Genomic DNA, 288,358 nt, shown 5'->3' with positions numbered 1-288,358 from the left:
CCTAGGCATTCAGGCTGGCATTGGGCAGAGCATTGCCCTATATGCCTAATTCAACCTAAGACCTTCCACAGAATATATTGAACACCAAAGAGTTGCAAATAAATAGCTTAACAGCAGGGATGTCGTGGAGAAGGGAATGGTCTGGAGAGAATTGGACTCTCCTATTATAGTCATGAGAAAAAAGTGTGTATACTGGACGTGATCTGTATATTCCACGTGATCAGTGTGAGCTAACGTTCTGATTTACCTTACAGATTCCATTTCATTCTCCTCCATTCTGATTCTTTAATATTGTCTGCACCATCCACATTTTCAAACATGTGCAGATATAGTTTATTTTTGGTACAGAGTTATGATTGTGTAAAGGGAGTAACAGTTTCACACCTACAGTTCAAGACTGGTTCATTGCATTGCTGAAATTTTCCAGTGTACATATAATTTTATAAAATACAAAATGAACTGTTAAGAAAGAGGCCTAATTTGGGGAAACTTCTAGAATCATATTAAGCGGTATAGAAATATCTGCATCTTTTATATAGATAACTTTCTCTCAAATCATAGTATTTTGGAGCTTAGGGTAACACATATCAGGTGCTTATCGTATGAATTTGAACTATTTGTTTTTTAAAGAGCCAAATCCTCAGGTCTTAAGCTTTTATTCATTCATTATGCCTGCAAATTTCTGTTGATTTCAATAAAAAGAGAGAAAAGTACTCAGGATCTGGCTATAAATATTTAATTAGTTTTGCACAAATGCTACAACCCAGAATCTATTCATATGCTCTCGGCACCCTTAACATAACTTAAAAATGCATTACAAGTAACTCCCTAAAAGTACAGCATTACAGTTTGGTATAACCCACCATCAGCAAACCAGGAATCTTCAAAAGCTCAAATCTTCCTTCCCCAGCACCCCCTACCAGCAGTTCTCCACCATTATAGTTAGCATTCGCCCACGCATCACCCCCATGTTAAAGGCCTATGGAAAACAATGAGCTTTGTCAAGTACCTTGAACATCATCGGATTTGGGCTATTTTGGACTAAGAGGGGGTTGCAAATTCGATAGCTGAGGAACCCTGACAAAGAACACCTGGTCAGCAACTCCTTCTCATTTATACCGATGGTTCTCCCACCGGTTTTCCTAAAATGATTGTAACAGAAATTAAAAACTAAGAAAAAACAAAAGAAAAGTCTCCATGAGAGAGTGCACAACATGTGTCTGGGTCCACTGAAAGAGGCCAGAGCAAAACAGAATAAATATAAAAATCTGCACACAGTTCATAGAAATTTAAAAGTACATTGCAGAGAAAACAAAAGACAAAACGGTTTCATTTGCCTCCCTCATTTTCACCCACTGCCAGGCTCCAATGCGCTTAAGTAGTATTGCCCAAGTGTACAACTAGTGTGCCTAAATGAGAGCATGGTTTTCAGATGAGTTGAGAGGCTTCAGCCACGCTTACGAGGGCCCTCATTCAGCAAAGTAGTTAAGCACATGCTTAACTTCAATGTAACTTGAATTTCAATGTGATTTGAGTACTTAACTCCCTTAGGCTCTTTTGAAAATCCAGGCCTCACTGCTGCAATGTGATTTGAGTACTTAACTCCCTTAGGCTCTTTTGAAAATCCAGGCCTCACTGCTGCAATGTGATTTGAGTACTTAATTCCCTTAGGCTCTTTGGAAAATCCAGGCCTCACTGCTGCAATGTGATTTGAGTACTTAACTCCCTTAGGCTCTTTGGAAAATCCAGGCCTCACTGCAACTTTAGGCACCCTGGTCTAAATATTTTGACTTAAATGGTTTGCTTGGGAGACACCAGGCTAGTGAACAAAAGACGTGAGCTTAGCAGGCACCATAACAGAGTCCCAATTTTTGTTCCCACGCTGTCTGGCGATATTACCTGAGACATGTCATTTAATCTCTGTGCCTCCAATTCCATTTCCCATAGCGGATCTGTGAAGTCTAACTAAATGATGTCTATAAAAGGCTAAACAAGTGTACAGTATTATTAAGGCAGTCAGCGACAGAGGTGACACTCAAATTCAAGATTTCCTGTCTCCTAGGTCTGTGCTTAATTCCAGAGGCCACTATTACCTACTTTTCTAAGAGCTTCAGTTGAGAAGCAGACAGTGGGGTTTTTTGTTTTGTTACGGGTCATTTTAATATTTTTGTAAACAGTTGACAATAAAACTATTTGGCACAAAGAATTATGAATTTCTCTTAAATTGCTTCAAATTCACAAATGTTCTGCTCACTGAAAAACACAGTTTTGACCAACATAACCATGCATTGTTAATATTTGTGCAGCTCTCGTAAAAACTCACTTTCCAGTCAGGCTTAAGCATTTCTTCTTTTTTAACTCAGTTGTCAGTGAGGATGAATGTACAGCACATTTTTAACACGTGGGGGTCTCAGGTAAAACAATCCTTATCCACCAATCAGACAGAGAAACCTTGTTAATACCCTGCTAACAGCAATCACATTTATGTCAGCAAGGTTCTGTTTCAGCGGGGAAAGGACATAGGATCAAATGAGAGAAAAGGAGCAACACTTTCTATGACTAGTATGATTTGATCTGTTTCAACAGGCTTTATTACTGGCGAAATCTATTTCCATTTGCTGCCACCCTCTAATTTAACAATAGATTGCATCATATGGTTCCTGCAATTGAGATAGCTAGTTACCATCTTAGACTGCTTTACTTAAAGGGGGAAAAACATAAGATAAAAAGCAGTACAAAGTGATATACCTAACAATTATGTTTATGTTTTAAATCTCAGATAGTGCAATTATTTCTACTGTCTTACTGTACTAAGTTTAACATAACCCACCTATTCAATGAAGACCTAATTTGGTAGTCAGAATTTGTTTATGGAGGTCATTCTGTGGTGCACTAAAACAACTACTGGGTTTGTTAAAGCAATTTTGTTCATACTAGAATCGTGGTTACTACATAAATGCTGTAATGGAAAGGCACAACATTTTCAAAGTGGAAAAATAAATAATAATGAACCTTTAGCTTAAAAATGCAATTCCTTTCTGTGTTCCTTTCTTGTAAAGAAAAATCTACATTTCAAAGGAATTTTTTTTTTACAGATGGAAATGCTTATTTTCTAGCTACTGAAGATGTGCCGGGAAGTATTACAGAATATCATGTTCAGAGTTTTAGAAGCAAATTGCTTCTGCATACACTTTATCTAGCAGTCAGCTTTATGGTGCTCTTTACCTGTCTGTCATAACTTCATCAGTCTTTTCCCCAATGCATCTAAAGCCTTTGAAACTTAAGAGATGTAGCAGCGCATCTTCACATGGTGTGTGCATTTGCGCCATGCTAACTTGGCTAGCATGTAAACATGAACAGCAGGTTTCTGTGCATGAGACCCAATTATTAAATGTTTAATGAAAAGCCACTTTTGGAATGAGATGCTTGTGTCAGCATGAAAACAATGATTCTAGAACGCACATATCAAAGGACAAATAACTGAAGGGACTATGCACCTTTAAAATGAGTTTCAGACGTATTGTACGATATTCAGTTCTATCACAGCAGTGCTGGGAGGACCACCTTAGCTGTGGAGGATTTGGCTTTTCCATTATAAACATTGACTTTTAAACATCTCTGCAGCATTTTTAAATCATCACAGTGAGCTGAAACATACATGGTGTCAAACAGATGGGAAATTTCATATACATTTTTTAAGCCAGTTAAATCATTTTTGTTTAATTGCAGAGAAACAAAAAAGCTAATAGTAGGAATCAGGATGTGCTTTTAAGTGCTTCTTTGCATCAGGTTCCATATACAGAGAAGGTCTGAATTTGCATTTATTTATTTATTAAAAACAGTAATTTTGGCAGTCAATTCTTAATCTAGACTAAGCCATTCTGGTATTTTGACAAAAACAAATGGTCTTGAAACTGCCAGGATATGAAAGTTTGAAAAGCAGCTTCTAAGACTACATGGGGGCTACCCTCTGGACTTCATATCAATGAGAGTTTTAACTGATTAAGGACTGCAGTCCTTAATGGCCTACAGTCACTGCTTTGATGAAGGGTTTTTTTTTTATCAACACTGTGTTACCATTCACTCAGTCTGGGGCTGAGGAAAGGAAAACAATTCTTATCTCTGTATCTGTTTGTCATTTCTTTTGTATTCCTAATAAGTTTTGTTACTTATCTTTGGTTTCCTGTATCTACAGAGTTAACTTTGGTTTTTCTTATCTTATTGGCATAATGCAAATAAGATTGCTGCTCCATGCCTTTAAGGAAATCATATCAAAATAAAAATTAATTTCTAACTGCAAATAATGCACCTGGCCAACCAGCAAGGGGCGCACTAAAACCCACAGCAAAAGAGGAAAGACTGTGGAGAAATATTGGGGACAGCTTGTCAGCGGCAAGGAGCTTCCTTTAGATGAAAAGAAAAATGAAGCTAATGCAAATGTTTCAGGAAAACTGACCTCAAAGACAAAATTGAGGATTGCACAGTTACAAAATGAAATACCTTATTAAAAAAAATTCCTTGGTAACTTAAAAAATCTAACGCATTTGGTTGAAGTTCACACCTACATTTTTAAGAACAGGCTCTGGTGTAATTCATAACACTAAAATCTTTGATGTTTCATGCAAGAGCAAGCACAGTTTGAAATAGCAGGAGTCCAGAACTGCAGACATGAACTTGGATAATTTCACTTTAGGAAACGTATTCAGAAAATGTGTATGCCCCATTTTAGAGTCAATAAACCCCAAACTCCTGCCTGAAAAGCACTGCTCTCGGATTTTAATAGAAAACTCCCTTCCCAAGCCATTGTTTTCAACTTTTTAATTACTCTGAAGTGAGTAGATGAAATGTAGCCAGAGGCAGGCAGAAAATCAAAAATTTCCCACTGCTGCTGAAATTGTACATATTTGCCAAGAGAAAATGTGGGAAGTTTTAGAAAAATGCCACTATACCATACTCCTCTGCTAGGACAGGGGAAGCTTTGCAGTATCCCCTTTCCTCAATTGTCACCTTCATGGTTTGGACAAAACCTCTGATTTTGATGGCAGTAACTGACTGATCTACTGACTTGACTGATCTACTGATAACAAAAAGGACACATTTCAGAGTAACAGCCGTGTTAGTCTGTATTCGCAAAAAGAAAAGGAGTACTTGTGGCACCTTAGAGACTAACCAATTTATTTGCGCATGAGCTTTCGTGAGCTACAGCTCACTTCAGTTTCCATGGTATGCATCCGATGAAGTGAGCTGTAGCTCACGAAAGCTCATGCTCAAATAAATTGGTTAGTCTCTAAGGTGCCACAAGTACTCCTTTTCTTTTTGCAAAAAGGACACAGTTAACTCAGAAGGATATTGGGCATTGTTAAACAGGCCAGGCCAAATTCATCCCTGCCATAATTCCAGTGAAGCCAACCAAGTTACATCAGGGATAGCTTTAGTCCACTAATCCAAAAAAGATCAGAAGAAAACTGAAAAAAAATGCCACATAGATTTCTCTTTAAAATACACAATATAAAATGGCTGTGTTTGAGCAGTAAAACAGGAGAGGTCGCCTGTTGCATCATGTTATGCTGTTAGACACAAAGCTGAGTGCCACAGCCAACCTAAAAGGTGAGGATAGTTCAATATGAGCTAACCTCGAGCAATCCAGCAGTTCAGTTCAATTCACATTAGCACACAAATATATGGCTAAACTTCTCATTGAAGTCAATGCGCCTACTCACATGCTTAAGTTAAGCAGGATCAAGGTCTAATGTTACCATCCCTAAACATGCCATGCCATCAGTGCCTTGTTATCATCAGAATGTGAGCCTACGATGAAAATTTGTTAGGAGGAAAAGGGTGAGAAAGAAAAGGATTTATTACATTTTAAAAAATATTTTCACATCACTAAAAATAGTTACAGGAAGAAATTCAAAAGATTCCTTTAAAATGCAAAACTTGGACCAGTTATTCACCTTGATTTACTTTTTTCCAGCTGCCTTGCATCTCAGAATGAATATGGCTTTCACCAGGTCCTTTCTCATCTCTCCCTCCTACATCTCCCATTCACCACCCTTGGTTTGCCTTCCCCTCCTTCCTAGATCTTTACATTCCATTGAGAGGTTCCTCATCCTGATCACCACTTCTCTTCTGAGAAGTGATCCACGGGTTAGTGTGCTCATCTGGGACTTTGGAGAAGGGGGTTGAGTTCCCTGCTCTGTCACAGACTCTCTGTCTGACTTCAGATAAGTCAGTCGTTCACTTCCTCATCTAGGGATAACAGTACTTTGTTGTTGTGAGAATAAGTGTGTTAAAGATTGTGAGGTTCTCAGATACTATACTATTGGGGGCCTTAAAAGTACCCTAAATAAACAGAGTCTCTTTTTAAAAATAACCTTTTTTTCGAGAAGTAATGACTGCTCAGCCCACACTTCCCAGCAGCTCCTGGCTTTGTTTCAATTACAGTAAGCAGGGCTTCCTTCTGTCATGAGGGAAAGTGCTCATAGGGTGGTTGTTCTTACCTCGCCCAGAGGAGGGACAGATTGTTATTATTGATATATAACAATTTACAAAGATTATAAGAAGGCAGGCCAGAGGTCTGAAGGACATTTAACCTAAGGCCCTGATTATGCCATTTATAAGACTGCCTGCACAGGGCCCCGTTGAAGTCAATGGAGTTGCACTAGTGTAAAACCAGAGTAAATGAAATCAGAATACAACCCCTAGGGCCAAATGCTGTGCTGATGCCATTCTGTTCACTTTATTCTGCTGGTGTGACAAAAAGAGGCCTTAGCGGGGACTAGACTCTTGCCTCTTGTCTTTGTATTTACTTGTAAAGTACCATGCTCAACTATGCTTTCATCTGATAAATAGTTATGATAATAGTGTGGGGTCTGGATATTACTGTAGCTACTGATCCACTGAAAGCAGGATTTCTTAACACTGCTTTCACATTTAATTTAGCATATTAAAACCAAAACTATAAAAAACCAAGAACCAAGCTGCATTTCCATTACATTTACTTGGGCTTTTCTTAATGCTGCAATTCAACACTGGGTCCTTTTGAAGAAAAATGAATTAATCACCCTGTTGCAATAATAATTCCATGGGAATCCCACAAAAGGCACAGAACACTTTCTTTGCATAATTTACTTTTTCCTCTGACTCATTAGAGCACATTTCCTTGGTACGTAACTGAAACCCAACACTTCTCATTACACACCCTGGGAGTATATAACTCCTAAAGAAGGTTACCAGAGTATTTACACATTAAACATGTGTATTCATTAAAAACAATGTCTGAGGCCAGGAATAACTTATTCACTGACACTTGCAAGTGGTTTTTTGAACGCCCATTTTTCTGTTACTCACAAAAATGTCTTCTTGTTACCACAGAAACTGACGCACTTCTAAAAGAAACACACCATTACACTCCTTTGTTTTTTCTTTTCCTTCCCCTCACAGTACCTCGAGGTACATCTGGGATCCTATTGAGTTAACAAATTGCAAAAGGAGTGATACAGAGATAAGTGACAGTTTACTGTCAGCAAGCCCAAAAATATGTAAGCAAACAAATTTGCAAAATCTACTCAGCAGAGTTGATCTGAAGTTCAAACTAAGGCCCCAGTCGTGCAAGCTGCCTTTCATGGGCAGATCCCAGTGCCCACGCGGGCAGCTTTCAGGATTAGGGCCCTCTGTCCTCACAATCAGCATTGTAGCAGGATGACTCGGAATACAAAGAAAATTTTCTCAAATACTCTAATTGGAAGACAGGTTATAATTATTCTTAATAGGCAAGATCAATAGTCCGCATCACCATTTTTAATTGTGATGCTCAAAATTTACGTTAACCATTTTTTTATTTCCCTCCTGATTTTATTCCATCTTCTAAATTCTATCATCACAGCTTCACTGCATTATGGAAGGAAAAGGCTGTGATGAAGTGAGGTAGTTAAATCAGTCTCACCCTTATATTTTTATTATTTCTGTGGATTCTCCTGTCAGTAAAACATTGCATTAATGACAGGTTTCAGAGTAGCAGCCGTGTTAGTCTGTATTCGCAAAAAGAAAAGGAGTACTTGTGGCACCTTAAATTTGTTAGTCTCTAAGGTGCCCACAAGTACTCCTTTTCTTATTGCATTAATTGAGATCCAAGAGACCAAAGTGAGGGATGGGGGCATAGTGCTCCCCAAGAGGGGTTTTGGGTACATTAAACAATAGGAGGAATGCAACCCAAAGGGGGGAAGGAGGTGCATTTTACATTTAAAGTGCCTGATCTCTCATCCATGGAAATCAATGGCAAATCTCCCTTTGAATTCAGTGGTGCAGGATCAGGCCCTCAGTTTGATTATAGGCAGAACCCAATATTTTCTGTGGTCCACTAGCTCTAAATTGTAAGGCTAACTAAAAATTGTGTGGCAGTCTAAAACAAATAGTAGAACATTCACAATCGAAGTTTGTTGGGGAATTAAATATTAACTGCATTCTTCATTACAGTATCAATTTAAATAAACCCTGTTTGATATTGTTTCTGCCATTTATTTTACACAGTGGTTAAACATTTTGTTTTGCCATGAAATGCAATATTGACAGTATATATAATTGGACTGTAGCAGTGTATAGCAGAGGTAGGTAGGAACTGGGGCTATTGGTAGGTTGGAAGGGAGGCTTTTGTCATAAACAGAGGGTTCTGCAGGTGAAGGTCCGATGATGGCATAGGTGGTGGTAAGCTGGAAGAATCTTTTCCAGCTGCACTGATTATGGGAGAGAAGGAATGCTCCCAAAGTGCAGCAGTGTGGCTTTGATATGCCTGTGTAGCATGGGGAAGTAGCTTTAGGGATACTCATGCAGGTAAATGTTATAGGACTGGGGGGTGCAAACACAGTTTTGACTCATTTCAAACCTAATGGGACAGTGTGGGTTTGATGGTTTGATTCACACTCAAGGATTTGTGTTCTTTTTAGCAGAGATTGTGAATAAAGGAGAGGATAAGAAGCAGGATGAGATAAATGACTGGGCGGAAAAAGTTTTTGTCTGTCTTTCTGCCTGCTCCTGAGAGACAGTGGGTGGAAGGAGTAGCAGCATATGGTGAGAGAGGACTGTAATAGAGCAAATAAATTCAGTCTTTCTTTATTCCATATCCTGGGCCTAGCTCCTGGGGTTGCAGGGAGGTTCTATACTTGCTTCATAGTACTGATTTCCTTTTAAATAGTGAAATATAGCCCTGATCCCACAATTGAGCATGTGTGGAACCCATATTTGTATTTTTAAAATTGATTAAGACATGGGGGGTAGGGGGTCATGTGATTAAGTTAACAGGGCAATGTTACAAATTCAGATGAGTTTTGTAGAACCAAGAAATAATTTGTCTTACAGGGCCTTGAACTCACTGAGTGTTATCCTTAGAAGGAAGGAAGGAAGGAAGGAAGGAAGGAAGGAAGGAAGGAAGGAAGGAAGGAAGGAAGTGAAAATGTAAGACTACAGATGTGTGAGATTTAGTAGTTCAGGTGTGAATATTTTCTCTGCTTTGATCTCCAGAGATTTGCTTGGCTCAAAGAAATTATAGGTCAAATCCTCAGGTCCTTTCTTAGAAAAAACACCAAGTGGATGTTCTAAACAGAGCTTTGCCCAAGTAAGGACTCAGTAAAGGCTGAGTGAGTGGGGTAAACACGTCCTATCATTGATAGGGAGTCAGTTACCTCTGCAGCACCATCCTCATCTTCTATGGAGGGCACTCTTCCAGATTGAGAATCCATGCAGGGAGGGAGCAGATACTGGATGAGCAGGCCTTTGTAGCATGTGGGTGGGGAAGGAGGGCCTATTTGACACTATGGGTGGAGTGGGGAGAAAGAGTCCCCTGCAATGCCCAGCCACAGAGAACAGCAATGACCACCTCTCAGGAAAGGGAAGGCAGGGCAAATAGAGATGCATATTATCCCTCACTGTGTCCACCTGAATTTATGTGGAAAGAGAATAGAGTCTAGAGTTTTATTTCCCACTGAAGGGAAGAGAGAGCCTTCAAGAGCATACATGACCTAGGGATGTCCTTGATAAGGTGGCTCCACTGGAGCTGTGCTAAAAGGGAGTGACTGGGAGGACACAGAGGTTTTGGAGCAGCTATGGTGAGTTGTGCCTCTGTGCAGATAGCCTCTGACCTTCTGAAGATCTCTTAGGATCCACATGGATCCCAGCATATTTGTGTGGTTTGAGGGTAAGCTCTAAGGAACATTCCAAAAGGGGGCAAACCTTGCTAGCCCCCTCTTGTCAGAACAATCAGGGAGAAACTCCTCAAGTGGATCCTAGAAGAACTTTACTTCCCCTTGGCCCCTCCTGTTTCTTTGGACAAGGGGACAATCTGGTCCTAAATAAGGGCTTCAGGATTTGATACTTTGGTTGAAGTTTTAGGTTCAAACACTCCAGCACTCAAACGTAGCTTTGTGGAAACCACGAAGGTCGACCTTATTTTATGCTTCAACCATGCAAAACCATTAACTTTGCTCTGGAATTTCAACACAAAACTATAAATCAGTTCAGGCTCACTCAGAAGGAATTGGTGAACCTGCTCTGAGTTTTGAATTCATAAAAGAAACCCAAGCCAAGTGAATTTCATCCTGAACATTCCACACAGCTCTGTTTAAAGGCAAACTTGGCTCATGCCTCGTCTCCCACCTTTTTCCAATATTTAAGAGCGTGAGAATTAATAAGACACAGACAAAACACCCCAAACAGAATTAGGCACAAATTGCGTGAACCAAGCTACTTAGTGCTATGGCAGAAAGAGATTAGCCTTAAAACACGTTTGTGTAATAACCTCAGGATTATGTTAGTAGTGTCTGAAATCCCTGTATGAAGAAAGAGTGAATAACTTTATAAAAACAAAAGGAGGACTTGTGGCACCTTAGAGACTAACAAATTTATTTGAGTATAAGCTTTCTTGAGCTACAGCTCACTCCGTTGGATGCATTCAGTGGCCAGACTAACACGGCTGCTACTCTGAAACCTGTCATTTATAAAAACAATACTTTCTGTGGCAGAAAGTGTGCTCGGAACATTTTAATACAAGAGGAATAGGAATTACCTGGAAATACTACAGTCCCCCTATCAGTAATGTCATCATGTAGCCAAGACAGAAGATAGTTAATACTGACATAGTGGGGCATGTATTCTGTGTAACTGAAGATCTATTTCAGTATATATGCCTCTGGGGATTGCATTTTCAGTATATTGAATACGTTACTGTAGGTGTATGTGCATTTCTAGTATGAGTCACCCGTGTTTCGGTACATGCATGGTATCTCTGCATTTTCTGTATAATATGTAAGCAATAAGCATCAGTAGGAAGTAAAAAAGTTCAGTTTTTGAGTGTATATGTATTCCGATGGGGCAGAACAAAAATATTTTTAAGACACTTTCCAAAATGGAGGAGAAAAATCTCAACAATGTTCTGTTCTACCCCATAGGGATATAATAGAGATGTCATCCTGACCTATTTACAGCACCATTAAAATGTATAGTGTGGATGGCTTGGCCCAGTTGTAGGGGCAGAAGAGCTGATTCATCTCCATTAACATTAGTGGAAAGACTCCACTGACTTTAGTGGGAGCTGAATTGGGCCCATACTTAGGTCGCACATGTTAACTATGTTGTAATTGGGTTGGTGGGGACAATGCATTGTAACCATGTTGCAACCTTGACTTGTTGCAGGGTAGCCTAGCCCCCTAGGATATGTCTACACAAGTGGCAGAAGACAGCCTTCTCGGCTAACCCTCTAAAAACAGTGGTGTAGGCAACACCTTGCTGTTGCAGCTTGGGCTCTGAAGCTTAGGGAGGAGTGCTGACTACACAGCTATTTTTAGAGGGTTAGTCCAAGTCTGTCAACCCAAGCTGGCAGGCTCTCTTCTGCAGGCTGTGTAGACATACAGGGTATCTCCCTCATGCAAATTTCCGATGGACAACAGTAGTCCTTGTCCCTGCTGGGCTCCCGGTCAAGCGTGTTAAGGAAAAATTCTTCCAGAACGTTAAAGTTTGTTTTGACAAAGAAAAAATCTGTTTGTTTGGGTTTTAGAACTTGTTAGCTAGCATGTTCTAGGACTCTAGTGTGGACAAGGTAAATTGTTCTTTCACACATGCTAGCTGGTTGAGGTGAAGCCTGTTTTAGAATGTGCTATACGTGCCGCTTAACATTCTAAAAAACCCACCTTTTATCCTCATCAAGAAAAACTCTTACATGATGTTGCTCAAGAGTTTAGGCTTTATTAGGCCTTGCTAAAATTTTTTCCTCTTTCTTAAAAAAAAAAAAAAATCAAGAATTTCTAAACAAGAATTTCTCCAATCTGCATTTCACTAAACCACACACTTTATAATCTCCCAATCACTTGGCAAATAGCAGATGCTGCTGCAAAGTGTTGTATTATTAAGATTGCATCATTTTATGGCATATATTTCATTTACTAGTAAATTATGAAAAATCATTATCAGCAATTTAAGCTCAACTACAGTGGACAAAAACAAATGAACAAAGAAAATTTGGGATGGAGTATCCCTGCCTTTTATATTGTATTTCTCTGCTAGTTGCTTGTTTGTAAAATTGTCATTTGCAGTGGGTATCCCACTCCATGTGAATCAGTAACATTAATGCAATGCACTATGGCCCTGATTTCGGAAACATATACATGCTTAATCTTGTTGATGTGAGCAGTTCTACTGAAGTCAAGGAGACTACTCCTGAAAAAAAAAGTGCATGCTTATACTGTTAATGGTACATATTTAAATACAGAAAGTTATTTTTTTTAAAAGCCTATGGTTTTCATAGCAATTAACTACTGTAGCTATCTATCTGGATATTAATACAGACTATCTAGTTATCAGACTATTACAATTGTTCAATATACATCCGTTAATATTTTAGGAGATTTTCACAAGTGAACAATGGAGTGACTTTCTGTCACACTTCTCCTCCTGTGTCTCTTTAAACATGTCTGAAAATTCCATCTTTATTTTTTAACTGCAGATAATGGTTAAAATATCGGACCTACCCATGTGATTCTAAACACCTGTGATGGAATGATAGACAATCCTTCTTTCCCTTTTCAAAATTAAAGAAAGAAATCTAAAGTTCACAAACCAAAAATTTGAAACAACTCGCTTTTAAAACAAAAAGAAATGAATCAATTATTGATAATGCTTACAATATAGGGAAACAGTGCCAGATGGACTGTGTGAAAGGCTATCTGATGGCATGAAGTAGAAGAAGTGTACAGTACATAATATTGCTTAAGAAACTGATCCAAGGTAAAAGGAACAAATAGTACACTTTGATGAGTCATTAACAAATGTTTTAGCAGAGGTGAAACTGCACTATGCCAGCACTTGGTTAACAGGAGTGGTGCATCTTCATTTTGTGCTTATTCTGCACTGTTAGTGGAAAAATATTTCCACCACAGAGGCAGTGAGCATATGTAATGCAAACATTTTGACAGTGAATGTAAACAGCTTTACTGCATTTTAAACCATTAAATCAAGGACACAAACTTCCATGCATTTGCAGATTGCAATCTTCTCTGACTGTAGTGAAGATCGTGCTGCATCTGTTTTGTGTTTGTAATTCCATGCTGTGTTGTGTCACTTTGACTGGATTTAAAAATATATGGAGATATAATATTTTTATTCTCATGGACACCAAAGCCATGCTTGTAAACATACTGGGGTGATTCAGTAGTATATTCTGAATAAATATCTTAAACAAATAAACAGTCGGACTGGGATCCTGACTCACAGCCTTACTCGCTTTTGATTTGTGGCTTCTTGCATTTTGATTTGAATCAATTGGCTCAAGCTATATATTTTTGGCTTAGCTCCTGAATGTGAGCCCCAGGGTCCATTCTTGTAAGGCTGCCATAACTAGGTGTCTAACATTGTTTTTGTCATGAGAAAGTGCACATAAAGGGTCTGTCTTGGAACACAACTTTTTTTCAAGCTATCCCATTTCCTCCACCCTCTTACCTTTTTCCAGAATGGTTCTACGGGGAAATTGAAAGTTTTCTTGAACAGGAAAGGAAGGCACATGTTAGGATGGGCCTTTTATGTGATGGACTGGTGCCCCTCGGAAAGAAACAGTGACAAACGTGTGGTGCAGGCAGCATTTTGTGGAGGAGGAAAAGTTACCAATGACAAAAGAAATGATTTGTAAAGGAGGTAATAAGATTCCTTCAGATTAAAGGGAAAGTTTTCCTTCCTAATAAATTATTTCTCTCCCTTGTTAGTAAATCATTTCCCCCTCGGAATACATTTAATTAGCTATTCCTTTTAATTATTACTTGTCCAAGTGGATCTTGAAGGCTACAACTTAAAAGGAGCCCAACAGAACACTGTCAAAAGCCAACGCCAGCCAGCCATGTCATTAATTGGGAGACAATTCTACTCTGACCTTCCTTTATAAAAATATACTACAGTTAGGGTCCAAAATGCTGCAGTAGCACCATAGCAAGCTATGACACCTTGGGCGAATAGGAAAGGCTTCCATTGATTTTGATGGGTTTTGGATCAGGCGAGTGTGGTATGCTAATGTCAGAGTTTGCATCCTTAGTATACTGCAGTCTTGGAGAGTATCTAATATGATGATGTGCTCTTAGTTCAGAAAAAAATTACCTCTGGACTATTCTTGCTTACCTGTGAATGTAACACATTACAGTGTATCAGAGTATATTCCTCTCACCCTCCAGCAGGAAACAAACTGGGAACACTCGTTTTATGGGCAAAAAGAGGTTTTGCCATCATGTCATGCCTGTAAGTGCCGAGCTGTGTTTTACCTTATAGCCCTGCCTCTATCTCAGTATGTGGCTGGCAGACTTGTACATTGAGATTTATTTCTGAATCAGCAGCATAGCAGTGTTGCTTGTGTTTGGAACACACACAGGCTCACAGCTGGCTTGTCCTGATATTTTAAAGTCATTTCCAGTGATGCATGATGTGTTCACTGGCTGTTTATATTTGTCTAAAGACTAGACATAAAAACTATTTGAAAATTTAACCTTAAATCTTTTGCATTAGTGGTTTGGTAGTGTAAGCACCCAGAAGTCCCAGTGGTTACCCGATCCCCAATTTTACCCATTGCTCCCCAAACTGGCATGGCTCCCTCTACTTTAAGCAACTAATTTGTCCATGACATTTATAATATGCTCCTCACCAAAGTATCTAAGAGTCACTCTTTCTGGGAAGAGAGCAGCCCTCTCTCCCTTCTTCACCATTTGAAATGTGAAGATGCTCTGGGGTTTATTTGCATTTAACGACCCAGAGCACACTGCATGCTAATTTCCTGAGAAATAGCAGAGGAGGATCTTAGGAGTCTTGGAATGTAAAAGAATATAAGATCATGTGTACTTTGGGGCCATAAACTGCAGAGAAATTCTAGAGTGCCTTTACATTTTAAAGGGCTAATATGAGGGCAGGGAAGGCTGCTACTCTGATCATCAAGAGAGCCACTTGACTTCTCCGCAGAAGTTGGGGAGAGAGAGTACCCAGCCTTGCCGTAAAGCTCATGGCTGGGAAGAGCTTTTAGCTTGCACCCTGAAATGAAGAGCTGACTAACCAGTGGAAACAGGCTGTTGGGGAGCCCCGGTCCTGCCACTAAAGAATGGAGTGACAAGCCATGCTAGATTTGTCATTGCAAAAGAAGGTTATTGGTAGGCAGAGTCAGGTGAAAGGTTTAAATCTTAATCAGACTTTCAAACCTTCCATGTGATTTGGGTTCAGTTGTACAAATTGGTCAAGGTTTGGGGAAGAGCTCAATTTTACTGAGCCAATTTGTCCACCTAGTTAGGGCCTTTTAAAACCAGTCAATTAATCACCCCCTTGAATAGATCTCCTTTAGTAGCTATGCTTAGCGCCACCAGTTATGGCCGCCGCTGCATCTATTTTATATCAGCTCTGTAATCCTTTGCCTGGCTATAAGGGGAATATCTTCCAAAATCTGATTCTGTGAAAATTCATTCTGTTTGACCAGCTATAGAGCTGGTTGGTAAATTTAAAAAATTCAGTGCAATTTTTCATTTTAAGTTTCATTTTAAGTCTTTTGTGAAAATTACTTCCCACGCTTGACTTGCTGTAGAGGGAGTAGAATGTCTCTACATCTCCATCCTATTAGCCCCTAGCAAAGGGGTGCGGCCTGAAGAGAGAGGGCCTGGCCAGAGGGCCTCTGTGATCCAGCTATTAATAGCTGCCATAATGACTCCATAAGGGCTATTGCAACCAAATGTAAGCCTAGCTTATGCTGATGACCAGATTGGTCCCTGGTCAACCAAGAATCCAGGGCACCACAAAGATGGCACACAGCTAGCCTAAACTCAGCTGCAGCACACAATTGGGGCCAATAGTTGTAATACTAATTAGTGATGGGTGATTAGGGCGATCTCAAGAACTTCAGAGGTTGGTTGCAGAGTGGGTATCACCCCAGAAATTGGGTGATTTATTTGAATCTTATCAACCCCCTCGGGTTTTCAAGCTAAGCAGGAAAATTAGCAAGAAGAAACTTTCCTCATAATTTTCTAATGCTTCCTGCATCTGGCTGGTCTTAAAATTTCACAAGAGTATCCTTTCATGTGATATTTCAGCCATTTTACTTCTAGATGGAAACAAGAAGGGTAGAAAGCAAGACAATAATAGTGGAAAAACATATCCAAACTTTTTGAAAATCTCCTGAATGGTTTAGTTTGAATTTAGTTAGTCTTCTAGGCAAAGGTTTGGATCAGGGCTTATTTTTATCCAAACTAGTCCACTGAGCTACTGAGATGGGCTCTTGTAACAAAGATCAATAATAAATAATTCATTATTAAATTTTCTGTGTGTGGCAGGATACTGAATCTCACTATATCTCAGTTTCTTATCAATCCATGGTACTTGTATGAGCCCCATTACCAGGATATCTGAGCCCCTCACAGTCTTTAATGTGTTTATCTTCACAGTGCTCCTGAGAAGAAAGGAAGTGCTATTTTTCCCCATTTTACAGATAGGGAACAGAGAGATAAAGGGTTAGGTTTTAAAAGGTGTTGAGGTGCCTAACTGCCACTGACTTTTAAACATCTGGCCCTACTTGACTTGCCCGAGGTCATGCAGGAACTCTGTGGTAGAACAGGGAATTGTACACAGGCTAGCACCCTAACCATTGGACCATCCTTCCCCTCCTTCTGTGCCCTGGTGGTAACACATACTACATAGCAGGTGGTTCAACTTGCATTTCCCCCCTCATGGGGTCTGCTTTATTAAGCCAAAGAAAGAAAACAGTTTGGCTTGGCTCACCCAAAGCACGATCAGTTCCTGGTCAGTGGGGTTGTATGGATCAGCTCATCTACCCTTCCAAGGGCTCACAAAGTCCCTCCAGCTCTCAGATGCCTGTTTTATGTTTTGCTTTGTGAGCAGAAACGAGCCCACTACCACATTTTAATTGCAGTTGTTTAAAGAAGGGGGGGGGGGCGGGGAGGACTCAATATTGGATTTTCTTGCTGTTATTTTGTTTGAGATATTTTAAAGCTTGTCATTTCCTGGAGGAAAAAAGTTTAATGTGTCAAAATATATCAAGCTTTCTGATTTTGAACAGGGCTCACTGAGTTTTCTTGCTAGCTGTTTCAAGGTTCTGCTGCAAATTACATCTGTTATGACCAGAAGTGTAACTCTCATTAAATGGTAAACATCTGTGGAGAATACCTACAGTGTCCTTCCTTATTTTAAAAAAAAAACCTCAAGAAAATCCATTTTTAATGCTATTTGTTGCTAGCTGTGTTAGGATGCTCTCATTCTCTAAGGTGCCACAAGTACTCCTGTTCTTTTTAAAGAAATTCAGATTGTCAATGCACACCTCTGCAATATGTCCTCTAGGCTCTAACCTTACCCACAAATTCAAAGTCCTTGTTATGATATGCAAACTAATGAATCAGTTGAAGGAAGTTTTTATATTATGACTGTTTTAATTTTTTTTTTCTGATTTGAAAATTAGCTGTGACTGTGCCAGATACTATGTAGATTCTGTGAACTTTCTTACTAAAATTAGTCTTTCCACTTGTGGATTTTATTGTAGAGAAGTGATGGTCTGAAACTAGAATCATTGATCTGAAACTCCTCCTTCCTTCCACACCAGCATCCAAACTGATGTTTGGATAAAATAAACTACAGATCACAACCATCCTGCCTTTGAAAACATGTCTATAATGGCTGGGCATTATATATTAGCCTGAACTGGTTTTAAACTAGATTCAGTAAACACAGTTTTAGCTACAATTCAAGAAGCTCAGTTCGCTTTAGAGGAAGCAAATACTGTCTATACATGTGTGTGTGTGTGTATGTGTGACAGAGTGCAGGGAGTGAACAGGTGAGTCTGCACTCTGATCACTTAGATGCCAATTAGTTCCCCAGAGAAAGCTAACTGAGGTAATTAGAAAACTAGGCTAGTGGTCTGAGTGGAATAAAGAGCCGATTAGCCCTCAGCCCAAGTCTGATAAAGAGGCACAGGAAGGAAGTGGGGATTGGGGTAAAGAGAGAGAACATGTACATGTCTATGTCTAGTTGAGCCCAGCCACATAGAGGCCTCAGGGAAGGGAGACCTCTGTTTCCCTCAGGTCCTGATGAGAGGGCGGAGAGCACAGAAGATATTATAAACAGACTGTTGCATGGGGACTATAGTGGTAGTGGGGGAGAGAACTCAAAATAAAAGGCCTTGTGCATGCACAACTAGTGAAGTCTGCACAGTTTCTGTGGGGCAAGAGCCGACAGGAGCAAAGGTGGGCCCTGTTTCATATAGAAATCACTTCTCATCCATTGTAAATCCCTTTTCCTAAATCAGTTCTTTCTAAACTTTAACAGTTCCAGAAAGTTGCAACCAGATGACTCTCTTGATCCATGAATTGAGACAATACCCATCCTATTCTGTCTCCATAAAGTGCTTTATCCTACTTTTATGACTTTGTAACTCTCCACGTAATTACCAGCCACTCACTCTGTTCATCCTCCTTTAACTTCTTCCAAGTCCCCTCTTCATACTTGGTGGTTCCTTTCTCACTCAGTCTGGGGCAGGTCTAGATCTTTTCCACTTCACTAAACTCATCTTTACTATCTTTGTTCAGGGATATAGACAACTTTTTTTTTACTTGTGGGTGGCTAGAATTAAAAAATAATAAAATGATAGCTGTTGGATGTTGTTTATTTGAGTTATTTTGTACCATGACTAAATTTGTCCGCTTTAAATGGGTTGTCATCATAAGAAGCTGAAAGGGTTTCAGCCTTTAGGATGCTTTATGACTTATTGTGCATAAGATGTTACCAGATTGTAAGGATTTCTGATGGTGTAAAGTCTTATGCTGCCTTAGTATTAAAGGTAGTTTAAATGCTTATACAGCATTAAGGATATTTTCTTTAAAAAAAAATCCTAAAGGAATCCCCAAGAAACTAAATGAAACCCCCACCTCCCATTAAGACATTGTTAAACAATCTAAAAGGGCCTAATTCTGCACCAATGAAGTCAATAGTTGATTTTCAGTGGGACTTATGCTCCAAGGCCCAGCTTTTTAAAGGTATTTAGGCATTGCACTGGTCAGTGTCGCAATGGCTAACTGATCTAGGAACCTAAATCTCATTCCCAAAAGGGATTTAGGCATGTAGGAGCCTGAATCCTATTGGCAGTCAATGGGGTTTAGGCTCTTAAATGCCTAAATCCCTTTCATTGATTTTTAGTGTGATTTAAGCTCCTAACTCACTTAGGTTCTTTTGAAATTTTTGTCCATAATGATTTTCTTTGATAAAGTTTAAAATACCCACATAATGTGAGCAGTTGTATAAAAAGAGTGTATACTGTGTTGGATGCTTAGTCAGAAGGATATAGCTTTAGAATTTTCCCTGCATCTGTGTGTGTGTGTGTGTGTGTGGCTTCAACACACATAAATTATCTGGTTTTTCTTTTTCCTCTTACATATGGAAAAATATATGGAAATGTAAAAGATGAGAGAATATCTGGCATTTGAACCAGCCTCTGTTTATTCACATTTTAGATTCAGGCTGGAAGGTAATTCAAGAATCCATCCAGATAAAAAAGCACTGCCGTACAAAGTAAAAGAAAAGAACAACAGAAGTAAAAGTCCATATCTTTAAAAACTATGGAGCTGCAACTCTGTTTAGCATTCAATAAACTATCTCTAGAAGGGGAAGCACGTTACTTGGTATCATATTGCAAGAGGCTGTTCAGCCCTGTTGCGCTCACTCAGAGCTAGGTATTTACTTTTGTCACTGTGTAGCAGCGATTGCATTATATCCTTCCTGCCAGGACACCAAAGAGAAACAGAAGGTTAAGTATAAATGGGGGAGGGGGAAAGAAGGATGGAGAAGCGGCAAGAAAGAGAGGAAATAACAGTTGAAGAGTAAAGAAAAAGGTCTTAACTGAATAAATAGTAAGTTATTACGGAAACAGGGAGGAACAGGAGAAGATCAAGTGGTGCATATTTGGGATTACTACTGCAATTGTGTTTCTTTTGCCGATGTCACTGAGGGCGAGATCATTGGATCAAAAGACAATCAATACATTTTTATTAAACATACCGGTACATAAAAATGGGAGGCACAGAGTCTGGCTCTGGGGTGGCCTAGAGGAATTTCCATGATTTGGACCATGAATGTTGAATAAAAGGCTTGCTCGTTGGAGTCTGTTGCATCCAATGAAGTGAGCTGTAGCTCACGAAAGCTTATGCTCAAATAAATTTGTTAGTCTCTAAGGTGCCACAAGTCCTCCCTTTCTTTTTGCAAATACAGACTAACACGGCTGCTACTCTGAAACTTGTAAGTGAGCTGTAGCTCACGAAAGCTTATGCTCTAATAAATTGGTTAGTCTCTAAGGTGCCACAAGTCCTCCTTTTCTTTTTGTAAAAAGTATGTCTGCCTAAAAGATAGTTTGCCAGAGTTTGCAAATATAGCTAAAGGAAGCTGAACAAAACAATGGCTATCCTGAAGGTCTGATCTCCAGGCATGCAAACTCTTACCCAGACACCTTCTTGTGAGTCCTTCACCTCATTGGGAGAGGTGAGGGGGGGCTTCAACATTGCATGCATCACTTAAAAATAATCTGCTGGAGGCAATTACAGCATGACCCAAAGCTAGGGTGACCAGCTGTCCCAATTTTATAGGGACAGTCCCGATATTTGGGGCTTTGTCTTATATAGGTTCCTATTACACCCCACCCCCTCTCAATTTTTCACATTTGCTGTCGGGTCACCCTATCCAAAGCCCACTGAAATCAGTTGGATCAAGATTTTTTAAAGTGCCAAGTGATTTGGGGTGCCTCGATTTTGGCTGTGCAACAGGAGAAAATAAAGAGGCCCAGCACTTCCTGAAAATCAGGCCTCTGTAGTGGGACCTCAAGCTGAGCACTCAAAAACTAAATCATTCAAGATCACTCGTCACTTTTGAAATTGTAGGCCTGGGACGGTGTGTTTTGTTTGACTTCAATGGGCTTTGGAGCAGGCCCTGATTGCAAAATATGACTATATAAAGTACTCTCTAATGGCAGAGAAGGGAGAAGGACTTTCCCACTCATTAAGAGTACATCTCAACTAGGATAAAAGAGTGTTAACTCATTTTGACTGATGTTTAAAACTCTAGTGTAGACAAAGCAAACAATAAATTGACATGTGATAGCTGGTCTAGGTGAACAATGGTGGAAGCCATCTAATTTCAGTTACTGGGTTTAGTGCGCAGGAGCTGGGTGATGGTGGCTTTGATATACAGTAGGTCAGACGAGATGATCTGGTGGTCCCTTGTGGCCTTAAATTCTAAAGTCTACGATTCTGTGTATTAAGATACAGTTCACCCTACCTATACCAGGGTTTTAAAATCTGTTGGCTAACACATTTTTTTAAAAAACCCTTTTTTATCCTAGTCTAGACAAGACCCAAAAGGGGCTTGAGGATTGGGTGGGGCTTGTGGATCTCCAGATGGACTCATGAGAAGGTGAAGTGCAAAAGGCATGGGTGCAAGAAATTGCAACTACGGCTTAAAAAAATTGTTTAAACATAGCTTATTGGGGGCACAGAAGACTGGTGGATCTAGAGAATCAGTTGGAGTCAACAATGTGAGAAGAGTAGGGATTTCTGGTGATTAAAGACAGGCATGAGAATGGGGCACCATTTATGGAAAATCTGATTCCCACTCTACTGGAGTTTGATGTGAAGTGTGACCCAATTATTACTGAAAGGGGTTAGTGAATTCTGATGAGAAAGAGATTCTGCTTTCACTACCACTGCGTAAATCAAGAGTAACTTCACTGAAGTCAGTGCGGTACTCTGGTGTAAGAGGAAGCAGAATCACCTCCAACAAGTGGGTTAAGATTAGAGACTGGACAGCCTGATTCTTCATTTCCTTGTATAGTTATTTACATCTATACAAAGGGGAATAGAACTTTGTATAAAAACACTCCCTAACCAGAATTCTCCTCTCACACTAGAGGTTGCATTTTACTCTCCCTTTGTAGAGGTATAAATGACTACACAAGGTGCAAGGCTCTGGAGAATCAAACTCTGGTGTTAATGGGTCAGATCCTCCTCTGGTGTAAATTATCAAATGGACCGATGTTGATTTACACCATCTGAGGATCTGACCCAATAATACTGCAGTCACAGAGCCCGATTCTCCTCTGCATTGATGTCAATGGAACTGCATCAATACACATCAGCTGAAGACCTGGTCCATACAGCACAATGAGTGTGCATGACATTTTAAAAAACAAATAAATGACAGTTTCCTGCCCTGAGGATCTTACAATCTAACTGAGACATAAGAACACAAAAGATGCCAGTAAACAAAGGGAGGAAAAGGGGGAGGATGGAAGAAACAGTGAGAAATCACGACAAGCTTACTTTATATACACAAGCCATTACTTCCTTCTCATTGTGTTTTGTTTAAACAGGGATGGGATATTGAGTGTGTATGGTTGCATTAAAGTGAATGTTGTGTATACACAAAGAGCAAAATCTTAACTGTCAATCAGGCTGTGAAAGGAAAGCAACAAAAAGAGCACTAGGAAATTTCTGAGTCCAGTGTGTTACTCACTCTGCAACTGTCATGCTGCATTGATTCACAGCACTGGGCCCTCTCAACCAGCAGGCAGGCAGGAAGTAGACTCATCCAGCCTGACTCGCCATTGCCCTGCCCCACAGTAAAGTGGGTTTAAAGCACCTACCATTATGAGTGTGGTCCTTGTACACCCACTTGACCCTGGTGTACTGATTACGCAAGGTGCGGGGCGACAGGGCATCCGGCCCATTACTATTTAAATGGGCACTATACAGAAAGCAGATTCTTGCTCCATCCCCTATGTTTACATAGCTACATGGACAGCAGTTAATAAACCAAGAATCAAGGGAACTAAAGCAGATAAGTGGACGGGGTGGATGGTGCTGGTGTGGTGACTGGAGTGGGAAGGCTGAGGAAAAGCAGCAAGACTCTGGGCAAGATTTGAAGGAGGTGAAGGAAGGTCTCTCGTGTACAGGATCTGGGACTGTATTTGGGGCACAGGGGATGTAGTTATCCTGTCACACATTCATGCTAGGGAGAGAATTTTGAAGACTGCCTCTAAAAAAAATAACTCCTGGACAAAGGATCCCAATTCCAAATCCTTTTCTTCCCAGGATTGCCATACAGACCCGGTGGAAATAATTTATTCTCTTGAGGCAAAGAGAGTGAATGTTGCACTACTTCTCCCCTCCTCTCCCACCCTCTGCTCCATCACTAAATGGAACACCCCCTACAACAGTAAAAACTTACGTTTTCTGCAGAGAAACTGCTAGGAAAATATTAAAGGAGGAGACATCAATGAAGCATGGAACAGAGAAGAAATGCGTCATGAAAAGGAAACAGATGAACTAGCTGCTTGTTGCCTTTTACTCTTGATGAACTAGCTGCTTGTTGCCTTTTACAGATGAACTAGCTGCTGTGTTGTTCTCACTCAAGTACAGTGGTGGCAAGTGACGTATTGGCCTGAAACGCAGGGTTTGGACATGTTCCTTAGCTTCTTTGGATTAGTACTTTCCATTTGCTTTAGCTCTCCTGAGTATGGTTACAGGAGAGTGAACACTGTAAATCTGAGATTGTTTTGATTTGAATTTTCTTCTCACTTGATATTTAGGACTCAATCCTAATCCCACTGAAATCAAAGGAAGTTTTGCTGTTGACTTCAATGGGACCAGGATTTGTCCATAATGGGATCAATCTCAAATCCAGACTGATTTTTATTATGTGTATATAATATACAAAGAGCTATCTGTTCTCCCCTGCACTGTGGGGAGAATCCTGAGCCTCAAGGAGGAATCACCCACAAAGAAGTACAAGTGGTACTTGTACAAGTGATATTTGTTCCAAGCCAATGCTCTCTTTTGTAGGGCAACATAAAAGTATCTTGCTCAGTCGTCTTTCTTAAACCATTGAAATGAATCCTTTCATATGATCCATTTTAAGGTGTAAGCCTGATTGTACTGTTTTAGCGAACATCTGGTTCTGTTGAAGATTATTGAATAGCATTTGTGAAACATAAAAATATGAAACATGAAACGTATTAACTTTTTCCTGTTTTAAAAATATTTGAAATAAGGGGACCAATCTGATAGGGTGTTCATAAAGACCTCAATGGCTGGCAATCTGTAAAGGAAAGAAGCCAGACCCAGGTCTCCTTCCACCATAGAAACTTCTGGTAAGACTTGCACTTCTACATGTTTTTAAAAATATTATCTTTGCTAAATTGCTTTTTGCCTTAAAAAACATCTCTCAGATGTTTTGTTGTTTTGCTTGTGCTATAATGATCACAATTAAACAGTATATCTGTTAGTGTAAAGTGTTGTAAGCATAGATGGGTCAATGAAGCCATGTTTAGATCAGTATCTGCATTAGGCTCAAACTTGGATTTGAGTTTGAACAGATTAGGAATAGGAGTTGGATTTGATATATGAATTCTTGTCAGCTGTTTTTACAAGATTTCAACATCTAGTGACAGAAATTCCATAGAATCATCTGATCTCAAAACATTTCTGTCAGTTATGACATCATTTGTCCTCATGATTAGTCTTGTGGCATTTCTTCTCACGAGACTTCAGCTACCCTCTCTTGAAAATGGCCATGTGAACCACCCTGGTTCTCCTGAATAAGTACCTATATACTTAACGGACTACAGCCTCACCTGTGGCTCAGATATACTTAATGCTGTTAAGAAGATGTGGAAAAGAGATGGCACTAAGCTACCTTTCTTTATCTTTCCCTAATTATGAGGCTGATCAGGGGTTGACCATGCCCTTGAAATAATTTAGAGCAGGCTCAGAGCACTCTGTCTGTGTCCTCTTTCCTAGCCATGAGCCAGGGTGATTCTCCTGTTGACTTCAGTGAAGCCAGGATTTCACCCCAGGTTTGTAACACTGTTTTATATCCCAGCAAGGATATAAAACACCATTTTTTAGGGATGAAGGATGGTTTTCTGATTAAGGCACTGCACTGGGAATCAGAATAGCTGAGGTTAGTTGTCTGCTTTGCCACAGTGTTCCTGTGTGACCTTGGGTAAGACACTTGATCTCTATGTGCCTCAGTTGCTCATACATTAAAATGGGGATAATAATACTTCCCTATCTCACAGCAGGGATAAAGAAATTCATAACTGTTTGGGGGGGTGCTTGGATCCTGCATTGGGTGCCATGTAAGACCAAAGACAGGGAGGACATTGTGAGGGTAAATAATCTGAGAACCATGTAGTTTCCTGTGAGGGAATTTGGATGAGCTCTTAAAAAGCAAAGTTCTGTTCTGCATGGACACTGAAAGATTCCATAGCGGTTTTTTAGATGGAGGTATTGTTCCAGTGTCCTTGCTAACATTTCCATAGCCTCTATTGTTGTACAATTTGCTTGTGTCATTTGGTGGCTCTCCTACACCCCAGAGGTTTCTATATTTCAGTACTACTGCATGTGTAGCACATAAAGGGCCTTCTTATTCTCAGTTATGTGAAGGATACACAAATGCCTAACCAAACAAAATGTGGATTGGGTGCTTTCTACTTAAATTCTGTGGATAATTACCTCATCCACTTACCTGGAGCTACCGGTAGTAGGTGTGTTCCACTCCTGTGGGGTAGAAGCATGCAGTACAAATTCCAATCCCAGCCCCAACTCTCATGGATAATGCTCTAAGAATAGAAGAATGCAGCCTGTGCCATGTTACTACTGCCAAGCAGTATCAGACATCACACAGAGTTCATTAGTCAGTTTAAAAGACAAGTCTTCTAACTGGAAGCATGGTTTAAAACTATTCCCCAGGGATGTTCTGGGCTTCAGACTGAGATGCTTGAAGATAAGTCAAATCTGCTACTGCTTTCAAAAGAGTTCCCCAGAAATATAGCATGATTGGTTGCCAGGTATAAAATTCTGTGTTTTGACTATTTCCTCCTCGTAAATACAAAATGGCAATAATCCACCTCCCTCCATTTTTAAATCAAGCAATTTAAATTATTTGTCATATTTCATCATTGGCGTTGGAAGAGAGATTGACATGTATAATTCTGTTATGGCTACTTCTGTACATCAAGTGTTACAAATTCATCATTTCACATTAGAATTATAGCATGGTAATTAACCACAGATTGTTGTCTCCTAACTGTCTTTCCAATTGTGCTGTTCTGACTGCTAAATATTGCAATCACACACATGTTTTGCTATGTATCTCCGAACTGAAAGCAGCCAAGGACCGTTGGGTTATATTTTGAATACTTGATTCAAAAAGAAAAACAATCCAGGCTTGACACAATGTAAAGGTTAGATGCGAATACTATGCTTGTTTCTTGCCAAGATTTTTTAATTTATAAAATTGATGAAGGTATAAAAAAGAACATCTGCATTGTATACCCACAGTAATATGAGCTGGATTTTTGTATATGTGTAGTTGCTCATGAAAATTAGGTATGTGCAGAGAAAGCTTTTTGAGAAAGCACTACACTGCAGAAACACATAGCTATTAAGATAAAAGCAGATGAGAGCCTGGCTGGCTCAGAGGATTGGTAATAGGATATGGCACCTTTTTCTTTCAGGTTGCTGACTTGAATCAAGTCCAGATTATTAGTGACTGAAAATTGCTGAAGCACCATCCAACGTGTGTTCAGTGGCCCCTGTCAAATGGGCTTCTGGTTGCAGTCCAGTTTCTTGTAACAGGTGTCCACCTCTCCAGGACCACCCAAGATGGCATCTTTGGGCCAGTCTGAGAAGAGAGGCCAGGATTTGTATAGACACTGAGAATGAGCTGCCCTCTTACCTCACTTCCAGGGTACATCTACATTGCAACTCAGAATGAGCTTCCTAGCCCAGGTGGACAGACTCACATTAGCTGGGCTCAAAGTAGCATGCTAAAAATAGCAGTGTGGTTGCTGCACCTCTGACAGAGATCCAGGCTAGTCACCTGAGTTCAGACCCAAGGGATCAGGTGGGCTTGAGAGCCCAAGCTGCCGCCTGAGCCATAATTTTCACACTGCTATTTTTAGCACCAAAATTGAGCCTAGCTAGGGCAAGTCTCTCTACCAGGGCTGGTAGATTTGGTGTAAATATACCCCTACAGAGTCTCTGACCCAGGCCAGTGTATAGACAATGTGGGAAACTTGCACCCCCACAGTCTTTGTTATACTAGTTCTGTGGATAAATATGATTCTGGTTTCTATAGCTGTCAGTCAGCACCTTTTACTAGCAGTGCTTTTAAAGAGGCTCTTTAATGATGAAGATCTGAGCAGATACTATTTTCTCTAAAAAGAAAAGGAGTACTTGTGGCACCTTAGAGACTAACCAATTTATTTGAGCATGAGCTTTCGTGAGCTACAGCTCACTTCATCGGTTACTCTGAAAACTATTTTCTCTGTTCCTAAATCAAAACCGGTTTCTCTGGTACCCGTCACTTCCCTTCCCTTTCATTTGTTCCGCCACTTTCCCCCTCCTTGCGTCATAACACCTTATTTATTAAAATGCTGTTTAAATAATGACATGAATAGAAGAATATGTCAACCCTCTTCTGCCAGTAACATACTCTAGATTAAATGGCCAAAAATTGCATTACCTTGGAGTTCAGATTGCTTGGTGGTATGTCACCTCCTTGCAGAATGCTAAGTTGAACATAACTCAAACTCAAACTTCTGAAAACCAGCATCTGCCCAGTTAAGATTGCCCATGCAAAATAAACTCTGCTTGGCTATGCCCTGTTAACACACATACCTTTACTCTGCCAACCTGCTGAAATGTACATACCCATTCACTCTCAGCCACAGGATTCCATCTAACACCGCTAAAGAACAAAAGGTTGGGGGGAGAGAGAGAGAAGGTTGAGTGTACCACCTTCCTTCTGTTCCTCTGGAGCTGACAGTAGCCAATGGGAATGATTTGGATACACTCTTGGTGCAGTCAGTCTGTTACACTAAATGGTGGAGGCAGTAGTTGGGCCTGCTTGGTAAAGATGTGTCTGGGATATGAGGACATGTGTGGATTACTTTGTGGTGTGTGACAGCTGTGACGATGGTATGAGGAGATCTATGTTTAGCACCCTCTGATGAGTGTGAGCAAAAGGCAGGGCTGCATGTGTACCTTCAGGATCCAGTATGCATCATTTCAAAGCAGTATTGTGTATGTCAGATAATTAACAAGGCACAGGCATTTTTATTACAATGGGTATTGTCAGTAGCAAGCTGCGATATGAGAGTAGTCTAAGCACTTATTATCGGCATGCATATCCGGTAAAGTGAGCATGGTCAGTGTCAGGTGTAGCTGCACTAAATGATGGAGGCAGTAGTTAGCTCTGCTTGGTAGAGGTGTGTTTGTGAGATCTGAGGATTACTCTGAGGTGCGTGACAGAGCTGTGGTTGTGATATGAAACAATCTATGTTTTGCACACTATGAGGATAAGCAAATGGAAGAAGTGCATATTTACTTTCAAGATGCAGCTGGATCATTCCTGTGCAGAGTTATGTAGGTTACACCAGTAGCATGGCATAAAGCTTCCATTTCAAAGGATATTGTCAGCTGAGGTGGAATAGGAGAGGACTCTAATGCTTTTAATGATGGGTAAGTGAAAGTGTAGGCTGAGATGTTACCCTGTGGGTAAGTGTAAAAGGCTGTGTTGTGGTTCTTAAATTGTACATGTGTGGGGTATTCATGCTGGGGAGCTGGCTAAATATGTGAGTGTATACTAGGATCTGGAACCTCCTGAATCTTATAGTGCCAAAGGCCAGTGTGAGTCTGTGCTATGTGCCAAATGAGGCATTGCTCAAAAGAGGGTAAAGGGAAGGTGGCATGAGCAAACTTTTTTTCCCCTTTATGTCCTTTAATAATGTTAGATGAAATCCTGTGGGTGAGAGTCAACAGGCTTAAAAAGAGCTGAAGAGCTTACACATTTCAGCAGCTGTAGTGTTAGCAGAGTATGTGTTTTAGCAGGGTATACTGGGGCATTGAGTTTTGCTCAACTCAGTGTTCTGCCAGGGAACGACATACCACCAAGCAACCTTAACTCTGCATTAACATCGTTTTTTGGCCCTTGAATTTCCTAGTTTTCTAAACAGGAAAAGATATGTTGTTGGTAGGTGTGAGTAGTCATTGAGGCTGTTGTGCATATCATGTCCCGCACTTTTCATACTAAGTCAGCCATGCCCCTCACACCCCTACACCCAAACATCAGCTGCCCCCCCCCTCCATGCCTGCTTTGGAACACCTCCATAGCCATGCCCTCACCCATTCAATGTATTCCTCCTCCAACCTGGCCCCCACCCATGGGCATAGTTTTGGAGGGGTAGGTGAGAGTTGCCCTCCCAAACTGCAAGCCTCAGGCAGGAGTAGAATCCCCCCCACCTCCAGCCCCATTGGCCTGACTGGAGCTGCCCCTGCCCCCAAATATAGAAGTCAAACTACGCCTATGCCCCCACCCCATTACCCCCCCATCCGAGCCCCTCCTTCCCCCCAAATGTTAAGCAAGGAATTCATCTCCCTGAGGTGTTCACTCCCTGGTATATCTACCCTTCTATTGATGTTACTTCCCCCTACCCCCATAACTTGACTCACATACAGTGTCTGGAGCAAAGCACAACCATGTTACAGTGGAATGGTGTTCCTGGTCCATGTTTCAGAATGGTTGGAGGGTGATGTTTGTTGCAGGGCCGGTGAGAGGATCAACAGAAAGGGTTTCTGTTCCAAAATACTGGATGTTTTATGTTTGAGAGAAAGATCCTTTAACCCCTGCCAAACAGATGTACTCCATCTCTGAGAAACAGTCAGGTGTCAGAGCTTGTAATGTTTCTATGCCATACAGTACACATTCTCTGGTCAGCCATGAGCCCTCCAATTTCCCAGTTCATGTTCTTCTAATACTGACTAAGAGTTTTCATTCTGTTGCTGTAGCAATCATTCAGACGCTCAGTCCAATCAGAGTCCAACCTCTCAAGTCACCAATTAGATGTTGCAGAGTAGACATAGCACAATGCCTACACAGACCACCTTTCTCCACCCAAATCAGCCTATAGTCCACAATCTCCATGGCCTGGTGTACTCCTTGCTGTCCTGCAAACTTCTACACCTTGTGATCCAGGAATCACGCAGAATCCACACACTGGAAACACTGCTAGAGTGCACATTTCTTTTCCCTCAGAGGTCAAGGTACCTGAGCTGTCAGTTCTAAACGTCTATGCTATAGGTCTTTGAAACACCACATTAATCTGCCCTGAAATCAGAAAGCAGACCCTTTTCCTCCCTGCTCCTCTGCAGGGGCTAGTAATACAGATTTTCTCAAACAACCAAAACAAGGCTTGCCTACCACCCCTTCTCATGCCCAACCCTTCTGCAGCTGCAACCCTTCTCTCTGGCCCCATTCCCACACAAAGTCCTCTGGATCTGGCTCCCCCCCACACACCTGATAACAAAAATTATGATTAGACTGGCTGCTGACTGTTCTCCTGTGTTCACAGTAAGCATCCCCATAAATTAAAGACACATAATATGATAACAGACACAACTTGTATCAAGCAACCCGAATTATTAAATCTTTATTCCACAGGTATACAAAGGGCTGGACTAGAAACATCATTGGTGGGGTGTCCAGGTTTGGGTCACTAACCCTGCCTTGCATCCTCTTGAGGCATACTACATTTCAAAGGAATCTGACTAAGCATGTAGATTTTAGAGGACTTTAAAAGATCAACCTTTAAACAGAAGTCGAGACGCAACCTAAGTTCCCTCTAAGGTGCACGGCCGCGCAGATGCCTATTAAGCCCCATGCAGGGACTCAGAGCTGTGGTGGAGAGAGGCGCCCCTCCCCGTGGGCCCCAGCATGGACGTGTCACGGCCGGGGAGAGGCGCCTCTTCCCCAGTCCGGAGCTGCTGCAGCAAGAGAGGGTTGGGGGGAGTCCTCTCTCCCCATCGCAGCTGCGAGGCAGCCTGCACCTCAAACCCCTCATCTCCAGCCCCACCCCACAGCCTGTCCCCCTGAACCCCATCCCTCTGCCCCAGCCCTGGGCCCCCTCCTGCACCAAAAACCCTTCATCCCCAATCCTACCCCAGAGCCCACATCCCCCCCACACCCCAACGCTCTCCCCCAGTCCCCTACCACACCCCAAACTCCTCATCCCCAGCTCCATCCCAGAGCCTGCACCCCCAGCCAGAGCCCTCACCCCCCCGCATCCCAACCCTCTGCCTCAGCCCTGAGCTCCCTCCCACACTCTGAACCCCTTGGCCCCACCCCCACGACATGAATTTTGTTATATGCACCAATATGAAGGTGATGTGTCACACATCACCTCCATATTGGTGCACATAACAAAAATCATTCCGCACGTGGACGTAAAAAATTAGAGGGAACACTGGACACAACCCTAACTATAGGCGTGCTGCTGCGCCATTATGATTTCTTTTTAACAGCTGTGCTTTTCTTATTTGACCTCATCACATTTTACCTATTTCAACCTAAAGACACTTTCACTTAGTCAGCACTCAGGATCCTAGAGACTATTGTTATTTTATTATTATGAATCATGTTTATTTTGGTAGTGCCCAGGGACCAACAAAGAATGGGATCCCATTGGGCAAGGCACTGTAGAATTCATAGTCATAGAGAGTTTGAGGCCAGAAGGAACCACTGGATCATCTAGTCTGGTCATCTGTATATCACAGGCACCCAATACCACCCAGCACCTGCCCACTAAATCCAACTATCAAAGTTAGACCAAAGTATTACAGCCCACTGGAGACTAAACTATTATGTGCCACAGGCAGAGAATAGGAGGGACCAAGAGGCACCATCCTCCCTAATGGCAGGAAAGTGATTAAATCAGATATACCCAGCTAATCCCAGCAAGTGATCCGTGGTCCATGCTGCAAAGGAAGGTGAAACCCCCACAAGTCACCATGAAGCTGACCTGGGGGAAAATTCCTTTCCGATTCCACATATGGCAATCAGTTAGACCCTGAGCATGTGAACAAGAACCAGCTAGCTAAACAGTCCCTGCTCTGAAGAGCTTACAATCTAAATAGGCAAGACAGAAAAAAAGAGAGGAGAAAGGGAAATCAAATGAGTTATAAAGAAGCATGGGAGGAACCACTTGAGTAATTCTGTCAGGTTTCAGAGTAGCAGCCGTGTTAGTCTGTATCCTCAAAAATAAAAGGAGGACTTGTGGCATCTTAGAGACTAACAAATTTATTTGAGCATAAGCTACAGCTCATAAAAGTTTATGCTCAAATAAATTTGTTAGTCTCTAAGGTGCCACCAGTCCTCCTTTCGTTTTTGAGTAATTCTGTTAAAGTAATATTGGACCCCAGATTTGCTGAGATACTGGTTTTTATTTTAGCACTTTTAGATTGTTCAAGGCTAGCAATTTCTGAAAGTTCTTGAAATAGTTTCCTAACGTTTTAAAGAACTTTACTATAAGGGTAGCAGCAAATGTTTTATGATCCCAGACTGGAGGTCTGACCCAGTGTGGTGCTGAGTGTCTGTAATTCCATTGACTTCAAAGGACATTAGGAGTGCTGAGTAATTTGTAGAACTGCGTTCTTAAATGCCGGAGAAGTAAACTGTAATTGTTACCCTGTTCAGTCCAATCAAGCTGATTTTTCCCTTCTCAAGTTGTTCACTACTTTTACATGGTAGGTCATAAAGCACAAAAAAAGAAGAAGAAAGTTAGCACTTTTTGGTATCTCCCTATAAATAAATCCATGTACTAACATTACAGCTGGTTGGAAAACATGCCACATTTTTTTTCAAAATTCCGACTCACTTTTATTTCAGTTTTTTTCAGGCTTTTTAGTGGTTTGTTGAAATTTTGAAACGTTTTGAAATTTCAACATTTTTCAAAAATTGAAAATTTTCTTCCAGCTTTTTAGCTGGTCAAAAACAACCAACCAAAAACATCACTGAAAATGTTCATCAAAAATGTTCAAGGTTTTTTGTTTTTCTTTTCTTTTGGGGGAGGGGTGGCATTGAAATTCAAATGTTCAACAAAAAATGGTCAAAAAATAAAAATTAAAAAAATGTTGATCAGCTTTACCATCTGTTACTTGGCATTATTTTTCTGCCCAGTTATCTCACTCTACATAAAAAACATGCTGTTTTAGAAATCCAGGAAGTAATCAAACAGCAGCCATTTAAATAGACTATCAGACCAACTAGTAAATAAGAGACCAGTCTTGCTCCCATAGGAGTTTTGTGGATTATTTCAATGGGAACAGAGTAGGCTCAAAGTTACAAACTGCAAACAGTAAATGAAGAGAGGCAAATTCAGTTATGCAAGCAGACACCAGTTTTAAATTCCCAAGGACAGGGCATTAGTACAGGGCATTAGTAAAAAGGACAGGGCATTAGTAAAATGAGTGCATTAAAAATATTTTTTAAAGTTTTCAAACCACGGACCTAATAAAGAAAAGGAGTACTTGTGGCACCTTAGCGACTAACCAATTTATTTAGTCTCTAAAGTGCCACTAGTACTCCTTTTCTTTTTGCAAATATAGACTAACATGGCTGCTACTCTGAAACCGGACCTAATAAAGGACACTCTCTTATTTTGCATCTTAAATGTCTATAGAGTTAATCCTTATGAGAGATGAAATTTCCAGAAAATATAAGGGAAAACTCATTTTAGCTTTGCAGAAACTTGATTGATTACTATGGCAGTAAAAACTTGCACTCATACATACATTACTGACTGTCCATGCAGTTCCTGCATACATTCAGATGTGTGTATTTGGTATGCAGAGTTTTGCTAAATCACTACACAGGAGATGGCATATCCTCATTAAAACCTGCAAGGCTTTTTCATGGGGAATCATGAACTTTTTATAGCCTTTTAAAACTAGCAATATCATTTAATGGAGAATTATATCTCTGCTATAGAATTATATAGATTCATTTTAAAATGTTATAGAAAAGCTATAATTCTTCATTACATTCTATAGCTTTTTATAGTAAATTCTACAGAAGGCTATTGATTTTACCCCATTACATTCTATAGGAGTTTTCTATAAGGGAATAGAGTATTGTAGTGTTTTCAAAGAGCTGGTTTTTCCAGAGTCCTTTTTCTCTGAGCCTAACTGCTGTTTTAGTATCAATGTTAATTAAAAACAAAACTAAGATAAAAATAGTTGTTTAGTTTCTAGTGTTCGTTACTTGAAACGTCATGAACTGTTAGTCAGTAGATACGAGTGCACTCTGAAACCTTCATGCTGATACACAGAGTGTGCCCAGCCTAGCTGATAATGTAGAATTAAGGAGGCAGCCTAATCTAGAATATAAGGCAAGGAACAGAGAGTTAGGAATGGATCTGGGCAAATGTCTGCCATTTCTCTTTGTAGGGATTGGGAAAACAATTTCTTTTGGCTTTCACTTTTGGAGTGTATGTTTTGGGGGTTGTTTCAGGCCTTACATTTTTCTAAACAAAATTCAAACTGCAAACGGAAATGTGATAAAAACTGCTAACATTCACCTATAATGTAGAAATCAGATTAAATTCCAAATTGTATATGATGTCAGTGTGAAAACCATGCATTGGCTCAGATTCACATGAAAGCTTGGTGAACTTGTCATTGAATCTGGTCTGAATTTCAAGTATATAATTAAACCCAAATAAGGAGAGTTTTATAACATTTTGATATCTCTATTCAAGGAATCTGTCTTTCCCATTGACTGTTCATGACCTGTCAAGGTTCCTCCCCCACTCTGAACTCTAGGGTACAGATGTGGGGACCTGCATGAAAACCTCCTAAGCTTACTTTTACCAGCTTAGGTTAAAACTTCCCCAAGGTACAAATTAATTTTATCCTTTGTCCTTGGAATATCCACTGCCACCACCAAACTCTAACTGGGTTTACTGGGAAACGTAGTTTGGACACGTCTTTCCCCCCAAAATCCTCCCAACCCTTGCACCCCACTTCCTGGGAAAGGTTTGGTAAAAATCCTCACCAATTTGCATAGGTGACCACAGACCCAAACCCTTGGATCTGAGAACAATGAAAAAGCATTCAGTTTTCTTACAAGAAGACTTTTAATAGAAATAGAAGTAAATAGAAGTAAAGGAATCACCTCTGTAAAATCAGGATGGTAGATACCTTACAGGGTAATTAGATTCAAAACATAGAGAATCCCTCTAGGCAAAACCTTAAGTTACAAAAAACAAAACAAAACACACACAGACAGAAATAGTCATTCTGTTCAGCACAGTTCTTTTCTCAGCCATTTAAAGAAATCATAATCTAACACATACCTAGCTAGATTACTTACTAAAAGTTCTAAGACTCCATTCCTGTTCTATTCCCGGCAAAAGCAGCGTACCGACAGACACAGACCCTTTGTTTCTCTCCCTCCTCCCAGCTTTTGAAAGTATCTTGTCTCCTCATTGGTCATTTTGGTCAGGTGCCAGCGAGGTTACCTTTAGCTTCTTAACTCTTTACAGGTGAGAGGATTGTTCCTCTGGCCAGGAGGGATTTTAAAGGGGTTTACCCTTCCCTTTATATTTATGACATGACCATAGGCAAGTGACTAAATCACTCTGTGCCTGTATTTCTCAAATGAATACTGCCCTACCTCACAGAGCCATTGTGAGGCTTAAAACTTACTTTTAAAGCACCCGGAGTTCTTTAGATGAAAGATACTGCAGACATGAGGTAGTATGGTTCAATGAATTGGGAGTGGGAGACAGGAGACATGGGCTCTATTCCCTGCTCTGCTACTGATTCACTTTATGACCAAAAGCAAGTTATTTTGCATCTCTGAATCAGTCTGCCCACCTATAAAATGGGTATAACGATACTTGTGCACTTTTTGAAACACACTGAGCACAGGGATGAAAAGCACTATGTAAGGACTAAGTTTTATTGAAAGTGCAATATTTTATATAATAATGTAGTGGGGTGGTCACCCCACTCCGGCTTAGAAGGGGTTAATAGCCAGCCCTTGGAGAGGCTGCCTCACCAGTTATTCCCCATTTTGAATTGGGGCATTTAATTTTTTACTTCCTAAGTGTAGTACTATGTACTTATCTTTATTTAATTTCATCTTGTTGATTTCAGACCAATTCTACAATTTGTCAAGGTCCTTCTGTATTCTAATACTGTCCTTCAAAGTGGTTGCAACCCCTCCCAGCATTTGTGGTGTCATCCACAAATTTTAAAAGCATACTCTCTACTCCATTATCTAAGTCATTAATGAATATATTGAAAAGTACCAGATACAGGAATGACTCCTGTGGGATCCGACTAGGTACATCCTCCCAATTTGACAGCAAAGATTGATAACTACTCTTTGAGTACAGTCTTTCAACCAATTATGAACCCACCTTATACTCATTTATCTAGACCACATTTGCTCAGTTTGCTTATGAGAATGTCATGTGGGACTGTGTCAAATGCCTCCCTAATATCAAGATGTATTATGTCAACAGCTTCCACTCATTCACCAAGCCAGTAACCTGTCCAAGGAGGAAATTAGGTTGGTTTGGTGTGATTTGTTCGTGACAAATTCACATTGGCTATTACTTAGTGACCTATTTGCCGGAAGCTGGGCATGGGCAACAGGGGATAGATCACTTGATGATTACCTGTTCTGTTCATTCCCTCTGGGGCACCCGGCACTGTCCACTGTCAGACAGAATACTGAGCTAGAGGGACCTTTGGTCTGACCCAGTATGGCCATTCTTATGTTCTTATATTAATCTCTAGGTGCTTATAAATTGATTGTTTAATAATTTGTTCTAGTATCTTTCCAGATATTGAAGTTAGGCAGACTGGTCTATACTTTCCTCCTCCTCCATCCTCCACAGGTTCTCGAAGATAATTGCTAACAGTTCCAAGATTGCTTCAGCTAGTTTCTTCAGTACCCTAAGGTGAATTTCATCATGCCCTGCTGACTTGAATACACCTAGGTCATCTAAATATTCTTTAACCTGTTCTTTCCCTATTCTGACTTGCATTCCTTCTCCTGGTTAATATTAATTGTATAAAATATCTTGTCACCTACATTCCCTCTAAATTGCGCGGCTGCGCAGGAGGCCACCAAGGGCCATGCAAACGTGCACACGGCACTCGGGCATGGAGTGAGGTGAGGGGTTGTGATGGGGGAGCTTGAGGTGTCCTGACTGCAGCAACTCCCCCAGCCCTGGGGCTGCAGCACGGCGAGGAGAGACGCCTCTCCCAATGCTATGGCGGCTGGGGCGAGGCGCCTCTCCCCCAGCACCAGCCCAGAACAGCTGTGACCAGGGAGAGGTGCCTCTCCCACAGCCCAGGTGCTGCTGTGGGGCGAGAGAGCTGGGGGGAGTCCTCTCTCCCTGCCGCAGCCCCATGCGGCTTGCACCCCAAAAAGGAGCCCTCATCCCCCTGCACCCAAGCCTCTGCCCCAGCCTGAGCCCCCTCTTGTATCCTGAACCCCTCATCCCTGGCCCCACCTCAGATCCTGCACCCCCCAGCCCTGAGCCCCCTCCCACACTCCAAACCCCTCAGCCCCATCCCCGTCACACATCACCTCCATATTGGTACACATAACAAAATTCATTCCACACGTGGATGGGAAAAATTAGAGGGAACACTGCTTGTCCCACTTAATCTTTTTAGTGAAGACTGAAGCAAAATAGGCATAAACACCTTAGTCTTCTTGATGTCATCCGTTGTTAACTGACTTTTCCTGCTGAATAGTGGACCTATATTGTCCTTCACCTTTCTCTTGCTCCCGATGTATTTATAGTACTTCTTCTTGCCTTTTATGTCCCTTGCTAGGTCTAACTCATTTGGTTCCTTATCCTTTTGATTTTGTCCCTACGTGCTATTCTTTTGTAATCATCCATTTGTCCACGTTTCCACATTTTGTAGGATTTCTTTTTGATTTTCAGGTCATTAAAGTGCTCCTGAGGGAGCCATATTGGGCTCTTATTATTCTTCCTATCTTTCCTTCACATCAGGATAGCTTGCTGCTGTGGCTTTAATATTGTCCTTGAGAAACTGCCAGCCCTCCTGAACTCCTTTTTCCCTTAGATTTTCTTCCCATGGGACCTTATCTACCAGTTCTCTGAATTTGTTAGTCTGTTTTTTTTTAAAGTCCATTGTTTTTATTCTGCTGCTCTCACTCCTTCCTTTCCTTAGAATCATGGAATCTATCATTTCAGGATCACTTTCACCCAAATTGCTTCCACCTTCATATTTGTAAGCAATTCCTTCCTGTGTGTTAGAATCAAGGCTTAAAAGGTTGTTCCCCTGTTATTTTCTTCACCTTCTGAACGAAGAAGTTGCCCCCAATACATTTCAAGAACTTATTGGAGATTTTGTGTTTGGCCTTATTACTTTTCCAACAGATGTGTGGGTAGTTAAAGTCCCCCATTACTATCAGGTCTTGTATTTTGAATATTTGTTATTTGTTCTAGAAATGCCTCATCCACCACCTCCTCCTGATTTGGTGGTGTTATGCTATAGTTGACTCCTACCATAACATTGCCCCTGGTTTTCCCCCCTTTTATCTTGACCCAGGGGCTTTCTATGGTCTGCCTCTCACTTCCTTCTGGACTCAGAACAAGTGTGTATATTCTTGATGCATAATGCAACACCTCCTTCCTTTTTTCCCTGCCTGTCCTTCCTGAACAAGCAATACCGCTATACCAATATTGCAGTAATGGAATTCTGGAAAATGGTGAATTAAGGGAGAAAAAATCCCAGAAAGAAACAGATCCTGAGAAGAAAAGAGAAGCAGGGAAGAGGAGAAGAGAATAGAAAAGGAAAGGTGACAAAAGACTGGGGGACTGCATAGTTCAGAGAATGGAAAGAGAAGAATAGAAACTCTCATCTCTAGCTTGCAAGGTCAAATCCTGCTCAGGTTACTATAACCAAAATTTGTTACCATACTTTGATGGTGGCTGCTGCTATTCCTAATCTTAGTCGATGGGCATCCATATTACAGGAACCACCACCTCCACAGGTGGTTGATGCTTCGTTGGTAGTCTCAGCAGAGAGGTGAGAGGCTGAATTGACTGGGAAATGATCCCTGATCCCTCCTAATCAGCGTTGGGCAGAGTGGGAAGGCTCACAGTGCCACTGCCCAATGTGTAGCAACTTCGTGGATGAACAGAGAACTTGAGTTGTCACTTGCTTAAAAAGGAGGAAGAAAGGACATTGCATCTTGTGATACAACTAGAAGGGGACCGGATTTTCCATTTCACAGGAAATTCCTTGATTTTTAAAATTTTGTTTCCATTCCAAAAATGGAACAAAGCCATTTAAAAAAAATAATTCCATAAAATGAAATTCAGAAAAAAATGGTTTCAGATTGAGTGAAACTAACATTTTGTTCAAATTTTGATCTCTTTAACAGTAAAGAAAAAATGGATTTAAAGAGAATCTTGTTTTGAAAATTTGTTCCTAAACAAAAAACCAAACCATTCTGTTCCCAAAATGCCAAAGCAGGAGGTTTTGACATTACTGAAACACTTCACTTTGTGTGTTTTCTAAACAAAATTGTCAAAACTGACTTTTTAAAAATGATTTGATTAGGGCTGTCAATTAATTGCAGTTAACTCACGCAATTAACTCAAAAAAATTAACCATGATTTAAAAAATTAATCCTGATTAATCTCACTGTTAAATAGAATACCAATAGAATTTTATTAATTATTGTTGGATGTTTTTCTACATTTTCAAATATATTGATTTCTATTACAACACAGAATACAAAGTCACTTTATATTAGTTTTTATTACAAATATTTGCATGTGTAAAAATGATAAAAGAAAGTATTTTTAATTCACCTCATAAAACTACTGTAGTGCAATCTCTATTGTGAAAGTATAACTTACAAATGTAGATTTTTTTTTTGTTGCATAACTGCACTCAAACAAAACCACGTAAAACTTTAGAGCATACAAGTCCACTCAGTCCTACTTCTTCAGCCAGTCGCTAAGACAAACAAGTTTGTTTACATTTACGGGAGATACTGCTGCCTGCTTTTTATTTACGTCACCTGAAAGTGAGAACAGGCGTTGGCGTGGCATTTTTGTAGCTGGCATTGCAAGGTATTTACATGCCAGATATGCTAAACATTCGTATACCTCTTCATCCTTCCGCCACCATTCCGTAAGACATGCTTCCATACTGATGATGTTTGTTTAAAAAAAAAAAGTGTGTTAATTAAATTGGTGACTGAACTCCTTAGGGGAGAATTGTATGTCTCCTGTTCTGTTTTACCTGCATTCTGCCATATATTTCATGTTATAGCAGTCTCCGATGATGACCCAGCACACGTTTGATTTACGAACACTGTCACTGCAGATTTGACAAAACGCAAAGAAGGTACCAATGTGAGATTTCTAAAAATAGCTACAGCACTCGACCCAAGGTTTAAGAATCTGAAACGCCTTCCAAAATCTGAGAGGGACAAAGTGTGGAGCATGCTTTCAGAAGTCTTAAAAGAGCAACATTTTGAGGCGGAAGGTACAGAACCCAAACCACCAAAAAAGAAAATCAACCTTCTGCTGGAGACATCTGACTCAGATGATGAAAATAAACATTCATCAGTCCGCTCTGCTTTGGATCGTTATCAAGCAGAACCTGTCATCAGCATGGACACATGTCCTCTGGAATGATGGTTGAAGCATGAGGGACATATGAATCTTTAGTGCATCTGGCACGTAAATATCTTGCGACACGGGTTACAACAGTGCTATGCAAATACCTATTCTCATTATCAGATGACGTTGTAAACAAGAAGCAGGCAGCATTATCTCCTGCAAATGTAACCAAATTTGTTTGTCTGAGCGACTGGCTGAAGTAAGACCGAGTGGACTTTGTTTTATTTATGCATGCAGGGTTTTTTGTACATAATTCTACATTTGTAAGGTCAACCTTCATGATAAAGAGACTATACTACAGTACTTATATTAGGTGAATTGGAATATACAATGTCTTTTGTTTTTTACAGTGCAAATATTTGTAATCAAAAATAAGCACTGTACACTTTGTATTCTGTGTTGTCATTGAAATCCATATATTTGAATGTAGAAAACATCCAAATATTTAAATAAATGGTATTCTATTTAACAGTGCAACTAATCACGCGATTAATCGTGATTAATTTTTTTAATTGCTTGATAGCAATTAAATTTTTTGATTAAAAAAAAATCTGTGCTCTATGCTTGCCAATTGGTCCATGACATTGATACAATGTGGGCCAAATCTTTTCCTTTAGTGGAGTTACTCATAGGAATAAGGCCAGCAAGGTTTAACTCTGCTTTTACAGCTCTGCTTGTACAGAGCTTTTTCATAGTAACTGAATCCCATAATATTTTCCAGAGCCAAGCGATAGTCATGCTGCACTACAGTGTAAAATAGATTATTGTTTTCTAATACACTGAATTATAATCTTTATGAAGCTATCATTAGGGGTGGAAATAAACAGGTACCAACTGGCAGTCAGGAATAGCACAAACATATTTTGTCTTCTAAACAAGCAGTTTTCAAAGTATGTGGTTATCAGTATCAGGCAAAAACAAGATGCCTCTGACAATGTATTAAAAGCATCTGGCAATGGATTGAGATTTTTTTTAATTTCAAGTCTAACTATCATTTGCACTAAAAGTGGACTGCAGCGGCTTTAAATATCTTGCAACAATCAGGTGATCATCAACATTCCAGATGGGTTTATTTTCTGACAGTGAAAGCTCTTCCAGCTTGCATTGTTCTATTGCTGCTTTTTTCAGTAAGTGCTCTGTGCATAAAAAAATGTGTGGTTTCAATGTTAAAAGCATAAAATATGTGTGCTTGGGAACAGAGAGAGGTGTTCCCTGTTCTTCATCAAACTGACTTGGTCCTGTGCAGAAAGGCTATGCTCTTGGACAGGGGCATGCAACTCACGCGAATCAAAATAAAATTTGGGATTAATTTCTTAGGAACAAGGATGGTTAGTTTGTCCCTCACTCTATCCCCTCCCACTTAGGGCCCGGTTCTGCCACCTTCACTCAGGTTAAGGAATACCTTACTCCTTGAGCAAGCCGGCTGAGTTCAATGAGACTGCCTGAAGACTAAGGTACTTTTCAATGGGCCAGAACACCAGCCAGGGTAAAATGGTTTCAATGGAACTACCAGGGTAAAATGGTTTCAGCGTCATTGGTTTCAATGGAACTACCAGGATTTGCCCAAACAAAGGATTTGGCTCAGTGTGAATAAGAATAGCAGAATCAGGCCCTTAGTGTTTCCTTTCTTTTGTTCGCCCTCTTCTCCCCCCCACACCCCCAGTCTTTTCTTTTCACCTCTTCTGTTTGCACCCATGAGGAAAACCTTGTATAATTAATGGTTAGGATTGGGAAACATTTGTATCTTGTTATCTATGCAGTCTGTTTGATTTTTATTGTTGCCAGAGACGGGTTTAGACTCAATGCTTCTCTCTATATGCCTTTTATTTAAAAATTGTTAGAACCATATAGGTGCCTGTAAAAAGCACCAGATATGACCCAAAACTACTGTTAAATAAAATAATATATTTCTGAAATACGTCACTTTATAAAGAGGTGTTCTAGCCCACAGCCAGCAATTTTCAAACCTAAAGTCAGGTTCCTAAATCTATATTTAGGCATCTAAAGAAAAGTGGCCTCAGTTGCAAAGGTGCTGAGTATATACGTCTCCCATTGACTTGACTGGCATTTGTGGGGTAAGCGTACCACTGGTCAGGCCAGTTTTATTTATAGCCTGACTTTTAGCACCCTCCGCCTGAGCATTTGGGCTCAGATGCACTAGCAGCACTGCCGCACGTGAGAGCCAGTTCAAGACGTGTCGTGACTCCTGCTCCAGGTGGACAGGACTGGATACAAGCATCATGATTTGTCTGTCTCTCTCTCTCCCTCTCTGGACTTGGGGGGTGGGGTGGTCAGAAGGAGCACTCTGTTTCACTCTACTGCAACCCCCACCCGTGATGACTAATTGTAAGAGCTGCTGTGTATCCTTGGAAGGAGTTGTTCCCTTTTTGTCTCTAAGATGAATACAGTACGCACAGTGTGGATGCAGCGTGTTGCAGGGTAGAATCATAGAATCATAGAATCATAGAATATCAGGGTTGGAAGGGACCCCAGAAGGTCATCTAGTCCAACCCCCTGCTCAAAGCAGGACCAATTCCCAGTTAAATCATCCCAGCCAGGGCTTTGTCAAGCCTGACCTTAAAAACCTCTAAGGAAGAAGATTCTACCACCTCCCTAGGTAACGCATTCCAGTGTTTCACCACCCTCTTAGTGAAAAAGTTTTTCCTAATATCCAATCTAAACCTCCCCCACTGCAACTTGAAAATGATGAGCCGGGCGGTCTGACTCTGCCTCATTGAGAGCACAGCTGCATGGCCACCTCATACTTCTGCTTAGCAGCAAAAGAACGGTCTGAAGGCCTGATTCAAAGCTCTCAGAGTAAATGGGAATCTTTCCACTCATTTCAAAGGATGCTGGATCAGGCTCAGAGGAATGAATAGTCTCTTCAGCTTGCTATCACCCTTAAACCCATGACCACTCATACATACTTCTTCTCCGCCTACAACTCACCTCTTACTCAGCCCTGGTCTACACTAGGACTTTAGGTCGAATTTAGCAGCGTTAAATCGATGTAAACCTGCACCTGTCCACACGATGAAGCCCTTTATTTCGACTTAAAGGGCTCTTAAAATTTATTTCCTTACTCCACCCCTGACAAGTGAATTAGCGCTTAAATCAGCCTTGCCAGATCGAATTTGGGGTACTGTGGACACAATTTGATGGTATTGGCCCCCGGGAGCTATCCCAGAGTGCTCCATTGTGACTGCTCTCGACAGCACTCTCAACTCAGATGCACGATTGTTTGCCGTTGCTCTGACGCAGGGAGGGGCGACTGACGACACAGCTTACAGAGTTGGCTTACAGGGAGCTAAAATCAACAAAGGGGGTGGCTTTACATCAAGGAGTATTTCAGGCAGGACTTCACGGAGGGTTCCAATAAGAAATGGTGCACCTAAGTTATTGTTCTTATTGGAACAAGGAGGTTAGCCTGGCCTCTGATTGATACATGGCTAGATTTACCTCGCTGCACCTTCTCTGTGAGTGACTGCAGTGTGACCTAGAGGAATGAGTCCCCTAGACGATTGTCTGCCCTTGCTTTCACAGAGGGAGGGAGGGAACGGGGGCCTGACAATATGTACCCAGAACCACCCGCGACAATGTTTTAGCCCCATCAGGCGTTGGGATCTCAACCCAGAATTCCAATGGGCAGCAGAGACTGTGGGAACTGTGGGATAGTTACCCACAGCACACCGCTCCAGAAGTCGACTCTAGCCTCGGTACTGTGGAAGCACTCCGCCGAGTTAATGCACTTAATGCACTTAGAGCATTTTCTGTGGGGACACACACACTCGAATATATAAAACCGATTTCTAAAAAAATGACTTCTATAAATTCGACCTAATTTCATAGTGTAGACATACCCTCACCCTGCATAGTTGTGAGTAAGGGAGCAGCTGCACAATGAACACAGTCTCAATGTTAAGGATTGTGCCTAGTGCTTAACCTTTCATATGTCCCATGCCTGGCCTCCACACACTAGCACTGAAGTACAACAACTTTGCCTTCCTGGCTGCATGCTGCTCAAAATCTGGGAAGGTCAAAAGGAAGGTTCTCAAAGGTTCCCAACTCCTATTGACCTTCACTGACTGAAATTCATGGAATTTCACTGAGAGTCAATGAGAGTTGGCACTTAGCTGCCATGTGAACTTTTGAAAATCTCCCCCGGATACATTAATACTCCTGGCTGTTGGGTGAAGGTAGAGGAGTGGGAGTTGGACAGAGGCAAAACATTTCAAGGTGTTTGGGGAACCTCATTTCCTTAGGGTCCCTTGAAAATCCCAGCCCAAGAGGGTGGCAGAGACTGAAGAGGTGGCTGGAAAATTTGGTAGAGAAATTGAAAATAAAAGGAAAAATGCAAAAATGTTTTCCATTTTCCAGGCCCATCTACTTGTTGACCCTTACTAAGACCAGTTTGCTGTCCTCAAATCACTGTCCTCAGAGGTGGAAGACAGACTTTCAAAGTGTAGGGTATGATTGTCATCAAGTGGGGAGAGAAGAGAGCCTACATTCAACTCTCTGATGCTCCTATTTCTCGGGGCAGGGATGGGGGAGAAATCGCCTTATAAATTATAACCCTATCTGTGGGAAAACTCTTGCTATTGTTATCCCAAGAGGTTAGATGTTCTCTTGTACAAATAGGAATTAAGTATGCACACGCTTTTTTTAATACCTGAAGAATTCCGTTTGTACTCTGAAATGACATAAAAGTGGGAAAATTAGTAATTTCTCTACATGCCAGAATTCCAGCTGCAGGCAGAACAATATGCAGTCCCGATCTTTTAACATCTGGTCCAGAACAGGCTGATGGTGATATGACTCAAGATTAATACAATTTTTCTGTGCCTTTAAGATCAGACTAGATCAGGATCTCAAATTTGAATCACCACGAGGGCCACATGAGGACTAGTACATTGGCCCGAGGGCCACATCACTGACACCCCTCCACCCCGCTGCCCCCGGCCCTTCCCCCCTCCACCCTTTGCATGAGGCCCCACCCCTGTTCTGCCTCTTCCCACCCCTTCTGCGCCCCCATTCCAACCCCTTCCCCAAAGTTCCCACCCCAACTCCACCCCCTCCCTGCCCCTATTCCAACCCCTTTCCCTAATCCCCGCCCCTACCTTGCCTCTTCTCCACCTCCTCCCCTGAGTGCGCGGCTCCCTGTTCCTCCCCTCCCCCCTCCTTGAAAGCGCTAAGCTCCTGGAGGTAGGCAGAGGAGCAGGACACGGTGCACTGGGGGAAGGGGTAGTGGGGGGCGTGGGGAGCTTGGCGGGCTGCAGGAAATAACCCCATGGGCCACGTGTTTGAGACCCCTGGACAGGATGATCACGATGGTCCCTTCTGACCTTAGAGTCTATGAACCCACACTAAAAATGATTGCATCCACAGGACAAAAGGATGTTGACATAATTGACTATAATTTTCATCTATATTTCTTGCTTCAGACTGAACTAGCATACCCATGGAAATTACCTTTGTTATAAATTATACCAATCATAATGTTGTCATGATTACTGTTCTCAGCATCTTTGAAATTTAAGGCGAAAGGCCCAAATTTCAGAATTCTTACTCAGTCCATACTCAAGCAAAGCTCTCAGGGGCAGGGACTGTATCTTTCTATATTTTTGAGAAGTTCCTATAATAATGGGGCCCTGGTCTTGACTGGAGCTTTTGGGCACTACTGCAATAGAAATAACTTAATAATTACTAATGGGAATTTTACCCACACGAGGACTGAATAAATGCTAAGTGTTTCACAATCTGTACAAAACAAACTGTTGCTTTTAAAATAAACATAAGTATCTGGATAAGTATTATTTCTGGTACCAAAGGAATATAATATTTGGTACATTTTGCTCTCTTTAAAAACAACTTTTTAGTGAATATCTATGCTTGTGGAAAGTACCAGCCTATCAGAAGGTATGCAGTGTTATTGGTAGCCAGGTCAGTCCCAGGATACCACAGAGACAAGGTGGGGGAGGTAATATCTTTTATTGGACCAACTTCTGTTGGTGAGGGAGACAAGCTTCTGAGCTTACAGAGCTCTTCTTCAGGTCTAGTGAACTAAGTTTGAAATAAGGTCCCTCACCAACAGCAGTTGGTCTAATAAAAGATGTTACTTCACCCACCTTGTCTCTCTAAAGACCTGGCAGAGTCAAGTTCGATATTTATCATTAAACAGATACAACCTGAGGGTCAGTGCCAGTCTGTTCCCACAGCCTGACTACTTCCTTCAGACATGGTAGTATAGCTCAGTGGGTAAACAGTAATTTATTTAACCAATTTCACCTTATTTTCAATTTTAAAAATGTCTGTGGGTAGAGCTGGATAGAAAATTTTCATAAAAAATTGTCCCTTTTTTAGTAAAAATTTTGAAATTTGGAAAATTTTAACCAGCTCTAGTCATGATCAGACTATTTTTCTTTCGTTTATTTGTTGTTTAAAATATTTCATTAACTGTTTCAAATGTTGTTTACAGCATACTATTAAATGCTCAGTATCAAAGCTCCATTGATTAGCTATGATTGGTCATATAAGTCACATGGTATTGCTTCTGTTCCCTTAATGGATGAGTGCAATCACGGTATGCAAATGTAATATTCAAAAACTCAATTAAGTGCAACTCAATTGTCTGCATGTTTATTACAAGTGAGCACACAAGAGTTGTGAACATGGCTGAAGAGAATTCATATTTAAATTTGAGCAAATAGTCACAGAAAAGTTTTGCATTTTTCACCCAGCTACATGCTGGGCCTTATCTAAAGCACACTGGCATCAGTGGAAGTCTTTCTATTAACTTTAATGACCTTTGAGTCAAGCCATCCAGGAAGGAAAAACTAGAGATACTGAGAATAGGTGGGATTTAAAGATAGGAAACTTGAGGCACACAGAGTTTAAAAGATTGGTATATGACCATACTGTGGCAGACCAAGAAAGAGAGCCAAGAATTCCTACCCCCTGTCTTATGTCTTTAGCCACTCAATAATGCTCTTTCCAAAGTACAGCATCAACAGGATCTGAACTTGCTTCCAGGTCTGTATATCCTTGTTCATTATGGGTGAAACTCATCCTGTGCGAGGCCCTCTGCCTCATTTAAATCTGAAAAAACCTGTTGGAAATGGGCCATCCTGATTATCACTACAAGAGGTTTTTTCTCCTGCTGATAATAGTTCACCTTAACTGATCACTCTCATTATAGTGGGTATGGCAACACACATTTTTTCATGTTCTCTGTGTGTGTATATATATATCTTCCTACTGCATTTTCCACTGCATGCATCCGATGAAGTAGGTTTTAGCCCACGAAAGCTTATGCTCTAATAAATTTGTTAGTCCCTACGGTGCCACAAGTACTCCTCGTTCTTCTTTCAGAAGAGAGAACCAAGGGCAAAGTGGCTGCTGCACCACTGAGGGGTGCTCCATCATGGTCCCAAATGCTCTGGTCATGAAAATGCCATTCAGAGGAGGACTAGGAGATCAACACTTATGTGGGTCCAATAGCCCAGTCCCCCTACATTAGGTGTAAAGATGCTGAGGCTGCTATTCCAGCCTTAGTCCCAGATTTGAGCTTCAGCAGGTCTGACCTAGGCTTGGGTATTAGATTCCATCCCTTCCAGCCCCTGTTGAGTTCGCCACACAAAGACAGCTTACTCAAGCTTTGTGTTGTCTGTGTGTATATTTAATGCTAAATCAACACTATAACATAACAAGACCCCACTGTGGGCTGGAGCAATCCCTTCTGTGAAGAATGGAACTCAGGGGGAAGAAAACTCCACAGGTTTTCCTCCCTGCTCAGGTAATTGGCTACAGGCCTGATCCCCAAACCTGGAAGATCCTCAAGACCCCACAGAGGGTATGTGCTCTTGGCACCCCATCCACGCCCTGGCAGTACAACTCTAGCAGATTCCCTCTAGCAGTGGTTGTTTCTGGGACTCCTCTCTAAAAGGATGTCTGCTGTGGAAAGGACTCCATGGAACTGAGAACCCAGCCCCTGGGGGATGCATGATGTGCATCCACCAACCCTGCCCTCACCCAGTGCAAGGCGGCTCACCACTCATCTGCAGATCAGCCAGCCCGCTCTTTCTCACCTCGTGGATCCAGATCCTGCAGAGGGTCTCCACATGGTTAGGAGAAGGGAAGGTGGCTGCTGCTACCCCAGAGATCACTAACTGTCACCTCCCACATGGAAGGTCCTCTTTGTGTGGATTTGGGGATACGTCTGGACTGTTCTCATCAATATGTTTAACCCCTTAATCCCTACTAATCACATACGTTCAGCAGTAAAGGCGATTTGAGAAAGTGCTAGATACCAGGATAATGGTTTTCTCTAGTGGTGCTCAGAAGGACATAAATATAGTTCTCAAGGCAGATTTTTAACCCTAATGAATTGTGTCACGTATGTATGGTCTACAGTTCTCATTAAGGTTCTTTACACACTGTCCTTTCCTTCACTATAGTTGTATTGTGCCATTTGCTTTCATCCTGCGTATATTCAGAGGGAGGAACAGGCAGGTAAGTGTACTTTTCACATGGCCAGAGCAAGCTGAACAGCTATCAGTTTCGGTGTGTCTGACGGCCCTTGGCTCCTCACTGCTAAAGAAAAATGATTAAGATTAGTATTCTTCATGTTTCATTTATATTTACTGACCTTGCCTCAGTGAGTTTTTAAAGAGACACTTTCATGTTAAAATTCCTTATCTGTCTTACTAATAACTTAGATTATTAAAAATGAAAGACCTTTTAAAATCTAGATGTACTTTTCACCATAGTATTTGTTTACTTTCTGCACATCATTAATGGCCTGAACATGCAATCTTACTCATGTGAATAATCCTTATTCACACAAGGGTGAATAAGGGTTACTCAGATGACTAAGGGATTCAGGATCAGATCCTAGGACTCCAGCCTTGCAGACATTTCTGCAAGATTTACAAATGTGAGTAGTCTGAGTAAAACTACGCATGCACATAAAATTACTTGTGTGTATGTGTTTGCATCATTGGGGGCTGGGCTCTGATACTGCAAACCCTTAACAAAATTAATTTTACTCACCTGAGTAATCCCACTGAGATTAAAGTTACTCCCAGTAATGAATGATTGCAGGATTGGGCCTTTGAAGTCCATGGCAAAATGCTTGTTCACTTCAATGGGTGTGGGATGGGTGCCTTTCACTGTGGCTGCTTGTCATGCTCAACACTGGGAAGTTAGGGCTGTAAATGCTTCAGGGGGATATTTAAATCCAAACCAAAAATTGAAAAAAAGAAAAATTGTGAAATATTTGATAATGAGGAATAAATCTCATTTCATGAAATCCTTTGTATAAATATTACTATGCTATTATTATTAGGCTTTGTGAAGAATTATATATTACACAGACACTTTAAGCCCAAAATGTAGCATCTGCCATGCCCCTTTAAGAAACGTGGGCCAAATCTTAGTCCTTACTCAAGGATTTTTAATGGGATCTTGCCTACGTGAAGACTGATGTTTTGGGCCCAAATTAGGGAAATCTATATCCATTCCTTGGACATCTTTGTATATTTATGATATGGAGATTTTCCACTCCAAGACTTCTTTTAACCCCTTTGATCTCTCAAACTGAATGCCTCTTAACTTCGCAAATAAATTAGCCAGTCCCAACCTCATCTAGCCTTGAGACGACAGTGGCTTTTTATCTTTTTTTTCCTTTTCTTTCTAAATCTACATCATCATGTTTTTCCATTGCCATGGCAATGCAGCTAAGTACACAGAGAAGTGCAACAAACCAACTGGATGTTAAAAGTTTGTGCAAAGATAGAATTACTAACTAAACAAATACTATTGGCAATATGGTTCCAGCAGGGATACTGAGGGTTCTCTCTCTTTATCTTTGTCTTCTTGCAATCCGATTACAGGTAAAAGTGCAAACAGTGAGATGAAAGCTGACACATCAGGGTTTGTAAAACAGGCGTAAAAGAGGAAATCTGCATAAATGATATTACGGGTACATGAAAAAAAGTGGTGTTTGGTTTGAATTGTAAGCAGTTCTGGCAGCTTCTAATGAAAATATGGATGATTTAGCACTTCTTTAGTGAAAATAACCCTGCCCTGAACTTCAGATAGCCGTCTTATTGTTAATGAAGAAATGGTGGAGCAAACAATCAAGGGCATAGTACAAGCAATGAATCAGGGAAGAGTTCTTTTCATTTAGCCTGATAACACTCTCCATATTGTTATGTGTGAAATGAATAATAATTGGCCCTTCAGTAACACTGCAAGACAGCTACCTGCAGGGGAAAATTCTTTCAAATAAATAACTAGTAAATAAACACGGTTCCCTTTTATGGTTTATAAAATAAGGTCTTATTTTTAGTGAAAAGCATTCTTCTTATTCTTCTAGGAATCTTACAACAATGCCAGGGAAAGCCATAAATATTTTATGAAGAATGATAATAGAGTTTTCTATGCTGAGGAAAAGTCAATGATTTTTTAAAAAGGGATATGTGATTATTTTCCGACTAACTGCAACAATGATGTGACATTGATTTTAATATTAGTTAATAAATAATGACAGTATTTAAATGAGCAAAATCAGGCTTTGGTTGGATATTGGAAATGTCATGATTTTGTTCAGCAATTTCAGTATGAAAGCTTGATTATTTCCACTGATGCATTTATACAGTCTTTATGACAAATCTCAGTCACTTTTCAGTATAATCCAATTGTACTTTATAAGAATTGTCACTTATCTCTCTGTGTTGTACCATGATCTCATCAACTTTACAATCTGACTTGGAAAATGAGTTGAAAATGCCAACCAGCAGCCTATGGCATCCTCACACAAATTCAACTTTGATGCAAGATTTTTAAAACTATTGTATCAGACATAGCTATAATCTGATCTCTTCAGCCTGCTTTTGCCTTTTAGAGCTCACAATTACTCAGAATGTTATTGGTATCTGTTTTGCAGACACTTAGAAAACAAAGGTAGAAAGCACCTACTAGGTCATTTAGGTCATCTGACCTGCAACCATGACTCAAGCCAGTAGTCTTTATTCACATGAGTAGTACCGCTATAAGCAATGAGACTTCTCATACGAGTAAGAGCTGGTTTTGTGAGTAATAATTGTATATTCTCCAGTGCTTTGTCTTGGTCAGTTTTAAAGGTGACCTGAAAATGTTGTTTTTTTTTGTGTCCTTTTAAAACTTTTTTTTTTTATGGCATTTAAGGAAGGCCTGAGAAATTTTATTTTAAAAAGAAAAAACTTTTTCTCTGCTTCTTTCTTTACTTTAATAATATCAAGAACGTTAAGTCTACCTTTTTCTTGTTTGTCTGGATGACTTCTTCTGGGTGTCAGAGATGGGTGCTGTGAGTGCTCTCACCCCTTAACTAAAATGGCAGGGCTCTTCTAGCTTTAACAGAGACGTATTTTCTCATACATTTCTATTACATGCTGAATTTAGATAGCCATTGCAAACAAAAAACAGAGTTTTGTGTCCATTATCTACTGCTTCCTCTTCGTCGGCCACTTCTGAGATTCCATCAGACAACACTATTAAGCTTGCCCAACATGATTCATTTTTTATAAACCCATGAGGCAAAATTCATCCCTTGTGTGACCCTGCTGATTTGAATGGTGTTAGAACAGGGATGAATTTGGCCCAAACTGTTAATTTCTCATGACTCCATTATCCTCTGATCCCTTTGCCTCCCCCCTTAATATTTGTTTCATTATTTTAGTAGGGATATAAGTTAGATTTGTGGTCTGACAATTGCTAGCACTGCTTTTTTGGCCCCTCACCTGTTTTGAAGATAAGTATTTCATTGGGAGTGAGGTAGGTGTTTGCTTTTTCCCAGTCTTTGGGAGGTGACCTCTATAGTAATGTGGCTTTTTAGTAATAATGGGAGTTGAAGCATGTTGATTAGTTTCTGCACTGTCAGGGCCTTGTCCTTGAATTCCTGGACCAGCCAAAACACCTCTTACACCAGTAAACTACAGAAAGAGCTTTACTTCTGAAAACCCCTTACCCCAAAATACCACTGTGGAAGGCCAGAGAGTAACAAAATGGTGAAAAATACAGAGGATCCTGGAGAACCTGGCTCTTTCAGAACAACTCTCCCCAAGCACTGCGCTCAAACAGAAATACTGGTGTACTTTAAACCACATGAAAGCTAGAGGGAAAGAATGGTGACCATATGACCAAGGGAAAGCTGAGGAATGCCCTCAAATATGAATGTGGCACTCTTCAACAAACACTTGAACACTGCCTGATGCCATGCCCCCCCTCCCCCCCCCCCAGGAACTGTTTGTGATACGTGACAACACTAGGTCTTGGCTGCAGTTTTGGAGCGACAAGCTCTGCTGATGATCAGTCAGCTGCCCTCTCTCATTTTATGTGATCCTGGAGAGTCTTTCCAGGTGTGTTTTGTTTTCTGGTTATACAAGCTTGTCTTCATGTTTCAAATTTACCTGGAGGGTAGAACAACAAATATGTTTAATAATCAATGGGCCAAGATAAATGAAGCCTGCAGGGGGAGGTGCAAAATAGTTCTCCCTGTACTAGACAGACCCTTTTGCCACAAGTGGGATTCATCCTAAGGAAAAAAATAATATTCCCACTGGGTCCGCCTCCTTTTTATTAGGAGTTTCCAGTGGGATGGAAGCAGTGAGCTTCTTTATTTTGACTGTGCCTCCCTTGGAGCTCTGTTGGCAGATACTGGGTGAGCACATCCCACAACAGCTCTGCCCAGCATAACCAACTTTTGGGGCTGCTCTGGCTCCCTAGGAGAGCTCACCACAAGAGAGATTATGATTGCTGTCTGGTATGGCAACCTTGCAGATTTTCCACCTCAGACATCCACTTTCAGTGTTTACATCAGCAGAAACCACTATAAACTCTGGTTGAATTTAATCCTATATTTATAGCCAAACAGCACCTAAAACCGTCATAAAATTGTAGACAAACATAATACACATGCTTACACATACTCCATTACAAGTACAGGTAATCCTCTTGGTAGCAGTGAAACTAAGGTCTAAGCACTACCATTATAAAGCCCAGTTTTACAGAATTCAAAACTCATCTATTAAATTTTACTCTTCGCTGAAACCTGCCAAGAATGGTTTTGGCTTCAAGTGGAAACTGTTCAAAAAATACACGTGGCCATTTTAAAGTTAAGTACAGAAAAAAGGTAAACTGGGATACTGAATGGCTCTGGAGCTATGTAATAGGCTATGAGGCCTTTTCCTCAGGGTTACCACTTCAAAATCTAACCCAGGTTAATAGTGAACGTTATTAACCTACGATGGTGGTACAATGACCTCTATGTGAAATGTGTTTGGTGGTCTCAGTCTAGCTCCTAGTGGAGAGATGTCCTCATAGCAAAGACCAACTCCCAGTTGGCATCAATTTCTGCAATTGGTGACAGTCTCAAAAGTGAATTGGAGGACTAAGTGAAATGTGAAGTGATGCTTTCTCTCCTACAAGCACTCCTTGCAGAGCAAAGTTGAGGCTCGGTGGTAAGGCACTGTTGGTAAGTTTTTGTGACTACTACCTTTGCAATACCTGTTGGTTAAGCAGAAGATGTCAACCTCCAGATCTATAAGTGGGCATTGCCTGGGATTCTCTGCTTGGTGTCTCCCTCTAGATATCTTGTTTTGACCCTGTGACCTACACCACAGTCCCTGTTTTTCATTTTTTGTCTCTCATAATTAGTTAAATTCTAGGTCAGGGTGGGCAAACTATGGCCTGAGGGCCAGATCCGGCTCACGAGCCATTTTAATCTGGCCCTTGAGCTCCCACTGGGGAGTGGGGTCTGGAGCTTGCCCAGCTCCAGCGCTCCAGCCAGGGAGCAGGGTCGGGGGCTGCTCCATGTGGCTCCCGGAAGCAGCAGCATGCCCCCCCTCCCACTCTTACATGTAGAGACAGCCAGGGAACTGCAGCCAATGAGAGCTGCAGGGGCGGTGCCTGCGGACAGGGTAGTTTGCAGAGCCAGAGAAGGGACATGATGCTGCTTCTGGGAGCGCCGCCTGGAGCCTGCACCCCTGAACCTCTCCCCAGCCCTACCCTCCTGCCCCACACTCCTGCCTCCCAAACCTCTCATCCCAGCCCAACCCCAGAGCCCACACCCCGAGCCGGAGCCCTCACCCCCCTCCCACTTCCCAAACCCCTGCCCCAGCCCTGATCCCTCTCCTGCCCTCCAAACCCCTCGATCCCAGCCCAGAACACCTTCCTGCATCCCAAACTCCTCATCCCCACCCCAGAGCCTGCACCTCCAGACAGAGTCCTCACCCACCCCCCTGCCCCAGTTCGGAGCTCCCTCCCACATCCAGAACTCCTCATTTCTGGCAATAGCCCACAGCCTGCACCCACAACGAGAGCCCTCATCGCCCCTCCCACCCCCCACATCCCAACCCCAATTGTGTGAGCATTCATGGCCCGCCATACAATTTCTATTCCCCGATGTGGTCCTTGGGCCAAAAGGTTTGCCCACTCCTGTTCTAGGTTCTGTGACACTTCCCCTCATCTGAAGGGACAAAATTTTTTTTGTTATTCCAGTGAGTTCCACCCTCCTCTCACAGATTTAAATAGGGTGACTCCTTTTGAAAGCATCGCATTCACAAATTAGAAAGAAAACTAGAAGTTTACCAGATATGATTTTGTAGTCACAAATGGTCTCAAAAAGAAAAGGAGGACTTGTGGCACCTAAGAGAATAACACATTTATTTGAACATAAGCTTTCGTGAGCTACAGCTTATGCTCAAATAAATTGGTTAGTCTCTAAGGTGCCACAAGCCCTCCTTTTCTTTTTGCGAATACAGACTAACACGGCTGTTACTCTGAAAATGGTCTCAGTTTCATCAGTGAAATTTGGTGATCACTTGGTCTAAGCAATCCTTTCAGGACACTTTTTAAGCGCTACACAGAGAGGCTTGTTGTTTTCTTCATTATTAAAAATGAGATCTAAAAAGAAAATGCACACAAAAACGAAATTGAAATCAGAGCATTTAGGGGTGCACATATGATTTCCATCAAGTCAACATCAATTTTGCAAGTTTAAGGGCTTTTGAAGCCAGTGTAAACCAAAAGCCAGGGCATTGGAGGTTAAAGCTCAAACAGTTTTTAAACTGCCTCATTGTACCTATGTATTGCAGCATGAACAACATAGTATGTTGTGAAGATAACTCTCAAATCCTGTTCAGAGAAGCCTGCAATATAGATATAACAAGGCATGTTAAGGGTGGACTTTCAGCCTTGAATATATAATTACCTAGCCATTGCTGGTTAAAGCCAGACACCTAATGTTCTTTAGAATGTAGCTTTTTCTTTGTGGATGTTTAGATCTGGGTTTTTTGTGCCTAGTAAATTTAATATTACTATAAATATGTTTCAGTAGAAATCCAATCCATCTAATGATGCATCCATTGCATCATTTACACCTATGCAAAGTAGCTGTAAAGTGCTACCATTCTTTACACCCATGTTGTACTTCCTTTGTACAGTTGTTAATGACTGTGCAAGGTAATAGAGAATCAGGCCTAGCATATTTAAATGTGTTATAAACAGTATCTATGAGGTTAATTTATATTTGGCTCATGTTTCTCAAGGGCTATTAACAATATATTGCTTTGTATTCTTAGAAATCAGTGGTACCCATGTAAATTGGCATTGTTATTGAAATAACAAAAGAAATCCCCTGGAGGCCATTTAGAAGCAGTTTGTTGCAGCCAAGGCTCCCAACTAGTTTAATTGTACTGGGCTATCACCAGCAGGAGAGTGAATTTCTGTGTGGGGGTGGAGGGTGAGAAAACCTGGATTTGTGCTGGAAATGGTCCACCTGATGATCACTTTAGATAAGCTATTACCAGCAGGACAGTGGGGTGGGAGGAGGTATTGTTTCATATTCTCTGTGTGTATATAAAGTCTGCTGCAGTTTCCACGGTATGCATCCGATGAAGTGAGCTGTAGCTCACGAAAGCTTATGCTTAAATAAATTGGTTAGTCTCTAAGGTGCCACAAGTCCTCCTTTTCTTTTTGCGAATACAGACTAAGACGGCTGTTACTCTGAAACCTGTACTCTTCCTGTTAGTTTGCTAAAACATGTATGCAAAGATATAAGGAATGACTGGGGAAAGCATTCAGTTTATAAATATGTGATTTGTGAGTTATATGTGCCTGTTGTTCTTGTTTCTCAGTTGCTGCTGTTCAGTGTACTTACGTGTGCCTACAGCATTGATGTCACCACTGTCAAACAAATAATCAAAAATTACAGCATAAGCCTTCATTCCTTGGTTCATTGGCAGCTTGTGGTACATAAGGAGTGCAGGATTGGGCCTTATATTCTGAAGGACACATTTTGTTTCATACTGTTAGAAAAGCTAGTGATGATTAAGAATGGATAGACAGGCGCGTGATTTATTACAAATGAAGTATTTTTTAGTGAGACAGAGTGTTTATTTTATTTTTCTATGTTATGAATTTCATGTTTTTGATCATTCATTTAGCCTTTCTTCCAGATACATTGGGATAGGTGTCAGACACTTTAAATGTCATTATAATCCAAATCCCGCACAGGAATATAAATGTTGCTATCATGGAAGAATGTAATGTAGAAATACTTCTTATTACACTGTAGTTTAAAATCTATTTTCCAATTACAAGAGCATATAACATTTTCTAAACAAATAGTCTAATTTTGTATACATAGGCAGCTTTTTTAATAGGATGCCACAATTGAAAATTACCATATAATTCTTAAGGTCCACTGACACAAGCACATGATTAATCTCTTAATGAAAACATGAGGATTGAGCTGTGTTTTGCAGTGGAAATCACCTTTTTGTACTTTTTACTAAGAGCAGGCAGCAGATTGTTTTGATCAATTGGAAACAATTAAAACAAAGTTTGTGGGGCTTTTTACAGCTGCATTTAATAGTGAAGACCAGACTCTTTACCTCTGATTAAACTGGTTGCTGTGATGCCCAACTATTTTTACATTTGTCTGAAAGTGGTGAGTTGAAACTTTAAACGTTAATCATGAACTTGACTGAAAAAATACTCAGCTGTATGTCAGGGTAAATATAATTCACTATATTTACTGTGTGGCATGCATAGAAATTTCTCTTTTGATTCTGAAAACTACTCGGATGCATTAAACTATGTTTGGCTGGAGAATCAACCAGCACTACCTGTTTCAACAGTGAATTTGAGTTAAATAAGATGGGTCAGAGGAAAGCTGAATACCCTATTTGCACATTAAAAGCTGATCATTAATCCTATATTTTAACTCTACAACTGTCAGGAGCTATTATTTCCCAAAGAGTCTGACAGTTCAAGGGATAAACTAGAGTGGGTCCCATTATAAAGGTCTATGAATAGACGTCAGAATAGTTAGCGTATCAAACCCCAACGGCTATTAAATGTGATACTTTAAGAATCAATTTGTAGCTAAATTAAGGCTGAAGGATATGAATCCTGGGACAGATGCTAACAAAATAGGACATATAACTTATAGTGTGGCTTTTTAAATACAATTAAGCAGATATAAAGAAATGGTTTTTAAACCTTCAAACATCCATTGATATTCTTCCCCCTATGCTTGGAAGCTTCTACAGAAAAGAGATCAAACTAGGTGATGTGCTGAAATATTGCCTTCAAAATTATGTTTTCAAGTGACTTTAGTGCAGATCAATAAGAGAGCTGATAGTTTACAAGTATTTGAGAATATACAATAAATAAAACCAAAGAGCTCTCTTTACAGAAAATTGTAGTTTCTAACAGGACATCCTGCTGAGTTTTATCTGTGTTCATTAGGCTTTAAAGCTGAGATCGGCTAATTCCGCATGAAAAGATCTGGGCACTTACAAAACCAAATAAGGGGTGATGCTGTACTTAAGCTTATTAAGAAGTTTTAGGTTAACATTAAAACCTGTTTAAAATGGTTTGTTCATAAACAGTGGCTCATTTCACAATACTGTACCATCAGTCTGATTCCTAACAGGAACAAACCAAGCTATGAGGAAATCAGGTAAAACCTGTGCAATTGCAGCTAAGTTTTTAAAGTCCATGGACTTTGCTTCCACGCCCTCAGCAATTAAAATCTTAAACATAAAAGGCTCCATTCACCACTGTGCTTCCCTAGTTTTATGCCAGGGTAGCTCCACTGAAATCAGGGAATCGGGCCCTGTGTATATAATTATCTGAAGGGGGAGGACTGGAAAAAGATTGACAATTGCACTCTACCAACAGAAATTTTGTAGCTATCATCCAACGTTTGTTTCTGTTACATCTTTCTATTTAACCGTTTGCATTTCAAAGTACTGGAGACATTAGAGACCTTTATAAAAATGTGATGATTTGCTTAAGATATAAGTGCCTCTGTACTTAGAAAGTTAATCATTATTTATTATTCAGAGTAGGTTGTAGATATAAAATATTATGCATAATGTGGCCACAGGTCATTTTAATAGCTGAAAATGGAACCCAACTCTTTATTTAGGCTATAGAAGAACAGAAAAGAGTTTATTACAGTAAATACTCATTCTTTATTCTGTTCAGAGCAAGCTGAGAAATGAATGGAAACTCCATAAAAGCCCCACTTCATACTTCACTGCTTATTACAGATTTTAATATTCCATTTGAGACAGCTAAAAGACCTGCACTATCCTGGACCATAATATCTAGTGAATCATTTTCTGTTTTTGATAACTTTGGATTATTTATTTCTGCCTTTTCTCATACTGTGAAGCACAATTAACTATTAATCACTGTATAGCCTATCATCCCAGTCTCCTTGCTCAGCCAGTTCTAGTCATCTTCTCCAGGATCACTGTCTGAATCCCATTCTTCTCCCCAGGCCCAGTCACTTTGCTCAAGCAGTTCCACCCTCATTTTGCCCCAATGCCTTGTCTTTTGTCCTCTTGCCCAACCTGTCCCAGTTGTCCCCTCCCGGATCCTCATACTAGTCTTCCTCCCTTATCCAATCTAAGTCCCTCCCAACCCCTTGTCCTAGTCCTTTTGCCCAGCCAGGCCTAGTTTTCCGCCACCTGCCCAAACTGGGTCCTAGTTCCAGTCTTCTTGCCCAGCCAGTCCCAGTTTCTCTCCCCGCCCTCCAGTCCCAGTCTCGCTAGATCTCTTGTTCCAATCTACTCTTTTTCCCTCTCCCTGGTCCAGCTTTTGGACTCCCTGCATTTGAATCAGACAGCTCCCTCCTGCTCCACACTGCATGGGTGCCACTGAAAGCACAGAAGAGAGAGGCTCCCTTGTTCTCAGTTCCAGTGCCTAGCCCCACCCAGGACCATATCAGCCATTACAGAGAAAGTCTGGCTTCATTCCTGTAGCCTAGGGCTGGAGCATGCTCAGTTGCTCTCCACAGTGGTTCATGCACAGTCTGGTTAGCAGTGGGAGATGGGAGAGACTTAAGGATGCTCATGAGAAGAGGTAACATGTGGGGGAGGGCATGCAGGGACATGTGCGTCTCCAGGGTTGCTGCTTGGCTTGTACTGAGCATGCTCACATGGACTAAGCATGCTCAGTAACACCTGCCGAAGCTGCTGCCCTCACTCTGCCCCCTCAAACCCTCCTCTCCCCCCACTATCTGCAGGTAAGGGTCATCTCTGCTCATGAAGACAGAATCTTAGAAGATTTTAGCTAAAATCAAAGCAGTCTCTACTGAGGATGTGCAAACTGCGATTTTTTTCAAAGGTTTATAACTTGGCCAGATTAGGGCATATTTTCATGGAGAGGACAAAAGGCACATCCCTGCCACAAAGACCACCCTCTCCACATTCCAAGTCCATGCTTTAGAGCATGAGGGAGCTAGAGCTGTTCAAAGAACAGGTCATTAAAATGTTTTAATATGGGCCAAACTATATATTCTTCTCCAGACTCATTCTCTGAAACGACTGAACACTTTTAGCTGAAATTTTGCAAAACAATTCAGTCTGAGGCAGACACCTCAGAATATAAATTTCAGCGCTGAATGGTTAAAGTTTGGCAAAGTTATATGCAGGGTTTTTAAATGGAAAGTGGGAACCTTAATAATAGAGCATGCTACCAGCCCCTCTAAAAATATATTTATTTATATGCACACAGAGGCTAAATGACTATATTGGTAGGTGTGGATGTGTATACATACACATACATAAACATGCCTGTGTACTGAAAATTTGTCTAGTGTTCAGAATAATTTGTTTATATGTGATATAGCTATCTATCTATCTATATATCCCACTGACTTCATTTGGAGAAGGATGATCAGTACTGTAATCTTATTAGAGGAAAATCGGTTCAGAAACCATGTCCTACTTTTGTTAAATGCAATAATGGAGGGTAGTTTACACAATTGACTGTTTATATTTTGACATATTAATTACTCATCTAGCTTGTGAAAATGGGTTGAATCATTAAAGAAAATCTAAATGTCACAATTAAGAAAACATTTCTTTAGAGGGCAATAAATCCAGGTGTATAAAAATAGGCTTCTGTTTGTAACCTTTAAAAGAAGAAGTAACTGTTCTTACTGTCTTTCTTGCAGAGAGCCAAGTGCAATCACCACTAAAGGAAATGATTCAGTTCAGCTCAGTTTCAGCAGGAACGTTAATTGTGATGTGTATAAAATGTAAGAATATCTGTGCCTGCTAAGCACACACAAAGGTTTTGATTTGCATAAAAATAGTGCTGAATTGGAGTGGAAACAATGAAAGAGTGTATAGGTAGTCACCTGCCCCACCACCCTGTCTCTGTCTACTGAAAGGGAGTTTTTGGTTTCATGGCAGAAACACAAATAAAGCATGAAGCTAAATAATTAAAGCCTGGCATTATGGGCCAAAGTAGTTTATTGTTATCTGGAGAGTATTTGTGCATTACTGACAAAGATTATTTTGAAAGATTTTAACTGTTTTCCTAAGAGAAAATGTAATCCTTTCTAGCATTTGCAAAACTTATATTACATCAGGAAAAAAAATACCCAGCAACACAGCACATCTGCTTATCTGAAACCTAATATTGTTATTGTAAGGTTTTGTAAAACTCACTTCCTGTCTTTATACTTACACAACAGGATATTTAAATTACAAAGACAATGAAGAAGCTAGGCAAAATGTTCAAGTATTACTCTTGACATCAAATATATTGTGGTTAATTTGATACTATGATTCCTGTTGAAATAACTTGCAGAAATAATTAGTAAACACAAGGTCACTCCTAGAGTAGTGTTAATTAAACAAGCTATAATTATTAAAATAAACAAGCACACAGTTTAACCATTTTATCAGCTGTTCCACTATTCTGTGAAAAACTAATAACTTCCTATTATAATGCCAGCCATTAGCCCCAATACACTTAAGGGCCTATCGCTGTTCCATTGTTAACTTGGTCTTCAAGGTTTAATATCACAGATGTATCAAATAGCAGTGGGTTGACACTTAGCACACAGGTGTGTCTGGATGTTACTGTTTCTCATACATCAAAATTAAATCACATCAGCCAGATCATATATAGAAATAAAATTCTCATTTTCAGACACCGTTTATTTGCTTCCTAAATCTGAACATGAATGACGTTTAAGTCCATAACAAAAAGCCTCTAAGTTTAAAAAAAAACAAACTCTCCATCAATATCATTTTATTTATATTCAGTTTATATTGATGAAGCTATTTTTAGCCCAGGAGTCCTTATTTGTGGGCACTTATGATTTATATGCTTTGCCATCTTGGAAAGCTAATAGGAACCAAGCTCGCACCCATTTAATTGCCATTGACAGCTGCCCAGCCTCAGTGGCTCTGTCTACACTAGCTTGTCTTTGAGAAATGACTTGCCATTGTACTATTTCCACTGAAGCTCCTCTGGCAGCAGCAATGGTGAGAGAGTTAGGGTAGAATAAGACACAGGCATTTTTAACCATCATGTCATATAAGTCTGCTCAAAGCAGTCTTGTCTATGCTAGACTTCTTGGGGAATCTTCCACCATTGAATTAATGCCAGTGCAGCTCCACTAATGGTATTTGGTGGTGTTAATTCAATGCTGGAAGATTCCCCAAAAGAAGACTAGCATAGACAAGGTGCAGGTAGCTACTAGAGTTTTCGCCACTCTCTTGTCTAGATCTGCTCTCAGCAAGGTTAACTCTATTTAATTTTGAAAAATGAAACTGGCGGCTTCTTCATGATTTATTTAATAATAAACTGTCATACTAGTAATCTGTAGCTCTCAAAGAGCTTTACAAAGTTTAAGTATCACAAAGCCCATTTCACAGCTGGGGAAACTGAGGCACGGAGACGGTGACTTGCTTAAGATCACCCAGTGCCAGCACTGTGAACAGTACCCAGGTTGCCTGACTCCCTGTTTTTCCCAGACACAACAGACTATTATCAAGCTAAATTTAGCTTAGTTCAGTGTCCTAATGGGCATAGCTACACCATCTCAGGAGAAGCCTCTTGCTCCTGGGCAGAGTAATTTGCTAGAGCCCTTTACTGGGTGTAGAAGCTTACTCCCCTAACCCTCACATTGTTCAGCAATACTGGATGAAAATATCCGAAGGGGCAGAGCCAAGGCTCCATCTACTCTTATCCACTTCTTTCCCTCCCTGATTAGTGAGGGGAGGGATTTACTGGGCATGCAATCCATTCTCTTCCCCCATGACTGGACCCAGGGTTCGGGGAGCCCTAAAATGGTCACAAAGGGGGCAGCTGGAAAAAGTCTCACTGTACCTTATCCACCTGAGTGAGTGCCGGGCAAAATCTGTCCTATAATAACAATGATGAGCTCTAAGGTAGGAATAAATCTTTTGGCTAAGATAAAGTGTATGTATACCTTCTGTTAGTATATATTTAGCATGACATTATACTTAGTTTAGTAAATGGATGCTATCTATACCATATCTATCGCAGACGAAAAATATAAATCAATATAATTCATTCATAGGTTTATGGACCCAAAGTTCTCCAGGGAGTGTTGCAAATCCACATAAAGGTTTTGAGGGCTACGTTTTGCATCCACATCTCTGATTTAGCTTAAGTAAGTGTAAAAATCATGTCGTTCTCTGTTGACTACATATCTGAAGAAGCTGAGATGCATGAGTAAGCCAGTTAATATAAGGTGCAACTTTAAGTTACATAAACTGGCCACACATCCACTTGTTTTAGACAAAGTGTAGGAAGAGCTGTATGTGTGCTGAATCCAGTGAGTTTTGATCAGATAATGCCCTTTTTTGGAGATTTTCCACCTCACATTTGGAAGTTATGTGGATCTGGAAAACCACATTTCTTTGTAATATGGTGGGAAATGATTAAATAAGAATGTTACTGTCAGTCTCTCAAATGCCTAATCTTACAGGTCTGGAAATTTACCAGTGAACTGCTGAGGGAAACTTTTTTACTCTTAATATGGACTAAACATATGTGGCAGTCAAGGAAAAAACACTTGGCTAAAGACCAAACAGATATTTCCTTTTCTAAATGTCCTTGTGAGCAAGTGCGAAAGTGAATGGGATGTTTGCATGAATGACTTCACTAAGACTTTGTAGAGCAATACTATTGCACAGGATTATAGCAGAAGAGTGTGCAAAGTAATAGAGCTATATAATTCTTTGCAGCCACTAAGGGACTGGGGTGGAAGCGACGCACAGATTGCGAAGTGTGTTGGGCCACTGTTAATGTTCTGTTGCATTGTCCTCACTGAGCGATGGCTACACTGCAGTTGGATGTGTGATTGCAGCATGTGTAATCTAGCTAGCTCAGGCATCAATAGCTGTGAAGCCACAGCAGCACTGATTTCAGTACAGGCTAGTCACTGAGTATGTATTCAAGGTACTAGGTGTACTTGTCCTGCCCATGCTGCTGTGGCTTCACTCCTACGGGTACCCAAGCTGCCTAGATTAAAGCTATTTTGGGTATGCCCAACATGGCCATTGCAATGTAGAAGTAGATTGAGAGGCAGGACTAGTAGCAGAACAGCACTGAGGACTGGCTATTAAGACTCACTGCAGGCAGAGATCGTTGAGAAGAGCTGGTCCACCTCAGCAGCAGAAACTCAACTTTTGACCTTGCCAAGCTGACACTGGCTGGGCCACCACTAACCAACTACCCCTAGTCCTCCACAGTGCATAAAAGCTGCTGAAAGCAGCAGCAGTTTACAATACATTTGCACCAGACCGTACGCTTCCCTCAGAGCAGAGTATACAAGATGCTGTATTTCCTATGCTTTTCCCCTCTCCACCTGGCCGTGCCCCCAGCTGTTACTAGTAGCTGACCTCTCATAAAATGGCACTGAGACAACAAAAGGGGCTGCATCATGAGAAAATGCTACCACGTAGTCTCCTTTCCCCTCCATGAAATCCCTTGATTCACAATCTCGCTCCTCCTCACTAAACAGTAAAAGGGAATCTATGCCCCTAAATTAGATACTGGCATTTTACACTGGGTTGGCCCTTAAGGGAGCTAGGCATCCAAATCACATTAAACTGGACACCTAACTCCCTTAAGTTCTTTGAAAAACCTAGCATAAGTGTCATGAAGGCAAACCAAATGGACTTGCCAGTATGCACTCACACATATCTTTGGACATTAGTACCTGTTTTATTGAGAAATGGAATGTTGGCTAGGACAGCTTTAGCAGCAACATTCTGTTAGCAGGGTTTGGTTTTTTTTGTTTTGTTTTGTTTTTGGGGGTTTATTTTTGGCAGTATTGTCACTGAACATTATTTTGCCACATATTATGTTTATTACACTTTATCTCATTGAAATTAATAGGGTGTTTGCCCCCTTTGGTATCAATGGGATTTGCCATGACATTTTCATCTAGGAGGAATAATATCTCAGATATTGTGTAATATTACATGGAAACATTTTGCATAGTAATAACAGTGTGATTAGTGATGCATCTTATGTTATGAGAACATTGTTGTACCAGTGATGTGGACAGCAGCTGTACTGCATATTATTTTATTATGCATAACTCTTTTATTGTGCAAAGCCTCAGTGAAATGAAAAGGACACTTGCACCATTGATTTTAATGGATTTTTTTGCAATAAAAATCATATGCAGGAACATGGCGCACAGAAGGAATATGAGGACTGGTGTATATGAGAACTATTTTATGGTGTGAACACTTGTGTATTAGTCTTAGAGAAAAAAAGCATGATGCAAATACAAATAAAATAGATGAGACATAAACCCACAATAGCAACATTCAAAATCAAGGATTCCCCTCTGTCTTTAAATTACCCTATTGTGCCTCTGGAATAAAGTGATTTTTGTTCTGGAGTAGAGTGTCCACACAAGATGCTATTCCAGGATAGAGTCATTCATTCATAGATTCGAAGGCCCGAAGGGATCATTTTGATCATCTGCTGTTTAACACAGGCCATAGAACATCTCCAAAATGATTCCTAGAGAGCACAGTGTTTAGCAAAACCATCTACTCTTGATTTTAAAATTGTCAGAGATGGAGAATCTACCAGCTATTGCTCCAGTAAGCTAGGCCAATTTATACATAATACATAATTGTACAATTTCCTTTTGTAAATGAGATCTCACACTATTTCAGATGCTCTTAACATTACCCAATCTTCTGTTGCCTCTGATTCAGCCATATTAGCTGCCACACAGGACCTAGGCTCAACAAGGTGACAAGAATTAAATAGCAGCCCAAATGCGGAATTCCTTTACATTTCCAAGCTCGTCTGGACATCCGGAAAACTTACTTGAACAAAATTTTTGTACTTAATAGGCAATTGTACTGTAGAGTGACTCTCAGCATAATATACCCTTTCTGTACTTATTTTAATAACACACTGAAAAGAAGTAATGGGGATTAATCTGTAGAAAATAAAGAGGTAGAAGTGCATGTTCAGATCCTGAGCGCATTGCATATTACTAAAATATCTTTAAGTCCTCACCACAGAGGTTTCTGAAAACCTAGCAGGCTCTAAGTAAGGCCTTTGTTGACATGAGTACCTCACTTGTTACAGAATGCTCGGGTTTATTAGCTTTGGAGTTTAACAGGGGAAAAAAAGCAAACGACTCTCAAATTCTGTAGCTAACTGACTTTAATGGCTCACTTCTGCCTTTCAAACCAAATGAAAACGATTACCTAAAAAATCTTCTGAAATTTCTGTTCAATATTAGAGTATTTTTAATACTAGTAATTATGGGTATTTGTTTCAACTTCTTTCTCATAATAGCAAGGGATAACTCAACTGGTTCACAGTTCTGAATGATGTAAAGAAGATTTATGATTTTTGTAGGATTTATGTATAAATTAGGAGATTAGTCCATTTGGCAGGAACATTCATAGAGAAAAGAAACAGTCTATCAGCAATTAAGAAAAAATCAGTGGCAAGTTTTTGGAAGAATTCCCATTCTCAGACCAGTTTTAACTAAAACTGTGCATATTTTTCATGACTTGGGTTTATTATTATTTTTGTTATACCATAGGTATTCATTGTGCTTTTACTGCTTTAACTATGTAATATTATTTCAGAAACACAAACAACACTGTATAGGTTTAGAAGTAATAGATCTAAAATCCCATCATACCTACCTACAAATGTCAAGATTCAATTGTAATATGCAGGCAATGCTATATTAATAAATGGGTTACAGCCACAAACATCTGATTTGAATACAGACCCGGTATTTGAGCAAAAGTTCAGAGGGCTTCAGATTCAGGGTTTTGGTTTGCCTCATTGTAATGTTAGAAGCCATTTACAAAATTTGGCTCAGGCCTGAAATGGGATCTGCATGAATGGACATCTGTGCTGTTGTGGAGCCCATGTGGATCTGATTGCATATCAGAGCCCTGGATTTCAAACACCACTGAAGTTTGAAGGTGTTCAGATCTAGGATTCTGATTTGGGCACATCTCTAATTACTATCTGCAAATGTTCAAATTTACACTTAGATCATACAATTTTGGCAAATTAAATATGTTATGCTAGCTTTTTTTCCCCTTCTCCTGCTTGTCAGTACAGGCCTTCATCTCAGTGCTTATGGCATATTATGTTACGATGCTAAAACTCCAACAAACTTCCTCTTAAATATGTTACTTCTACTCTGTTGCTCTTGATATTGATGGCTATTTTGACCTTTGCAGTTCTCTAATTACTGAAGCTTTAAAATAGTACACATTAGATAAAATGTTCTCTTTTTGAAGTTCCTTTTTCCTGGCGTGCCTGAGTTGAAAAACCATATAAACCAAGATTATTAGAACACAGAGACTATTACATAGAAGTTGAGGGAAATTTTGACGAATGTTTGCAAAAACAATTAGCTGTTTTGTTCCACTTTTACTTACGGGGGTATTTCTCCCCCTCGCCCCCATGTGATAATTTAACTCAGTAGAGGATGGTACATACATGAGTTTTTCCCATGCTGTTATATAAATTGTTCAAAGCAGCTTGCTTATTAAACTCTACAAAACAAGCATTTGTGCAATCTCTTTTCTGCGTTCCTTTAAGTGTATGAAAGATCACCAAATAATATACTGTTTTAATGGTAGCAATCAATCTATTTGGTTTTATGATGAGAGTTATATTTGACATGTTATAGGTCATTTTAGTTGTTGTCCTTTCTTTGTTCAGTCCAGTTAGAAAAGAGTACAAACACTCTGGTACAATCAGTTATGCATGGGGGGACATAATAAGATTTTTTGGGGCTGAGAAATAACCATTTGTTTTGCCTTTCCAAGAGTGCAGCACGTTAATGGTTCGGGTTCAGTGTGCCGAGCGATTAGCATATTGTAGTTCCATAATGAGTAATCAGCATGGAAAGAAAAAAGACCACTGAAATAAGACCTACCAAAGATAGGAACTCTTTAAAAACAGGCATCCTTACTGAATTTGTCTTTCTTAAAATTAATTCTACTTTGTGGCCTAGTTCCTTTTATTTCTAAAACTATTATGGGCCACATCTGTGGAATCCCATATCTGCTATTTTGAAACCAGCTGCTGTTGAGATTCTTTCAGTTAAGTTGAAATTAAGAACAGGTTTGTGGGTTCCCTACCTGCTGTGAAGCCCTGATGTAGTTTATAAAATTGCATATGGGTGAGAAAATGTGACTGCCTGGGTTGGAAAAGTTGGTATTTTTATATAGTACTTAGTATGAAGTTAAAATAACCATGTGAACTAAAGGTGTACTTACTTTGCAACATCAACTTTTTCAGCTTTCTTCCTCGGTGCCATTGTAAAGGCGCAACTGAATAAGTGGATTTAAAACAGAATGTGAAATCTGGATTTAATTGAACCAAAGTGTAGAAATAAGAATCCTTCTATAGCTTAGCAACTGTGTTTATGTAAGAGGGAGAAATGACTGACATGACAGTTAAAATGCTGATTCCGTGAGAGAGTTCACAAGATTAGTTCTGTCATAAAGAAAAATTAGGTTGATTATAATATGGGTCACACATGGGGCTATAGAGTCAACTCCTGCTCGCTTTACTCATGTGAGTGGTTCCATTAAAGGCAGTGGGATAACTCGCATGAGCAACGCAAGCAGGATTTGACCCACATCCTCACACACCCATGAAATAATAACTTGTCGTTAGACTTGCCAAAAACTCTGGTGTGGTTACATGTTGAGGGAATCTTCAGATGTAGAAAGGTTGTGTACACACTTTAAGTTCGCCTAATGGAAAGTATTATTTCAAACTATTTGCTGGATTTATGCGTGACTAAACTAACAGGGCACGAGAGCTTGACCTCCAGCTCATGCAGATTCACAGAACATCAGTATGTAAAACTATGCTGGATAGTGGATAATGCATTGGCATCATACAAACTTCAGAAAGGATCTGGCACTGTATGGCTACTAAAGAATATCCATATTTTTGTGGTGTAGAAGTAGATTACAAGTCAATGTATTTTACCAGAAAAAAATGTATTTGTTACTGATTGAAACCCTTTTTGTTTCACCGTGGAATTCAAGCCACAGATAGAAATTAACCGTGGTAGTAAACCAGCTGGTTAGAATGGCATTTAACAAGTTTTAATTGCAGATAGTCAGAAATATTGGTAAAATGTTACTTTAAAACATAATCACTGATCATTGTTGTGCACAATAATCTTTGTGGTTTCTCAGATATATATGAATTATAGGGGTGGTATAGATACTCATATTTGTAAATTCTGCCTATACTATCTGTATTTCTAAATTCAGTAGAAAGAATCCATTTTAGAAAGGTAAATAATAGATAGTAGAAGTTCATTTGTTTTCATTGTTGTTGTGGCTTGTTTTACCCTGGGTATACTTTGTATGCAAAAAGCCTGGGTTAGATAAAAACAGGAGATGAAGGCAGAGTTACAGACTGTAAAGCTGAGGGGTTTATTTGGTAAGGAATGTTTTCAACAAACTTGATGAGAGACACCAAGAAAACTGCCAGTTTGAATGAGTCCTGCAATGTGGAGGTAGAATCTTCCAGAGACTAGGGGCCTCAGGTCATCCTGATAAGCATTATTTAGATGTACTTTATAAATTTCAGATGTATTTCTACCAAAAAATCATACTCAACAGCACTAGAATTAAATAACTCTGAATTAGCATACAGTGGAAACTAAAACAACGGTATCCGCTAGTTACAATTCATTGAAAGTATCTGTATAGATGATACGAATATGTAATATTTAATCAAAATTTGGTTGGTTTGCCTGCCTTGACGTTTTTATATATGTTTTCACCTCCCGCTTTTACAGCGACACAGCCTTTTATTCCTTGATATTCTATTATAGTGTTTCTCAGGAACCTTTCTTATCTAAACTTCCACCAATCATTCCTAAGGCTAAGTTATGCAGACAAGTCATTGCACAGATTTTCATCAAAATGCCATTTTCCTTAGCTTGAGAAAGCCTAGTCCCAAATGCTGAACAAATAATTTATTAGACTGTAGCAAAAGTAAATAAATGTTTTCCTGCTCCATGTATTTCATTAGCCAGACTTATTATACTTACAAGCCTATAAATAGCAAAACATGTATTGAGCCATTAATATCACTGACAATCTCGTACAAAATACTGTAATTTAACTAAAGAATTTGAAATGAGAGTACTTCTCTGGGAAGAGTTCAGAAAAAGATAAAATTGGAAAACAGTGTTGATAAGCAGTTTAATCAACTAGGATAGTGATATGTTAATAACCTATTTTAAAATTAACAAACAGCTTCTCTACCTGAAACTTCTATCAGTACCAGTGAGGTTATACTAATTCAATTTGCATATCTTTTAAGTATTTGAATTTGTATATTGTTCTTCTCATTTTGCTTTCTGAAACCAGAAGTGCTGGAATCAACAGGGGAAACATGACTAAATCTATTATTTAAAGTTACATGGACAGATGGACTCTGATAATGACTTTCTGCACGATTAATATAGAGCTTGTCGTTAATGTCTATAACTCTTGTGAATTTGGGATTCCATTAATGTTGAGTTCTTCTCATCTACCAAACTTAAGGCCCAGTTCTTCAGTCCTCCTTCAGAGACCCATTCCCTACTCTTTAACGGAGTAACCAGTGCAGGACTGAGTCCTATGGAAAGGAAATGTGGAAAATATTAAGTATTTTAAGGGCACTGTATAGAGACGCAGTAAGCAGAGCCCTGAGTGAGCTCACATTTTACTGTCTAAAGGAAAGAATCTATACAGACTAGAGAGAAAAAGAGGCAGGTCATGAAAATCACATTTTTATGTGGAGGAGCTTGAAAATCTCATGCACCTTTCACTGCTCTAAACTGTCAATTTTCACCATATGGAAATTATTAGCCTAATACTGTAGTTTTAAATACTACCCAGGAATGCTGATTTATAATGGATATTTTATTCTTTGTGTAAAGAAATGCTAAACTTCTATATAAACTATAACGATTAGGAAAATCTACACCCTGCATTGTGTATGCGATTAGTTTTAAAGGGATGAATTCCGCTCTTATCTGTGCTTGTGTAAATCTGGAATAAGTGAAGTCAGTGTCCCTACAGCAACTGGAGTAACAGAGCAGAATCTGGCCTTGGGTTAAAAAAAAAATCTTTAGGAAAGGTTACGAAGCATAAGGAACAAAACACAGACTTTGGAATACAGATTATCTACCATGATGAAAGCATTTAAATACTCTACATTAAGGTGAAGAAACTGCTTCTGAAGTATAGGCTAAGTGCATTTTAAAAAGTGCCCTTTCTGTGTATTTAGACAAGCTATTTTCCTGTGAATTAGAATGAAATTTGATTGTTCCAACAAAATACATCCCACTCAGGCATTCAAGCTGAAACCAGCAACAATTGTCAATGACCTTTAACATGCCTGCTATTCAAATTAGTGCAGATCATTAATCACACATAGCTTACATTTTATGATTCGTGTATCCTTCATTACAAACTTTCTCTCTTGCTTGCTGCCCCCTCCCTCCCTTTTTTTCTTTATTCCAAGTCCTCTGGTAATAACCATTGGCTAGTGTAGGGATTCAGAACAGGATCGTACATTTTGGAAGCTGTCTGTAGTAGTTTCTGTTGCAAGTGCAAGAAGTTGGAGGGGTGACACAGCAAAGTCAAACGTTGCGTGCACAAATACCACAGCACTAGGTAACCGTTTTCAGGCGCAGGGCTTGACTGTCTGGCAAGAACCACGTTCGGGGTGGTTTGGACAGTGTGTTCCTCTTAACTGCTAGTTATTCCTAGGTGAAACATGGCAGAAAAGGAAAGCTCTGGGGTGTAAAGATAATACTAACCCGCCTCAAAAGTCCAGCATGGCAATTCTACATCGGCATGCATTTTTACAACAAACAAACAAAAAACAAGCACTCTCAACCCTCAACACACTCGAGAAGTCTAGCACCAAGCTTCAGAAGATTAATTTAGGGTTTCCAGCCATAGACTAAACATATTCCAATCGCCTATGGCACACATACTTTGGGTGATTAAACTGAGCTTTGCAAACGTACAGGAAAATAAGGTTTGAACTTTTCAAACATAGGAGTGGATTATTTTTTAAAAAAGCCATATGGCAGATTGATTTGCTCAGAGCTCTTTCAACTCTTCCAGCGTAACTGTGGAACACCATTACCCTTTGATCTTGATTGAGGACTTTAATGTTTTTGTTACTGTGCATTTGAATAAATCTATAAATATTTTACCAGTGGAGCTAAAAAAAAAAAGGATGTTTCTAATAGAAATGCATCTGGAGCAACTCCAAGCTCTTACATTTCAGAGCTTAGATATGTGGGGAGTGTATAGTAGTTTGCACAAACATAACTTTTCACACAAAACAATACACACACACACACACCCATATCCACCTCTATGATAGCTTCCAGTAATTCAGCTCCTGAATGTTTTAGTCATTTGAAAGAAGGTGAGATACATAACAAATCTGATAATGATTCAGTCCTATTAGTGGAATAATTATTTGTATATGACTCATTTCGAGCATCTAGACTTTCCCCGCATTGTACCAGAACTTTGCTGATGAGACAATAGTAGATAGTGTGTGCATTTAATATAGGACAGACCATTCTCCCATCTGGGGGAAGACATCAACCTATACATTGGAGGAAGCCAACGAAAAACAACTGGGATTCGCCAAAGCCAGGCTCGGTCTTTCGTCTGGTAGTCAAAGCAGCCCCGGCTGGCCAAAGGGCCAGGGAAAGTTTGGCGCTGAAGGGGCCCCTGGGTTGGGGCTCGACATAGAGGGTTTGCAAGTCGCCCCCCCGTCCGCAGGAGTGGAGCTGGCGCAGTGAATCATGTGCAGTTCTTTCCTTATTGCATTCAGCGCATGGTTTCACCTTCAGATTCTTGTTTGTCTGTGTGTCCTTTCCCAAATATTATTACCTTACGCGAACGAGGTAAGGCACAGGGTGGGGTGGAGTGGGGAAAAATCTCCGTAGGATCTTTTTCTTTTTGGGGGGCTGGGGGCGGTTTGGGGGGATGTGGATCCTCTGAATACGCCCGTGGGAAAAACTTCGCTTTTCCAATTAATGGTTAGTCTTACTCTATAATTTAAGGGATTTAAAAATGGTAACTTTGTACTGTTTGCCGAGAAAGAGATCATTGTTACTGCAGTGGTGCTGGTGGGGGAATTTATGGGCTGTATGAGCCTTTTGGCTTTGTACACTTCGTCAAAGGCGGGGGGGGGGGGGGAAGAGCTTGAATGCTATATTCATCCATGAAGAAACAAAGAACAAATTGGCTTACTTTAAAGTAAAATGCTTTGGCTAATGAAGGTGGGTGATGGGACTTCAAGCTTTTGAGCCTCGAGTCGCTACTTAAATTATTGAGGATTTTTGCTGGGTAGTATTGATTCAGAATATGCATGAAATGCTTGATGCCTGGGGTGTGTGTGTGTGTGTTTTCCCTTCATTTTTTAGTTGCACTCCCTTCAGCTGTGCGTACATAACTCAATGATAAACATTAAAAGAAGTACACAGCTTATCAAAGGAAGTTGGGGCGGGTGGGGGTGGAAAACAAGTATTCACCGATAGACACTGGAACGCTGAGAAGGGCTTGAAGGACAATGTGTAGCAATTACTTCCAGAAGATGAAAATAGCCGTGGGGGTGAGGGTGGGAGTTGAATGTTTATATTTTTTAAAAAGGACACAGAGAGAAAGAAGAGTAGAAATAACGCATTTCCAGACATTTTGTGCGATGAAAGCTTTCCTCCTTCCCCCTTTCCCCCTCCTTCTCCCACTATCTCCAGTGAGAATTAGCATACCAAATAGTTGCGAACCTAATTTGAATTAAGATGGTTCGACAAGTTTAAGAAACTTTGCTAAACTCTGTGATAAGAGAACAAGTTGGGATATTACCATAGGCTGAATGTGTCTGGAAACTTGTGTAGAATGACAGTCACCCTGTTGTTTTTGCTCTAAAACCAGCTAACCTCTCCAATTAACTACTCCCGAGAAACCCTGGCTTTTAAACTGAAAAGTGCTGGTTAGGAGTCAGCACCATTTGTTATGAGCGTTAATAAGCTCCCAGCAGTAGACAAGTATCTTCTGGGGAATGTGCATTGTGTGTCTATGTCCATTACGCATATAGCTAAAGAGCCACTTGGACACTAGATGTTCAAAAATAAATTTGTTCAGACTTCTTCCTAAACATGAACCCTGGTCTTTATTTAATCCAGATGCAGGATTCCACCCCCAACCCCATATTTGCTGCCTTATTGTTGGTTTACATTTTCTGAAAAGGCGACTGGTGTAACCTGTGGAATTTGAAATGCAAATAAAAGCCTGTGGGAGTTGAGGCAGAACAAATCAGCATTTATAAAGTGAAAAAGATTTAATGTCTTTGAAACCATTGCAAGATTTTTTATAAAAACTGAATCATGACGTCAAGTCGTGTGAGAGATTTTTTTTTGTAATGTCTGAAATGTGAAGTGCTTACAGGAAAAACAGATTACAAGATTAACATCTGTTAACATGATCGTTTATCTACAGCCAAAAATAGGTCACTCCTTTCTTAAGGAAACACGACTGCTGGGCGGATGATTAAATAATGAATTTAGACTAATGAGTTAGTTGCAGTCTGTGTGTTATAATCTGACCTGTGACAAAAATATTTAATTCAGAGACCTTCGGAGATCATTATAAGGTCAAAGTCCCTTTTTAGGGAGAGGCACAACTCTCCCTCCTCTTCCTCCCACCCCCTTTTTCTGCTTCTTCTTTTTTCCATTCCCTATTGCTAAATGTTCTCCATCTCCTCCTCCCCCACTGAAGCAGTAATGAATGTTTTCCATCTCCAGTATTGTTAAAGGACACCAACTCTTTGCGTGCAAATGGCTAAGTTTCCTAAGCTCTGGGGTTGTTTTGTCATTAACTGAGACAGTGGCAAAGAAGAATAGGAAACGCCGATGCAAAGTAGCTCTCTGCTTTGCATCTGCCTACCCTCTAACTGTGATTGACAGCCCAAGCCTCCAATCGCCACTTCTTCCTCTCCATAGCTCTGAGTGCGTTTCTGTTACTGCTCAGATCTAGAACCAGGCTGCTTTATTTATTTACACATACCTTGGTGTGTGTGTGTGGATAGATAGAAATCTGCATAGGTACATCAAATCTCATACAAGACAACCGTATACCTCTGTTAGGTCCATAATAATGAATATGTAAAGAGTCAGCATATGAAGAGATTTCAAGTTACAAGTTGAGACCTGCTGGAGGAGAAGAAATATAAAATGATCTCTGGTTATATTTTTACAACAGCGTTGCAGTCATACCTATGTGAGGCAAATGGTGTATTGAAGTCCAAGAGTTACACCCATTCTCAGGTCATCATTGTTGTTTATATCTTTTAGCAATCTTCACAGTACATTATTTTTTTAAAAGTGACTGCAGAGTGCTCTTATGAAAATCACTTTGGGCCCTATGGAGCAATCGATTTTTAGACAGAATTCCTCATTGATTTCAGAGAAGATTGCTGCTGAAAAATTAGAGAGGTCTTTCATACTGGGAAGTAAAACAAAACTATCATGTCTCAAACTTTCTGAAGTTCTTGTAAAGTTTTTTTTTGTGAAGGGGACAGAGTAAATATTTAGTTCAGTGCAAATCCTTGAATTTAAAGCTCATTGCTCCAATAGAATAAAAATGCTGCTGACCAACAGACTCTGAATAATGGTCATTTCTAGACTACACAATAGGCACATTCAATAAAGGAATGCCTGTCGTGAACCATACCAGGTTTTGTGCTTAGTTAATCCTCTACCCCAACTTCGCTCCAAATATTGATGTTATAATTTTATTTTTGTTTGGTGTATCAAGAATGTGCTACTTGTAAGTGCAGTGATCCAGACCTTCAGTTAGAGTTTAGCATTTTCTGTGCTTAGGGGTGGATTGTCATTTATCTGTTGAGTTCTCTCATGTTGTGTAATTGCGGTAAAAGGATGGGTGGGTTAGAGGTAGGACAGTTAAAGGACTAAATGCAACCTTTTGTATAAAACAACTTCCCAATTCACTCCGGAGATGGCCAGAATCACTCCTTGGAGAGGGAGCCCAGAGGATGTCCAAAGAGGAACCTTTATTCTTTGGCCTTGTGCCACATACTTTATTTCATGCCTGCTGCACTAAATGAGTTAACTATCAAAGGGTTTTTCATTAACTCGACTTGGCAGCCACATATTTAACTTTTTTTTTTTTTTTTTAAAAAAAGAGCGTAACAATTTAAAAACGGATTTGAACACCACAACGTGGAAAACTTTTACTCCTATTCAGCCTATTTTATAAAACCAGATTACCTTTGTGCCCCTCCTCTTCTCCCCAACCCCATGGGTCTGGTGCTTTCAGAGAGCCTTGTCGGGATGGGAAAGGCAATAGCTCGACTTTGTCTTGACCGTTGCCTTCCTGTGTTGCATTAATAGCCTGCATCGCCTGGAGGAGGCCAGAGAGCTGCAGAACACGAATGCAACAAAGACTGCAACGGCTTTAAGATTTGTTGCTGTGGTCGAGGTGGTTTTGCAGGGCTGATGTGGCTGGAAGGTGTGTGTGAGAGAGAAGGGGAGGGTTTGTACCTGGGCTGGCCGCAGGAGGGGAGCGGGCCAACCCCAGCAGCAGCTTGTTGCTGTGTGTTCAGTGCCGAGGGAGGGAAGCAGGGAGGAGTTTGGCTCAGGCAGCTCTTGCATTCAGTTGTCCGCCTTTATAATGTAGCCAGGACGTCACAGCCTTGCACTGTAACACAAGAAGTTAAAGAGGCAGAGGGGAAGCAGCCACCCCTCAACTTCTAGCCCTTAACAAAGGCAGAGGCAGGCAGGGATCTGTCAGGAGAAACAGGCGCCGAGAGGAGAGGAAAACACAACTGGGGGGGGGGGGGGCTCGGAGAGATCCAGGGAGGCGCAATTAATGGAGGAGGAACGTTTTGAGGAGGCGAGGGAGGGGGCAGTTGAGCTCAGGCGGCCCCAGCGCTGCCCTATTGGATTACGTGGGGATCTCGTTGCTGGTGAAGCATAGTGGCGTGCAAGGTAATTTACTTTCTATTTTAAACTCCAGTTTGTTATTGTTGAAGGGAAAGGGGGGAGACTTGTTGCAAGGCGTGGCGTGCCCAGAAATAATTACGTAAGTATTCAAACCGGCTTGGTGGTGTTGCTGACAAAAGGGGCAGTTTGTTCTGATGGCAAGGATGGAGTTTATTCCTGACAATGTATCGATTTGGAAAGCTTGAGGGAAGGGGATGGGGAGGAGGGGGTGGAACAGAGAGAAACCTCGCGCTCTCTGTCTGTGGACAGATGAAACTTGGTTGCAAGGAACCCAGATTTATTTCTGGGCGTGGGATAAGGCACTAATATAGTGTAGTTCTGCAAAACAAAGGGGAAGGATGGTAGCTGAATTGCAGTTTTCCTGCGTTCACATTACACTCTTGGTCTTTTTTTAAAAAAATATTTTTAAAGCTCTGATAACACAGATGAACTGACACAAGTTCTGATGAGTTCTGCTCTATGAGTGAGTCACAGAAAACCTTTATCTTTCAATATTATGGTGCCACTTTCTCGTTAGTGAAGGGAGGACTTTTATAGTTTGGTTTCAAGTGTTCTCCAGCTGGAATGCCCAGGAGACGCTTAAAAGTGGAATCCATTTTTTTAAATGCTATTAACTCTAAAATGTCACACTAAAACAAAGATACTTCTTTCATGTAGTGATGTCCATTAATCACATAGATGTGAAGTAAATGTCATTTAAAATTGTTCTCTCAAGCTGAAGGCAATAATTATGTTCCTTTCCCCCATAAAATCTTGTCTGTACAGTAATCAAAATGAAACTGTTTTTCATGTACCAGATAAATATTTGTATAAGCTCTTCAAATATTTTTGATGCTAAGGTAACATAGGCATCATGCATATGTTTTGGTTGCTGTAGAAGGGAAAAAACCTTCATTTGTGTAGTGCTGCTTCATTTTCTGTCAACATGTCCTTTAGTTGTGTCAAAACAAAACCTGAAATAAACTGTCCTGTTTATGCTTTTGTGTGTGTGTGTGTATAATATATATAAGTTGAATGTACTCTGTCAGGTGCTGAGAAGAGATAAAGAATGGAATTTATCTGAGGTTTTTCTACTAAAACTGGAAGCTGAAGTTGTATAGGAACACCTGTGGTGTAATTAGTATTACAGTTCAGTTATTCAAGGAGACATCTTTAGTTTCACAAGAATAACTGCCATAGCCATCTTGAGTAAGCTCTGGGTAATAAAGTGATCTGCATGTATATTTGGTTTACTTTGAAATAGTGATATTATGTATACCTTCACTAGTTCTCAGACATTATAAAAGACTCTCTTCAGTTATATCTAATAATCCTCTTCTGAATTTATTTGCAGGGTCTTGATCCTTTAAAGTCCGATGATGTGATATCTTGGTTAGCAAGTATTATTACCGATTCTGCATTACTAATGAAAAAAATCAAACCCCAAACTATGATAAGATTGCATTAATCTGAAGTAGTTGAACAGTGCTGATAGAAAAAAATCTGAGAGAAAATTTAAAGATATTTGAGAGTAACATGGTCTTAAAACACTGACTGATATAACAGATGGGTGTCCAACACTTGTTGTATATCAACAAAGAAGTGGTGCTCATAAATTAGCATAGCTTCTTTCTAAGAGGTTTTATAGCTCATCATGACCTTTTTAAATTGCTAAACATTACTAAAACAATATGCATCAAGAGCTGCAGTCTCTCAGTAAATATGACTGCTCTCAGTACTCTGGGAAAATGAAAATAGTTTACATCACTAGTATTAATGCTATCTATTGTTATGACCTCAATAACTGACTTCCTGCCTGGAATGGAGTTACAGCGGTGACATTTAACTTATATAGATTAAAGTTTCCTGACACAGTGAATATCACCTTTAAAAAAAATGTAGCTACATCTGATTTTCTTATAAGTAGTCATAGCACAGTGCCATCACCAAGATCTAACAAGACCAATTATCATCACAGGAATTTTCAGTGACCAGATAAAAATGATTGTCATCATTCTAAATCAGTGGTTCTCAAACTTTTGTACTGGTGACCCCTTTCACATACCAAGCCTCTGTGTGTGACCCCGCCCCCTTTTAAATTAAAAACACTTCTTTATATATTTAACACTATTATAAATGCTGGAGGCAAAGTGGGGCAAGCTAACAGCTTGCGACTGCCCCCATGTAATAACCTTGTGACCCCCTGAGGGGTCCCGACCCCCAATTTGAGAACCCCTGGTCTGAATGTTCTTTCCTGGTCTAACTGCCTTTTAACTGCAACTTTTCTCCATTTAGCTTTACTCCAGCAAACATAGAGACTTTTTCCCCCCCAAATATTTCAGAATTATTTGAGAAGGAGGGAGGGGAACCAATATGCCTCGCTTGACTGAAAAATAAGAACCCTTTAAAATATACTTTCTTGGTGATGTTTGTGTAGCATACATCAGATGGCACGATGTATGACAGACTGGAGGAGTATAATCAGATGAATGATGTAGATGCTAACTTTTGTAAACTTTGGGCAGTCTATTTATTTAGCTTTGTTAAGGTCATTAAGTGCAGTGCGCCAAATCCCCAGCTGGTGTACATTCATTTAGCTCCATTGACTTTAATGGAGTTACACCAGTTTATACCAGCTGAGGATCCAGCCCGATTACTTTTACACTGTGATTTTTTTTCCTACCCCTATGAAAGAAAATATAATTACCATACTTATTAAGGGCTTGATCCAAAGCCCACTAAAGTCAGTAATAGCTTTGGAGGGCCCCAGTATCGCAAAGACTTATTCATACCCTTAACTTTACACACCATTTACTTAATTGGGATGATTCACAATGTGTTTTAAAAAAAAGCAAGTTTGTAAGTCTTCAAAGGATCTTGACTCAAGTTTGTAGATCCTATATTCAGATTAGAAAATTGTGTTTAGGGTGTCCAACTGCATTATGTCTTAACACCATAACAATAGGAAGCTGAAATACAAACTTGATTGCATTCAGCAGGAAGAAACTTGCTTGAGCCTGTGTATTTAATTTGTAAAATGTGCTTGTTTACATTTTTAAGACACAAGTGTGAATGTGTACATGTATGCGTTTTAAGGATGAACATGTATTAGATTTCTACCAGAAATGGCATTAAAAAAAACCCACTGTTCTTTTCATAACTGTGCATTGTTTGTCAGTTTGGCAAGAATGTATGAGCCGTTTTATACTTGCTTGTTGCCTAGCTGTCCTCTGATACACATATCCTCTGCTCCTATTGACTTCAGTGGGAGTTGCATGAGTGTATCTCTCAGGGTAAAATTGTGCTCTGTCTATTTCAGTAGCGGAGATTTCAACTGTTTGGAACCATGGTAGCTTGGAAACTATGAGCTATCTTAACTTACTTTTTCTGTAGCCATAAACTGCATCCAGATAATTAATGACTGGATGGCAAAAAACAGCAGAAAGTCAAATTTATTTGATTCGACATCTGCAATATAAATATTTGAACCTTGCAGCAACATTCCTTTTTCAAAGCAGACATCTTACATGATGTAAATGTTTATACATTTCAGTGCTAGGATAAAGCTGTTATGATTCAATCACTTAGGGCAAAATTCTCTTTTGGGTTATACCAGTGTAATTGCACAGTAACTCCTCTGTAATCAATGCAGTTACTCTGGAGTTATATGGGCATAAATGAGAGCAGAATTTAGCCCTTAATTTCTTAAAAGAAAAAAATGGAACCCTCTGTTTCCCAAGATTTGTACTAAAAACTCTCTCAGCAGAAATGATTTTAATAACCTTGGTATTACTGAGCCTGCTCTAAAATGTACTAGTGGATCATGGTTCAGGTAGTTAACATTGCTATAGCTTTCATTAGTATTGTAGTACTTGTGTGCATGTGTTTACTTTCATTACCTGACTGTAATCCTGCAAACGTCCTGTTTCTTGGCTTGCTAAACCTGCTTTCCTGTCTGAGGCCACTGATGATGATTACCCAACATCGATGATTAATTTTGCTATTGCTGTTTACACCTTAACTCAGGTATCAGTAGAGCTACATCAAAATCGGTACACATTTCCTGTAAACAGTTTCTCCCTCCATTCCAGAAGCTGGATTACAACAACAGTTCTTAAGCAAACAGTCTCAGGATATTATGCATGTGTTACTATGTTTTGAAGGGATATTGGCAAACTCTGTTTGTCTATTTACATGATGATAAAGTTACATATTTAGGGTTGTTAATGAATTCAGTGGTCTAAACTGTTTAAAACCTTATGGGATGAATGAACAGAGGCTTTTAATGTGGATTCAAAATTACTTACTTTGAGCTGAGTATTTAAAAAGTATTTTGACTTTTGCTAGCCTTTCACTAAAATGATGACTTATTGGAAATAATTGAATTAGTATCATCAGTAGAATATTATATTTAACACTTGCTTAAGAAAGTCTACATTTTACTGCAGCCAGATATAGAAGCCATAGCCCAAATTTTGCTGTCATGTGTACCGGTGTAAATCCAATGTTACTCTGAATTTACATTGATGTATGGGGGAACACAATTTGGCACATAGTGCTTTGCTTCTCATTAAAGTTTATACAGTTACTAAATACATTTCAAATCTCTAAGAAATGCATATTGTCTCTCTCTTGTCTGTCTGTTTTCTTTACATCTTGCTGTCTGGCATTTGAGCTTTCCTTTCCACATGGAGGCTGTCATGCTTATGTCTAGAAGGAAATCTTTTCCACCAGCACATTTCCAAATTGTAAAGTAGTATAATTTTGTGACTCCCAAAAATTTTAAGTGCAGTTTCTGAAGTGATCTAGCTGTTAATCTTTTTTTTTTTTTTCAAAATGAAATGGAAACTACAAAGCATGTACAATTGCAATCTGCAACTATTTTTAGAATTCAGACATGTTTAGTATATACTACAGTTATGAAAACAAATACTTAACACACAGGGTAATGGCTGGATACAGGTTATTTAAAAAAACCAACAAAACAGTAGCATTTACTCCAGCGACACTACATCTATTTCATATATATTCACTCTGATAGATTGCTTTTCTGGTTTTTTTTTTTTTTTTTGGTCAGTAGCTAATGAAATAATATATTTCATGAAATTACTGAAAAAAATGTAAAGAAGATATGAAAGATCAATTCATCAGGCAGTTCTGGATCTAAATGGTTGCTGAAAATAAGACCAACTAATGTATTTTAGTGTTTTCAAGGCACATGTACATATTTTTCTTTTCCAGCAGGTAAAGTAAAAGGAAGACTATTGAGTTGGCATGTCACTTTTGCTCATGTCAGATCAGGCTCCTTGATATGGCTGCACTATTATTAATTTTTTTCCCCTCTGTTCATTTAAAAGGATGGTGAGCAGGGAAATGGTGTTAGCTTTCAGGACATACTGTGACAGACTGATGGAAATTGAGGTGCTGTTTTTATTTTTAATTTATTTATCAGCCCTGATTTAAAACATTCCTCAGGTTTCAGAGTTTTTTCCAGTAGTATGACACTTTCCAAAATGTGTCTTGATTACAGTTATAGTTAAAATTAAAAACATTTTCCATGCTTGTCATGTTAAAAATAGACTTTTTAAAGGAAATTATTCATGTTCTTTGTTTTAAAAAGGGCAACATGTGTGTTTCTTCACCATATGGTAGCATTTAACCCATATTATATGAACTGACTAGGAGTTGCATTTAAGTGTTGATTTATTTCAGTACTTCAAAATGTTCTTTGTCTGAAATCTAGTACAGTAAATGATGCTTTTAAGGTTGTGCAATGGAACTCTGGGTTTAGCAGCTGTAGTTTGCTGTTACAATGATACTAGGTAATGAGTAAGCATTTTTTTTTATTCTCTCTCAAATAATTTCCTTAAAGAATAATCCAGCTCTGAATGTTGAAATGATTTGTGGGAAGACTTATTCACAATAGTCAGTGACACAACATGGTGTCAAGAGTTCCAGGGTGAGATGTTGCAGTCTTTGCTGGCTGAAACTAGAGCTACTCCTTTGATGGCTGACGATATGCTAAGCAAGACTTAGTTTTAGTGCCCCAATAGTCTGCCCATTTTAAAAGGTGCATTCTTGTTCACTTTGGGTTAGACTGTGAAGTATGTATGTTGGTGAGCAGACCATTATTACCAACTCCAAGTATTATAAAACCATCAGTCAGCTCCCCAAAAATCATGGGATTTTTTAATTTTTTTACTTTTAAAGAAAATACATTTTGAGTTCTTTTGTTTGCTTTTTGGTTTTTTGAGCCTTTAGGGGTCACATTTTCAGTCTTCACTGGAGCCATGAGGACTAGATACTTTTACAGTAAAAGCTGAAATTCTCCTATAGTTATTTGACTCCGAGAATTCAGACTTTAATGAAACACCAAATATTATTAGACTTGTGATAAAATTGTCAGAGTTGACGACATTTAGTTACTTACATAAAGTAGTCCCATTGATCTCAGTGGAACTACTTGTATGAGTAATCCATTTGCTCTCCATCATGTGTAAGGGGTTCACAGTCTGTCCCTTAGTGAGGTCTTTTGTGGCCTTAAAGTATATCCTTGAGTAGAAAAATATTCCAACATATCTGTAATGGGTTCACTGTATAAAAGATATGTTGGCTCCTTGTAGTTTCAGATTGTATTCTTAATAAATTAATTTGTACTATAGTGATTGTAAGTACATGGTACACTTCTTAGATCATTGGAAGAGCTCTGTATAATACTTCTGTTAACCTCAGTAAAATAAAACATGAAATAAGATTTCCAAACTCCCTCCAGTTTTGAAACCATTGAGGTGTGCATTGGGGAGAATCTGTACTCCACAGCATTATGCTGTCCTCTTGATGTCTCCTTGAATGCCACTACAGGTTTCATATATTTTCATACCTGGTCCCTTGCAATGTCCTCCCTATTGTTGTTTAACAGCAATACCTTGTTGACACCATATTTAATAGTAATATTAATGTTGATTTCAGGGACAACGTATTTCAAGGGAAAAAAGAGATAAATGTGTGTTCATTGATTTTCAGGAAAACCTGGAGGGACAGAAAAAATACATGCTGCATGTAGATAAGCCCTGGTTCCTTTTCTTATTTTCTAGATGAGTTTTACCTCTGTAAGTGAACGCAATGAACCGTGATGCATAATTTATATTGACATTAACAGTGATACTAGAGGAATGTTTTAATGCCAGTTTGAGAAAATATCACAATTAATGTTGATAACCCTGGTTCAATTACATTGAAATTGATTTTAGTAGAAACATCCATGCCTTTGGCATGACCGTAAGTGGTATGATGAAATAATTCACTCCTTTTCATAATGCCAAGCATATTGGAGAGATCATGTTATCATGAACAGTGCACACCAGGTGTCAAATGACTTGACAGATATACAGCTTCACTTCTGAATGGTTCCTTCCAATTAGAAAGTAACAGTTTTAAAGGGATCAACGGAGGAATTGGAGTCTCTGAATTCTGTAATGTCAACAGGTTATAGGCTACTGTTATTTGTTCAGCTAGTTTTTAATGAGCCACAAAACTATTTGGTAAATCTTGGGCAAAGTTAGAAAACAATACTACATGAAAGTCGTGGGGATTAATGGTTTAGTGGTAGGGATTAAAAATGGTCTCCGCAAATTACCCTGTTGATAGAGAAGCCAGAATCTGTTAATGGTATTACAAACGGATTGGTTTATCAGTCAGTTATTTTCTAGGTTGGTTAGTGATTATAGGTTGCTCTGTATTTGTATTACAAAAGTAAATTGTGTTGGGACTGCTAATATTCCACACACAGTTATTTTATATATTAAAAGTAATGTCAGATAACTTTTCAATACTTATTTAGATGGGCATCAGCTGTGGCCAGAATTTTCCAAAGTGGATGCTTATAGTATTTGGGTACTAAATAGGTGATCTGACTTTCTGAGGTGCTCAAGAATGGAAGCTATAAGTGCTTGGCATCTCTGAAAATCAGGCCATCTATTTAAATGCTTAATTTTAGTGCTGAAATTTTTGGCCTGTGTCTTTATTTGTTTCTTTGCAGAACCTTAGCATGTGTTGTGTGCTTCTGATAATCAAAATAATGTGCACATTCTTTTAAACCAGTGGTTCTCAACTTGCGAGTCACAACCCCAGAGGAGGAAGAGAGTTATGAACAGGTGTCAAGGAATGGTGATCACTCTGCCCTTCCCATTTTGCTGACTGGGGAGTCCCAGCTAGCTGAGAGGGGAGGGGGCAGGGGTAAAAGTAATATTAAACTCTTACCAGTATTGGGACCAGCTCCAAGCCCCTGGAAGGGGCGGGGCCTCGGGTGGAAGGGGCAGGGCTGGGGGGGGTCAGCTTCCCTGAGCCAGCCCATCCACACTGCCTGGCCCGCTCTGCTCCAGCTGCTATCACGGTAGCGACGACTGTGAGCCCTGGGACCTTTTAAATTGCCGGCCCCAGGGCAGCTGCCTCTCCTACCCCCAATCACCGGCCCGAGGGGTGCAAAAGGGGCAGTGATGTTAAAGCGCTGCATACAGGCTGGTACCGGCTTCTTACCGGCACGCTGTAGCAGCCTGTACAGGCCTACTTTCACCCCTGGGAGGGGGGTCTTGATATGAACTTGGACAAGGGGTTTGAGGTATGGAAGAAGTTTGTTGTTTTAAAGAGTGACTCTTGTGTGCTATCTTCTAATCTTTATACATAAAATTCTCTTCCCATGTACCAATATTTCATGTTGTTACCATTCATACTTACATTATAGGTCACATGCGCCTCTATGCCTATGCATACAACACTTGGTATAAACTGGCACATTCTGAGAGTCTCCCTGACAGAGAGGAGTCACAATGGAGTCCTTCAGATATTTGCTGCATCTTTCTATGCTTGTCTTGGGAGATACTGTTGCTTTCACTTTACTGCCTTGCACTGATCTGTAGTCTATAGGCTTTTCATTATTAGCTACATTGGGGAAATGCAGTTGTTTGCCACTGGAAGTGAAATGGCAGATAAAGAAAATTGCCAAGTATGATACTTCTTAGACGCGTCTGGAGCACTGCAAGGAAGATTCACACACTAGACAAAATCCTAATTGTTCTCTAATAGTTTGGCTCTTACAAGAGAAGAAGGGCAGGATTCCAGTGCAAGCAAAGAAATCTCAAAGTGGTTTAGACGGAAAGTGGAAGATCAGGGTTGCTGCATAGAAAGCTGGAGGTTGGGATGCCAAATTTACTTGTTCTCATGTTAGATGAATGAATAGCTGCAAGGACATTAGCGAGTTGAGTAGTTTGAGGGGAGGAAAAGGAGTGGAGTCCTTGAGAAGTGTCATAAAAGTTAATTCCTTGCCTTTTTAATACCAGTCTCCTTTTTCTTCTAATTAAAAATCTAATACTCCTGAAAACATTCAACATTTTTAGTTATTTTGAAGGAGCAGCCCTCTTAGAGTGATGAGAAGGATCAAGGCTTGCATCCTCAAAGAGTGTAGGAGGAGATAGATGGTTAACCTTGCTCTTTTGGGTACAGCGTGTGAATTTTGCAACTCTGGAGTACAGGAGATCGGACGTAGAGAGAGCAAAATGAACACAGTGAGAGATTAGTTTTTCTTTGACAGGGTTCAGGGTAATGGCAGGAACAACAAGTCTGCCTGAATTTTGGCTTGGGTCCTATCTCTTCCATAACCTAATTATGTAGACTGGGACAGGTTATTAAGCAGCATATGGGGACCCTTCATTCTCTCAGCCAATTCTAAGATGGGAACAGTGCCATTTGGGTCACATAAGTCTCGAGAGAGAGAGAGGTTACAGTCTGGGAGCCTTTGTCTTGTCTTTTCCCCCTTTTCAAGAAGATGCATGCTCTTCTCAGATCTCTAAATAAAGGGAAGAGACAAGGAGATATGTGACAACTAAGAGGATATCAGACATCAAGCACATTTTTGTTGTCCTTTCACTTGGGTTTGCTGAATGTATTTTAAGGAAGTGCATGGCATTTAAAAGGCTGAAATCCATCTGCTTCACACTCTGATTGAATTTAGTCTCCACTTTTGGCACAATAATTCTTCATAGGACAATTGAATTTTCCTCAGTAACTTTTGAAAAAGAAAATACTTGCTACCTTTGCAGAAGAAACACAAATATTTTTTTTCAACCCCTCTCCCCCTCCCCCCCCCACCAAAACAAACCAACTTTACCCTGATTTTTCTCATATTCCTTTGGGGTTTGTGCGGACAGTGGTTGTCTAGCTAGAGGAACCCACACTTCTTCCATGCTAGGACACACGCATTCTGATAACATCTTGGAGCTAGGCCACTTTTGAAATTCTGAAGTTGAACACACACAGTCACTCCTCTCATTCAGGATAAACTAACAGAACTCTGCCAAGATTAGTTGATGGAACTGTCAGGTTCTGTCAGCTGCGTCTGTTTTCCAGTGCGAAAAGCTTGCTTTGCTACCTCACCAGCTTTCCTTTGCTACCTCACCAATAGGGAGCTGGGCTTGGGCAGCAGCAGGTAAAGGAAGAGAGGGAGGAGGCAAAGTGAGTGGGGTTTGAGCAGGGCTTTGGCGTGAATGGATGATTTAATAGGAGATGCCTGTGGGTGGGATCCATTTCTATGCAGGGCTGCTGGGGTCGTTCCGGGAACCCAGAGGCTCTTTATTTAGGCACCAGTGTAGAGACGCTTGACCTGAGCTCTGTGGCACACCATGCAACAGCACTTTGTGTAGGGGGTTGTTGGATTGTCTTGTGTTTTGGATGGTGCCTAGCACAGTGAGAATGTGGTCCGTGACTAGGACTCCTAGGTGTTACTGTAATACAACTGATACATAATAATAATGGGCAGAGTGGGGAGGGTGAGGAGTGGAGATCTGGGGGGGGGGTGGGGGCAGGGGAGGGAGAGTGGTGCATAGAGAAGGAGGGGCCAGAGCAGAGGTGTGTGTGTGTGTGTGTGTGTGTGTGTGTGGTGGGGAGAATGGAGAGGAGCTCCACTTCGATTAACCACCTGCGTTCATCAGAATTTAGATAATCTCTGATGACTCACTTACGGTTCATCAGAGGGCACATAGATCTTCTCCCCACTGCTCCTTGCTGCTCACATACTATTCTCACACAGCCCTGCTCTTTCATATGCACCCTTGGTCTGCACCATGACTCCTCCTCTCTGGCCATATTCAGCTTTTAAACACTGACATAGAAAACCTGAGTAGTCAGGGTGGGGTTGGGGTTGGGGTTGTGGGTTGAGGAAGCGTATTGAGGCGTGGGGCTGTAGGGAGTCATGAAGTGGCGTAATGGGAGCAATCTGGGTCATGCACTGGAGGCTATGGGAGGAATTGGGCTGTGCCAGGGAACAAGGGGAAGGAGTACAGTTGGGGGGCAGGGTATATGCTAATCTTGTATTCGTCTGAATAACGTTTAGCATTTGCAGAGATTTCTTAAATAAGTTTAATCAAAAACACACTTTTTTTTTGTTAACACCAGTTACAGCTGCTCAAGAGTTCATACCACCAACTCATTCTTAAGAGAAATCAGGAGTCGAGTCACTAGTTAAGTACACACACAACCTTTGAAATCTACAGTTGTGATTACCTTTTGCATATCCTCCGCCCACACCTGCCACTTTCCTTCACAACCCTAACTCTGACCAGAAACATTGACGGTTGAAAGAAGGAATAACATCACCTTAATAACATTGCTATAAACATAAACTATAACAAAACAATAAACATGATACAACCTTTTCCACTTAAAAAAATTCCCTTGATTAACAGTCATCCAGCAGAACCCACTTAAACACAACCATTTACCCCTTACACACTAAACACCTACACTTCTGTGGGACACAAGTTCAACATTTTAGACAATTAGAAAAGCTCCATTTCTAACCACTAGGCTTGGTTGGAGTTAAATTATGATTATTTCTTATTTGTATTATAGTAGCTCCTAGTGGCCATGACTGAGAGCAGGACAGAGCTCCATTGTGCTAAAGCTAGGTGATGTACATACACAAAGTCAGATTCAGTCCCTGCCCTTGCTGGCTGTATTTTTGTGTGCATGTGGTTATATGGATTTGTTAAATGTGTCATTGACATTCTTCAAGGCATATCTGCTATCAAGTTAAATGTTAAGAAATAGCTGGTAATTATCAAAGACCTCTTCAAATTAAAGTAGTATAAAACTATCTATTAAAAAACTACTATTAAAGTAGTATTAAACTATCACAAATTAAGTAAAATCTGTGTAATCTCAAAATTACTGTACATTTACCAAGCAGTTAGAGAATGGTGAAATATCTGGCTCCATGCTGACATTTGAAAGATATGCTGTGTGTGGAACCTGGACATTTGGCAATAATCTTCCTGGCATCAAAAGCGATCTGGATGGTCATGCTATGGAAATGCTTTCTGTTTTTCTCAAAAATCAGCTGGTGCCACACAGGGAGTGTGAGTGCCATCACATTCTTCCTAGGACTTCTAGGAACGATAGAGAGGCCTTAACTGATTATTCTGTTGCTGTTGGGGAGTGCTTAGACACTTGATAGATGCCTGAATATCTTGGTTGTTGAGGAAATGAGTTTACCAGATACCAGGAGGCTGATTTCATGCTTCATAGTGAAAGGGCACAGAGTACTTTTTGAAGAGCAGGAAGGGGGAAACATTGGGCTTGACTTGTTGTGTAGAATGCATTCACGTAGGCTCAAAGTGTTTGCACGCTCAGATGGGGTAGTATGGTGTACACAAGCCTTCTATCTTTGTTCAAACTCGAATGGAAACTTTTAAACAATTGAAACTTTTTTTATAATATCAGGATATTAGTGGGTTATGCAGCATACTTAGTCCTCACATAGAAGTGAACCAACGGGTCATTTCTGTACATTCTGTGGACCAGATGCAGATGGGAATAAAGCAGTGCAACTCCCTGGGCAGCCTTTGGGCCAAATTCAGTGATGATGTAAATAGTGGTGTAAATTAAAAATTGGGCAGAAATTTGTGCTTGTTGCAAAATAGTGGAATTTGTACCAATTTGGCATTGATTGGGAGCTAAGTTTTCTGCTCAGTTTCTCTAGATTTATATTGGTATAACTCCATTGACTTCAGTAGTATAATTGAAATTTACATCTGAATAAGTGAAGTCAGCATTTAGTCCGAGGTCTGCAAAATGAGCATAATCTATATCCGTATAGAAGATGTGGTGGGGCAGGTAGCCACTTGTAGCAGGAAAACTAATTAAGAGGAAGAGATAAGATAATGGAGGACTCCACGTTTCAGTGTAACTTGCATCATCTTCAGCACTCCCGGATGTAGTCCTGGTGTAAGCAAGGGCAAACTTTGCTTACTCCCTTTTCTGTAGGTGCTGAATTTGGTTCCCATAGAATACAAAATCAGTGTAATTTAAACTCCCTTTCTGATCAATTCAGATCTCATTTATTCCAGGTGTGTAATTTACACTACCACACACATCACTGCTGAACTTGGCCCGTTTGTGTGAGCACATATTCTTCTGTGTGCATACGCAAACAAAAAATATGAAATGTTGACTGTGTAGCCCCTACTGACATTAGTGAGTACTTACTACTCACATGAGTAGTCCCCATTGACTTCAATGGGACTTCTCATGAGAAAGTGCTCGCCAGTTTCAGTAATGATTGCACAGTCCTGTCCTAAGTGGGGGTAAAATTGCTCAGTAGTCCTTGTATTGGTATTTCCTTCAAAAAGAGCTTTAGTATTACAGGGCTGTACTCTTACAAGTGTGAGATTTGCATGTTGTTTTCACTTCTACCACCAGCATCAGCAGTCATTTAAAAATGGAACTGAGGAACGTGTATATAAAAATCTCATACATAGTACATGAAAAATACACAGTTATCTGAAACTGAGTAAAAGATAAAAATAAATATTCCTTTTCTTCCCTTTTCCCCCTCCCAGGCCCTTCTTTCTGTCTGGCCAAATTTCTGTCCTTGGTTACATGCCGACAACCTCATTGAAATTGGAGGGGTGTAACTAAGGGTAAGTTTTGTTCCTCTGTGTATACGGGAGGTATATATGTGTGTTATAGTAGGAGCTGGTTAATTATGAAAGAAAAAATGGCACATGAATGAAATACAGGTTTAGGAAATGAGAAGAGCTAGAGTAACATTGTTTGCCTAAAGATGTCATCATGGCACAGACATTCTGTATATTTTCTTTAGTTGCTAGAATATGACAAAAGAATAACTTGTTAAGTAACATCAGAGAAATGTACTTGCTCAGTAGACCAGCAGCAAATGTACAATACAGTAAATGCCAAAGGCAAGGATTCAATTTAATAGTGACTTAAGAACCTTGCAATAGTTCAGAATTTTGCTTTCCACATTTCATGTCTTGATAAAAGAGCAAAAGATTTGACTTTTTTTTACATCTATAAGAAACAGTTCCATTTTACAGAAGATATGCATTGGTTTTACCAGTCTTTAGTTTTAAAGATTGTACCTGGACAAACTTCCTAACATTGCAATTGTTACAATTTATGGGGGGAGAGAGAGACACACACACAGAGTAATGTAACAGATTTATATTCAAACCATAAAGGTGTGTGGTGCTAATCAGAACCAATAGGTACTCTAAGGCATCTTTACTTTTCCAGTTGGGTTTTGAACTTTTGGACTACTAAATTTTGTTTTCTTGTTAAGAGCCACAGTCAGTGGAGTCAATGAAGTTAGACCAGGAATTAATTTAACTAATTTTTGTTAAATATTCAAGGGTGTTTTTTTTTTCTAGTTTGATTTTTAGATTAGTTTAAAACAGGTTAGAAATTAAATTTGTTTAAAATCTTTGGCTCGGGGCATTCATACTGCCACCATTTTCAATCAAAATAATTGCCACCAGTATGAGGCTTGGAAATGCTTTCCGTACTTTAATGGTGTGGCCCTTATATTCCACCCTAATCCATGTAGGCAGACACTAGTGGCCCCACTGAAGTCTGTGCAAAGGTTTGCTCACACGGGTCATCTTGTACAGTCGGAGGCTTGATTTCAAATGCAGCCATTTTTTGGCCAGTGTTTGAACTCAAACTCATCACACTGATTTTCATGAATTTTTTAACTTCCAGAGTATTTGAATGTGAAAAATGGGTGATTTACTTGAAATAGTTTCCCTTCTATGTTTGTCTTCCTATCTGCTATCCAAAAAGATTATATTGTATGCATCAGTGTAATGTATCCATTAGTTTATGGCTCCAAAGTCTTCCTGGAAGTGTCACAAATCCACAGGGTCCCTTAGTGCTAGATTTAGTATTTGAAGCTCAGATTTAGTTTTAAAATCTATAAAACGTCTGTTCTCATACAGCTCCCAACCGGTTGTGCTTTCAGAGAAGCTCAAGAGCTCAGATTATTGTTTCCAGAGTCAAGTTTAATTTACGTTTAGTCAAATCCATCTTCAAGGGTTACTGTCAACTTGAAAAATCACATTTGCCTGAACATTTTGTACCTAATGTAGTTAAAAGCATAGTTACTCCTTACAACCAAGACAGCTTTACAGGGGTTAGAACAGTGGCCTTAGTGCAAATGATCCTTGGGTCCAGTTCTTCCACCTGGAAATCTGAAGGAAACTAAATCATATCTACGACAGGGGCTGAGCCAGTAACTCAGTATGGAGAGTGTTTCTCAAACGAGGGTGTGCATTTATTAGGAAAAAGTGGAGAAGAAAAAGAATTTGGATGGGTGGGGGCCATTCAGTAACAAACATAGCAAAATGAAATAAAAATCTGGTATATTAAATAATCAGATAAACTGTAGCAGTGGCCCAATTCTCATTCCTTTGCCCGGCTACCCTAAGTGCTGCAGCATGATGGCATCAGTGATCAGGCGGAAGTGAGTGTGGCTCAATTGTGCTGGTGTGACTCCCCTAGCTGAGTTCACTTGCAGCGGCCTCTCTGTGTCCTAAGTTGATGCCAGGATGTCCTTATCCACATCCTTGATGCTGCCTGCCCATGCACTCTTAAGGGGCACATCACTCCTGAGAGCCTCCACTCCCTGCTACACTCAGGAGCCATCTAGATTCTGGGATGAAGTGACAGCCAGGAGACCTGGTCACACACACAATACCTGGGATTACTAGAGCTGAAAGGAATTAGTATGAAAGTTATTTTTCTCTGTGTATTTTGTTCATTTATGCATGGTCACTTTCATTTTCTTCTGTATGGTAAATTTCTTCATTACTGAAAAGTTCCTTATAAACATTGATAGGGAAACAGAAAAATCATTTTCATTTCATGTTTTTAAAAAGAGGTAACTCCTGCCCTCTCAAATTATAAGGTGCTTTATCAGAATCAGGATTTCTTTTTTTTAAATTAGACACGTTTTCAAAAAGTTTCAGGTTACAGAGTCCCTTCAAACTTTTTTGCTGGCAAGACTTCCTTGCTTGAGCAAAGTTGAATTGCTTTTATGGGTGCCATCCAAAATGGCTGCTTAAATCAATGGGAGTTTTGCATGAGTCAGTCACACCTATTTTTATCAAAACTACAGTTTTATTGAGATTAGCCACTGTAAATGCCCAAGACCGGTGCAAATGGAGATTCAGGCTCCATGGGATGATGAAATATATGCAAATCTTAAGCACATAAGCAAGATTGATGCATTCATTTAATCACATTTAGAGATCCATGGGCAGATCAGAGCATGGAATTTGCCCCTCAGTTTGAATGGAGAAAACTGTTCATGTTGCAAACAAAACTGAAATTCAAATCTTGCAAAGATTAACACACCACCTTACCATTTCAAAATGTTAGTAGCCCCATTGACGCTTCAATGGTACTATTCACAGTGCACAAATTTAAGCAGTGTAAGTCTTTGCAGGGAGTGGGCCCAATTTCTTTTTAACCCCTTGACGCTGGGAATCAGGTTTATTGATTAAGTATGATTCTTATTGCTAACAATGTGCTATGCAGACACCACCATTCCATCAAATTAATATTGATTTCTATTATAGGACAAAGGACATAACTGTCCACTTAAACAATGAGGAGTCTGCTGGCACCTTAAAGACTAACAGATTTATTTGGGCATAAGCTTTCGTGGGAAAAGAGCCCACTTCTTCAGATGTATGCAACTGTCCACATAACACCCAATGCATATGATGTGTTTTTTTTCCTTAAGGGAAGAAGAAAATATCAGTGCTATTTAAATATGGCATTTTCCATATCTACTATATTTAGATTGGAATGTTGCAGAAATAATCACTGGGCTGACACAGTCCTTATTTTATTCGCCATTGGTTTATTTCCCAGTTTGTTTCTATCTGTACATGAGTAAAATTTTAAGAACCACTTAAGACAGCTGAATCCCACTGACTCTGTGTATGTTATGCGTGAGGTGTGTTTCCTCTGCTCACTTATACTTGCTCACGTTAGCTCTCATTAAGCTAGCGCAAGTATAAGTAGCATGGGCAGCAGCGGTGGAGGCATGGCTTAACTGTGCCAAGTACATACCTATCTGTTTCAGATGGGTTTGTACTTTTGATGGCCAAGCCTCTGCTGCAATTTCCTGTGCTACTGGGACTATGCTTCTATTTATACGTGCACTAGCTTGATGAGAGTTAGCATGAGTAGGTAGAGGTGAGCACACCCCTACCTTGTAGTGTAGATGTAGCAAATGAGACTTAGGTTCCTAAACCGTACAGGTGCTTTTGAAAACTCTACATCCGTACACTCGAGTGATTCAGTGTTATCTCAGCTAAAGTAAACTTGTTTGTGGTGGGCATGGCCATTTTGGGCAGAACTCAGCCAGCTGAAAGCTTCATGAGAATCCATGAAATGGGCTAATCATTGTGGTATCTAGGCTGCAAAGACTAAATTAAGAATCACATTGGGACAGTGTTTTGTTTCAGGTTGGGTTTATCTCAAATGAGATACTTTGGTTTGTCATACCAAATCAAAATGTTGCATTTTTGGCTCAGTTCGATATTAAACTGTGTCTTCCCTGATGGAAGCCTGATGAGAACCCTAATTCAGGTTCCTAATGCCCCTCTCCACCTTATGGGCCAGGCTCCCATGCTGACTGAATCTCTCGTGATGCACCTATGGGTGGGCCCAGGAGGCACCTAAACTGCCTCTTTCATATGAGGCATTGCACTGATTCAAGAAAACATGTTTCACGTTGAACTGAATCAAAACTAGACATTTTGATTTGGCAATGTAGAAATGTTTAATTTTGATTCGGGAATGTTTTGATATTTCCAAATGGAAAGTTTTGTTTTTTCCATAACAAATAAACATTTGCCACAGAAAGCAGACATTTTTCACCAAAAATTTTGTTTAGTTGAAATCCCAGTTATCCATCGAAAAACAGCTTTGATGGAACATTTTTGAGCTGCCCTAGTATACTTTTTTATTTAAGAAAAGATATCTGAGAAATCTTACTCTTCTGCATGAACAAAAACTCATAAAATACAGTTGATTATCTTAAAGTGGCAAGAAAATATTAGGGAGTTGGGGGCTGGAGAGGGAGGGAAAAACAGCCTGTATTAGTGTAATTGTGATTAAAATTAATGAAATAATGAATTCATAATGTTGTGTTTATAGCATGCTATTCCTATCTTAGCATGGCTTGCTCTTTCACCATTTAAAGCAGGGCGGGCAGACTTTTTGGCCTGAGGGCCATATTGGGTTTTGGAAATTGTATGGAGGGCCGGTTAGGGGAGGCTGTGCCCTCGCCCCCTATCTGCCCTCCCCTGTTTCTCACCCCCTGACGGCCCCCACCCCCGGGACTCCTGCCCCATCCAACCCCCCCCCCCGTTCCCTGATGGCCCCCCTAGGACTCCTGCCCCATTCCCCCCCCCGCTCCCTGTCCCTTGACCGCCCCTGGAGCCCCTGCCCCTGACTGCCCTCCATAGCCCCATCCAACCCCCCCCCCTTCGTGACTATCCCCCGAACCCCTGCCCCCATTCAACCCCTGTTCCCCACCCTCTGACCGTCCCGACCCCATCCAAAGCCCCACCCCCTGACCACCATCCCGAACTCCCCTGCCCTCTATCTAACTCACCCTGCTCCCTGCCCCCTTACCGCACAGCACCAGAGCATTGCCCAGCCGCCCAGAGCGTTGCGCCGGTGTAGTGTAGTAAAATTGCTCTCCATAACTGCTACCACTAGCGTGTTCCTACGCGGAGCAGTTTAATACGCTACGCCAGCAGCATGGCGCGCTGAGGCTGCGGGGAAGGGGGAACAGCAGGGAAGGGGCCGGGGGTGAGCCTCTTGGGCCAGGAGCTCAGGGGCCGGGCATGGGGGTCCTGCAAGCTTGATGTGGCCTGCGGGCCATAGTTTGCCCACCTCTGATTTAAAGTCACAATTGTCATTTCAGTTGCATTATCAGTAAGGTTGAGAGAAGGTATACTTAATACCTCTGCTCAGCAGACTCCATCTTGTTGATCTCTAGTATACATATACATAATTTCTCCGAACTTGTCCTATATCAGTGCATACAAGTAGCTTTACTTTTTACCTTTGTCTCTTTCAGCTAATGTAGATAAGAGAAAATCAGGTTTTCTTCTTCTGCTCTTTAGACCAAGGGCATGCTGACTTAATTAACACAGTAGTTTCCTGACTTCAGCAGGTGGAAGTAAGCCTCTTAGTGGTTATGCAGAAGAATTTTAATTTGCAGTTAGACTTTTAGGTAATTATGCCTGCCTGCCTTAGGGTTATAAAAATCACCAGCTCAGTGGGTTTTATCAGATTTTTTCAGGTTCTGAGAACAAAACATTTATTTGAGAATATGTTGATGCTAGAAACATAAAGCTCTAATTGCAGTTGATAAAAGAAAACTTCAGTTATTCTTAAAAGTTAAAAGGGAAGTGATGAAACACCAAGATTCTTGGTGTGCTGATAAGGAAATTACAAGAAAGTTAGAAGCCTAGAGAAGAAGGAGGAAAAATGGAAGAGTCATTGGTGATAGGGGCATCATGAGAGGGTGAAATCAACTGTGTTTGGATGTTGAAGAGAGGGGAATCATTAAAATTGTCATCTGTTATGGAGGGCTTTGTTTGCTAGAATGTAGAAATTTCTGGTGGATAGATAACGTTGTTTTAAATAAAGATGGCTAGCTCCTCTTTGAGTCTACGTAGTGTTGAAGTCACTGAATGATTGTTTCTGATTCTGATGGTTGTAAATGTAAGAGCTGCTGATTAATATGTCAAACAGGTGATTTATATGTTGTCATTGCCAAACATCATTGGATGAATTTATCTGACTCAGCGTGCCAGTAGTTGAAAGACATGCTAGGAAATAAGTGATTGAATGAAGTTAAACATGTACACATGGTTAAGTAGCAAGATGTAAATAGCTTTTGAGTAGTTCTCTGACATCAGTTTCACTTAGAGCAGGGTGTCTGTTCATTTTTAACACCCCAAAATGGAAAATACCTGTCAGTATTTATGCAATAAAAGTTGAGCCTTCATTTATGCTAATAGCACTGCCTACAACATAGCAAAAAATGGGCAGTTTAAAGAAATGATGGAAGCACGTCACCCTGGAAGAACTCCTCACATGCCTGCTAGTACATTCTGCAAATGAAAAATCAGAGGAAAAATTAAAGGAAGGACTGTAGAAATAGATACTGGTGTTATGCAAGAGAACAGGAGAAATGATTCAGTAATAGCTACAAGTATTCAGACCACGGGAGGGGGGAAGCATCCGCACTTAATAGGACTGATTCTGTATCTTAAAAGAGACTGCCAAATACTGTGTCCATTTTGTTGAAGATGTCATCTAAAAATACAGGGAAAGTATGATGGGGTGGTTTTGCCATTTGCTTAAGATGACAAAGATAATAAAAAAATTAAAGAATTTCTCAGGTGCAGTCATGCTAACTTCAGACATATGGATGTCAGTACCCTATTTAAAGCTCAGCGAGAAGGCTTACAGTTTTTTCCACCACCATCAGCCTCATGGTTGGTTGACTGAAAAAGGAAAATTGATGCCCTAGCCCAGGGGTCGGCAACCTGTGGCACGCGTGCCAAAGACAGCACACGAGCTGATTTTTAATGGCACGCTGCTGCCTGCTAGGTCCCAGCTGCCGGCCCTGCTCAGCCCGCTGTTGAACCCAGGCCGGGACCCCGGCAGGCAGCAACGTGCCATTAAAAATCCTGCCCTCCCCAGCCTGCTCTTCTCCACCCCCCTGTAGGGGCAGGGTGAAGAAGCTTGGTCCTGCCGGCTGCTGCTGCAGGACAGGCAAGGTCCCCCCTCCCTGGCCTCTTCCCCCAGCATGCTGGGTTCCTGCCCCTCTTCCTGTCCCTCCCTGCTGCCGATCAGCTGATGGCTCTTGCGAGGGAGGGGGAGAAGTGGAGTCGCAGCGTGCTCGCTGCTCCGCAAAGGAGGCGGAGAAGAGGTGGGGACGGGACCTTGGGGAAGGGGGGGTGGAATAAGGGCATATCCCCTCCAGCCCCCTGCCTTGAGCCGCTCTGGGCAGGGGGCTGGGAGCACCCCCAGCCCTCTGCCCTGACCCCTGCACCGCCCTCACACACCCGCAGCCCTCTGCCCTGACCCCTGCACCCCTCACACACCTGCAGCCCTTGGCCCTGACCCCTGCACCCCCCCACGACCCCAGCCCTGACTCCAGCCCCCCCACACCCCATGCCCCAACTCTTGCAGCCCCCACATTCCCCCCCCCACCCTGAGCACCAAACGGGAGCTCCTGCACCCATCCCCCACATTTCCCACTTGCACCAAATGGGAGCTGCGCTGGTAAGGACTTCACACCCAAACCTCCTGCCCCAACCCTGAGCCCCCTCCCTCATTCTAGCTCCTGGCCAGACACTACATCCCAACCACCAGCCTCTCCTTCACCCTCAGCACTGTACTCAGTGCACTCCCATCCTCAGCTCAGTGCAGAGAGAGAGAGGAAGAGAATGGGCTAGAACCAGGGAGAAGGTAGGTACCCACTCTATGTGGGCAGGACTGGGATCCCAGGCTAGCAGCGGGCTGAGTGGGGCCAGCAGCCAGGACCTTGGCTGGGAGGAGCCGGCGGACAGAACCCCAGACTGGCAGCGGGCTGAGCCATTGCCGGTCTGGGGTTCTGGTTGCTGGCTCCTTGCCAGCTGGGGTCCCGGCCGCAGGCTCCGCTCAGCCTGCTGCCGGCCTAGGTGAATGGAACCCCAGGCTGGCAGCGGGCTGAGCGGGTCAGCGGCGTAAGATCAGCATTTTAATTTAATTTTAAATGAAGCTTCTTAAACATTTTGAAAACCTTGTTTACTTTATATATGACAATAGTTTAGTTATATAATATATAGACTTATAGAGAGAGACCTTCTAAAAAAACGTTAAAATTATTACTGGCACACGAAACCTTAAATTAAAGTGAATAAATGAAGATTTCGGCACACCACTTCTGAAAGGTTGCAGACCCCTGCCCTAGCCTTTCATTGACATATTTTACTTTATTTTTGGAAAGTAGCATGTTGGTTTTGTGATGCTTTATTTTGTAGGTGTTTGTGGTGCTTTATTACAGCAACGAAGGCTACACAGATTACTGATTTAGGCAAAACCTTTCAGGCCTGGATGCCTAACGTTAGACTCCTAAATCCACCTTTGTGCACTTAAGTGTAAGTAGCCTGAGCCTCAGAAGTGCTGAGTGACTTACAAATCCCCTATCTAAGCCGATAGGAGCTGCAGGTGCTCAGCACATCTGCAAATTGGGCACTTTTATTTAGGCACATAACCGTGGATTTAGGAGCCTACATTTGGACACCTGGGCTTGGAAAAGGTTTACCTACATTAGTAACCTGTGTTGTGTTTCTTGATGCAATAAACTATCATAAAAATGGTAGCACCTAGATTTGAAAATTTCAGCCTTAGTTTCAAAGAACTTTAAACAGTGCAGTTCTTGTTTAAAGAAAATTAATGACATTTGATTACTCCCAGTATTTTAAAGCACTGTCCTTTGGGAAAATTGTGCAGTGGCAGAGGGAAGTTTTTGATTTCAGCTTCAGTTAAACAAAATGTGGGACACAACCCTGTTGACACTTAATACACGTGAATAATTTTAAAGACGAGGGTAGTCTTATTGGATTTAATGAGGCTATTTATGTGGGTGAAGATACTCAAATGCATATGTGCTTGCAGGATTGGGCCTTGGTTAAAGTGTCAGTTAATGACTGATAAGACAGCTGTACAGCTTAATTTTTCTTTGTTTCTTTTTGTTCAACTTAATCCAACTTCTTTTTCAAATATATGGAAAGCCTGTCAGTGCAGCATGGCACCAATCTAAACATTCAGTTTCAAAATGAAAATCATGTTAGCTCTTCTGTTGTTTCGGTAGGAGGAAAAAAGCAATCTGGAAATAGGATGGGGTTTGGGTTATTTACATATTTCACCACTTAGTACAATAAATACATTCATAGACTTTTACTAAAATGTATCTTCATGGTGTTCTCTAAATATAGAAAATGTAATGGGTGTGGTTTTTTCAGTAGCAGTGTGAACAATAGAAAGAACATAAAATCTTTAATAATAATAATTTTAAGTTACAATTCTGAAGTGCTGACTTCACCATACTGAGCTATTTAATGGTTTTACATAGAGCCATAAGACGGATCAAGCTTTTTTCTAATGCAGGGCACTTCAATACACTATAATTTGAGTATTATATCAGTTATTTATATGTAGGCAGCGTACAGCAAAACACGTGGAAATGTTAGGACTTCATCTTTTAAAAAAACCTGTTAATAAAATAGCAGTTTTAAATACATCCTGAAATACCACAACACAATGTGGGCAAAATATGAGCTGCAGAACACATACATTTCCCTGTTGTTATTAAACTTTTAACAGGATTCACTGTGTGTCATTTTAAAATGATTTCCAGGTATTATCCAGAATAGTTTAATAGCTTTAGATACCTTTTGGCTTGTTCTGTAGAAGAAAATGGGTCCCTTTCTAAGTAGCAATTAGAACTTATTGAGACCTTTTATATTCTAAGAGATAGAGCAAAGCGGGTTTGCTTTAAAAACTTGGTCAGTAATTTCAACTATAGCAGGTCAGAGCCTTTTCTCTAAATCATATTTATTTTTATTTTTGTATATGCATTGCAGTGGTGCTTATCACCATGGAATCTGATTACACTTTATATAAACAAGTAAATGAGAGAGTATTGTAAATCACAGCTGCAATTTCCTAAAGGAGCCCTAGAGAGCTGGGCACCTAACTCCCTCAGCCTACATTGACAGTCCCAGCCTACATCTGTTTGTGTGTGTGTGTGTGTATACACACACATACTATAGCATATGACTATCTGATTAAGCTTTGCCATATTAATTATAGCAGTTGAGGAAGCAGGTACTAATATAGTTAAGGTTCAGTTCCATCTCTTATTCTAATCTCTCTGGTTCAATTGGTCCTAATATTTACAAGCAGCTTCTTGGGGCTGCAATTTTACACGCTTTGCCTTAGCTCATAGACAGGGTTTTTGGCTTTGAAATTTTACTGAAATTTGAAGCCTTTTGGGGGAGTATTCAGCATGAAAAAAATATACTTTTACCATTTTTAAAAATGGGAAGACTCCCATTAGCTTCACTAGGCTTTGGATCAGATTGTAATTCCACTCAGAAATTTGTCTCTGTCATAACTAAGAAGGTTTGACAGTAAAATTTGTCAGCCACACCTGACGTTTCCAGAGGACACAAATCCGAAGTGTCTTCGCATAGCTATATTCAAGAATGATTGGCCTAGAGAAAGTCAATAGGGTTTGCCTATTTTCCTTCTCTCATAATACAAGAAATAAGAACTCAAATAAAAGAAAAGTTTTAATCTGTGGAACTCATTGCCGTAATATATGGTTGAGACAAACAACTGCAGTTATACTGTCTAGGTTAGAAATTAGGATCAAGTTTCATTCTTCAGGACATATGCCAACCACTAACTGCCTGGAGTTACAAAGAGTCCTGTGGCATCTTATAGACTTACAGACGTATTGGAGCATAAGCTTTCGTGGGTGAATACCCACTTTGTTGGATGCATTCACCCACGAAAGCTTATGCTCCAATACGTCTGTTAGTCTATAAGGTGCCACAGGACTCTTTGCCGCTTTTACAGATCCAGACTAACATGGCTACCCCTCTGATACTTGCCTGGAGTTAGGAAGATATTTCCCTCATAAGCATGTTCTTGTACAATTTTTTATTGCTTTATGCCTTCCTCTGAATATAGGTATTAGTCACTGTGAGTTGAAAGGATTCATAACTAGAGAGGCCAGGGGTCTCATCTTATGTGGCTGTTCTTATGTTTCTAAGTAATATTCTCTTTTTAGGAAAAGTGTAGACTTTTTCTATGTGTTACTGTTCATATTACTCAAACATCTTTTAAAAAAGAGATCATCCACATGCTGTTGCAAACTCTGCCTCAGTACCAATTGTGAGTTGAGGACAGCACTTGATAACTTTCATTGTTTTTGGTTTTACTTTTACATATTAGTACAGCCAATAAAGGTCCAAAGATCCTCAGCTGGTGTAAATCAGGGTAGGTCTGGCTGATGTCAGTAAAACTACAAAGATCAGTGTCAGCTGAGGGTCTGGCCCCACATGTCCTAGATTAATTACTAATTTGATAGTGTTTCGTAGCTGTATTTGAGACTTATAATGTATTAGAAACACGCACTAGTGTATTGGAGAAGTAATAACATCTTGCACTGACATATATGCCTCCTACGTTTTATTGAGGAATAGCACCACTAGGCCGCCAACTGTTACTCAGTCTTCTCCAGAGAGGCCAGAGCTAAATTATTTTCAGTCAAGAAAGGGGGCAAATTTGATGTAGCTTGCTTCTACATTCACAGGAAAGTTAAATTCTGTACTATCAGAATAGTTTCCTGTTTAAATTGTTGGGGTTTTGTTGCCCACAACTGGAATTCAGATAAAGCAAAACCAATCTATTTCTCTCTGACCTTGACATGTGTTTGTTTTTCTTGGCACAGCTGAAAAAAATGTTAGAACAAACTTCATGGTAAGACACAAACAGAATAATTAAAAACTTTTACATGGATATGTAGCTTATCAGTTGCTGTTTACTTTTCATTAGATCAGTGCCTCCATAAAAAGAGTTATAACACTCCCAGGAATTCTTTCTGGAGATGCTGGAATTAATGTGTAAGAGTCTATGATTTTGTACTTGTTTTTGTTTGATCATCATGGAGAATCTCCCTGGAAAGCTTTTATAGTGCTTTTATAGTCAATAAAAACAACTTTTGGCTTTAGCCTTTGTTCTCCGTTGTTCTTTGATTGAGGAGTACCACCAGTGCATGACAGCTGCATGTTTTCCTTTAGCATTTTCACTAGTGGAGAACAATAATAATATGGGGATAACTTAGTTATAAAATGCATGGATATTATTTCACTTATTTGAACAATGGACTGGAGACATGGAAATATGAATCTGTAAAACAGTAAGCATTCTTCTGATAAAGAAGCATTTTAAAAGAAATGAACTTTCAATTTAAGTATTTCTGCACTGTGCTAAAGAGCTTTGTTGTGGTTTTATGCCTTCAAGTTTAGTCTGTTTATATCACAAAAGGATGTCTTAAATATTTTTGGTTTGCACATACCTTATAAGGAAGTGTAAGGTGATACAAACTCTTCTTTCCGTTGTTCCTGCAATAAGTGCATGTGTATAGAAACACAGCACAACACATTTTAGGTTTCTGAAAAAATATGAATAGAAAAGGAATTAAAATTTGGAATCTGCGAGTAGTAGTCACGCACAGTGCAGTTGAAACTAAGATTGAGTATAAATATATGTTCTTGCAGTGTAAGTAACTTCAGTGTAAGATCACACAGCCTAGCAACAGTTCAACATCAAGATGGTGCATTGCCTTAATTAGCTTCTAACTCTATAGGTGAGGCACTAGAGTTTTCTGTAGCACAATGGTTCCCAAACTTGGTCCGCCGCTTGTCCAGGGAAAGCCCCTAGTGGGCCAGGCCTGTTTGTTTACCTGCCGCGTCCGCAGGTTTGGCCGATCGTGACTCCGAGTGGCCGCGGTTCGCTGCTCCAGGCCAATGGGGGCTGCGGGAAGCAAACCGGCCCGGCCCTCCAGCGGCTTTCCCTGCACAAGCGGCAGAACAAGTTTGGGAACCACTGCTGTAGTATATAGTATCACAAATGGATCTCATATTCATATATGTTGGTCACTTTTACTATGTTAGTATGGCTGGCAAACATGATTTCTTAGTGGAAATTAAAAAGTCATAAGTGTAAATCTGTGAGCATATGAAATTATCTGTGCAATTTGTTTTACTTTAAGTTCCAAGAAGCATTATGATGCAAAAGTGGAAAGAGCAGTACAGACAGGTTAATAGTACATAGTGAAAATAATTTGAGCTTTTAATCAAAAGCACGTCTACTATAACTATTACAGTTTGTATTGCTCATAAATGTACGTATGTATTTTACAGTGTCTAAACGACCGTATTTGGAAGTCCTTGTATAGATGTTCCGTAAGGAGAATTATAAACAAATAAATAAACTGATTACAAAAGGTAAATTAATGGGAAAAAATCAAATAATTAACTTCTTGCAATGAATAAGATTTTGTCATACTGTGACACAATTGGTCACTACCTTGCTTAACAGGATTGCTCTAATAGCTCTGCTGTTGTTAGCAGCAACCAGTGTGGATATAACTAAAATTTCACGTATTTGATGGTATATGTAAAATAATGCGTGTGCCTTTAAGGGAAAGTGAAATCAAATGATGGTGGTATACTCAAAATATTCAGACCTATAAATGAATCACCGTGTTTCAAATAGAGAAACTATTGGGCAATTACAGTAAAAACCCAGAAGAGAAAAACATTTAGGTATGATTGCTAAGTACCTCCTTTTTTGAAAAGTAGTGTATGCTGCACTAACATACCGTTCATATCAACAACATACTAGTGCTCAGGTGTAAAAATACATCGTAATGACAGTGCATTTGATTGAAACACAACTGTTGTGATTTCAGGGCTCTCTTATGTGGCTTTTCAATAGGGATAATCACAATAATGAAACAATCATGGCTTCTCAAAGTCTTTGTGAAACACAATTAAAATACAGAAACAAAACAGGTGACAATTGATGTAGAAGAAATGTACATGTTCTTCTACCTGTTCTGAGTACACCAAGGATGTTCAAAATGTGTCCAACTGAAGGGTTTGTGTTGGCAGCTTGCTTGGAGATTGAGGGCCCCCACAAACTTAAAAGGAGTAAATTCCATCTACCCTCCTCTTAAATAGGGTACTCCCAGTGCATTGGATAAAGATGGACTATTGCACACTGAATGCAGTAATGCTTTTTATTTTGCACAACTCCCTGTTAAAGATAAGAGAGCCTTGAGTCACATTGTCGGCCACCCATAAACAATACCAACAGCTACAGCTACTGTGCTGAAAGAATTAGAACATACAAAGTCCTGGACCAAAACCAGATCTGCATGCAATCCTATTCTTGTAGGGAGAGGGTGCTTTAAGGTTTGGAGTGAAGGCACCCTGTTTAAATAAACAAAATAGCTTTAAAGGTCAGAGAAGAGAGAGAATTTTTCTTACTATTTTGGGGCCTGATTCTCTGGCTGCTGTGTACATGGAACTGTCATAGAAATCAGTCTAAACTTAGAAAAGGACCTTTATCGTTTTAGGGTATGAAAGGGAATATAGTTATTTTAAATTTAGAAACATCCTTAATATAAAGGAAGATAAAAATGGCTGTGCTGTAGTTAGAGAGGAAAGGCTAAAATGTCCTCTCTAATGCTGGTGTAGTGACGTCACAGAAGTCATTGTAGTTACTCTGGATTTACACCCATGTGACTGAGCTTATAAAAACAAAAGCTGTGTGTGTGGGCAGTGGGAGGGTAGGAGCTCCTGTGAGCAAAGGACTTCATCACTGGCTCTAAGACTAAATGGATACCCCGTGACTCTGCTGGCATAAGGCTAGGAGGCTGTCATAAATCCCCCTTAAGGAATACTGCCATCATAGGGGAGTATCTACGCTGGCTCAGTGACACCACCTGGAGAAGTCCTAGGTGAAAGGGATTTTCCAGGGGCATTTCTGGGAGAATAGGGTTGTGGCCAGTGCGTGGCTATTCTTTGGCTCTTCCTGGCAGATAGACATAAGTTAGAGCAGCCTGTGATCTGACCTAACCCCTTTCATGGCAATCCTGTCACGGGGAGGTGCAAAGGTGACATCAGATCACCTTCCCACCTCTCTCCAGTCCCAGTTTGGCGCATAGTCCAGATGGCCAGTGTATGATGATTCCCTTTCTGGAACTGAAGTTAGTTACAAACTAGAGGACAAGATGAAGTCCAATCTGAAATCTTTTCTCCAGGCTTGACTACTCCTTGGGTTCACAGTGCATTATCTGTACCCCGTTACCAAGTTCCCTGTATCAGGGCAACATTTCTGAAGCCTGCTCCTTCCGTTGTTGTGCCCTCCATGCTCAATATTGTTGGAAGGTATTGGCTTCAGCTCCTATATCCAGGTCAGGCTATTAACCTCTTCTTGACCTGGACCACAATGGGGTTTGTCCATCCCAACACAGCTCCACAGCTATGTGGCTTCTGAGAGCAGAAAAAGTGACTTTTTCTTTATTTTCCTTTGTGTGGAAATACAGGTTTAATGATAATATCATAGTCAATCCTAATTATGATAGTGAGATTATCGTTTTCAAGGAAAATTGTGGTAAAACCAAATGATCAAGGCATCTTTATTGACATTCAAGTAGTCAGCATGACATAAGCTTATCCAGGTGAAGATGGTTTTTAAATTTAATCTATTTTACTATCTCGTTTTACCTGCGGGTAAACTTAATGCTCTAGACTAAAGAAAAGATTTTCAAACTTGGATGGCTAATTTTAGATACTTGATCTACGTCCATATTTGGAAAACTAAAGTTGCTTGATTTTCAGAGATTCTGAGCATTCAGAGCTACTGTGAAGTCAGTGGGAGCGCAGGTGATCAGCAGTTCTGAAATTCAGGTCACATTTATGCACATGCCAAAGTATAGATTTAGGTGATTAACATCAGGCCACCTACATTTGAAAATTTTGGACAATGTGCAGTAACCTTCTGAGAAAACTGTTATACAGATGAAATGGAGGAAGGGGCGGGGGGAATACATTATAACAGTGTTGCGAACTCTTTATGATTTCGGAATAGATGGTGATTTTCTGAAAGCCGCAGCTTCTGGAATCGGATGATTACAAGAGAATCTCAGTTTTAATTTGAAACAGAAAGTGAGTCCTAGACCTCATGCTTGTGAAGAAAAGCTTGAAAACATGCACTAGACCTCAACGCTGAAAAGCCAGCAAGCAAATAAAAAGAATAATAAAATAAAATGTATTAATTTTTGAACATCTCATGAGTTTTAAGCCAGTCATAATTTTGGGAAGCCTGACTCCTGATTTTTGAATGCTCAGAGTTGATAACACTGTATTCATTATTTTTAATGTGCATGAGATGCTGATTTTAAAACATATCTGAAGGTAGGTACTGTTTATCAAATAAAATCTCCATCTCATTAATAAATAACATTAAAAACACAGAGAGAGTTCTGAAAGGGCAGTGTAAAGCTTATCAGTAGTGAAGTAAAATGATATTTTTCATTTCCTAGAGAAGCTGTATTTTAAGAGTGTGACATTGAAAGGAATCCTACTAGATTACAAGCCTGGAACAACATGTTTTTATGAAAAGAACCTCCTTGAGTTTAAAAAAGAAATGATATAGAACTCTCTCGGAGACCCTGCACAATAGTGGTAATATCTTTTATATTTTTCTGTAAATAATGCTTTTTTCCCTTTTATGCTGATTTTGAAAGATTGTGTGATTTTTACATAACATCTTTACGTTACTGTTGCAAGTAAAATAGATATTAAGCAATGACTTTGACAAAACTGCCATTACCTAAGAAAGTAAATATAGGTGTGCTTATCTAAGCTTGGAGGTGGTTTTAGCCTAAGAAGGTGAAAACCCTTTTAAGTATTAGCAAACACTATGGCTGCCTGTTGAAAACTTGCCAAGATACATTTGTGAAGTGTCTTTTTATGCAGATAATTTCAATTTGTTTTATGTTCGTTATTATAATAAAAAACTTAAAAAAAAAAGTATGCTGAATTCACTTGGGGGTATTTTGATCCTTTTATACACATGCTCTACATTTAGTACTGAAAGTAAAGTAAAGTAGATATGGGATGCTAAAGGTGTTATATAAAAATATATGGTGTATTTTGATAGTTTGAAGTACTATGTAATGATAGTACAGCTAGTAATTTATATAGAGATCAAGAATTATACAGTGCAACTAACTATTGATTATTTACTACTATCTCAGGTGTACAAGTTTATTAAAAGTAATGGGCAGGCCATAAACTGGTGGCACAGAAAAGTGAAAGCTAATAAAAGTCACGTAACATAAATAAATATGATGATGGCATTTAAATATGTAGCAAAGACAAACTGCATTTGTGTGTTAGGAATAGGATCACAAAACATCCCATAATGAATCAGTCATGCAGTAATCCATGCTTATTTGTTGTGTAACAGGTTTAAGGATTTAGTAGTATGGTTCAAATTGTACTCTTAGAGTTAGTCACTGTTAGATTGTGCCTCCCTGGTGGCAAATGCACCGGTTTAAACATCAGCCTAAAGAGCACAGGAGTATTTGTATTTATAGAAAAGTAATGTGTGTGATATATATGCACGTGGCTTTATTTGTGTAAAGTTTTTGATAGGCTTTTAAATCAAAGCTGTAGTTGTAAGAGCTAGGACTAGGTAGACTAGATGGTGGGCTAATCCCTTTAAAAAGAATACGTCAGCTCTGAGATTTGCCACTAGAAATCCTATACTGTAATTTGATGCTCTGCATGGCCAGCTCCTTCTCAGTTATTTATGTATTAAAAAGATGTAGAGAAATATTTTGCTAGCATGTAGTTGTGCCTGACTTCAGATGTGCTGCTGTTCTTCTTGCTTAACACTCTTAACCAATACCGCAGATTCTGCTGTACAACAATGTAGCTAAATAGGTAAGACTGTCTGCAACCCCAGGGTTCAGAAAGGCCGTGGAAGGTTCTGCTTGAGCTGCTTAAGCTTCCCAAGAAATCTGGTTAGTAGTGTGGCTTAAAGTAAGCATCAATTGTTTCACTTTAGCTAAGGTTTCTCAGAGGAGCCAGAGAGTAGCAAAGCTGTCTATCTGAAGCGACAAAGCTTTATTCCTCAAGGAAACTGAGTTTAATGACATTTGATTATTCCTTTTTCCGTGTCATTGGCTACCTGTCCTATTTTTTTTTTTTTTAGTTCAGTAAGAGATGAGTTCTGGGTAGGCAATGGAGGAGTTTTGTTTTATTTACTCTGAGGGCTGGATGAGATGAGGGGATGTTTTCTATCCATTAGCAGTGCCCACTGACGAATGGAGAAACTTTGACTGTTTGAAAAGATGACGCTTCAGTCCATAATGATAATTTGCACTTAAATGTTATTGGAAGTCAGATAGTACATTTGGCACTGTATAAAACAATTCAGAGTCCCTGCTCTGAGGAATTTACATCCTACCTAGACTGTGGCAATACAGACTAGCTACAAATTACATGCTGGAAGAAGCACCAAAGCTGATGTGGTGGATCTTGTTTAGAAGGAAGACTTCATGGACGAAATGTGTTTTAAGGAAGTATTAGAATGATGGAAAAGAGGTTATTTGGTGCAACGGGGAAAGGTCATTGTAAATACAGTGTAAAAAGATGTGAGGATATGAATGAGAGAACAATACAAAAGATGCATTATGAAGGGAAACTGGAGTGGACTTTAAGCAGCACAAAAGGGAATAAGACAAAATGAGAACAGATTAGGTAGGATGGAGTTATGCGGGAACTATAAGGGGAAGAAAGGAAGCTTGAACTTTTGATATGCAAGACATTTGAATGGGGCAGTGGCATGATTGGTTTGATATGAGAGTAGAATGATTTTAGCAGCAGCATTTTGAATAGATCCAAGGGGAACAAGATGAGAACAGGGAGGCCAGAGAGGAGGCTGCAACAGCTGAAGAGAGAAATTACCAATGTGTGGACAAGTGTTTTAGGAATAGGGATAGAGGAGACGGGATGGATTTTTAGAGATATTGAGGATGATGTGGAAGAAGAAGAGAGGAGTCAAATTTGAAAATGAGGTTGTGGGCTCTGAGGACGTTGAAGATATAGTACTGTGTTCATCAGTGATGAAGAGGAAGAAAGTTGAGAAGCTTAGTCTTAGATATTACATTTGAGATGGTCAGTTGGATACATAGGCTGGAGTACCCATGGGAAAAAAATAGTCACAGCTGTTTGGTGGCACCACCCATCAGCTATTTGGCAGCTTAGGGAGGGTGGAGACCAGCAAGCGGTGGGTGGAGGCTTGGGGAGGGGTCAGAGGAACTGCAGGGCCTCAGGGATGGAGCAGAGGTGGGAAGAGGTTGAGCAAAGGTGGGACCCTGGGGAAGGGCTGGAGTGGGATTGGGGCCTCAGGGTGGAGCAGGGGCAAAGCACCCCCGGGGAAAAGTAAAAGGTTGGACATCTAGATGGGGTTGACATAGAGGTATTCATGGACATGCTGAGTTGGCAGAAAGGAGGGATTTGTTATGCGGGGGAGAGAGAGATTTAGAAGGAAGGTGCCTTGTTTCAGGAAGGCATGTAAGTGTGTGTTTAAGTGTTTTCCTGAATAAGGATGCTTTTCTGAATTGTGACCAGGGGACACTAGTTGAAACAGTGTGAATGGATAAGATTCCTTAGGGAGAGCATAGAAGAAGAAAAGGAGGGAACTACTCCTGAGGATATGAACAGAAAAGAAGAGGAGAAGGAGCTTCCTAATGAGGTACTGAGAAGAGTTGAAAGAACTGAGAAAGCAGAATCACAAAAACAGTGGGAAAAGGAGTGATCAACAGTATCCTGAAAAGGAATAATTCTAGTGAAGGGGTCCTTAGACTTGGGCAGGACAAGGATGTGAGTTACAATTTCAGAGGGGTAGAGAAAGTGGATGCTGAAGGCAGACAATCCAAGAGGGATTTAGTGGACAGGAGGGTGAAGCAGCAAGTACATATGGCACAGTCAGTAAGCTTGCGGGGCAAAAGGGATGAGGAATACAGTGTGGCAGCTGGACAGGATTGTGGGGCACAGGAGATAGGTGAGGCCTGTAGGGGCCTGCTTTGAAAATTGAGGGAAATGAGCTAAGAGTGTTTTGCATGTGTGAGACAAAGGCGGATACATACTAAAATGGAAGGTTCCCTTACATAAATGCCTCTATAAGAAAAAACACTTTCTATTGGTGAAAAACAGTACTGTATTAGTCATTCTGTTAAGTTCTCAGTTCTGGTGATAAGAACATTTCAGAAACTTGGTATGTGGTGTGGTGACATTTCTACAAGTGGATAGTTAATCTAACTACAGTGTTACTGTAACATATTTCATGGTGCTTGCACTTTTTACTCATTAATATTTAGTGTGTCTTGGTATGTGTGTGATACCTATTTATTGCCAAGGAAAACAATCAGATAGATCCAAGAAGGTGCGGTTTTACTTTATGCAAGAACTTGGACAGTGGACTTTTTTTTAGGCTTATTTACTTTCCTTTGTGAGTGGCAATATCAGAATGTTTTGTGGCAGATGTCGAGAATCAGTTAACCTGGTAGAGTCCAAAATGAACAAAGCACAGGTCAGGAAGTGGTAAGCATACGGGCTTAAATCTCTCCTTTGCTTACCCCTGATCCTAGTGCTGTTCAGTGTACAGCTCTTCCTACTGCTCCAATTTATTGCTGCCATTAGCAGCCACAGGAGGCCAAAAATGCAGCCCAGGGTTGGCCTGGTGTATGGCTGTCCTACCGATACCCCTTTTCCTTCTGTGGACAGCAGAGGGGGTGCATGGTGTAAGAGCCCTTGACTATTCCAGGATCATTCCTGCACTTTGGGTAATTTTCCCTGGTCAAGTTCTGGCAGTGCAGCACAAAGCCACCTCATTGCACATGAGGACCTGGTCCATAGATTTAGTGGTCTTTGAATAAACAATCTTCTGCTGAACCACCTGTGCTGTGTAGAGTCTTTCAGAATCTTCGTCTGTCTCCTAGCAATATATTGCACTTCTGTTCACATTCATGCTATTTGGACTGGGCAAATTAGAGAGAGAGAGAGAGAGAGAGAGAGAGAGAGACTGTGTGTGTGTGTGCGTTTTGGAGGTGGAGTGCAAGGGAGATCAGGAAAGAACAATTTGGATAAAATGTTCCTTAAGAACATATTTATAAGCAACTGATAGGATTCCTGTTTGTCTCATTCCTTGACCCTTTTCAGTGATATTCTGCATAAATAGTTTAGCACTTCATACCAAAATAAGCCAGGCTATGCTGGTAGCTGAAAAGTTTGATTTCAGGTTCAGTTTCTCCTCTCCAGAGATTATTGTGGCTGGGAGCTTTGAAACTCAAAAATTGTCGACTTGCGTTTCAAATGTATGTGGTATACAGGACTCTCACTTTACACATTTTCCCTCTTTATGATAATACATAAATAATGCCCCTGTTGTATAAGCCTCTCATACAATGCAGTAATTTACAAGCTAGAGATTAAATGTTTGCTTTTCTAGACTAACGATGATAGACCAGTGCAAGGTTCAGTATATTTCATAATTAGATTTTAAACATGCATTATGTTGAACGCGCTCATATGCTCTGGTGATGGGAACTGTAGATAACCCTAAAATAGATTGATTAGATAATAAAACAACAATAGGTGATCCTTGGGTTTTGAAAACTACCGTTGAACCCAGGAACTCACAATGACTCATTAAATCACTAGTAATCACAGATATCTTACCAACTAATGCTCATAAAATAATTATACTGTATTTGTCAGGAATTGCTCTTTGTAAATATACAGTGATATATCACTCATTTTAGCTGCAGATGCAAGTGATTGATATACATTAGCAATAACTAGGTCAAGTTACAGTCTTTTGAAAGTGCTGGATGTCTCCAAATTCGCACGCTCAGGGCTTGATTTATCACTGTTACTCCAGGTAATTCAGTTGAAACCAAAATTGGTATAAAATAGAAATAATGCAGTGGAGCATCCTATACATATAGGGCCAGATTCCCCGCTTGTGTAAATTAGTGGAACTTGGTTGTCTTCAATGGAGCAACAATGATTTACAGTAGTTGGGGATCTTGATCCATAGAGCATATAAGAAATGTTTGTGTTTGGAAGGGGACCTACAATGAACATTTGGCATTCATAATGTATTGATTGATGTAGTACAAATGATAATCAAAAATATTAACTATAAGATCAGATTAAAAAATCTCAGAAAAATAGACCAGTTTTGTACTTTTGAAAAGCTTATTGTAAAAAACTTTCAAGAAAACTGATAATGTGTGTTTGGTGCTGTGTATTCTGAGATTAGATTTTTATATTGACTTTCTGTGCTAAATAGTGCTGCCTCTGAAGGTAATGTTTAACAGAATGTATTTATGGTTTACTGCACATAATTATCTCTCTTTATATTCAGGCCACAGTTCTTTCTTTTTGATGATGGGATTTTTTTTAAAGCTCTTTCACAAAATGGAACTTTGAAAAGAGATAATAATGGCAGTCAAGGAATTTGTTTGTCTTTTGCAGTTTCTGTTCTGATACTGACTGGAAAAAGTAAACTAACGGCTTGCCACTGCTGCTTTGTGACTTTAAAAATCTTTTTTTTATTACACCCAACAACAACATTGTAATCTTAAATCTGTTAACAAGTTACTGGTTGGCAATAACTTGATACGGAGAATCATTACTTTATGTTTATTTGAGCAATAGGACGTATTAGGTGTGAGGGTTACCGATTACTTACCTTGAATTTCTTAATTCTCTCTGCATAGCTTATCTCATGGTAATTTATCTTAGAAATAGCCCTATAACTTCTGTTAACCTGCTGTAAACATAATTGCAGTTGTTGTTGTTATTAAATTTTCACTGTGTTGTAATATATGGTTCTTTGCATTCAGGGATGCAGCATGCTTTTATTGGGTAAGTCATTATTGTTATGTACGTATATAGTAAATCTGACCTTGCTGTAGTAAGGTCATCAACGTATATTATAAATAGGGTGACCAGATAGCAAATGTGAAAAATTGGGATGGGGGTGGGGCTAATAGGTGCCTATATAAGAAAAAGCCCCCAAAATCAGGACTGTCCCTATAAATCAGGACATCTGGTTACTCTAATTATAAATCATTCAATCCAGTTTCCCATTGGTGTAACTACTAGTAGCATTAGGGAGAGATTTGGCCCATTGTGACACGCTGTTGTTTCATTTTAGTTTGTAACTGGTACACACGTTTCTCTGCCACTGAAGTCTTGACTCTTGATGGCACAGTGTTTTGCCATTTTCAGTCAGAGGTCCAGATTCTCGGTTGATGCAAATCATTGTAGCTCCACTGATGCAGTAAGAAAGTGTGTGTGTGTGTGTGTGTGTGTATATATATATATGGTATATCAACAGAACTACAACAGTTTACACAAGCTGAGGATCTGGCCCCTGTTTTTCTACATTAAGTGCAAAAATAATTAAATATTTTATTTTCAACCAGGGTGCTGCAAATATCAGTCTATCTATAGTATTTTTATGCATTTAAAAAAGCATCCAAAGTAAAACATGAAAACGCTCCTTCTAAGCAATTTTGTATCAGCATCCAGACTGACAAATTTTGGACCTATGCAATTTGAAATGGCCAAATTATAAACCCTTGTAAATTGGGTTTATAATGGAAGTCCTGACAAGATAGCATTAGCTACAAAGCAGTATTGGGTCCGGTAAAAATTCTGTGCATGTTTTATTCACATACACGCATGAGTGGACAGCATCAATGCCATTGATTAGAATAAAAAAAAGCTGTACAGTATTTAGGTGGATTTGCTCCTATTTGGGAATGAATTGTTTTATTTTTGCTTTGATAACAGATTTGGGGAGTCTTTTTTCCCTTTTTTAGTTTCAATACAGAACATAATAAAGTGGCTTCCTTCGGTGGGGTTTAGCAAAATAGGAAACAGGTACATTAATGTCCAAAAGTGAAGTAAAATGGACTCTTTTCCAAGGCATTTGTTAAAATTGAAAATGCTTATATTCAAAATTAGAAATGATTTTTATAACACACCAAAATATCCGCTTTTGACTTCCTAATATAGATCATTAATGACCCTAGCAAAAAACCCACATGTGCACTGGTTCAGTTCTTGGCCTTTCTAGGTCTAATCAATAATCACATTGTGTATTCAGCTGTCTATTTTTTTCTCTCCTGTGAGGTCAATTTTAACTATTAGTCTTTATATTTCAGAAAAAGGACATAGACTGCCTTATGTATAATAATATTGGTCTCAGTGTTTTCTTCTGGGTCTAAATTGTTATACCCTCACCAAATGAGTAACTGTTAAAAAGTGTATATTTATTTAAATATTTTATCTGAAATGTAAGATGCTCTTTCCCACTCTGCTGCTGTGTACAGAATCTTTTGAAAATTCTAGGAAAGTATGTTGATTATGAATGGAAAAAAGTTTGCTCTAGTTTTAATGTACACAAGGAGATTTAAACTGATCATCGTTCTTGTGTACTGCAGGATGCGAAAGTGGCAACAAGAGGTAAATAGTTGCAGTGGTTCTTGCTGGACGATAACACAGCTGCTGCAGTAAAGCCATGTTATGGTCTACTGGTCACATTTGGGCAGTCACCCCTAATTCAAAATTCTTATTTAGTTTAGAAAATAAAGGAAGCCATTGGATTTATATATTAAGTTTCTTTTCTTCTCCTGGAAGATTTATGCCTTTTTTATTTTGTCCTGTAGCCAGAACAAGTACTCTTGAAAGTGGCTTGTCTTTAAAATAAACTTTTTGTAAATCTTAGACTGTAGTATAGTGGTCTTTAGTAACTGTCTTAAAATAAGGGGGTTATTGTAGGCAATTCTGACAGTATCACGTATCACCACTAGTTTAAGTCTTGTGATGGTGGCATTTTGTGATTTTTGTGTGTGTGTGTGTGTATGTTGTTTTTTCCATGGAATTATTACTGATACTAGTTCCCTTTTATTCGTTTCTTCATATTAGAGTGGAAATGTAGTTTGTTCATAATGGATTATTGATTGGTCTGAGAACAGCAGAAGCCCCAAGGCCTTGTCATCAATGGTACTTACTCTCCCAGTTGTGAATGCATCACTTCATGCAGCTATTTGGGACCCGTGTCTGTGGAATATAAGCCTGTAATTGTTAATCTTGTTCAGAACAGTTTTTAGGGAGAGGAACTCTTTATTGTTGTTGTGGGGTTCCCCCCCCCATTTGTTCAAAGAATAGTCCCTTTGTTTTGGTAGTAAAATAAGCTTGTCCAGGATGTTAATGATGTATTTTAATTCATTGCTTAGAATACTACAGTGTGACTAATAAAGAACATTTCTTTGTCTCCAAGAGGACAAACATGCACAGTAAACTGAAACACAAAATATGTACTGAGTGGGTGACAGCCCTGTGTTTCTCAACATACCCTGTAGCAGTGCACAAGAATAACCTTTTCATAGAACTGCTTCTTTAGAAAGCACTAAAAACTGGGTTATGGACTTTTTATTGTTCTGCTGGCTTTTGGCTTGAGACACATCACTTCTTTGCAGCTACCTAAGCCTTTTCAGCATGAGGTGTCTTTATTATCTTTTTATATATATACACTGCACTCCATTTTTAAGAATCAACCACATAGAGTGATCAAACCCACTGGGACAAAATCATTCCTATGCTCTGCTTATAAGAATCAAATAATCCAGGATGGAAGTGATTCTTATAAAAGGAGTGCACTGTGTATGTATATAGGTATAAGATAGGGATAGCTCAGTGGTTTGAGCATTGGCCTGCTAAACCCAGGGTTGTGAGTTCAATCCTTGAGGGGGCCATTTAGGGTTCTGGGGCAAAAATTGGATATTGGTCCTGCTTTGAGCAGGGGGTTGGACTAGATGACTTCCTGAGGTCCCTTCCGACCTTGATATTCTATGATTCTTCTGCTACGCGTGTGGTGCTGATTCAGAATGGCCTGACCCTGATTTTTGGGGCCCGGCTGTCCGTTTGAGGCCTGCTGTGGAATGTCATTAGATCAGAGCAGTAGAGAGTCAAAGAAGCTCAAAATAATGTGTCAGTGTTAGAACTGCAAACTTTTCAACACAAAAGGAATAGACTCTTCAGCTTCAGGGGAAAACAGAACAGAGCAATTAACAAATACAGTAAAATGCTACTCTAGGATTTAAATACAAACATATAAGTGAGTTGAAGTAAACTCAGAGTAATAGAAATGCCTGGTCTATTTTTCTAGCAGCCCTTTTAACTCTCTCATTTCCAGTCCCCTATGGCAATTTTGGAAGGTTTAAACAACCTCCAGAGATGTGGTGTTAGGATTTCTGCTTTAAATAATTAAATGCTTTTAAAAATTAGAAAGTCTTCCTTTATAACTGGCTCAGTTTTTTGGATAGCTTTTTGGCAGAATTAACTTAGACAGCTCTCAGAAAATCAATGCAAAGTCATGTTGCCTTTACCTAATATTGGTTTACTTTGTAGGCCAGAGAATGCCAGGATTTCCTGTGAATTCAAGGGTAGGCTTACTATTTAAAGACACACTTTCTTCCACCCTCCATCTTGGTCGAAAGAATATTATCTGCTGAAGACAGAGTAAAAGGGATATAGACAAATGAAGCGGTCCATAAAAGGACTAAAGAAGGCATTTTCAGTAGGACTTTTGCTCAAGTAAGAACAGCAGGATCATGACTTTGATCAAAACAATATAAAACTAACCATTGTAATGTTCTTGCAGAAGACTATAAATTCTGCCATGAAATCAATGGGGATGCACTGGTGTGAGGCCTATAATGTGGGAGTATTTTAGTAGTATAGATCATTGAGGCTGCAATGCTGCAAAATGGTGGGAATTTCTCTATCTCTTATCCCGTTTTTAGATACTTCAATTCTGTTTTTCCCTTACAGTGAATGCCCTTGAACAGAAAAGTCTTTCAGCTGTCTAATTTGAGCTTCCTGAAAACTGGAAGGCCTGGTTGCTGAGTTATCACTCTTTTGATACATACTACTACGTCACCTGAACATATTTATATTTGCTATGTACTCTTGCTCCTTCACCAGAAGGATCCCTTCTTCACACAATTATGTGCCAGCATTTGTTGTTGTTGGAGAAGTGTACTGGAGTGGTGATCTGCAGAATCCTCAGTCTAGGAGACGTGATGAGCAACATTTCTACAATGGATTCTGTGCTCCTTTCATCCAGGGCTTGGAATTCACATATCTGAATTGAAAATGTCCTGTTGCTTGAAAAAATTCACTGTAACTGCCCGTATCTGATTCTTTTCTGCAGTTTTTCTTGTCAGTGGAGACCTGTTCCTTCATGTAATGTTGTGGCCACTACAGTCCACATAATACAGTTTAAAGTTAGTTTTTTTTTTAATAGTCTTGTTCACGGTTTCAGGATATTATAAAAGAAGTAAATAACCTACCTATCTAAGCTTTGTGAAGCATTTGTCCATGTGTAAGTATTTTAGAGCCATCAGCCATGAATTTGGGGTTAGGTTTCATATAATGTATATTATTGTATCTACTCCATTTTTGGCACAAAGGGGCTGTAATGGTTGTCTGGTTGGCCAGCTGAGACGTCTCCACCATGTAGCCAAATACCTTCATCCTCTGCTCCCAGCATGTATAGGTAGCATGGTGAGCAGAAGTGTGTGTGTGTCTGGAGAGTTGCTGCTGGATCAAGCTGTAAGTAGCATTGGGGACAGTGGGGGAGCTTAGTGGTGGTGTAATGTCAGCCTCACCCTAGATGCCATACCAAACACAGCTCAGCTGGACCAAGAATCAGGGCCTTTAAATCTATTTTAAAACAGTAATCAACTGTAGTGAGTTAACAGCTGGTGGCTTCCACCTATTGCACCAGGCCAAGTGTTGAAAGAAACAGTCACTAATAATCTGAATGTTAACTGAAGCATCTAAGGGTAGTGTTTTGTTTTTCCTTTTTGATTCAGTCTTGAGGCATTGAAGCATTCTTTTCAAAGTGGATATTTTCATTTTGAACTCACAGTTTCCTCCCTTCCTGGTGGAGAATAGCATTCTGCAAAGAATCCTTCTAACAATGTGACAATCAGCATAGCACTCAAACAGTTAGATGAGAGATTCTGAGATTGTTCATCTACCATATGTTTGTGTACTGGGCATTCAGCCTTCTAAAGCCTACACGTGACACAATGAGCCAGTCTCTATACAATACAGGAAGAAGACTTAAATTAGAACTGGTTGAAAAACAATTTCCATCCTGCAGGAGATAATGAGATTTTGTCTCATCTCAGATTGGGACAAAGTGAAAATCTCAAATTTTTCACACAATAATTTGAAACATTTCTGGTAAGACTGAAATATTTTGTTTCAACTTTTGTTGTATTACAAATTATAACACAAGTTGAAACGATAAGGTTGAAATCAATAATTTCTAGGGCTGTCAAGCAATTACAACACAGACTACAAAGTGTACAGTGCTCACTTTATATTTATTTTTGATTACAAATATTTGCACTGTAAAAAACAAGATATAGTATTTTTCAGTTCACCTAATACAAGTACTATAGTGCAGTCTCGTTATCATGAAAGTTGAACTTACAAATGTAGAATTAGGTACGAAAAAGTAACTGCATTCAAAAATAAAAACAATGTAAAACGTCAGAGCCAACAAATCCACTCAATGACAGGTTTCAGAGTAGCAGCCATGTTAGTCTGTATCCGCAAAAAGAAAAAGAGTCTCCATACGGCTAAATTCAGTGCCTTGACGAAATTTGTTAGTCTCTAAGGTGCCACAAGTACTCCTTTTCTTTTTGCAAATCCACTCAGTCCTACTTCAGCCAATTGCTCAGACAAACAAGTTTGGTTACAATTTGCAGGGGATAATGTTGCCCGCTTCTTGTTTACACTGTCTCCTGAAAGTGAGAACAGGCGTTCACATGGCACTGTTGTAGCCAGCATCACAAGATATTTACATGTCAAATTCCCTAAAGATTCATTTGTCCCTTCATGCTTCAACCACACCCCAAAGCACTGCGGACCGACGCATGTTCACTTTAATCATCTGAGTCAGATGCCACCAGCAGAAGGTTGATTTTTTTTTGTTAGTTCAGGTACTGTAGTTTCTGCATCTGAGTGTTGCTCTTTTAAGACTTCTGAAAGCATGTTCCACACCTCATCCCTCTCAGATTTTGGATGGCACTTCAGATTCTTAAACCTTGGGTCGAGTGCTGTAGCTATTTTTAGCACTCTCATATTGGTACTATTGGTACCTTCTTTGCATTTTGTCAAAGCTGCTGTGAAAGTGTTCATAACACGAACATGTGCTGGGTCATCATCGGAGACTGCTATAAACATGAAATATATGGCAGAATGCAGGTAAAACAGAACAGGAGACATACAGTTCTCCCCCAAGGAGTTCAGCCACAAATTTAATTAACACATTTTTTTAACGAGCATCATCAGCATGGATGTCCTCTGGAATGGTGGCCAAAGCATAAAGGAGCATACGAATGTTTAGCACATCTGGCACACAAATACCTTGCAATGCTGGATACAAAAGTGCAATGCGAACGCCTGTTATTGCTTTCAGGTGATATTGTAAATAAGAAGCAGGCAGCGTTATCTCCCATAAATGTAAACAAACTTGTTTGTCTTAATGATTGGCTGAACAAGAAGTAGGACTGAGTGGACTTGTAGGTTCTAAAGTTTTACATTGTTTTGTTTTTGAGTGCAGTTATGTAACAAATTCTACAGTTGTAAGTTACACTTTCATGATAAAGAGATTGAACTACAGTATTTGTATGAGGTGAATTGAAAAACACTGTTTCTTTTGTTTATCATTTTTACAGAGCAAATATTTGTAATAAAATAATAATATAAAGTGAGCACTGTACACTTTGCATTCTGTGTTCTAATAAAAATCAATATATTTGAAAACGTAGAAAAACATCCAAAAACATTTAATAAATGTTAATTGGTATTCTGTTGTTTAACAGTAAGATTAATCACAGTTACTTTTTTTGAGTTAATCATGTGCGTTAACTCTGATTAATCAACAGTCCTAATAATTCCCATCAGACTGATGAAATTGATATATTCCAATGAAACATCTTGATTTTGTTGAATCAGGATTTTCAGCTGGAAAATTTTGACCATCTGTAACTGAAAGGATGGGTGATTGATTTTACATAAGTAACTTTTTTTCTTCACTAATGAAAATGCTATAAAAATTAAATGTGGAATATGCCACGGCTGTGTGTGGGGGCAGAGAGAAATCATGGGCATATAAAAAAGAAGGACTCCTTCCCTCTCTGCAATAGCAACTGTAGAGAGAGGAGCAAGGATTCCTTCCTTCCTTTTCCAGCTGCAAAGTTTTTCTTTTGGGCCTTTTTTCCTTGGACTTTTCTCACATGACTAAGGCTATGTCTATGCACCCTAGCATAGACTACAGGGATGTGACTACAAAGAGATGCACTCTAACTGCCACGTCTGGAAGCTGCTAGTGTGAAGGAAAAGGTACCTAGTTCATGTTGTTGTAGTCCTGTTTGAAAAAGGAGTACGGTAACGTGAGCTAAGTACTTCTTAGATTGTGCCAGCAGCGTCTGTATGGGGCGGTTAGAGCACACAAATCTTTGGTGCACTCTTCAATTCACACCCCTGTAGTCCATGCTACAGTGCAGTGCAGACAAGCCCTAAGTTTGTCTCTTAAGCATGTATCTTTGGACTTTCAGACAGGTGGCAGAAGCACTAGAAGAGCTTGTATTACTTTCCAATGAGGGAGTCCGTCTCAAAAGGTTGATGGTTTGGGGGTCAAATAAGTAACTGTGACCCTTTGGTGCCAACTGGCAGAGGGAACAGGGGATGCATAGGGTTGTACAGGAATCTCCTGTGTCAGATGTATGCTGAAGAGTGGCATGTGAGATCTGTATTGAGAACCAGAAGCCCACTGGTCATCATAATCATTTGTGAATATTTAAGGATTATGTATCTATACAGAAAATTACATTCTTAAGGTCTTGGAGTTAAGGCAGGTCCCCAGGAGGTGAGGTGACATACCTCAGAAAGGTCCTAAGGCAGCAGATAAGACATATTTCCTTGTCTGACCATGTGAATATTCAGTGCCTCACATGTATGCCTATTGACATACTAAGCCAGGGGCTAAATAAGAGATTGAAAAACCTACAAGAGAAGAAGTGTACAGAGGAGTGGCCTGCTTATTATTAATAAAGACAAGGAATTGTTCTGGTTTATTTAGGAGTGCAAACAAACACATGAGATCTTTCACAAAGGAGGCAAATGGACCGCATGCTTGTCTCATAAATGGAGGGTCAATGCCAAGCCTTGCAGTAAAGTGCTGCAAGGATTTGGGGTGAGAATTACTTTACAAGACGGGAGAGTATCTTGGTAATTAAGTCTAGGCTTTAGAGTGCATGTTATGATTTTATTTTATATGTAACCGTTTGTTTCTAATACTTGCTACTGTTTCAATCACTGTGCTTTGTTTAATACACTTACACTTGTTTCAATGTAAACATATTTGAGTGCTCTCAGTTAAGTGGAGTGATGAGCTGAGGTGGAATTGATAAGCTAGGATGTGTTGTTTCTTTGGAAGCAGCGAGTCTGGGAATACTGGGGTTCTCCTGTGGATCAGGGGCTGGGCACTCCAGGGAAGTGATTGAAGGGCTCAAGGGCTGGAGTGTCCCAATTGCTAACCAGTAGAGTGACTGCAGGGCCTGCAAGGCCTGAAGGGGAATGCATGGGTTGCTTGTGGCTGGTGTAGTCAGGGAGCTGACCCATGACAGGCACAAATGTGGTTTCCTCACACTAAGGGCAGGTAGTAGTGAGGTTTTTCACAGCCCTAGGTATCCTGGAGAAGATTCCCAGTAACCAAGGAACAGATTTTCAAAGGTGTTTAGGTGCCTAAAGATGCAGATAGGTGCCTACTGAGATTTTTCAAAAGTGCCTGAGCAGGTTAGGCACCCAACTCCCGTTGAAATCAATAAGAGTTAGGCACCTAACCTGCATAGATGCTTTAGAAAATCCCACTAGGTGCCTGTCTGCATTTTAAAGAGCCTAAATTCCTTTGAAAATCTGTCCCCAAGTTTGGATGCTTATCTGTAGCTCATGAAAGCTTATGCTCAAATAAATTGTTTAGTCTCTAAAGTGCCACAAGTACTCCTTTTCTTTTTGCGAATACAGACTAACATGGCTGTTACTCTGAAACTTATCTGAAACTCTTAGTTCAACAAGCTGATCTGGAAATTTCCTGAGAACAGGTTTTCCCTTTACTTGGTCCCTGTCCAATATACCATTTTGACACTGCTTCCAGGCTTGGAAAAATTAAAAATAATAGGGCAATGAGATTGAAGCTCAGGAAAAGTTTGTTTATGGTTCAAGTTGGGCTGTTAATTTATTTGAACTGCTTCACTCATTACTACCCTATGTGGGGTTTTTCTGGCTTGTTTGTACTTTCGGTACAGCTTTCTGGTTGCCTGAATGACGGCCATTATTTCTTTAGCCAAGCATGTGTCTTGCGGGGCTGTCCCTCAACTCAGTCCTAAACTGCTAATTTCAGGGATCAGCAGTTCAGATGCTCTCTTTGCAAACTTGTTGCTCAGCTAGACATTTGAGCTCTTGATCGGATGTGATTTTCCCCTGATAATGTAGTACATCAGTTCTGGACATAGTCATAAGAGAAAAATGTGTTTCATTTGAAAGAAATGCAATTGAATTTGAGACGTGTTTCTTGCAGATATTTGTAGTTGTATTGGTCCTTGAGGAAAAGGTAGATAATGTGATGCTTACCTCTTAAAACTATAAACAGCTAGTAACCAAAATTAATTACCCTGAAGATCTAAACTGAATTGTTTTTCAGAAAATGAAAAGTTAGGTTAGCTTAAAAATAATTAGTGTTATTACCAGGGAATGTAACTGAGTGCCTGAGATGAATAATCTAATTATTTTAGATTGTGTTTAGATTTATGATGATGTTCATGGTCAGACTACATTTATTCACTTCCCAGTTCAGAATAATCTGTGGTGAACAAAGTGACAAGACCTTAGAGTTTGCAACTGTAAATCTCTTTTTTTGATTTTTGCATCAGAAGTCTCCAGTGGAAAGTGTGTATGTGTGGTTGTAGTGGTTGTGTTTAGATCTGGCCACATCTTAAGAAATTGCTTTCTTTTCTTACTACCAAAGAAATGGATTGACTTCATCCATTAGTGCATACAATATTCTTTCCTTCAGATAGAACTTGCTGTTCAAACTGGGTAAGGGGGCTACAAATAACTGAGAAACTTTTGCTTTGTATATATAAGGGGACTGGAAAAGCTTATTTTATAACATTAATAACGTTATTTCTCTTTTTTTATGTGCTCAGGGTTGCGAGTTGATGGGGAAATATATGTTGTGTAGCTGAGATAAATAAGGGACCCAGTTTTAAAGATGGTTATTACTATACATACTGTCATGCAACAGCTTTTAAAATTCTATTTGTTCATCACTGACCAATGTGATTTTAATAACTAAGGATCTGCTTCAGCAAAGCATTTAAGCACATGCTTACCTTTAAGTTCCGTTGACATAACTTTAACAACCATTACAGTGAGCATTTAAGCACATGCTTATTTACTTGGTTGAATTGGGGCCTATGTCTTGGATCAGCATTTTTTTTTTCATACTGGATGCCCAACAGGAAATCATCTTTAAATACACAGAACACTTTGTCAATCTCTGTATTATGGTTTCCCTTTCAATCAAAATGTGAAGTGCACTGCAGTCTGCTTTCCTGTTACATGAAGTACACCCCACATCAAGCACAGCGGAACTGCCCGAAATACAATTTAATGTAATTTTCAACAGGGGTACAATATTCTATAAAGAAAGTCTACAGAAAAGTCTTTTATCTCTGGGCAAGCAAATATTTTTAAATGAAATTATACATGACTATAAAGCCACAGACTTAAAGTGTAACAACCACTTCAAGAAATTGTTTCCTAATGTAAAAGATATACACAGAGACATACAGACATATGGATTCTCTCTCTCTCTCGGTTTTGAAATAAGAAATATAAGAATGTTTGAAAATGGATTTTCCTGTTGTTGAGACTTTATTCATACTTTTTTTGGGGGGAAGACGGGGAAGGGGACGGAGCCCATGGCCAGTGGGGATTTGATTTAAATTAAATTGATTTAAATAATGATTTAAATCACTATCCAGGAAGACTCGATTTCATCATGGTTTTCTACATAAAAGTGCATTTTTGTTGGTTGGTATAACCTTAATACGTATTCTTCACAACTCAGAGATAGATGTAGGTTTCATTTTTAGAAGGTACACATGATACATTTTTAAACAGTGATTTATTTTGAAAACTTTTCAGATTAGTTGGTTGGTTATTTCTTTTACTAAAGGTAATTGAAGCATATATTTATGAAGTCATTGGGAGGTGAACTGTCTCCAATTCAACAGCTTAATCATTAATATTTGGAGGATTTTCTTGCCATGCTGTATTAGGAGGAGAACTTCACCCGACAGACATTTACATTGTTTTATTTAACTAAAACAACAACGTTATGTATTCTGGATTTTTTTCTTCAACAGCAAACATAATATTTTAACAAAACAAGCATATGTCCCTCGCTTCTCACATTTATCTCCAGACTTCTTTTCCTTGTCCAGATCTATTCTGCCCCCAACAATCTTCTATTCATTGAACCTTTTGAAACTTTGCACTTTTAGAGAGAGGTAAGGGATTGACTCTGTCTACACAAATTTGCAGAGGGACAATAGAGTTGAGGTCTGTTATTTCTCACCTCTATATATTATTTATTTATTTAAAACATTTTTGCTGTTAACAAGCATATTATCTCTGGAGACACAAATCCACAGTTTGAGAACCACAAAACTAAGCATCTCTGATGGTAACTTCTAGACTGAGCACTGAGTCCCATTGGGTAGATAGATTAACCTAAATAATCTATACAGAAGCCTGTGGAACCTCATAAACTGGGTCCCTAATCCATGAACTATTGGAATTCATTTACAAAACTTTTCTCATATATTACATGAATATATTGTTTTATACTATAGAATTAGAATGTATAATCTCTATTCCATGATGAGACATTATAGCTTAAAGATATATCTTAATTAAAACTATCTTTAGATAGGTTTTTTCCTCAAAAAGCATTTTATCAAAAAAATCCAATTTAAATTTAAAAAATCCTTTTTAAAAAAAAAAAAAATCATTGATTTTTATCCACCCTGCCCATGGCGTGCACACATTTTTTAAACCGTGATGTCCCTTATCCCTGTGTATGTCATTGTTTTTACCCCAAATTATATTTTAATTAATGTTGCTTTGAATGCTAACCATTTAAACTAAAATGTGCATGTTATGGAATATTAATATAAGCTAATGCTTATTATTAAAATAAATCAAAGTATAATATGTTTTTGAAATTGGGTCTGGTGACAAAAAGCACCCAAGGAAAAGTATAAATAGTTTTAAACATATTGAATAATCTACTTACACAATTTCTGTATTTTTGTTTTTGTTTGTTTCAGGTGCTTATTGCCATCCGCTTCCAGAACATACATGAATAAAGTGACAGCCCAGACTCTTTCGAGCAATTGATAGGGGAAACTTTAACCTGAGAATGAAGAGGTGAACACTCAACAGAACCGTATGATTGAAACCACAGCCCAGCCCTCTGCTGTTGGACAAGGCTTTGTCCTTTTGCCCTGTACGACCGATGTTGCAGTAGTTCAGATGGATCGCAGCAAGGAGGTAGAGATGGAATTACGAAGATCCTCTAGTCCTAGCAAGATAAACAAGAACGACGTTGATGGAGACAAGTCCATGTGCCACAGCTGCTGCATCTGTGGCAAGAGTTTTCCTTTTCAGAGCTCCCTGTCTCAGCACATGAGGAAGCACACAGGAGAGAAGCCCTATAAATGTCCTTACTGCGACCACAGAGCCTCCCAAAAGGGCAATCTGAAGATACACATTCGGAGTCACAGAACAGGCACTTTAAGTCAGGGGCATGAGGTGGAGATGGGAGAAGCACAGCTTGGAGAGATGGGAGTCTCAGAAGGCCTTGACGGATGCACCAGCCCCACCAAAAGTACATCTGCCTGCAACAAGATTCTGAATGGGGCAACCCAGGCAGACAACAGCAAGATTTTATTGAGAAGCAGCAAGAAGGAGGTTGTCACCGAGGCACAACCTGCAGAAGATGGCAAGCTACCCACTTATCTGTGCAACTTCTGCAAAAACAAGTTTGAGAGAAAGAAAGACCTGGAACAGCACCTACATCAAGTCCATAAGCCATACAAATGCAGGCTTTGTAACTACATGACATTAAGAGAAGAGACGCTGTTAAACCATATAGAGAAAGACCATATTACAGCTCAAATTCCAAACGGGGAAGCTTACACTGAGAATTGCAAGAGTGAGCTGAATGCAGGGGAATTTCCTTGTGAAGTCTGTGGTCAGGCCTTCAGTCAAACCTGGTTTCTCAAAGCTCACATGAAAAAGCATAGAGGATCGTTTGATCATGGATGCCACATTTGTGGCAGGAGATTTAAAGAGCCCTGGTTTCTCAAAAACCACATGAAATCACACGGTCCAAAGACGGGGAGCAAAAACAAACCAAAAAATGATTTAGAGCCCATAGCCACTATTAATAATGTGATTCAGGAGGAAACAATTGTGACTGGTTTATCTCTGTATGAAGTTTGCACCAAGTGCGGGAATCTGTTTACAAATATGGAAAGCCTAAAAGCACATAATGCTGTACACTTCAGAGCTCAAAGAAGCAGTATTGAGAACAAAGGTGAGGGGTTAATTGATGGAAGCCCAGATCCATCTGTAAATAAGCAATTTTTCTTACAGTGCCTGAATCTGAGGTCTGCTGTAGGGATAGATAGAGTTACAAGAGGACAGCCTGGAAAAAGGGTAGCTGAGCTGGATCCAGTCAGTAGCTACCAGGCCTGGCAGCTGGCCACCAAAGGAAAAGTAGCAGAGCCTTCTGAGTATGTAAAATATGTGGGATGGGATGAAGTCCTTGCTGATGCAGATGTGACTTATGACAAGGATAAAAGAGAATATATTCTGGTCAGCCAGGAGAAGCGCAAGCGAGATCAGGATTCACCCAGCTCCTCCAGCAACCCCAAGAAGAAAAGCTGTGTCAGTGGGCGCTTGGAGAAGAACAGCAATGTGCAACAAGGAGAAAACTGTATCCTTGCTCAGAGTGACCTGGACTACAGACCTTCCTCAAGGCAGAGTAGAAGGGCATCCCAAAACAAGTCCACTGAGTGCTTTGAGTGTGGAAAGATTTTCCGCACGTACCACCAAATGGTGCTCCATTCACGGGTGCACAGGAAAGAACGCAGGAGCTGCAGTGAGAGTGGGACCATTGCTCAGCCAGACCGGTATGGATCCAGCAGTGAAGAAGGGGATTCTGGTTCTGTTAGTGGGCCAAGCACTCCCGGCTCAGCGTCTGCCCCAGAAGATTCTGTGACCTCTGGAATGGGTGAGGAGGGTGCTGAGGACAGTTTTGAGGAAGGAGTACCTGAACCATCACTAGGTAAGCTCATACACAACATTTCTCCCCCCTTTTGCCTATGTTACTTTTTCTTTGTGTCTAGCTCTTGTAGGTCCCATGCCTCTTAGCCTCCTGGGGCCTGAATGTGGGACACAGCAAGAAGCAAAGGATCACAATAATAGATGAGTAAAATACCATAAGAAGCTTAAAATTAATGTGCATCAATTCTGTAGCCTAATTAACATTGTTTATAGTCCCAGCTGGATGATTCAGCATTTCTGATGTAAATAATAAAAGTGAGGTCACAGGAGGTCTTTGCAAGATACAGGTAAATTTGGATTTCAAATGAAGGACAACTGAGAGGTAGCTTAGTTACCCCTAGCAACGCAGTTACCTCTGCTGTTTGCTTCAATATCTCTGCTGTTAGTTTCAGTATAGCAGTATCTTTCCTAGACATCTCCAGGCCCAGTTTTGCCCTGATTTACACCCTTTCTGCTCTCAGTATACAGATGTAGTTAGAGCACAGTTTGCCTGCTATAACCTTGAAGCACATAAACTTGTTAATTGCTAACGAGAAAGGCATTTCTTCCTCTTTTCTTTTTCTGTGTTTTGCTTCCCCAAACTTGTGTTATAACTATAAGGCTATAATTAATCTCTCTGGATTAAAGCAGTCCTCTGAGTCCAACTCTAGCTAAATGGAACAAATTATTCCCCAAATAGCAGCAAAGTAAATATATAAAGAAACACTAAGCATTTTTGTATCATTTTAAATTTTTGTTGTTTACTATCCTTTGTTTATAATAATACCCTATGAGAAATGAGAGAGAAACATTTCTTTCCTGACTAGCCCTCTGCTTTTTCCATTTGGCAAACAATGACATTTCCCCACATTTTCTTTTTCTTTCATGAAGAACTAACTAATCCAGGTTTTGTAATGTTTAACTTGTTTTCAGGAGCATCAGTGAGGAAGTCACCAGCACAGTTCTGGGAAATTTTTTAAACTATATTAGTTAACACATGCTTCCTCAGCTGGCTAATGAATGTCATAGAAGAAAAGCAACATGTTCCAGGATCATGTATTAAGTTCTATATTTAATCATTATTGACAGCAGTGATGATGTGGTGTTGGATATATTTTGTCACTGGACATTTCCCATCAGATTATGATCATTTTAAGAGAGGTCAAAGTTTGAGCTGAAACTACAAGGCATATATATATCTCTTTCTAAATGTAATGCTTAGATCCTCTTCCTCTGTCCCTCCAAGGGTTGAAATCATTATAAAAATCAAAACCTTTTTTGGTGCCTAAAATGTCCTTTTTGGAACAAAACTTGTCTTGGGTTGACTTCACTGTGCGTTCTCAACTTTATTAGCTTCACTGGGACTTAAGTCCCAGATGGGCAAATCCAGGGGCACATTAGATTAGAAGGTTAATTTAATGAAATACCAAAGCCAAATTCTTACGTGCTTCCCTGCCCATCTTAAAAACCACAACTCTAATAAGTACTAGTGACAGATCAATCTTAAGTATTTATGTCATGCTCACTTGACCAAATAGTAGGCTCAAAATTTGGTCTGTCCATTTATTGTTGTATTTATGCAATTTAAAAAAAGTTTATGAAAGTATACTCATTGCATTCATGTTAAAATCCATTGGGCACTCTCTGAAATGCCCCTGTACAATAGATTCAATATGGAATTACTGAAATACAGCATCATTCAGGGTGAAATGAGGCTGTGAAATTCTACCAGTGCAATGCACAATACCTTTGTGGAAACAGTTGTGATGGAAAATCATCTCCCCAGAGACAGGCTCAAAACAGCAACAGTCCTTTCATATAATGCTCAAAGAGTAAATTATTCTTCTGTACTGTTCTTAATCATTTGATTTTAGCCTTATCTCTTTCCTACCTCAGTTCAACTTCTGAACACTGATCTCAGAAGAGAAAACATTTTAAAGTTACGCAGCAATTTCTCTCATAATAACCCAGTGCCAATAGGAAACTCATTTTCTTTAGTTGGCAAATTGGTTCTCACCTTTCGTATTGAACAGTGAGAAAGTAGCAAACTGATCAAGCTAAATAAAGATGAATATCAGTAAATAGATGCACTTGCACTGTTTGTCTGTGTGCTTCATTTTTTATTCCACAATTTCACATTTGAAGAGCTAGTTCGTCAAAGGGACTACTGTATAGTTAAGGAACTTTACTGTTGCTACTTCACATTGTTAATGCAGTTTATTTAATAATTACTAGCGATATCAATGAAGTGAACATTTTTCATAGCTGACAAAGCTTTCTAATTGAAAATAGAATAAGTAGAACACAATTTTTAGGCCAAGATCAGTATCTTAATTTTCCTCTATTTATATCTCTTTGATAAGGCAGTTTAATGGATATGCTATTCAACTGTTTTATACTGTCAACAATTTAGAGATAGAGAATTGGGTCATTCTGTCCATCAGGCTGTATGAATACTTTGTTCAGATAAAGGAATTTTAGCCCTCTTGAGGTTGCTTATTCAATTCATGAGGCTTTCCCCCTCCTTTATGAACTAAAACTTGAAGTCTATAGAGTATAGGCCAGATTCTGCCTTCATTTACAACCGGACAGCCCCATTAAAATCAAATGCTTTGTTATGCTCTTTAAATTGTCTTTTGTCCTAGAAGTGTTATGGTTTGCTACCCTCTGCTGAGGCTCTTCTAGTTAATCTCACAGGGTCAGGTGGCCTTTTTAGTCAATAGCAAAGCTCAAGCAGCAACAACAGTAGCCATCTTCAGTAGCTGTAGTTTCTTTTCCCCACATTCACTTTACAGTGTTGTTTTTACTCAGAATGTGGCTGGGCAAACCTCGTGGTACTCATGAGACTATTTAAAATCACATCATTTACTTTTATTTTCACATCTTAACTTCCTTTCCCCATAACTTGTATATGTTACTGTGGGACTGCGAGCCTAAAAGGGCCTTGATCCTGCAAGAGGGCTGAACATTCTGTCCCTGATCCAACATAGCATTTAAGCACATAATTAACTTTAAACATATGAACAGTACAATTTAGCTGAGCATGTGCTTTGCTGGTTTGGGGCCAGAATGCATGGCACCTCGCAGAATTGAGTCATATTAGAGGAGCAAAAAGCATGCACCAAATGCAAAATAGCTCTGAGTCTCTCAAATACAGAGTGTTCCTACCCTTCACTTATCCTCTGCTAAATCGCTAGAGTCACATCGTTCTTTCTCAGCCGTGTGAGTTGAGTTTGCAAACCCAGATTACCATCCATCAGAGGCTCCCAAACTGGTGTATGGAGTACTTATAGCTGCAAAGACTTGAAGGCCTGAAGGGACCATCATGTAGACTGACCTATTATAGCATTGCAGGCCACAGAACTCCTGCAGTAGGCCCATACCTCTGTCTGAGTTATTCAGATCCTTAAATCTTGGTTTAAATTTTTCAAGTTACAGAGAATCCACCATTTACTCTAGTCCAAACCAGCAAACTGCTGATGGTCTGTGAAAAGCTGGCAGGTCACATGGTGTTGGCTCTCCTCCTTTTATTCAGCTGTTAATCATTTTAAAAGATGACCAAAAATTGCATTCCTTATATCATTTTTCTATGTAAACAGTCACTGCAGTTGCCATAGGAATGTTATGCAAATGAGAGGGGAGTGGCCTGTGTGATGGCCAGAGGGAGAAGAGGTAGCCCATGAGCTATACTGTCGGTTAAGAAGGAACTGCACTATGAAAAGATACAATCTCTGTGCACTGTTTGTCAGTGGCATGAATGGCGCCAACAAATAAGGTTATGTCAGCATTTCCATTATGTTGCATTTGAAGCTGCCTGAGCCAGGTGCAAGCAGCTGTTGCTCAGCACTTACATTGACTTCAGCTTTTTTTTTTTGTTAGTTTGAGATCTTAACTAAAAGTGGTAGGTTAAGGGTCATGCATCATTTCCATATAAGTACAAGGAGAAACAATCTCTATTTTTAGCCCATCTGCTTCTCCCCCAAAGTATATAATTTGGTGAGCCAAAAAAAAAAAAAAAGTCAGGACATGCAAGATAGTGTCTTTATTTTTAGGCTGAAAGTGGGCACCCTAATTTGATCCCCCTGTGGGCAGCCCTGAAGCACCAAACAGGCAGAATTATTGCTCTCCATATCAAAGTGATCATTAAAACAAAACAGTATGGGAAGACACCTGCCATTCCATTCCTTCCCCATTAACTTGTTGTGATCCAGCTAGATCTCTGTCAGCAGGTAACTGGGGGGGTGGGGGTTTGGGGTTTTATTTGTTTTTGTGTGTGTGTCCTTTTGAGCTTGATCTCTGCAAAGACCTTGTAAACCCCCCCCCAACAAACAAACAAGCAAGAAACAACAACAGAAAAACAAAAACTAGAGTCACGATGTGTTTGATGCTTAGGAAGTGCTACAACATCAGTTTGTTCATTGAGGCATTATGGGCTATTTCAGTTTTGAAATCTAGACAGAAGCATCAACTGTGACGACATGACTGCCAAATACTTGCTGGTGGGAAAATGGGGAAGCAAGTTCATGTAGTTTTAATTTAATATTTTACAGAGCAACAAGCAAGCAGCCGAAGAACAATATTTTGTATCCTCCACTGTAGTGCTCAAGGGATTTAGCAAAGGAAATAAATTACTTCCCCCAAGTATGCATTCTCTCTCTGAATGAAAAAAGTTATAAAGTAACTGTAGAAAACCAGGATTTTTAACTATTATAGGTGGGATAGAGGAGGGGGAAGTTTTATTATTCTAATTGGTCTCACCAAGAAAGGGGAGGAAGAGGAGAGAGATCATTGTGCATGAGCGGGAACCCTGATTCAAGTGGGAAAGTTTCTCCTACACTTAGTTCCCTTCCCTTCTCTGCCTCTGCCTTTTATGTGTCTTGTATTTTTCTCCCAGCTTCCTCCAGCTTCTTCCTACATTTTAAAAAGTGACTCCCTTTTACTGATGCTGCTCATTGTAGCTGATGCATCATGTTGTTATTATTTATTATGTTTATTACAGTAGTGGCTGGGGTCTCATTGAGAATGGAGCCTCAGTGTGCTAGGCACTGTATAACAAGAGTAGTAGGCAGCAGTTCCTGCCTTGGAGAATTTAACCATCTAAATAGATAAGACAGACAAAAGATGGGGGGAAGGTTGGAGCAAACAGCCAATCAGCACAGGGGGCAGAATGTTTAGTCGGAACTGTAGAAAATACGTTGATAACATCACCTGTTGGGGATTGGTCCTGCTTTGAGCAGGGGATTGGACTAGATGACCTCCTGAGGTCTCTTCCAACCCTGATATTCTATGATTCTATGATCTGTACTGGGAGGTCCCTGCTTAGACTACTTCAGGAGCTGCTTTCCTGGTTTCAGTCTCTGACTCCCCCATACAGGTTCTATCCCCAAGGACACATGAATCCTAGTACTCCCTGAGGGGGTCTCCACTATAAAAGTCTGGGGCCAGGAGCTGAACTGAGCAGCACAGTGGAGGTTGTGAGGGAAAGAGAATGCTGAAGAGGATCAGTGAGGGGCAAGCCCTTCAGACTTACTCCCAGGGTAGCAGGGTGTTTTGCTACTGCAGTTAAGAAAAAAAATATGTAAGGGTAGGATGTCACATCACTATTGTTTCATGTTCATCAGAGATGAGAGAGCTCAGAAAGGGTTTACCAAAACAAAAACTTTAGGATGGCAATGGAAGCATATCTGGCAGCAGAAGCACATCCTCTCCTGGTCATATAGTTATAGTTGATAGTTATAGACTAACTTGAACATTCTTGATATCAAGAACAAGAAGTCAGCGCTCTTAACCTCTTCTCGGTTGTGGTTGAAGTTCTAGGCACTGGAGAAGTGCCTGTTTTGTTTTAGTTTTTAACTTGTCCGGTGGGATTTCTTGGGGAATCAATGGTTAGACACTGTTTTATGTAATGTTTTGGTTAATGAACTGAAACGGGGGAAAACAGCATATTATTACATGTATATCAGGAGGTATGGCAAACAACCCTGAGCACACAGCCATATTAAAAAGAGACACATAACTGATAGCATATATATCTATATATCTATATCTGATATATCTATAAATTGGGGTATTGGGGAAAAACTATGGGGGAATCTCTGAAGTCTGTTGAAATTCATTAGAGTATGGGAAAATGCTAATTATTTTGCCAAAAATAGAGACTGACCCTACGTAGTGACCACTAGCCTTTTGGGGGAGAGATCATTAGGAGGTTAGAAACGTGAGCAGGAAACAAAATGAATTCAGCTGTGAAAATTGTAAATTAATACATTTGGGGACAAGTGGTGAATTCTTGGCCCCACTGAAGACAGTGTGAATTTCTCAGGATTTCCTCCTAGTAATCTAACAGCAATATATGCAGTGGGAGAGAAGTATTTGGAAAGCAGTTATCCTCAAAGAGGCATGGGGTAATAGTGGATACTAGAGCTGGCTGACAATTGTTTAGGGTGGTCTAAGGAGGTATAACTAAAAATAATGGGATGATACTGAGCAAAGGAAAATGGAGACAATATCAGAAAAAAATGTGCTTATCTATGAGAACTTTTCCCCCAGAAGAAGTGATAAAAGCCCTATTTTTTGAGTAATTTAAAAAACTAAAATAAAGCCCCAAGAATACAATGCTCTTATTTGTATGATTGATTATATTTAGGGAAGAAGAAATGAGTTATTGGTGAGGGCATATGGGGAGATAATCTACAACATAGTTGCACATACAAGAGCTCCTTCTGTCTTGGTGCGTCTGAGGTATAAGCAGATGCACATGTGGCTCTGTATGCCCCTAATTCTGGCCCAGGGCTTCCTATCTCCCTGTAAGGAACAGGATATTTCAGTGTGGGATACTTTTGTGTCAGGGTTTTTAAAGTTCTGTAGAATGCATCTGTGTTGTTACTCTGTGGGCACAAGAGAAATAAGGCAAGGTTTGGGATCTGGCAAAGCCCAAAAGGTGTGTTTAGTTTGCACTAGAGGGGTGTAAATTCTTCCGATGAAGTGAGCTGTAGCTCAAAAAAGCTTATGCTCAGATAAATTTGTTAGTCTCTAAGGTGCCACAAGTACTCCTTTTCTTTTTTAGAGTACACTAGTTTATCATGCACTAATTGGCCTCTGTGGATCCTGCTGGCGCGCACTAGAAGTTCACTAGTGCATGTTAATGTAGTACTCTTTGAAATGGGGACTTTTAGTGTGCACCATTCAGGATCCACATGGGCCAGTTAGTGCTCAACGGGCCAGTTCACACTAAAATTTACACCACTGTAATGTGGATGAATGCACTGAATAAAAAAGGCCCAAGATACTAAAATTAGCATAACAATACTTTAGCTGTATTGCCAGCCCCAAGCATATAAAAGTCATTCCCCAAATGTCATGATACTGGCTTAAAAATCATGAAATTTTAAGAAAAAATAAATTTAGGTCTTTTTGCCTTCTTGGGTCACATTTCCAGCTCTTCCCCTCAACCATGAGGATTAGAAACCTTTTTCTTTTTCCAGTGAAAGTTGAGATTCTTATATAATCAGTTGACTGGACTTTAAGAAGGATATCATGAGACTTGTGATAAAAATCACAGGAGTTAGCAATATTGCTTTTATGTTTTCTAAGAGATTCCTAATAAATGGCAAGACTAGAATTGCTGAAGCTTAAGGGTTTGCCATGGAAAGGCAAACCCATAAGAGAACCTGAAAAGGAAAGGTTAGGGGAATGACTGGACATTAAACCATTTGTGCACGAAAACGTCTTAGACTTCCACAAAGTGCAATAATTACAAATAAGAACAATTCCAGTAATTTAGATTAGTTGTATACAAATGAAGAAGGGGGGAAAAAAGCATAATGCCACAATTGCACAATACATCAGCAAAATCTGACAATGTCTGAGTTGGCTGTCAGTATAGAACACCTACCCCCATGCATACTTTATTAGCAAAACTAATTCAGAACTACACACAAAAGGGTGATTAATGCCAGTACTTTCAAATATCACTGCAGGTTGATGACACAAATGTAGAATGGGGGTTAAACAGCGGCCAGGGCCCAGTTCTTTGCAGTCACACACAAGAGAAATTATGTAAGGTTTGGGATCTGGCAAAGCCCAAGCTGTCACTCTTGGCAAACTCATGAAACAAAGATCAGATCAGTGTGTAGCTTGAAACATGGTTGGTTCTATACATTTCAAGAACCACTGGTGGCACTGGTTTCTCTTTGGCACCATTCTTGTTAACACTCTGAGAGCACTATTCTAACACACACAGGAAGACAGTGGTATTACTGCATGGCCTGGAATGTGTTTGCAAATCATAGATGGCAGAGTGCTATTTGTGAGCAGCATCGGGCCAGGGTACCACTTCATAGCAGAATCTTACAGCACCCCTTTTAAGAGTGTGGTATGTTGCTCCGGACTACAGTGGAAATGGTCATAAGTGGGTATCTTTCTAGTGTTACGGCCAGTGGCCACAGTTTGCTTCCATTTATCTTTGGATTACCAGGGGCTAATGTGAATAGAGAGAGGACCGAACAAAACAGAAATGAGTGTTCTGCACCAAAAGGGAATGGATGACAACGAAAGGTTTGATAGCTAGAAGCACTGAAGGGTGTTGGTGAGAGATCAGAGAAGCCAGGGGACGTATATGGGAATGACTAATCCTCCAATTATACAGGCTTTAAGGTCTACATGCCAAATTGTTTGGCCTTCCCTTATTTTAAGATGAATGCAGGAGCTGTGTAGCAGATAATGGAAGAAGTGATTGATTAGAGCTGAACAAATACATGTTGAGTATTGGCCTGCTAGCTGTGCTCTCTGTGTAATTTTATGTATTATACTGACATCATACAAACTAACCTTTATCCTGCAGGCATTTTGGGTTATTTCCACTGTGTTTCTGATTGGCAAGTTCCTTTTTTCTAGGTTCCGTTTTACTGAATCTGAGGCATTGTGAGTAGATGAGCTCAAAGTATTTGCATACAATACAAGTAGCTTAAATTCCTCTCACAGTGGAGCAGATAATGTGGTACAGATAATATCTGGTCCAGTCAAGTTGGTGATTTAGGCATGCTGGCCTAGCTGTGGACACCTCAGTAGTTAAATGATTCACTTTCCCAGAAATTAAATCTTTCTTGCTGTTCCTAGAAAACTTCTTTAGCAACATTTGGAGGTTATAGATATATTAATAGTAGGTTTGCTGCTGTGACTGTTCACCCATTTCTTGCACTTTACCAAGTTGCAGTAGATGATTTCACTTGAAGCATTTAGTTATAATTGGTAAGTTGTGAAAGGGCAGCCGACTCCCAAGCACACCCTCATAGCCAAGGGTGGGACTGCAGGCCGCTGCCTCAGTTTCCCTTCCATAGGTTCCCAGTTATTCACAGAAACTTTATGTCCAGTGACAAATTCCCTTCTTGGGGACTGGTTTATTAATATAAAATGAACCCAGAGTAAAGTCAAACCCAAAGTAAAGTCTCTTCCATTCTAGTTTCCCACTGGGAGCAGCCCCTCCTCCCAGAGGTCTCTCTGGCTCCATCTCTCCACTAGGCACAGTTATCAGCTCATCCCAGGCTCTGATGATTCTGTCTCTCCCATTGAGATTGGGGGTTGCGTAGACCCCCACTGTTTGGGGTAGTGTTTGCTGAATGCTCAGACTGCTTTGCCACCACAGCAGCTCTCGTCTCTCCAGCTTCCTCTTCCTGTTTCCCTCTTTATGAGACCCAGGTGCCTTTCCTTAAGCCCAGTTGGGCAACAGGTAATCAGTCACAGGTGCACTGGACCCCCTGCTTTCTCTTAAAGTGGCCAGATAGAGGGTTTCTTTTTATGCATTTCTTTTTATGCACAAAGGACCACAGTTAGGCTAGATAATTTCTGTAGACCTGTGCTATACTGCAGATGAAGTGCTGCGATGGAGCAGCATGTTTAGCTGGAGCACATGGCAGCTTATATCAAATGAGGCTGTAGATATTAGTAATTCCACCCTTTAGAAAAAATTTGTACCAACGTATTAAGGGATTTCCTAATCCTTGCAGCCGTATGTGTTTGAAAAGAAAACTAGGAAAGTGAGGGTATTGTGAAAAGATTTGGAAAACAGTGTAAGAAACTTTTACTACCTAGACATGTAAGATTATACCAACTCTGTTGAAGATGTGCTAAGCACCACTAGATCTGAATATAACTCCAGTAGCTTGGGGATGTAACTTCTGGAAAACATAGAGGCAAGGTCTTTTATTGGACCAACATCTGTTGGTGAAAGAGAAAAGCTTTGAGCTACACATAGCTCTCTTCAGATCTGGGAAAGGTACGTAGACTGGAGTTACCTGCATTTAAAGATTAGTCATGTCTACGTTATTTTGTATGGCCAGCATCCATTCTTTGTTTACTGAATACTCTTAACATTTTAAAAAAAAATTTTTTTACTGTGAGATTCAGAAAAGCACAGATGGCAGTTAATCACCTAACTCATTTGTTCCTTCAAAAATCTCCCTCTTTAGGTTAAATCTATTGTATGTATTTTGATCGCTGGTGTATGTGACCTTTTGCTCTTCTTCAGCAATTGTTAAGGACATCTCCATACATACACCTTCAATTTCTATATCCAGTTGGAGAATAACTTGCTTGATTTCTTCAAAAACCTCGCTTCTTGATCCTTGGTCTAGTTGGTTTGTGAAAGTCTGTATAGCAACTTTGGATTTGCTTATTACTGGGCTTTTGAATGTTTCAATTATAGCATGCTATGTAATTCAATGTGACATTTATACTCATTAAATCATGTCCTGAAATGTGGAGGTAGATCTGATTAAGAGGTTCCCCTGTCTTGCGATGTTTTTTGTGAGATAAAAAACCCCAGACCGTGAAACCTGTGTCAGACAATGGAATTGATAACGGTAATGTTTTGAATCTGATTTCTAAATATGTCTGTAGCACTGCAGCTTCTTTTAAAGGGTTTCTAGTGATCTGTAAATGATTGCTGATGAGGGATTTGTACAGATGTCTTTGATGTTAGATCTTTTTGCTGCTCTTAATGTCCTGGTTCACAGTTTGCCCCAATTCACCTTAAATCCAGACTCGGGTCTTCTTTGTTAGTGCTTTAGATTTAAGAGTGGGTGCAGTGTGCCTCTCAGTGGAGGCAATGGAATAAATTCTTAATGGTTGCAAATGATGTAAAGTTAGTGCAGAATTAGGCCCAGTATCACCCAATGGTCAACTTTTTATCTGAAGTTGCGTTTTACAATTGTGGTATTCACTGGGCATTCATTCTCTCTCTCTCTCCTCCCTTCCTCCCCCCTCCTCCCCATCAGTTACCTACCCAGACAGAAGATTATTTTAGCTTAGATGGACATCCACGTACTCTGCTCAGACAGCACATTGTCTGCTCTGAGTTATACCAGTATAAGTCAAGAATACTTCCACTGCAGTGAATGGAATACACTGGTGTAAAACTGGAGTGAGAGCACAGTGAGGCCCATTGTTTTTTCAGTTGTCTCTTAATTGCCTACAAGACATTGCAGTACCTGCATTGGGGGTGCTTGGAAGATGCAAAGTAGAGAACTAATCTGTGTTTGAACGTAGCTGTTTTGGAGGTGACACCTCTAATTTTTGTTATATCTTTTGATGTCTGGGTTGTTTGAGTATTATGTCTTGGAGCTGCTTTACTCTTTGGATTAGATTTACAGACTAGAATCTCTCATGGTTTATGACACTGACATGAAGACTCACTCTTTTTGCTCATAAAATTCGAGGTTTGGGGATTTTTTTATGCTTCATACATACTCTTCATAATGCAACCTCGAGCCAGATTCATTATCATGCACCAAGATGGCTTGTTAAAGCCTGCTTAGGACTCTGGCTTAGATTTCTTACTGTACCAAGTTTGTGACTATTGCTATTATGTCATTTCTCTTTGATACACATCTATGAATTACTCTAAAGGACAGTGATGGACTGGTAGAAATGTAGGCAATCGTTTTGATGGTGGCTTTGCATCCGACAAAGTGGGTATTCACCCACGAAAGCTTATGCTCCAATACATCTGTTAGTCTATAAGGTTCCACAGGACTCTTTGCTGCTTTGTTTTTCATGTCTATAAAAAGTGAGATGCTACTAGTTGCTGAACACTCTGGCCCCAATCCAGCAAAACATTTAAGTACTTACTTAATGTTAAGCATATGAATAGTCCCATTTACGTAAGTGTTAAGTACTTTCCTGGAGTGCTCAGCACCATAGGACTTTGAGTTTCTAGTCTCTTAGGGTCAAATTTGTCTTTGATTGCTGTATAAAATCTGTGGCCTGATTTGACCATAATTATTAACATGGTGGTGGTCAACAGTCTTGTTCATTTTGGGGAAATGAGGTTCAAGGAACCAGAGCATGCCTCCATATTTGCACCTCTATTTTTTTAGGTTTCAGAGTAGCAGCCGTGTTAGTCTGTATCTGCAAAAAGAAAAGGAGGACATGTGGCACCTTAGAGTTGAACAATTTATTTGAGCATAAGCTTTCATGTAGCTCACGAAAGCTTATGCTCAAATAAATTTGTTCGTCTCTAAGGTGCCACAAGTACTCCTTTTCTATTTTTTTAGTTATAGCTGTTGGAAGTTACTTCAAAGGTAAGATAATAAGCTACCTTGACTAGTTTAGTTGACAATCGTAGTAGTTGCACCCAAAGTTTAATATAAGTTATACAGTGCCACTTACAATTCCTGAAATCTATTTAGTGCACGTTTTCTGTAAAGAACATGCCAAACTGGAGGAATAAGTTCCCTGGAGAATTGTCATATTAACACTGCTAAGCCAACCAATACAACTACAACATATTGCTGTTAATGACAAGGAAAAGGAACATTTTACATATTTACAAGGCAAAACTTCCAACTTCTAATGGGTAAGTATCCATATAGCCAAAAAAAAATAATTACCATCACAATTTGATGCATATTGGAAACGCCACAGGACACAAGTTCAGTTACACTACACATGGAGAGTTAACCACTTTTTTTCCTTTAGAGGTGATCTGTCCAGATCATGGCTGAAACATGTAAATGTAAATAGGTCATTTTGGGGAAGTTTACACTAGATAAACAGAAGACTTTGGTTTCAAGCTGCCAGTTCAGTCTGCTGGTTTTCACAACCCTCAAATTATTGTGTGTTTTAATGTTAACATTTCTTATTACTTTAAGTAACAAGAAAATAAGACAAAGTAGTAGTATGCCCCATGTCTGAGAACAGATATCAACTGAACAGAGTTTGTTGCCAATTCATGATGGTATTATTAAACTATTGTGTAACCACTCATATATAAAGTTATAGTAGTTCCAGAAGTATAGTGAAACTCCACACAAGATAATTTTTTCCCCCTTTGCGGGGATACAGAAAGGTTGATTTAAAACTGAATTTGGAGTTAGTTTATAATTGTAATAGAAGACGCTCCTAAACCTTGTGTTACTTTGAGATAACAGATTCGTCAGACTGTTGAAGGCACCAGCTCTACCTGACAGCACTTCAGAAGTATGTGTTATCTCAAAATAGCATATGTCTTGTCATGTCTTATTGCTTAAATAGCATTTGAGGCAAGTTGCTGTCAGCAAAAATTAAATAAATAATAATAGGAAAAAAACCCAAAGAAAGTCTGGATTATTATTTGCCCTATAGTGTGGAAATTTGTGAGTTTTTTTTTTCCAGAAATGTAAATCTAAAGTTTAAACAACAGTACTTTCCCCCCTTCTCTGTGAAACAGTTTGCATGTATTTTAACAATAAGGGCCAACCGCAAATGCCATCAGGCTGGAAGGCTGAATATACAGTGTATTATGGGAATTGTATTCTGGGCTAGCCATTTCAAAACTTTGGTAAAACATGAGTTTACATAGAGACAGCCAAAAATGTTAATCCTTCAGAAGCTTTAAATACTTTTGTGTGTGTGTCAGACAACTATAATACTTTGTCCGGTTAAAGTATTTTATGTATATGTGCATACATGATACCATCATACTAAAATTGATCAGCTGTTCTGTTTTTCAGTTACTGGCTACTTTTTAAAATCTAACGGGGTATACAAACCAGCATTAATTCATCTATGAATAACATCCCTTTTCTTCTCCAAAAAAGTTTATGTTCAGAGAACAGAAATGAAAACTGTCTGCCTGGTTGGATAGTGTTAGTAGCAAGGAAGTTTATTTAGCAGATTCAGTATTGCCAACCCCAAGTATTTAAAAATCAAGAATCCAAACCTAAGGGGGCTAGATCAAGTGTTCAATAGGCTGCTTAATGTTAGGAATAAAAGTGCATTGCTGAATCAGGGTCATAATAGTACAAGTATACAAGGTTCCATCTGTCTCTTCCACCAACCTACCCCAAGGTAGGGCAGCAGACCCTGAGTTTGGGGGTCGACTCTATTTCCTTCATTCCCTCACTTTCTTCACACATTGACCTGAGCACACAGCCTGAATAAGTCAGTTGTGTACTGGTTTCCGTGATTCAGCCTTTATTCAGTAGGTGGTAAAGCCTTTTAAGCAGTTAATTAAACAAATGGATCCTTCTCTTCTGTAATAGAGAGTTCAGGAAGTACACCTTACACAGCACAATGCATATGGAACCCATTAATTCTGAAAACTTTCAGTCATTGTACTTTGCAGCAGTCTCTTTTTCTACATTTATTTCACACCCGCATTCAGAAGCCTTGAAAAACTGGTCAGATAGCTGAATACCAATTGAAACTTTAATGGGAAAGATTTAATTTTTACCTGCCAGAAAACAGTTATCTGGGATGTTTTGAGTCAAGAAAAGAAGGATTTAGACTTGCAGATAGACTGGAAGGGTTGAACTATTTGTATTTGAGGGGCATTTTCCTTTCCTCAGATGACAAGCATGTTTGGAAGGGAGATCCCAAATCTCACTAGTTGTACAGGAAACACAGGGCCTAGGTGGAGGTTCCCATTTTTGCTACTTTATATATAAAAAAGCTGGTAGCAATTCCGCCCTATGATTTTATTTTACAAATGAGTTACAAGTTTTCATCTCATGCATTATCAGGGCACAAGAGCCTAATAAAAGAAAATATTTATGGGAATAGTGTGATGTTAATGTTTAACAAATTGTTTATGTACCAGGCAAAAAATATACTGTTTTGACCTTTTCTTTGTGAGCTTTGTCACAGCGTGAACCTTATTTAAAAAAAGTCCCATTTAAGATGTGTTGAGTAAATTGGAATATTTAATTTATTAGATTCACTCTCTAGTATTTACTCTGTGAGACTGAAGCAATGCACAAAATACTATACATTATAAAGTATGTATTTGGTCAGTAAAAAGAAAAGGAGGACTTGAGGCTCCTTAGAGACTAACAAATTTATTTGAGCATAAGCTTTCGTGAGCTACAGCTCACTTCATCGGATGCATGCAGTTTCACTCCTTACTTTTGAGAGTTTCCAAAGAAGGAAGAAATAGGGTACTAATATGGATATACAACACTACAGGCCAGAATAGGCCAAAAATAATCTGCACAATAAAAACTCCATGAGACTCAGCAAATTTTAAGAAAGCTAAGAAGAATATTTTATGCATTTAGAAAAAAACAGTGATATATATGTATAAAGAGAAAGAGCTGATGTTTTAATGTTTAGGGCTTCATCCAAATGTTAGAGACTGAAGAATAAACAAACAATGTAAATCTTTCAAGATCATTAATATTTCCAGATAAACCTCACATGTGGACATACCTCCAAGGGTTCGTCTTGGGTAACAGAAAGTATGCAGAAATACAAGCTAAAAAATTCCTTCATTACAATAACAATAATAATTCTAACCAGGAATTGGTTTCCTAAACATAATACTAGTACATTCTGATTTATGGATCAAAACTGGCATTCAACATATGCATCATCAGGAAACTAAAACTTCCTTTATGTGAGATTTATTTTAGCTTATGAACAATAGAAAAAGAAATCTAATTTCAGGCCTGATCCCCTCACTTTTACATGCACACATGGAATTCCCATTGAAATTAATGGGAGTTAAGTATGTGGAAGGACTGCAAGATTGGGGCCTTTTTAAGGCAAAATGTGGTCTGCATTTATATGAGACGGGTGAAATTCTGGGTCTGTTGAAGTCAGTGGAAGTTTTCCCAGTAACTCGACTAAGTATGTTTTGATGCTCACATGCTAAAAGAAGCGCCAGTGTACTTTTTTGTACAGAGGTATAGGCCACAAGTGAAATGATACACTAGGGTCTTTAAAACTTTGATAGTCTTTGGTAGGCTATGAAGAAGAGGGTCCTAAAATATTTTTTAAATAACTGTAAATATTTTTATTTTATTGATATTACAGTAAGGCATTGTCACATGTGTCATCCACATGCCCTTCATTTGTGTGTTACACTCAGTTGTATCAGGTCTTAATTTAGATAGGAAGAATATCCCTGCACTGGGGAGTTTACCATCTCTTTGTAGAACAGATAACATAATGGGACCCAATCTCACTGGAGTAACAGTGAGAGGAACGTGATGTGGCTAAGTAGAATAACTTTGAGCACAACTTTGCAGGTGATGAGTATTTATTTATATCCTAAACCCCGCCCTCCATGAGACACACAGATATCAGTAATTCCTGCTGGCTACTAACAGTCAGCAATTTGCTGTAGGCATCACAGCAAAACTGGATCTAAAGGAGGACAGAGTATTGGCTTTATAGACTTGTATGAGAAAGGTGTTCCACACCTAAGGGGCATAATGGGAAACATGAAAGTGCTTGTTGCAGAAATGGCAAAAGCACACTGCCAGGGCAGACAGGGCATGTGAGAGAGGTAGGCAGTAGGGGAAAAGTTAGCGGGTCTGTAGGTGACAGCCACCAGGCGGGAGAGGGGATAGAAGAGTCTGAATGTTGTTCAGATAAAGAAAACGAATGAGTGAGAAGGAGAGGGAGGGGATGGAAATGTTAGGAACAAGACAGAAGTCCAAAACCACCCCCACCATGTTTCTCAGAGGTCTCAGGCAAAGTTTGTGGGAGGAGAGCCTACAAGTGCAACTGCCAAGGCTGTGTCCAAGAGGAAGAGCCAGGACTCGGTGAATGCTAGGTGGTAGAGGAAGTGAGAAACGGAAAGGTCATACGTTTCTTACAGTTGTAGTGAGATAGGTAAAATGAAAGGGGGTGAGGGAGGGAAGTTAAGCGGTGATAATAGCAAATTCAAGTATATAAATACAGAATTCCATTTTGATAAAATCTTTATAAAATTTGACATGGCTGTCTATATGTATGACTGCATATGGGTTTTTCTACTAAAGGCAAAATATTACTTTATTTTATTCATTATTGAATAACATCAGTTGCAAGTGTCTTGAGGTATTTGATATAAGTTTGAAAAATAATTTCTAAAAAGACGTTCGTAATTTTTGCAGTTTGTTTCATTTTTCTTGGTGTGTTGGACTGTTTATTTTCCACCAAAAATGTCATGGAATAAAAAGACAGAAAATGATACAGGTTGAACCTCTCCAGTCCGGCACTCTCTGGTCTGGCAACATCTGTGGTCCAGCATGATTTTAGTTAGCCGGATGTCCGCTTCTTGTAGGTGGGGCCAAGTTTCCCGTGGTCCGGCAAAGTCCTGCCAGTCCTGGTTCTCAGTATTCTTTGCTGTTATTTAGCTCTAATTTACCCCTAAATATGTCTTCTAAGAGACCAGCACGTAGTGGAAGTGTTGGTAATGCTGCTAAGTGTAAGCATGTGTCAATATCCATACCGCAGAAGGTGAAATTGCTTCAGAAATTGGAAAAAGGCACATTGGTACGTGCCTTGTGTGAGTTTTACAATGTAGGGTCATCTACAGTGTATGATTTGAAGAAGCAAAACAATCAAATCCTTAATTTTTTTGCCAAAAGTGACAATAAAAAAAGTATGAGTGTTCATAAGAAATTGAAGGAGGGGAAAAGCAGCGATGTCAGGCAAGATGATGATGGCACAAGCAAAAATATTCCACAAAGAACTTAGCCTGCAGCATGTGTGAAACTGCTCTTTATTGGCGTTGTATGCCTAAGAAAACGTTGGCTACTGATACAGACGGGCCATCATCTGGTACGAAGGAGTTGAAGGACAGGGTAACTGTCTTTGGTTGTAGCGGTGCAGTAGGCATGCACAAATGCAAGCTCATGGTTACTGAGAAAAGTGTGACCCCAAGGGCATTCAAAGAGGTGAAAATATTCCCAGTGATATACCGTGGCAACAAAAAGGGATGGATAACGACTAATCTATGTCTCGAGTGGTTTGAGAAATATTTTGTACCGGAGGCAAGAGCCCATTGCACCTCGGTCTGGATCTGAAGTGCTAAATTGTCCTGATTCTCAACAATTGCTCTGCCTGCCCTAAAGCAGAGCTGCTTGTCAAAGATAATGTGGTGGGACTGTATTTACTCTCAAACTGTACCTCACTGATTCAGCCTTGTGATTAGGGTATCTTACGATCCCTGAAGTGTATGTACAGGTCTGAGTTTATGCACCAATTGTTAATATTGCATAATGATGGGAAGAGTTTGACAACATTTAGGAAAGAATTTAACCTCAAGGATATAATTTGGACACTAGCTAGAGCCTGAGACAGAGTAACTCCATCTACTCTGAAGAATGGATGGCACAAATTGTGGCTAGCCCTAATGTTTGAGGACAGTCCTGACGTCAATGATGAGTCCGAGTTCACTGGATTTCAAGTGTCTGAAAACCAAAAAATTGTTAGTGAGTTAATGAGTATGCCAGAGGTATGTCGCAACCTGTAGAGTTTGACCTGGCCAAGGATTTGGGAGAGGAAAATTCACTAGACTGGATGGAAGTCGACAAAGATGCACCAATTGCTAGTCAAGTGACGGATGAAGAATTTGTGCAAATGGTACAACAGGGAAAAACCAAAGATAACAAAGAAGCCAGTGATGGTGATGAAGATGAGGATGAGGACGTCGCAGAAAAAAATTCTATAGATAAATGCATTCAGTTGACAACAAATGTAATAGAAGGACTGGAGCAAAGACATTTCATTTCTGAACAAAAGATCATGTCTCTCTACATGATACGAGAAAAACTCATTAAAGAAAAAACAAAATACATGCGACAAGCCCAGCTGGAAGGTTGGTTAAAGGTAGCAAAGAGGAGCGGTGAGCAGCACTCTACAGTTGAAAATCCACTTCATCTACCCAGGATATACCTACAGCAGAGACCCCAGATGTAACGCACATGTAATTTGAGTTAGCCATTCTTGTCACATCACTTTGGAAGAGGAATTCAGGCATTCATTTTAGGTGAGTAAATTATAGATTTACCTGTATTATTATCTATTTCTTTTTCTTATTATTTTGTTTTTTATGCTTTATCTATTATTTACTTGTGCCAATACAGTAAAATTGCGTAACAAAACTAACACTTTGTTATGAAGAGAGCCAGTAAGTCTTGGCTAGGCGGCGTTGCAAGCGTTGTTCCATTTATTCGCCTCGGTGAGATAAAAAAAGAGACCTGCTTGCTACACTATTGACCTCCCGTGGTTCAGCAAATTCTCTGGTTCGTCACTGGCCAGGTCCCGAGGGTGCTGGATGAGAGAGGTTCAACCTACATGCTTCCCAGAATGCAATACAATTAGATCAAACAAGTTCAATTGGTCCTGCATACCCCTTACTGGATACAATACACAAATGTACAAAAGTAAAGATGCGTTGAATTATAAACTACTCACACCCTGCCTATCTGTCACTTAGGATGGACTTTGAAAACATGACAGTTTAACAAATGGTTTGGTGGGACCTGTGTATTCTTTGCACATCATTTTAAATGCATCACTAAAGACAGATATGTAACTTGCTGGCAAATAGATTTAATGGAGCAGTTATGTATGTTGTATTGAATGAACTTACAAATTACTCTTGTAATGGGTAATTTGTAAGTTAATAGATTTGATTCTTGACACTTTTCCTTTGTATGTATTTTAAAATAAGGAAAATACAATAGTAGTTATTCTCACCATCACTAATGAAACCAACTCTTCTAATTCATGCCCACTGGCAGTAATATTTTCTTGTTATATATATTTTACATTGTTATTCTTCACATTTTCTGTTCTTTGTTTTGGTTTAACTAGCCTAACAACATGGTGAGATCTAATGTTGAGTGTCATATTCAGAGGTGGTTCTACTCACATAGAACGATACATTTTCTATATTTCTCTTCTTACCCAATTACAATTACGTTTCATTTTTAGGGGCCCTTATATGAAAACAGAACCTTCATCTATTCCTGCAGAAAGCTTACATACATGTGACAATGTGGTTTATTTGTTTAAGAAACTTTTAATGATACCTTGAGAGAGAGAGAGAGAGACAGACACACACATACACATGGCAGCAGCAACAGACTAGGAGATTTCTTGCCTTCTCTTTGTCTTGTTTCGGGATTCCTCAGAGCAGAGCTAGGAAGGATGAAGAATTCCTCTTCTTTTTAAAACACTGGGGTATTCCCCATTAGTTTTGAAGTCTCTGTGTTCACTGGGAATGTGTGCAAATGTCAGACAGATGTTGTATGAAAGCTCTTTATTCTCCTTTACTCTGCATTGTGGTTCTTGTCTATTTTTCCAGTTACTCCCCATGATAGCTGAAGGGAAACTCTTTTCCAAGAATTTCCCTGTTCGAGGGGTTAATTGAGTACTACAGTGTGACTGTAACTCAGCAAAAGTTGAGTGGAAAAATGGGAATTTCAGGATGAAAGGAAAAAGCTTTTGTGTAATTTAAACTTTCTTCCGTGTTAAGTTAGATGTTCTTACCTGACTGGGGAAAAGTAGCAGTTATTGCATCGATACAGCTTAATTCAGAAAGAGAAACCAAATCTATGTATTGTTTCCTGACAACTGGTTGCCATTAGGCCTCTGCCAGTCGACCTGTGGCGAATTAAATTTGCCACAGGTGCAATAATAATCAGTTGGTAGGAACTGAGAAAGTATGGGCAAATCCCTACAGCAGAGGTCAGGGGGTTCAATTCAAGTAGGAGGTCAAGAAGGTAGCATGATGGAGATAAGGCTGTATTAAAATCCCCCATGACCTGAAGTCACAGGGTTAGTTTCTGATCTCATTCATACTTGTAAATCCACAGCATTTTCACTTAAGTCAGTTTATTGAGCATATCCAGACTCAAGGGGCCAGAGTCAGTGAATTTATTTGGATATATAATGATATAACTAACTGATCTCAGAGTCTGGCCCCTTGACTTTGGATGGCTCTTAGAAGTTGAGAAGCTGTATCTTATTTTTCTTATTTCTCTCATTAACTCTGTTGGTGACTTTTATCTTCTCTTACTCTAAAAATTCACTTGGCAAGTTTTTTGTAGCCACTAGCTGGTGATTTTTTAACAGAAACACATACCCAAGCCATTCATGTGGTTCTTTAGAAGTAAAGTGACTTATGAATAGTTTCACATTTTTTTACAAATATTGAATTTAGGTAGTCATTTAGTTTGAAATAGCTTGAGGTTTAATGGCAAAAATCATCTGTCAAACTAAACTGAGAGCCATAGTTCCATTATGACAGGTTTCAGAGTAACAGCCGTGTTAGTCTGTATTCGCAAAAAGAAAAGGAGGACTTGTGGCACCTTAGAGACTAACCAATTTATTTGAGCATAAGCTTTCATGACCTACAGCTCACTTCATTAGATGCATACTGTGAAAAGTATAGAAGATCTTTTTATACACACAAAGCATGAAAAAATGGGGGTTTACCACTACAAAAGGTTTTCTCTCCCCCCACCCCACTCTCCTGCTGGTAATAGCTTATCTAAAGTGATCACTCTCCTTACAATCTGTATGATAATCAGGGTGGGCCATTTCCAGCACAAATCCAGGGTTTAACAAGAACGGGGGGGAGGGGGGGGAGGGCAAGGGGAATAGGTTACCTTGTATAATGACTTAGCCACTCCCAGTCTCTATTCAAGCCTAATTTAATTGTATCCAAAGAAAATAACAGAACGCCACTAGCCGTCACCTTCAGCCCCCAATTAAAACCCCTCCAACGCATTATTAAGGATCTACAACCTATCTTGAAGGATGACCCAACACTCTCACAAATCTTGGGAGACAGGTCAGTCCTTGCCTACAGACAGCCCCACAACCTGAAGCAAATACTCACCAGCAACCACACACCACACAACAGAACCTCTCACCCAGGAACCTATCCTTGCAACAAAGCCCGTTGCCAACTGTGCCCACATATCTATTCGGGGGCACCATAACAGGGCCTAATAACATCAGCCACACTGTCAGAGGCTCGTTCACCTGCACATTCACCAATGTGATATATGCCATCGTGTGCCAGCAATGCCCCTCTGCCATGTACATTGGTCAAACTGGACAGTCTCTACGTAAAAGTATAAATGGACACAAATCAGATGTCAAGAATTATAACATTCATAAACCAGTCGGAGAACACTTCAGTCTCTCTGTTCACGCAATTACAGGCATGAAAGTTGCGATATTACAACAAAAAAAACTTCAAAACCAGACTCCAGCGAGAGACTGTTGAATTGGAATTCATTTGCAAATTGGATACAATTAACTTAGGCTTGAATAGAGACTGGGAGTGGCTAAGTCATTATGCAAGGTAACCTATTTCCCCTTGTTTTTTCCTACCCCCCCCAGACGTTCTTGTTAAACCCTGGATTTGTGCTGGAAATGGCCCACCTTGATTATCATACACATTGTAAGGGAGTGATCACTTTAGATAAGCTATTACCAACAGGAGAGTGGGTCTGTGGGGGGGGGGGGAGGGGGGAGAAAACCTGGATTTGTGCTGGAAATGGCCCAACTTGATTATCATACACATTGTAAGGAGAGTGATCACTTTAGATAAGCTATTACCAGCAGGAGAGTGGGGTAGGGGGAGAGAAAACCTTTTGTAGTGGTAAACCCCCATTTTTTCATGCTTTGTGTGTATAAAAAGATCTTCTATACTTTTCACAGTATGCATCCGATGAAGTGAGCTGTAGCTCATGAAAGCTTATGCTCAAATAAATTGGTTAGTCTCTAAGGTGCCACAAGTACTCCTTTTCTTATAGACCCATTAACTTTTACTAGTTCTGAAGATTGATTGCACTATGGGAATTTATGAACGGCTAGTCCACTACCTTCTGCTGGTAGTTTCAGGTTTGACGAAGGATTCTGTTCTTTCAGCCCTGATGTAAATCCTCTTAGGTGAGGTCCTCTTGACTTGTGTTTTCTTTGGGAGACAAGAATAGGGCCCTAGATGTTTAAAAGAAAAAAAGGGAGGGGGAGGGGCAAAGTATTAGAAATATTTTTTAGTTTTTTTGTTGTTCATGGGAAATGTTGTGACAATTATAAACAGTGCTGGAAATATTCATTCCACTCTGATGAGATTTCTCCAAGTGAGTGCCATCAGTTTCTGCAGAACTTAAGTTTTGGGTTTTTTTTGTTGTTTTTTTTTTTAAAAAGGTCTTTAAGCCTTATGGTTATGATGAATATAAACTGACTGGATCTGAGGAACTGCTGTGTTCATAAACCTGCAGAAAAACATTTCTCAGTTCCTCCTTGGAGAAATTATCAGCTTCAAATAAAATCTGGGAAGCAAAACAAAACAACAAACAACCCGTTCCCCCCACCCCTAGATTTTCAGTCTGAAAAAAACATCAAATACCTATTGCATTAATTCACACAGTTGTTAAAACCAAAAATAACTACAAAATAAACTCCCTCTCCAATCAGCTGAGTAAATTATATGCTGTTTTTCACAGGTCTCCTTTAAGAAACAGTTCGCATTTTTCATAAAAATATCAAATCTTTTTAAAAAAGAAAAAAGAAAAGAAAAAGCCAAGTGACATATTCACAGAATTATTTCTAAATGGAATGTTTGTCAAAGTTTCCCATGAAATGTCAGCTGTTCTTTAAACATTGCATGAAACAATGGAACTACGGAGTAAAGAATAGAAAACAGTATGGATTAGAACTATCAGTAATGCTTATGAATAAAAAACAGTGGGCAAGATTTTTCAGACATGTGCCTACCTATTTGTGGACATACAGTTCTGTGTATTTATACAAAGCTGATGTGGATGAGCACAGTGGTTGTTTTGTGCATATGCAGAGTCAGTTTGCTAGGCAGCTGGCATGCACATGTATAAATAACCAGATATGTGTGCATAGAATATTTGTACATGTAAATGCATGAAAACTGTGTGCGTGCAAATGCACAAAAATCTTTGAAAATGGAACCATATATAACCAGGACTGTCTTACTGTTCCCAGCATGCACCAGATACCATAAATTACTGCTGAGAAAAAGGGACTGGATGAACCATTCAGTTGTGAGCCCACATTTAAAGTACAGTGGTATCTTAATGAAACCGTTTGCCAAGCTCCATTTCAAACCATAAATAAAAAAACCCAGCAAATGGTTACTGCAAACTGAGAAGCATTGTGAAAATCTGTTTATTTCCAAATGTTCTGAATTATGACCTTGTATTCTTTGTTATTTATGGAAATATGTTACTTATGTTTGCCAGATTATGAGAGTGGCTGCCTATTAGTATATACATTATTTTGGGGTTTGTTTATTTGTTAGCAGATGTGTTTTTAGCTTAAAGTCTAGTAAAAATAGGAAAGATGGAAAAGACAACATCCTTACTAGATGTGAGATTCTTAAAATGTTTTTAACATTTAAAACAAGTGAGAGAAATAATAAATGGCTGGGAAAGCTTTCACAAAGAAATGACTGTCTTCAAAGCTTCTTTCCATATAAGGCTCAGATTTAAGATATAAGCATAGCTGAAAGGAGCTGAAATATGTGATCATTATATACTAATAAATAGCTGCCTTCTGACTGTGCAGTAACTTTACATTCAAGTCTAAGCTTCCTTTTAAGTGCAGTTAGCATTTGTTTCTTCAGTTTTATGGCATGCAGATTACTTTCACATCTGGCATCTTCCTCAAACATAAGGCATCACTAATCGTATAATTAATATACCAACATGTTGCCATTTTTCTTTGCTGACCAACACTAAATACTCTGTTGGGCTCTCTATAACTCGCAATGGAATTGTGGAGACACGGTAGTCTCTCCAGGGTGAGGTTTGTGAGGCTTTCTGTCATAAAACTGAGTCCATCTTGCTCTTTGCATTTTCTCCCTACCCCATCTTTGCCAATTCACTGTAGTTTCTCATGTGACAGCTTTCCAATTTTTCTTCAACTGTCCTGTCCCCAAAATGGTTGAAATCCCAAACTTGTTCTCTTCAGTTTGTTTTGATGCCTCTATACCTGCCTCAGGCTCAGGAATGGGGTATATGAGAATTGGGCCCACAAAGTGTAACTATAGGCCATGTGGGGCTTATTAACTACTGAGAGGGAGCCTGACCACTGTGTGCAAATGGTTGTAAAATTTCTAATACTTACTGTGAGGAATGTATTTTGGGAAGTAGAGATGGGTTATGGGCTTTTATATAAGAGGTGAAGCGTTGCTGTTTTGTCACAGGAGAATGTTAATTACTTTCTGGTAAAGTAAGTGGTACTACATAGGTAGTGGATTGGTGAGTGAGTGCTTGTGAAAAGTCAACGGTAGGGCCAATACCTAATGGTCTTGAAATCCAATGGACTGGTATAACCAGGCTTCAGAGTCAAAACAAAGGTAAACTTCCTAGAGAGAGAGATTTAAACTAATAGTTCAAAAGCTTCCTTCAGTCTGGTTTCTTCATGAATGCAATCAGAGAGGATTCCTCCCCCCACCCCCGCTTTTTATCAAGCAGATGCTTCAGAACAGCTACCTAATGTGCTACAGCTGAGACCAGCCATACTTCCCTCACAAGCCTTACACTTCCAGTATTTCTTGTACTTAAGGAAAGAGCCTTAAAGCCAGCCCGCACTTGGACAGGGTCTCTATAACCATTCCAATGAGGGAAGTTAATATAAGGCTCCAACCCATGTCATTCAGGGATTTGCAGAAGACTCATGCTTTCTACTGCCTACCCCCCATATTGCAGAACAGAAATGCTGTATTTCTGCAGTGTTTGAGCCTTCTGAGGCCACGGCCGGCTTCTCAGGATTTGGCCCTACAAGAGTATAAGTACAGAATGGCTTACCTAAATACCACAGGTGAAGATTAGTAGCTGTTAGAAGAAATAAGCAATAGAGCCTCTGTTTTCAGACATCCCATTCTACTGAGTACACTCTTCAGACTGTTGTTTCACCAAGGGATTATTCTGACCTCATAAACCACCCAAGGAAAGCTCGGGGGAGGGGGAGTTTGGCCTTAGTAAATCCAAGATGAAATGACACCCCTTTGTAATACCTCTGCAATATGTGCTTTTACTTAGCGCTCAAGGCGCTGTCTCCTTTAGTTCAGTGACTGTGAACTGTAAATATATTGCCCTATATTGTAAGGTGATAGTTTGGAGGATTGCTAGTGGTTAGAAAATTGCTGTTTGGTGCATTACCCTTGATGCCAGTTTCAAAGCTGTGCTGCCAGTTGCTATCATTGGAATTAAAAGACCATCAGTCAAGTAAGTTAGCCAGGTAGTTGTTGCATAAAGAATGAATGTAATGTAGGTCATTTTGCAAATTTCAATTCCTCAAGAGTCCCATATAGTTTATAAATACAGCTCTGCATTTATTACCTCTTTTTTAAAAAATGATTTCTTAAGCAATGTGTAATTTTCTAACCTTGGACTATTTTTAGCAAGGCTCTTCATTTCACATTTGCAGGCTAAAGACATTTTATCAAAGAAGTGACATACTAGATGCTGAATGCAAAATATGTAGCTGGAGCAAAAGAGACAAATGCACTTTTCAGCCCTGCAACTCAGGAACAACCAAGCTTTTAAGAGACTTAAGACTGAAACATCAAGTTTAGATTTAGCTGGTGTATTTTATTCTTGCAGGTAAATTGTGCAAAACAAGCAGAGTTGGTGAGATGAAATGCCCTTTAGATAGTTTCGCTGCTTCACTGGGGTGGTCCTTGGGGTTTTCAGTAAAAGTTCAGCTTTTATTTTAAGATAATGTTCTTCCCCATCTCACCTCGTACAGCACTGAAGGAGTCCTAGAGGGAAATATTTCCCTCCTTCATCCAGGAGTGCTCTTCATGGTTACTACTTTACTGTTGACTAAAAGCAGGTTGAAAGATTTGAATAATAGGTTGTAACTCAAATGGATAACCTCTATCATTTATTCATGATGGATCTCAGAGTAGCCAATATCTATCAATAGTAATGTTTGTATCCTTCTACCATAGTATGACACATAAGAGGTACAGTGATTGAAAGGCTATAGATGACCTTATGGTCATTTTATTAATTCCTCTATCTGAGTTTTATAAGCTGTTTATTGTTTATGCCATGGAGCCACAGGGTCTTCAGGAACTTCTGCTTTCCATAGCTGGTTGAATGCTCTGACTTGTTTTCATATGATCTATTCATACTCTTTGGGTCAATCCTCCTTCCCTTGAAGTCAATAGGAGTTTTGCCAGAGACTTCAATAGGAACACAAACTGTGCATATTATATAATGCCTCGTAGCTAATGTAGATTGCAACTGGAGAGAGGGTGTGCTGTCACCTGACCAGACAAGGAGAAGCGGGGAGCTCTGAGGCAGCATGCATCATTTAAGCCAGGGAAAGGAAGAGAAGCTCTCTTGTTCCTCCCCCTTGCTTTAAGCTCTGTTGGTATTCGCATAGTCTATAAATGCTAGGCTAATATGATGTTAAAGTTGAGCTATTAATCACAAAATCATAACTAACCCCTCTGCCTTATACATAAGGGATTTTCATTGTGTAATAACACATCATATATGCTCTGCTATGAAATGCTTCAGATGTGCATCTAAGGTAATACAAAAGGTTTAAAAATTCAAACACATGAACCACTTGTACACAATTTAACCAATCCACTCACAGTCTTACTAGAGTAGCATTACTAAAATAAAAGAAAGCTTTTAATAACTAACATTATTTTGCACTCATGTTGCTTATTGATCATACTGGTTTTTGTTAATGTATTCGTAAGTGCAGTGAATGCAGATCTACGGAGACCGAGATCAGAATGTGCAGATAGCCAGAGATTCACATGTGGTACATGTTCATAAACTACAATGAAACTAAAGAACAAAATTCAGTCAGATTTAGAAAAAAAAGAACGTGCTGGACCCCCTGTTTTTCTGCTAGGATTCAGAAATGAGAAATTATTCCCTATCCACTCCTGTAGCCAAAAGAGAATTGATTCCTGTAAAAGTAACCCAGATGTTAATGTGCTATCAGCAAAGCATGTGAACAAGCAATATAGGCTCTCAAGTGAGACCTAGGAATCTTAGCTTGTAGTTCCCAGTGTGGAGACTTGTTTACACCAAGTCTTTATCCATCCCACTGTATGCCAGTGTTTCTCCATGGATATTATTCATTTATTTATATGTTTTCATAACACCTAGAATGCCTGTCATGGACCAGGACCCTGGTGCTAGGCACTGTACAAAGAATAAGAATATGGACCCTGCCCCAGATATATTCAAGGTCATTTCAACCACACACTAATCAGGAAATTTCTTTCCTCAGTTTCTGTCTTAATCCAGGGGAAAAGATGGGGGAAATCAGCGATCCATCTCGGAAGTACATAGAGCATAGATCATTCCTTATATTGGTAGAACATCAGGATAACTAAAACAAGACACCTACCCTCCCAACAAGACACTTTAATGATAGTTAGAGGCCCTAGAGAAAACAACCATGGCTCCAGTTGACGATATGGTCCTGCATAGCCTCTATATTCATGCTTCTATTGCCATGCTGTTTGACAAATCTATCATCAAAGCAATGGTCTTTTTTCCCCATACCCTTACCTCCTCACACATACCTCAAAAAAGTCTTGTTGCTTTTTATTTTTATCTAGTTCTGGTGAGGGTCTTCCTAGTTTCTTTGGGACGTGGCAGGGGTGCTGGAACAATTTGTAAAGTGGGGGTGCTGAGAGTCATTGAACCAAACCGTAAACCCTGTATATGATGGAAACCACTTCAAGCCAGGGGTGTGGCAGCACCCCCAGCAATCCTAGTTCTAGCATCTATAGGATGTAGCATGGGATAATGGTTCACTTTGGTTACAGCTATTTGCTGTCTTCAGCTTTCTGTTTTGTTGTTGCCAATTGCTACTCAGATCTGATCAGCCTACAGTGGTGATGAGCAGGATCAAATAATTCTATTCTGGAAAATCTTTCCTGTGACCTGGCTATATCATGCAGACACCTACCCTTCATAGTTTTCCATGAAGAAGTGGTGTATTCGTATTTTAAAGTTAATGTTTACTCTGAGTTAAATTGCAGCTCTGGAAGCTTTCTCTGAAGAGAAGGGTGAGGAAGTATATTGGCTAGAGGGAAGGAAAATCTTTGGTTTCTGTTTGTTGCTTCCTGACATGAAAGGGACAGACTACCCATCTCCTACCCATTGTAACCAAGTAACAAAGAGTTACCAGGTAACAGTCTTTTGTTGTTGTTGTTGAGCAGTGCTCACTGTGGGTAAAAGATCCCAGCTCTTTGAAGAATATGTACGAACCAGATGGAGACTTGCACTTCTCCTGATTATAAAGACAAGTGGAATCATTGATAGCTATGAGAATGATGTCAGGGACCCATGAGTAGTCAAAACATTGTGCTTTGGTGCATGCTTAAATCAGTAAGAAAGGCAGTTCATGTTTGTGCATGCTAAGAACACAATTAAAAATATAGCAAAGTAGATATTCCTCATTTTAGACAATGTACTTGGTTAAAGACTTAAAACCAAGTTAGTATTGAGTTATCTGAGAAAATAAAGGGCCAGATCTTGCTCCAGTTGAAGTCCAAAGCAAACCTTTTAGTCACAAAAGTGGCCTAGTGCACCTGAAAATATTCCCTGTTTCTCTGAAAAAATATTTTGTTTGTGTGTTTAAATAACCCTTAAATGGATTTTCTCACTTTTCCTCAGTGTTGAAATCAAGTATAAGAAATTAGTAAGAATCTTATAAGAACCAACAGAAATAGAGATTTAGAATGCAATCTATCTTGCCACTGACATGCTTTCACATACAGCAGAACCCTGCTCATTTACATAAATGACTAAAAGATCTGCTGCAAAGCACTGTATTTCGTGAATTAATGAATAAGCACAATGAAGAAGATGTTGCATCACAACAAGTTCTTTATGCGTTGATTTTGAGTATTGCCGTTTTTTGTTATTTCATAGTATATTAGTAACTGGTGTTTAGTGTACTTTATAATGGAGTCTCAGTAACATGAAACCTCACTACAGTCTCCTACTCTTAAACGTTTGTTGACAAGTGCAGTTCAATCAGCAGTTTTGCGCGCGTGTGTGTGAGAGAGAGAGAGAGAGAGAGAGAGACTTATTAGGTGTCTGAATCAGCAAACTGTGGATTAGCAAAGTTCTAGTGGAATAGCAGTATGGCAAACACATAAGCCGGTAGGTAGGTAGGTATTCTTTCTGCGTGTGGGTTTACCATAATAGCGCCTCTATAATTAAGCATCTGTTAACATTTTCATTATATAAGCCCCTATTTTCAAGAATTCAGATTTTATGTATAAAAGCAAAATGTATTTTAACCAATTTTGTAGGAGGCAAAAATGTGAAATTACAGGCCTGTTTCTCCTTTCACGCTGATACAGATCAGGAGTAAACTGCAGTGAAGTCTTTTGTTGTCAGAGTGGTGTAAAGCTGGTGGGAGAGCAGAGTCAGGATCCAAATTTGCCGTCTGAGTGGACTGGTGCGTCTTGGTATTTCTTAAAATTTGAAGTGATAGACATTGAGATTTAAGAATTGCACCTTCTGCTGTGCGCATTAACTAAAGGTTTTTAATGCTTTAATTCTGTTTACTGTTCTAACATTTGTACAGTTTGCTGTTTGTTTTCTTTAATCTTTAGAAATTATTCCAGAGACTTTGACTGGAGCCACTGTTGTTTGTGTGGTTAAATTCCTTCTGATTAAAGCTCCCTGAATAGTCATTAATATCATATACCAAGAGCAGGTCCATTTTCTCCATGCTAGGGTGATAATGGGGTCACTGGGAGATTTCTATACTATAATTTTTAATCCAAGTTACAGTGCAACAGGGATGTTTCACTGTTTAGCAGTTGGATGCACCTCAAAGTATCTTCGAAGCACTTGGGGCAGGGTCTTATACGTTTCCATTCCTGACTAATTATGCTCAGTAGGGAAACACTATAACAATTTCAGTTATTCCATATCAGGTCCAAAATATCATCAGATATTTTAAGATGGAAACAGGCCAAAAAAACCCATCGATACCCAGCTCCTATGAGTTAGCAGCACCAACATTTTTCCTTTCAAATATTTGTCTAACTCATTTGTACATCCTTTTATATTAGCTGGTCCTTTGTAATTCATATGTCTTCCTGCAAGAATAAATGCTTAATGCCAGAAATTTCACACCTAAAAATGGGAATGTGTGAAGATGAGTGTGCAGTTGTGCAGATGTATGATAATTAGATGATAAGCTCTTTGGGGAGGAGACCATCTTTGTGTTCTGTGTCTGTACAGCACCAATTACAGTGGGGTCCTGGTTCATGACGGGGGCTCCTACGCACTACCGTGATATAAAGAATAAATAATAATGAAATGGATTGGCCACCTACAGGGTCTTACATGTTGGGGAGTTAAAACCCTGACTCAGATATCAGATCCCAGCAGATACCTGAGGAAACTCCTGCTGTTGATGTCTCAAGGGTAATTGTCAGCAGGTGACCATGCTTTCAAAGTAAAGCCAGCAAGGAGTAATGGTTAGCTGTTTGTCAGAAAGTATATACCTTAATGTACTCCCTTAATGTACTGTGAACTCAATCCAAGAGGAAGTTCAATCCTTTTCGTTTCTGTTTCAAACCCTGGTTCACAGAAGCATTCATTTTGAACAAGACCTTGCAGATTCCATTGCCTCTACAGTGTCACTGCATTGACCGGCTGCCGGGAGTCACTTTTCAGAAATTTGGCCCTAAATGTCAATATCATTAATGTTTTATTAAAAACTGTGGATCGTGGAAATACTATGGACTTTTGGTGCCATTTTTGCCTATGCCAACAAAAAATTAAAATCCTGCAGATATGTGGAATTTCCACATAATAATTCCCCTTGAAGAAAAACCTCATGAAGTACGTAGCACTCCATGCATTCTGTCAAAGGATTTCAAATGTGCCCTGATACAGGGGCAGGGCTCTTCGTTGGCAGACACTTGGTAGAAACATCTGTTAAGAATTTTAAATGGATGAAAGCCTGAAGAAGGCTCTTCCTAGATGACAGTTCCATTTTGGAGCTCTTATGGGAACTGAGAAGAGCTATGTAGTCCAAAGATTACTCCTGCTGCCCCTGAAAAATTAAGATCAGGAGATTTGGGGGAGAAGAAGCTTGCTTCAAACAGATCAATGGTTTTAAGAGTGTCTTCTGTCTGTTAGTTCTGTGATTAAGGGGGCAGAAGGTACTTCCTCCTCTTCCATCTCCAACCCACAGTCCCCTGGTAAATTATAACGTTAGTTGTTGACCATATAGAGGTCATAAACTGTGTGGTGAGATTAATCCAGTACTAAGGCTGTAAATAACTCCTGTGGGTTCTGAGGCCCACATTGGAAGGTCTGGACCAAGAATAGGGAATATTAGAGTACAGGAGGACAGCAGTTCATTTGTTCTTCCCTTCAGCCAGGTCCACAACTCCCTGAAACACAGCTGCTTCTTTATTTTAGCCTGTGCAGCAGGCTGACCTATCTTTAGAATAGGTTATCTCACCACATAGTCTGCCTCATCCACAGCTTTCCACTGAGTTCATGTCTTGGAAGTTTGTAGATGGACCATACTGAATATGGGGATTTCTTTTGAGGGGTAGAGGTTGCCACATAAATCCAGGTGGGAGCGACAGTTGTAGGTGGTTCTGGGCTTTGAGGGACGGAAGACAGCTAGAGAGGCCACTCCAAGGGGGGGGGGAAGGATTTTATTGGTGTTTTCAGTTTTGAGGGCAATTCCAGCTCCTCCAAACAGACTTCACAGGATCCAGTTCATGTGGCGTGCCCACACATCTTGCAGGGTTCACCCAGTCCTATGGGATTCCCATCTTCTTAATAGCTCCAAATTAAAGGTTACCAATCATAAATCACTGGGCAATCCTAGCTTAAGAGGGATAGGAGAGAAAGAGAAGCACCCTTGTGTGTGTCTTCACAGGCCATGTCAGTTCCTTTTAATTTGAATTGTAAAACCTGTCAGCCTAGCATTTGGAAGCAGTGAAGATTCCATTTCTGTGCTTGCAGTAATATTTGTAATTTCTCTTTCTAAATTTAAAATGAAGTTCAGAGTTCTTCTGAAAATTATTAAGAATGATTCCAAGAGATAAATATATTTAAAAAAAATCTTTTCGGGCAGAGCGATGTTTTCTTTTGTATATCACCATTCTTTCACTGAAAATCATTCAGATTTTTGTGTGCTTCAGTAACGGTGAACACAAAGTATTGCTTTGTTTCTGGTGTTTTTTCAGCCTAGTAACAAGGTGAGTCAGATAATAACCTAGATAATTAGGTTATATAAAAACAATCTGTCTTTTAAAAATACAGTTTATGACTCTTAACTTTATAGCTAGAAGTTTGCCACCATTAATAATGGATCAGTTTCAGACTTGTACTGCATATAAAAGAAATCTGACTATATTTTAAGGAAGCTGAAGATTGTAAATATAGAACAGTATCCCAGTAACCTAATAAAGGTATTTTTGGATAGACAGAAAGTGGAGTGTTTTGTAGAAGAGCCAAACCAATACTTGTGCTGTCGACTTTATAACATGTTGAAAACCTAGTGATTTGTATTTTACCGCAATGTTAAAAGTACACCACAGTCCTTAAACGTTTAGCTATTGTCTAATGAAAAATTATTCAGCTTAAAATTTTATTTTACACTCAGGTCTAACACTGAGTGGCTTGTTAGCTTTTAGGCACAATGCAAGCGACAGTAAAATTTTGACCCGTAAATTACTGATGGAGTTTAACTGAAGTCTGAACTTCTTTATACTTTAGTAGAGGGGAGTAAATGAAGAATAATTGCCTCAAGCAAGTTCTCCCACTTTTCACAAACACACACATATAGAAAACATGGAAAACTTCACAGAAGTTCAAGGGATTTTTTAAAAGAAAATTATGAGCAACTGAAAAGGGAGAATGTAAATTGTTATTTATGTTGCACTGCTACAGATTTGAAAACCAATTTGAGGCTCCATTGTGCTAACTGCTAAATAAAAATATACTGAAAGAGAATGTCTAAGAACATACAATCTAAACAGACAAGACAGGCACAGAATGGGAAAAAGTATTATTATCCCCATTTTACAGATGGGAAACTGAGCTACAGCAAGATTAAGTGACTTAATCAAGGTCAGACTGAAGTTTGGAGGAGAACCAAGAATTGAACTCAGATTTCCTTAACCATAAAACCATCCTTCCTTCTATAGTTTTACTTGATACATGGAGGGTAGAGTAAGGAAAGATTATTGGTGAGAAGAAGGAGGAAGAGGAAGTATATTTGGAAGAAGTGGATCTGGAGATATTTGAAGGAAAAGTGGGAAGTAGTTAGATAGAAAGTGGGAACAAATAACTTAGAGGTTGCCTTCACAGTTGAAAGATGGTCTTGTGACTAAAGCACAGGTCTGGGAGTGAGTTGTAGACTTTCCGAATAAATTTGAGCAATGCAGCAGGTGCCTCAGGAAGGAACATAGAAATCAAAGATTCAAGCAGAAGAGGTGGAGGAGGAAAGCATCAATGCAAGACCCTTAGGAAATCAGAAAAGGCCATAAAAGACTAATTCAACAAATCATGCTCTGCTGACACCTCTTGCTGAAGCCAGACAAAACTTTTTGACAGAAACCCTTTTCAGCAAAAAAAATGCAGATTTGGGCTACCAAAACTTTTTGAAAATTTGTGTCAATTTTGCCAAGTAGCTTTGGTTGAAAAAACTTCCAAAAAAATCAAAAAGTTTTGTTTTTACATTTTCAGACTGAAACATTTTGACTTTTTAATTTAAAGTGACTTTTTCATTAGAAATTTCCTTTGTTTATTTTAAAAATTAAATGTTAAAAAAGCTAAAAAGCTAAACAAAATATTTTATTTGACCCCAAAATAATTTTTTATTTTTTTTAATTTTTATGTTTGCCAAAAATTTTGAAAAATGTTCATTTTGAGTTGACCCAAAACTATTTTTTTCCAGAACTGCCAGCAAACCAAAAAATCAGTTATTCACACAGCTGTACCTCTTAGTAAACCTAATGTACTACAAGAACCTCAGCTGCTGAATTTCTTAACTGGTTCTTTGGAGGGTATGGTTAGTAGCTGCACTTGAAAATGAATCTCAAAAGACAATAGAGCATCCACTGGCAAAAGCATGTTGTTCCTTAGATATTAGAACTTTCTCTTGGGATTGAATGTGTGTTTATAAGGCTTCACTGGCAATCAAAGGCAGAATGATAACTCTTGCTCTTATTCTTGTGAAAGTCCTTAATTTTGGGGGGGGGGGGGGGAGGAGAGAGAGAGATTCCTAAAGGCTACTTGGAGATGAAAAAGAAATTATAGATGTTGAGTTTGGGAGTTCCAGGGTTTCAATAACAGAGTGACAAAAATAAGACATCGCTGTAGGGAGTCCCTGGAAAGCTGTGGCTCCACTATGCTGTAATTTTCCCTGGCAAATTGCATATGTTTTGGAATAATTTTCTGTTCCCTTGATTAAGCTGCTGACTTTATTAAGTCTAAAGGCCTATCGCCTGTGCCAAGTTTCCAGGAAACTTTAGAGAACACTGTCCAACAAAGTGAGGGATCCTCTCATTTACCATAACGTCAACACATTCTTCTGCTGTCAGAGATGATAAAACATCCTTAAATGCTGTATTCAGTGTTTGCTATTTTTGTTTGTTTACAATTCAGTTGGCATCTGTTGACAGCAATGTTATGAATTTTTTACTTGATTATGTTTATATTGTGACCCTTTATGAACTGAGGTGGATAAATCAAAATAGGAACCACACCCAGATGAATGTGACAAGGGATTTTGGGTGCTCAGCTGGAAGCATCTTTAAGGATACCTGGTTTTTTTAGAAAGTACTGTATACCTGCCTTCTGAAAATCAGGCCTCTTTAACATGTCTCAGGTTGGGCACCTAAAAATGGAGGCACAACAAATCACTAGTAACTTTTGAAAATGTAGGCCAGTGGTGGGCAACCTGTGTGAGCCGCATGTGGCCCGTCAGGGTAATCCGCTGGTGGGCTGCGAGACAGTGTTTACATTGACCATCTGCAGGCACGGCCGCCTGCAGCTCCCAGTGGCTGTGGCTCACCATTCCCTGCCAATCGGAGCTGCGGGAAGCAGAGACCAGCATGTCCCTGTGGCCCACGCCGCTTCCTGCAGCTCCCATTGGCTGGGAATGGTGAACAGCGGCCACTGGGAACAGCGGGCAGCTGTGCCTGTGAACAATCAGTGTAAACATTGTCTCATGGCCTGCCAGCGGATTACCCTAACAGGCCACATGTGGCCCGAGGGCTGCAGGTTGCCCACCACTGATGTAGGCCCTCGAATACAAAATTCCTCTCGCTACCCCTTTGAATTTTTGCTGCAGAATTAGGAGTGGTGCTAGATTGAAATCCCCAGAATCAAAACAATGTCTACAAGTTTGGTTTCAGATTTAATCAAAAACACTTTTTTTTTCCTGGTTCCAATTTGGATGTAGCCAAAATCTTGTGAGATCAGTGTATTTTGCAAGACTTCTGCCATTTGAGGCCAACATCTCCTTTCACAATAGTTTGGCACCTTGGAATACTCGCTCTGATTTGGCGTCTCCACTCCCAGCCTAAACATGATCTAGATGCAAAAATCAGATAATCTCTACTCATCGTTCTTTGTTCTCTTATTACATCTGTTCTCTTTTATTAATTTGTTTGCTTTTCTATTTTAGATACATATAAGTAAAGGTTTGTCCTCTGAAATATATTTGCCCTATTATTCCTTAATAATTTTCTCCCAGTTTGAGCTGTGGAGGAATTACTGATTTTTTAATTTGTGAGCACCCTATATTTCCTCCCTTCTCTCTCATCTCCTCTTCCCTTTATTGTATTTTTCCTGTATTTAGGTCTAGTATCTAAACTACTAGAGTTTAAATTGTATTTTCATGCACTTAAGTGTGTAAGAGTTGATTACCTAACATCAGCAAGGAATGATAGAGGAAAGATAGAGATTGGCATTACCTCATTCTCCTACTAGCTTCACGAATTAAATCCCTATTTTATTTATATTGTTCTTAACCAGTGTAGCCATGAACTGAAATTGAAATCTCCTTAGCATCTCAATTTTTCTTAAAATTAGACACCTTTCATTCCCGGTGAGGATGCTCCTTCCTATAAACAATGCTTTTACCCATTATCCTCTTATTAGGCCATTGATTTCAATTAAAAATCAACGATACAGTTTTGCATATTATGTAGAAGAGAATATCTAAAATTCTCTAGTTCTTATCTGCATGTCTAATTACATCCAGGAAATCATCTCTGTTCTCCAGACCAAATACAGCCTCAGTTATAAGTAGGGTTTCATTTTCCCTTAACTTCGAGAGTTACGTTTGCACCTGGGGTGAATTTGGTCCTCTTTGTTAAAAACACCAGATTAAAGTAATATGAGCAGTAACAGAGAGAGAGACTATTTTGTCATATTTATCAGAATGAAGTGCTCTCCCTCTGATCAGAATACCCAATACAATATTGATAAATGACTTCTGTCCCAATAATTCTGGATTACGCATTTAATTATTTGGAGCATAGAGAATTTGCTCAGTCCCTTCTCTGAGCTCAAGAATTATTTAGCAAAATCTACAGTAAGTAAAGGTGTAATATGAAGTTCTATGAGATATTTTTGTTTTCTTTCTCTGTCCCGCTGGTAATTCACATATTTCATCATGGCAAAAGTACTTTAATTTCTCTCCTGGTGAAGTATAATGGAATAATATTCACAAATATGTCACAGTATTGCTATCATTATGATTTCAAATTCTATCCAAGAACTTGTAGTCCAAAAAAGCTATGAAACATGGACAGCTCCCTTAAGAAGTTATCCTGGAGAGGGTGCAAAGTTGTTAGAAACCTTAATCATGTTTGGTGATATTATACTGCCATTGAACTCTTCTGAACACAAGTTTCCTTATATTGTGTTAATATATTCAATAAGGATGAAACTCTCCCCACAGTGCAGATTAATTAAAAGATTAATTGAAAATCCCTTTCCTGTCTACTTTTGAAGGGCTTAAATTGTGAGAAGATATAGTCTAACAGTTCTGAAATTGAGATGAAAGTGAAAATAAAACATAGGATCTGAAGAAATATTAAATGAAAAAATTTGTTTTTAAGGAATGCAGATACATCTTGGGTTGAATTTTCCCTTTGGAGATGTGTGTGCAACTTCCATTGACTTGCATTCGTGTATCTTAGGGTGGAATATGTTAAGATGAATCTGGAAGATATTGTATATTCCTTCTAATTTCCACTTGTTGGCCAAAGCTCGATATTCTGTCAGTTAGTTTCCAAAGAAACTTAGACCACACACAATGCAAATTGAAAGACTGTGGTTTGGTTTATAAATTGTGAACAGGTGCCATCTAGTGATATTTTGAGTAAATGCAATGTGCGGTGGGCATGCTGGAGACAGCTGTTCTCTGAATGAATGCCAGCATCTTATTGTATTACATTCTAAACAAAGACCATTTATATTATCAAATCTTCCTTCTCCGGAACATTATAAACATTTTGCAGTTCTAAAAACTTTCAAAACCATTGAAGAATTGGCTTTGCCTTTAAAAACTGGGGCCAATTGTTAACATTATATGTGGAAGTTTTTAAACAAAATCATACTGTTTGAATACAAAATTATAATTTATTAGGTTGGCATAAAGCTCTTAAAAGGTCACTTATCACTACTGTCTTTCAGAGATTTCATTATTCTACACAGCTGTATGTAGAACTGTCGAACCTATCCTTATATCACAAGCATCCAGTTTAAAGGATGACACATGCTATTGTAATGGAGTTTGTACATTGTTAACCTAATGCATCGACCCTGTGTTGATTAACTACAGGCAGTTCAATGTTTAGAAACAACAGAGATTCTATATTCATACTGAGAGGCACCCATAGTAGTGGAAACCCAAATGGCAAATATCCTGGCATATGATACCCAATCCTGCAGTCCTTACTTGAAGAAGTCTCTCACTGACTTTCAGGAAGTGATGTTAGTGGTAGTTTTGCCTGAGTAAGGATAACAGGAGCTGGCCCATGGGCTAAAGTTCCCAACTTGCTCTAACTCCTTTTTTGATTTATTTTAAAAGTAGTTTAAAGGGTCAGAATCAGCACAAGAAGCCAATAAAAACCCATGTGCAAGGCCCCCAAGGAGGAAAGCCTGCAAGGTGGACTGCTCTCACAAGAGTACAGGAGTTAGCTTTGTTCAAAAACTGTGTAGTTTTGGATGGGTAAGGGGCATAGTCAAGGCAGCTGGTTGATTGATTGATTCATCGCACTCCCTGGTTGATTGAACACACACCCCATAGTGGCCTCTAGCTACAGAGCTTCTGTGGGACCTAAAGTTGTTTCTCTCCACCACTGGAAACTACCATCTGTCTGTCCTCCTTCAGAATGAACTCCTCCAGGGATCAGGTAACTCAGTGATGTGTAATTTAAATGTTGGCAAATCAGATCCACAAGTTTTCTTTGCAGTGGTGTTAATCATGTCTTTTGTTTTTTATGCTTTGTTTTGTTTTATATAACAGAAGCTATGTTAACACTTCTTCAGTGCTGGGCCATTGCCTGTGGGAGAAAAATATATGTATTTGTTATGAGCATATCTGCAGAAATTGTAGGAAGGATGGATTTACAAAGCTCAGGTGATCTAGTTGAGGAATCTAGTACTAAAACATCATGGCTGTCAACTTCGGTAACTTAAGCCTGTATTTCTTTTCCATCAAAGAGCACCCACTAGGTTACTATTATGATTTTAAAAAACTATACGAACATGTATAATGGCAGTGGAAATAAGAGATTTTATTTGTATGCACTGCAGTCTCGTGATATATATACATGACAAATTATATTATAATTACAGGTTTCAGAGTAACAGCCGTGTTAGTCTGTCTTTGCAAAAAGAAAAGGAGTACTTGTGGCACCTTAGAGACTAACCAATTTATTTGAGCATGAGCTTTCGTGAGCTACAGCTCACTTCATCGGATGCATATGCTCAAATAAATTGGTTAGTCTCTAAGGTGCCACAAGTACTCCTTTTCTTTTTGTATATTATAATTGTGCTATTTGGGAAACAGTCAATGACTCTGTGGTTTCTAGAATGTGTTTGTGATAGGACAGAGCACAACTGTGATGCAGATGGATTGAGAGATTTGGACAGTAGAACTTGAAGTCATTTAATTACATGTTAGCCCCTGACTTCATGTGGAAGAAGTACACTAGATTTGATTACAATGCTGTGAGATACATAACTTAATTTGTGAAGATACGTAACCTCATTAACCTACATATAGTCAGGCCTGCTTACTCTGAGTCACTTTAGAAGCCACATTTTTATGTTGATTAAAGAAGAAAATCCGATTACCAAGTCAGTTTTGTATACGGTTCATGCTATAAAGATTAGTTACCCTCTAAACCTTGCATAGCCAGACATGCAGATAAACCAAACACAGATTAAACAGGTCTGAAGGAATATACTTAAATGTGAATCTGTGTGCGCCTATGTATGAAAGGATTTAAAAAAACATTTTATTGATACTGATATTGCCTCATCTCCATCACTGCAATAGTACTTATGCCTACTCTTCTTCCTCCTATCATACCCTGATTGATGGAAGCAAAGTGGTGTAACTACTTACCTTTTCAGTTTTGGAAGATCTGTTCCATGTATAGCAACTGTGGTCTTCCTCACTGATGATCATAATATTTACAAATCTAGATTAGTTGGGCCTGTTTCTTAGGCTTGCTCTTTTTTAGGCCTTTCCCTGGTCTTCGTGACATCAGTGGGATTTTGCCAGTGGGAGCGGTCTGAGGCCTCAAATGTGATTTTTTTTTTTTTTTTGTATGTTGAAGTATGTTGATAATTGGAGACTCTGCCTCAAGACTAATGCAAGCAACCAAAAGGGGTCTGCTTTCTGTAGTACGACATTTTCTTTTTTGGTAGCATTAATTGTGGTCACTCCCCATTTTTCCTTTGAGTTTTGCATGTTTAAAACAACTGAAAGCAGTATTTGCAAGTGTTACACCTCTTGGGATGAGAGGTCAAAACGTAGATAATGTTTGCCACAATCCTCCTCCTCCTGTGCCCCTTCTAAAAAAGAAAACAAAAACAAAAAGGGTGAAGAGAAAGGAGAAATCCAAGCTACTTTCCAGCTCCTCTGGATATGTTTTCCTCTAGTTTTTTAAAAAAGGAGAACTTCCAGACTAAACCAGCCTGTGGCAGTGTTTTTCAGCGTTTCCTTTGCTTCTCCCACACTTAAAGCTTAAGCCTTGTTACTAATTGGAATACTTGGGAAAATTCTTCAATTCACTGTGCAGTAGTTAGTTCAAATACCGAAAGTTTTATAGTATTAACAACAATCCTTTACCTCTTCCTATAGTGGTGAGTCGTAGAACTAATTATGACTCACTGCTGAGCTGTAGAATTAATATTTCATTGTATATGAAACTTATTTTAAACATGATATATTGCTACGGACCCTTTTAAAATGAGTTTGATTTTTCCCCTTTTTATTACCATATCAGTGTTACTATTATTCCAAAGATTCAGAAAAACAACTTTACAGCTGGTTCTCCTTGTTGCTTTCAATGCATCTTTGAGCCACCCCTGATCTTTCTGATCTACATTATGCACCATGGGAGGATTCTCATTTGATTTCCCTCTCAAACAGAGGGGGAAGGAAGACCAAACTAGCAAATTTTCTTTAAAATTAGAAGGAAGACCAAACTAGCAAAGACGAAGAAGAATTGCTTTTGACATTTGAAAAGTCTTTTTAGCTACATCTTCAAAGAAATTATTTGTGTGTGCATGTGCTTACGTACGTGTGTGTGCGCTTTCCAAATTCCTAAGAACATGGGGACTTTGAGTAAGCCAATAAAATTCAGTTTCCCCTCACAAGCTTTAAAATTCACCCCTAAATTTAAAAGAAAAATTACCTCAAAATAAAACTTTAAAAGTGCAGTTCACCACAAAATAATCCTCTCCTCTGCTTTCTTGTTCATGGAAGATTCTTGTAGATTCAAGGATTCTTTGTCCATTAGCTCTTAAAGGGGATTATTGAAGTTGCCAGTAAATGGCTAATGTCTTTGGTGATTTCAGCCAGGCTGTCACAGAGTTGTTTCATGCTCGGGCTGAAAGGCCCATTGACTTTTTTAGAAACGCCACACATAGTTATTGTTGTAGTTTCCTCTGTTCTTATACAAAAGAGCAAGGGAGGACACAGCAAAGAAAGGAAAAGGAAATGCAGTTTTACCTAGTATTTAATCAGCCAACGGAGTTCACTGGCATTCAAGCTCATCGGGATGAATACTGTGGCTGGAGACAGAGCCTTTTACCTCTAGGCTACTGGTTCAAAGGCCTAAGTCAGTGGTGGCTTAAAGTTACCCAGTGAAGATTTTCTGTGGCCTATGTGCAATTAGTTTGGTTTGAATTCAGTTCCTAGTGGATGGCTGTTGCCATTACCACAATGGTTACTTAATGGCACCCTATTTGGCAGCCTCAGCAGAGAGGCCAAAGTCTTGTGTTTCTAGCCTCCTCTCAGATCTCCCCATTTCCCACATTGTTACCCTTCAGTCCATCCAAAAGACAGCTGCTAAAATAAATTTTTCATCCATCCACCACCTCATCTGTCCGACTGCCTGTGAATCCTTCCTCTGGCTCCCTGTTGCCTGCTACATCTGGTTTGAACTTCCCAGCCTCACCTTCAGAGTTCAGCTCAGCTCTGCCCAGGCTGCATCTTGGATCTTATTTCTTATCTTCGCAAAAAGAAAAGGAGTACTTGTGGCACCTTAGAGACTAACTAATTTATTTGAGCATAAGCTTTCGTGAGCTACAGCTCACTTCTGAAACATTTCTTATCTTGTCCCTCTGATCCCTTTGTTTCTCCACTGATGACATCCTAACCATCCCATTGTTTCTTCCGATGGGTCCTTATTCATTCTGTGCTACGTGGAATGACCTCCCAATGCCAGTGTGCTCCTCACTGCCTGGCTTCTCATTCAAATTCTTCTAAAGACTAGCTTCTTCTGTGAGGCCTGCAAACATTGAGCTGCATCAAGCAATTGCCTTCTCCATCTCAGCGTTACATAACTGGGGAACAGCTGTCAGCAATAAGACTTTTAGAAAACATAACATTCCATGTTAACACTCTGTTCTGGTGTTACCCTATGCTCTAAGGAAGACATAGTACGTCCACATTGCAGGCAGACGTGAGACTGCAGTATGTGTAGACATACCTGAACTGTCTTTGACTAGCTAGCTTGCAGTGTGGCAGTATGGGTTAGTTGCTCAAGTACATACCCAGAGTCCTGGGCCTGTGCTGCCACAGCTTCACTGCTATTGTTATTCAGCTAGCTAGATCAAAGCTAGCTAGATCTAGCTAGGATTGCCCTATAGGCATACCCAGTGAGTGCCTCAGGGGCAGGGTCTGTATTAGTTTGCTTAGTGCTGCACAAGACACAAACAATTCTTAACAAATAGTAACACGAATTTAGTCAGCGTGCAGCCTGAAATACAACTTTGACACCTATTGTTTCTTCTTGCTCAAAGTTGAGATACATTTGATGCGGCTGTGTGGAATGTCTGTGTTGTCCTGTGGATAAAGGAATTGTTTTTCCAGGTTTCTCAGCCTGGCATCTTTCACCAGTACCAACCTCACTTACATCCTATTTTGTATAAGTTTGGGCTGTATTGTGCTCTATGCAGGAAAAATGTGTGCTTGACCATGACCCAGGAAGCTTGACACTATCTTCAGTAGGGGTAGCTCAGCCCATAGGGTTCTAAAAGGAAGAATGTAGAAAACTGTAGTTTGAATTCTCTCCTACTTCTTGGCTCCTCTTCTGTTTCTGGACTTCAAGGTTTCCTTTCTTCTCCTCCTCGTTGGCCACTTGGGATTTGGCTGCTTTTTGGTGTGGTTACTGACCTCTTCATTCTTCCAGTTGCTACCATGCTTTAGCTCTTTGGAGACTCACTGTTCTTAGAGCTACTTGAAGGACTTAAATTCTTAGAGATGCTTTTTAACATGAATTGCCATTTCATCTTATTGCTTTGATCCTCTTCAGTCATTTCACTCAATCATGGTGTTGCATTGACTATGGAGATGATCCTCTGGCCTAAAATGGCTGTCATGTCTTGTACCCAGTGGAGCCTACAACTGATATTGCTGTTGCTTGTTATATTTGTCTCAAAAAGTCTTCCATCCTTGCTGTCCACCAGCTGCCCTGTCATGGTTTTGACTGCATTGGTTCCTTTCCTGTCAAAGCCCCTTATTTCCAGCCAGGAAAGAAGCAGAAATAATGGTCTCAAGATCTTTTGGCAGCATGCCTACTACATTCCTCTAGAAGTGGTTTGGTTTTGTCACTTCTGTAATGCCCCTTGCTTCTGATAGCAAGAATTAAGCATTTTATCAGTCTTTCCACACTCCTGGCTTGGAAAGACTCATTAATTTAATAATACATTGTAAGGAAGGTGAACAGGTGGTGGTGAAGTAGCCAAGGTTCTGGCATGTCTGACTGTTGGCACCAAGAAGATTTACTACTGTTTGGTTCTCTGTTTGGAGTGCCTACGCAGGCAGGCTGCCACTTGTGTTAAAAAAAAAAAATTAAGTCATCATTTTCCATCTCCACTGCAAACATTTTTTATGCATCTACACCAACTGGATTTTTCTTTCCATGCCTGAATTATAAAACCAAACCAAATCCTGCCTCTAATTTAGTTGTGCATCCTGCTGTGTTATTGAGCCTATGCCCTTTCTTTTTCCTCCTTATCTATACTAAAGCTAATGATCAGGGCCAAATACAAAGGCATGCCTAGCTGCTGCACAATGGAGAAGTATTGTGCTTAGGTTTGGGACCAGTGTCATAATTTATATGGTATTTCTGGTAGCTGTGGAATTGCCTCTAAACTGTATTAGGATCAGATTGCTGTCTTGCCTAGTCACTTTTGTTTTTAGAGGGCATTAACTTATTTGCCTGACCATGTGGTATATTTGATGTCCTATACATGTTCTTACAGTGTCTGTGATCAGGAAAATTTAAGGCAATGTCAGATGAAATAGTTTTATTTTGTCTAGCAAAATATCTAAGAGTATATTTGTATTCATGGTGTATATATGTATTCCTATTGTATCTCTGCTTTGCCCACTGTTATATTTATTGTTTACTTGTTACCACACCTTCACTGTGCTCAGCATTGTGCTAGAGATAGAAGGAGAAATGGTTCATGCCGTGGGGAACTTACAATTTATATTGACAATGAAGGGACACATCTATGGGTGAGATATAGTTAAGATTCCATACTCATTGAGTCCTTGGGCTCTCTCCTGAGACTGTCAACAGGGTGCCAGTTTGTATCAGCTGTAGTCATGGTTTCTGTATGTAGATACTTGTTCCCTGAGAACTGCCCTGAGTTTATTCTAGGGATCAAGGAAGGCTGGTCTGAAGTTAAGGCCCACGACTAAAAGTCAGGAATCTTGGTGGACAAGTCACATAATCTCTCTGTGCCTCACTTTACACCATGTGTCACCTAGTGCAATTGAGAGGACACTCAGGACATCACTGTTGGTGAGGTGCTTCCATACTATAATATCAGAGGGTAGCCCTGTTAGTCTGTATTCACCAAAACAACAAGGAGTCCGGTGGCACTAACAGATATCTGTTAGTCTTTAAGGTGCCACCGGACTCCTTGTTGTTTTCATACTATTATAGTAAGCCATAGATATGTCTATAAATAAATACACAGGTCATTCAACTGCTGCCACATGATGATTCTAATTCATCACCTACCCTAGACTAGTGACAGAGATGAAAGGGCTGGTATCTCATTACCAGTTCTCTGAGCCATCCATTTCCCCAGCTACATGGATTTTCTAGCATCATGTTTTAAAACGTAATTAAAGGCATGGACACAGATACTCCAGAAAAATAAAAACATAGAGATCCCTGCACTCTATGGTGGTAGTGTAGCCAGCTGTGGCTACTTCTCTATTCATCCTGAGTAACACACTCAGCTATAACTCATGAACCTAAAACTCTACCCAGCCTCTCTGCTGGACACAGTGCCAGCAATTTCTAGGACATAGAACCCCAGAGAACGCTACCTTGAAAATGGGAGGTTCTGAGGCAATGGTTCTCAACTTATTTACCATTTTGGGCTGCATCCAATACTACCTTTATGGCCGTGAGGGTGTCACATGGACCACAGCTGTGTGCTGATAGGGCTGTAGGTTGAGAACCACTGCTCTGGGGCCTCAGCACAAAGGTTGATAGACTGGATGAGGCCCTTTGGATGGGTCTTTGAAGGTGAGGGTAATAAGGAAGTTATTTTGTAGGGGGAGAGTAGAGCTTACTGTACGGGTTTCTCCTGAAAGCCCATGGAGTTTTCTTTGGAAGCCTGGAGGGTCAGTCCCCTAGATCGCTAAGCAAAATATTCCATAAGGAAATGTATATACAAATATCCATCAACACACACAGTCAACACCATATCCATTTCTTTGTTCCTTGGCATCATCCTCTCTTCAGCCTGCTGAGTTTTGCACCCACAATTAATTGCAAAGTGCAAACAATCTTATTATGCCTGAAAAGCCAACCAACCTGATACCATTTACGTCGACAGTTAATTGTGCCACAAAATTGGATGCCTGTTTCAGGACCCTTTTACAAAGGTGACCCGTTAAGTGTGACGTAACTAAAGCGTTATGTCTATGCAAAGTAATCTGTGGTGTTACTGAGCTAGGGAATACCTTGTGGAAAGGGTTCTTTTGTATGATGTAATATAACTGATCTCATTTTACCCTAGAATGGCAAGTTTGAATTAAATATTTGTTACCAATGTTTTCCAATCAGTTCTGAGGCCTTTCAGATTTTACCAAGATGCAAGCCTCATAACCTAGCATCTCTGAAAAAAAATAGTTCCATGTGCAGCCTAGAATTGAACAAACTTTATTGAATTAGTCTGCTGGTTGCCTATTCGTGTTTTCTGCTCACCAGATTGTAAGGGCTCAGTAGGTTTTGTTTTCACAAGCAGCAGGTGTCCTCCCAGACAATGCTGGAGAGATAAGTCAAATTCAGAATCAAGAACGTTATGAGTTGTGAATTACGTTGGCATTTTCTCATTCATCTTGTGGAATGTTTCACAGTTCTGTTGAGAAAGTGAAGTGAACAATACAATGGGACGTTTAGCCATTCATGTACTCGGCTATGGTTACCACAGAACTTGGGTAATGCAATATTTAAAGTGTTTGACAGCAAGAATAAAAAGTGCAGTTTGTGGGTGAAGCTGGAAGTTGCAGAGTATAAAATTATAAAATAAAACAAATGCCCCTTTGGAATAAATTTTGCATTATCCTTCAGAGAGTGGGGGGAAATTATGGAAAAAAATGTTCAAGAAACACAACTGAAAATAACATGGTCCTAATAAATGTGGAATTCAGAGCTCCAAGCATCATTCATTTAATCCTCATGGCAAGTGCGATAGTGCAGCCTACTTTGAGATGGGAAGGGTGGAAATAAGGAAGCTAAATTGTGTCACTGAAAGATTCCAAAAAGACTTCAAATTGTATTGTGCAGATAACTATTCCCCCCGAACCAAGAAATGTCGTTACAAAACATGTATTTCTTTTTTCTCTGTACCTGCAGAAGCATGGATTTTCTTTGTCCATGCCCTTTACAAGAAGTATTCAGGTTAAAGTGGCCAGTAATTTTCATGTCTTCTTGCACTGAAGTTGCTAATCATGAGATTAAAAAGTAAACGAGAAGTCAGTTTAGGAAATTTAATGAGTAAACAGTCCAGGGTACCACTGGAGACCATAAAAAATCAGTAAAACAAGAATTAAAAGGCAGCAAGTTTGCAGGAATATGCTCAAAAATAATATTATCCTAACATGTTTATACTAAGAAATATAAAAGAAATGTACCCATTTCCCATGTCTCCACATTTGCTACAAATAAAAACACACTTGTATTTTAACTAATCTTTGGCTGTAACAAAAAAAAGAAAGACACTCTTCAAATTGTCAACTACTGTAGTAAAACACAGAGGCAACATCCCCAACCAGTAGCCCCAGCTAGAGGTATATCAATGAAATGTAATAAGGAAAAGCCAGTGTGGTGTAAAATAGAAAGTCATACTTTACAACTAGATAATCAGGGAATACGTGGCTGAGTGGAACAGTTGGAACTTGTTCTTCTTCGATTCCTGAGCTCTGATTCCTCAGAGTGTTGTTCCAGTTTACACTTCCGTCACTCTGTTAAAATTAGTGCATTAGTGAGTCAAGTCTGCTGAATCAGACTGACCAAACTGTGTATCAGTAAAGGCCTGACTCTCAAGAACTGTGGTCAGTTTATGCAGTATAAAGACTTAACAACCAAAGAAGTTAGCCATTAAGTGTCAACCAAAAAGTTAGCCATTAAGTGTCACTTTCAAAATTAGTACAAAAAGGAAGTGGGAGTTGTTGGGGGGTTGGTTAATCCGGTCCCTTGTATAGCTTAATACTACCCTATTAACTCCTAGTACAGTCATTCCAGCAGTGTGTGAGGACTCCAGTTTAGTCCTTGTAAGTCTGCATCCTTATATAAGGACAAGTCCAAACTTTGCCCCTGTAAAGGGTCAACTGCCTCCCACGTGGCTAGGAGCGGCATTGTGGTGCCAGTACCCTACCTCAGTTTCCCCTCTTCGGGGCTCTGTAAATAAACTCCACCAGTCCAGAGTCCTTAAAACATTTCCCTTGTGGTCTAATTTATTTATTTATTCATTTATATATTATTCATAACAATGTTTAGTCATGGGGCTTCTTCCCTTCACCTTGAAAAGAGTCTTTTTCTCTCCTGGGCCCCTCCCCAGCCTTCCCACCTGGAGTCTTTCCCCCCTGACGTCTCAGTCAATCCTGGGGCTTCTCCCGTTTTCCCAGGAGAGGATTCAAGCCTTCCAGCCTCACTCTGGTTCTATCCTGCTTTTGGCAGGCCGCTCCCGGCGTTAGCTGGCTGGGGTCTTTTGGTCCCTGAAGTCTCAGAATCTCCTTCAGTCTTCTACTCTCCACAGCCTAAAGGAGCCGTCTAGCCCCCTGCCACAGCTTCCTTTTCAGGTTTGGTTCTAGCCTTCACCTCAGCGGCCAGCTGTCCCTGCTCGCACTAGTCCGGGAGCGTGCAAAACACTAAGGCTGGTGCTTGCCCCAGTGGGAGGGGCTGGGGGCGATATAGCTACGCTGAAGGAACTGCCCATGCGGGATGCTGGCTCTTGCGAGTGGTGGCCAGATGTGCGGCTGCTTTTGCTGCTGCCGTTCCCCGGTAGAGCCCTGCAGCTCCTCAGATATCCACTTTATATGTGTGGATATCCACACATATATAGTGGATATAAATTTGGCATCCGTGCAGGGCTCTACCGGTAATAGATGTCTGTCTGACTACACTTTGGCCACCATTTGATAAAATATTTGGGTCCAAAAATTTTACTTTGAAATCACACAACTTCAGTAAGCTACACCATTTACTGTTGGCAGCAATGGTGTAGTTCAAGTTCAACAGTTGGTCTAGCAGTTGATTAGAGAATCTGAAAAAGTGAGGAGCAGTTCTGGAAGCACATTTAAAAGAGTTTATAAATAATTTTGAAGTTTTAGCAGCATCTCATCAACAAGGAATAGGGGTTATTTATGCAGATTAAACACACGTGCACACACATGGTGTTCTTGAAGTATTTTGCTTCTTAGAGTTAAAAAAAAAAAGTAATAATTCTGAGGAGAAAACTTATGTCACTGTTTGAAGTTACCACTTTCCCTTGCAAACTGTCCTACATTTTGTTTTGGAAATGAGAGGCCATTGTGTTTAAGTTCAAGTAGATATTGAGTAGGCCTCAACAGACATATCTTTTTACACCGCTGTAGCTTTTTTCCCCTCAGTACCATGATGTCTCCTTCTCTTTTTCCTCTGTCATCTCCGGCCCTAGGAGATGACAGAGATAGGAGATAGGAAAAGCCACATTTTGCATTCTACACAGTGCAATAGTGTCTCCCGCCTCGTCTACCAGTATGCCAGAGAGAGCAGTGGTCTGATATCATTGCTAGAAAGACAACTGAGGTACAGATGAGCTGCCTCTTCTGCTTGTGCTCACTCACTACTGACTGTTGCATTTAAGCTCTGAGAGAGAGGAAACTAGAGGAGAGGTTAGAGATGGTACAAACAGGAAGAGAAGGCAGATACTCTGCAGGTGGAACAGCGCCCTCTGCAACAGGGAACACATTTACTGTAAGAAAACACATCCCTGATGACAGCCTGGTCTACATGTGCAGGACAAACCTACTGCTAAGCAGGATCATGGGACCCAAATGGCAGATTGTCTTATGCTCTATAAGAAAGCAAGTATGATGACGTGTTGGGTAAATATTCATGGAAAGATCAGAATTAGTCTATACCTGTTTTAGCATCTATCTCCAATGCAATTCCGGTCTGTGGATATTAGCCTTTTAAGGTTTTTGACTTGTTTTGCAGAGAGATGGGAAAGGCCTAGCAGGCGATCCAGTCTATCTGCCTGTCTAGATTGTTAGTTTATTCCCTTTTAGCCATCAGTTAGCCAAGCTATATGTACTTAACTCTTTTAATCTTTCTTCTGAACTCCCTCCGGATTGTCAGTATTTTCCTAGTAGATTGCTGTCCAGTACTGTGTACGATATTCCATGTACAGTAACTAGAGTGATGTAGAAAAGGATAATTGTGTCATCCTGTCCCAAGATGTGATGCTTCTGTGTCTGCAGCCCAAAATTGTATTCACTTTTTTGCTGCCATATCCCATTCTATTATATTCTATTTAGGGGATTATAATGTACCCATCACCATGTTATCTAAACGTTGGGGTGATGTGTTAAGCAACATTACTAATGTGTCTCATGCAGCCCCTTCTCCCTAGGGGGAAAATATTTTTTGTGGTTGTTATCAGATGCTGTTATTTGTAAAGGCTAGGCTGAAGAAATGTGTATTGCAAACTCGTGTCTAATTTGAGGTCCACTATTACATCTGTCTTTTTCAGCATCACTGCTTTCCAGATTTGTCCCTTCCACTGGTCATCTGGTTTTTGGGTAATTTTCTCTCGCATGTCTTAGCTTGCATTTTTTCTGAGATGAATCTCATTTTATTAATTTCAGCCCAAGTTTTTATTCTCTCTCAGTACATTGCATTATTTCCCTGTTTTCATTGGTTTTTTTTTTTTTTGCAACTCCTCCAAATTTGAAAACAATTTACTGAGAGTTGTGGTGGATTCTCCATCACTGACAGTTTTTAAACCCAATATTGGATGTTTTTCTAAAAGATCTGCTCTAGGAATTAATATGGGGAAGTTCTATGGCCTGTCAGACTAGATGATCACAGTGGTCCCTTCTGGCCTTGGAATCTAAGAATCTATGAAAAAATTGATGTAACCTGAAAATTTAATTTAACGTGTTGTTTAGTGTCACTTCTGGATCATTAATGAAAATATTGAATGAAATAGAACCTCATACAGCTTTCTACAGTATCACATCTAGATACCTTCTCAAAACTAGATACTTGGCCTTTTATCATTATCATTTGTCTTCAGCCAAATTTCAAATTATGTGATGGTGTTCATATCCAAGTGAAACTCTGAATCGGATGCTTTACTAAAATCTAAATACATTACATTTACTTCTTTTCCTTCATTCCCAAATTTTGAAATGCTGTCCGAAGAAGCAGTCACATTTATCTTATTAGTTCAGTTCTTTATAAACACGTGCTTCATATTGATCATGATTCCATTATCTTCAGATTTTTAGCTTGGTTTTGGAGGCTTTTCCTCAAATTACAAGAAGCCCTGGGAGTTAAAACAGATGTGCACCCCATTCTGAAGTTTGGTTTGGTGGGGAGCAGAGCTGGGGCGGGAATAAGTGGTGTGTGTGTGTGTGTGTTTTCTCCATCTGCTTGTGTAGGATGCATAATGGAGCACAGGCAGTGGCAATTATAAATGATGTATTCCTGGAGAACCAGTCTAATCCCAGAGTGTTCTTATACTGCCTAACCTTGGATTCCCATAAAGTTAAGTGTTTCATGCATTCCTGGTTTACTCTCCTGTGGTCTATGATGTCATCAATATTTAAAATTGAGCCTAAGCCGGGGGCGTGAGATAATATCAGCAGCCACCTACCAGCTGCTCCACACAGAATCCTTCCACTCCGGTTGCTGGCCAGCTAACAATGGCAGACAAAACTGTAGCACTGGTGTGATGCTTTGGAGTGCAAAAATTCCTTTTAGGTACAGCAGATGAGAGAGTTTAAGTTTGACTAAGAAAGAACGACTTAAGATAAAAATGAGAAAGAGGTGGGTGGAGGGAGAAAAGAAAATGAAGGACTGCTATGCCAAGAAATGTTTCTATGGCAAATGTGAATTATAGTCCCTCAGGATCATCCAAAAGGCATCCCATTCATGGCTTCTGGCTTTGACCAGGCCGTAATAAAATCTCAAAAATTTCTTGTGACAGTTATGCCTGCATTGCACTGACTAGAGCAATATTTTATACCAGTGATTTAAGGAGCTAGTTAGTACCCTGTTTCAGTTGGGGTGGGGAGCTGGGGAGCAGGCAAAAATATTAAATTTTTGTTTTACAGCTGTTAGTAGATCAAATACTGTCTTCTATATACCTATGTACAGAGGAACAATAGGCCATGACTCACTTCTGATTGGTTACGTGTGTTTGCAGGGTTGCAGTTTAATCTGAATATTAGTAGCCGAAGAGCTAGTGAGAAGTAGTCTGGGGATTAGAACAATGTCACAGCTGTGTTTTGCTTCGCACTGACCCAAAGTATCATTTGGACCTACATGTGAATAGTGGCAAAACATTGTCTATGTATGGCATAGTTTTTTGCTTATGGCTTATGGAAATGCTCCTGAGACAACCTGTTATAATTGCTCCTGGTATTTTGCCTAAAGTATCCATCCATTCTGCATATTGAGAACATCCCTTATGCAGTGTGGAATCTCAGTTAAATTGTATCCAAAAAGAAGCTACGAAGACTAGTTACATACTATGCTTTGTAATCATCTTGCAAAGGATCATACGTCATAAAACAGTGTGGGCTGGCATTCCTTGTTTTACCTGTGCATAATAAACCTCTGGAACTCATTGCCACAACATATTATTGAGGCCAAGAGCTTAGCAGCATTTTAAAAAGATTTAGACAGTTATATGAATAATAACATTCACAGTTTTATTAGTTAGGATTAAAATGGATGAGTGATATGAACCCTCCTGCTTCCAGGCACAGACCAACCACTAGCTGTCTGGGATCAAGAAGAAATTTCACCAATGGGTAGAGTATTCTGTAATTGTCCATTATGGGGGGGTTTTTTTGTTTGTTTTGTTTTTGCATCTTCTTCTTAAGCTGCTTTTACCGGTCAATGCCAGAGAAAGGGTTCTGGATCAGATGAGCCACGTGACGTGATATGCCAGTTACTCGGGTCCTAAAAATAAGCTTTGTCCTGGATTTTTCATAGTTATACTTTATTTTCAGGCTTAAAAAATAATCAGACTTCTCCTTTCTGGTTCTCTCTCTTATAAACACCCCCCCCCCTTTCTTTTTCTGTATCTCCTTTTGTGGTCTTTTTGCTCCTCACCTGTGCACTTTCCTGATCGCCTCTCCCATGACAATGCCGAATAAGCAGGCCTGCTCTGATTGCCAGTGATTGATGGCAAGAGTGGCTTCCTGGAGTACTGAAATTTTCATGTCAAGCAAAGTGCCTTCTTCTGAATGGGCTGAATTTAAAGCCTGGTGAGCACTGAACTGTGGGTCCAGCTGAGCTGACCTAGTTTGCAAGATTTTAGAGACATATTGTGAGTTAGTGGGATTCTTTCAGTGAAAATATGAATAATTGGAATGTTTAGGAGAAGCTCTTCAGTGGTGTAAATGGGAGCAACTGACTTCTGTGGAGCTATGACCCTTTACAGCTGCTGAGGATCTGCCCCTTGGAGTCTTCTCTTTACCTCCTGGTGTACCATATTGTATGCCAAAGAACACTTCCCACCCGAAGTGCTGACTTAACAACTGTGCATTATAGAATCATAGAATCTCAGGGTTGGAAGGGACCTCAGGAGATCATCTAGTCCAACCCCCTGCTCAAAACAGGACCAATCCCTAATTTTTGCCCCAGATCCCAGATGGCCCCCTCAAGGATTGCACTCACAACCCTGGGTTTAGCAGGCCAATGCTCAAACCACTGAGCTATCAGTGTGTAAATGATATAATGTATTTCTTCATTCTGCGCTGCATTTCTCACCCACACAGTCCTCTTTCCCTGGTAGCTAAGCTGTACGAGTGTGGATAGAAAGATCAACAGCCTACTCCAGAGCTCCCATCCCTGTGTCTGTACCATTTGTTGTTAGGTGGTTTGGAAGAGCTACCTTTTCCCCTTGTTCTCAGGCGGCCTTGTGCTTTCCCAAGACCAATCCTAAATTGAGCCTATCACTACTGCAATGCTAGTTCAACTCAATATCCTTTGCTGGCATGACCAGGTGTACAAGTTGTGCCAAAGTGAGATCAAGTACAAGAAGTATCAGACTAGCACAGACCTTCACAGTAGTAATGGGCTTCTATCCCATGTGTCCATTTAGCATCCTAATCCATTTCAGATTCAGGGCAGCCAGTGTTTCCCAACACCACAGTCCCATTGAGCACCAGTTCCACAGTCTGTCTTACTTACTGTATTTTGTGCTCAACCTAGCCATTCGGTTAGTGCAGTCTCTATTGATTATCGCTACAATTGAATGTTTTATTATTTACTTTAATTTATTATTTAGCATGTTGGTCAAAGGACCTCACCATTTGGAAGCCTAAGATCTAGTTTAAGTGCATAGATATTTGACAGATGTGGTTTGAAAATAACACAGATGTGCAGTGTTAACTTTCGTTCCTGCAACAGTGTCTTTGTTTCAAATTATACACTTAGCTGGGTGTGTTGTTCATGTGCTTTCAGAAGGCCTTCCTCCCTGTAACACAGGAAAAACAAGTATTTTTCATGCTTTATCCCTTTGAGAATTTGAAAGAAAAATGATCTTAACAGAGTGAGCATTCAACCTTTATAAGACTGCAGATCTATGGGTTATTTTTAACCTAATTACACTGAATTAACAAAAGCTTAAGACTTTTTGCCTGAATTAAAGCTGAGGCTAAACAGACTCTATTTGCAGTGAAACTTCAGCCTAAAACATACTTGTTACATTGTGCAGGTTTAGAATAATGCCTATGGCACCAGTGTTATATTAAACAACAGTGCTTGATTTTCTGAAACATTGGGTTTTATGAGTTGATGTGAGAGGATATGCAACTATAGAACAGCTCATTCATTCCCCATCTTCACTACTCCCCCAGTTATGGTGATCACTTTGGATTGTTGACATTTTAGATGGAACATGGTCCCCTTACACTTGCCTAACAGTGGCTCATTAACTCCATGTTAATTGAAACTGAAAGTTTGTCAGATGACTCAATTCTGTTACATGTTAAATGGATTCAGTGAAGTAAGCATTATTGCTGTGATGAAAACCTCTGTGGAATTGATTGTGAACTGATTTGGAGGGATTCAAAGACTTTATCAGTAGCTCTTAAAGATAAGCATCTTGAGAACTATTGGAGTTTAGGAACATTCTAAATAGTCTAAATTGAACTGTTTTTTCCCTGAACTTCTATAAAATCTACCAACTTACGTTCCATTTCTGAACTATATCTTAGATGAAATATTACTTTCATTGCATGTCTGAGACTGGGAGGAAGGACAGAAAAAAGAAAAGAGAAAAGAGAAAACAGAAAATTCTGTTTTAGTTAGGCATTCATACCGATCAGCAAATTAAGCAGTCACAAGCATACCTAAAATGGAACACAAACATAAAACTGTTAAAATAAAGTTGCATTTGCTTTTAAACTAACAAAACCAGGAAATTCAGTGTTTAGACTGTCTTTACCTCATCTTATTATACCTGAGTATTGCAAAGGTCTCTGTTAAGAGAAGGATTTATGGTATATGCCATATGTGCTGCAGTACTTATATGAGACCTTTATATGCCAGGTTTCAGTGTGGAGCCAATTTTTATGGCTGAGTTATAAACCCTTTGAAAATAGAGGCTTGTAATGGAAACAGTGACAGATCTTTAACTAGTTTGGTCTTATCTGGCTCCATTATCTTTATTTTTGTTAAGCATTAAATGGCTGCATATTTGTTTATCTTTCTCTCACTCTCTGAATTTTAACAAGTTTGGATTATCAAATTGTTCCTCCTTTAAAATGTCATGAACATGCATCATTAGATAGTTTATCCAAACTTCAGAGTGATGCTTTCAAGGTAAATTGAGCTATTGTGTCTTATTACAATGATTTTCTTGGTTTTATAATACATTTAGTTTATAGGACACTAATAACAGAGTAACTTCCTAAAGTTTGCTCTTTTCCCCTTCTCTCTCTCTCTGTCTGTGTATCTTATTTTAATCTTGAATTTGATTTCTTGGTTTTGATATAAGTTGGTAATTTTGTTTTTTGATTGTCCTGTTCAGGTAAAAAGCCATACCACTGCAGTTTTTCTGAAGAGGGGGCACCAATGGTAACATCTCGGGTAGAAGAGCTTCCTAAATTTGGAAGTGACAATGCCAGAGAAAAAGATGCCAATGAATCTAAACCAGAGCTATCAACTTTGGTATCTACCCTGGAAAATAATATCAAACGGCCTTTTCCAAAGTATGAAGCTCAGAGAAATTCTTCAGACTTAAAGTTGCCAGCTTTTCAACCCAGCCAAGAGCTTCCTTGCTCCAGGAGCACTGCTGATTTTGCTTCAGGAGTGGGCCAGACACCTTTAGATGCAGCAGTAGACTTGAAAAACTCATTGGAAAAGCAGGCTAGTCACCCTAAAGAAAATTTCTCAGACTTGCACAAGGAGCACCCTGTTCTCGAAAAAGGTAGAGAGACACAAGAAATGGTTCCACTAGACTTAAGTGAAAAATCAACGAGGGCTGATTCATGCAATAAGGGCTTTACCTCATCTTCGCAGGCTGATTTGATTGTCCACCCATGTCCTTACTGCAATCATAAGACCTATTACCCTGAAGTCCTGTGGATGCACAAAAGAATTTGGCACAAAGTCAGCTGTAACTCGATGGCTCCACCATGGATTCAACAAAATGGATTCAAGAGTATAAAAAACAACTTGGTTTTTCTGGCAAGAAGTGGACGCACTGGTCCTCCTCCTTCCCTTGGTGGTAAAGAATGCCCACCTTTGCCTGTTGCCAGGTTTACACGCACTCAAGTACCAAGTGCGTTGCCAGGATCCAAAAGCAATTCTTCCCCTGTTGGGATGACTATAAAGCCTGGTAGTATACATCAGTCTAAGGACAGCCATTCATTTGGCCACTGCGGTCCACGGTCATCAGGTCTTGATGGGTACAGGCAGCCCAAATCAAACCATACCCAGGAGCAACATAGCATAGCAGTACAACAGCCTCAGCTTAAAGCTAAATATGAAGTAAATGCTAAACTGATGCAAGCGGGAAGCTTTAGCAGAAGCCTAACACCCACTCAGACAGTCGTATCAAGGCTCACCTCACAGCCTGCCAACAGTAAACAGGTGGAGAAGTATATGATTCCCCAGGGAAGTGCTGGTTTTCCCCCTTCAAGTAAGCATTGTGCATCTGACCCCATAAAAGCCAAATTCAACCCACCGCCTCAGTATCACCCTTTGTGTAAAACTGAGCAGTACAATAAACATGAAGATCTGTCAGTGCCTCAATGGGAATCTCACACCAAGGCTGGGAATGAGATGAGGACACTGGCAAACTGCACAACAGGAGCAAGAGCAAGTCCACTAATGCAGCCTCAGCCTAGCACAGCAGGAGCTTCTCCAGCTTTACACCCCATCAAACAAGAACCAGCATCAGAGGGGCACGAGAAACGTTTGGACATTTTTTTTAAGACCTACATTCCAAGGGACCTTGCTTCATTGTACCAAACCTGGGGTGCCAATAGCCCTGTGCTGGATCATGCAGGTAAGGCTTCTAAATGCTTTTTGTTTTGGTTCGTGATATTGGTTTCCCATTTTGTCCTTCTGCTTGTCCTGTAGGTGACGTCTACGCTATGAGCTTAGGGTTGTGATGGTAGCTCGCATCTGAGCAAGCTTGCCAAAAATAGTCGTGTAGCTGCTGTAGCAGTGGCAGTGGGCCTGATGACATGCCCCGGGGTTCAGGCAGTTTTGTACTGGAGCAGCTAGCATGGTGCTGCCACTGCCCATGTGATGGCAGCTGCACGACTGTTTATACTTGTGCTAGCTCGGTGAGAGCTATCACGAGAATGTGCACACAAGTTGGGAATCACACATCCCTAGCTCGTAGTGTACATGCAGACATAATTGCTGCTAATCTGAGTAACGGTGGTTTTATCAGTGTTGAGTGGGTTGGAGTAGATTTCCTCATGTACAGTAGTATGGTAGATTCTCCTCCCACACACTGCGTGACGTTTCTGTCACAGGTCAAACGTATTTGTTTACTCGTAGAGTGTTACTAGTCCTTTGTCCCACTGCTTCAAGTAGGCTAGAGTTACACAGATGTTCTGTCACACTAAGATCCTAGTTGTCCGCTGGTTCTGGCACACATCATAACTTTTTCACTTTGGGCAAAATAAACATGCTCTAGGGCTTAACTCCTGATGCTATTTTGGCTATCTTGTTCAGTTTCCTCTACACAGTTTTTCCAGGAACAGACAGACATACTTACACATCTTTCTAAACAAAGAATCCTAAGATCTTTATTGTACATATCTTTGAAAAGAAGACAGTAATATTTTCCAAGTGACTATCTTGGGCTGTTTATATGTGTCTAATTTTACAGTATCTGTCAGTTTACTTTGACAGGAAAAGCGTATGTATAAATAGCCAATTTAAAGTTCAGAGGCTAATTTGTTTTAAGGTAGTTATACAAGCAGCATTCAAAAAAGTACCGTGAATTTCCTTCCATCTGTCTCTACCCTTCCCCTCCCCTCCAGAAAACCACCTTTTTGGTTTTGAAACTAATCACCACTGTGTCTCTCTGATTTCCTGCCAGATTTTGGTTGTGTCTGTGGAAACTGAAGATTTACTCTTAGGGGGGGGAAAAAGCCCTGGGAACAAACCTTTTTATAAATTTTAAGATTTTTTTTTTTCACTTTTCTTTCAGTAGGATCAGTGCAACATGAATCTTTCTAAAATGAATTTAACTCAGACAGAACCCCTTTAGTCAGATCTTTACTATAGGAGCTCAAGATTTTCACTCATGGAGCTGAAAGGAGCTGGGGACATCATCTGTTAGGGGAGGAAGTAGTGTAATGCTTTCTGTTTCGTCAAGTTAGAATTGCTAGATTTTAAAAATGAAAAACCAGGGACAGTTGTAGCTAGGGAAGAGGATAGCATACAGACAGTTTTGGTGGAATGCCTGGAAGGTGTGTACATGATGGTTTTAGCTGTCATGGTGTGGGTAGAGAAAGAAGATCCATACTGCTGGGTTATGGGCTTGTTGGGAGGTTTTTTGAGAGGCAGGCTGGCAACATGAGTGTGCTCAAGAAATGGTCCTAGACATGCACATCTTGACCAGCCTGTTGTCTGTTTTGCTTAATCAATTGATGATTAATAGTACTATCTCTCTTCATAAAACGCTTTGAGATCTATGTATGAAAAGTGCTAGATAAGAGCTGGGTGGTGGTGTTCTTCCTGACTGTTTGATGTTTCCTTCAGTTGGCCCCAGAGTGTAAAAAGGTTTACAAAAGCTGGCACAAAGCACCTGTTCTTGTAAAGCAGGTGGGGAACAGGGACATTCTCCGTTTCAAGGAACACATTGTCACAGTAGCTTGTTCTTCTGTCATATGTGCTCACTTCGTTGGTTAACTACCAACTATTTTTCATTTGTCCCTCTCTGCTCATAGGGACATTTTCTAAAAAATTTCCACCGCTACTAATGCCAATTCAGCTCTGCCAATGTTAGCAACTTTGGGTACCTTACCTCCTGGTGACACTATTTAACATCACGTCATGTAAGCCTGCCTGGAATAGATCTGATTGACACAATGGGCTCCCTTTCAATTATGCTCGCCAGGATGGAGAGGAACAGGAGGAGCGCCATGAACCTGACATCAACGGCTGGAGAAACCAGAAGATGCACAAAAAATATTGGGGCAGAGGAGGAGTTCTATAGGAAATATTTACTTGCTGATCTACTTTTTTTGAAGTAGGACTTTACTGTGTAAATACTGCTTTAAGGGGAGATTTTCAAAGGCACACATGGAAGTTAGGTGCACTTTGACTTTCAGTGAGTGTTGGTTGCCTAGCTCCCATTTGTGCCTTTGAAATCTCTTCCTTAACCTAAAACTGTTTGTAATGGCCAAGTTTTAGAATTTTGTGGCCTGGTTTTCTTGTATGTAGCCTTTGAATAGCTTTCTTGAGCTCATTCCATATAGAATTTGCAGGTCACTGGTGCCACTACCAATGTATTGGCATGGCGCTGTATATTTTTCAGAGGACTAAAGGTAAAACTGCTGCACATGAAAGGGACAGGTTCCCACCTGTTAGAAGAACTCTTCCCTCAATTACATGCAGTCAGTCTCAACCGAGGACAGAATTATCCCAGTGAGTCTTTATTATGCATTACAACAAACAAGGCTTCAATTTGGCCAGAGAGATTGTGTTGCCATTATGAAGAATTCAGGGATGTTCTGCCAATCACATAGGTTGTTCCTAAGCCTCTCAATTCTGGATATTTAGTACAATACCTCATGCAGTAGATCAGCCTTGATCACAATAGAATTTTCCATTTCAGGCATTTTGGTGTTTTGTTTGTAGCCTTTGCTTTTATATTTTAAATTGGCTGTATCTGCTCGCATGAGACTGGTGCACAGTTCGGTATTCTGCTAGTAGTCTGGCGTTTCTTCGATTCTTTGGAGAAAAGAGTTGAAAGTACTCCTGTGGTACTAGTATTAGACATCAGGGCTTTTACATCAAGGACTAGATAGTTTGATTACTGCTTAAGGAGAAGAGGGGTTTTTTTTAAATTTAAGTTTGGTAGAGGTGATTTTTCTTTTTTATTCATAGGGTTATTTACAACTGTCATGGTACTAGGGAGGACATATTACAGCAGCAGGTGCACCCTTTCCCCTGGGATTCCCGTGAGACCAACTCTGAGTGCTGGTTTCACAGGAGCTCCCATGAAAATGGTCACTTTCATTTGCATCACTTAATTTCCAAACACCTGTGGTCATCTGCCCCCCTCTTATTCAAGTATAGTTTATCCTGAGAGATGATCTCACAGAGGCAGTATGTTGTGACAATGGTGTCCATCAAGACAAAGCCTTAAAATACCAAAAGCTTATGATGTCTCTCTTAAAGAAATAAAACAATGACAAAAATATGTGGAAGCAATCCGGTTCTTCTATCTTTTTTTTTTTTAAATAATAGCCAGAAAGCAAACCGGAAGAGATAGAGGGAGATGCTAAATGAATTCTTTGGTTACATATTCATGTACAGTAAGCTAGCTGGCAGAGTTCACACTGTGTAAGAAAAAAATACTGCAATGGACCCTCTCTTCTAGAAGTGTCATGTTCAATAGGCAAATCTCTAGACTCTTAACATCCAGCAGTTAACCATCATTTAAAATGTTTTCACATATGATCTTCATTCTGACATGAACTGATGTGTTTTCCCTCTTACTAAAATGTAAAATTTTCTGGGCTGGTTTCCACTGCTGGTTCGCTAAATATTATTTGTATACAGCTAGACATGTTTAAAAACAAAACAAAAAACCTAGCAGTTCTGGTGCTGAGGTTGGATAAAACTTTAAGGCAGAGATATGGGGCAAAGATGTGGCTAGAAATATTGAACCCAAAATAAATGTTGTCACTAGCTACGGTGAGTGCACAATATAGAAGATCTGACCTTGCAGTCCTTACTCCAGCAAAATTCCCAATTTCCTCAAGAGGTTGATTGAAATGGGACTTTTTACTCAGTCATGACTCCTAAGATTGGGCCCAGAATGGTTAGCCAAAAGAACTTCAGGTCCTGAATTAAAGCCCATTGACATCAGCATGAGTCTTTCCATTGTTTTCAGAAGCTTTTGGATCAGGCCTTAGTTTCTGAAGGGGCCAGGATAATGGGCTGAAAGGCTGGACGGGACCATTAGGATCATCTGTATCGGACCCTAATGAGTGACTCCCATTGACTTTAACATGAGTGGCGTCTGTTGATTGATGAGAAAATAAACCTAAATTGTTCTTTCTTGCTGTGACAGTAGTTGTTGTTGGTTATTCTACAATAACACTTAGAGACACCAACAAGATCAGGGGCCTGTTGTCTTAGGCATCGTAAGAGCCAATTCCTGCCCCAGAGAGCTTACAGTTTGACTAGAGGAGAGACGCAAAGGATGGGAGAAAAGACATATAGTTATCTCCTTTTTACTGGTGGAGAATTGGGGCACTGAGAAATTAAACGTCTCCCTGAAAGCCACATAAGAAGTTAGTGGCCAAACTGGGAATTGAACCAAGTCTTCTGAGTCCCAGTCCAGTGCCTTAACCACGTGATTGTCCTTCCTCTATATGAGATGTATTTTGACTTAGTCTCAAAATGAATGGTTTAGAGATAACAGCACTGATTTCATGGGAAAACATATCAGGGTTCCTTAAAACACTGCATGTAGCTTCGGTCTCCGGATTGCAGCCATAATTACTTCTGTCTTGTTGGGGACAGATGCTAATAGGGTTTTTATAGTCTGTTAGCTAGAAACCAGAAAATCTGCTAGACTGCTGCTAGAAAATCTGTTTTAATCTTTTATAGATCATGGGGAAAGTCCTGTTCACTTTGAAACTCCCAGGGAATCAGTGGGAGTTTTGCCTAATCCTAATCGTAAAATTTAATGCTGCTCATCTTTACTCACACAGAACTTCCACTGATTCTCTGGGAGTTTCACGTGAGTAATAGTGAACAGGATTAGGCTTTGCTAAAGCAGTGTGGTTCTGTATTCTCTCTCTAGGAACATATTCGGGGGTGCTGTAATGAACAGAGAGGAAATACTTGTACAGCAGGTCTTTTGAACTAATTTTATTGAAGTCAATTATTATTATTTATCATTTACGTGGCAAAAGAGTGAATGAAAGCCTGGTCCCTAATCTTCTTTGCCCTTTGTTTTGTGGGCATCACACCAACTGTATACGTTTTGGACATAACCTAGTTTCTTGCTGCAATTGATTTAAAAGTGTAATTTAGCTTTTTAAAACAATTGTCACTTTTTTGTTAGAATTTTTACTTTTTTCTGTGCATTGGTCAATTAAAAAAAAAAAAAGAGCTGAACCTTCACTGAAACTCCTCTGCGAATTTGCTTTAAAAGCCAAGGCATTCCAATGGTAAATTAAAACATCAATTCTTTCCTTTTTAGGAGGGCTTCTTACCAAAATAAAAAAGATGTTCAAACATTTTAAAGAAATGCCCAATAAAAGTCAAATGTGTCTTTTTTGATCAGCAGCAAAAAGACAAAGACCAGCCCTTTAAGTCAGATACTGTAAACTGACCTTTGGAAAAAAAGGAGAGGTTTGAGTAGTTTTCCACAAATGCTAATGGCCTAGAAAACATGTTTACCAAGGGCTGGTAGAAGGCTGCTGTGTTGCTACTAGCTCAAAATGTCCAGAATGACACTTTCATTCACAGATGTCTTTTGTCTGAGCCTCAGAGGTCTGAGGTCAAAGCAGCACCGGCAGGCAGGTAAGCAGGGGCTAAAGGTTTGATCAGTTTGTGATGGCTCCACTCACTCTGTATTTGTCTCCAAGGTATTGCAGCCCGGGGGGGACATTCGGGCTCTGGTTCTGCTCACTTCCTATTATCCATGTGACTTGTCTCCGCCACGCTGGAGTCACTTTGATTTGCCTGATGTACTGCTTGACAAAGCTGGGTGATGGTTGAAAAGTGGATCCAGCTGCTCTGAAAAGCGCACACCTGACATGCCAGTCCTGGTGCGGGCACATCATGGGGAGCATTTTTTAATTCAATGTAATTTATGCATTCTTGCAGTCCTGTGTGTGCCTGGCCTGTCAGCCAGTGCCTAGATGAAGGCTGACAGTTGTCATCCAGGGCCTGAAGGTAGCCTCACATAATGACACATTAGACATACTAATGATGTTTTCTTCTGGCATAATGTTTTCTTCTCAACTTTCCGCTCCCCCTCCCTTTCTTCTCCCTCCTCTCTACCACAGGGATGCTTAGGACACAAACACGCCAAGGAGACTATGTCTGCATAGAATGTGGAAAATGCTTTAACCAGCACAGTCACTTCCGGACTCATATGAGGTCCCACACAGGTATCTTTTCTCACCAGTTTTTTGTTTTGTTTTATTTTTTAACCCAACTAACAGAATGTTGAATTTAGTTTTATCTCCTATACTAACCTAAATAATTTAAATACTTTCCAATATGCAATACCCTAGGTTTTGATATTGATTGGTATTGCTCTTGTTCTCTATGTGTTCCATACCTGACTTCCCTCCCTCCACTCCAAAAAATTGCAATGCATTTGAGATAAGCCTGTTTCCAAATGCTTTATTTTAATTAGAGAGTAGGATACTCAGAAATGAATATGCAAATGAATTCTGTTGCCACCAGCACAAATTGAAATCAGAGTAGCCCCTTTCAGCAGAACATAAGGCTTTGTTTTCTTTCATCATTGCTATTGACTGGAACAGTTTTGTATGAAAACAGATCCTCCTCAGACTGGTCAGTTATAAACTCTAAAATCCCTGTCAGCCATTTCTACCTTAGAATGATCTACTGTTGAGAACGTAGCCAGCTAAAGCTACCAGTGTCAAGATACCTCATAAGCATTACATGAGACAGTGAGACTAGCGGGTTTTCTTTGAAAAGTGTGAATGATGCATACATAAGCCAGTCTGATGCAAAATGACAGAGGCCAAATGGTAAGTAATGCAAGAAGAGGGTCCCTCTACACATACACTGATAATTAATGTTGTCAGTGATTGCTTTCTTCAGCACCGAAGTCTGAATTAAAAAGGGCAGTGCCCCTAGGCTGCCATTAGCACACTCTCTTACAGTAAGTGTTACGGTAAATTGGTATTTTCCGGCCACAGGCTAGTAGCTGGTGTCTTTTTTTGAATGTGGTTAATCTGTAATGGTCTCAACTAATGTACACACACTAACGAAGCTTGAATGTTCATCTGTTAACAAGCCCCCTTGTTCCCACAGTGGTATTTGAGTCTAATGGACTCCGAGGTACTGAAGTTCACACCACCTCCTCAGATGCCCCAAAACAAGTATGTTTTACAATTAATTGGGTGTTTGGTTTTTAATGTGTTAGCTGGGGAAAAGTTGCACAGTGATACTCATCAGTAAAGCACTGACTGTTTTATAACAAATGTGTAAATAATAACAGCGTTGCTTTGATTTTTAGATCCTACACTTTTTTAGCATTTTACCAAAGACTGTTACATATAGAAGACAGTTAATTGTGGGTCAGATAGTTAATGCATAAGCAAAGATGTTAACGGTGTACTGGGGGTGGGTGGGAAGGGTAATTGTATAATGCACAAAATGGTATATAAATGTAAGATCATAATTTAAGAATCGCTAGAGAGAGAGATTTGCTTTTACCCACCTAAAAAATTATCCACTGCAACAACACAAATAACACTTGGTCTGTGTTTTTCTGAAGAGTATTCCTATCGTGATATCCTGTAGCTGATATCTTTGAAAGGCTCTTACCTTTCAGTTTCTGTGGACTCTGTGTGGTGGTGTGCTTTCCTGTTTCTAATGTACATTGTTTCCTGTCTTGACAAACACTTTTCAGTTCTCTGAATTGGGCTTTTTATGTATTAAAATAAAACAACACCACTTCATCTATCCACTCCCTTCTTCAGCCTTAGCAAGTGGGCTGTGGGCTTCATCTTCTCATAAACAGTTCTCACTCAAGTTTCTATCTTGAATGATGTTTTTTTACCCTTTTCCTCCCTATTTTCAGTTTTTCTTTTTTATTGCCACAATATTCTAGTCCTTCCCTTCCCACCAAGCCCCTGAAAACAGTGTGGGCCAAATTTAGCTTTGGGGGTAAATAGATGCAATTCCATACCAGCTCTGAATGTAGACCTTTATTAAATGTAAGGACCTAATCCAAACTGTCATTAGAGTCCATGATCCAAAACCATCCCCACAAGAAGTCATATCAGAAACCACAGCTTCATGCAGTTCATACAGTGCTCTCTTCATGAGGACTCTTAATAATCTTCTCCATTGTGTTGGCCTATGGGGTAAAAAGGCTAGAGGTTAGTCTAGAAGCACACTCACCATTACAGCAGTGTGTTGTGCCACCATCAGTCCATTGGGATGGCCAAGGCCATCTCTCTAAAAAAACCTGTCTTTTAGTGCTAAACCAACCCCAGGTCAGTAGCGACTAAAAGCTGCTGTTATCTGATGACCACTCATTACCCTGTGTGAAATAGGTATGCTGTTCTTAGCCCATTTTTCAGTGGGAAGATGTTCATATCACTTCAACAATCACCACAGTTGATCCAAATTGGTATCTTTGTTGGTAATCTCAGCAGAGGCACCAAGGATCGAATGGGTCATAGAGACTGAACCACCCTGTCCCCTTTAGAAGAGGTCTCTCCATGTTATTGTGAGGTGGGCTGAATTGCTGCTACCCATGCTGTTCCTATTCTGTGGATCAACGCAGGACTTCCCTCTCCAGGGTTGTCAACATGCCACCTTTTATCAAAAATAAATTCATATGAGAAACTTCAGAAAAATAAGAAGCAACTTTGTTTAACATTTCTATGAAGGGGTTTTATCAAATACAATGAGACCCATCACTAGAAACACAAACATGAATCCATGTATGACATTGACTTTATTTTTATCCTCATGACTGTAAAGTATCTTCCCCTCACAAATCCTATTTTAGTAATTTAATGAACGTATGCCTTAGTGATTAAAAAAAAATCTCAGCGATTGTAATAAGATTCATACATTGTAGGGCTTTGAATTGAATCGATTCAAATTTTAAAACTGAAATGCAACTCCTGTTCCAAAAAGAAGATGCTTATTTTTGGTGAGAGGGGCAGCGGGAAGAGAACGTATAACAGCAAGGGTATGCCATAATTAGAGAATTACATATTGAGATTGCAGATGAATTCAGTCCAAAAGTGTTCTGCTAACGTCGATGATCCATTAAATTGGTAGAAAGGCATGACTCCTTGATAAAAGTATTTGACAGACGGTGAAACACTGTGTGGCTCAATGGGAGTCTTCGGTGAGCTCTCATAAATTTATTAACATAAATTTAGCAAGCCTAAGCATATTTAAAATACGTGTGCTGTTGGATCTCTTTCGTCTCTTTACCTTTTTTGACTTGTCCCAGGCATAGCTGAGATCAAAGATTTTGAAGGCAATGTTTTTTGAAAGAAAAAATAAGATTGCAATTGGAAGTCTATTTTAAAACACAGACAAATTGTAAAAAGGTCATTTCTGGGAGTAACAGCTGTGGTAACAGCTTACTTGTCTTTGCAAACTCATGCTGTGACTGAGTTTATTGATTAACTTCTTCCATAGCAAACTTAGTTTGCTATTGTAGTCTTCGGCAGTCTTGGTCTGCCTTGGTTGGTTGTAGCAGATTAGAGAAATGTTGTACCGCATCCAACAGCTTCCGCAGGATTGGGCAGTGGTGAGCTGCACCAGTTTCTCAGTCTGTTGCCATTCAGCCTCTCTTCCACAGAGATTCCAGTATGTTCACCATCCGCCACAAATAGTTCTCTTCCTCTTTTTTGCCACAATAATTTCAGCCTTTGTTTCAGTTTGTCAGTGTCATTGTCAACTTAAATGAAAACTTTCAGTCGTCTATTGTCTGTGGCCTCAGAATAAACAATGACTTTATTCCCGCGCTTCCCCCAAATTTCACCTGTAAATCCCCAAGGTATTAGAGAGTATAATTTATTTTCAACATGGAACTCTGGGAGCTTTTAGAAGCATAGAATGTATTGAGAACAATGCTTCCAGCACTCTGGCAACACAATTATTTTCTAATTAAAATATTGTCACTCCACTGGAGATGGAGCTATTCTTAGTTTACTGTGTAGAGTCAATTCAACTTTCAGCAGTGCCATACACTTGCTCCCTGCAAAAACCAGTAGCCATCACTTGCAATAGCTTTAGAATAAAGGTTTTTCACATTAAGAGAATCCATTTCATAAAATGTTGCCTCTTTACAGGTAAGAAATCTTCCCTTGAGCACTTATTTAAAGTGAAAAAAATTAATTTTGATGTAAGACTGTATACCACAGTTCCCCTGACCTTTCTGTATTCAAATAATGAAACTTTTGAATAACTTCCCTTATAAGAGAGAGCGAGCAGATTCTGCAGTCCCAAATGTAGCAGTTTACAGTAGTGTTACTATTATTTTGGGACTTTCTTGTAGAATAATTTAAAGCCAGCACTATCACAATGAGTCTAAAATTGGTTGTCTAAAATTAGGCGCCTGAATCCATATTTGGGCACCTAATTTAAGGTGGTGAGCAACCAGTTTATTGGGAGCTGCAGCTGCTGACCACCTCTGAAAATTAGGCTGCTTACTGAGGTTCCTTTATAAAGACTATAGGCACCCAAGTTTGACAATTTTGGCCCTTGCCTATAACTTTATAAGGGTTTCTTGTCTCACCATGAATGAAGAAATATAACCAAATGAAATATAAAAAATAATTAGGTGGGTGCCTGAGTCATAATATTCTTTCCTGCTTTCTCTCTGCTTTTGCATGACCCCGTCTAAAAACAAATTGACATTTTTACCAAATAAATTTTCTAAGTACTCTCATATAGTTCCTAATCCTTTACGAAGGACAAAGAATACACACTACATAACCTGAGTCAATACAGGCAGTGCAAACTCATGCAGATCTGCTTGAAATGCTGCCATGTTAAACGTTGAATATTCTGAATATTTTTATAAATGCTAAATATCTGAATATATCCATAATTAAGATTGCATATTCTACAATGAATATGTATCACATTTGGAATACACTAAACAGCATTCCAAAGACATGATTCAATAAGCATGAATTCTGGGAGCACACAGCAATCACATGAGGGGTGCAAAATGAAACCAGTTCCCTCTTGCAACAATCACTGTGACACTCTGAATAGACAGACTTGTGTACCACCATGACTTTAAAGGCAATGAGTTTCTTAAAGGTTGAGCAATGGTAAACTGGATCCTGTGGGATTGTACTCAAAGGCCAAAGTCTCAATGAATTCTATGGCACTGGAACTTCCAGTTTGCCTTAAAAATGGCATCAGTATTGATAGCAATTTCTGGCACAGCTACTGTTCATTTAACCCTTCCAGTTTCATTTTAAAAAACAACATGATTGTCTACCCTGTAGGGTTCACAGCCCATCCTTAATAATATGCTCAAATATTTTGTTTAAACAAAATACTCTAGAAAATTGTAAAGGCTGAGTAGTTGCTCTCAGGAGGTGTGATTTGCAAGATGGATGACAAGATCATGACTCCTCATCTAATTGGGATGATACATGTAAATTAAAGCATCTTTACAGTATTTTAAGCATACGCATTAAGTCCTCTGCTCAAGTATGCTGATTTGTGCAACTGAAACAAACAAGTAAAAAACAGTTTTTAAAAGCTGCTGACCAGAAAAATATTTGTCATTGGAAATCTCTCTGTCCTGCTACTCCTATGGTGCTAGAACCCCCTGGCTATCACATTTTGCAAACGACAGCAGTGTCAACAGCTAGCACAGCTCTTGAAATCACTTTCATTTAAAATGCATTTTAAAAATTGGTCTTACAATGGAAGGCCATGCAACCTCAGTAAGAAGGCATAACCATGGACCCTCATTATCTTCAGCATAGCTGTTTAAAATGTATCCTGTAATGTTCAATATCCATCCTCCATAAATCATCAAACTTCCGGGGGATGAATGGATTGTTAGGACCAAGGGGGAAATGCAGCATTATGTTGTTAGAATTTGGGGGTTATTTTTTGGGGGGGAGGGAGGTTGCTTTTTTCTTTAGTGTGTTTTTATCTTTCTTGCTATACTACCTTACCTAGCCTAGAGCACTTAGGACAAAAATTGTTCATATCAAAAATATTATTAATACTATTGACTTCTTTATTTTATACCTTTCAGATTTTAAAAATGGCAACTAAAAATCCTGTTTATAACATTTTGCTCACATATGAAATGTCATGTTCAAGTTCCTTACTGAGTTTTTTTAAGATCATGATTAATAGTTCATTTCACGTTATTGCAAATGTTATTTTTAAATAGCTATGTTGGGAACAAGAATTCCATTAATCAAAATAATAGATAATGAACAAATAAATGGCAACCTAATTTGTCTCATTCATGGATGTGGATTATAATGCAAACAATCCAGGAATCATGTAGGTTGCTGCACTTGAATATGAGTATTATGCATATAGCATATGTCCTTTAGTTCACAAACATCACAGATGACTTCTGTGAATGCGGCTCTTGTCCCAACTTTTTCCCACTTATCTGCAAACTGGAAGAGGCAACCTTTTCCAAACTGATAGTTGTCACTGTATTGCAATATTTTTCAGTAATTTAACACTGACTTTTCCAAATATAAGTACAAAAGCCTGCAAGGTGCCATCATCTTGTAGCAGAACATGTGAAATCCTCACAAGGGAGATTAGGTGTGCAAACCAGTTTTGATTTGGTAGCTTTGTTTTGTCTTAAGGCAGCCTTCTCCTTTTCTTAAAAGGAGTTATTTTTCCACTCGTGAGAGAAGAACCCACCATTTTAAATGGCAGAGTTCCTCCTTTGGAAGAAATAGTCCCATCCCCATATGTAAAAAAATGCCACGCGTATCACATACCAGCTGGGGCAGTGCACACTTTAAGGGCCAAATTTTTAGCAGCAGCTTTTAATTTTCTGCTTGCAAAAACATATTTGCATAATTTTACCGTTCCCAGTTTTTAGCAGATGAATCAATTAATGGACTGCCATCTACCGAATTTGCATGTGCAAATGCAGGTGAGCAGGCATTTGTGTTTGAATATTTTTGCGGGCACAAAGTCAGATGGTTCTCTGAAGCTGATTGAAAAGCACTGAGGTGCCCTAAACACTGTAGTGCTTATAGGGTATGACAGTGCCCCCCTCTCCCCAATCTAGTGACTGCATTTGCCTGCAAAAGTTTGAAGTCTCCTTCCTCACCGTGAAGAAATAACATTTTGTGTGATCTCCGCTCATGTACTTTTTTTGCTATTTCTCTTAAGATGGAAATTGCACGCTCCCACTTTACATTCACGTTTGCTGAAGGCTGAGATTTCCCCTCAGTGTAGGAAAATTTGGCCCTTAGGAATGGTCGTCGTCTTTAAAGCTGTAATTAGGAGAATTCTGCTAACTTGGCCTGTTTGGAAGGGAATTGTCAGCCTCTCCCACCCACCACCACAGCCCTTGGTCCCCCTCTGTACTTTTATATCTTGTGGGCAGATGACAACCCCTTTCATGTTACTGTGCTCCTGGTGGCACTCTGTCTGTGGGTGGATTACAGCTGGACCTTTAGGGCAAACCTTCCTTCCCAAGTACTGATTGGTTTAGCTGTGCTACAGAATTACCCCTGATTGCATCCTCAGGCCAGGGTCCTTTTTACAGTTCTTACCCAGAGAAACTGGGGCAAGATGTGTCCCCCTTCCCCCCAGCACAAAGAATCCTCTCCCATGTTCCCCAGTGTATCTCTAGCTGGTTCAGTGCGAGATGTTTTAATGATAGTGCTTTCTCTTGGAATTGTGGCTCTGTCTCTTAGGCATGATGTAGCCGTGCAAAAATGTAAAACATCTTTCTTAGTTTACTGCAGGAAATTCAGCATCCAACTAAGGAAGTTTTATCACATCTCTCGTTCAGTTACTATTTCCTACATTTCAAATATACTGCAGCCTGTACAGCGGCTTTTTTTTTTCTTTAATTTTGTTGCAAATCTTTCTGACTTACCCCAAACTTTGACTGGTAAATGTCATGAATCTCGGGCCAGCTTTAATTAGGAATTTTCTAAATCTATTAACAAAAGAGATACACTTAATACATTATGTCAACCAGAGCTGGGTTTTCTTTAGCTATTTCCAAGGCTGCCATAGGCACAGCTTGAAACTTGCTGGGATTTTCCATGGGTGTCGTATGTTATGTCGTGCTAATATAAAATGGTCTGTTTTACTTCATCAGGACTTTAGCTTTAGGTTAATGTATTTATGTAAGATTAATCTTGCCAGGTTGCTTTAGTCATCAGGATTGTAAACTGCATTGTTCATACAGTGATTTCTGAATGTCATTTTAAAGCTTACCCTGGGAGCTGCAGGCTCCCATTTGTTCCCAATTTTATCTTGCAGGTCACTTGATTTTTTTAGAATATCCCTTTCTGCTTTTCTAACGTGGTAATTATTTATGAAAATTGGTAAAAATCCCTCACACGTTTGGACAGAGCTGTGTTAAAGTTTTGCCTGTCTTTTCTCTCTCCTTCCGTGGCCCTCAAATTCCCCTTTAAAAAAGAAAACAAAACAATTGTTCAGTTATAAATCCCTTTTTGTTACTGCAGAATTCTGCTTTTTGGAGTCCTTCCTCTCCCAGCCATTCTTAACCTTTTCTTAAGTGCTCCTTCAGTCACTATTATTTGCTGGTCTAGTATGTCAAACAGTTTATAGGAATCTGACATGCTCTGCTCTCACTGGAGATTATTAAAAAATAACTCTTTGTGATGTGTTAGGTCAAAATTAATGCGCATAATGCTAAAAAATGTAGCTCAAATATGCATGATGGTTCTGAATAGGAGCAGAGCTGTAGTGTTAATAGGAAGATTATACTTAGAAAACAAGAGGAAGGAATAAGCTTTTCTCTTTGTCTTTTTTCTTGCAGGGGAGAGACCATTCCAATGCAGATATTGTCCATACAGTGCCTCTCAGAAAGGGAACCTAAAAACACATGTGCAGTGTGTGCACCGGGTACCCTTTGACAACACCCAGTACCCTGATCGGCGATTCCAACAACCTCAAAACGATGATCCCAACAGCCCTATAGAAGAACAGCTGGAAAACTTCCCTATAAGCCATCAAATCTCTGGAGTCACTGTGCTAGAGTGAAAACAGTGCTCTGCTAGAATGGAGATGCCTCTGCACTGTTAATCATTTTAAAATAAATGAAGATGCTACACAAGATATATATAAATTGACGTACTAATCAGTCCCATGGTTCCTTATTTCCTTTGTAATAAACAGTGGAGTTGGCAAGCATTGTGGCAGTGCAAGGCATCTATATTAATCAAGATAAGTTTGAGACACTGGAATAATTAAACTGTATGTGATTTGGACAGCGTGAAGAATTTAAGTACTGTAACAAAAACCTCCCTGATGCTCAGAATGACTATTTGATACATTTGAAAAACAGCAGTGGATTTGGGGGCCGAACAAGTATTAATTAATGAAACTGCTACTGCTTGTCATGCGGAAAAGTAAACTTTTAAAAAGGAGGAGTGTGAGGGGGAAAGAGGTAGCATTTGGTGCTTTGGAGAGCAGTGCTTGATGAAGGACTAAAGAGAAGACCATCATTCTACAATGGTTTGTTTCATTACAGTTGGGGACCACTTGCATTTCTAAGTCTCTTGTTCTTGACTGCGCACCATTAATAGTATGTGAATATGGAAATTGAAACACTTCCACAGAAATGCTTATATTCTGCTTTGGAAAAGAAAAAGCTGGTTCAACACTAAGAAAAACAGGCTTTGGTGTTTTACTCTCAGGACCTTTTTTGTAACAGGGCTACTTTCTTTGACCTGATCACAAAGGAAGTCTGCACATTTTAAAAAATTATTCAGCTGTTTAAAGCCGCTGATCTGTACGTTTTTAATAGAAAAGGAGTCGCTGAACAAGTTCAGGCTGACCTAGGCCCTTAGGGTACTGTACGCTCCTGTATTTTTGTTCGGCAAGCCAGTTACCCTTCCTTTCTGGGCTTGGTGACATTTTGAAAAGCTGAGTAACTTCTTTTGTGGTGGCAGGTTAATGTTCATATAATGTGTCATGTCTTGTATTTGGTGATCACTGGTGGTGTTAGGGGGGAAAAAGAGCTTTATATACCTCTTCTACAGTAACTCTTTTAAATGCAAGTTTTCAAGGTGGAGGTTGTGGCACATAGGTTGGTAAACCATGAAGTGTAAGCAATTAAAAAAATGTATTCCACAGATATAAATATTTTCTTTTCTCATTGCTGTGACACTATGTGTGATGGTAATATTTCTGAGAGTTTCAGATTTTGCACATATAATTTTATGCATTATCAAAAATTACTGCTGCCTTGAAAGAAAATGTTCTGTGAAATTTTTTGCAAAAGCTTTAGTAGGTTTTTTTTTTAATTGTAACATTTTGTAAAGGCAGGAAATGGATTAAAAAAAATCGCATGCTAATTATATTTTTCAAAAAAAGCAATAATTTTACATGTACAGAAATGATGCTAACCTTTAATACCGGCGAGAGCAACAGTTTACTTAATACGATAATGGAATAGTGCTGTTTTTGTAGTAAATGGGCTTCTGACACAAAGATTTGTTTAAAAAAAAAACAAAAACCATAAAGCGTGATTTTTTCTGTTCTAACAATTTTTTTTTGTTTGTTTGCTTGGGTTTTTTTTAGGGTTTTTTTGTTTGTTTGTTTTTAAACCTAGTCAATAATTGGTTCTGGCTACTACTTGTTACTTGTTGTGAATTACTTGACAGTTCTTGTTACTTTGCAACACTCGCAAACATGCAAATATAACTTTCTTACGTAATTTTTTTTACTAATTTTTTCTCATACTTTTACACCAGATGTATACCAGAATTCTCTGTAGTCCTGGTGTAGTTAGGAATGTCTGTGCAAATACTTACAAGTGACTGTCATTGACTGTTTTGTAAAGTTATTTTGAGGGAAGTCGCCAGACACATTCCACTGTGTACACGAACACAGACACATGCACACAAAATTGCTGTGTGGATTAATGATTGATCATCATTTTGGGGTTTGCACTAGCTTTTTTTTTTTTTTTTTGGTTGCTTTCTGAGTCATATTTTTCTTGGATGAAAGTAATGATGACAGTTCAGGAATGCACAAAAGCTAGTTGCTTATCCTATTTGTTTGTGTTTTAGTTATTAAAATCTCTTCTGTACCCAAAATGGCACAAAAGTGTAGTGTACATTTGTAATTTTTTTTTATTTTTTCCTGTTATGCAAGCTGATATGGAAAATCATAGTTAATATTTAGAGCAAATGTTGCTTTCTGGAACCTTTTTTCCAGCGTACCTGACAGAGGAGAGGATAGTGCTGTCGCTGCCATTACCAGGGTACTAATCAGCAAAGTTACAATCATAATTTAGCTACATGAAGAACAACAGTAAGGGAAATCAGTTTAAATAATTATATGCTGTGTATAGCACAGAAATGAGATTTTCACATAATTAAACAAGGAATGGGAGGAGTGGGTTGGGGAAAGCCAACCTCAAAGACCAGCCATTTTCAGATGTGAGTCCTAGGCTTTCTTGTTCCTTCTTTATCATTGTATTGTATTGATTTTTTAATTCAGTTAGACCATAATATTTAAAATGATTTGCGTTCCTTATTTATTTAGTTAATTGGTTTTGATCAGCTTTTTTAAACAGCATGATGATTTTTTAGCATGACACACTCCTGTAAGCCATCTTCTGACTGTTACAGACTTTCTACTACCTCTACAAATCTACTGTTTCCTCTCCTTGACAGGTTTTTACAGTGTTGCAGTCTAATGTAACTTAGCCAATAAAGGGTATGATTATCTATACTGCAGATTCTCAGTGTATCTGCCATCCCTCTTTCTTTCTCTCTCTCTTTTTGCCTTTACTTTTCGCCATACTTAAAAAGCAGGTGACAGAAAGATTCTGTGCCACAATATTTTTTCTATAGTGAATGTTTTAGATTGACCAAAATTTTGTCAGACTCAAAGTAATCTCTTCTTGAAGATAATCAACTAGTGTATTGTTGTGTTTCTGTTTGCATCCTGGAATTCTTACTGTCAAAAATGTATGAATAAATTTTTGCATGGTAAAAAAACAAACAAAAGAAAAGCAAATCATAAAGCCAAAGCAGGTTTTAGTTTTGTGTTTCAAAATCACATAGTGAAAAGCTCATCCCCACCCCAAGAAAGACACTGCTTACATGAAAACAGCTAATTAAAGGAAATTACCCTTTAGAAAGTATCAGCTTGTATTTGTCAGGTAAAATCTGTCTCTTGAGTGATTTCCAGACTTTGACAGTGTGTACATTTCATGGTAATCTGTGTAAGCGTGATACCTTCTAACAGTGCCTCACGCTGCATACAACACTTTTATATTTTGGAATGCACATATACATTTGTCTCATCAATATTTCGGAGTATACTATACTTTTTGGACTAGTTTGTGAACCTTTTACTCACATTGGTATGTACATACTCTCACGTGCTCATTGTCAAATACTCTCAAAGGCATTCACAACCTGGCCTGTACATTTTCCTCTGTACTCATGTATTTAACTATAGAAATATTTGTGAAGCCCTATGAAATGATGAGAATGCATTGACACATTAGGAATTTTTCTTTTGCAATTCCCAAAATGTGTGATTTAACTAGCCTGTGGGGAGAGAGAAACTGGAGTGAAGAGTCTGAAGCAGGATACCAGTTCACGGTTGGTTCTCTGCCGTTTTAAAATTTGTTGGCTTGCAAGTCAAGAAGATTGTTCTTCATGTAAAAAACGTAAGCCCAGTTTTTGTAATTCATCGGTTTCATACAAAGCAATCCATTGTCCTCCAAGTCACTTATTGTGTTTTTGCTTTCATCATTCAGTTCCACACTGGGTCAAATTCTGTCCTTTTAGGTAAAATTCCTACTGATTTCAGTGGGAACTTTGTCTAAAGTGTGCTTGTTTGGACCCAGTATGTTTCAGGAAAAAGTTAGAGGGACACTAAGATAAAACAGAAATATTTATAACTCACCCTTACCTCTTTTATTAAGAACATCATATATTGGAAGACGTGCAATGTGCCAGCACAGGTGCAGAAGGAAGTGGGATGACTCGAGATATCTCCCCTCTGTTCATGGACCAAACACAGTCTGAGTGCCTGCACTCAGTTGAGAGCACAGGCTGCCTCTTGCTACTGCCTTCTGGGGCACTCCCCATTGCAGAGGGGACAGGGAGAACTGGAACTACAACCCTATCATCTCCACGCGAGAGAGCAGAGCTGGCTCACCACTTAAGGGTGTATATGTTGGCATTCCCTGAAGACAATTAACAGGCTGCCTGCTGGGATCATAGCTCTGTTACAGTAATTACTATATTGCAGTTGGATTGATCTGGGGAGATTTTCTATCCTCTGTCACTGTAGGAGCCCCAAACGAACAACATGGACTGACCTCTTTTTAACCATCTCAAGGTAAAATGTAATCTTTACTTATTTCCAATAGCACCTGTCATGTGCTAGGCATTTTCCAAACAAAGAAAAAGGTACAATATCTTTCCCTAATGATCTCGCAACCTAAAGACAGAGTAGCAGCAAAACATATATGCAGTTATGAAATACAGAGGTATTAAATAGGATTAAGTATTTCCAAATTGCTTCTTATAGGCTTGTTGTCAGCGTGAATGAGAGGTTTTCCTGTGGGGATAGATACAACAGGTCAGTTCTTCAGGGTGTTGAGTAAGAAGCAGCAGCAGGACTTGGCGGCAACTTGGCTGTATGAGGCAAGGAGAAGGATGAGTCAAAGATGACCCCCAGATGGTGGGCTCGAGTAGGAAGGAGAATGTTGTTTACCGTATCAGAAGAAGGGGTTAGTGGAGAGGGTTTAGGAGAGATAAGGAGTTTAGTTTTGGCCACTACGTTGACATTGATGGTGAGATGTCCAGGAGGAGTTATCCAAGATACAGGACTATATGGGGATAAGCTAGAAATGGTGGAAAGATAGATTTGGAGCTGAATCAATAGAGGTTGGCATGGGAACTCAGAGTGGAGAAGATGTCATGAAAAGTGTAGTCAACAATGTGAAAAAGCAGCAGTGATGTCTAAAAGGATGGGGATGAAGTAGAGATCGTGAAATTTAGCTAGGAGCAGGTCTGTTTGCCCCTCCCTACTTTATAAGGGCTCCTGTTCTAATTAAGGGAATAAAATAAGACAAACTGGAAGCAACAGGAATCTTCCAACAGTTTAAAGCTGATGTGTCATCTTATCCTGCAAGACTGGTGCCCATTGCCTGAACTGGAATTATTTTGTGACAAAAAATGAGAAATCTTTGGGATCCTCATTTCCTTGATAGGCAGATCATCAAAAGATATGACTCTGTGTGGCCAGGGAAAAGCTGATGTTGTTATGGTAGCTAAGGCTGGACTGAAAAACTTCTCCAGTCCCCAGAGAGTTCCAAAAAAAATGCATCTTTTACAGAAACAAGCAGACTCTGACTAGCCCCAAAGCGGAGAACATGATGGATCATCACTTTAGAGGACATAATATTTTTTAAGCAGATGCTGCATTGCATAATACTTTTTAAGCAGATCCTTTGAGGCTGCTGGAGGATATATATAGATAGCACTCTCCAGGATACTGAATTTGTAGGTCACATCATAGGGTATTGCATGAAAGAGCTGGGGATGCCTCACGCCTTTAAGAAAATACATCTTCTATTAAAATGGCTTCCCACCTTCGTGATTGTACCTTTGAAATTCTTACAACCACAGACTAACATTATTGTGAGCAGCAGAGTGGCATGGATGGCTTTATGTTTGTGCTCCTGGAGAGAGGCTCTATTACCTGTGTCATCAGTATTTCCTTCAAAGGTGAGTTACTCTTGAAGAGGTCAGAAAATGGTACCCATCTTCGTTTCCTGTGAAATGAGAGATTACTGCATATATCTCATCGTCAGCCCAAGCACTGTACCATAGAAGATCCTCAAGGGAAGGAAGTTTCTGTAGGCAGAGGAAAAGGCTTTATTAGTCTTGTAAGTGGCCCATTTTCAGTTACGACACAAGAGGCAAAAGAATGTGGGCCAGCTCTTTCTAAATCCACAGTTTGGAAGTAGATTCCTCTAGTTTATGTGGAAGTGGCTTTGGATAACAAGTAGATAGCGTGGTTCCCGCCACTAGGGTATTCCATAGAATTTCACTGTGGTGGGCTGAAAAACAAATGGGTGTGTAAAGTGAGAATGTAAGAGAACCTATGAAAACAACATGGGACAGATATACAGGAGAAGTAAACCCATGTTTACAGAGTGGGGAAAGACCCTTAATTCTTACCACTGTGGGGTTAGTTTTTATGATTTGTAAGGATCATTAGAGGAAGTATTGTTCGATCCTTCCACTGTGCTCCACAAGAGAAGGTTGACCTCCAGAATCCGGGACTGAAGCAATGAAGAACCCTCCATAGTCTATTTCCCACTATTCCCATGGGCTTGGGTGTCTGGTAGGCAAAAAGCAAAAGGAGAAGATAGTGAGCAGCCTAAAGTACATTACCATATAAAGTCTCAGAGATGCCCCCTCCCCCACCAGTTCTAAATAAGGCCTTCTGTGAGGGAAAAGCTGAATTCTTCTTGTATTTGATTTGCTATCTTCTTGTTTCATGAGCTCTCAGTCCTTTCAGCAAGGCCCGGCTGATAAGCAACAAAGGGAAATCCTCCAGGTACTGTGGTGTCTGAGCGATTTGTAGATACTTTGGAATGTTTCCACAGGATTACTCAACTTCAGCCAAGCATCTTACCTCCTATCATCAAATAGGCAATGAGGGTAATAATACCAGGCTCAGCTGGTAGTTGTGTGCACTTCAACAGGGTAGTGCAGCTGTATTGGCTAAACACGTCTTGATGCCTTCATGAATTCTGCTGAGCAGGAGACTAACCTTTTTCTACTTTTTTTTTTAATACGGGGGAGATGGTAACTAAGTATTTGGTAGAATCTTGTCAGCATTGTTCCCTCCTGACACCACAAACCTTTTGTGAGAACAGTGCTACAGCTGCTGCCACAGTAGCCTGCCCCTCTATACATAAGTCAACGATGGGGTGTCAGCTTAACAGCTAACAGTGTAGTACTTAAGATTCCATTGGTATGTTGAGGCCAGAGCTGAAGTTTGAGGAGGGAGAGCTTAAGAAACCCTGGCAAGACTGCAGTATGGAACAAGCTTAAAGAACAGGGGAATCACTGTGCTCCTGGCTGGCTCTGGCATTGACCTGGGTTGGAGTCCAGGTAACTCTGGAGGCTCCTTGAGATAGTTTGCACCTGATTGCTCCTTGTCCTGAAGTGGGTGGAGAGATGTGGTTGAGTTGCAGCCCCGGGTACTGGCTGCCTCTTGCCCTGAGCTGGGGATCTGTCTTGACTCCTGCTATCAGCTGTGGATGTTCTGTCTGGGCTTACTATCTCCTGGCTGGGTGTTAAGCTCTTCCTGCCCCTTGCTCACTAGACCAGAAGCCCTGGTTCTGCCTGCTCCCTGGCTCATTCCCTTGTGGCCAGGGAGAGGTGGCTAGAACTCTGCCCCAATGAGTGTCACTCTAGCCTTAACTCCAACTCAGTGGCCATGGGATGGGGTTTGGAGGATTATGTTCTTTATGGTTATTGTCATCCGAACCAGGTCTCTCTATAGTTAGACTGAGAACTCCAAGAGAAGACTCCCTAAAGCAGCTCTAACTATAGAGTGTGTTCATCAGCTCTCCACAGCAGGAGATTTCAGCCACAAGCCTGGAGTGGTGCAGAATGTGACTGAAGCCAGGAACATCCCAGCCAACTGGGAAGACTTACCAGGCTTGTCTTGCGCATGCTGCCCCTTGCAGGGCCACACTAAGTTACATGAACTCAGGCCAGTGATCCTGGGATGGCTTGTCTGAGTAAGTGCCAGCCACTATGCAAGTACAGACTACTGCAGAATTTGGCCCAAGTGTAGGCAGGGGCAGCAGTATCATTCAAGAAGCCTGCTTTTGCCTTTTTTTGGGGGGGTGGGGAGACATGTTGATTTGAGCACTAGGGATAAATCCAAACAGATCCAAGGGAAATTCAGGTGAATTCTCCATTTGTCACTGCTAAAGATATTTTGATGGATGATTTTATAGATCTGTCCTTTTGCTCAGTGTTGTAGGTGATGTTGGACAAAGCAATTTACCAGTTCAGGGCAGCAGTAAGGACAGGCAGTGAGCAAGTGTCAAAAAATGACATAGGTTTTTCACTCGCTGCCAGTAAGGCTGATGATTTACTTCATAGTGCACTGTTTATGGGCTACTCCATTTTTTACACTGACTCCAAAAGTTTTAGTGCCTTCATAGAAAGAGACACCAAAGGTATTCTCTGTATAAGATACTCAGATGGCTTTTATATGCCACAACAATACAGAATAATGTGAGAAATTACATGTGGCGGAAGTGTAAAGGAAGCAGTTTGAGAAACAGCAATAAGGTCATTGCTAGTGCTAACTTTCCTAAGCATGAAATGAAATTCTTTGTCAAGTAAATTTATTCTCTGTGGAGATAAAATTAGCTACCATTGTTAAATCAACAGCAACTTTAAAAGAGGCACAAAGGTAACTGGAGTCATCACTAAGCCACATGAATTTAGTTCTTGGAGTTGTACCCTGTGAGTATTTTGAAGAAAAATAGTCTTTCGCATAACTGTTACTAGATTTTTTTGAAAAATAAAAGTAAACTCAAATGATTAGAAAAAACATTCCTTGAATGTTGTAACCAGGAATTTGCTGCATTGGTCAGAATGACTCCAGTAATTTGAATTTGCGAGAAATAGTTGAATACTTCAGTTGACATCCTGGGAACAGGCATCATTATAATAGTAATTGTTGGTAGGCTTTAAATTGACTTGACCAATGTTCTTACTGAAGCTGGTTTGGAGAGGTCAAATCAAATATTTTAAAAAAAATTCTTAAATTCCTTGGCAGCTCTACCAACTGTGTTTGGTAATTATCAGAAGAAGCTTCTGAGTGACTCATTGGAAAATATGTATTTTTAGTTATTCTCCAGATCATTTCTAATGCTTCTTTAGGGACAATAATTTTTTTGCAAGATTATAAAGTTTCTATCATGTTTTAAAGGTCCATATTTGGATTACAGAGCTGCTTAGCAGCCTCAAGCAAGATATAGGGGCCTCTTTGAGAAAGGCACTGTAAACACACATAGAGGCAGTCCCTGAAAGAGCTTACAGTCTAAACAGAGAAGACACGGGTAGTCCAAAAGAAGTATTATTAGCTCCATTTTCCAAATGGAGTCAAAGAGATTTAGTGACATTCTAAAATCACTTAGGAAGTCTTTGGCACAGCCAGGAATTGGACCCATATCACCTGAATGCCAGTCCACTACATTAACTGCAAGATTACCCGGCTCTCTGAGGCCTGATTCCAAAGTCCTTCCTGAGGTAAATCAGCCGTTTATTTCCAATTAGTTAATTAATTCCAGGGTATTGAAATGCCCTTGCAATTTTAATCTCATCTCATGGGTGCCATCTCAATGCAAGTTATGCTCACCTAGAAAAAATAATAAGAAACTAAATTCTAAAATCTACATTAATGTTAAGGAAGAGAAACAAACCCAGCCATGCTCCAGGCAATGTTTGGGCACACTGCCTGTGTTAATGATGATATCTTTTATGTTTAATTTTCTTCCTTTAGTGGATTTATTTCTCAATTTACCATTAATTTCATTTTATAAAACAAAACAGGAATCTACACCTTGGTTCTCTTAGTACAATCTGCCCGACGTAAGTTGCCACACTGGTCAAGGAGCAGTCCAGGGATTTCTTCCCTTGTCCCACCTTATTTCAGGGGGATAGCAATCTATTACTAATCCCTACCAGTACCAGATTACTACCTCTCCCTCCAGCAGCTTGATTGTGTTGGTTGATGGTTGGGGATGGAACTTTTGGCTCCTCCTACTCTCTACCCACTTGTTGGGGGAAGAGTAGTGAGCATGTAGTACTCACTCATCCCTAATGAACTGGACTCCACAGTCCTGGGAGGCCACAGAGGGGCTTGCTAGGAAGTTTTATTCTCCCTTATGTTCCTGTATAGCTGCATAGACTGAGCTACAATCTGGCCCTTAGCCATCAGAGAGTGCATAAAGTGCTTGGTGTGAATATTTGTATTTGACCAGGGCTAATAAGAGATGGTTACTTGCTGTCCTACAATACTTAATGCAGGAAGGTCTTACCCAGGCCAGGGCTCCCTATGTTACATTCTTTCTACACTTCCAGAAGCTACTCTATATAAAGAGAAAATAAGAATGAGGGCCAGCAAGGTGGTGCTGCCACTGATTGCTCTAACTTATCTACGGGGAATTTTTTTTCCCCTAGAATTTAATAGAGAAAGTTTGATGCTTAATTTTTTTTAAAGGCCTTATTTTTTAATTACACAACATATCTGTGAATAAACATATCACTTTTGTCCATCTGGAAGGGGGTAAGACTTTTTTTTTTAAGGACAGACATTAATAAACAAAAAAGAACTAGGGCTGTCAAGCAATTAAAAAAATGAATCGTGATTAATCACACTCTTAAACAATGATACAATACCATTTGTTTAAATATTTTGGATGTTTTCTATATTTTCAAATATATTGATTTCAATTACAACACAGAATACAAAGTGTACAGTGCTCATTTTATATTCATTTTTGATTACAAGTATTTGCACTGTAAAAAAACAAAAGAAATAGTATTTTTCAATTCACTTAATACAAGTACTGTAGTGCAATCTCCTTATCATGAAAGTTGAACTTACAAATGTAGAATTATGTAAAAACAATCAAACCTGTATTCAAAAATAAAACAAGGTAAAATTTTAAAGCCTGCATGTCCATTTAGTCCTACTTCTTGTTCAGCCAATTGCTAAGACAAATAAGTTTGTTTACATTTGCAGGCGATAATGCTGCCCGCTTCTTGTTTACAATGTCACCTGAAAGACGTTCTCATGGCACTGTGGTAGCTGGTGTCGCAAGATGCTCACGTGCCAGATGTGCTAAAGATTCATATGTCCGTTCATGCTTCAACCACCATTCCCAGGGACATGTGTCCATGCTGGTGATGGGTTCTGCTTGATAACCATCCAAAGCAGTGCGGACTGACACATGTTCATTTTCATTATCTGAGTCAGATGCCACCAGCAGAAGGTTGATTTTCTTTTTTGGTGGTTTGGGTTCTGTAGTTTTCACATGAGAGTGTTGCTCTTTTAAGACTTCTGACAGCATGCTCCACACCTCATCCCTCTCAGAGTTTGGAAGGCACTTCCGATTCTTAAACCTTGGGTCGAGTGCTGTAGCTATCTTTAGAAATCTCACATTGGTACCTTCTTTGCATTTTGTCAGATCTGCAGTGAAAGTGTTCTTAAAGGGAACAACGTGTGCTTGGTCATCATCCAAGACTGCTATAACATGAAATATATGGCAGAATGTGGGTAAAACAGAGCAGGGAACATACAATTCTCCCCCGAGGAGTTCAGTCACAAATTTAATTAACGCATTATTTTTTTAATGAGTCATCAGCATGGAAGCATGTCCTCTGGAATGGTGGCCGAAGCATGAAGGGGCAAATCTGGTATGTAAATACCTTGCAATGCCGGCTACGAAGTGCCATGCAAATGCCTGTTCTCGCTTTCTGGTGACAGTGTAAATAAGAAAAGGGCAGCAATATCTCCTGTAAATGTAAACAGACTTATTTGTCTTAGCAATTGGCTGAACAAGAAGTAGGACTTGTAGACTCTGAAGTATTACATTGTTTTGGTTTTAAGTGCAGTTATCTAACAAAAAAAATCTACATTTATAAGTTGCACTTTCACAACAAAGGGATTGTACTACAGTACTTGTATGAGGTGAATTGAAACATACTATTTATTTTGTTTAACATTTTTACAGTGCAAATATTTCTAATCAAAAATAATATACACTGATTTCAATGACAACACAGAATACAATATAGATGCAAATGTAGAAAAACATCCAAAATATTTAATACATTTCAATTGGTATACTCTTGTTTAACAATGTGATAAAAACTGTGATTAATTGTGATTCATTTTTTTAATCACAATTAATATTTTTGAGTTAGTCACAAGAGTTAACTGTGATTAATCGACAGCCCTAAAGAAGAATATGAGACTTATCAAAACCCTATAAAATAATCCTTCTCAAACAAGAAAAAACATTGTAGCCTGTGCCAAATTGTGTTCTCATTGGCATCCATGTATGTTTGGAGTAATTCCACTGGCATCAGTGGGTATCACTGAGTGCGGAATTTGACTTCCAGTCACTAATGCATTGGAACTTAACTGTGTAAACATACACGTGTTATTTTATGGAAGACGGGGGATAGAATGGGGATAGCAAAATATTAGTCCCTGCATGCTTGTAACCAAATTGCACCACCACCAATTTTAAAGCTCCACTTCCCACTTAAATAAAGAAATCTGCTTTTAAACTGATGGCATATTTTGGCTCCTAGCGTTTGAACTAAAAAATTTTCCTCTGGCAAAAAGGCCCATTTAAAAATTTCAATCTGAAATAAAACAGAGCCTAAAAAGATGGAGGCAAACAGGTTCAGGCTTCATAATGAATCACCTAAGTGGAAGCATGACAATGATACTTTAAAACTCTTAAAAAGACTTGGCTTTACTATGGAAATTATTTCAGTTCAAGTAAAAAAGCAATACTAACCATGGGGGAAAGTGTCATTGAAATAGTCTTTCTATCTTTTTTTTTTTTTTTTTTTTTTGCCAGAAAAAGCCTTGAATTATACAGTTGGGAAGCTACATAGCTAAGGAAGAAGATTCAGCAAGGGAATTTTAAGTGAATATTGGAGAATATTCACAGAAATTGAATTTTGAATTTCTACATGAGAATATTCACACAAGAAGCCTGATTTCAAACGTGATAGTCATGCAGTCAGGGAACAGAAACAAACCCTTTGACCTATGTGTCCCATGAAAGCAACTCAAATTTTGCATATCAATTCATAATAAACAGCTGCACATCTAGAATTATTCAGAGAAATTGTGTCAACTTCTTTTTAATAATGAATAACTTGAGAATATTGTGACCTGTTCACTGACTTCACAAACAGAAAATGCGACAAAAATAATCAATTTGTTATGAATTATTTGTTCAGCTCTAGTATTTTAAAAGCTGTCATGCTTATTTTGAAAACATGTCATATGATCAAGCTCAGCCAGTATCACCACCTGGGCCCACTAGAGTTCCCTCAGAACCTGCTCCAACCCATCCTGCGGTCAATGGAGGTCCTTACTGAGGGAACTACCTTTCTCTGGCTTTACATGATGGCAATGTGCAGCTATGAGGAGGGCACTCATACATTATCATCTGGCACAGAGAAAAATATCACTTAAGTCAAACTCAAGAATTACCTCAAAAATTCGTATAAGCCCAGGTTTATCCATTATATTGCTCAGTATACATATGAAGTATGTGGCCCCAAAGTTATCTTTGTTTAGTGCCAGAGCAAATAAAGAATCACTACATTTAGTTTCCTTCCACAACAGAAGACTCAGCTGAATGCAGAGATGTCTACTGGGAGAGGGATCCTCTGCCAAGGCCATAGCAAAATGGCTGTTAGGAGACTGCTCCAGGTTGGAGTGATTTTGTTCATGGTGGAGGAAGGTCCAGAGGATCTGCATAATGGTGGATCCTAGGGCACTATCCTTTCTGAAGCCATCTCCCATCCTATTCCCAAGAATCAGTGTACACACACACACACACACACACACACCATGCTCTCCCAACCCTCCTCCCTTGTCTGGTGCAACTGTAGAAGGCCTATTTGCTTACCTGTCTAAACACTACAGTGATGGGAGGCTATAGAAGTATCTGATCACTTTGCAATCATTGATGGATTTCTTCTCACAGCACCCCTGTGAGGTAAGGAAGTGCTATTATCCCCATTTTATAGGTGGGGAAATGGGGACTGGGCAGACTTAGGCTATAACGTTGAAACTCGGGTATGCCTAAAGCTAGTTACTTAAATCTATAATAATTAATCACCTAACTGAGTGCCTGAAGTTTCATAGGTCTTGAAGACTCATGGGTCACACTGACTTCAGCTGGGAGCTGTGGGTGCTCAGCAGGGCTGGCCATAGAACAAATAGGGCTCCAGATGAGGAAGGTCTTTGGCACCTCCCCTCCATTTGTTAAACTTTTGCATACTTTATTTTTTATTGCACTTGTAGCCCATTTCACAACTTCGATGCATGATTTACATGCATGATTTATCCCTGTCTTATGACACGATACATTTGCATGCTAAGATCTGTAAATCTATTTATTCATGCCATATAACCAAATAAAAAAATTGTTTCCTCTAAACTTATAGAAACTTTTTAATGTTAAGAATAACTGAAATGTACTAACATCAAGAAATTGAACTCTGCACCCACATTGGGTGGACACGTATTAAATAATGTTACAGCAGATGACAGCCTTAGCATGTTAAGCCCAGACCTTTAGTTCAAAAGGTCACTTTTCTCCCCTTGTCCTCACGACCTGAGGCGCAGCGTTAGAGAGAGCCAAAGCCCTCCAAGCCCAGCACTCCACACGGTCGCCTGTGTCGCTTGTCCCTAAATCTGGCCCTGGTGCTCAGCATATCTGATAATCAGGCCACATACTTTGATGCCTAAATATGGGCACCCATTTGAAAATTATTACTACTATTACTGTTTGTTTGTATTGTGGCAGTGCCTTGACACTATGGTAATAAAAATCAGCAATGACAATTATAATTCATAATAAATATGCTGGGCTAAGTGTTTTGACCAAGGCCATATAGCAATAGAATTAATGCCAGATCTTCTGAGGCCAAAGTCAAGTATCTTAAATAGAAGAGTGTCCCCTCTCTCATGGGCAGAACTTTTCCTTATGGTAAGTGTGAATACTGAAGTTGGGTGAAAATGTCTGTATATTTTTCTCAAGAGGTTTTTTTTGCATGTGAAATTTTCCAACCAGTTTTGGTGGCTATGCCAACTAAAATTTTGTACTGAGTGTGTGCTGTAACCAATGTAGTATTATTATAATTATATTTATTAATGTATGATTTGTATTGCAGTTGAATTTACAGCTCTCCAGTCATAAACCAGGACCCCATTTTGGACTGTAAAAACACCTAACAAAAAGGCCATCCCTTCACTGAGGAGCTTACAGCTGAAGGTCCATTTTTTCATAACTGTGTTATGCAACCCATTTGCTTCAAACACGGACACTTCATGGCCATACTCTTCAATTGAGATGATTCACACCCTACATTTTACAGGTCAAAGTTCAGCCATTTTGGAAATTTACATGAAAAAAGTGTGATAATTAAAAAAAATTGTAAACACATTTTTCACCCTCAGAATTAAAACATGGCTGATTTTTTTTATTCAGACTTTTGGGAAATAAGTAATCTTTGGGGAGAGAGCAAGCACAAAAGGTGAATTTTTCATAGCAATACGATCTTGTGAAAACAGGGTCTGATCATTGAAACTGTTTACAAAAGTAATGGCAGGAGTCTAAAATGCTATTGTAGTTTTGTGAGCCGTTCATTGAACATATAGAGATTAACCAATTCCCAGTCCACTGTCACTCGTTTTTAATTGCAGTTGAGTCATGTCAGAAAACTCTTGGGATGAGCAAACCATTTCTTGAAGAACAGAATAGCGAGTCCAAGGTAAGAATTTACCAGGTGCCAAGAATCTCTAGACTCAGTTAGTGTCTCATTATTTGGTGAATAAACCAATTGGCATTGCTTAGTCAAACATCAGAATCATTCCTGTCCAAGACAGCCCTCATTGTATAGCAGCATGTGGCCATTATTCTCTTCCACATCAATTTCTTTCTGAGGGCAGAAGACAATAGTGAATATTTAATGGTTTCCATGGAGTTTGATTCTCTTTTAGTTTTAAAAACACTGTTCTTTAAAATTAATAATTGGGAGGTAAGTGAACTGTTTCTACTGGCAATCTATCCTACCTGCATTGCTCTATCTAGATTTTTATGCCAGGGTATCTGAGTGCCTTATGTATCCTATAAACCCAAAAGGAAATCTAAATACACACTTTCCTTAGCACAGGTAGCATTATTGTCCTTTATAAGTATAGTTGTGATGGGAAAAATATGTTGAACAGATGAACAGCATTGTGTCCCATCTGCAGTCAATATAATAGCCATCTTGAATGCTTACAGGTGAGGGTTCCTCAACCATGAACCCACCAAGTAACCTCTCTTCTGCTTCCCCCAGTCACACTATTGTAAACAATTCCATTCTTCCTGAGGAGCACAGTCAATGCGGCAAGTCTGGGTCGTGAAGAGAGAGGTAATTCCTGGTATCCAATACTTCCCCTCTCCTCCATCAAAGACTTTGAAAACTCAGTCAGAACTTTAACTTTAATCTGGTATTCACTTGGGTCCAGGTCAGTCGTGATTGTCCTGTTATTTAGTAAGTGGACTGCTGCATGTTGCACCAGTTGCATCTTTTTAAGTTTCAATGGTTTCATTTTGAAGCATGTAGTGTACAGCAATAATCAAGCCCATCGGTCATGAATGCATGGATCATTTTGAGCAAGGCATTTCTCTCAGGAAGAGACACATTCTTTGGTAGATAGAGGAAGATGGTTTTGCATCGGTTGCTATTAATATATCCAGCACAAGGAAAGAGTTCAGAAGGAACTGGTTATATACTGATTTATTGATTACTCCGTACTGAGTGTGATGGGCTGGTGCTGGCTAGTTCTGAATATTTTCATTTTCCAGACAACATCACTGTGTCTTATCCAGATTTAGATTCCACCAGTTACTCTTCAGCCAGTTGCTGATTTCATGCAGGCTCTGGAATAGGTGGGAAATGGTGGACTGTGATGTAGAGATGGGTGTCATCTGTGTATTGCTAGCATCCGAGTCTGTGCTGTCTTAATAGCCCACCCTGGGGGGAGTGCCAGTGATCACCTGTTAAATCCCAGTAATTTCAGCTGTATGGTAGAAGATGATATAGCACAGATTCTGTCAGCATTTTAATGGAATGTCTTAATTATCACCATCTTTGGAGAAATAAATAGCAAAGTTAGAGGTAATGTTTGGTCCATAAGAACTTGAAAAAAAATTGAACAGTCTGAAGATAAAGGCATCTGATGGATGAAAATAGCCCTTTGATATGGTTGCTTGAGGCCTGTTTCTGCTCTTACTGAAGTCAAAGAAAAAGTGGCCACAGACTTCAATAAAAGCATGAACATGCCCTTGTTCTGTATTTCCAGTGCTTATTGTCTTTACTACATTTGTGTTCTTATATTTGGCTTTCAAAAGTCATAGGGCAGTATGAACTCCCTTTCACCAATATCACCATAATTATCAGGCGATAATCGCCATTATAATCTTGTCATTGGGCAAATCAATTACTTTAAATGTGGTGGTTCTTGCCCACTAATCAATTCATTTAAATCCAGTTTAAAAAAAGAGCTATTTCATGATTCTGTACATTCAGTTGCTACGGAACGTCCAGCCTAGTTCTGCTTTGACGTATCCCTATACTTCTCTTTTGGACAAGGCAGGCTCTCTCTCTCTTATAGTCTTTGCATTCCTTCCAACTTGATGCACATAGTCATTTGTAATCAAGGCTGTAAATTGTATTTAAAGCTGTCCAGCACTACCCATGAGTAGCTGAATCATAAATGAGAGTATTGTCCTGCCTGTACTCTTACTTATCCTTCCATCCGTAATAGATCCTTTCATTTATGCTCAATTAGCGTTTCCACTCTTGCATTCAGTCCCTGAAAGTTTCCACTCTTTTCTTCAGGTCTTGAATGCTGATGGTGTGGTAGATGGTTGCCTCTACCCATAATTTGTTTAGCTCTTTTGTGCAATAGATTTCACTTCGAAAAAAAAAAGTTTATTTGTTTTGACAAGCCCAAACAGGATGGCTGTATTGTGCCTCTAACATGTCATAATGTAAAATAGTCCCTGCAATTAGCTCTGCAGTATTACTGCTCTGGAATAGACTGCTTAATATTTTTTTGACAACTGGAAGCTCAAACCGTAATGCTCCTGTAAAACTGACTCATCTATTAGAGGGATGATCCTTTTGCTTTTGATACAGAAGAGAGCCAAGGTGCACCAATCACATGTCAGAAGCAGTCATTTTGAGAACAGAACCTCACAGTGTTTAAGTAAACAGAGTGCTTTTCCTTTCACTTAAATGCTCTTATACTTAGTGGACAATGTGGATTTCAACAGTATGCCATCCTGAGCCATTTCCTATGGCTCCTGACTGTACTGCTGTCTTGTTTCACAGGTCAGTAAAATAACTCCACTAGGTTTGTCTGACGTCAGTGCAGTAAACCTTCCCAGTGCTGCTAGCTGCTCCTTGTTAGGTATTATAACTCTGCTGGGACTTGAGCCTGATGCAAAATATGTGTCTCCTAATATTTGTAATCATTTGTTCCATTGCTACTGCATCTTTTTACATTTGCTGATATCTTGGGGGGCCAGGGAGGGGAGGTTAAAAAGAAGCTTTCCAGCTCAGATAAATGTTTCCTTTTTTCTTCAGCTTCCTGCTACCCAACCCCATTTCCTTTATTTTAGAAGAAGGAAAAAAGCAAAATGTAAAGCAGATTACCCAGTCCAACTTCCTTGCTTTGGATTCAAAACAGAAAATACAGTATATTTACACTCTTTTTTTGTATGATCAGATACAATTTATTTCTCTCCTGCTGTAAAAGTTGCTGGTTCTTCGGAATCACTGTTCAATTACATTATGAATATGTTCCTAAAAGAGGATTCTTTTTCACTGTTAATAAAACTGGCTTCTGTTTTTATCTCACGATTCCTTGGATATTGTTCACCATTTCCATTGTAGGCAGAACAGTATCAGTCTACTTACAGCAGCATCTCATTTTGGTGTCTCAAGTAGGCACCATATTTTTATGAGTGAAGCTTGGAAGATTCTTACTCCCTTCCCCCACCACCCATTCAACCCCAGGATGGCAGATAATTTTTATTTCTCAGGGCCTTTCTGAATATCAGACGTCCTTAACCTTTGCCATTGTTGATAATAGGTTTAAATCACATACAGAAGCTCAAATGTCAAATTAATCCTGGTTTAACTTGATTGCCATCAACAGATTTAAACCAGGGGAGAATTTAGCTTTGAGCTTCCATTTTGGGGAAGCATCTGACTCGGGCTTTTGCTATATGAGACTTCTACAGGAGAACCTGAAGGTGCAGTAGAACTTGAAGATGAACCCATGATCTCAAAGGCGTCTCAGGAATCACTTTCCCAGTATTGTATTGTTGAAGTTCTGAGTGCTTCCAAAATTTAGTATGAGGCTGGAAGGTGCACTCGAAGGATCTGTGGTTGTTCTCATTCTGGTTGAGAGTTTGGTGCTGGATATTGCACCACAGCTGTGTTTCCTCTGATTTGTTGAGGCAGTGGTAGAAGAAGAAAAGATAAATTGGAACATCCCAGATTAGAAATTTTAGCCAATGTTATGCTGTTTATCACTCCAAGGAAGAGTAATTAAGGGACTCATCTTGCAGACTCCGGCTTACAGAGCACCCACTGAAGCAAACTGAAGTTCAGTGCACAGAAGGCTTGAAAGATTGGGCCTTAACTAGAGACAGCATAAATCTAACATGACCATCCTCTGACCTATTACTGTAACATCACAAAGGGATTGAACAGAAAACTAGAAGCCTTGAGAATCGTTATGAACAAAATAGGGGCTATTTGTGGCTTCATAATATATTTTAAATTTTTCCTTTTAAACTAAAACCAGATTCTCTCATTACAACAGGCACTGGGTTCTTCAGGAAGTGGCTGTGAAAGGGATACGCTAAATTCTTTATAATTTTGTTTTTGTTTTTAGGATTGGTTAATCCGCGGGAGGAATATAGAGGTGGTTATATTGGCTACATTGTTACTTAATGTTGTATTTCTATTTGGGTCCTGTTGCTGATCTATGTGATTTTGCATCTCTGAGAAGATGTTCACTTGCACATTGGTGACCTTTGCACTGTATCACATTGGTGATCTTTTAATAAGGAATCTCTATTATAATGCACAAATGGATTTCCAGTCAGTCATGGAATTGGCACTCTCTAGTTTTTTGGTTTTCACTTCTCCAGCTAAATTGAGAGCATCCAGAATCTAAACTGGTGTAATTAAAACCTTAATCTGGGCCCTTAATTACTAATTACAGCAATTTACACTTCGTATCACTAGCACCCCTTTACTAACATGAAACCCACCTCTGAATTTGGCCTTTTGTGTCAAAGTTGAAGGGAATTCTCAGTTGGTCTGACTTTTACACTAATAATATTGCCAACTTCAAGCATTCAAAAATCCTACTGGACCCCAAAAATAATGAAATTGACTTAAAATAATATTTTAAAAAATAATACATTTGGAGTGCTTTTTATTTGCCTCCTGATTTCCGAGCCTTTAAGGGTACAGTCATTTCATTCTTTCAAACTTTTCTGTGAAACCATGGAGGCTACAAACTTAACTTTGTTTAAAAAAAAAAAAAAGAAAGAAAGAAAGCTGACATTTTCCTGCAATCTGTTGACTCCAGTGGTTGGGTCTTGAAGGAAAACACCAAATATTGTGAAACTCATAATAAAATCGCAAGAGGGGGCAACAGCATACTGATGAAGCTGGAAGAAGGAGAAAAATACACCAGCTGACGCTCCCTTAGACCTCTCTGAAAATGGGAACTGTTTTTTAACTGGATTGTGTATAAGATCAGCACTGTGGCAACCAAGGCATTATTGTTGCCACAGACATCTACACTGCAAAACAAACCCCATTGCAACAAGTCTCAGAGCCTGGGTCAACTGACTCAGCCTTGCAAGTCTCATGCTATGGAGTTAAAAAAAGCAGTGTAGACATTCCTGCTCCAGCTGGAGCCTGGGCTCTGAAATCCCTGCTTCTTTGCTAGATTTCAGAGCCTGGGCTCTAGCCCAAGTGGGGACATCTACATTGCTATTTGTAGCCCCATAGCAGGTGTTCCACAAACCCCAGTCAGCTGACCTGGGCTCTGAGACTTGCTGCCCTGGGTTTTTTGTTTTTGTTTTTGCAATGCAGACATACCCATAAAGACTGAGTCTGTCCCCTTCCCTTGCCTTCTGCAGCTACTCAGCTATCACAATCTCTGACCAGTTACTACTGGCCTTGTAGGTGGTTACTATCCACAGACCTTGAGTGCTTAGACTTTTAGTTAAAGTCATTTTCATTTATTGTATGTGGAAAAATCATAATGAAGAGTCAGCACTTGAAGAGGTGAGTTATGTAAATCCTAACTTTGCTTAGTAACCACTTAACTAAACTGCATTTGGGAGAGAGAATCTTCATAGAACTCTGCCCCTAAATCGCATCAGCAGGATATCAACTGACTTCACAGTTAACCAATAAAATCTCCTGTTACAAACATTACATCATCAGAACAACTGCTCATTGGCTGAGCATTCCTTGGAGCTATAACACTGTTTCTATCAGCTTCTCAAAACTGCCTATTTCAAAATTAACCCTTTCATGAGTGCCAAATGCAGCCACATTCTCTTTTAAATATTGTAATTTACACCTAGGGGATTCTTAATCTTAACTCTTCCCTGTAATTAACGTACATTTGAAAAATGCTTCGAATCTCATGCTCTTGCTGATTCAGTGGTCTGGAACTTTAAAATTTGGGGGTCTTTACAATCCTGATAGTAAATTCCCCAAAGAGGCCTATGTAAATAATACATTTGTGGTGCTTCATTGAAAAGCATTTACTGTGTGTATATTTTTTTGTGTTATTCTCTTTTACAAGCACCGTTCTTGTCATTGGGCCCTATCTGTCTAATTAGTAAATCATAGTCCAAATACTAACATTTTGTCCTGAAAGGAGGGTCAACGTGTGCTGCTGCTATGGATTTTTCCACATAAATTGACTTTGTGCAGCATTTCTACTTAGTGAATTATAATCAGTAGAGAGAGCCAGACATGTACAAATCTCAGTGGCCTCATTTTATTACATGCACTTTAAGGATAGTCTGTTAAGGTGGAATGTTGCTTGGGTGGTAGTTAACAAGGACACCGGCAGACGAAGTCCAACAGAACGGCACAGTTTGTACAAAAATTTGAAAATTTCCATAGCTGCAACAAATTGTGAAACCAGTTTCACCCCCATGCGCCCCTTCTACACATGAGCATCTCACATATATGATTACACATGTAATTATACTGTCACACATAGAGCAGTTTGTGGCATGTCTACACAGCATGCAGTAGTTGTACCCTTTGGTGTTGCTGTACTGGAGTTCTATCAGTGTTGGACATCAGCTGGGAATCGGTAAATTCTTCCATAAAAATTAATTCCAAGTAGAAAGTGAAATTCTCAGTCCAGCAGGGGAAAAAATGCCATAATCTTTTTAAAAAAATAGATACGTACCTGTTTTTATAAATATGTATGCCTGTATAGATATCAGCATGAGTATGGAATGAGTAGGTGGGTTGGTTCAAATGTCTATTTCATTTTCATTTATGTATATAGTGCCCCAAGAAGCACATAGGCTAAGCGTGTATGGACAAAGAGGTTTAGATGGAGGTTAGGGAAAGGTAACAAGAAAAGGAAATTTTTATATAAATCAGTGAGGCAGCATTTCAGAAGTGTGCTTTTAAGAGGGACTTAAAAGAGGAGAGGATATGAGCCTTGCTGATGACATCAGGGAGGTCAAACCATGTATGGAAGAAGGAAGAGAAAGTCTCCATTTAAAGAAGTTAGACACAACCAGGAAATGCATGAGAAAAGTGATCTCTATCATGCTGCTTCCAGGCTATTTCAAGGCAGCCTGGCATTTATCCCACTTTGATATACATCCTTTGGGCACCTTATGGCATACACTGAACTGGAGTTGCCTGCAAGCAAAGCACAAGTTGCAGGGATATAAAAAAGCCTCCTATTTTGTCAACCTCAAAATAAAACTGCCACTATGTTGTAAACTCTCACTGTCCTGACCCCCATATGTCTAGGTAATGCAGAAAATACTGTACATTACAACTCACACTGACTGGACACCTCTGGGATATCTTAAGTCAAAGGTGAGATTTAAGCATGGATTATTATGATTTTCTCAGTAGAAATCAGATTATTACCATTATTAGATTGTGGATTTTTTGTATTGAATATACAAGCATTTGACAAAGCACTACACTATAATAGTTTAATAATACACATTTTGAACCATAAAATTATTATATCCAGTCTTAAAAAGTTAAATATGTCACTATTAGGGTAGAGTAACATAAAATTCAGTTTATAATATTAAAATTCAAAAAATGACACAATGTTATCCATCACGTTCCCTGGCAATATTAAACTTTCCTCATTTTTCTTTAATTTTTGCATTTTTAGTATAATAAATTGAGATTAAAGCAAAATCCTCATGTTCAAGGTCTCTTGGCGGTGAGTGGCAGTAAAGTTACACATAAAGTGATAAGAAAACAAATCATACAAAAATCTAATATTTAATAACATTTCAGACAGATTACGGAGATTTAAGACTCTGAACTGTAATCAGCATTGGAGCAGTGCAGACATTCTAGTAATTACAGAGGGAACACTTGAGTCTCTTCTGAAATAAATGCAGATTATCACCACAAGGCTTGAAATAAATTGAATAGCAATTGAAAAACTGAGATATTCTTTTCTGAAGGATTCTTATTTTGCTCCCAATGGCCTTTTGTGAACTCTCAAAATATTTTTCTTTTAGCTGAGAGGATATTGACAACCTTAGAATTCTTTGTGTGTGTGCGCGCTAATATTATTATGCATTTAAATGTGTGAGCTTTTGCATTTCTTCAGCCAAAAAAAAAAAAAAAGTGAAACTTCCAAAAATATTTCCCTACAAGGGCTTTAAAATGCCTTGATGTGTGTTCAGCCATTTTTCTGTTGGTTTTTTTAGAAGTACCCACAGTATAAAAAGTTGCATTTTTATTCACCTAATAAATGGGGAAATTCTTTAAAAATGTTGTTCAGTTGACAATGAACTGATGGCCAAATTACACAATAATGCAAAAAAAAAAAAAAAAGAAAGAAAGAAAGAAAGAAAAAAGAAAAAAAAAGTTAACTGGTCTCTCTCTTTGCAGATACTGTAAATATCAATTACTCGGTGATGCATTATATGGAATAATCTAATTCAGCATGTCAAACTTTTCAACTGAATTTATAAATTCAGCTGCATCAGCCTCTGCATCATTTACAACAAGTAATTGTTAGCTTCTCTAGAAACCAGTGCCTCTGAAGAACAGGATAGATTTAGTATGTGTTTTACTCTGTGAACAAAATGAACGCCATGAGTTCCACACAATAGAACGAAATATTGCATATTGTATTTTGTAGGCTGAGCCTTTTTCTTTCTTTTTTTTTAATATTATTTTTATTTTGTGCCAGTAGAGCTATCCGGTCTTGAATATGTCAGTGTGCCTTGAATGTGCAGTCACATTCTGAGGTATGTCTTTGAACTCTTCAGTGGTGCTTTGCATTTCTTTGAGACCTTTTAGAGGGAGGAGATAGAGAAATATGGACAAAAATGCTGTGAGGTTGTCTCATTATTTCTCTTCCATTTTAAAAAAAAAAAGAGTTCTTGTTCGGCAGGAAGACCTCCGTTTTACAGTATATTCAGCATCTCCTCATGGCTTCATACTGATATTTGCAGACAGCATGGGGGAAGGCTTGCCGATTTAAAATGGCCAAGACAATATTTGCTATCTGTTCTGAACAAAGAAATTATCATCACCAGCTAACCATTACGTTGACAAAACAATAACTTGGTTTCTGATGTGTATTTCATCCTGGGCCTTTTATTGTTGAAACATAACACAGAGAAAGGGAGGATAATCATCTGTGATCAACAAAATTCGGACCCTATCCTGAAGTCCTTATGAAACCAGTAGGAGTTTTGTCTGTGTAGGGGCTGCAGGGGGGGACTGCATGCATGCACCCAGTTAGGGCCTGCCACCCTTACTTATGGGGAGTAATATTTTACTTGTAAAGTAGTCCCACTGACAAGTACTGTTCCATGTGAGGAACTACTAAGGGAATAAAGTACAACTCCATGTGAGGTGGCAGAATCTGGCCTGTAACACATTTAATACAAGAAAAGTTTATTCAGTACCATCAGAGTAACAGCACTTACATCACAGAGTCAGCCACTTCAGTAACATCAGCAATGAATGCTACGTGTGTGTACGTCACAAGTCAACTGGACATAATTTAAAGATATTTATGGGGGGATTTTACAAAAGGCCATTTGCGTTACAAAAAATAAAAAAGCCAATAAAAGTTTGGAACAGAAGGGTATTCACAGAGATGTAATAGTATATTTTTATAGTGGTTTCCTTTCATCGAACTTACAGTTTAGCAGTTTTCAATTCTGTATGGGTTGAAGAGAGTAGGGAGGAAGAGAAAGAAAAGGGGACACATTTTGATGTAGTTTCTCTATTATAGTTGTATAATTATTTGCCATAGTTGTGGTTACATCCCTTTGCTTAGCAACTGTCTGTGATCATCTTTAAATGTGATGAGGGATCTGAGTTTACTACCCTGGTTCATTCCTTGTAATAACACACATAAAATGTAATGCATTAAACAAGTTTAATTTTTAAAATCTATCTTGCACATGTCCCCTTGACAGGAACATTCCATGAGCAGATATCTTTTTGTACTACTTGGGGCACAGTCTCTGACAGAGATTACTTTATAACCTGAAGTAAAAGTATCAGTATAAAATGTAAGATTGTATACATGGGATTTCATCCAGAGCACTCAGCCAAAAGAAATATCGAACCACTACTACATCATTCCAATGAGTTAAGTATTGTGTATAGTTTTGTTATTTTAAGCAAATGCATTCATATTTGCTTTTAAAACTATCAAGGATTGGTCTAGGAAATTTTTCAGTGAAAGGAGTGTGCGTGTGTGTGTGTGTTTATAAAATTACATAAGCTTATTTTCCTCTGTGACAAAAGAGTTTAGCATAATTGTTCAATGAAAGAATCAAAATTTTCATGAATAAGCATTAGCCATTCAGATTTCCCATTTATTGTACAAAATCATAAATAAACTTCATTCCTTTTTTCTTTTCACGTTAATGCCTTGCCACCTTTATCAAATCCATATGTTGCATAGAATCTGGCACTTTCATTTGAAAGCAGGGCTATAAGGAATTATATTTACAGGGTTAAGGAAAATATTTGAATGGGTTCCAGTTTAAATGGGAGTGGGGAAGGAAAAAGGGAAATGGTACACATCAACTTGGGCTGACGGTTTGGGTGCCAAAACAGGAGCTTTCTATAGGCCCAACTAGAACTGCCTTAGTCTTTATATTCCACTTCTGATTTCTGTTGGTGTAGGGAATAAATAACTACTGCAGTCCATCCATAAATGTCTTCCCTCCCATCGGTCAAACAGACCATGCTTTCTTGTTTTTAGAAATGCTTTCCACTGTCTCATACGCCAGCTTTGTGCCAGCCAAAGGTTCTCCTGCTCTGGAGGAATCCTCAGCTGAACTCTTGGAGTAGCATAAGGGACACATTTTGAGGGCTAGGACCTGGCCCTTAGTCTTGAACAAGCAAGCAAGATTCCACAGTAGTTCTAGTCATGGCCTCTTTGCCTATACAAATGCTAACAGATTGTATTGATTGACTGGATTTGTTGTTTTTCGTGAAAGCTTCAGGAGACAGTGCCCACAGGTAGTGGATCTGGGAGAATGAAGGGATTATCACTGTATGCTGCAGAAAATTTTTGCTTAAATTAAAGATCAGTGTCATCATAGAATGTATTTCTGTCAAATGTTCAGGTTTCCCTTCTCCTTTAACACAAACACTGCCTTAGTAATTAGAAATGAGATATGGGATTTAAATATATAAAAAAATATATAAAATATTATTCCTGCCTCTCCTCTTAGACAAAACTAAATGCCAGTTAAATTATTCCAGCTCTATGCAAAAAAGGCTTGCTGTGGCGTAGGTTTTGTCTGAAAAGTAGAGATGCGTAAACTTCGAAATGATGGTATTCTTTTTATTGTTCTTATAAGAGAAGGCACAATATGGCTGTTTACAGCAACTAGGAAATCAGACAACAACTAAGAATGTCATTGTTTTCTCTAGTGCGATGCTTTATTGTGGAAGTTCAGGGAGAAATCCTCGTGATAGAAATAACCCAGCAGATATTTTCACTACTTTTGACACTTATAATAGCCTTTAAAATTATTATTAAGATATCTTAGGGGTGAACCACAAAGTTTGAGTAAAATGAAAAAAAAAAGAAGAGAGAGAGAGAACTTAGTTATGGCATATGTGCACATACCTTCAAATTACAGATGCACCTATGTGTTAAAAATAACATTTGGCCATCACTTTCTGCTTCATTTCTCTTGTAGGGAGCTGTCCTGTGGTGAAGTCCATGGGGGTCTGCATAGCTACTGTTACCAGTGCAGAGCTCATTGCAGAACCTCTTCTTATCTATACCTATGTCATTTCAAATCTTATCTCACCTTGATTGTAAACTTCATGTGGCAGGGATCGGTTGTTTTATTTGTCTGTAAAGTGCCTGTATATCTGCATTATAGCATTGTGTACATAATATTAAAATTATGTGTGTTAGGCAGTGGCAGATTAATGATTTTGCCGCCCCTAGACCCAGAAATAATTGCCGCCCTCCCCCCCCGCTCACCTCCGCTCCAACTCTACCTCTTCCCCCCAGTGCGCGGCTGGGTCCTGCTTCTCCCCACTCCCTGCCAGCACTTGTGCGTGAAACAGTTTCGGGAAGGGGGGAAACATGGCATGCTCAGGAGAGGAGGCGGGGCTGGAGCGGGGATTTAGGGAAGGGGACCAATAGGGGCAGGGAGGGGGGCGGGGAAGGGGTGGAGTTGGGGCAGGACTGGGGGTGGAGGGCGCGAACTGGCACCAGGGGAAGCAGCCTCTGGTTACTATTATAAATTTGCCGTCCTAGGCCTAGGCCTTGTCGGCCTAGGTGTTAATACGCCACTGGTGTTATGGTAGTGCCTGCAGGCCTCAACAAAGATCAGGGCCTCACTGTGCTAGGTCTTGTGTAAACACATAATAAGAGGCAGTCCCTATCTCGAAGAGCCGACAGTCCAAATAATCAAGACAGACAAAGTGTGGCAGGTGAAGCACAGGCACAAAAAAGTGAAGTGATTTGCCCAAGGTCAAGCAGCAGGTCAGTGACAGCGCCAGGAATAGAGCCCAGGTCCCCATTGGACCGTATTGTCTCTAGTAAAATTGCCGTGTTCAGAATGCTGTTTCCAATGCAATAATCAAGAATATCAATTCACAAACCCTTAAAATAACATAGAGAGTAAAATGTAAAGTTCTATCCAGCAGGAAACATTCAAGATCTTCTACAGCCCAACAGACTGTGGTAGGTCTCAGAGAGTGACTGTGCAACAAACTGATTAAATCAGGGACCGGCAGGTCTGCTAAGTGGGGTTGCTAAATAAAAAAAAAAAACCCTTCATGTCTCTCCAGGAATTGTGGAGCAACTCTAAGCAGAGGGAAGGAGTACTTCATCAGCATGATGAAGTGAGCTGTAGCTCACGAAAGCTCATGCTCAAATAAATTGGTTAGTCTCTAAGGTGCCACAAGTACTCCTTTTCTTTTTGCGAATACAGACTAACACGGCTGTTCCTCTGAAACCTGTCTCTAAGCAGAGGAGTACTCATATGAAGATGCTCCCTGCTTCGTGCACTGGGCAGCTTTGAATGTAAAGCCAGGTTCTTACAGCCCTAAATCTGGATGCATCCCAGACTGTAGGTACAAAAGGAGGAGACAGACTGGTCTTGGTTAGTTATAGTTTTTGTTTTTTTTTTAAATTACCTATTGTGAGGAGGTCCTTCAATCCCCCTATTGTTGCATGAATCACCTCAGGAGGAAATCTGTAGCCTAACATACTGAATATCATCCCTCAGCATCTAGGTATGGGATGACTGTGGTCTGAGGTAACAAGTCTGACTATCTCAGTCCAAGCAGAAGCTTCTTCAAAACCCAGATCTCCCCCTACTGAGCTTTGGCGTGAGGGGATGATTCAGAACTGTACCCAGGCCCAGACTGAATCTTAATGCCAGTCCTGCTTCAGCTCAGATCTTAAAAACTCAGAGATTTTAGGAAAGGTTGAAAGACAGCAATGGATCCTAATTTTATAAAAAGAAAAGGAGTACTTGTGGCATCTTAGAGACTAACAAATTTATTTGAGCATAAGCTTTCGTGAGCTACAGCCTAGCTCACGAAAGCTTATGCTCAAATAAATTTGCTAGTCTCTAAGGTGCCACAAGTACTCCTTTTCTTTTTGCGAATACATACTAACACGGCTGCTACTCTGAAACCTAATTTTATAGTGCAGTCCCCACTACTAAAGAAAGGTATTTTTGGTTTGCAGTGGAAAATTGGGCAGAATTGCATTTTATTTTGTTTATTTAGTTAATAGTATTTGATTCACATTCTGGTACTGATAGCAGCAATTAAATCAGACTGGAAATGCAGTAAAAACACCACAATGACTGTTCTATGTATTCCAGATCCGACACACGAGGGACCCTACCTGTGGCTCTTTTCAGGTCTGACCTCACCAATGGCTCATCACACTAACTAACAAAGATGGACACTCTTCTATATCACTTAGCAGCTTAAATATATTAATGCTGACAAACTTTTTTATTAAAAGTCCTTTTAATTTTAATAGTTATGTAAATTAAGTAATGAGTAAAATGGTCAAACTGACTTCAATGGGACCTAAGCACCATGCTTTAAAGTAAGTGTGTGCTTAAGTTCTTTGCTGAATAAGGATAAGATGTGGAATCAGAGCCTAAGTGAAGGAAATGCTCTTCCATTATAAATGTTTACAGCTGGTATTTGATGCCCCATGCAAAATGGGTTTGGTGATGTCAGTCCAATTCCTTTTGTGCTTATATCACAAAAAACACCACTTATATTGGCACATGTTGGCAGTCTAAGCAGAGTAGTTGAGAACTGAATAGTCTTGGAGATGGGCAAAGGCTGAAACACAATGGGGAAATGTGCATTGCCACTGCATGTATTGTGACTACTCTGTAGAGGAATACAGAAGTATAGCTCTTATTTGAGTACTTGCTTATATCGATTCCATTCTAGGTGTGCGCGCCCACATGCATGCTTGTTGGAGATTTTTGGCTTAGCAGTATCTGTGGGGCTGGCAGTGGCGCCCCCTTGAGTCCATACCCATGTGTTGGTATATTAGGCATCACCGACCCTACACCTTCTCAGTGCCTTCTTACCACCCGTGGTGGTTAGTTGGAGCACCTTTCCTCACAGTGCAAGGGCTAGCGATTTCATGTCTATTGACTTTGAGCCTTAGGGCTTTGTAAATAGTTTGTTTATAGTCATTAGTGTTAAGTAGTTGTTAAGTGTAGTTATAGTTAGAAGCTAGAGTCCCAGCGGGGACTTTGCCCCAGGCAGGGTATGCCCCGGTCTCAAGGGTTTAAGCCATGCGCGAACTGTAACAGGCCTATGCCTGTAAGTGACTCACAGCAGCTGTCTCAAGTGCTTAGGGGGAAATCACATGTGAAGGACAAGTGCTGTATTTGTAATAACTTCTGGCCCAGGACTCAGATCGCTGGAGGCGCAGCCCAGACCTTCTGGGGCTTGCCTGCAGGCACCAACACCATGATCACCTCCACGCAGATTGCCTAGAGCAGTGCCACTCAAAGTGGTGGTCTGCGAACCGGTGCCGGTCCGCGAGCCATCGGCTGCCGGTCTGCGCGCACGTTGGAAAAAAAAATTGCCAATCCCCCACATCAGAAGCACTGGCCTAGAGGGAGGCGCCGGTCTCCGTACTACCTCCCGCCAGTTGTCCTCTTGGCGCAGATCTCAGTCGCCTGCCCCCATCATGTCTCTGGTCCCCCCGGCACTGACACCAGTCCCCCTTCCCTGATACCAGCACCAATCCTCTCACTCCGGGGACCAGTCTTCAGTGGTGACAGTCAGCAGGCAGACCGAGACATCAACAGCCCCACAGTGGTCTCCGAAAGGGAATTCCTCCGGCATGAGAGGGCAGTTCAGCCCCTTGCCTAGACTGCACTGGTGTGATTTGGCACCTGAGGCTGCATCAACATCGACAGCACTGCTTTGGCAGCATGGCCAGTGGCCAGTGCAGTAGTCTTATTGGAGTGCATTGGGAATGCAGATCATGGCAAAGCCCCCTTCACACTGCTTATTTGCTGCCATCTGGTGCCACCAGGCTTGGTGCATGAAACCTGCTTGGAGGCCCACCTCCAAACACCCCTCCTCCCCAGAGGATGATGCCCCTGAGCCTTCCTCGGCAGTTCAGTCATCATCCTCATCCCGAGACGAGGCAGTCGCTGGACCCTCGAGGATCAGCCCACTGGATGATTTTAAGAAACACCAAGCCCTGCTTCAATGGGTGGCTGAGAACTTGGGCCTAGAGGTGGAGGAGATGGCCGAGCAGGTGGACACCTTGTTCAATGTCCTCTTGGCCTCTCCCCTGGCATGTGTTGCACTACCAATGCATGATGGGGTACTGAAAATTGCCAAGGCCCTCTGGCAAACCTCCTCGTCCATCCTTTCTGTCAAGGCTGATTCCCCACTCTGGCACTTGAAGTGAAGAAGATGGAAGCCCGCAAGGATTTTAAAAATTAATACCTGCCACTCCAGGCTTGTATTAAACTCCCAAGCTGACAGCTTTTCTCTGACCTTGGCTTGGTAAGCGCTGCCGCCACCCAAATGCAAACCCCTTTTCAGATCCCAGGAAAGCGCACTTGGGAATTCCTTCCTGTGAGGTACCCTCAAGTCCTTCCCTCCCACACCTGGGGAAGAGCTGAGAAAGAAAACAAAGGAAATTAGCTGTTGCCACCAGCTAATTTAATAACATGCACAAACCTCTTAGGACACCAAAAATCTAATCCTGTTCCTAAAAAAGGTAAAATTATATTAAAAACAAAAAGAAAGAAAATACATCTGGATCTTAGGCTTTTGCTAGATTTTAAAAGAACTATTCCAAAAAATTACGCACCCCCAATAGCTTTCTTGGAGGTTCAGCTTAAAGGTTACAAGCAAAAAAAAGCATCTGGGGTTAGCACAGAGGAGTCCACAAGCTTTACAGAAAATAAAATAAATAAACCTAATGGAGTGGGTGGGTGAGATTCTGTGGCCTGCATTGTGCGGGAGGTCGGACTAGATGATCATAATGGTCCCTTAGTATCTATGAATCTATAATCGTGTCTGTCTAGGCATTTCCTAATCTAATCTACTTACATATTTGGGTAGTTCTAGGTATAATCTGATGATTTCCATACCTGGCAAAAAGTGCTTTTTACAGCACAGTCATAGCCCTGACTTTGATCTGTTCCCCTCTCTCCAGAGAACACCGAACACAAAGGGAAAGCTTTTTCACAATTTTAAGAAGTTCTAGTCTTCCCATTGGCTCTTTTGATCAAATGCCTGCTCCCTTTTCTTCACTGGGGGACTTTTTAACCCTTTACAGGTAAAGCAAACAGCCACCAACTGGGACTTTATAGCTACCTGGCCGAGTTGGTGTCCATAAAAGGGAGTGTCATCCCCCCCCCCCCGTTTCATTTATCATACCTCCCACTTCCAAAAGGGCCAAAATGAAGTACTTTGTCCCTGCCAGAGGGTTTGAGTACCTTTATACCCACCCACCTCCGGGCTCACTGGTTGTCTCAAAAAGGACAAGCAGGGGCACACTAGTTCAACTCCCAAAAATAAAGAGGCCAAAAAACTGGACCTGTCTGTGAGAAAAATTTATTCAACAGCCAACCTGTAATTCTGGGTGGCGAACCATCAGACCCGCTTGGGCAGGTACAATTTTAACTTATGGGACTCCCTCCGTAAGTTCAAGGAGTCCCCTCCCTCAGGGTCTGGCCCAGGAATTTGGCACTCTGGCGGAGGAGGGCACTGCAGTGGCTAGGTGCTCCCTCCAGATGGCATGGGACACAGCACACTTGGTTACATTCATGAGGCGTAGCTCCTCGCTTCAGACTGCCAGCCTGTCCCAAGAGATGCAGACCTCTATCCAGGACCTCTCGTTTGATGGGAACAGTCTATTTTCAGAGCAGACTGATGCGAGGCTGCATGGGTTAAAGGACGCGTGGGCCAACCTTCAGTCTCTGGGCATGCATATGCTGCAGTCTGCTCAGAAGCAGTTCTGGCCGCCCCTGCCACCAAGGCCTTGGTAGCCTCGTCAAGGACCTGCAAGGAGAAAGGATAGAGACATGAGCTTTAGTCATTGCGGCCCTTCCTCCTCCCACTCACCCACACAGTCCGGCCCGGCAAAGCATCCCGGGGGCCAGAAGTGCTCACTTTGAAGGTGTGCTCAAGAACGATGCCCCAGTTAATTCTCCAGATCTACCTTGTTCTTTCCTCGATCATCTTTGTCCCTGCAGTTCAGCCTGGTCATAGGTCACCTCAGACCGGTGGGTGCTGGACATAGTATCTCAGGGCTATATCTTGCCATTTGCAGCTGCCCCTCCCTCCTCTCCCAATCCCTCTTCAGGGACCCTCATCCAAGAGATCAAGAACATCCTGCTCCTGGAGGTGGTCCCTCTGGACATGAAGGGACAAGGGTTCTATTCCCGCTACTTCCTAATCCTGAAAGCAAAAGGGGGCCTCAGACCCATTCTGGACCTGTATCACCTGAACAAACCTCTAAGAAAGTTGAAGTTTTGCATCGTCTCCATCATCCCCGCTCGGGATCCAGGAAACTGGTACGCTGCCCTCAGCCTGAAGGATGCCTTATTTTCATATTTCCATATTCCAAGGTCACAGACATTTCCTCCATTTCATAGTGGGTGGACGCCATTTTCAATTCATGGCGCTGCCCTTTGGCCTTTCATCAGCCCCAAGGGTGTTCACAAAATGTATGGCGCCAGTGGCTGCTTACCTGAGATGTCAAGGGGTCCAGGTCTTCCCATATCTTGACGACTGGCTCATCAAGGGCAGGTCTCGGGAGCAAGTGCAAAGGAGCCTCGATTTGGTGCATTCCACCTGCCACAACCTGGGCCTATTAATAAACGAGAAAAAAAAATCCAGTTTAACGCCAGTCTAGTGACTAGACTTTGTTGGGGCGGTTCTTGACTCCATGTGAGCCAGAGCCTTCCTTCCTGATCAACCAGTCAGTCACATTAAGGCTCAATAATGCTGTTTCTGCCAGAGGAAAAATGTAATTTGGCTTAATTTCCAAATTCCAACAAAAATATGTATTGATTCTGCAATGCAAATGAATGATATTTCTATTTTTATTGGAGACCTTCCTAGCATGTACTGATGTGATAATTTTCTTACAACTTCCAATAAATTTTCCCCATTCAGACCCCTGCTTAGCCCAATAAATCAAACCTAGTAGAGACATGACTATTTCCCTGATAGCAAAAACTATAAAAGGTATACAGTGCTAAGGGTAGTTCATGTAAGCTGTCCCTATGAATTGTATAGATTCATAGATATTAAGGTCAGAAGGGACCATTATGATCATCTAGTCTGAGCTCCTGCACAGCGCAGGCCACAGACTCCCACCCACCCACTCCTGCGAAAAACCTCTCACCTATGTCTGAACTACTGAAGTCCTCAAATCGTGGTTTAAAGACTTCAAGGAGCAGAGAATCCTCCAGCAAGTGACCCGTGCCCCATGCTACAGAGGAAGGCGAAAAACCTCCTGGGCCTCTTCCAATCTGCCATGGAGGAACATACCTTCCCGACCCCAAATATGGCGATCAGCTAAACCCTGCATATGGGCAAGATTCACCAGCCAGATACCCAGGAAAGAATTTTCTGTAGTAACTCAGATCCCACCCCATCTAACATCCGATCACAGGCCATTAGGCCTGTTTACCATGAATATTTAAAGATCAATTAATTACCAAAATCATGTTAGTGAGCTGTAGCTCACGAAAGCTCATGCTCAAATAAATTGGTTAGTCTCTAAGGTGCCACAAGTACTCCTTTTCTTTTTGTTCCATTTGAATTCATCCTTCTTAAACATGAGAGACCAGAACTGCACACAGTATTCCAGGTGAGGTCTCACCAGTGCCTTGTATAACGGTACTAAAACCTTCTTATCTCTACTGGAAATACCTTGCCTGATGCATCCTAAGACCGCATTAGCTTTTTTTCACGGCCATATCACATTGGCAGCTCATAGTCATCCTATGATCAACCAATACTCCAAGGTCCTTCTCCTCCTCCATTACTTCTAATTGATGTGTCCCCAGCTTATAAGAAAAATTCTTGTTATGAATCCCTAAATGCATAATCTTACACTTCTCACTATTAAATTTCATCCTATTACTATTACTGTATCAGAGACCGCCTTTTGTTTGTGCTCCCATTATAAGTCCATTTTGAAAGGGCAGTTTGTCTTTAATGGGTTAACTGATGCCACATTAATAGAGAAGCTAAAACATTACAAGCAAATATAGTTTAATGCATCCTACTTTGAATTCAGAGTTCATATGTATTCCAGACAAAAGGCCAAACAAATTTACAACACTTCATGCATTTCTATAGAGGAACATTTTTACTGAAGGATATGTAAATATTGCACTAATCAGAGGTTCTGGAATTCCAAATGCCACAAAAGGTTATGACCTGAAGCCCTGCTAATAGATGACTCAGGGCATAGACTAAGTAGTTCTGAATGACAGCAACCACAGGGTGTTTTGCATGAAAAGTAACCTCTAATAAATGACCTCTGCTTTTTTCTTTTCAAATCTATGACAGTAATGAATATGAAAGGGGGAGCGGTGTACACATCAAGTGTTATTTACACCTAAACAGAGCAAAAATGGAGTCTAGTATACAGTATGTACTGCTTCAATTCAAATATAAAATAGTGGATTCTTTTTAATATTTCAGCAAATACTTCTATTGACTTCACTCTTCACCCATAGGAAAAAAACAGTTTTGAAATAGTAAATACCCCTATTCACAGGTAAAGCTATTAAACTGAACACTTGTTTTTCAGAACTTGTTGGGTTACAGGGTCTGAATGAAACCTCTTTTGAATGCTGAAAGAAGCTTTCATGTTAAGCTAGCTTGTGATCTTTAACTAGGTAGAGGGTTGTGTCTTCTGTAGGGGATGAGCAAAATGAGAATGTCCTTTGAAAAGTGCTTTGAGATCAACTGATGAAAAGTGGTATATAAGAGCTAGGTTTTATTATTATTATTTTATTTCAAATCATAGACCCCCTGCTAGTAGATGATATTTCCGCTTCGGCATTTGTAGAAAAGGATCCCGGACAGTTCCCAAAATCCAACCAGAGACAGAGCTGGGCTCTTGAACAAATATTGTAATTTTAACAGTTCTGTCCTAGCGAGCTGCAAATCTTTATTTCATACCTTGTCAGAGAAATTAGAGATGGAAAAGAGCAATTATCAGTGGTCATCTTGTCCATCTTCCTGCCAGTGCAGCTGCAGTTATATTCCCCAGTGCTTTGTTTAGCCTAGTTTTACTTGAAACAATTTGCAGTATGTCTGCCACTACTTCTATTGGGCCAAAGGCGTCTCCTTTCCTCCTATGCTTCCACTGTAACTAGGAAGGGCAGGACATTGAGAGGCCAAGCAGGGAGGTGCTATATGTCCCATGCAGGGCAGGACTCTGATGTGAAGTGCATTTCACTGTAGCTGCTGGAAGAGGAGAGGGGTGGTCTAAGGACACTGTGAGAGATGGGATTTTACCACTGTGGGCCAAATTTTAAAAGCTAGTTAGGAGCCTACAGGGGCAGATGAGCTTTTTTGAAAATTCCACTAGGTGCTTATGTGCCTGACTCCAATTGATTTAAAATTGGCTCCACAGGCCTAGACAAAGCCACCAAGCTACACGGAATGGCCCCAGCTGCACCTACAGCCCTTAGGCAGTAATCGTGGCAGCAGATTACTGGGCTGTGCTGCTTGCCTCCAAAACCATTTTAAATCTCTTGTGTGAAGCTTGCTTGGGATTTGGTCACATGAGGGTATATGGATGCAGCATTGGATCCACTGGGAGACCCTGACACAGTCTAATAGACTTCATAGTTCAGGAATTTTTCCTGCTATTCAGCCTAGTTCTTTCTTTGCTTAATTCCATCCCATTACTATTTAGTTAGTTAATTTTATACAGCTGTTTTATTTGTAAAAGGCACTTATGTTTACTCAGGCATTACTACCATTGTCTTCAGTGGCAATTTTACCTGAGTAAGGCGTCCTAAATCAGGCCTTAAAATGTATTCCTCATAAAATGTATAGGACTATTCTGTATTTATATATATATATATATAATGCTTAATCCATTAGGTAAAACTTTTGTTGCCTTAAACCAACCTGCAAGGGTGTGCTCTGTGCATGTGGGGACTGGAGGGCCCAAAGAGATAGGTAGAGAGACATCTTTCTATCATTTTTAATACTACACTCATTACCATGGCATCTGAGCTCCTATTACATAGATGGAGCCTTTCATATTTAGGTATTGGTGCAAACCCAGACCAGCTCAGTAGAGACTGGAAACCCCCCATTATTTTCTGAAGAGTTGGTGTGAATGGAATGACTGGGTGATCTCATCGTAATTTTTAGTAAGTACTCAGGTGTTCGGGAGGTTGGAGAGAAGGCAAAGCCCTTTTATTAACTGCTCAGGGCATTGAGTTAGGTTTCCAGAAATATATAGTTCCAATGGAGTATGCTCAGAGAGTAAACACAGATATCATTATAGTCACTCCTATACTAACTTTGCACGATCTCATGAGCGACGTCTCTCTCATCCTAGTAACTGCACGCTGTTGTTCACATCCCAGTTTTTTAAGCGCCTTTAGTAACTAATTCTTTGTCAGGTTGACACATTAGCTTCGAAGTAAAATCAAAACTACTAAAGTCATTGAAATAGTCACTTATTTCAGCCTGATTTTTTCCAGGACCTGTGTCACAGCCTGTAGCGACGCGAGGACGCACCGGTGCGGCGCCTCCTGCTGGTGGTCTGGGAATTCGCTCTTTCCAGCTCTGGAGTGCCCTCTGCAGGCCCGTGTCTTACCTGCCACTGGTCCTGTGTCTCTCCCAGACCCCAGTGCCTTTTACCCTGGGGTTCTGCCCCAGCAGTACCCCCACACTCTGGGTCTCCCCTCCCAGGGGAACCCCCAACCCTCTAAACCCACCTTGCCTCAGTGGCTACTGCCAGTCATCACCTAGTCCCCACTCACTGGGGCAGACTGCAGTGTAATAGGCACTTATCACAGGCAAAGGGGTAGGACCAGCTGCCTCTGCCTAACCCCAGGCTACACCTCTGCAACCCCAGTACAGTCCCTGTGTAGGCTTTCACCAAGGACTGCAGCCTGGGGGTTTACCAGGCAGGTGCTCCCCATGCCTTTACCCTGCTCAGGCACCTTCAGCTCCCAGGCAGCCAGCCCTTCTCCCTCCAGGGCTAGAGTAAGACTCTTTCAGCTTCTGGCCCACAGCGTTCTTATAAGGGCCAGCTGGGCCCTGATTAAGCCAGCCACACCTGTGGTCAGCTACATAGCTTCCCCCAGTTGTTCTTAATCCCTTTTCTCAGCTGCAGCCCTCTCCAGAGCTGCTTTTACTATTGGCTCCCCCAGGCGGCCCTCTCCCAGGGCTGTTTTAACCCCTTCAGGACCGGAGCAGGGTGACCACCCCGCTACACAGCCTCATAGTTGTCTCACTGTTGGCTTGTGCTCCACCTGTCTCTTTGTTGTTTTCTTTTGTTGTCTTTTGACTTATACTTAGATTGTAAGCTCTTCTAGGCAGGGACTCTCTTTTTGTTACATGTATGTACAAGGGGGTCCTGATCTCTGAGGGGGGCTTCTAGACACTAGTGCTTTGAACCAAATTTTCTCAAATCCAACCATTTATTTTTGCTTTCCTTTTCTTTCTCTTCTCCCTGTGTGGTCATTGTATGAATGCAACTAAAATTAACTTCCCAATGATGTGGAATACAAATACCTGCACTTTTGAAAGAGTATAGGTCTTATTTTCCACCCCCTTCCACCAGTGTGATTCCAATGACTTACTTTTGTTTAACACTAGTTTGACAGGAGAATCACGTCATTTAATTTTTAACTTCCCCTTTCTGAAACATTCCTTTTGTTGCCAAATTTGTGGGTGCAGAATGAAACTCTTAACAGTCAGCTCTGCCTGGCCAGGGCTTGACTGCAGGACCCCGGGGAGAGTGTCTTTTATGGTATAGCAATAGAAGCAATTAACAGTTTTACTATCCATTTCATCCTCTCAGTTTTTACAGTAAAGAGAGTTGTCATCATTTTAGGATTATTTTACTTATATCCATTTTGTTCCACTATCTTTAAAAGCTCACTTCCCATTTAGTACTACTTCGGTTCTGCCCTTTTCAGCCCCTCAAGTATCATGGAGAAAATGAATGCAGTGGCCAACAAAATGAGCAAAATGAGAGAGAAAATGACAGACTCATCTTTACTAAAGCTCAAAAACTGTGTCATAATGTTAGCCTCTTCTTGGACTTAGGGACAGTGAAAACACCACAGCCAAGTCTGCTGTTTCCCATTTATAATGATGTCTTTACTTTGGGCAGACCCACTGGTCCAAAGTTTCCTCATGGTTTCACCAGCTCATCTCCACGGATACCCATGGAGTTAAATCAGCGTAAGGATGTGATCCAAATCCCTTTGAAGTCAATGGAAGGAATCTCATTGATTTCACTGGGCTTTCAGTGAAGGTAATTTGGCACTTTATATTAGCACTTGGCAACTACAGAAATGAATATTTTCAGTGATTCTTTCCCTTGTCATATTACATTAACTCCTTAGTCCTTCAAAAACTTCTGTGAGGTAGGTAACTAAGTTGTAGGACCTATGTTATAGGAGATTAAATGAAGTGGAGAGGTTGTGACTTGTGCAAGGTTTTAGATGGAGTTAATAACACAGCCTGGATTAGTATGCAGATGTTTTTGGTTCCCAGTCTTGTGATCAGATCACTAAATAGCACCCCCGCTAACCATCTGTATGTATTTAAATTTCCTTGGAAATCCAATGTGGGAAATGGTCAGCAAGTGAAAGAGAGAGATCTGGGAGAGTAGGAGTGGGTGTGTGTGGAATTTGGAGTGTGGAAAAGAATGAGAAGATGGAGGTTAAGGGAAGAAACACAGGAAAAAGGAAACAAGATGTCAAAATTGAGGGGTATGGTAAATGTGTGACAGAAGAGTAACAGAGGGGAAGGAAAGAGACTGAAAGAATAGGGATAGAAGGGGAAAATGTAACACAGGAAAAGAGAAGACTCTCAAGGACTGGTAGAGATGGAGAGACAGCCTGAACAAGTAATCTGCTAATGAAAAATAGAAAGGCGGGAAGGGCAGGGACAGAGTGAGGATTAGGAAATAAATATATGTAAATTAGTCTAGAATAGCAAAATACTGGTCTTTCCTGGGCATCCCACCTATGTTTCCTCATTTCAATTTTCTTTCCTACATTTAATAAAATCGTTTCCCTTGGGTCCTCGGCAATATTTGCATGTAGTTGCTTCTATGAACATATCAGCTGTTGAAAGTTCAAGGGATGAGTTAATTACAGTTAGACAACTATAGCTAGGGTACAGCCTAATCTGGAAGAATGAGTGTGGAGTCAGTAGTTTCTGAGTTATAATCTCAGTTCTGGCTGTGATTCTCTGGATGGCTTCAGATAAATAACCTAGGGTCAGATTTTCAAAGGTATTTAAATGCCTAAAGATGCAGATGGGTATCTAGTGGAATACTCAAAAGCCCGTAGAAAGTCCTACTAGACATCTACAGTATTTACATCTTTAGGCCCATACAGTCTTAACCTTTTTGACTGAGTTATCTCAAAATAGGGCCAATAATCCTTACCCTACCTACCTGACAGGGTAGTTGGGAGGATTAATTAATGTGTCTAGGGAATGTAAACTGCTGTGCAACTTGTGATGATTGGTATTAACTTTCATGACAACCTCTCAAACTCATAGTTTCTTCTTTTCACTAAAGAGGAGCAAACTTCTTGGAATATGAGGTTTTGGTTTTTGATTTTTCAAACCTACTGTAAATCCATAAGACTTTTCTTGCTTAAATATGGTGGTACTGGGTAAATAATGCAAAATATGTTCTGTGAATATTCAGTCCAATTTTTAATGAAACTAGCTTCAGCTGCATTAGTGCCACTTTGATGCTTGCTTTCTGTGAACGTTTGTGTGATGGAGTTTTACTGGCAGAAGTTCTGTTGGAAAGCAGATTTGAAGTTTGCACAGGCTCATATTCCTGGAAAGCAAATCTTACTTTTGTTCTAATGCAGTTTTTGGATAAGAAACATTATTATAAGAATCACATTTGTGATATCATGAAACAAAAACAATCCCATGTGGCTTATGTTCTGACCAATCACAACTAAGCAACACATCTGGAATTTTAAATATGCAATAGCAATGCCATCCTGATCTTTTCATAGACATTCAACAGTCCAAAAAGGGTAGAAATCACTGACAGCTACATTGTGCCCTCAGCTTAAAGTGGTTGTGCAGGGGAAAAGGGGCTACTCCCATCCGTCTGCATGATCTCATAGGACCTATTGAAATGCAAATTTGAAGGTAGGCACAACAATATACAGATGTTTGCCACTGAAACTGATCCAAAGTCTGTTGAATTTCTCCATTCTTAGGTGAGCTTTGGGTCAGGGTTTCAGTGAGTCCTAACCTGTCCCCATTGAAGTCAGTGGCAAAACTCTAACTGACTTCAACAGAAGGTCAGCAGATAGGGCTCTCCCTCTGCTCCTTGTCTTCAGGAACCCTTGAGATGGCCATATAGCTTCTCTGAGGGCTATCAGCAGCCCTCCCCTGAAACTGAGTCAGTAGCCCAACATCATTCAGAATAGTCCCCAGTGTCCCAAACACAAAGTCCCTCATAGTAATCCCAAATTCATATCCATCTCCAATGCTCCTGTTGTCCACAGAGACTATATTCTGTTCAGCAGAAGCCTAGCCTTCTGGCTCAGGCCTCCTTCCTCAGTTCACATGTGCCCTATTCTGAGAGGGAAGGTGGCATATATATTACCCTTCTTCTGAATGCTTCTCCCTATTGGCTGGGAGAGAGGGGAGCCCTGCACCATCCTGTACTACATGGATTCTAATCCCAGGCCCTTAAAGTGACAGTGTCCTGGGATCTTCCCATTGAACTGCTAACTCCATGGCACCACCTCCTCTCTTCCAAACACACTTAAGAAAAGTAAGGCTCTTCACCAAAGGGTCGTAAGCAAAGTAAGCAGTCATGGGATAAGAAGGAAGGTTCTCTCATGGGCCAGTAACTGGTTAAAAGACAGGAAATAAAGGGTAGGAATAAATGGGCAGTTTTCAGAGTGGAAAGAGGTAAATAGAATTGTTTCCCAGGGATCTGTACTGGTAGATTCATAAAAGATCTGGAAAAAGGGGTAAACAGTGAGGTGGCAAAGTTTTCAGTGGTACAAAATTACTCAAGATGATTAAGTCCAAAGCAGACTGAGAAGAGTTACAAAGGGATTTCATAAAACTGGGTGAATGGACAACAAAATGGCAGATGAAATTCAATGTTGATAAATGCGAAGTAATGCACATTGGAAAACATAATCCCCCCTTATAGATACAAAATGTTGGGGTCTAAATTAGCTGTTACCACTGAAGAAAGGGATCTTGAAGTCACTGTCGATAGTTCTCTGAAAACATCCACTCAGTGTGCAGCAGCAGTCAAAAAAGCTAACAGAATGTTAGGAAGTGTTAGGAAGTAGTAGGAAAAGGATAGGTAAGACAGAAAATACCGTAATGCCGCTACATAGATCCATGGTACGCCCATATCTGGAATACTGTATGCAGTTCTGGTCACCCCATCTCAAAAAAGGCATATTAGAAATAGGTGCAGAAAAAGATATAGAGAAGGGCAACAAAAATGATTAAGGATATGGAACAGCTTCCATATAAGGAGAGATTAAAAAGATGGGACTGTTCAGCTTGGAAAAGAGACAACTAAGAGGGGACATGATAGAGGTCTATAAAATCATGAATTGTGTGGAGAAAGTAAGTAGGGAAGTGTTATTTACCCCTTCTCATAACACAAGAAGCACCCAATGAAATTAATAGCCAGGAGGTTTAAAACAAACAAAACAAAGTATTTCTTCCTACAATGCACAGTCAATTTGTGGAACTTGTTACCAGGGGATGTTGTGAAGGCTATAACTATAACTGGATTTTAAAAAGAATTAGGTAAGTTCATGGAGGTTAGGTCCATCAATGGCTATGAGCCAAGCTGGTCAGAGATGCAACCCCATATTCTAGGTGTCCCTAAGCCTCTTTCTGCCAGATGCTGGGAATGGGAGACAGGGGATGGATCACTTGATAAATTGGCCTGTTCTGTTCATTCCCTTTTGAAGCATCCAGCACTGGCCACTGTTGGAAGACAGGATACTGGGCTAGATGGACCATTGGTCTGACCCAGTATGGCCATTTTTATGTTTTTATGTTCCAGTTTCAGCTGGTTTCTGAACCTGTGCACATACCAGCATCCCTGGAATGGGCTGTTCTTATCCCTCTCCCCCTTACTGTTAATGGGCCAGTACACCCTGTTATAGGGAGCAAGATATTTGCTCGTAATGTGAAAACCTAGCAACACATTAAAAAAATAATCATCAAACAACTCTCTCCCTCCTTTAGTAGGAAAAAAGAATGCTATTCCACTAACTCTTATTAATTCATATGTATTCACATAGTTGTTACCCAGTTGCCATTTATCATGTCCTTGCATGTGGTACCCCAATGGTGTATTGCCAGTGTTTCTGTTTGCAGCAGAGGGAAGACCCATCAGGTCAGCTTTTGTTCAATCAAGTGAGGTGTCAGAATCCTTGTATATGTTTTTTTTGTTTTTTAAAGTTCTATAGTTTTACTAGGTGGTAAATTTCTTGGTAGATGAGCTGTCTTGTGCATATTTTCACTCTGGTTTGTAACATAAAGACTGTAAGAACATTAGCTGAAGAAATTTTGAAATAGGTTTTATTCCTTGTAATGGTTAACATTCTCTATCGTACTGATAAATCCCTTTTTCAATGTGGCCTACAAAATAGGCCCATGGTCCTTTCTTTGCTATTGTATGTTTCTTTGACTTTACACTTACAATGAGGGCATTTAAAACAGGAATCTTTTGGCAGGAAAGGTTATGGCATCATAAATGGGTATCCATGTGTGGTACCGACTGGCATTCTTTTACACATATACTAGTTAAAATTAAAAGACTGGGGCCAAGATTTTCAGAAATGACTAGTGATTCTGAGTGCTTCAGTTTTTGGGTGTGCAACTTGAGATTCGTCAAAGTGGCCTGGTTTTTAGAAAGTGCTGAGCACCCTCTGATAACTAAGCCCCTTTAAGCTGTGTCCAGCTGGACACCCCAGAATAGAGGTACTCACAATCACTAGATTGCCTTTGAAAACTGGATATCCAGAGAGGGGTGCTAATGGTGTGATGTGCATGGAAGGGGGAATGGCAGGTCTGAACTCTACATGCTTACCCACTAAACTAACAGATTGCCAAAAACTAATCTGCCAGGGTATTAACATTGCTCCAAGCAGCAGCAATGCCTCTCCATGCTTCTTACCATCTCTCTCTTGGGGGACCTAAGGTACAGTACAAGCAGGTGGGAGTAAACTAATGGCAGCACAGCTCATGAGAGAATGGGGCAGGGGAAGAACAAGGAACTGTATGAAGTGATTGCCTGGGAATGCCACCCCTATGGAAAAGTCCTGAAGAATTTTACAGACAACAATATTTTCTGCATGTTTTGGATTATCCTGTGGAATTCAATACAAAAGTTGTATCCCTACGATAGAACTCTGTAGGATTGTTAGAAAACAAAAGCTTTAGAAAGGATACTTAATTGCTACTAAATGCTAAAGGTTTATAAAGTCAGTTTTAGAGAAATCTATTGGCTTAATCCCCCTTAAATTTTATATGATCTTGACATAAGGCAAGGTTCCAAGCTAATGCTGGGTGATTTCACTCCATTCTCAACTGGTCAGAAACTCTGACAGAAAATGAGAAGGAATCTCAAGTTTCTGTGCGGGGGGAGGGTTGCTGTAAAATGAACATTTGGAATCAAGGTGATAATGAGGTAAATGGCTAATTGATAAATAATATGTTGGCTATATTGCTAACCTCAAGCAGGGAAAAATCATGATTCGGGTCCCCCCAGAAATCTTGAGATTGGCTTAAAATCATGAGTTTTTTTTAGAATAGCAAAATTTAGGTTCTTTTTATTTGCATTCTGCTTTTGTTAACCTTCAGCATTTGCGTTTTCAAGCTGTACTCTGCAACTATGAGGGCTAGAAATGTACTTTTTTTAAAAAAGAGCTGAGATTCTCGTAATAATATGACTCTAAGAGCTGGGATTTAAGAAAAATAACAAATATTGAAAGTTAGCAACAGTGGATGGAAAATGATTAATTAGGAGGAGTTAATAGAACACAGTCTTCTTTCCTTAGAAAATATCTCTGGAGAAAGTTTTCTGATGATTATTTTACAAAAGGGTATTCACATTCACAAAAGGTCTTTGCATTGCAGATGCAAACTTCTTGTGGCTGTTCCGCAGTCACTGTATAAATTCAGTCTCCATACATAGCCTACATACATAGCCTACATCACATGTCAGAACTGAGCTGCCTATAGTCAAGCCTTTCTGCAACATTCATCACACTTAGCTATCATAGTATCATTTACAAAATTGTCCCTACTTCCTTCTGTCATTTACCCAGCTATGGCTAGTTGTTTTCGTCGTTAATCCTTGAGCTGGAACTGTGTGTGTGCAGGCTAGCATAGCAGAAACCACCTATTGTATTGAATTGTGTGGTGACTTTGTTATGCCGATAGAATTCCATTAGAGAGTAGATGGAGTTCACCTACCCCAAAGGAAGACCACTACCTAAGCTATGGCCTCACCTATTCTAATTTAATCATATTGGGGAAACTGTTCTTCGGGGGTGGGTGATGGTTTACCACAGAAGTCCTTTTCCGATATGAAGTAAATGAATAGATGCGAATAGTGTCTCCTCATGTCTAAAGTTCAAAACAAAAAGGAAAAGTAGCATTTTGTTATCTTTTCTCTGACTCCTATATAGTTCAAACATGCCTTTTGATTTATAAAAACAAAAATTTGCATTATTATTACTACGTATTTAAGGCAACAGAGCTATTACGGTTTGAAAAGTAGCAAATGCTCAGTTACCTTTCAAATATGTGTATATTTTCTCCGGCTCTGTAGAATAGATCTATTTACACAAATACAAATGATTATGAGTTTGTATTTGTACATTGTGTGTTAGCCTGCCTCCAGTTAAAAATATTGAAAAGTTTTTAAAGTTCCTACATACATGCCTACTAATTAGATCACAACACTTCTGAAAGGATCATAATATGCATATTAAAAAGTTCTTTAGTTTCAAGGGAGCTATTATAGTTTACTGGTAAATATGCACCAGTGCCTAGGGAAGAAATTAAACCATAAAAGTTAAGTAATCTTCAGGGACTGAGTAAAATTCAAAATATCAAGACGGTAAGGGTGAAAATCCAGTCTGACACTTTGTTACCCCCCACTCTCATCTGCCAAGGATTCCAAAAGCATGTGTGATCTCACTTAATGCATTATATGTGCTGCCTGCAATTCTGTGGTACCACGGCATGTGTTAAAGACAGTGTCAGTCAAATTGGATTTTCCGCTATGAATTCCTTTGAGTCTATGGATTTAAGTCAGAACTTAAAAGTTACTTAAACAAAGGGATTTTTTTTTTTTGGTTTGGTTTGGTGTGGTTACTCACAAGATGCCAAAAATGCAGTACCAAACTCAATCAAAACTCTCATTGAGGTCAATAGGCTGCATAAGAGCCGAGTAAGGAATTCAGGGTTTTGTTCACTATAATTAGAGATGAACCTAAACCAGGACATTGAATCTCATTCCCTCTAAATTTCAGGAGTGCACCTAATCCCTGCACCTAAACCTGCTCCTATAGTTTTGATTGTAGCTCAGATCCAGAATCAGAATACGCTTATTTTCTGGTGCTGATTTGCCAAAATGTCACTAAAACCTCTCACAAGAGTTCAGTGACATAGATTCCAAGTCCAAAGCCTAGTCTAGCCCTAGTTTAGGTCAGGATATTCTGAAGCATGTTTTCCTAGCTCTATGTCTCATCCATCCAGAGCAGTGGAATGAATTACCCAGTGACTATGTGAATTTGGGGCTTGGATGAGACTCAATCCAGACTGAGATAACGTTGGGGAAAAAAGTCAGAAGTCTTGGTGGAACTAATCTTGGCAACCCTCACAGAGGAAATGTGACTTGTAAAACCATTTGTAAAACATGTGCATAATTTGGAACTGTTTTTAGATCCTGGCTGTTCCTAGACATCCTTGTAGCAGCTGTGACCAATGGTACTTTTTTCATCTGTGCCTGACAAGACAAGTGCAACTTATTCTTCCCAATGTAGACCCTGGCACAATTATCCATGCCTTTGTCACCTTGAGATTAGATTTCTGTAATGCACTCTACAGGGGCCAATACCCTTGAACCATTAGGAAGCCTAAGATAGCACAGAATGCTCTTTGTCACTTATTAAGTGGAGTTGCATGTTGGGAGGTCTGCACTGATTTTCAGTAAGCTTCCAGGTGGAATTCAAGGTATTGGTTTTCACCTATATAGCCCTAAATGTTTTGGGGCCTGGTTATATAAGCGGTGGCCTCTGTTCCTGCAATATATTGCCACAGTTGAGATCAGCGGAAGTGCATAAGCCGGCGTGCCCTCAATAGAAGTGAAAAGCAGTTGCTGGCATGTCATTCTTTGTGAGGCGTTCCTACTTTTGTAACTTGCTCCTCTCTTTGATCCACCACAGCCTGGATTTGTTAACTGTCCAAGCACATTGGCAAGCCTATGTTCCTTCTTTGTGTTAAGGCTGCTGAGGAAGGTGTGGACTGAGGGGGATATATTTATGGGTGGTCCTTTGTCTGTGTTTATACTGCAATTTCTAATTTATGGCGTAGGCACTCAGAGCACTGGAGGGGCGGCTATAAATATATTTTAAAATTTCTGACTGAAATCTGTTAATGGAGTGGTAGCTTCACTATAATTCAGGTTGAGACTTTTTACTAATCAATTTTTACAAGTCAAACTAGAGCTTTGAGCCTCTCCAAGCTTCTGTCCCCTACCCAGGATTGACCTCAGTGTCTGCCACTGCCCCTTTGGGGAAGCAATATTTTAAAAGTTATTCAGGGTGAAGACTGGATCCACAGCGAGGCTCAAATCAAGCTGATGAACAAGAAAAAGTCATTTGCTCATACATAGCAACACTGGTGCCCTTTTGAAAGCCAGAGCGTCCGCAGGCACACTGATGCTAGAGTAACTGGTTGGCTGAGGCTGTAAGTTGTTAAACCCACGCAGCACTCCTGCACTGTGAGTTCAGTTCCTGCCTCTAGTAGCTTTCTGAATATCAGTGTTATGTGCATGAGTTGTGTTCTGCAGCGGCTTCTTTGGTAATTTAGCCCTGAGAGCTCGCCTTCTGATTTTAGTGTTGATATACTAAAATGCTGTAAAATCCAGATGCACACTCAGATTTTACTTAAAAAGAATGGTCAAGGAATGCACCATTAATTAAATGAAAGGAAGATGAAAGATTCTAGTAAGCATCAGCATGAAGGTAACATAACTATGCCCGATGCGCCTCACTTGTTTCCTGAACACTGGGACTGAGCATGATCCAAGAAAAGCAAGTAGCTGTAACTCTCATCAGTGACAGCATAATCAAAGGGGTTGCTGAGCATCAGGACCTGGATCTATAAAAGAGAGCACTGATGTAAGGTCAACATTCACTGATGTGGTGCCAGAATAACGGCCATGCATCAAAACTATGATTTATGTTTACCATGAAAAACAAACACAGAAAACAAATTTTAACTTTCTACAATAATTCGTCAAATTTCCACAATCCAAATGTTCTCACATGTCAGATTTACCCCTCAAAGTGCTATAGATCCTACTCTATGAAAGGGGAACAAAGGCAATGTCAAACACTAGTCTCCTGACCCTTTTTAAAACAGTCATAGTTAATAATTCCCCACAAACTGCTATAGACAAATAGAGCAGGACAAATTCTACAATGAACGCTTTAAAATGATATGCTAGCCCAAATATTTAGGCCCTCTTAGAATGGATATCCTGATGCAGTCTGGGGCTCTACCTCCCCCTCATATTTCTGTGTCACATTAGAACATGGGTAGAGCACGTTGGGGCTATTCGGTCAGGGGCTCCTCAGATACAGCCCCACCGATAAAGAGCTGATTTTAATATTCAAATTCCTCTCAAACCCCTATACAGAGTAAGATTTTCTTGCAAACTGATATCCCCAATAAGGGCTGAGGTAAACATTGGGAGAATACCCTGTAAGGCCATTCACATCTCTCTGGGCTATTGTGTCAGGCTGTACTCATCTGTATGGAGTGTTCTAATTCATCTGAGAACATCCCACTGAGATGAATAAGCCACCTTATACCTCTGCTATCCTCCCATGCTGTGGAGGGTTGTGCACAGCTCCTTTTAAACTACACCTGAAATGGAGTGTAGCCTGGTGCTCCCCTTTGCTCCTCCTTGCTGCCTCCAGCTGCTAGATATGCTCCTTATAACCCGAAGGTTACCACCTTCTTTCCTTCCCAGGGCCCTTCAGCCCTGCTGGGACCACATAGGGGCCAGAAGGAGGCCAGAGTTCATAGCTGAAGGGCACTGAGGTGTTCCCATGAAGCTTTCTTATGATCTCTTGCATGTGCCCCTCCCCCATCATGCCCCACTTCCTCAAAAAACAAGGGAAATTCACTACCCTGAAACTTTACCCATTTAAATAGAGTTAAGGTTGACTGTCAGTGTCTTATATCCTTCCAGAACACCAAATGTACCTATACCTAAACCTCTGAAAAACAGGAAATACAGAGCTAATATATGCACCAGCCCTGCCCTGCAAACTTAACTCTGCCTTCTTTAAGCAGTGCTTTATCCCACCCATTGACAGACAACCTAGTGTTCTCTCCTTCTAGCTCAGGAGTTCCCAACCTGTGGTACATGTACCCCTGGGGGTATGTGAGACATCTCTGGGGGGTATGCAGGAGAAATTGTATAATGGTGGATTTTATTAATTATTTTATTTATTGCATTTTTCATAAGAGGGATGCAGGAAGGAGTGGGGTGAGGGGGAGGCGCTTCATGGGGGAGGGGGTGGAGGAGAGGAAGAACCCTGGCAGCGGCAGGTAGAGGTGGGGCTTGCAGAGGAGGGAGATGGAGGAGAGGAGGGACGTGGCAGGGGTTGGGGGATGGAGGGGAGGAGAGGAAGGACTCAGCGATGCAGCGGTGGGGGCCTCGGGGCAGGGGCGGAACAAGGACAGGAAGAGGTGGAGCTCAAGCGGGGCCATCACGGCCCAGGTGTCTGTTGGTGAGTCATGGCAGTTGCACTGGGGAGGCCTCCCCTGGCCTATTATACCTGCTGCCTATGAGCACAGGTTCAGTTGCCCAGCAGCTGTGCAATCTAACTGAGCTCAGAACTTAATCAAGGTTTTTTCTGGTTGTATACGTCATACTATAACTACATCTGCATGTAATGGTGAAATATGGACAGATGGCTAAAGACAGGTAGTGTTAAGAAGACACAAAGTATCAGTGATGAGAAGGGTAGGGGTACGTAGGAAGCTGGTAGATCTGGATGGGGGGTACGCGGGCAGCTAGTAGATCTGGAATGGGGTACTCAATAAGAAAAGTTTGGAAACTTCTGTTCTAGATGATATGGAATGCCGTGGGGGTGCAGCACATCAGCACAGTAGCAGAAATTGTCAGATCATGTCCTCAGCAAGGGAAGGTTGCATTTAGGGCAGGATTAATGAACTCCAGCTGGCTACATCTGGCCTGTATTGAACCACTTCACCTAATGTGCACAAACCACCCTTAAGTTGCCAGATGTTAGCACCCCTTGGCCTGTTGTGTAAGGATTCGCTCTGGAACATTGGCTGCATGCCCTTCTACCCTGTAGTGCACTGTCATGTGTGCTACCAAACTGCTACAAATCCCCTCTGCAAGAATAAACTATTGAGCTCCTCTACTTGAACGTGCACATAACTCAGCACAGAAATTGGGGATCTATGATCCCTTTAGGTGAAGCTACACCTCGCCTTATACCATAGTTTGGGCTGTGGCAAACTAATCTGGCATGAGTCAATACCGCTTCTCTTAGCACAGTGAAGAGCAGTTGGTGTGCATGCAAATGAATGAGCGCATACAATTCTGTGCAACCCAACACACCACATAAAATGGCACATTTACTTAGTCATTCCTTGTGGCTGTTTATTATAGGGCAGCCTTGGATGAAATGTACATACAGTACATCACTAGTGGCCCTTGCCAACTCCAGAGGGCAGAGTTAGGATTGCAGGGTGGCACTAGTAGATACCTTAACTCTGCATTTCCTGGTTTTCAGAAGTTTAAGTGTACATGCATTCAGTGTTCTGGAAGGGTATGTGGCACTGCTGGTCAAACTTAATTCTGTGTCAACAAAGCTTTTGGACAGTGAATATTCCAATACATGTAGGTCACGAGTCTCCACTGCGTCACAACTTGTCATTTTCACCTGTGCAAAGGAGGGGATTAAAATGCTACCATTGGTGAGAATGGAGAATTCTGATTTAACACCCACTTTGAGGAGTTGTTTAAAAGCTATCAAGCTGCAATACGATGGCTAATCAGGTCCACAGTGGTTACTAAGGATAAATGCTAAGCTGAGACTGCTTTTAAAAGAAGCGTCTGTGCATAAATGCATATACGTGTTTATAAACTTGTGCTTAACTCACCCTGGTGTGGGTGAAGGGGAGTTGATTAACCTCCCCATGCTGTGCTGGAGAGAGATTATCTCTGGAGAGAGCAGGTGGCAGTATTGTAATGCTACCAAAAAAGGGCAGTTGTAATTAATAGCTAATAGGTGTCCCATTATATTAGAAGAGGCACTCACCCTGGCCAGCCCCTCCATTTCTGGGCTGTGTTTGTTGGCAGCGCAGAGATTGCGAGTTGGTCCCCACTATTTTGAGCACTGGGGACCTGCAGCCTGCATTCTGACAGAGGTTTCAGCATCTTCACCCCATTCTGGCATACAGGCTTTCTGTCAGAGGAAGCCCGCATCCTGGACTCCCCAGGCTATGAATCAACCACTATATTTGAAAAAATTGGTTTAGCATCAAAATAATTAAAGAACATTGAGGACCGACCCTGTGTAGGCCAAACCCACGTGCACTGTAATTATTTCAGCCCAGTAAAAGATATCTCATCATTTTTGTCTAAATAAACCCATCTCCCCCTGAGCCTATGTGACCCAGAAATGACACAGGCACCGGACACAGTTTATTATTCTCCTCCAGCTATTTTCACCAGTTTTCATCAAAAGTAGGTTTCCATAAGAAATTAGGAGGAAAAAAGATGAATGTCCTTGTTTCCTTCCCTCAATCCTCTAGCCCCACTGCCTCTCTGATGGAGGGAAAATTGTTGCTGCAAATCCTTTTCTTCACTCTTCTCTTGCAGAGAAGTTCCTAAAATGGAAGATAACATCTCCCACAGCTAAACTGATTTTTTTTTGAAAGAATAGTCTTTTTCCAACGTTAACTTAACAAGTGTCACTCTTGATTCAAAGAAAACAAGTGGTTTCCATTTCAAGGGCTTTTGGAGAGAGGGAGAAGCTGGCAATGCTGTGAATGATATGTTACAGCCAAGAAGGCGGGGGGGTGTTGGGTTTGGGAAGGGTGGGGGGAATTAGAGCCGTTTGCATTAGTAGACTCTGGCAGCAGTTATCAAAATCCCAGATGTCTCTTTGCTGATGTATGAGTAATGACACAGCTTGATGTTTATGGACAGCTTGTGCTCTCACAGAGAAGGTGTAAAGCAGGGCTGTCACTCTCTTCTACCACAAGATGTCACTAGCACTGCTTGGGTGCTGAATGTGTATTGACAACATGTCGCTGTTCATATTATTAGCAGGGTACCTTTAATTTTTTTTCCTTTTTGTAGATGGCTGTGCAGCTTCTTTATTGATAGTGATGATGCAAAAAAAAAAAAAATAAAGAGAGGATATCTCTCTTTCTCTCTCTCTCTCTTTTTTTTTTTTTTTAGGTCCAAGCATGTTTAAATCACCATTTGAAAACTGGCTATGAGATCTAATAAGGGTAGAAAAGGGGGAAAGGTGGGGGGTAACAAACGGGCCTTGGTACATGTGTATAGATGATCACAGGGATAACAGACTATACTCTCACAGTCTTGCATCGTGGTTAATAAACTTTATTCATGACCTTAATCCCACTTTATTAACTTTAGAAATAACGAGTTGTGCAGTAATTGCAGGTGTTAAGGGAGCAGTGAGGATTTTTTTTTTCCGAGAGGGTATCAAATTCTGTGTTGTGTTACATATGCACTAAATCTCCATTAAAGGGCTCTCTGTAAATGTTTCAAGGCTATGCCAGATAGAAGGGTGCTTCATCTTGGTTCCTGAGCATGATATCATCTATTTTAAACACTGTGCAATCACACCTGCCTTATTTATCTCTCTCAAAAAATATGGTGTCTCAACAACAGCTTTTTATTTTTTTTAAAAGGAAAGCATAATGTACAATTTTGCGGCAGAGCGGGTGTATCCTTCATTAGTGGATCTGAGTTAAAACAAATACTCTGTACATGGGATTAGGCACTGCCATTCAGAAGGTGGCAAAATAAGGAAACCAGTTACAGAATGGAACCTCACTGAAGTAATCTGTTCTCCTTCTCATTATTTCCCTTTCCTTTTTATAAATCACACTCTTCTGAACCTGCAGGGTTTTCGTTCACATTCACACATTCATATTCACACCAAACTCATGTTTTAAAGTCCATCTTTAAACTGATTGCTCTGACAGAACAAACAACTTTTAAAAGATGGCTGCATGCTTATCTGCATATTGTGTCTTTCTGTGGAAGTACGCAGGAGGAGATATACATTTATACAATAGGTGTGCACGCTTTGAGAGATAAATGTGTCATAGTAGCCTCAGTCAGTAATGAAATAATGTACAAGAAATAAGTCAATGGTTGCTGAGGATGCTTAGCCCAGTGAAGGAGATGCTTAGCCCATTGAAGGAGATGCTTAGCCCATTGCTGGGTTCAGCCATTAGGCTCTGATCCAAAGCCTATTGAAGTCAATGGAAAGACTCCCTTTGACTTCAGTGGGTTTTGGATTGGGCCTTTAGGGCCAGATTAAGAGGTCAAGATAGTAACAGGTGCAGCACAGGAAAACAGAATGGAGGGCTGTCAGACAGATGTAAACTGGGACCAGTGGTGTGTGAACCTCCAAAGGCATTGTTGATGTTTGGGATGACGAGCTGCAGTATGAATTTTCAATTTTATATTACCTTTGTAATAAATACTTTTTTCCAGGAAGGAGCAAACTGTTTTGGAGTGAATAAGGAAAAATCAGAACAACTGATCCAAATCTTTGTCCCTAATTGGAATGGCAGTGAACCTCAACTCTTTAGGGAGGGTCTGGAAACTTAAAAAAATATTACTTTGGGCAGGATTCTGCATTTCTTGTTTTTTGAAAATTGCAAAACACCTAAAATGAGGCTTTTCTTACAGTATTCCTGACACACCTGGAAGCAGGAAGTTCTTGAATTTGTGTGTGCATTTCAATCTAATTTTCAGACCACAGAGGTTCAGGATCCTCTTCAGATGGAGTATCCACATTTTCCCTTTTAATGTTCGCCTGTCATGAGATGTTTTAGAGTCTGATCCTGTGACCTTTACTGACACAAGTAGTCTTTTCCCATGCATATAGTGCTGTTAAAGCCAATGAGATTACCCACCCAAGTATGAACTAGACACATGAATAAGTATAGCAGAATCTGGCCCAGGGTTTGTAAATGAAAAATATTAGATCCAATAGACAGGCCATGTGTCTGGTTTAGCTCTCAACTTCATTCATATATCCATTACTTAAATGAGTGAGATAATAGACCTGCCTAGGGTAAGAACCTCCCCACTATCCCATTACATTAGGCCTCAACAGCTTGTATCCTTGTACAGCAGCCTGCAGGATGTGAGATTAGCTTGCACAATTTATTTTTGAGGTGTAGGATTTTCTATATGTGTCCACTAGATAGCATAATAAACTTTCTTCTTTTCTTGTCGGAAAACTTTTTTCTCCCACCCAAAGAGCCATTAGCCTTTCAGTCTCAGAGTAATGGGTCTTCAGGAAAAGATCAAAGTTTCTCAGATAAGTGTTCTTTTACACAACGTTACTGACACTCCACTTTGTAAACTTTTTTTTTTTAAGGACATATAAACATGCCAAGTGAGATGGATAGACTGTCACTTTTCTTTTTCTCTTTGTGTATGTGTGTGTGTTAACTGCTCAATGAGTATCATGGTTGGGTTGTACTGATACAACTGCTTGGCCTGTCTTGTGTAAACAGAGGGGGGGAAAATGAGGGGTGTGAGAAGTAATGCCAAGCACAAATTGTGTTACAAGAACAACTCTGTAAACTCTGATCTCACTTTCCTTTTGATGGGAAATTTCTGTCTTGTCCTTCAGAAATGAGATGGTGGGTTTTGCACTGAAATCAATGTGAACTTGAGGTAAGGCTTGGGTTCAAATATCTATCCCATTTTGTTACAGTTCAAAAGTTCCTTAGATTTTCTCCTGAACAACATGAAAATAAAGGGACCAGAAGATATTTTCATTGATCACAAGGAGTTCAATGCAGTTACTGCTATTTTTTAAATAAATGGAGGAAGAGGAATAAAAATATGCCAGAGAATTTTGATGCTATATGAGTTAGTTGTTCACACTAAGGCTAAGTCTAAACTTGGAGCTATGGGTGTGATTCCCAGTTCATATAGACATACATGTGCTAGCTCTCATCTGACCTAGCATCCTAAAAATAGTAATGTAGCCAGGGTAACATGGCCAGCAGCAGCATGCGCTAGCTGCCCCAATATGTACCCCCAGGCGGTTCAGGTAGGTTTGTACTTGGGATGGCTAGCTTGTACCACTGCTGCTGAGGCCTCTGATACTGTGGCTACACTAGTATTTTTATCATACTAGCTCAGATGAGAGCTAGCGTATGTCTATGAAAGCTGGGAGCATACCCCTAGCTCATAGTGTAGCCATAGCCTCAGCGAAACCATTATCTAATGCTTAAAGCAGATGAACAGGGGTCAGGAGATGTAGGTTCTATTCCCAGCACTGCAACAGCTTTCCTGTAGCAGACTTCCAATAAACTCTCTGTGCCTCACTTGCCATATCTATAAAATGGGTATTAAATTAGAATAACACTTACCATGTGAGACTTAACAATTAATGCTTACAAAGTATTTGGAGATCTTTGGGTGGGAAGCACTATAGAAAGGCAACATACTGTATTACTATTATTTTTTCCCAAGGGCTCACTGTATTTCCAATTACCAAAGTGATTTTTATTATTAATTAATGTGTATAACTGAACTAGAGACTGAACCATCTATTCCCTAAATTCTACCATTAGTGTGGAGGAAATATGAACTGTTGCACCACTGTCTAGAGATGAGCTCAGGGCCAAAACCTTGGACATGAACACAAACTAAAATAGTGTGGTTTGGGTCAGATTCAGAACCTAGATCCAGATCTGATTTTTCACAGCTAGTGCTGTTTATAATGGAATGGGCCAAACCCATATCCCAGACGCTAACACCCCTACACAGAGTGCTCACAGCACAGATCTGGATCCAAATTCTCCAACTTGGGCCTAGCTATAGTGTCTCAACCAGGGCCTCTGCCTGCATGTGGTCTTGCTCAAAGGTAACTATTAGAGAATCTATCTTGGTAGCCTGGTTAGTCCTTTCAATCCTGTTTTCTTTTGCAGTCTTCTCTCATTCTCCTTTCCATGCCTGTAGGATTCCCTCCCTATCCCAGTGTGCCAGGCCCCCCATACTCTCACCTTTCAGATCTTTCCTCAAAACACACTTCTTCCATGAAACACACACAGATCAGTTCATATCAGTGAAGAATACTGTCACCCAACCATTAACAAGACAATAAAAAACCAGAATGTACTAAAATCAAACTTTCCTTTGAGTCTCCCAGTGAGTTGCCGGTTGTCTTTCTCCTTGGCTGGAAATGTCTCAGGGCAAGGACCATGTTGTCTTCTGTATTTTGTACAGTTAGTTCTATAAAATAAAATAAGCAAACGATTTCTCCTCACAACATTTGGAATAAAGCAAAACACATCTGTTCTCAGGCTGAAGACATTTATCATGGGGTATATTCACCACTTAGCATGAATGTCCTACTCACAACTTTACTACCTGGAGCCCTGAATCCACTGAGTTTACTGAGGTGGCTATACAACACCAGCTATATTAAATGCAAATAGTTTGAGAGTATGCACATTTTATGTCCTTTCTTCTGTAATTTTCCTACTAGAACAGTGCATTTTCTTCATTTACTTTTATGAGGTTTACAAGGAAAAGAATTGCACTGCACCTTTGAAATGGGAGAAACAAAGGTGCATCTAGTCTGTATTAAAAACTTCCTATAGACTAATTTTGTTTTTTCTATAACCACAAGCAAGATTAGTGTGACATCAGGTCTGATCTGTTAAGTGCTACATCTGAGCTGCTGAATAGCCCATTGCTTAGCTTCTCATGAACATTTTTTCAATTCTGAGTTGCTGAGTGAGCAAAGCATGAACCGGCAGCTCACTGCTGGGACTTCCTCCAGAGGTGCTTGAGGTCCTAAGAAAAATGAGTTGGACATTCTCAGCTTAGTCCCTAATGAGCAGCAGCAGTAGATCACTTCACAAAAAGGAGCCATGCGTAATTTGGCATGGATGACAGAAGCCTCACCAGCAGAGACTCAAGGCTTTGCCGGACTGAGACAGTGTGCGTTTAAAATCACCTCTTGACCCGAGCCCAGAAGATTCCTCCAGATTGCAAGGATGGGAGCAGTTCTGGGCTAGAGGGAGCTATCCTGATAAATGTGTGAGCCAATGCAAGCCACCCTAATAATTGTGTAAACTGTGACTGACCAGTGTGAGCCACTCTGTCCCAACCGTTAGGATACATTCCTTGAGATTGTTAAGGGAACTCCAGGTTACTAATTTGGGGCATCCTCCCTCTTTCTCTTCTCAATGCAGCAAGCCCACCCTAGTGAACCAACAGCCCTGATCGAGTGCAGAGGCAGGCTCCATGCATCTCCTCCTGATGGAGCTGGCAGCAAAAATCGGACACTGGGACAAACAACCATAAATCAGGACTGTCCTGATTAAATCAGCCATGGCTGGCAAGTAAGTTATTAGCCGCCTGTGAAACTAATTGTGATAGTGATACACTCAATTTTGCTGTGTCTTTCAAACACCAGTTGTGATGGGAAACAGCTGTTGGGAGGGAGGGGAAGGAGAAGAAAGAAAGAAAGAAAGAAAGAGCTTCAGAATCATAAGGTTTGTCTTCTCTATTCCCTTTCACAAAAGCTCTTAGATTCTCCTATTCTCCTCTAGACAATTACTCACAGCAGGCGGGGTCAGTCAGGATGAGCTCACTGTTGCATTTAAAGTTCATCTGCTGAAGGGGGGAAAAAGAAGATCGGGGAGGGTGAAGAATCCTCCCAATTAATGGGTAGAAAAAAATGGCAGGTTTAAAATAGGATAATAATTCAGGTTAAAGCAGTACATAAATAAATAAATAAAAGGCACATGACATTGGTAGGAGAAAAGATCTTGTTCAGCTGTATTATTTGATGGTATGCTCCATTCATAATAACTCAGGCAAAGGGATAGAAAAGCTTGTGTTGGTTTGATGGCTGGATCATGCAACTGTTATGGGCAGTTTATGTAGAAAAGAGGGTGTTTTCTAATAAATCCAAAGGAGCAAGGGCCCAATCCTGCTCTCATGGGACCAAGTGGCAAAACTTCCATTTAGTTTATTGTTGGCCACAAATTCTCCCCTTACTTATGTCCAGGCAATTCCAGTGAGATCAGTGATGAACATGAGAGCAGAATTTGGCCCAGTGGATCCTATCCCTGCTAGGAGGGTTGATTCATCAAATCAAGTCAAGTCTGAGGGTTTGTCCCTACAAACAGTTAGTGCATGGCAAGCTGAGATGTAAATCTTCAGCGCACTAGCCTGCCATGCACTAACTGTCTGTATGGACCCTGGTGCTGTGCACTAAAAATTCCCTAATGTGCTTTGATCTACCCTGCTTTGAAAAGGGAGTAGATTAAAGTGCACTAGGAAACTTCTAGTGCACAGTAGCACTCCATACGGACAATTAGTGTCTGGTATGCTAGCACGAGAGATTTACACCCCACTTTCCCACACACTAACTGTTCATATAGGCAAGCACTGAGTAAAAATTTAAAAGAGATGTAGCCTATCATGGGTCAGGGCCTCAGCCAACTATTTACTGCCTGCCCCTATGGGAAGTTTATTTCAAGGCGGTTTTATGTCTGGCTCTGCAACATCTGTGATTTGTCACTTTTTGAGATAGGATACTGTAACTTATTGACCTCTGGACCGATCCAATATGGCAATTCTTGTGTTCCTAAGTTCATTTCCATTTTTCTTTCTGGTCTTGTATTTCTCTGCCTCCCTTTCTGTTGGTGGTTTTTTTAAAGTTGTAGTTATAAATGTGTAGAGAAAAGAAAATGCACGGCAATGTTAAGCAGTTTAAATAGTTTGAAAGAGAATGAGAAGAAAAAACAGATCTCTCAGGTTATAATATTTCTGGCTTCCTGTTTGTAAACCAGAAATGTTTATTTTCAATGTCTCACATGGCAATGTTTTTTTCAGTGTATAATGCTTGTGTCATTACATAATGGATCATAAATGATGTTGGTCATCACAGAAAAACAGAAAGTAATCGAACATTTTCTTGTTTTTAGTTGTGTTTTGTGGAGTCAAGTGTAGTTGGGAGGTCAAATCATCAACCTTTCGGTAATCTTAGTTCCAGTTTGTCCAGAGTCTAACAGGACTTTATGACTGAGTGGATCCCAATGTTAAACTTTGTTCTTGTTGATTTTTTTAACAATGGCAAACGCTGCTGCTTAATTCAGCACACCAGCCATTTATTACAAGAGATTCAGGTGTTGCTTTTTCTGAACAGAAAGATGACAGTGCAAGATAAAATATATGAACTTAGAACATGAGCATTTATTGTTTACCATCAATGGTCAAATCTAGCAATAATTTATTTTGATTTTTTTGTTTTAAATTTCACATTCACGTGGACTTAAACTTCCTCCAGGATAAGATGACCTGAAGCAGATGGGTATGAGTTTCATACCTTGTGAGTTTCAACTGTAACCCTACTAAGCTGACTGGGTCCAAGGTTAATATAGTGCTTCAGTTGGTTTTCTGATCTGAACTGCAGCAAGTGTGGGGGCGTACAAGTGTAGGAGTGCAATTTTCCACAGTTTTGAGATGCATGGTTGCCCATTCCAGCCCCCCCATCCTGAAGCTAAAACTGAAACCAACAAAGTGTGAATAATGTGCATAGAAGGTGCAATCCTTATTCCTTGACCTGAAATAAACTCTGACAAGCATAGAGAATCGGAAGGCTTTGAGCTTTGCTGTACTCCCCTGCCCTCTTCTATCAAGGGGCTCATTTGGCATCAGTATAAATTGCCCCCTGTTCTGAAAATCAAATAGGAGATGGAAAACAGCTATTAAGCCAAAATACTGGGTGAAATTCTGCTCCTACTAACACCAGTGTAAATCAGGAGTAACTCCACTGAAGTTGTTGGGGGATAATAGGAAGATTTTATATCATTTCATTTGCAGGGCACCTGTCTTACTCAGAATACTGAAAAATAAATGCCCCCCGTCCCAAATCTCTGCAGAGAGTGTTCAACTTCCTGATTAAGGCTCCATCTGGAGGCAGGCACATTCCAGTAGGGGAGCTCCAAAGCAGCAGGAGGACAGTGCATGACATTTAGGGTGGGTCACTGGTGTAATTCCACTGATGTCAGTAAAGTTGCATCACTGATATATATGGCCCAGTGAGCATATGAGTATCTAAGCAGCAGCTATAGGACCTTGTGTCGAATTTTAGTGCTGCCACAGATCATTTGCTATGATAAATTTGCGTTAACAGGCAGCAGGATGTCAAACAGCACCTGATATAATTTTCAGATAAACACAAGGCAATACTCTACCAGTAAAGCATCCTTTTAGTGAAAACTGCGTACGCAAAAGCATTTACTTTCTTCTGTTAAGAAATATGCAACCATCACAAATAATATTGCTGACCAAAGCTTCAGGTAGTATGCATGATCAGATCCCCCTCATCTTTCATACTGTAGGTGAATGATGAAAAGGTGCTGAGTTTTCAGGCCCTGAGTCAGCAAGGTACTTAAGCAGGAACCTAACTTCAATGGAACTGCTTCTCTGCTTAAAGCTAGCCATGTGCCTAAGTATGTTGCTGAATCAGGGACTAAGTTGTAAAGATATTCCTTGTATGATGCATGAAAGATGAATGCTCCTATTTGCATGTAAGTTACAGGCATCTTTTAGATTCACATCTCTGCAGACAGAAATCACAAGTAAGCTTAATTTGAATAAGAGGGTTGCTTTAGTGCAATTGTAGGAATATATAAAACTTTTTGTGGATGTACTATTGCTCCTGTAGTTACAATAGTTTTAAAAATTCTATTTATTGATTTTTTTTAGTTTCCCATGAGCTTAGAAAAATATATTGATAATTACACTGCATATTCTGCATGCATATTCATACTGTAGCATGGTAAGAGAAGGCTTTTGACATGTACATTAGATGAAACCACCACTACTTCTCTGTACTGCACCTGTAACTGTCAACTTTAACTGCTCGTGTTAGGAAGACCCCAGTACTACAGTGAGATCCAGACACAGTTCTCATTGCTGGATCCAGGCTTATGTTTATAAAAAAAACTTATTGGTGGGTTAGAAAATCAATTTACTTGTGCGATGACTAAATAAAACACATTAGAATGTAATGTTATGATTAACAAAAATGAAATAAATTGTTTTTTGCTCATTGGTATTTGGATACATATTTATGAATGTGTAAGTAAAGGACCCAGTGTCAATAATGAAAGCAGACGTGATCTTCATTATGCCAAGGATAGGTTTAGAGCAGTCAGTCAAGCTGCTGCAGGGTGAATTTAGCCATGCTGGCCCTACAGTTGACTTCAGCCAGGTGGCGGAAAGACACTAATCTTTGAGCAGCACATATTGTTGGGTGTAGGACTCTGTTGGACATAGTTTTTGAATTATATTATAATCAGCTGTACACAGTGTGTTTCTGACAGCAAACTAGATCTATCTCTACACCTATGTGTATTCTTGGTATATATGCAAAATGAAAACCCAGGGCAGTAGGCATGATGAGGGTTGGGTATAAATATATGAGAGGGCTTTGGCAGCTGTGGGGGAGACAAAAGAATATGCATGCCTGGCCCTCTACAGCTAAGCAATGCTCCTCTCAGTCCTTCATTACTACTATATAAATTTGACTCTATGTGTAGGGGAGTGCTGGCACGAGGCCCTGTGCCATTCACTGCAAAAAAAGGATGCTTACACATATCAGATCCAGCAGTGGGGTGGACTTTGAAGCACGCATGCACTCAGTCAGCCAGCAACTCCTTCAGGTGGCCAGCTTGCATGGTTTTACAAATAAAATGGACAAATCACTGGTTAAGTACTGATGTCTATAGTAATGATGGGTCAGCCAGAAAAGTTGCAGACTTTTGGCTCACGTATTTAACCTAAGCATATCCAGGCATATCTTTTCAATCTGAAAATAGAGATAAGAATTTTATAGGGATAGGCTTGCTCCTGAGATTTACCATACTTTCTTGTTTCAAGAGGGACAAATACAGCATAAGAGCAGACTCCTTTAGATTATGATTCTGCTTCTAGTTGAAATCAGGAAGCATAGGAGTACATGCGCACTCTGCAACCTCAAACCAGCTCTGTGTGTTGGTCTACTCTTATTTCATCTGAACTAAAGCAGCCCATCACAGCCCTCATTTTGTTCCAAAAGGACAAATCCTACCTCGCTCTCTGTGGCTGTGGATGGAGTGGAACTGATCTCTATGGCTCGGCAGCAGTTCTGCAGAAAAGGACCTAGGGGTTACAGTGGACGAGAAGCTGGATATGAGTCAACAGTGTGCCCTTGTTGCCAAGAAGGTCAATGGCATTTTGGGATGTATAAGTAGGGGCATTGCCAGCAGATCGAGGGACTTGATCGTTCCCATCTATTCGACACTAGTGAGGCCTCATCTGGAGTACTGTGTCCAGTTTTGGGCCCCACGCTACAAAAAGGATGTGGAAAAATTGGAAAGAGTCCCGCGGAGGGCAACAAAAATTATTAGGAGACTAGAACACATGAGTTATGAGGAGAGGCCTGAGGGAACTGGGGATGTTTAGTCTACGGAAGAGAAGAATGAGGTGGGATTTGATAGCTGCTTTCAACTACCTGAAAGGGGGTTCCAAAGAGGATGGCTCTAGACTGTTCTCAGTGGTAGCAGATGACAGAACAAGGAGTAATGGTCTCAAGTTGCAGTGGGGGAGGTTTAGGTTGGATATTAGGAAAAACTTTTTCACTAGGAGGGTGGTGAAACACTGGAATGTGTTACCTAGGGAGGTGGTGGAATCTCCTTCCTTAGAAGTTTTTAAGGTCAGGCTTGACAAAGCCCTGGCTGGGATGATTTAATTGGGGATCGGTCCTGGTTTGAGCAGGGGGTTGGACTAGATGACCTCTTGAGGTCCCTTCCAACCCTGATATTCTATGATTCTATGATTCTATTTGTGCTGTACTGGAAAGAGGGGATGGATGGAACCCATGAGAAGGATTGTGATGGGGTGCAGAAAACCTGCACTAGATGCAAAGAGGTTAGGATTGCCAGGCGTCTGGTTTTTGACCAGAACACATGGTCAAAAAGGGACCCTCGCGGCTCCAGTCAGCACTGCTGACCAGGCTGTTAAAAGTCTGGTTGGCAGTGCAGCAGGGCTAAGGCAGACTCCCTTGTCCAAGCCGGGAGCACCCTCATACACCTCAAACACCTCATACACCCTCAGACACCTCATCTCCAGCCCCACCCCAGAGCCCGCACCCCCAGCTGAAGCCCTCACACTGTCCCCTGCACCTCAACCCCCTTCCCCAGCCCTGATCCCCCTCACGCCCTCCGAACCCCTCAGTCTCAGCCTGGAGCACCATCCTGCACCCCCAACCCCTCATCCCTGGTACTACTCCAGAGCCTGCCCCCTGACAAGCCAGAACCCTCCCCCCATCCCACACCCCAACCCCCTGCCCCAGCCTGGTAAAAATGAGGAGTGAGTGAGGGTGGGGAGAGTGAGCGACAGAGGGAGGGTGGGGATGGAATGAGCAGGGGGAGGCTCGGAGAAGGGATGGGGCCTCAGAGGAGGGCTGGGGCAGAGGGCAGGGCAGGGGTATTCAGTTTTGTGTGAGTAGAAAGTTGGCAACCCTAGAAGAGGTTAATGAGAGTCAGTGGGCTCCATTAGCCTCACCCCTCTCTCCTGTAAGAGGTGTCAAGCCTGGAGGGAGAAGTTAAAAGGTTGAAAGGAGAGGTTGAAAGCCCAGCTCAGTAGGGGCTGATCAGGAGGAGGAGAGGGCCTCTTGTGCTAGCCCACTGAAAAAAAGAGTAGCTGTGGCCAGGGCCTATCCCAGGACTGCTTAAAGGAAGACCTGGCTGGGGCTGGAAGGTGACCACACACTGCTAGACACCCGAGCCTCTAGGGGCAGATAGACCTGGCACGAGACTCATATGTGTAGTTTGTTCCCCAGGACTATGGGGTTTTTCCTTTTGAGACCTGCGAAGGAGTGTGCCCACGAATAGACTGGTGGAAGTGCTCAGAGACAGGCCATGGTAGGAATCAGCTAAGGGAAGAAGCAGCAGGTCTGAATAGGCATGCCTTAGCTGTTTGTTACAGGATCTCTGGGCCAGAACCCAGAGAAAAGGGAGGGCCTGGGTTATTGGCCTTCTGACAGAGGCTGTAGGGAGGTCATGGAATTAAGGACTGGAAAAGACTTAAGCCTGTAGGTTGGGCTGAAGACCTGGTCTGAAGTGGCTGGGTGGCTTAGATATACAGAGCTCAATTTACCCTAACTTGGGTGGGATCACATGTGACCATTCTGGAGTGCTGAGTCACAAGAAGAAGTAGATCAGCACAGTCATGGAGTGACTCTCAGCAGGGACAGAGAAAAGAAGAGACACTGCTATGCCACACCCAACCACAAGTGGGTGTGCCAGTGATGAGTCCACTTTGACAAGGATGTATGTTCCCTTTACTTTGAAGAGCTCAGTTTTACAGAAGCCTGTTGCATGACAAGGAAAATTGGGGTGGGATAGGTTGGAGAGAATGAATGTCTGGGCCAATGAATCAGTGTCTATGGGGTTATACTAGCCATTGCCCTCTGACAGAGCATGGCTGTATGAACTACTCTGGTCATATGGCTGCAGCAGAACACTTTGAAGGAAATTCTACCTTCTCTGTCCCCCCAAATGGTCATGAAATACTCCAGTGGCAGCCCATCAGCATAAGCTGTGTCAAATGAAAAAAATGCCAGCCTCTTAGTGATTAACTGGAGTGCTGTTTTGTACTCACATTTTCTAAAGAATGGCTTTATCATTTAAAATGATAATACAGAATGTGAACTAGAACAATGGGTATTTTGAAAACAGAAAATAAATAAATAAATGACTTGCTATTACTGCTTAAAATGTGGTTTCTTAGGATGCGCATGTCAATAGTGTGACTGGAGTTTCATAAGAATCTTAGGCACACAGATGTAGCTGGATTGACAAGACAGACCATGATGGCTCCAAAGGGTCAATAAAACATGCACCATGAAGGATTTACACAATAGACAGTAATGACTTCTTTGGAGCTGTTACGGTCTATTGGGTCAATAATAATCCACTTTTTAAAGAGTGCCAAAATATGAATTTACACAACAGGCCATAATGGCTCCTGATCTATCAGATAAGTGATATGAATTATCAACATTAGCGCCCATACTGCAGTGCACATTTAACTATTATACTCTATAGGGTAAATAATGCATGCTTCAAAATATAGATTCATTTTCAAAAGACTGATTTATAAACAGATCTTAAGAGGCTGCAATTTTGTCTTTAACACAAGTTATTGTAGGTTTATTTTTCAATATTATTAGCTAAGCAGTTATCAAGCTAAACTATTTATTTTTTAGCTTTTTGTTTGTTTATTTTACAAACTTAGGTCTCAGGCCTGCAAACCTTTTCTTAAAGTAAAAAGAAAAGGAGTACTTATGGGACCTTAGAGTCTCTAAGGTGCCACAAGTCCTCCTTTTCTTTTTGCGGATACAGACTAACACGGCTGCTACTCTGAAACTTTTCTTAGAGTAGTAGGCCTTGTCGCCCAATTAAGCCTGTTGACTTCAATAGGATTGCTCAGGTGCCTAAGGACTACTCACATGAGTAGTGGTTTTCAGAATATGATATTTAACCAGTCTTGATATGAAAATAAATATTCAAGACTAAAAATCTTTTTAAATAACATGTTCTGTGTAGATCCAGCTACCAAACTGTCTACACAGAGAAAGAGAAAAATAAATACTTTCCTGCACTATCTTATCTATAGAAATAAACTCTGAAAATGCTTAATTTATACCAGCGGGTGGCGACATGCCGCAACAAGCTCAAATGGTCACAAAACTTTCCAGCAAACAATGAGAAAACACAAGGTACATTAAAATGAAATATGCATTAAAGAGGGAAGGGGGAAATAATGAAAAGTGTCCATCAACATTACATATGTTATGCTTTTGTCTAATCCCAAGGCAAAAAGAGTAAATGCAAACCATTACAGGTAAAAAGTTTTCCTTGCTTCTCTGCTGAATTTATTTTAGTGAGGATTGAACATTTGGCTTAGTTGTAGAGCATACTTTTAAATTAAAAAAAAATGATATTAAAAATAACATGAATGGAAAGCTGTGAGAAAACCCTCTGCACATGAACTGTAATAAACACAACAAAAAGGACAGGTGTGTAGAAGCCTATGATGCTGTGGTGAAAAACCACAGAAACGTACTGATCCAAGTCCTTTCAAATATAGGGATGAATACTTGTCATTTTGCAGCAGTCTGTGACTTCCCTATTCTCTTTAGAAACAGGAGCTCACTATCCAGTATACTCACCTGAAGGCCCCTTTCCTTAAAAAAGCATACTGTAGTTTGCACACTCAAGAGAAGAAGCCACTGCTCTTACGTCTTAAAAGAACAAAACAATTTAGTATTCTATTAAGCTGATGGGCAAATAAGTCTCTATTTTTTTCCCGACTTTTTAAAAAAAAAATATTATTTAAAAAGGGGAATTCTCCTTCAAGAATCCATCTTCTTCCGTGTCTATTCTGATATAGTTAAGAGATATTTTGTCTTACTCTGACTCTCTGTGTACGTGTGTACCTTTGCGTGTGTTTTGTGCCTATAGAACTCCTTACTTTAGACTAAATGTTCTTTGGAAGAATTTGGGTGTTTGCAGTATCTGAAGTATGGTAACTTAACATAGCAAAAAGTAGGTCTCAGCTTGAAAAATAGGGAGCAGAGAACAGAATAACAATATAGAAATGCTGAAGGTTCCCCCCCCTCCGGCCCCGTTGCAGTGTCTGTTTCCTGCAGCTATCTACAACCTACAATATTGACTGGTTTATCAGACAGCAGGTATCTCTATCAGCCTATCTTGAATTGTCATCCAACAGAAGATTAAATGTTGCCTGCCTCCTTCTTGTGATTTTCAGTCTTCACATCACAAAGTTTTCAATCAAATTTCAGCAGTGTACATTTAGCTTAGAGAACTCGGAGTACTTATCTTCCTAAAGCAGGTGACTTAGACCACGTTTACCTTGTACAGTTCCAAGATATCTCTCAGCAAACCTGTCTGCATTTAGGCCTTGAAATGGTTCCCAAGTTCTTTTTTCCTTTCTCTGTTTCCCTCCCACTCTTTCTCCACAACCAGGCTACTGGCCAAACAACAACAAAGATTCTGTATTACAGACAAGTGCCAGTTTTCAGAGGAGTTATACCAGTGCAGCAACCTTGTGTTGTTACTTTTTAAAATGAAAGCAACATCACATACACAGTATTGTTCTGTAGAGCTTCCTCATTAATAATCTTTTGAATGCACTTATCACCACAGTGGTTTCAGCTCATGAATCAGCTCAACCCTGAGGAGGATGTCAGCTGTGCTCATTTCTTGGTTTACACTGGATACCTTAGGAAGCTGTGGTCTGTTAGGTATCTCAAAAAATAAACTACAGCTCCATTTGTAAGGAATTCAGCACAAGCAAGCTGACAATGAAAAAAAGACTTTTCCTGCTAATTAGCATATTTTCTGCCTGGTGTTCTTATAAACAGACTAACTAGATTTTGAAGAAACATAAACTTGAGACTAGAGAAAGCTGGAAAGAAAATATCAAGAAAGACAGGTTAGAATTTTGTGGTGTGTTTTCTGTTTAAAATAATTAGAATATAATATAACTAAAATGACTTTGGCAAGGTTTCACAATAAATGTGTGGCAGAGTCAGGAATTCCAGCCAGAGTCCTAATTCCCAGTCTCTAACCACTAGATATTTTAGGCCAATTTATCTGTGCTGTAATCAATGGAGGACCAAAGATGAGATCTCTATCCCCACTCTAATCCTTTTATGCCAAGTAAAAGGGCTGAAGTCATATAAAAAGGAATTAAAAGCCATGGGTTCTGGCCAGGGAAAAATTCCTCTGGTGAAAGAATTGTGAAAGATACCTACAAGATGTCTTCTGAAGACCCCCTGTAATGAGGCAGAGTGGGCCAGAGAGTGAGGGACCTCTCTCTGAACCCAGGTGAGTGGAGGCAGGCAGTACCTACCTCTCCCACCGGAAGTCAGGAGGCAGGACAGAAAGTATAAAGGGCAGGTCCTGGGGCTCAGTTGGGCTACAGCTACCAGAAGAGACAGGCACCTTTTGGCTGCTACCAAGCTGTGAGACCATAGAGGAGCCCTACTGCACTGCAAACTGGCTAGAGCTGCCAGCTGACTGAGGAGTCTCTGGGACTGCCACTGGCCACCTACCCTGAGGAGATGGAGGACCCCCACAGATCAAGGTACACTCTGAGGGGAGGGGAGGAAGTGGCCCAGAGATAGTCAACCCCTATCTGGCTACGTTGCTGCTGGAAACCTGGTCAGCCTGTTGTGGCTGGATTACCTGTTGACCCAATGGCAGAACACTCTGCTGTTCTTAGCCCCCTGGGCTGAGACTTGGTGGAGTCAGGTGGGCGCAGGTACCCCTACCCCATGCCACTCCATCCCTGAGGTGGCAACCTCCCCACAATAGGCCAAAAGGCCTGTGTTTGTTTGCCATCTGCCTGAGCCAAGACATCAGGCAAACTGCTTACTGCTCTACCCTGTCTTGGGGGTCAGAGAGATCCCCTCCTGAGCCCACAGACTGTTTGGTGCCCCGCCTGGCCTGAGCTCTTGGGTCCATAGACTGAGGGCTTGGGCCCCAAGACTAATTGCGGCTCTGTCCCTGCTTAAGGGCCAGAGCTCACAGACTGCCTATTGCCCTGCTCCCGGTTGAGGGCCAAAGCCCATTGACTGCACTTCTTGAGGGCTAGAAGCTTTTAGACTGTTTGACTCTGCCTTGCCTAAGGTCCAGAACCTTAGACTATTTACTTTGCAAATTTCCTGACTGTGGGTGTCCCCCACAGACATAGTGATGTGGAGTGGCCTCCCTCTGACCCACAGGGGGAGGATCCACCACTAACTTGCTAAACCACTCAAAACACTGGAGTAGGAGGCATGCTGGGGCAAGAAATTCTGTTGCTGAAGAGATTTTAAGCATCATTTGGGCCCATATGATAGCCTAGTGAGCCTTAGACAAAAACTGAGTACTGTCTAAATTATGACAGGGGCGTCTCCAGGCTCCAGAAGAATCCAGGACCAGTAGGGCAGGCAGGTGGCTTAAAGCCACTTCAGTACTCTCTCCCTCAGGGCTTCAAGTTTTTAACTGCACCTTTTTAGGTATGCTGCACCTTTCTTTCAGGCCCAGGTGGCTCCCCTAGCATGGGTATAAATAGCAGTGTGGCTGGCAAGGCACAACTGAGGCAAGTAGAATAAAGATGTGTTTGAAGTGTTCGGGTATATATGTGATTACATACCCTATAAAGCTCTCTGCTCGCCCAAGCTGTGCCGCGCTGCGTACAATGCTATTTTTAGCAGCGTAGTATCCCTTTTCCTCCTTGCTGCTGATGCCTTCTCAGGAGAAGACTCCCCCATGTTTGGCAGAGAGCAGTCAGCAGGGAAAGCCTTGGGCACTGCAGGCCTTTCCCTGCCATATGGAAAGATTCTGGCAAGGGGGAAAAGCTCCACCAGCTCCCCATTGATGAAGCTTTTCTCCACCTGCCATAAGCCTTTCACTGACCTGTAGCTACACCCCACAGTGTGGACACAACAGGCATTTTGCTGCGGCATGTAGCTATGCGTACCCTACGTGCCTCTGCCAGTGGTGTGTAGTATAGACCTAGCCTCAGCAGCCAAGACATAATTCCCCCCAGAAGTGTGAGGGTAGGTGGAAGGTGACTCTTGCGTTAATGTCCAGGTGGTGGTGGTGTCCTGTGATATACAGGAGCTTAGAGTAGATGATCTTGATGGTCCCTTCTGGCCTTAAAATCTCTGAGTCTATGACTTTTGTGCTCCCAGATAGGTGCAATGTTACCTTGACCACACTGCCTTTAGTTCATTCTGGTGGTGTAGGAGTTCTATAACAGCCCTTTGACACTGAAGGACTCCTGTCAGGAAGAGGGAATCCTCCAGATGCAGAATCCACTGTGTTTAGTCTGCTTTGTACTGCCAGTGTAACACTAAGGAGAGGTAACCCGTATGAGAACTGGCTAGCTGTTTGTTCACGAATGTCTGTGACTCTTATGTAATGTTAATGAAAATTATATGAACACACTGAAGGGGGAAAAGGCTGAAAATGAAAAAAAAAAAACAAAAAAAACCAGTGACTGACCATTGTTAAACCTGTGATTTGACTCTGTAAATCTAATTTACTTCCTGTGCATGCAAACTGAAAAGTAGATAGAAGTGCTAGGTGTGAAACCTAATCCACCTGATGTTGAACATGGAAAATGTATATTTGTGTCAGTTGCCTCTTAGGATCTGCCACTGAGAGACATTTTTCCTCTTCCACAAGCACATGAGTTAAAAAATATCGGGAGCCCAACTATGGGAGTAGGGGTGGGGTACACACACACCCTCTTTCACATCAACCTTACAGAAACTCCCTGTTGGACATTCTATGGTGATAAAGATCCATGGGTGAGGAGGAGGGCCAAATAACAGGCTGAGGACGGAACCATTTTCCATGGTATCATTTTAGACCTGAGTTAATGTGGATTCCATCAGTGTTCACTGTCACTGGTTCCCTCACCATACAACAAACTTTCCTTCCTCTCATTAGGGTTTTGAAAGCACCCATTGGAGCTAAGGCAACTGCGAAGCAGTTGAGACATTGAGAACTGTAACAAAGGTGAGCGACACCTATGGTTCCGATGATGACTCCAGTGTCTACTGCTGCACATGGCTTCTTCATAGATGATGTTGGCTTCCATGGCTCTCAAGAGTTCTGTGAGTTTTGGGGGATTGAACCCCTTGCATTGTCCACTGGGGGCAAATCTGTGGCAGCAGTCCCTAGGGATACGATCAGGTTAAGATCTGGCAAATCCACACTCATAGTTTCGAGTCCCATACACTGGAAATAACTCCTGTATGGGGATGATTTAGACCAGGCTTTCTCAAACTGAGATCTGACCCCATTGGTGGAATCTGGACAATGCTTGCAAGGGGTCTGAAATGTGTCTGTCCATCTATCTGTCACTCTCTCTCTTTTTTTATCTACAATCTTGAAATTAAGAAAATGTTAATGGGTATCTGGAATTTTGTTTTGTTTTTATCCCCTCTGTGCATTTTTCAATATGCAGGAGGGCTGCAGTCACTTCTCCTGGCTGTTAGGAGCCACTCTGGTGCCAACTTTGAAGACCGGGTGTCTGTCTCTCCCCATCTGCTCTCAGTGCTTGCTCTGAAGTGCAGGTGCCCAGTCAGCTGAGCCTCGCTAGTGTGGGAGGAGGAATCAGTGGCCAGCTGCTTCAGGGCCTTGCTGTCAAGGAGGTGGGAGAGGCAGAATTAGGTCTTGTGGGGGGATAGGCTAGTGGATGGTGGCTCAAAAAGGAAAAGGATGGGGGAAGAGAAGGAGAAACAGGATGGTGCACTGGAGTCAAGGGAAAAGCCTCCAGGGTGAACAGTCTGGGGAACGGGGCTATAATGAGGGGTGGGAGGGATGAGAACAGGCTGAGGGGACTGAATGATGTATTAGTCTAGGGGACTGTTACGAAGGGTGAGCAGGAAGAGGGATTGGAATCAAGAAGGAATAGGCTGGGAAGATGGTGGCTATCCTGCAACTCTTGTTACCCTCTGTGTCCCTGTACTTCCATTTTGTCCCCCTTGAGATTCCTGTGGGATTTGTAGATCACTCTCTAATTTCAATTTGGGTCCATTTCCCCACCTCTGAATAAGCTATGCACACAGAAACATGCTCCTCCATCTCTTTAAAACATTTCATGGTAAGTTTATTATAACCTTAGGTGGAACTGGCAGCACCACCTACAGGTAATGTTACTTAACTCTTCCCATTATAAGACCTTGTTTTCAGTTGCTTATAACTTTAGCAAACCTCAACAGGTGAGGGGTGAAATTTTCTATGCCTGGTTTCCACCTCAGGCTTTTTAAACATTGCAGCAAAAATGGTTCATCCAGGGGTTCCCTCTGAATATCTGCCCAAATTTGAGGTTGAGCAGTACTTCCCCTGCCATTGCTCCTCTTTACTCCAATGGGCCACTGTGGCACTAGACGCAGGAACTGAGAGCAGGGAGACTGTCCTGTGTTCTCAGCACTTACATACCAGTTTTTAGAAGCTTTCCTAAATCTTTAATGGAAGCGACTTACTTTAAAAATGTAAGTTTTGTGAGGTGTTGATCCCCGTATTCACTTCAGTACTTCAGAAAATGTGTTAGAACATGGTTGAGGTATTTCAATTTGATAAATAAACTAAACTGGTTACTTTTTTGAGAATGTTTTCTGTCACGGTGCTAATTTCCTATTCATTTGATTGGGATGCAATGATTTCACGACAGTGTCAGTGCAGGTCTATGGAAAAGACATTATAGTGTCAAAATGAAATGAAACAATGTTAATTTGTCTATGGAAACTGTGTTACACTGCCAAATTGAAACATAACCCTTTACTCAGCCACCTTGAGACTTGGCACAGCAGCCCTGTCAGAGGACCCCACAACACAGGGTGATTTTTACAGCAGCACACTGGGAAACTACAAATCTGAGTTAAATATTACAGGAGGTTAGGCTATTTCTTTTGTTCAACAGAATCACAACTATATAGCCTTTCCAAGTATTGCTGCAATGCCTCAGAAATGGGAAGAGGCTGGGAGTCTCGTAAAGAGCACTCTGGCAGCTTACCTCAGACTCCTTTTGGCTTTCATCGGTTTGCAGCCCCTCTCACTCTTAACGTTATATTGCTGTATGCTTTTGGGTGTGAAACATTAAGTTTTACAATGTCCACGGCACCTAACTGACATCTGGGACATCTGAGCTCAAATTAAGCAATGTTCTAAATCTAATTTGGATTCTAATTCCACCAGAACAAAACATTTCTATTAAAACTAGAATTTGAATATGAACCACTGTCCAAGGAGCATGGGAATACAATAGTAAAAAAGAATGGTAAACACTCTGATATCAAAACACCTATTCTGAGGGAAGGAATTATAATAATTATTCCCTTTACTGCCAGCATTTGTTGAGTTAGAGAATCAACTTCTCAGCTGTAGTTTTCTCTTTCATTTTGTTCTATGTTCCTGGACAGGGTAACCACCTTTGAAAAATGGCAATCCTTGATTTTTTTTGCCCCAGGGCTAGGATTAGCAGATGTCCTTTTGTTTCTTTTTTCTGTCTTCCATCTTCAGTGTCCTTCACCTTCTAGCAGAAGTGTTCACATGGAACCCGTGACAGATGTTTCTCCATTTGGTCATGTAGTGGTGGAAAGGCTGAGATCTGAAACCATCGAAATAAGTCCTCTCCCCCCCCCACCCTCCAACCTTGTTAGTAGGTGGTGGAAGAGGATGGCAACTGCATTACCTGTACTTCTGGGAATATTGGCAAATCACATGGGGATGTCACAAAGATGAAGAATGATCCAATAGTCAGGGCACTGACCTGGGAATCGGGAGAACTGTGTTTAATTCCCTGCTCTTCTATAGACATGCTGGGTGACCTTGGTGGCTTAGTTTCTCTGCCTCCGCTCCCTATCCAGGATGACAGCATTTCCCTAGTACTTCCCAGAGGACCTGTGAGGATAAATACATTAAAGATTGTGAAGGGCTGTGATGATGATGGGTGTGGGGGGGGGGCAGAGACTGATATTTTGTATTGGTGGTAGGCAAATCGTATGCATGCTGTGTCTTTAAGAAAATAGTGTGAGCTTTTCAGAGTGTATGGCCCAGATGGCTTATCTGGCATTAATCTGACACTGCTTATAAATAAGCATAATAATATTGGTCAAGTCCCACTATTGGCAGTGTAAATGGCTTGGTCCAGAAGATCTGTTTGCCTACTGTGGTGTTTGTCATTTTGTACCTGTAATGATGTTTTCTGTGGTATGCACTGTGCCTTTTAAGGGTACAGTGAGCCCCCAAAGCTGTCTGCAAGAGAACTCCCTGGGAGTTTATGCTGGCTCCTGCTACATCCCGAATGGTGTACACTGTGCTCTCTCAGAAAGACTTTATATTTGTTCTCTCTTTGTTCTTTCCTTTAATCTCCAGGCTGAAAGTACATGTTTGAATGTTATGGGTCCAAGTATACTGAGCATTTCTTGAGAGGGGCTGAATGTCTTATTCCCATTGACTTCAATGAGATGGGAGCTGTGAGCACTTAGCACCTTTTCAGAGGAGCTCATTTTATAATATATATATATATATATAATATAAAGTTACAAACTTAATGAGTTTCTGTAACAAATTCTTCTTCACTCACCCAACCAATCATGCCAATAATTATTCTCTTCTAACCCACTTATGCCCACCACAACCAAACACAACCCTTAAAAGTCTGGTGGAATAGACAAGCCACGAGGTGTGCCCTGATAGTCCACAGACTCCGACAAAGGCAGAAGTGATTCCTTGAAGTGCGGGTCACCCATAGAAAATGCCCTGTTGCGAGCCCCTTCTCACTTAAAATGGGAGTCTTCAGTGCTGAAATATTATATGGCAATATGTTCTCTGTCATAGAAGTTGTGTATAAGGTGCCCAACTATTTAGGGCTTTATAATGTAGGTCAAACTAAGCATCTAGAACTGCTCAAAGAAATGAAATGGAAGCCAGAGCAAATCTTAGAGACCAGGTGTAATTTGTTTCCCCAAGAGAAGAACCATTAAGCAAGCTGGCAGCTGTGTCCAGCTGAAGTTCCCTAGGAGCCTTCAGATGTAGATCACATTGCAGTATTATATTTGAAATCTCCATTTGGTACAAAATGTGGCAAATCCTGTATTAAGGTCACCTAACACTTCATATTCTAACAAGATTTCCCATGTTTTTTTTTTTTGAAGAGCTGACAATTTGCACCAGGGACTTGAAATTTGACTGAGGGGTAGTTGTGGGACATAGAAGTGCCTTTTGCTTGTCCTGTGAAAATCCATTCAGATTTAAACAAATATATATGGTGTATGCTTGTATGTGTATAAATTCATTGTGCAACACCTTTATACAAAAGGTTTAAAATGGTTATTCATAACAAATTATACAAATGAGGTTTGCAGTTTATTGCGGGCAATGTGTTGTGCAGGCAAATGGAATAGCTAAATTTAAGGAATGTATTGTTTAATGTGACAGTTTTTAATCATGAAGATATCAGCTGCTCTATTTCTAGAACATCCTTTTTAGGATATTCATTGAACAATGTGTCTGCCCAAACAAAATATTTTCTGTACCTCTGTATGCCTTTACAGTGAATGAAATGAAAACTTGGTCCCACTGAAGTCAATGGCAAAACTCCCATTGACTTCAATGGGATTTCAGCCAAAATTGCCACATCTAAGGCTGTAAGACATGAACGTACCACACATTTGAGCTCTTACAAATAAAATTCTGTTCCCAGAAATTATCAATACTTTCCTATATACTGTTTTTGTAATCTATAATCCTCCCATCATGACGACACATGATTTTATACAACACATTTTGTTTCCTTTTTTCAGTTTTGCACATACTGTCTTCATGCCCCAGAAGTTCAGAGTCATGGCATACAGTTAAAGTACAGTAATACAAGAAATATAAAGATCGCTTTTTGTAAACTTTGTTTACTGCTTAATAAAGTCCCTGGGTGAAATCCTAGCTGTGTTGACTTAAGTGGAAGGTTTGCCATTGACTTGAGTGGTATTTCACTCCACATCTTTAAAACAAATATTTAGCACATAAGCCTTCTAAAAAAATACATATGTCAAAGGAAGAACAGAAGACAGGGCAAAAAGTAGCTGCCTCAATTCTCCATAAAATTCTTTCAAACATCTCTCAGTACTCTAAATCCTAATCTAAACTTCTGGCCACATAACAGATAACAGTCCTTGAAAATGAACTGAAGAACTGTAAAGCCAATAAGAAAATGTTCCATTAAAAAAAGAATTGAAGAGTTTCCTGGGGGGGGAGCGGGGGAAATCACAATATATGTACTTTCACATGTTCAGAGAAATGATAAAAAGTTTATAGCGCTTGTAATTGGTCTCTTTCCATTTTAAAATATACATTTTTTTAATCCAGATACATTTCTCTGCCTTGCTTTGTGGTATCATTAATGAAGTCTGGGTTTTTTCAGTAGCAGAGGGTACAAAATGATGTGTTAAGAAAATGTAGCATTGAAACATGATAGATAGATGGCAATCTAAACACACAAACTGGAGGATCCATCAGATGAGACCCAGTCCTGCAGGGTACTGAACACCCTCAATTCTGGCCCATCATGCAGCAGTAAATAACTCAGATGATAGGGGGGATTATTCTTCCTGCCAAGGCATTTCTCTGCATGTCACTATCCAGGCCATTACAGAGTGTTTGAGTGTTTTTGTTGTATATTTCCACCTCTTTAGATCTCAGTTAATAGTCATGCATGGCTCAGTGTAACTGCAAGAAAATCAAATTCTATCACTGTATACCAAAAGGAGGGAATGGAATGAGGGAATCCATGGAAAACTCCCTCTCCAAACCACCACTTGGCTTTTCTGGGAGACTTCATACCCAGACAAGTTGTGCGATGTAAACCAGCTAACTCCAGTAACAAAGCCACTTGACCTGTTATCTTATTAGTGTGTCACCAACAGACTAGTCTTAAAAACCAAACCCACTTTTGACATCTACAGATCATGACCTTTTGATTGGTGTATGGCAAAAGTATGTCAGTACCGAAAGTCCCATCAAAGTCCCAGTCAAGATTTTTCATATAAGAATGTATGTGTCTATATATCGCTTTTTCTGTAGCAACTGTCAATCAGGTCACATGTTAAATTTTTTCCATTCTATTATCTTTTCTACTGTTAAACTAAGCTTTAGGTTTTGTTCTAACTGTAAAAGCACATATGAAATGTTTCCTTATTTCTTTTCATAATACTACAGGAGAGGGTGTTTTACCTTTTCTTTTGTAAGTTAACATAAGTAGAAATTGTCAATCTGAAATTGACAGGTATTTGTTACAGTCAACAATGCATTGTTCACATTTTAGTTCATCCACCAACACAGGCATTGCCTGTCAGATGTCACAACAGTGTGGAAACTTATTAAACTATAAAGAGTAATACTATAATATCAAGAATTGTGGGTAAAAAATCTAAAAGCTTGTATGCTGGCTTGAGTTAGCAAAGTTTGTCCTTAGCTAAGCTAATGTAGCACTTATCTGCATATTCCAGAAACCTCATGCTTCCGCTGCCAGAACTGCCCTTATGACTTATGGGGGCTCAGCTACCAAATAACAGTAAGATGGAGGTAGAAGTTTGGCAATAAGCTTCCTCCCCTTCAGTTTTATTGTTGGAGGGAGGAGGATAGGAGATCAAGTTGTTGCAGTGATTTTTCTACTCCACTGGAAGACAAGGAGATTGAGCCAGCCAGTGAGCTATACTGCAGAGCCCCCACAGTGTAATGATCCAAGCAATCACTTGTGTTTTTTCTGTTTAAATCTGTCCCTAGCCACCAATGAACTAACTATGCCAATCTTTAAGCCATTCTGTGGCCTGTGTGCCTGGCTAAAGGGATGTGTGACAGCATCTACTGGAATGGTACATGGGGGGGAAAAAACATGCATTGACCAGTCTCATCTGGTATTGGTAGTGACTAAATACATGTGTTCTAGAGATGGGCCTGAGCCACAAAACAAAATCTATATTTTTATATTCTCTCTCCACCCACCCCCTCAAAAATGTCAGGATTGTTTGGATTTGAGGTTCTATTTGGGGCTCTGCTCTAACATGCAGCAAAACAAATTTCGTATTTGTTTGATTTCTCCATACAGGAAACAGATACTTTGTCAGAATGAGTTTGATTGTGTGGTGTGTTTTTTTTTTTTTCTAGATTGAGAACAAAACAAGGAAGGAAAAAGGTAAAGTTTCTATGTAAGAACGTGTGTATTCCCTCTGATGGTCTTCACAGCTTTCTGGGAGCAAAATGATTGCTACATTCTGCACAGAAAGAACTGAGAGGGCCAGGATGCCATAAACTGCCTTAGGTACTAGAACCTTTTTTACAAAGGAAAGAGAAAAGTGCTGATAATTCAATGGACTGCAAGGCAAATGGTTTTTGTAATCTGAGAATACTTAGTGAGTGTCTGGGTGTGTGCATTTGCATGCACGCACAAGTGCAGGAATAAGAGCTCATTGAGATAATTTTCATCTTTTGTTTGTGGGAGACCCTCCTTTGCTTCCTGCCAGAGAAGGGAAAACAAACAGTTTCTATGGAAAGTTTTCCTTTTCCTTGAGGACGGTTAGAAACCTTGATTTCCAATTGGATCTCAGATATGCAGTATGACAGTAACATGTGAAGTGATGTGCAAAACATGCAACATGAAATATTTACTCTTCAATGAAAAAGACAATGGGCAGAATCTGGTAAACCACTATTATGTTTCTCCTGATCCAGGGCCCTCAGGGGCCAAAATGCCCTGTCACCTAAATTAGGTCAGCCCAAGAGTTGTTCTAGGTTACGCCAGGGATCACTGTACTGGCTGAGAATTGGATGTAGTTGTCACTTTCGGGGTGCAGTCCCAACCAGAGAGAGTGTGTCACTATCTGCCCTATAACCCTGGCTTCCTCACAATGCTTTGTTGTTGTAGCTCCCAACCTGGGCTACTCACAAACAGCTTACTAGCAAGCAGGTCACACACTGAGTGTCTGTATAGCTGCAGCCCTGATCCAAGCAGCCTGTCCGCGACACTCCAGTCACAGTCTGGTTCCCACCAGCCTTGGTTACTACTTTCAGGGTGACCCCAACACCCTCCCAGTCCCAAAGTTTCCCCAAAAACATCTGTTCTGCACTGTCCAGCCCTCTTGTGGGCAGTTCAGATATTAAAGGTCTGTTGCCCCTGTTCAGGGTCAATATTCAACAGTTTGCTACTTTTACTGGAGTTACTAAACAGTTCAGTTTAAACACAGCATCGGATTGATTTAGATTTAAAAAAATAAAATGAGGTAGGATTTTAGATGAATTCAGGTATCAAGTGTTAGTCAGTAATGGCTACAAATGAAATAAAGATAAAATGCTTTCTAGTAGCTGAACTTAACAAGCCAGGCTTGGTTCAAGGTAAAAGCCTAACCACATGTTCCCAGCAACATGGCTGACCAAATGCTAAGGTCAGGATCTCCCCCCCACAGTCAAAGGGCTGGTTCTTTTGTCATCTTAGCTGAGAGAGAGAGTGAGTGCTTGGGGTTTTCTGCCCCTTTCTTTTGTAGTGCAGTCAACCTTCGGAGTGGATTCTTCTGAGGGTTACCCCTTGAAGCAAAGCTTATTCAAACAGTAAAGAAGGAGACATGGAGTCAGGTGAAGAAGGCTCCATATTTTTTTCTTCTCATCTGTGTTTGCTGAAATGCAAATTTGCTTTCTCTCCTGCCATCTCCCCTCTCTGTTGTTTTAAGGACCTTGTTTACTACTTCTATGTAAATTGAGGTAAACACACATTTCTTCACACAGAATACTTCTGTTTGGGTAGGGCTCTGTGGTTCTGAACGTGTGCTAAAAACATCATACAGGGGGAAGAGAATGGAGGTGGAGTTCATAACTTTACATATAACTTTGATACACATATTTCACCATGATATTATTGACCAGTGAGTTGTCAGTTTTCAGATGATACCTCACAAGGCATATTTTGTAGAAAGATTATTACAATAGCATGTAGGGTGTGAATACAGGGGTGTTTTCAGTAACAGTAATGTAGAAGACTATCATTTATTGTAAATATCAAGATTTGAAATATCCAGTCAATGAATTGCATTGCATTTTTATTTGGATATGTTACCTTACTGTTGACCTGCTGCCTGAAAGGATCCAGTTGGGTAGAACCGACCAAAGTGGTATCTATTCCCAATACTTTGGGCCAACCACTCTAGGCAAGTTGTCAAGAAAGGAGATTTTATTTAAAATGGAATTCTTGTAAAATTAAAATACCTATGTTTTTAAATGACCAGCACTGAGAATAAAGGAAGGAAAAGAGGAAATTAAAACTGACAAAGGAGGAAGATCTGGCAGGTTGGTTTCCCACCTAAAAACCTCAGGTGGGAGCCAGGGATGCCTGAAATTACCAAGAAATAAGGAGTTTTATAGTTCCTTGTTCAGTCTTTTAAGTGTCCCACACAATCAATAATGTGAGGGGTAATAGTGTATGTGGGGTGGGGAGAGGAAGAGAGAAGGGTGAGAATAGGTGTCCAGAACGAAAAATATGGGGTGGGGGGGGAGAGAACCTGGATTTATGCTGGAAATGGCCCACCTTGATTATCATACACATCATAAGGAGAGTGATCACTTTAGATAAGCTATTACCAGCAGGAGAGTGGGGTGAGGGGAGAAAACCTTTTGAAGTGATAAACACCCATTTTTTTTCATGGTCTGTGTGTATAAAAACATCCTTACTGTATTTTCCACTTTTATGCATCCGATGAAGTGAGCTGTAGCTCACGAAAGGTTATGCTCAAATAAATTGGTTAGTCTCTAAGGTGCCACAAGTACTCCTTTTCCTTTTGCGAATGCAAACTAACACGGCTGCTACTCTGAAAAATATTCCAGTTCCTATAAACATCTATGGTTAGAAAGGGCTATTTAAGGTTAAAATGAAAGACATTCTGAATCTGTAAAGTCTTTATTAAGAGGGATAATGTCACAATATCCTTCCTAACCCAGAAAAAACTAGCTTTCTGAGGACAAAATATTCATAGATTAACCTCTCCTGGTAAATTGGGCATGTGAATGAAACATGAGAAACTCTTGATATAAGAAAAAAGAAAAGGACATGGCTGCTTCTCTGAAACCTCTTGATATAAGAGTGGACAGTTGGGTTTCCATAGGCACTACATAAGCTTGCTTTTGTCAGATTATCTGTAACATCCCCGTTTGGTTATGCTATCTAAACATAAATGTTTGCTGTCCCAGAGCTCTCCCAGTTTAAGCTACTGCATGTTAAACTCCAAAGCTTTGAATAAACATCCACATTTTCACTCGATCCATACTAAACCCAGCAGCTGAATGTTTTAGCTTTGCCCAGTGCTGTGTTACTCAAAGAATGTTACTTCATATTATATAATATACCATATTAATATGTGATGTGTAACTTCAGAAAGTTTAGATCATGCCGTACATGCTCTATTGTACCAGGAGAACATAAAATTGACTTTTTCTGTAATTGTGTAGATGGAAAAGAAAGAGAAATTAGCCAGGTAGTGAAGAAGAAGAAAGCTGTAGGTAACAATCTGATTTCAGTTAATAATATTAAAGTGGAAAAGGAAATAGAACACAAACATCAAGATTATAGAACTCTTCTGTCTGATCTATTTATATCATCAGTTGGTTCCCCAATAGGTACTTTTGGCACTTGTATATTTTCAGTTGGGCTAGAGCTTATTCCACCTCATTTCTCTCTCTCTCTCTCTCTCTCTCTCTCTCTGGTTTTCCCTTGGAATGTACATGCACTTTACTCACTGGAGTCTGTGGCCTGGTCTACACTACAGCGTTAGGTCGACATAAGGCAGCTTACATCAACCTAACTCTGTTAGCCTCTATGCTAAAATGTAGCTTCCCACCAACGTAACTTGCCCACTACACTGATTTAATAATTCCACCTCTGCAAGAGGCATAGCACTTAAGTCAATGTAGTTAGGTTGATGCAGTGTCAATGTAGACCAGGGATCGGCAACCTTTGGCATGCAGCCCATCAGGGAAATCTGCCGGTGGGCTGGGATAGTTTGTTTACCTGCAGCATCTGCAGGTTTGGGCGATTGCAGCTCCCACTGGCTGCAATTCGCCGTTCCAGGCTAATGGGGGCTGCAGGAAGCAGCGTGGGCTGAGGGATGTGCTGGCCACCGCTTCCTGCAGCCCCCATTGGCCTGGAATGGTGAACCGCAGCCAGTGGGAGCCGCAATCGGCTGAAGCTGCGGATTCTGCAGGTAAACAAACCGTCCCGGACTGCCAGCTGATTTCCCTGACTGGTTGTGTGCCAAAAGTTGCCAATCCCTGGCGTAGACACCGCATTGCTTACATTGACTTTTGATGCCTTTCCGAAACCATCCCACAATGCCCCACACTGGCAGTTAAATCAGTGCAAGTGCTCCTGGTAAGCTCTTCCTGTATTCCACCAACAAAAGGAATATAGTGTGGATGTGTAAAACTGAGTCAATTACTGTGGTGGCTGTACGTCGACATAACCTGGGTTGACTTAATTTTGTAGTGTAGGCTTGCCCTGTGCTATGGCATCATTTGCATTTCTGCAGCTTAGAAAATACTTTGCAGAGCAAGTTACCTGTACTGAAGAATGTGGTGCTTCTTTCAACAATAATTTTCTGTCTTACAAAAGGAAAGCCTGTACGTTGACTAAGTGCTCTCCAATGGAAATGATATTCACCCTTGAAGAGCACATTATTGAACATGGAATTTTCTGTTGGGAATTTGTACTGTGCTCTTTGTGTGAAAGAACCTCAGAATTTTGAAGAAAAATTTCTAAGAAGAGCGAACAGGAAGACCATATTAGAAGACCGTATAGAGAGCGGCTCAGGCAACAATTTATTTTTAAAATATATTTTAATTTTTCATTTTTTCAATATATAGCATATGGACTACAATTGAGATAATATATTATGTTATTACGTTACAATAAGTGCATTATTATTTATTAAGCTGTGATGATATGGGTGATGTTCTATACTTTGGGGAGTGTACTGTAACCCCCATATGCCTCATTTTCATATAAGTGTGGTCTCGCTTATAAAGCATGCCTTGTAAGGTATCAGGGGAAAAGTTATGATCTGCTGAAAGTCATTTCTCTACCATATATGTATATCATTCATGCATATGAAGTTCTGAGAATTGTGTTGTATGGTTGTCACTAAAACATGCTGTAAATTGGGGAATCAGCCAGATATTAGCTCCCCAGAGGCAATAGCAAGGAAAGTAACCAACACCTGGGCAGGGTGTGAAACAAACCATCAACAGCCATTGTCTAGCAAGGGAGCTACAATTCAATGGCTCACCGACATGAAGCCACAGCAAGGGAATTGCTCAACTTTGCCTGTTGACTCAGCAATGCCTCCCAACATGTCTGGACTTGTGTTTTCCAAGCAAATGGACTGAGGGTATAAAACAGGCAGAGTGGACACATACTGAGCCTTTTCTCCTGCCCCCACCTACACTGCAATCAACTATGACACTGAGAAGAAGACAAGACTCCAACAGAGGATATTGGCCCAAGTTTAAGGAACAAACCTGTGTGTTAAGGACTGCAATATCCAGTGGGGTGAGAGAAACTGCTTAATTTAGATGTTGCCCAGTATAATAGGATTGACAGGTTAGACTGCATACTTATATTTTATTTTATTTTTGGTAACTAATTCTGACTTTTTGCCTATCACTTAAAATCTACCTTTTATAGTCAATGCATTTGTTTTACTGTTTATCTTTACGAGTGAGTTTGTATGACGTGTGTGGCAAGTCTGCTCAGGTTTGGCAAAGGCTGGTGAATGTCCACTTTTCATTGATGAAGTGGTGAACCATGTGCTCATCATGAGCAATGCAAGACGGTATATTCCTGAAGTACAGTGCTGGGAGCTGGGGGAATTTGGCTGGTGCCTTACTCTGTGTGATTCGTGGGATCATTCATGCATTATAGCTGGGTGTGGGGCTCCACATGCTGTTGTGCTGAGTGATCACAGCTCCTGGAGCGGCTTGCTGCTGGTCACTAGCAAGGCATTGTGTGAGAGACAGCCCAGGCTGGGGAGAGTTAAGGTCCCACTGTCCCAGGCTGCACCTTGAGGGGATCCCGTCACAGTATGCTTGGGCTTGCAAAAGGCATAAATATAGAGAGAATCTTACCCCACAGACAGTCTAGTCCATAACAACAATTACATCTGTACCATATCCATTTATTTGTGCTACTGTAGCAACACTATTCTCAATTTGGGTATGTCTACACAGCACCTGGGAGATGTCTTTCCCAGCACAGGTAGATGTACATTCCATAGCACTGCTTGAACTAGTACCTAAATACAGCTGTGTGGCCATGGTGGCACAGGTGCTGGGAGGACCTAGCCACCCGAATACAACTCTGTTTAACCTCTCGAGTATGACCTCAAGTGGCTAGCCCAAGCTGCCATTCATGCCATGGTGGCCTCACAGCTATTGTTAGTGTGGTGACTCAAGCAGAGAGAGTGCATTTATCTCTACCTGTGCTGGGAATTACACTTTCTCCTGCTGTGTGGACATACTCTTTATGTTAAGAAATGAATTAACCTCTGTCAGTCATTTACTGACATCTCAAAAATTGAATGTTAAGGAGCCCTAAGATTTACCTTAGACCTACAAGAGGATTTAAGGGGCAAATATTTCAAATGTAATCTCCATTTCTGGACCTTTTGCACAGCTTTTACATGTGTACTTTTTGAACATTAGCAAAGCCACAAAATGAGACCCATTCAAACCCCACTTGCAGTCCCTACACACCTAACTTGTACAAATAGGGTTGCATATATAAATTCCAAGTTACTGTATTCAATAGTTGATGTGGAAGTACGTTATGAAAAATGGAAATCTTGTTTTGAAAATTTGGCCTCACAACATCAATTATAGAAGGTAAAT

General features: G+C 40.2%; 1 protein-coding gene across 8 annotated transcripts; it reads left to right on the top strand.

Annotated features, from left to right (window-relative positions):
• The first annotated feature begins 73,742 nt into the window (after positions 1 to 73,742).
• Positions 73,743 to 202,865, top strand: ZNF516 (zinc finger protein 516). Of its 8 annotated transcripts, none has more exons than XM_073331785.1 (7): positions 73,743 to 73,865; positions 91,853 to 91,933; positions 127,549 to 129,572; positions 186,322 to 187,803; positions 194,012 to 194,116; positions 195,015 to 195,082; positions 202,711 to 202,865. In XM_073331785.1, the coding sequence occupies exons 3-7, from the start codon at positions 127,670 to 127,672 to the stop codon at positions 202,768 to 202,770; spliced, it is 3,618 nt and encodes a 1,205-aa protein (XP_073187886.1). In that variant the 5' UTR covers positions 73,743 to 73,865; positions 91,853 to 91,933; positions 127,549 to 127,669; the 3' UTR covers positions 202,771 to 202,865. The 8 variants fall into 8 exon arrangements, with proteins under 8 accessions (XP_073187886.1, XP_073187884.1, XP_073187885.1 ...); XM_073331784.2 differs by lacking the exon at positions 73,743 to 73,865 and adding an exon at positions 77,307 to 77,969; XM_073331783.1 differs by lacking the exon at positions 91,853 to 91,933.
• Positions 202,866 to 288,358: the final 85,493 nt, after the last annotated feature.

The sequence above is a fragment of the Lepidochelys kempii genome, chromosome 2 (assembly GCF_965140285.1).
Source record: "Lepidochelys kempii isolate rLepKem1 chromosome 2, rLepKem1.hap1, whole genome shotgun sequence".
Classification (NCBI taxonomy): domain Eukaryota; kingdom Metazoa; phylum Chordata; order Testudines; family Cheloniidae; genus Lepidochelys; species Lepidochelys kempii.
The sequence above is the reverse complement of the archived record's forward strand: the minus strand, read 5'-3'. Positions and strand labels throughout refer to the sequence as shown.

Bases quoted from the DNA above. Each gene is read 5' to 3' on its own strand.
- ZNF516 (XM_073331783.1), top strand. From the start codon at position 127,670: ATGATTGAAACCACAGCCCAGCCCTCTGCTGTTGGACAAGGCTTTGTC. The intron at 187,804-194,011 runs GTAAGGCTTCTA...TCTCTACCACAG, and splicing joins CCCTGTGCTGGATCATGCAG to GGATGCTTAGGACACAAACA. The intron at 195,083-202,710 runs GTATGTTTTACA...TTTTTCTTGCAG, and splicing joins CCTCAGATGCCCCAAAACAA to GGGAGAGACCATTCCAATGC.